Raw genomic sequence first — 265842 nt, 5'->3', positions numbered from 1 at the left:
CTGCCCGCACCTGCCCACACCTGGCACATCTACATTCCGCTTTAGGCCAACTATTTATGCTTTCCGCCTTTTTCATTTTGCATCAGTTTTCGTCACAGTCTCAGGCTTTGCGCCTCGCCAGGCATTTACAAATCTTTTGGGGTCAGCGCACAGCAAACATGGCTGACATTGCCATAAAGTCGGACACACACCTGCATACTACCTATCTGAATCTAAATACGTATATATATATGTACATACATATATACATTTTACATATGTATGTAACTATTTTGGCGTCTTGACAATGCACGTCACATATGTATTTATGCTGACCTTCGTTTAATGCTCATTTGAAAAAGTTTGGCAACATCAGCTTGTTTCTAATTTGTCTCATATACCCTGTAGCCTATGCAAAATTGGGCATTGCAGACTATTGCTAATATGCATAAAAAAAATTGAAAATATGTATAATAATAATAAAAATAGCTCCATACTCGTAGCAAATATATAATTTTCGTAAAAATATTTTCAATTGAAATTTATGTTAAAACTTTATTTCATTCATCCAAAAGAATTCAAAAATTTTTAGCAATCCTGAACTTCTCCACAAGCAATTGTTTCATGGGTTTACTAGTCATTTCCCCAAAATATATATAAATGAAACATAAACATTTAATATTTGTTTAGCAAAACGAACACATTTCCATAAAGAACCTAATAATATAACCAAAATTTTAATTATCTTCAAGAGTTTGGCACAATTTTGATCTATTTGCACAGCTTGATGAATGTCCATTAAAAGCTGATGAAAGCTCTACATTTTCCAATTTAGTTGTTGTTGTTTTTTTTTTTTTTAATAATTAAAATTGTTTATTAGTGGAGGAAAAACAACTCAGAAAGTATATTTGTATTTATTTTGCGCCATTTAGTCAATAAATTTTTAATTTGATTGCATAAATAAACAAAAGAAAACAAGAGTGGGGCATGGCCGACTGCTAAATACTCCTTTAATCTAAAAATGGAAATGTATAAAATTTAATTAAAAATTCATATTTTAATGCATATTGCCCTAGATCTATATAGATATAATTTAATATATTCAGTTGTATTCGAAGAGCAGGTTAACAGGAGATCGAAAATGAAACTTGGACGTCGCTAAACTATATATAAACTAAAATTTAAATTTTCCAAAGATCAGTTTTAATTTCTTTTTTATTGGGCGTTTATTAAATTTCCTAATTTTCAAGTTTCTAAACATTGCACAAAAGCAATATACTCCTCTTTTACACCACACAATGTATACAGTAAATATTCGAAATTCGTATAAAAATATATATGTGCATATATTGAAATAAATTGGGGGAACGGCTTACCTTGCTTTTTCACTGGCATTTTGTAGCTGTTGTTGTTGTATTTGTGGTTGCTTTAGTTTTGTTTATGTATTCGAAAGTCGTTAAACTCTATATATATACATATGTACATACAGACATATACATATATACATATATATATATATATATATGTATATATGTATATGGATATATATATATGTATGTATGTATGTATATATAATTATATATATATCACTTTACTTTAATAGACTGTGCTGTAATATTTGAGTTACAAATATATTATTCATTTTGTATATATTTATATAGATTTTTTAGAAGCATGTATATTGTCTATACTTTAGTTTATTGTATTATTTGAATGTCCCGTTATATTTGCATTGATTTTGGTTAAGTTAAAAACTATGTATATACGTTCACTAAATTAATTATTTATTTATTTTATTTTTTTTCTTTATATATATATATATATATATATATAAATATATATATTATTCTGACTTTGGCATTTACTTTTATAATTTCAATTTCAATTTCGGATTTTAACGTCACAAAACTTTGAATTTTTTTTCACTGCGATTGACGTATGTTCACTTGCATGTGTGTGTGTTTGTGTGCACGTGTGTGTGTAATTTCAGGGCACGCATGTGCACATAGGAAATGAAATTGATTTCAATTCATATTTAAACTTTCATGCAAATGGCAATCGGCAATAAGACTGAAAAAATAAGCAAAACACAATTATTGAAATTTCAATTTCGATTAAAATTATTAAAATTGAAATTTTAATTTAAATATATATATAGTTCGGCAGATACACGTATATACGCTGAATTGCATTTGCACCGAATTTCGTGAGACTAAAACAAAATAAAAATAAATGAAAAATAAATTTGAATGTTGAAATTTTTGTCGCCCCAAAATTGTTTTGTCGCGAGTGTTGCGGCTATTGTCTGATTCCTAGTATTTGCCGTCTGCTTTGACGTCTATATGCACACACACACACACACACACACATACTCATATGAGTGCGGTTCTTATTGTGCTATTTCAGCAAATTCTCTTTTTGTTTGGGTATTTGTTGTGCGCAAATGTATATGTACATATATATACATACAATGTGGATCAGTCAGATATTAAAGAATATTTCCTATTTTTGAATTGTTAACGAAACGAGGGAATAACTGATTGGCTCAACGCGTGCCGTCCCTGACCATTGCAGCAATACTACGCTAATCATGCTCGAAATCCGTTAAGCGTCGCACCCGCGCCCGCTCTCAGCATAACAACTGTCTCTTGAGTGAGTGAGCGAGCAGCTAAACGAGCGTGCGAGCGAGCCTGTCGTGAGTAGTGTTGCCAGCGTTCACTCGAGACTCGAAAAGGAACAGAAAACGAAGAAAAAAACAAAAACAACAAAAATGTAGACCATTAAAATGCAATTCCACTGTTTTCGTGGAAAATTGGAGACCCAATTTATGTCTTTGTACATTGCGCAAAATACTTTCAATTCATTTACTTTACTTTGTTTTTTTTTTGTTTACTTTTTAAATTGCCGCTGATCACGTCACTAATAAGCGAAACAATAAACAATTATGGCAACACTGTTCGCATCTGAAGTGCTCAAGCGATGGCTGCCACTCGCTCGTTTCACTCGTTCTCTTTCTTTCTCTGCTCTGCTGCGCTCTTCTCTTTAATATGCCTGCATTAGATCGTGTTTAACTGTTAATTTGTTGCCAACTGATGTGAACATATATATAAACATATGTACATAATTATTGTATGTTTAGTTTCCTTTAATGAGCAATTCGTTATGATAACATTTAGTATGTATGTTAATTATTAAATGTTATTCCCAGCACATACATACTATCGTTAGCTAATTAGATTCAATTTTATATCGATTGAATTCAGTCAACAGGCAAGAAAATAATGAGAACAAAATTCTCACAGTCTTTTGTTTTAAGTAATGTGCATATTACTTAAAACAATGGAAGCAGGCAAGCGCAGAAAAAGCGAAAGCAAAGCGTAAAGGCAAAATACTGATGAGCGAAAGAGCGCAAATGCGGGCTTAAATACATACATATGTATGTACATACATATAAATATACGAATATATGTATTATGTATGTATATGTACGTACGTATGTATGTACGTACATATATATGGGCATTTCTTTGTATGTATGTGAGTGTATGGTATGTGCGTGTGGTTAAAGTGGCAACGCCGGCAAGTTCAATCACCTCGAGCTGGCTGGAATGGCATTACAAACCGATTACTGTCGTCTTATCCTGTCGTTTGGCTCAAATGACGATTGATTGCCAACGTGCTTTTAATAATTTATGTTCCGTTGCGCGTAATGCAGCAATGTAGGCACATAATGCTTGCCTTTCTTTCATTGTGGCAATTACTCTAATTATACGTGGCGTATGATTAATATGCGGCAATGGAATGCTTTTAATAAGCATACATATTTATAGGTATTCGTTCAAGCCAAATCGCACAACTCAAGTGGTTCAGTCATGTCAAATATAGCCTGGTGTAATTATCGCAACTGATGTGCGTACAAAAAATTTACATACGCAAGCACACATCCACGCGCACACACACAAACACACACACGCATGTATGTATGTAGGTTACACACGTGCGGTCGCTAGCTCACTCGCTCACTCGCTTGCACAGTAGCTCGCCAAGGAGAGCTCATTAAAGTATGCTATAAAAAAGTAGCTCAGTAAGTATTTATATGATAGTATGTACGTCTGCATGTGTGTATGTATGTACACATTCGATTTCCATTTCGATTATTTAAAAATTGCGTACGGACACCGATAAATTTATGAGATGACCTTGAGGCACGTTCGTTTGAATTTTGATTTACAGTTAGCTGACAGCCATATTCTATATTGAATGTGAACTATGTATTTTTATACATTTTTTGTATATATGCATGAACATACATATATGAAAAATAAAACTAAAGCTAAAACTAAAACTCTGGCGCGCACAGCAAAACCAATTGCAATTATACATGAAAGCAAGATTTATTTATTTGAATTTATGTACGATAGTATTTTTAGACAAACCGTACATGCAGACAGACAGATAGAGCTGTATGTGAATATATGTGTATATATTTATGTTTAGGCAGCATTACGGCAAAATATTTGAACAGACAAACATATTTACATGTTTTCGTCTCAGTTTTATTATTCAACAAATTTGTGCCAGCAACATTTTTTGCCGAATTTGCCGCCAACTATATATGTTTGTGTGTAGCTGTATATACATACATATGCACATGTGCTTGTGTCATTAATGTTTATATTATGCTTTCATGCACTGATGGCATTTAAATATTTAATTTTTCTTCAGCAACCAAATTGTTATTAAATATTATTATTGGTTATGGAAAAAGAATCTCTTTTGTATTTTAATTCGTTATATGTATATTTAATTAAGATGTGTATGTACGTACGTACATACATAACGATCCTTGTGTGTCAGATATTATGCTTGATAATTTTTATAGCATACTTTGATGTTACTTATACATAACTAGCTTTTACTCTGTGTGTGTGTGTATACATACATATATGTAATCAATGCTCGCTTATACACATATCTAACAACTTTTTTTCACTCGATTTTCGCCTATGCACATATCTAAGAACTTTTTTCACTCACGAACAAAATGTTGGGACAAAAAGTAAGTTTTCGACGTTTTCGCGCACCGTTATGAGCTCACTGATGCTCTGGCAGCTGATGCTGCGGCTGTCACGCTACACTCGCACACACACATACGTACGGGCATACATGTGAGGGCAAATATGTATGTATGCAGATGTGTGTCTAATTGTATGTACATCTATCTGTATTGCATACTGTGTATTTGATTATTTGCTTGCTGCCGCTGCTGCTGCTGGGGCACTCATCACTATTCATTTTTAAACAACATCCCTTGTACAATTTGTATATCCTTATACATAAATACACATGTATTAAAAAATAGATGAAAAAAAATTTAAAACACGCACATTGAACAAATGTACAATTGTACATACATATATATGTACATATGTATGCCCGTACATACATACATATATACACACTATTTTCCATATTCAGTTGTCACTGCAAATTGCAGTTGAGTATTTTTTATCAAAATAATATTGTCACAATCAGTAGGTAAAAAAAATATAAAAAAAATAGATAAATAACTATTCACAATCTGTATTACATACACGTTCACACATCAAAAGGACATTTGTTTGGCACAGGGCTCGAGCATTTTATGATAAATATAAATATATTACTGTTTGCGTTCAGCATTAAGCACGTTGAATATATTACGATTTTCTGCTCTCTTATAAGCTCGCTAGTTACTTGGGCTGCTGACTCTGGCTGTGGCTGTGGCTGCTTGTGTTTGCCTGCCTCTGTCTTTCTGCTTGTCTCGCATATTTAACGCATGCGCGCTAAATACATACATACATATGTATGTGCAGTGCAGAGAACACGGCAATTGCAATAAACACACATACATGGATAGATATGTACATGGGGCTATTTGTATGAAGATACAAATTGATAGAAAAGAAATGTATTGCATACATATATATGCGTATAAGTGCATGTGTATGCTTGTGTGTAAATATGTATTATTATGCAGTCCTTGGATACAAGCCCTTCGATAACATGCCGGGTCCGTTTAACAGCAACCAAATACGCGATATCGATGATCTATACGATAATCGATATATTTTATAAATATTAAATAATATAATTCTTCATATACATTAATACAATTGTCAATATATATTAAACAGAGGCACAAGTTTATTCCACAAATATCAATCAAAGGAGTCTTAGAATATCAATGAATTTTGTAAATAAATAAATAGCTTTAAGAATTGCTCTCTATCGATGTATCGCCGATACTTATATACAATATCAGCTGTTGCATGTATTTTGAATAAACGTGACCACGAGCAATCTGGTTGTTTGCATTATAAGAAACATTTGTTGATATGGCGAGAAAACGCAAAATACCTGTACGCAAGCATCATGGAGTGCGAGATCCGCTGAAGCAGATCGAAGAAAGAGAGAAAAAGTATGTACTTAACGCTCGTTTATTTACTTTATAGCAAATCTTCTCTATCATCTAGGCTGGCCAGCGTGACAAACAATCCGCCGACACAAAACGACGAACAGCGGACGTCGCATAATTTCACGCAATTCAAACGTATTGTCGAGGCTGCCAAGGCGGGTAAAAAGCTGAAGATCGGTAATATCGGCAAGGAAGATAAACCCAAGGAAACAAAAACAAAAAAGACGCCAAATAGTACGGCAGGCGGCCAAAAGGCAAGCAAAATCAAACAGTTCGACAATGAAACGGATGAGGAATATCTGCGGCGAGTCAATCGCATAACCAATGCATCCGTGAGAGAAGCACAGTACGAGGCGAAATATGGTGTCAATGTTATACGCAATCCGAAAACGGGCGAAATAACGCTACAGAAGCGACCCAAGAATGAGATTGACGAGCTGCTCAAGCAGAAACAAAAGGAACGGCACAATCTGAAAAATGGACGCAGAAAAACCAATGCAGTGGTCAAGAATGGCATGGATGCTAAGACGCGCAAAGAGCTGATAAAAAGAGCCTTCAAGGAAGCCGATCAAGAGGCGAAGAAGGAGGTGGGCTATATATACAATATATATAAATTTAATGATCAGCTGCAGTGCTATTTTCATGACCGCAGCTGTATATGTAGATAATCTATGTGCTTCAATTGTTGACTTTCTTTTCATTCATTTACAGCCTGCTCCTCTTTCGGAATACAAGCGGGATGTAATTAAATTTGGTGAAATCGTGCATGCGCCGCCTGCGCTGAAGACTCTGCCGCGTAAGGCAAACAAAGATGAGACTGTGCCCAGGCCGGGACGCAAAGCAAATCTGTTGCTCAGGTCGCTGATTGCTGATGGCGCAACGGCGACCACACAGAGCTCTCCGCCCAGTAAAAAGAAAGTTCCAGCGCAGAGTGCGCCCACAAAGCTACAAATGAAGGGCAAACGCAAAGATCTGCCCGCTGCAACACGCAACATGCTCGAGGGGGAACGCAACAAAATGGTCGATCTCTATCGCCAACTGAAAAAGAAACAGATTGAGGCTCAGCACGGATCATAGGATAATAATAGTCATTAAGCAGTAACTAACTAACATTGTCATAATGTTTATTATTTTTTTTTTTACTTAGCAAACACTAAACTTTTCAACAAAGAAAAAATAAATAAAATTGTACATTTTTTATATGTACATAGTTAATTCTTCTGCTTGTCTTGTCTTGTTTGCTTCTTTTTTGGTTTTCTTAGTGTTTTAGAATTTGGAAGTTTTGTCGCTAGCAATACGAACGGTGAACTACAGAATAAAAATTTTGCACCGCATTGTCCAGAGAGAATCGCACATCAAACTTCTTACAAGGTAATTTTCAAAATTATTTAGTTGGTAACGAGTGTGTATGTGTGTGTGTGTGTGTGTGTGTGTGTAAAGCACAAAAACAAATTGTTTGCAATTCCAGCTCAGGTTGGGCTCACAAAAGTGTATGCTGATGCGGCTTCTGTTGTTGTTGTTGTGGTTTTTGCTGTTGGCTGTTGGCTGCAACATGAAATGTACTCTACAACGGTACTGTGACTAGTCAGTCAGTCGCCTACATGCCGCCTGAGCTCTGCTTCTGCAGCATCTGTGCGAAGCGCTGTGTTATCAGCAACGATGTGTCGATGAATCGGTCGACGCAATTGCTGAGACACGTCTCTGTGGCATGGTCCAGTTTGGTGCTCGGCTTACCAATGCATTTCTCCCAGCAGATCTCATTGAACTCATGTATCTAAGTTCATAATTAGATATGTATTATCATTTCAAGACATGTACTTATGTGTAATCAATTCAGTTACCTGTGCATTGACCTGTGCCTTCTGCTTCTCAATCATAAGAAACTCCTGCAGCTCTTTATCATTGCCGGTTAGATTCTCGAAGTCGGACATAGCTGATATATATGGTTAAAGCTTTTTGTCAAGTTTTCAGTGAATATATATTTACACAAAAAATTAAACTATTTCTCCTCTCGCCCGATACTTGAAATTTTTAGATTTGAGGTTATATAAAGAATTGACAGACCTGCCAGTGCTGCCAGACGCTTGACAATAAATACCGAGAGTGTTGTAAAATCACGCAACACAGTCTGCAACAAGTTATCGATACCTGCTTCAAAGAAAATAACTAGACAAAAACAATCAATGCTAATAGTGCATATTATTTTTTTTTTCCATCAGCTATATTTACATTTTTTGCGCAACGTAGATAGTTAAATATTAGAAAAAAGTGATAGTTAGTGCGTGAAAATTTGAGCAAATAAACGGCATATTAATGAAGCACCGACGCAAACACCAACTGAGCCAAAAATAGGCAAAAAAAAAGAAAAAAGAGAAAAAGAAGAAATAAGAGAAATATATTTGATTGAATTTGTTTTTGTTTTGTTTTGGTTTTGGTGGCTGTGAATGTGACTGTGGCTTTGGCTGTGTCCGTGGCACCCGTACAAAGCCCCAATATAATCGACCATATTCGTAGCCAAGCGGTGATTGTAGCTAGCGTCTGTGAGTTGCAGGCGTTGGCGGGTGGGAGGTGGTCGAAGAGTTTTCCATTGTTGTTGTTATTGGTGCAACAATGGACGACAGCAGTAGCGGACGCACCTCGCTAGCGGACAGTGCCAGCCTGGCAACTGCGTCCCTGCAGAGTGGCAGCTCAAGCCAAAACATCGAGAACGATGGCCTCATCCACGTCTACAACTATCGCAAGGGCAGCTACGAGAAATTCTCACCGACGCTCCACTGCGAGGAAATATGCACCACAATGTGCCGCCACATGGACATACTGCCCACGGCAGTGCTGCTGTTCGGCATCCGTGAGCACAGCAACAACAATAACAACGATCCAACGCCCGCCGACAAAGTGAAGCACAAGTGGCAGCTGCCGGGCGAGCTGCTCAACTGCAATGTGCGCTACTGTTTCCGTATGCGTTTCCGTGTCCCGGAACTGGACCGACAACTGCCGGTCATTGATGTGCACTGCCATAAGTATCTGTACCATCAGATGCGCTACGATATGCTGCACGAGGAGATCAACGAGATCCGCTATCCGGAGCACAAGGACAAGGTGATGGGCCTGGCCGTCATGGACATGTTGATCGATAAGGAGGAGCAGCAGCTAATCGCCCAGGATGTGGAGAAGGCATACAAAAGCTATTTGCCGCGCAGCCTGTGGCGTGCGCATCGCATCTTTGTGCGCTCCAAAATACGCAGCACGTTTCGTCGGCTGAGCAGCGATCCGCCGAATGTGGACAGCCTCAAGTGGCATTATGTCCATCAAATTTGCCATCTGGCGCCCACCTATCTGACCGAACAGTTTAAGGCGACGGTCGAGTATTTTCCCAACGAATCGACAACGGAGCCGCCGACGCACGACAACGGCAGCTCAACGCACACATCGACGACAACGCTAATGACCGGCTCCAATTCGACGCTCTCGGCCACAATTAGCGGAGCCGGGCCGGGGGCCAATCAGCGCAGCAACGACAGCGGCAGCGATACGCACACCTTGCGCGGCCGCCATCATCTGTTTCAGCCGGGCCGCCACAGGTCATCCCATCAGCAGCTGCCCAACTCGATACCCGTCTATGTGAGGCTCTGGCATCATGACTCGCCGGAGCCGGGCCTCAAGGTGGCGCGCGTCACATCCGAGGCCACGCTGAAGGTTTGTAATCGTAGGCCATTGGCTATGCACAATAATCGTTCAACATTTGGACATTTCCATGGAATTTCAAGCGACGCTGTCATCATCTACAAAAGTCATGCGAAAGTTATGTTTAATCAAAGCAATTAAATTTTGAATAATTTAATCAGAGAATCACTGCAATCGGCCGTCTATAACCAAACAATACTCTCTCTTTATTTTAGTCCAAACAGAGGCTGCAAACTGTTGATTCTTTCTGTATCGAGAGGAGGCTCCACTCGCTTCCAGCTGATGCATATAGATATAGATCTGACTTCAATATATACATATATAAACTCATATACTCCATTCATAAGAAGAGCTTTGTTTACATATCAGCTTAAACAGATTTATATATAAATTATTGTATATATATGTACATTTTTTATTATATAATGTATATTAATGTATTAATGTATATATATATTAATATCTTTAGATCAATTGGAGCTGCGCTTCTACAAGCACTCGAAAGCAATTTCAATTTATCTGACATTGGAATGACTTTTTTATAGCATTTCTGCCTCCAGAAAACTCACTTACATATTTATATATGTAATATATTTTATATGCATATATTTCTATATTTATTAAATATTAAAAAAAAAAAAAAGTTTTAGCATTTGATTTCTTCTTCAAAATCAAATCAATATCCTCTACTAGACTATCCATATTATATAGACCTATAAATCTATCTATATTCTATAGTCTGCCTCAACCGTTTGCCATTGAAATCTTTGGAAATGTTCAAATAATGTAATACAAATATCATCAGCATTATTATCTATATTTATCTCTCAGCAATCTCTTTATCCAAATTATCCTTTACACTCGTACACATTCAGTTTATGGCATTCGTTTTGCTTTAACCTCAGCCCATATTATGTTCACCCCCTCTTCAAATGTCTCCCTCTCTAAACTAATTGCAGTGGAGTCTCGTTGCCGTTGTCGAGGACATTTTCTCGCTGTACAAGGAAAGCGAACAGCTGGTGCGCTTGGAAATCGTTGGCTTTCCCAAGGGATATCACATGCGGTTCGAGGCGGAGCATGAAATGAAGTCGTTCATATCATATTTGGGCATTTACATAAGGTAACTAGACAGAGCTTTAGCAATTTCAAAAAAAAAAAAAAAAAAACAACATATAACTAACACTAATATTATTTCAGATTAACTGTCAAATGGATGCAGGACTTGTGTCCATCGTATAAGACACCCTCGCTCGAGGAACTGGATCGCTTGTATTGCCATGGACCCATTGGCGGCGGCTACTCGTTTATGAAACTGCACGAGAACGGCGACAAGTGCGGCAGTTATATAGTGCGGCAGTGCGATCGCGAATATAACACATATTATATTGATATCAATACGAGAATGTAAGCCGCACACACATCCACATATTGATATGTGTATAGCCTGAACCAGCAGGTTTAAATGGTTTTGTTGAAATGCAAAATGAAAATGTAACAGGCAGAAGAAGGCGTGGTAGAGGCTATAAAGTATATGTAGTCCATCCGTTTGACTGTCATTATCTATAAATACGTCGATCTCAGGATCTATAAGAACTGGAGACTTGAAATTTATTTTATAGCAAACTTTATAGCAAGTGTAGATCTAGTTGTTTACATTAACCGATCACTCCCGATCCGAATCTAATGCTATCGATTAAAATACCCATAAGTAATTCAGTTATATCTCGCACATCATTGAGGCTAGAGGCTAAAAATTTTGTATTTAGTTTTATGTTTACTTGATACAATATTGACTTTAGTTCTTTTTGGGGTAACCAGCTTCAAGTTTTACTAATTTACTAAACTCAGGGTATCTTCTAGTCGGACATACCCCATATCGTACTCTTACTGGTCTTAGACTAAATGACATTTACACACATTTTGCAGCGTGGCGAAAAACAGCGATCACGAACGCTGCCAAACGGAAACGTTCAAGATAATACGCAAGGACAAGCAATGGAAGCTGGCCTACAAGAGCAACGAGCACTACTTCGATCAGCTATCAGAGCTGGCGCAATGCATACACACCGATAGTCCGGATCGCATACGGATACCGGCATCGAAATATGATAAGCCGCCGTTGTTGCTGCTCTGCTTGCCAAAAAATTTGAAAACCAAAAAGACTGAAGCGGAATTGAGTGAAGCGGAATTACAACGACGTAATCCGCAGATCTTCAATCCGAAAACTGACCTACAATGGTACAGAGGTAAGATGAAGACATTGATCTATGATTTCTTGTTTGCTTATTTCATTCAACCTGCGCATCTTCCTGCCATAGACTCGATTAATCACAGCGACGATGACAAGATGTTCACAATGCGCGGCGACTGGATACAGCAGGGCTCGTTCAAGGATGTGCCCGTCACCATGAAGATGTTAAAGTACGATGCGAACTTTGTGGAGTTCATGCAGCTGGCGCAAACCTGGAGCCTAATCCAGTCGCCCCAATTCATCAAACTGTACGGCCTAACGCTGTCGGTGCCATATACCATGGTCATGGAGTACTCGAAATACGGACCGCTGAATAAGTTTCTGCAAATGAATCCGAACATTAGCATGTACTGTCTGCTGGATGTGATGCACGGTCTGGTGCGCGGCATGCACTATCTGGAGGACAATAAGATCATACACAGCTACATACGCTGCGCCAACTTGTATGTTACCAAATACAGCTCCGAGAAGTATGTACTCGATGCCAAAATCAGCGATCCAGGCTATCCACGTCCATACAAGCAATCCGAGTGAGCAGCCAGTAAACCCATTCGAATAGACACAGCAGAGACTTATTTGAATATTTTTACATCCGTTCTATTGTAGCTCACCTTGGATACCGATCAAGTACTACAACAACTTGGAGGCCGCCAAGCAGGATTTGAGCACACAGCTGTGGGCATTTGCGACCACCATCTATGAGATATTCTCGCGTGGCCAGCTGGCGCTGGAGCAGCTGAAGCAGCGTGATCTCATACGCCATCGATCCATTGATGGTGGCATATTGGCGCCACTGGATCCTCGTCTCTGTCCCCCCGAAATGTACAGCACCATCATGGATGGCTGGAGCGACGATCCGGACAAACGATTCAGCCATCACGACATCTTCACTCGATTGAATACGGTCAAAAATCGTTTGCAACGCAACTACGATGTGCCTGACACAGAAATGGAGTCGTGTAAGTGGAGATTACTAAGCGTTACGATGTGTGTCTATGATAGGGCTAAAGTCGCCAGAGGGTAAAGAGTAAAAGGCTGTATTATATATGCGTAAAGGTCCGTAGTTCTAAGCATGTGTGGATAGATTACGCTACTGTTTTAGAAAGGGATATAGATGAGGTGCCAAAGGACGTATCATAGAAACAGAGCTGAAAGATGAATGAATAAATAGGCCGAGTACAATAATATATGTACTGAATGTATGTATGTAGGATAGTTAAGAAAGTGAAAGAGTATATATATAAACCTTATATCATATCATATCAGACTGATAGATAGTCAAGGCTAATGTTTTATAAAGTGGATGTAGAAGGTGCTGAGGTGCATTAGGACATAAAGATGGAGTTGGGTGACTATGGAGAGCATTACATTAGGGATATTTAAGAAACTCAAGGAGATAATTTAAATAATTAGGATCACATATCATAATGAACATAATACAATACATAAGCTCTCGCAATATTCAATATTATATATATTTACTGTATATACATCTACACCAAGTCCTCAAGACAAGGACAGGACAACTCATGCTTATTTATGCTAGCACCTGAGCGCAGACTTGCAATCCAACTCTAAGTTAGAGCATTTTTTCTGAATCATTTACTCAATCTTTATTTCCATTTAGTCGACTACTCGGATGGCTATGGCTATGGCATGGCCAATGGCCGCCTCCATTCGGTCGACACGGACAGCCTGACGCTGTGCAACGGAGCCGTTGGCCTGAGCAGTGAATTCTTTGCCAATTCGCACGATCTGCCGCTGGTCATACAACTGTACGACTGCAAGGTCATCTATCGCGAGAAGCATAAAATTGGCCAGGGCCACTACGGCACCGTTTACCGGGGCGAGCTCGAATATCACGACAAGGATCGACCCAAGGAGCAGGTGGCCATCAAGAAGCTCAAAACTGTGCAGGTGACCAATGATTTTCTGCGCGAAATCGACATCATGCGCAAGCTCGATCATCCCAATGTGGTCAAGTTTAAATATTGGGCCGAAAAGTCACTGAGCATCATCATGGAGTACTTTGAGTTTGGCTCATTCATTGTCTATTTGAGCTCACGCAAGCCCAGCCTCACCAATGCCCGCCTCCTAACCTTCGCCCTGGACATAGCCCACGTGAGTACAAATTTGTTGTATGCATATGGAATCAATTGAATCAATATTTATGGCTTGCAGGGCATGAACTATTTATCGGGCAAGGGTCTGATACATCGCGACCTGGCAGCACGCAACATTCTAGTCGATCGTTCATGTGTGAAAATCTCCGATTTTGGCCTGGCGCAGTTCGCCAATGCCGATGGCTACTACTACGGCATCAGTCAGCGGGATATACCAATTAAATGGTGAGTGGCAAACATATTAATTTCAATTCAATTTCATTGAACTTCATTCCGCTCCACTCCACTTGCAGGTACTCGCCGGAAGCTATCGAAACCTGCAAATTTTCATCGTATTCCGATGTGTGGAGCTATGGCGTGACGCTGTTCGAAATGTTCTCACGCGGCGAAATACCAAATCTGGTGCCGGGACAAGATTTGACGCAAGAAGAGTTCCTAAATCGACTGCGGGCGGGCGAACGGTAAGTCGCTTCAATTTACGCAAACTCTGATTCTAACTCGATTGGATCTTTGCAGGCTACCTAAGCCGGAGCTATGCTCGGATTTCGTCTACAATGAGCTGATGCGTCCTTGTTGGCATGAGACGCCCAAATCGCGTCCATCATTTCAGCAAATTATACAAATCATAACACGCGAAACTGGTGATAATATTGCTGCCGCAGCGGGCAATCAGCAACAACAGCAACAGCAGCAACAACAGCAACAACAGCAACAACAGCAGCTGCAGCAGCAACAAAAACACCAACATCAGCAGCAACAACAACAGCAACAATTCAACAGAAGTATAACGTTAGAGAACGAATGACATGAATCATTGGCAGAAACGGGCGAGCAGATAACATAATGAGCGCATGCTTCATGTGTATAAGATAGTGCGCCCCAATCTGATATTGGAAGAGGGCGTGTTCGATATGACAGCAGCATTGAAATTGCATTGTTAATGTTTTCTTTTTATCATTTTAAGTTGTTATTTTTTATCTTAACTACTTAAACACAAACACACATACACAAGCAACTACACACACACACACTCACACATAGACGTTTCTAAAACGTCGGACGCACGTGCTTTACGGCAACAAAGTTTCATTTGAACTTAAGCTATATTAATATACATCATCATCATTATATATATATAAAGTTATTTATATATATATATATACATATATAAATTACTCTACTTTAGCATCATCAACTCACATACATCGCCTGATGTCTTTTTTATTTCACACATTTTACCTTCTAATCGGACTCTCATTTTAGTTTGTTATAACATTTAGACAACATTTGTTACATTTTGCTTAGCTTGATATATACATATATATAAAGAAAATATATAATTAAAAATGTACAAAAGTGGCGTGCACGCTGTATTTGTCCACTTATATATGTTTAAATCTAATCAAGCCAATATATAAAAACGTATTTTATGTAACATTTACTCAACAAATATCTGTGCACATATAGTTAATGTATATGTTATGTATATTATGTATAAAAAATAAACAATAAAAATGATTGACAACGCGAGTCAAGCATACTTTATATATATACATATATATATGCCATTTGAAACCAATAAAAATGAATTGATGAAGTAAATTAAAATGAAACGTTTTATTTTGAGAGTGAGAGAGAGAGAGAGCGAGAGACAAGTTATGGTTCTCATAGACGAGTGAATGCAGCAATTTGAAAGGGAAACATTATTGAAGAGAAAGCGAGATAGCTATATTACATATGCCCTCATATAAATAGAATATGTATTTAGATGTAAGTTTAACAGCCAGGGATATTATCAATATCGAGTAATAGATAATTATTATTATCTAGACATGTGAAGCTTTTAAAGCTCATCAACATTTATGATAATCACAAAGAGAGGCAACAAATATGAAATAAGTTTTTAGCTTTAGTTGGATTTAATATATACAAAGTTATATATATGATTTATCTAGAAAAAAAACTAAAACACTTCTCAAATGAAACAAAAAATCATTAACATTTATTCAATTTAATTATGCCTAGTTCTAGTTCTTAGTCAAAATTAAATACATTTATAGCAATAATAAAATGTTAGCCACGACTTCATCTCCTATAGTCACAGAAAAATGAAAGAAAGCGAGATAGATATACATCATATTGGAAAGAATGAAACATGAATATTTCATGACAGAAAATTAGTCAAATATGTATATATAAATGTTTTTAGACAAATATAGTTTATTGTAGTTAAGTATAGCTTATAAGTAAATCGTATTGCATTATTGACTGAATTGACAAAAGTCTACAACGTTGGCATTATATTCTATCTTATAATAATATTCCGATATTCTATGAAGTTTATCAATTGAAAATACAGTTCAATAACCGGAAGTATTATAGTACTTAATCTATATGCTAGATAAAATAGCATGATTTTAACTCCTACATGAAATTGAATTTTCATTTTGTTGGCTCTATATACATATACAGTAGAACACGGCGATAAGACTCAGCTTATAGCAACCGAGCAGTTATTGCGACGATTCTTTGAAAATTCTGGTCCCTGACGGACTTCCGTGTATGACGGTCCCTTGAGCGTCGTTAGTAGCGGATTCCATTGTATTTACATATCTGACTATTCTTTTATCGTCTAACTATCAGCGTTATTGTATGCTAGGAGCCCTCAGTCTTCTTCTTCTTAAGCGTCTCCATAACGCCGGCAAAGTTGGCCGTCTTCTTTTTGGCGGACTTCGGCGTCGAGGTCTGGCTGCGTACACGCATTTGAGTGGGGGCAACATCATCGCTGAAATCAAAATCGTTTGCCTTCTGTGGTCTGCAATTGATAGTAAATAAATAATTAGAAATCGAATCTATCTCTCTCTCTCTCTCCCTCTCTTTCTCTCTCACAGTGTTGACTTACTCTTGTTCCACAGTTTCGGCCGCGGCTTCCAATTCCTTACTGTTGCTCCCGGCATTGGCATCCGGCGAAGGCGGGCGACGTCCAGGGAATTGCCATTGTAGCTCTGGTATATTGCCCGCTTCGAGCATTAGGTAATAGTTCTCCAATTCTTCAGCATTTGCTGATGTTTTATCAACCGCGGCCGAGTTTTCCACTTCTGCAGCCATATTTTGTTTGGACTAAATTTACATTAACTCGATAATTAACTATCGATATCGATTGCCGTGCAAACACAGTGTTGGAAGGTTGCCAATTTGGCGCTTAATTTGAATTGCAATGGATATTATTGTGTTTATCCAATATTTTGTTACAAGAATTGATCAAATTGAATGGAAATCTAAAATGCCATCTGATTAATAGCCAGCCATGCTGTAAACAAATCTTATTTAGCAGACATATAATACATTTAGTCCATACAATGATTGACTACCTCAATATAATTTCCTGAATTTCTCCAAATTTATTTTGCTGTTAATAAACTACTTTAATAAAAATATCTTTGATATTCCCTCAGCGCATGCAAATATAAACATCAAGATTATTTGTTATATTTTTTTATTTTTTTGTTTGTTTTTTTTTTTTTGCTTTTTGATTACTAAATTCTTAGAACTTTATTCAAAATTATCATCTCATTCTTATACTCATTTAACTGGCTTACATTCATCCAACATGCGATGTTCTCTCTCATTTTGCCTGCGGGCCGCGTGAGCAGCCACAGCAAACGCAATTCGAACTAATTTCTAGTTGACACTGTATCCATTGTATCATCCAGCTGCATCTCATATTCATCATCTCCTTCTCCATTTGCATCCTTCTTCTCCATCATCATTATCAGCATGACTTATAAATATACATATTATATTGTTTGTTTGTTGTATACTCGTATATGTATAAAAAGAATAATTATATTAATTAATTAATTAATAATAAACACACAATTTCATTGCAAAAAATTTCTACAATACGTAATTAAATACGGATACGTCCTGATCGTTGGTATTGCCGCCGCCACCACCACCGCCTCCTCCGCCACCACGATTCGATGAGCCCGACGATTTGTTGGAGCCATGGGCAGCGATGGTCAGCTGATTGGTCTGATGTATGACAGAGGTGATGTCGCTTTGCGATGCAGATATATCCTTGCTGGTGAGCACATCGGAGCTGCTCGAACCGGACGAGATGTGACGCTCGGCGATGCCGTACTGTATCGGCTGATAGCCGTGACTTGGATTGTACGTGGCCGAGTATGGCATATAGATCGGCGGATTTGGCAACGGCCCAATGTCGCTGGTGATGCTCTCCGTGTCGGCATGGCTCAGCGCATGCGCCAGCGGATGCATCTGGGCACGCATATTTGGATTGCGCTCCTCATTCACCACATAATAGCACTGCTCGGAGAAGGTCAGCTTATTGACCGTGTGCTTAATGTAATTGTTGCGCAGCATGGCGGACACAATGCGGCGCGCCTCCCGCCGATCCTGCACATCCTCAACGTTCTCCAGCACCCAATTGACCGCATCGGCGCCAATGAACGCATTTGGTATGGTGATCTTTAGCCACATGCGATCGCGTATCTCCAGTCCGCTATCCGGCTTCGTCATGGCCTTGACAATCTCCTCGAGATTATTCTGATCGAGCCGCTCTTTGATCGGCTCCGGTATATCCGCCATAATACTGTCATGCGAGGTTAGCGCCTGTGTGTGCGCCACCCAGGCGCCCGGATCGATGGGCCGGACCGGCTCCGTTCGTGGTATGGTAAAGTAACCCTTTGGATTTGGATCCCAGCATTTGGCCACCACCAGCTTGATGGGTCCCGGCTTCTGGACCACTTCGCGCAACACACGCACCGCCTCATCATTGGTCATATTCTCAAAGTTCACATCGTTCACTTGCAGGATCATGTCACCAGGCTCAATCCGGCCGTCCAGGGCTACGGCGCCGCCCTTCATGATGCTGCCCACATAGATGCCGCCGTCGCCGCCGCGATTCGATTGTCCCACAATGGATATGCCCAAAAAGTTGACCGCCTCCATATTAATCGAAACGGTGATGATGTTCAGCGACATGGTAGAGTCCGTGATGGAGCTGTACGACGAAGTTCGGGACATGCTGGGCGCCCGCTTTTTGCGACGTTGCGGCTTCTTGCGCACCTGCAGCCGTTGCACGCTGCTATAGTCAGTCATATCGCGATCCAATGTCAGCTCCGACTCGGTGCCAAAGAGACTGGTGGAGTCCAGATCGCTCGATAGCACCGAGGCCGATTGATATGTGAGTGGCGGCGGCTGCAGCATTTGCAATGGTCCGAGCTTATGTTGTTGTTGTTGCTGCTGCTGTTGCTGCTGTAGCTGTTGCTGCTGTTGGTGTTGCTGCTGTTGTTGCTGCTGCTGCTGTTGCTGGTGTTGTTGCTGCTGCTGCTGCTGGAGCGCCAAGTGATTACGCACACGCATCTCGCATTCGCTGGGCGGCAGCTCAGAACAATTGTCCGACTGATTGGTGCCATCGGCCGAGACCAGCCAGGAGACGACGCGTCCGTTGAAGCAAGGCAGTATTGTGGCATCGTCCGCAATTTCCTCTTTGACCACACCGAAATCAGCGTCCATTGACTTGAAGAAATATTTGTAATTGTTGTTCTGTTTGTTGAGCACCATTTTGAAGTCTTTGAGCGTGACCTGAGCAGATGGTATCGGGATTTTGACCAGATACGGTGTGCTCTCATCGTCAATGTGATAAATGACTTTTGTCTCTTGGCTATTTGGTCTCTCTGTATCCATTGTGGCTGAATTTCAATTCGATTCAACCAATTATATTACTATATATTTTTGTATATATTTATTTAATATATATGATCTACACTCTTTTTCGCTGCACACACTCGCCAAATTTTCGTGTAGTTTTCCCTTTTTTTTGTTCTTTCTTTCTTTCTACTTTTTTTTACTTTTTACATGTATGTACTCCTCTCGCTTATGCTTTTTGGGTTGGGTTGTCAATGGAGCCGCAGCAGCTCTCCGCCTCCTTCATTTGTAGTTTTTTTTTTTTGGCGTTCCACTGCGTTTTTGCGGCTCAACAATGCTTGGCGTGCATTTGCGAGCGTTTTTTTCACGCGTTCGCACACTTTGCAATATTGTGTACAATTGTTTTTTTCGTGGGCGTTTAAATTTATAATTTTTGGGGAGACAAAATATATATATATAGGTAAATAATTGACAGCGCTAGACTGATATCGATACACGTATCGAACCAGGGATGCTGCCACGCTTACCCAAAAACACAAAAGATATATCGCAACTGGGCGATAGCTATCGATGAGCGTTTGTTTAGAAAAATGGTTATTGAGAACAGAAAAATAATAATATGAAATGTTTCTTTTTTTTAAAGCTATAATCAAAGAAGTAATAAATACGTTGTACCTATGTTATTATTTTTTTTTAGCTAAAAGTTATTTCTTCTTTAAATACTCACAACTTATCGATTTTTGTTTGTATTTATAAGTTGTAGAAACAAGTGTATGCCCATTACGTGTTTGCTGCACAACTATTTTTAGCCACTAGCTATGCAGCTATGTATTCGCCTTTTAGTACAATGATTTATATAAAGATCCAATGAAGTCCCGATTAAATTTTAAATGAGTAGAAGTGTGTACACACTGGCCAGAATTGTTCCATTATCATTTCAGATTAAATTAAATTAATATTTTTATTTATGTTGATTTTCCCCCCTATTTAATAGAATAAAAAGTCATTCATAGTATTGGATATTTGATATTATGTTTAATCAGCAAATGGTCACAAAAAAAGAATAATTTAAAAGGAAAAAATTTAAAGTAATTTGAACGAAAGTAATTAAAATATGTTCTTTTTTGTTATTTTCTTTTCACATAATAAAATCAAATCATTTTATTGATTACGCCCTTCATTGCTTTACATAGAAATAAAAAATTAAATATTTTATTGATTACACATTCTCATCGCTTTACATAGAATTAAAATTATTATTATTTTATCGTTATCATTATCATTATTATTAATATTATATTACACCGGCCATTTGGGTGTACAATGGTTATTTTGTTTTATTACATCGAATATTAATCAACTAAACATGTATTTTTTCATTTGCAAATTAAAAAGTGATATTTATCATTTCAAAACGTAATCCTACGACTATATATATGTATATATATGTATGTTTTTTTTTTTTAAGTTATGTTAAAATTATACATTTCACACTGAAAGTCATTCGTCCATTCAGAGTTTTGAAACAGTTTATATAGATACCTCCATATAGATTTCCAGGATTTTCTATCGGTAATTGGATTTAGTGAAGTTTACCTTTAAATCCGTTTTCTTTTTCTTTCTTTTTTTTTTATTACATTTATGTAGATATAACGAACAGCTAAAGTAACTATTACGCTAAAGTAACTATTACAACTAATTTAAATCGAATAAAAAAAAATAGATTATAGATAATCCAAAAAAAATAGAATATATGTACATATATATGTATATATATATATATGTGTGTGTGGGTGTTTAATTTTATGTGTGTGTGTGTGTGTGTATGTATGCATATATTTCCATTCGCACACATACATACTGGAGTATGTATTTAGAATCCTCCTCAGTGATCTCGCATCCCTACATACCCAGGCCAACTCATTACTTGGAGGTGACCATCTCGACAAGATCGCTGGACAGAGCCAGCGTGTCAACAACATCGATCAGTATCTCTACATCCTTGAAGGTGCTGACCACCTCGGGTGCACCCAACAGATTCACATGCTTGCCGTCGATGTTGGCATAGAAGCATTTGTTCTTGAATATGATGGCACGATCGAAGGGTACACGGCACTTGCTCCGGTCGAGCACGGAGCGACGGAAGAGCACGCACGACGGCTGATATTTGTGGCGCTCCTCTTCGGGTATATTGTAGCTCTTCAGATCTCCCTTGAATACGGTCATTGTCTGGCGCTGCAGCGCTGGCGACAGCTTGTAGAGGGTCACCTTGCTTGTCCATCTGCTGGACGGGACCTTGATGCTTGTCGCCATATTGGCCAGCTTGACCAGCGCCATTTCGAGGCAGGTGCGTTGCTGGCGTGTCTTATTCGACGGCTCTTTGGGCGTACTGATCACATGCCAGGTCTCATAGCAGGTTATCTTCTTGACTATTCTGCCATCCTCCTCACAATATGTGGTTGTCTCCGGCGGAAAGTATTTGGGCTGTTTGGCCTCCGGTTCCGGTTCGGCTGCCATCACCGCTGTATCCTCATCTGTTGCATGTTCCTTATAGCGACGCACCGCAGTCGTCGACGTCGACGGACTGGCCGGCTTCTTGAACACATCATCATCGCTGCCCTCGCCCAGCAGCTTGGTCAGCTTGCGATCCTGCTGCTGATGATGTTGCTGCTGCTGTTGTTGTTGTTGATGTTGCTGTCTTTGATTGTTGCTGGCATTGGACGACGCTGTCGCCGAGAGCACTTGTCGTCGATTGGGCATCCATTTTGTGGTATTCGTCTGTACACGGCGCATGAGGCGTGCCTGATTTGAAGCTGCTGCTGCTGCAGGTGGTGATATGGTGATGTCGTCGTCAGCCAGATCGTTGACCATATCCTCATCCTCGGTGTTGTCACCATCAGTCATCGGACACAACTCCTTGCCCATGCTCATCAGTGGCTTCATCATCGGCTGCGTCTTCTTGCCCATTTCGGCATTGAGGATGCGCGGACGCGGCTTCGCCTGACCCACAGAGACGACCAGCGACGTCTGTTTATTATGATTAACCGTCAATGGATGCTTGGCCGTCGCTCCAGTTCCCGTTGCTGTTCCCACACCACTTGTTGTCTTTAGACGCTTATTTGCCGCATTGACGCCTGGCGTGCCGCCGCTATTCCGGCTGCTGCTCATCGCTGTTATGGGGGAGGAAGTGGATTGATTTGTGCGCGCATTGTTGTTGCTCCTCGCGCCAGAGAGCAATTTCTTGTTGCCGCCACCATTGGAAGAGGAGCGTGTAATGAGCACATCGTCCTGGTTAATAATGTCATCAATGTTGACGATGGTGAATGTGGGCACATCGTCTGCTTCTGTCGCTTTCATGGCTGAAACCGCAGCATTCGCAGCTGCTGCTGCAGACGCCTTCTGTACTTTGAGCACATTGCTCGAGCCGGACGGACGACTCACTGTGCCTGTGCGCACCACCTGAGTGGAACCAGTATTGCGCACACCGCCACCTGTGGGCGTGGCCACTTTGTAAGTGGACATCGGTCGTGCCTTGGCGTTGGTCGATTGCAGCATGCGCAAGCCACCGCTGGCATTGCTGGCGCCGCCGCTGCTGCTGCTGTTGTTGTTGTTTCCACTGCTGCTGCTCACAACTACCTTCGATTTGGACAGTGTGAGACCCGACGTCTTGGACGCAGATGTACTGCCATTGATAACGGGCCAGTCGCTGTTCATGCGCTTGCGTGCTATGGGCCCATCATTGTGATCTTCGAGCTTTCGCTTGTTGCCCACCGTCGGTGAAGCCATCACCTTGACGTGGGAGCGCGCCAGATTGGGCGCCATGGTGCGTCGCAGCTGCTGCAAGTGTGTGGCTCCGCCACGTCCCGCCTGGGACTGCAGACTGTTGTTGCTCGCGGCTGTCGCGGCGCTGGCCGATTTCGGTGGACGTCCACGTCCACGTTTCGGCGGCACCTTCTCTCGTCGCAGCTGCTGCTGAAAGTCGCGTTCACTGATGTCATCGTCATCGTCCGATTTGTGCAGCTGCGGATTAAATGCCGCGTCTGTCAGTTCGTCGTCGTTGTCCTCCTCGATCAAATCGCGCAGATCTTCGTCCTCATCGTCATCGTCGTCGGTAAACAGATGCTTGACCGAACGCTTGCCGGTATTCTCACTGGCCAGTGCGGACACATACTTTGGCGTCACCATATCATCGCTGGCATATTTCGGATTCGGTTTGATCGAGCGACGCGAACGACTTGCCGCAATAGTTGGCGGCGGCGTTGCCACCGCCGTGGAGGCCAGCTTTGACTGCTTGTACATTTTCGCTTTCGGCTCGCTAACGATCTCCTCGGTCTGTGGCTGGGACTGGATCTGGGTCTGGGTTAACGTGTCACGCCGCTTCCTCAGCGGAGTGCACGGCCGGGCCACGGGTAATATTAGCGCTGTGTTGCGCCGCTTGGTCACTGGTGTTGCCACTGATTTGATTTGCTGTTTTGCCGTCTTAGCTGCGGCCCGCGGTACTGTAGATGGTTCGTCGGCTTTTGTGTTACGCGTGCGTGGAGTACTCACAATTGATTTGAGTTTGATTGGAGACAGCTCAATGTTTGTAACGGTCGTCGCTCGTTTGGAAGTGCGCGTCGCTCGCGTTGTCTCTACCACTAGCTGATCCAGGTCTTTTTCCTTAAGAGTTCGTCTTGTCGAGGTACGCAATGCTTTCGTCTGTTTACCGGATGTGGTCGATGATGAGTTGTTGATTATATCGGTGGCTTCGGATTCCTTTAGATTTTTTACGTATACTATACACGATCGAGTCTTTCCTATCTCAGCTTCCGTCTTTTTTCCAGCTCGCATTTTTCATAAGTCACTAAAATGAATTAAAAATCGTATAAACTATTTGTAATCGCAAATATGCTAGGAATTATATTAATATAAATAAAACATAATAAAAACAAAACAAAACTTGAAATGCAGTGTAATGGCAACACGGCCAGAGCTCTAATTAGAGATGGGCGTCTCGTTGATTCGTGAATGGCATTTGAAATATGTTAACCGTACAAAAATATACGAATATAAATAATAAAACTTAATAGTACATATATATTGTATAAATATAAATATTTATATAAATATATATATATTTATGATGAATTTAAGAACTCTTGAATGCATTAAAATGGCCTTCAAATCTTACAATCATATTAATATCATTAATATGTTTTATCTGTTCGTGCTTATTTCGTGTTCAAATAGCTCATCTCGTCCTCCTCCCTATTCTGATTGTGCGACAACTCTGGCGCCCATTTTTGTCATTTTTGGTGCTCTATTAGGAACTACGTTGATTTTTGCGCGCCAGTTGTATGTACATACACTCACATATATCTAATATTAATATATATTTACATACACACACACATAATGCATGTACATTCTCTCTTGTCGCATTTCAATAAAAAAAATTTTTTTTATAGAGCTGCTGTATTTTGAAAATCGTCTCGCACTTACATTAAATGGTTTTACATTTTTCGGTTTTCCTTTTCCTAAGCGATTTCTGTGAATTCTGTTTCGCACACTTTCACTGCACTGCGTTTTCGATTGTGCTCGACAAGACGTCCCTGTTGTGAATTATAACAGCAAATTGGCAACGCTATACATATTTATTTGTAGCTAAATGATTGTATTTGTGTTGTCTTTGTCAGTAATATTATTCGCTGAAATTTCCGTAACGTCACTGTTTTTGTTTTGCAAAGATCTTTTTGGTTGATTTCGCTCGCTTTGCTTTTGCTCTGGAGCTCATAAATTTGTGCGGCGCTGCCAGGCCAGCAATGTTTTTCTACCCAACTGTACCACACATACACGCACAAACAGAGCTGCTACCCCGTGGCTTGCGCCGTGCAACAAATTGTATAGTTTTGTTTTTATAATTGTTTTTGGTTGGGGTTTGATACACTGGGAATTAACACAAATTAAATTAAAAAATTTATTTTATTTAGTTCTGTTTTTTATATTAACAAATTGGATGCTAAACTGTAATAATATCACTTCCCGCGCTCAATATTTTCGATGTCGATTACCCAGAACACCACAGCACTGCCACTCGCCATGAAATTATAAAGAGTAATAGAAGTGGAAGAGGAGAGAGAGAGCGAGTGCAAAATAAAATAAGCAAAGCGGACTGCCAACTGATGCCAAAATGTGTTGGGCTGCCAACCTTGTGTAACAGGTGGGCATGCCCAATTCATGTATATACATACGTGACTACATTTTGATGTTTTTGTACATATCTACGCATGCATATATTGTATATATACATACATATATGAATATGTGTATAAAAATATATTTATATACGTGAACCCGTATGTGTCTTGTTTTGCTCTATTTTTGAGGATATATTTCCGTATCATCGTTTATCATATATGTATTTTAATTATTAACATTTCTTTGTACGACTCTTTGCTCATTAATTACAATATTTTAGTTTTTATTCAATGCAGATGGCTGGGGGCAACGGTATTTGGCCATTTCGACCTCAGCTTCCGCATAACTGAACCGATTGAAACAGAAATATTCGGGAACTTTGTAGTCGCCAGTTGGAGATGCTCCAGGACCAACTGGTGTCGATGTCGGCCTCACACAGGCGCTGCTTAGTCCAGTTACGTTCTTTACGGGTGGTGCTGCTGGTCCAGGTGTGGCGGCGACTCGGCTCCCGCTGCTTGGTGCGGGTCTTGAGGCACCTGTGCCCTTAGCAGCTTGGCTGTAGCCGCGTCGTAGCAGCTGGTTGAAAGCGGCTCGTGGGGCTGCGTTCATTTTTATGGCAAATTGAACACAAACGTAAACGTCCAACAGAATTCACGTAATCGCACAACTGACAAATATCAAGTGCAAAAAAAAAAAAACAACAAAAATCAGATGATTTACAGAAGATTGGCAGCTCCAAGTTTGTGGCGTTGCCATTTAGCTCTAAACATCAACTATCATTTAGCCATTCATTAATACAGACGCACACAGGAATATATGTATATGTATTAATATGTGTATTAGTTTGTTTACAACATTCAAAAATGTTCCCCATTTGAATTGAAAAATCACTAACATAGTTTTAAGTCTTTTAATTTCGTTTCTTAAACTTCGGTTCTGCTTTGCCATAATGCTGGCTTATATTAGCAACAGGCGCTCGCCGCTTTTCCTTCGTTTTCTTGTTGCACTTGACGCTCGCTGCGCCAGTCTGATTTTTGCCCAATTGATGGAATTTCTTGCGCTCCTCTCGGATTTCCTGTAGACGTTTGCGTTCCGCCTTCAGTTCCTTGTAGTTTTTGTATGCCTTTTTTGGTGGCTTGGCGCCAAGTTTGACCAGCTGAAATATTTCCATTTTTCGTTTGTTCTTGATCGTCCGTTGATTGGATATGGCAAAGTTGAGCACCTCTTGGCGTGCTTTCTTAATGTCGAATTCATTATCCTCTTCCTTTGGCCTCTTTACATTTGTTGTTTTGCCTGTGCTACTATCTGTTGATAATTTCTCTGGTTTGTTTGTTGTTATTGTCGCTTGTGGTTCCTGGAATACCAAAGCCTTAAATTCAGCTTCATCCGCTGATTTCTTCAATGCAAGCGCGGCGCGGGTCAGCACAGGCTTAAAATCCGTACTGACATTCATGTCGGTTAACTGTTAATTATGCACAATTTTAGCAAAAATAACTAGCACTGAATATTTAAGCGTATATACATACAAACGCACACATGTGCTAAGCAGTGACAAAAATGTACTAATTATAGACAAAGTCTGCGTAAATAGTTTAACGAGTTGGCAGCATTACAACTGCGCGCACGTTTTTATTATTATCCTCTCTCTGCATGTTTTGTTTTTTAAACATTAACTAATGGTAAAGTGTGCAGTATGAAACAAAATAGCTTAGACAATAAATCAGGCAATAAACAGGCTGCAGAGCTGGCCGCAAAGCGTGCCAATGTGCCAGCCGCTTTACAGCAAAAAGCCAACGATTTCTTGAATTCCAGTCCTGTGAACACAAAAGCTCTAAAGCAAATGGTTAATCTCTTGGTAAGTAAATTACTGTTGATTAAATGCAAAAATAAAATAATATGCAATGTCACAATTTTACAGGAAAATCCCGACAGCAATGCCGTCGGCATCATGTACGTGCTTGAGGTGATCTTCAGAAATCTACTCAAGCGCAAACTCATTTCGACTGCCGAGAATAAAAAGTGTAAGGGTAATGCTCAAGCCAAGCCACAGGAACCCAACGCAACATGTCAAATACAATATAATAAAGCTTGGTCCGTATTGCTGGCCAACTTGGGAAATACCTCTAAAGAGGAAGCTGGCGGTGCACTTAAGGTGTGCATGCAGCTGATAGCAGCCGAGGCCAAGCACAGCAGCTCTAATGCCTGGCCCGTTACACGGCTGCGCAGCATCCTCGAGGCGCTGATCAATGCAGAGGCAACGCCAACCGCAGCTCTGGCAGAGTTCGCCAAATTTACTCGTTGCTTGGACGTCCTGCAGTTCACATATCAACTGTTGCCTGGTCTGGCACCAAAAAGTTTTGTCGATACACCAAACTTAGCGTTTAACTATTTGGCCATCATCAATGTGCTGGACTTGGGCAAGACTGTGCTAAACGACAAACAATTCCATATTGGACCAGAGTCCACCTTTGACTATGAGCGAACGCGTCAGCTCTTAAATAAGGTTTGGAGTGGCGTCATTGCATCATGCAATGGCGTGGACGAGAAGGTGCATCGCCAGGTTCTTGTGGTGCTCTTGGAACGTATACTACCACACCTGAAGGATCCCATATTGTTAACAGACTTTCTAATGGATTCACTGCATCAGTTTGGTAGGGTGATGAGAGATTGCTTAACTTACATCAAAATTCAATTGAAAGTTTCATCTTTGCAGATGGACCCATCGCCCTGTTGGCTCTGCAGGGCATCTTCACGTTGATGCAAAAGCAAAATATCACATACCCAGATGTCTATCAGAAGCTCTATAATATGTTCTATCCACGCATGTTCTACAATAAGTACAAGGCGCGCTTGTTTTATTTGGCCGATATATTTCTGACCTCAACGCATTTGCCAGAAAATTTGGTAGCCGCTTTCGCCAAGCGTCTGGCTAGACTCGCCCTCAAGAGTCCAACCGAGGATGCCATCATAATGATACGTTTCATATGCAATCTACTGCTGCGGCACACAGGACTGCAGCGTCTCATTTGTGCAACGGGTGCGGCAAGCGGTAAGCCAAGTGCCTCATGTATTAAATTGAAAGATATTCTGATATATCTGTGTATATTGTAATTGCAGGCGCTGAAATTGTGGATCCCTATGATGAAACAGAGCTAGATCCGGTCAAAGCTGGCGCCCTCCAAAGCTCGCTCTGGGAGCTGGTGCTGCTGCAGAAGCACGCGGTACCCGAGGTAGCCAATGCCGCTAAGTTTATCAACAAAAGTTTGCCCATGGTCGAATTTGATCTATCGTCGCTGCTGGAAATAAAGGAATGCAATGTTAGTATCGATTTTCATACTTAAGATTAAGATATATAGAGATTATAGATATAATGTTGAATTCTCTCTTTTTAGATTTTCGATGATGAGGTGAAAAAGGAAGTAAAACAGTTTACGATGGCCTATGAGCGACCAACAAACTTTGCGCTGCCTCAATATGATATAGTTACCAAATACTGGGATATATTATAAAATAAAATATATATACAAATGTGTGTATATCTGTTTATAATGCTAATACTAAGATTTGAAATTCTTTACCTAAATTTAAAGCAGAATATTAAGCCAAATTGTATTGTTGGCTCAGCTCCGCTTGGAACCAGTTGGCGGGGTAAATGTATTGTTGCTGCTGCCATGCCCTCTGCCTCTGCCGCTGCCTCTGGCGCTGCCACTGCTGGTGTGGCATCATCGCACTTACGTGCACTTTGGTTCTTTTAATTGGAACTACAACTGGCGATGTCGCCCTGTCTCCGCCTCCTCTGCCTAGCTCTAAGGCTGATACCGCGCGTTGCTGCCGTAACTGTGCGCAAATGCGGCACGGACGTATGAGGGCGAAATACACGCATTCGGCTATCGACAGAAAACTGAAGCCCAGAAACAGGCCCATTAAACCGCCAACGTTGGCTGAAAATTTCGAAAGAAAAAAAAAAAAAAACAACAAAAAAACGCACACACACACAGAGGAAATCTCAATTGTGGTTTAAGTTTTTTCTCCCTTGCAATCTGTTCGGAATACCCTTGCTTTTATATATCCCTGCTATGGGGTACTTTGAAATTTGGCTGACCATCTGGAATATTGAATTCCTTAGAAATCATGTTTATACTTAACTTTCGGAGAGACATCGGCTCTGCTATATCTATATATGTACATACATATATTCCATACATCCCAAATCGATATACTCTATACCCTATATCGGGATGTTTCGCAATATTGGAGATCTTGAATATCTATAATATATGTGTTCTATCTATCCTATATCAGTCTTGAAGATCTTGCGTACAGAATCTTTTATATATAAAAACTATAATCCCAAGTCAATTAGTAAGGATTTCTCTGTTTAATATTAATCAGCTACCAAGGATATTTCATTGTCTTGAGGACCTTGTATATCGGATCTCTTTCATAAATATATATTCTATATGGTTCAAACCAATGAGCATTTATATATATATACTGTATATACTATATGCCTTATCTCATTTAGCAAGGGTATTTCAGAGTCGGTCAGCCGAAACTAGCAAAACTTTCTTTGGTTGCCTTGACGCACACAAAAAATCGGATATGCCGATGAACTCGGTCTGCTTGTTGGCACGGAACGTGTGATCCTTGTAGTACAGATTGACAACGGCTATGTTCCGCTCCACATAGGCCTGGCTGAGGTTGCGCATGTGGGCGTTGGCGTGCCGGAAGTCGTTGTAGGAGATCTTGGTGGCATAGGTGATCGCCTGGTAGGTGAGATCGAAGCAGCTGGGCAGACAGTTGTCCAGGCAGGACTCGACGACATGCCCAATCGTATGCAGCCGTACGCTCTCCACGCACTGCGCTTCGCGGATGCTGCAGACGGTGTCGTTGCCATTGATGCGCGGCATGTAGAAGACGACGCAGCCGCAGCGCTGCAGCAGCAGCCGCGACATGCACTCCATTTCGCAGTTGCGCTGCGTGTAGTGCGCGAAGTAGCTGAGATTGCCCTCGTTCTGGAACAGGCAGTGCCTGTACTTGCGATGCACATGCCTCAGGCTCAGTTCCGTCATCATTTTCGACGGCTCGATGCGCAGCTTTGTCTCCAGCCCGGGCGAGAGCAGCACGCCCGTCTCACGTACATTCGGCGACTCGTTGGGACTGTGCAGCGCGATCTTGAAGCCAATGCTGTTGCTGGACGAACAGTAATACGCATCTGCCTCCACGTTCAGCATCAGCGACATGCCCAGCGACTCGCCCGTGCCCAGCGAGGAGCGCGGATAATAGTCGCTCCCCAGATTGCGACTGTAGCCGAGCTCCGCATGCCAGTCGACTGCCCGATAGCGCTTCGATTCATTCCAATTGCGGAGCGTCAACGGCACACTGCAAGAAAATTGCTAATTGAGTGTCTCTTTTACTCACACTTTTAGAAGAAACTCAGAGAGCAACAGTTCTTTGACGAGCTCGTTCGCGATCGACTAGAAACCGCTTATTAATCTAGTTGTTCTCTAACCGTTTGGTGAGAAATTTCGTCGTATGTGCATGTATGCGTACGTGAATTGAGTGTGTGCATGTGTATGTGTACTGAATTCTTGCTTTACTGCGCCTCATTGTGTGAGCGTCAATCGGCTCTCTCTCCCTAAACGATGTGCGTTAGAAGAGCGCAACACGACAAGTTCAAAGCGCTCAACAGAACCGAGCGTGAGAGCGAGACAGTATGATTTTTTTTTTTCAGTTGATGTCGCGAATAGAGAGTAAGGAATCAAACTAGCAACTATTATTTGCAAGCTCTGCTGAGAATTCAACTCGTTACTTAGAAAGCACTCCAAATTAAGCTTTAAACTGCTCATACATTTGTATGTATACATGTATGTATGTACATGCATATGTATACCAAATAGCTTTTGGGCCGATTGTTCTTTTGAAGGATCTATGAATCTATGGCTTACACTTTTGGGGAAAAACATCCATATAATGAATACATCAGTCGTAGCTATTAAGAGCAATAATAATATGCATAATGGAATATACATACATACATAAAAAATATTTATACATTTTGCAGGGTATCTGCTAGCAGCATTTGAAGTCTTATTACTGCACTTACTTGTGCTTGTACATGAAGCGTGGATGGAGCATATTGATGACACAGCAGAGGCCCTCGTCGGTGATGATTGGCTGGAACATGCGTTCGCACTGATAGTCGACGGCGCCGAAGCGACAGCCGATGACCATGTCGCCGCATGGCTGTGAGATCTGGCGAAAGAGAGAGAGAGAGAGAGCTCAACTGGGATTGATGCTGGGCAAGGTACTCACATTGCTGATCAGCTGCTCCCAGTTGTTGTTGCCGCGACTGAGCTGCGTGCGCGGCTTGCGATGGCAGAGGACTTGGAGCATGGCGAATTGCGATGAGTCGTTGGGCAGCCGGGCGGCTTGGGAGGCCAGCGCCTGGTTCAGATTGCATATGGTGAGCGCCGGGAAGGGCTCCTTGGTGATGTACGTCGGCTCCGGATTGATGCCCACTATCACGGGCGTCGTGTTCCACTTGACGAAGGCGTCTTGCATTAGGAAACCAGCACAGCCAAGCACCGCCAGCAGAGCGAGCCCAAAGAAGAATCTGCATTTATCTTTGCTTTGCTTATGTACCTTAATTTTCCTTTTTTTTTTTTTCTTTTCGGCTTTGACGCCCTCACCTGTCCGCGGCGTGCAGCCTGCGGCTGTTGATGTACTTGAGGCCGTGTATGCTCGTGTTGCGACAAAATTCGTCCGTGTTTAACGCCAGTATGCTGCGCCAGCCCACAGCCGATGCGGGCTCATCCACAGCTGTCCGACCCCTTGTGTGCCAATGCAGCTGTCCAGCTGTTCGTTCCGTTTCAGCACCACGGCGCCTCCTCCAGTTGGCCAACACCTGGCGTAACAGCCGCATGCCGAGTTCCTTTGCAAATGGTCGCCAATTGCGAAGCTCCTGCGGCTTCTACTCCTCGCACGTACTATATTTTCCTTAACCTAAAGCCATTGTAAGTGGTTTGGCAAAAGGGGTAGTCTGTTTGCTTGAAAGAGTATGTAACGGTATTCTGCTTAAGCCATATCGATCAGTGTGAAATCCTAGAGAGGTTGAGCCTAGAGCATGTAGAAGTTACAGATGTTGATGATTTCTAAAATATGAACACGGACCTATGTTTATCGATTTTTGAGCGATTTCTATCGATTTGTTGCGATTTTTGATTTGGATTGTTTTTTTGACTATATCTTTCTTTTCATGCGCGAAATCGATAAGCATCTATCGATAATCGATTGAAACATATTTTAGATGGAAACAATTTTTTATATTTTTTGACTGAATAACGGCTTAACGACTAACTGCTTGAAGTTACTGCTGATTGTAGGGTATCTGTTAGTCTTAATTAACTATTATAACATATGTAATATTATAATATATGCTTCATATGTAGGTATCCATATATTATAGGGTATCTTCATTTCATTTTCGATTATAGGGTATCCGTTAATCGGACACGGTTGGCCATTGCAATCTGACTGTTTTTCTGTCTATGTTTATCCCCTTTTACACCTGACTGATTTGCATATTTGTTGTGTTGATAATGTAAACTGCACAATTAATATTTTATAATTCAATTCAATTAAATGAAGATTAAAAAAAAAACGATTTTACATATATTTTAAATTCAGTAAGTATTTTATAAAATACAACTGTAAAGTAAATAAATAATCTGAAGTTTAATTCATTATAGTTTTATGAAAATTATAGTTATTTCTCTACATTTCTAAAAAGATCGTTAGTCTAGGCTTGATTGATTGTCTTCTCTCCTAGAATGTCTCCGGCACCTTTCGGTATTGTTAACTCACACATATGTATATATAGAGAAAATCTAACATTTGAACTAATGAAAATCGCATAGAAAGGTGGGACAGCACTTGGAATTGAATTTGATTGTGAAGTGTTCAACGAGTTTCCAGCTCAAGATATGCATGCTGCTCTCTTTTAATCGTTTTTCGTGTGGATATTTTGGACTAGCCGTAATTAAGATGTGCGTTGCTCATTAGAGCGCAACATGCGCTCGGGCTGCTCAGGCGGAGCAGAAAAGGCAGCGGCAGCGGCAGCAGGAGCAGGAGCAGTATCTCCTCGGACTCAAGTTCATTGCAACCGACAAAGCCGAATTGAGTTTCGAACTAACACACGCATACACACACATACCTGTCCACTGAGTGTGTGTGTGGGTGAGAGAGGGAGAGAGGTGACTATGGATTGGTTGGAAAACCGCACTTGAACGAAAATCAAATTAAAAGCTTCAATGCCCCAGACGACAGACGACGGACGACGACGGGTCGAGTTGGAGCACCACGGGCAGGTCAGCTGAGGCACAGAGACATGGTTTCTGTTGCCACATGTCACCTGCAACTATATACATATATATGTATACTACACACACATATATTTATATTGCATATATGTATGTGTGTCGGTGTCCGTGCAACTCACGCACTTTGTATGACTTCATTGAAACGAGTTCATAAAACACTTAAACCCAACCGAACCTGAGCTCCAACTGTTCCCACTGTTCCCATGACGCTGTCAACGCTGCTCGCTGCCAGCTTGTTAGCAGCAGTTAGCAGTTTGGCTGCAACAGTCCCGTTGGGTGGGCGGAACGGGTGGTGTTCAGTCCCGGAGGTTGTGCCCGCAACCGCACCTGGAAATTTCCGCATTCATCTAGCCCAGCTCGCAGCTCGGTCACAGTGCTCCACGCCGGACGTATCACCATCAATGGCCATCGAAAAGTTTGCGTCTTTGGCTTTCTGACCAGATATCTGTACATATACATATGCATATACCTACATACGTGTATGTGTACGTATGTAAAATGAATGATTTTTACTCTGGCTTTTTTTTTCGTTTGGTCGCATCGAGTGCTCACAGCATTTACCAATTGACCTAATCTAAGTGAAGACGCCATTAGAAACCGTTTTGCCTGGATGCAAGCAAGGATGTCATTTAAAGCGCTCGCACATACATACATACATACAAGCGTATGTACGAGGTCGGCTTGAAAAGTATTGCACATTTTGTAGATGATCATTTCATAGTGTACTTAGTATACCCTGAATCTATTGAAAATGGGAAAAATTTTAATTAATAGTAGTAGCTCCAATTACGTGTTAGATGATACTCGAAGTTTTTTATTTTTTATTATTCAATTTTTATTGTCTTCTTCTTCTTGAGCTCCTCCTTTAATGACGTCTTCAGCTCTTCGAATGTACAAATTCTGACTATAAATATAAAGCTAAAAAAAATATTTTGCAATATGAAACTGAAAACTGAAAATTTGCATTCCTTTTCGAACATACCTTGCAAATGCGTGCATACCTCAATACATTTCTACATATGTATATATATACATACATACATACATACATACATACATACATACATACATACATACATACATACATACATACATACATATGTACATGCTACATGCAAAAACTCAATGAATCTGCTTCTGACTTAATGCCGTATAGGCAGTTCATTTATAGATCTACTAATTGCTAAAAATTTCATATCGTCTTGTGGGCCTTTCTAGTTACTCCTTATTGGCTATTGATGCATAAAATTGAACTTGAAATTATATAGCAGGTTATCAAGTTACGCAATATATAAAATAGACATACATACATATACAAATGTGCATATGTATGTACATGTCGTTTCCACAAAATAATAAAACATAATACTTATATACATACATATGTACATGTACATACATATGTATTTTGAGCTTAATGGCAGAGTTCGTTTCCCAATTCTTTCTTGCCTGCAGCTCTTGCAGCTGTATTAGTGTGAGGCTGAGAGCTTCTATAGCATTGTTGTAAAAACGTTATCCATGTGAGTTTGCGTCTTAGCTTTTCGCAGCTCGTTTCTGCACTGCATACGCCAAATTCGCAATGAGAGAGAAAGAGAGAGAGAGAGCGGGACAAAGATAGCTTTAGCTGGATATATGTAGCTGTTAAGTGAGAGCGAGATGGCTATTGAAGCTATACTCACATGCTCGCTCTAATTGTCAGTAGACGAACAGAAGCGACTAGAAATTGACGTACAGCGAGAGCACAGTTACAAAGCATAAAATTAAAATGGTAGGTGGCCTAATTGACTCAAATTTAGTACAAACATGCATACATATATTAATTATATGCATATACTTTTATTCATAGCCTAATATACTCCTGTTTAAATATGCTGAATAGGTTTAGGGTAAGGAAAAGGAAAAAAACGCCAATTGAGAAAAAAATCATAACTTACCAGTCACATGCACACACACATACACTTAGCTACATACATACATACCAATGCATGCACACATGCATATGAACATACTTTTGCACAACCCACACACACACACACACACACACAGTTGCAGTGGCACCGGCTGTTTGTATGTATAAAAAATCTGAAAATGATAGAAAAATGATTAATTGCAGTTGGCAGTAGTTCAGCAGTCAGTAGCGTTGCTGCTACTGCCTCGGCTGCCGCTGCTGCAGTAAACCTCAGCGAGCGCTGTGCTAGAGAGGAGGCCACACAATGCCAGCATGTGTATGTGTGTGTGTGTGTGTGTGTGTATTGGCATTCATGGCTCTTACGTGCGTGTGTGTGTGTGTGTGAAGTATATATTTTTTGCAGCAGCCTTTTTCGTAGCACAACAGCAGCTGACTGCAGCGATATTAATGATAGATATGCGTTCGCTTCAATGCGTCACACAGACCCCACCCACCTGCCACCTCAGCGCCCCCATCCAAGTCGCTGCCTTCACCCCTTCAGCCCGCTTGTCTAGCGAATTATACGATAATATTTATGTATGCTTGGCCCCAAAAAATAGTAGCTACCGGGAGTGTGGCCCATTGCCTAGATGGATCGGCGTTGAAATAAGCGGTGCGATAGCTTTAAATAATTGTTTAACGATTTAACGACTTCTGAACTGACTAAAAAAAAAAAAAAAAAAAATAGCTGCATTTGATGCGAAAGCAAATATTGTGATTCATTTATCGATTGACTTGCGCTCAAGTTAATTGTGAACTGGGCTGCACATTTCTAATACTAACTACAAACAATTTGCAGGATTTACGATATGCGATTTATCTTCATATTATATACTAGAGAAAATTGGTTTTGATTGAAGTGAAATTTGAATTTTGAAGTCTCTGTCCGCTCTCTCTTTCCATATACCATAAAGTATTTGTATAACCGCACTTCTGATGGGCATAGGGAGCAAATCTAGATAACGATACCTAGGAATAGGTGGCTTTCACGCACGAAAACAAGCAAAGCGGACATGCACAAAACCAATAGATGCTTTTTACTATAAGTATTATGCTATAAGTATTATTTTCAGCTCAGAGATCTTCCAAAAAATACAGTTTTCTAAGCTTATTTTATATGAATCCCAGTCTAAACAGAGAAGTATACGGTGTCAATATAACTCGGGTTGATGACATGTATTTGCTAGGTGTGAGGCATGGACTTACATCTACAACGCCATAAATGTGTGTATGTATGTGTGTATGTAAATATACATACATATGCATATGCTCTTGATGAACAACAAAAGCCTTTTTCTACTAATTTTCATTTATTCATTTCGTTAGTTGCAGCATTCATTTCGACAGCCATTCACACACAAAACACACACACACACACACACATACAGAGAGTATATGTGTCTATGTCTGTCTATGGTCTATGCTCAAGTCGCCTTTTATCAGCGCTGCAGCAGAGAGTCGTAGCGAGGGCAGCTCTGGTACTGCCTCTGCCTCTGCCTCAGCCTCAGCCTCCTCACACTTGGCCGGTTGTCGGCTGTGGCTCTGCTGACGGAATGGCTCTGCTGGAATGGCAGTTACGCCACTGACAAAATGTTACTGCAAATATGCCAAAAAAGGTCATACGACTATCAAAAATGAAACAAAAACCAAAACTGACAGCTAACCGTGCCGTGCCGCCCACACTCAACGCTCCAACTCCCTCTCCCCCTCCCTCTCTCACTCCCTCTCCTTCGCTTTGCATTTTGTTTTGGCTGTAAAGCCACGACGAGTCGAGTTCCCATGGGTTTTTGTCAGCTCGGATAAACGGAATTGGGATTTGGGAGCGGGTGGGTGGGTGGTCGGGCGGTATAGGGCGGTCCTGGGCAGCAGTTGTGCTCTTGATGAAAGGGTTTACAACTATTTTCAAACTATGTATTTAGCGCGCATTATGTGACCTCCTCTAAACCACTCTCACACCTCTATCGCTCTGGCCCTCTCTCTCGCTCCTTGGCTCCAGTTTTCTCTAGCTCTATACACTGCAAGCAGAGAGTGAGTCGCTTGAAGAGTTCATTTAAATTATTATTTAAATGTATTTGAAAAAAAAAAAACAACAACTCATAAATTATTGTTAATTATTTGTAGCTTGACTTAAACTAAGTTGCCTTATTAGTTGACTGTTTTTAATCATTATCAAAGCTCTCTTGTTTTCTTGCAGTGCAGCTTTTAGTTGGCCTTCGTCATATGCTATTCATACGATGTCTGTTTCCATGATGACGATATGTTTGTTTGCCCCACTGCGACAGGGCACAGTGGACTGTCTATAGAATATTAAATTAATTCTTAAAATTAACTTATTTATATTTTTTATTTTTTATTATAGATTTCTCAAGAGCTTATTCTTGGCTCAATCTGTACATTCATATGCCGGACTTACTGGGCGACCTAAGAATATTATATATGTAGTTAAACTAATGTATCAATTCAAGTATTCGAGGAATAAGTTTAAATAATGCGATTAAAACTTTAAGTTGCGGTTTATTAATACATACTGTTTCTCTTTTTCTAGAATAAATTATATAAATATATTCAACTGATGAAAATGGCATAATGATTGAGGATCAGAAAGAGCAATCGACTATAGATTGGTTCAGCTGTTCATCTCTCTTTGGAAACCATCTTAGTTCACTCCAAGTTGTCTGAGAGATCGCTTGAACTATATATGTAACTTGAAAAATTGAAGTTTATGGCATCGGCCTATCATATATATAAAGTACGTAATTCTTATTGAGCTGAAGAACTAACTCCAGCTCGACTGAATCATTTGTTCTTCGGTGCATCACTTAGTTCGATCCTTAATCCTGTCTGTAATATATTCCCTTTAGTTACAATTGTTTGCTGACCACTGTGCCACTTGCTGGTCGGCTGGCTTTCGAGGGACTTGCTTGACCCGTGGACCAGCTACATTCGACCATCCAGCCATCCAGCCATCCATCCATCCAACCATTCGACCGACCATCCGCCGCCCACTCTCGCTCGTTCGCTCAATTTTGGCTGCTTATGGCCACTTGTAACATATTTTTTGGGCAGCGGATTAGTTGCACGCCATGTTGCCACTTGAAGTGTTTATGTGTCACATACACACACACACAGGCACACTCCCACACACACACACACACACACACGCTTATACACAAACACTAGCATAAGTATATCATGCGACACTTAATAAAAACAATGTGCTCAACATGCCGCCTTAAATGGAAATCCATTTTCACTGTTTGTTTTTGTTCGCTCTTCATAGCAATGCGTGCATGTGTATGTGTGTATGTGTGTGTGTGTTTGCAGAGTTATTTAAATGTCTGCGCTTTGCTGCCACTCGCTTGGCACCAAAAATGTATAATTAATTGTTTTAAAGCATTCTCCTCTCTGGGTCTTCCAAATCCGTCATCTAGTTTTTGGCCTTGGGTCAGGATTGGAAGGAGTTAGGGTTGGAGCTGTTAGCACATACATCTAATTTTGTGGTTCTTCTCTGTATATGTGTGTATATACATATGTATGTACGGTAAAAGTATCTTTGTGCCATTTGCTACTTAAGCAAGCTGATGATTATTATAACTAGTCATCGTCACACGCGCTGCTGCTGCTTAATCGTTTTAGCAATTAGTTTACACTAAAGAGCTCTGAAGGCGGTGACTTAGTTTAAAAAAAAATTAATAAGTAAACAAATAAAGAGTAAATTAAATAAAAACAAATAAAAACCTTTTTATTATTTTTATTGTATATACTCATTTATATATTTTATTTTAATTAATAAATTTAAAAAAAAAAAAAAAAATAGGCGATCATTTTACCGGTGGAATTTTTCCATCCGGCGTGTTCCCACAGCAGTTTTCATTTCGTCACTTTTTCAGCGGTGACGGCGCCAAATCAGAGACTTGAGGGTGGTGTTATTTCTCAATTTTATTTTCACAATTCCTTAACTCCTTTTACACATTTTTTGACACAAATTTACGTTTCTTTTGTTGGTGTAATGTATGTATGTAAGGGTGTGTGTTTTTTGTGTGTGTAAATTGCATTTCTTTCACAGGTTATTGCCCATATATGTGTTTATGTGTTGTTGTTTTGCTTGTGTGTGTGCGCTAATTTTAACTTTCCTTGATGGGGGATATATAACTACTTATAAGTTCTCAACATGTTTTTTATGCTGAGTGTGTGTGGTACATATATATTTTGTATATATATACTAGAAGATAACTTTGAACTTAACTCTAAACACATTTTATGCTTAATTTGTAAATGGTGTATATGTATTATATACAATTTCGTACATATTCTTGAGGGGGACGAATATTGACGAATTATGAGGGGGGAAGTATAGAGTGTAGTTTGTAACTAGACTTGAAATTTGAATATTGGCATTTCTCAGTTGACGAGTGTGAAGTTCACAATCAGTCGGGGAGATGTGATCAACCCTTTGCTGCTGTGGGGCACTCGACCGCCCGGCTGCCTGAACGTCGGAAGTTATACTTATACAAACACTAGGCCGAATAATGAGTTGGGAATTATAAATATTTCGTGTAAACAGGCCTGTACTGACTGCTTGCTTCAATTACCTATGTATGTGTTGTAGACAGTGCTGCCAATTCTGGCATTTTTCTCCCGTCGGATCCAGCTTTTCAAAAGTTGGAAAGCAGGGCAAAATGACAAATTTGACCTATTGTGAATTAAAAAAAGGTTTACTTTTTTAAATTACTTAATAGCCCAACTGATATTATATAAGTAACGTAAAAGCGAGTAAAATTCATCAAATACGTATGTAGTACTATATATCAAATAAAAAAAAATTAAGTAGATAATAATAAATAATAAATAATAAATAATAAAATAAACAAATTAATAATATATGCTCACTTCGCTATTCAGCTTTTTTGGCAATTTTTTTTTTATAGCTAGATCTAGCTTTGCATGCTGCAAAAAAGCAACACTGTCTGTGGTGTATGAGGCAAGCAGAACCAGTTATTTTTTTGCTCACTGAGAGCGCAATTGGCAGGCGCTCTCTTTCTCTCTCTCACACACATACGCACGCCATATATAAATTGAAAATGATCAAGTGCAGCAGCACTCATTGAGCTGAGCGAAGATGAATTGTGTACATACATATGTATATTCATATGTATCTATGTATATAAAGAAATAAAGAATTTATATATGTATTTATATATAATCAATTTAATGTATTTATCCATATTATTATTATTATTATATATCCATATAACTATTTTTAAATACTCTCTGCATTTTCTCATAAATTATAATATTATTTCGATTTATCAAGCTTTAGTAACCCATTTCAGAGCTTTTAAATGAAAAGAAAAAAATCATGTGCGGCACAAGTTGCTGCAAAACACCTTTGTGCAAACAAAGGTATAAAGGTACATAGGCGCACATGCTCTACCTATGGGTAGTATAGCTTTCCTACATAATATATTCTCTAGCTACAGGGTGAAGTAAAAGTAATCAGCCAATGTTTTTTAATTGTAATTTGTTTGTTTTTTCTTCTTTTTTCTGTGTGCAAATCTTTTGTTCTGCTTGTGAAATTTGTTTACTTTAGAAATTATTCGAACAAATCGAGAAAATTTAATTTAAATTTAATTGTGTATCCAATTTTAATTAATAATAGCAATAATTGATAATAATAAAAATTAAGTTTTTTCAAATTAATGTAATAATTGCACAAATAAACCTATATACTCTATTCATTTAGTGAGCATAAAAACTAGTTTATTTTTAATTATTTAATTTAATTTATTATTTTTTATAAATCTTTCTGCTAAGCGCTATTTAGTCAAGAGTATTTGCTATGCGGCATGCGCAGACCTTCAGCTATTATATAAATAAACATATAGACATATGTAACTGTATGTTGGATATGCTCAGGCAAATACTTGGCCAACTAGAATTGCTGCTGCTTTGGGCCATGAGCATTTGTTGGCCCACAAGCAAAGGATATAAAGTGCTTTGGCAATTGTTTTGTGAGGTTTTGCTTTGTGTTGCTTTCAATTGTCGTTCATAAGATAAGTTGTATGGAAGATGCATACAGAAAGATGTATATATACATACATATATAGAGTGATATATATGTATATGTATGTATATATATTTGTCTAAATACGTATGTAAGGCAAATATTTGCACAGTGTAATTTAGTTGTTGTACAAAATGTAACTAAGAGCACACACACACACACACACACATTCGCACAGTGTAAGAGAGAATTTACTCAAGACTTTTAACAGCTTCCCAGTTTCAGTTTCAGTTTCAGATTCAGTTGCTGGCATGCCTAAGCCTAAGTAAATCTTAGAAAATGGGGCGCTACGAGCTATTCAACAACAATAATAAAGGCTACAAAAGTGGGTAGAGTATATATATATATATATATATATATATATATATATATATATATATATATACATATATATGCATAGGCAACAGAGAAGTTTACGTGCTAGTTGGCGCATTTCTATTTAGTTAAAGGCAACACAAAGCACTTTGCTTGCTTATCATACAACTCAGTTATCCTATCCTTAGACCCATGCCCATGTCTTGGCTGTGTGCGCACGGAGTGTTGGACCGTTGCAGCTACTTTGCTATTATTATGGCTATAAACTATTATTCTGCCAACTAGCTGCCTGCTGTTGATATTTTTCTAAATTTAATTGCATTTCAGCTAGCCGAGCTGAGTGACAGTCTGTCGGTTGAGCTGTGGCCTGGTCTCTGTTGCTGTTGCTGTTGCTGTTGCTTCTGCTTGCTTCCTCCTGCTGCTGCTGCTGCTGCTGCTCCTCCTCCTACTGCTGCTTCTGCTGCTGTTCGTAGAGCAGCCTGCTTCCAGCTTTTTGGCCAATCTGTAGCAGGCAGCTAGCACAACGAGGACAACTCAATTTGATGGCAAATCACATCATATGCTTTCCAAACACGTCCTTCACAACGCAAAAATTTAAGTCACGAAAACAATTTTGTGAATTGTTGGCGGCCAGTCCTCATTGCTTTGACTCCTTCTATCCCAAAACTCAACTCCGAATGTTTCCTTGCGCCATCCTTACGCCACGGCCTATACTGACTCTCGTTCTGTCCCTCTCGCTCTCTCTGTGTATCTGTCCTTTTGGTCGTCGGAAATGCCTTGAGTGGATTACAGCGCTTTATTGCTACAGCTTCAACTGCCCCTCCTACTGCTTTTTTCGTTGCTGCTTCCGCTCCTGCTCTATTCAATCACCTCGTTATCTGTCGCGTCGCTTCAATAAATAATGCCAAATTCGTAGCTTCGTTTATTTTCTGGACAAATTCAAAAACAATCGTATCTTCAAATTTGCATTTGCGACCAGCACGTCTATTAGGACTCTTTAATTAGATTTATTTTATTAGAAAGATACAGGATACAAGATACAAGATACAAGATACAAGATACAAGATACAAGATACAAGATACAAGATACAAGATACAAGATACAAGATACAAGATACAAGATACAAGATACAAGATACAAGATACAAGATACAAGATACAAGATACAAGATACAAGATACAAGATACAAGATACAAGATACAAGATACAAGATACAAGATACAAGATACAAGATACAAGATACAAGATACAAGATACAAGATACAAGATACAAGATACAAGATACAAGATACAAGATACAAGATGTTGGCATTTTTTCAGACGAGTGCGAAGTTCACAATCAGTCGGGGAGATGTGATCAACCCTTTGCTGCTGTGGGGCACTCGACCGCCCGGCTGCCTGAACGTCGGAAGTTATACTAATGATGTCAATTCTTTTTGAAAAAAAGGCAAACATATTCGCAAAATATGGAAAAAAGGTGATATTAAAAAATTGGACAGAAAACAGAGCAAACAATTTTTTTTTTTAATTTGCAATTTATGCAACATTTTCAGACTCTGCAGTACGCCTAAATCACCGACACAATTCAATTTTTTCTTAACCGAATAGCGGTAAACAATTTAGTATATTTAATGCTAAAATTATGTTAAACTGTTCTGCAATGTTAATCAGTAAAATTTTATTGCATCCACAAATGATCAACTGGAAAAAACCAACGAACTGGGAAAATATGAATACGATTCGCAATAAAAAAAGAACAGATTTCCGGATAGAGGATTTTGATATTTTTCCCTTAAAAATATGACAGATCTGTCCGGAAAAAGGACAAATTGGCATCACTGACTTATACGAACACTAAGCCGAATAAATGAGTTGGGAATTATAAATATTTCGTGCATACAGGCCTGTACACACTGCTTGCTTCAATTACCTATGTATGTGTTGTAGACAGTGCTGCCAATTCTGACATCTTTCTCCAGTCGGATCCAGCTTTTCAAAAGTTGGAAAGCAGGGTAAAATGTGAATGGCCTATTGTGAATTAAAAAAAGGTTTATTTCTTTATTTTCAATTTTTCAATTTCAATTTATTTCACTCTTTGTTATATGATATTAAATAAGAAACATACAAGCGAATAAAATTCATCAAATAAAGTAATATATGATAAAAAAAAAAAATAAATAAATAGATAATAATAAATAATAAATAATAAAATAAACAAATAAACAAATAAATAATATATGCTCACCAAGATATCGATATTATATATAAGATATGTATAAGACTGCCAGAGGTACTTCGCCAAGTTTAATGGCAAATTGACCTATTTCTGATTCTGGCATTATTTATGGCCTGCCATAAATTGTATTGAGCGCATAGTCTGCCATAATATTGAGCACCTTTCCCACTTGGGAGTGTGCTATATCATTTTTTTGTCTCATTATAATACTTGAGTAGATAATTAATTACAGTTAGCAGGAGCTACTGCTGCTACTGCTGCTGCTGCTGCTGCTGCTACTGCTGATGCCACACCTACTACAATTAATTTAGCATCCGTGAGTGCAGTCTCCAGAAGACAGCTGCCAAAAGGGGCGTTGCGTCGCCCAGGACCCATTGCTAGAGGAGGGCAGAGGGGAAGAAGTGAAGCTGCTGTCCTTGTGGCTGGCAATTGAATCGCCGTTGGCCGCATCGGTCGCTTAGCAGAAGGGTTATCATTACTTCCACATAATTTAATTTCGGCAGGCAACGACCATTTGCATTTCAATACCAATAGAAGAACTGCCTCTCTCTCTCTCTTTTTCTCTCTCTGTGTATGTGTGTGTGTGCCACAGGCACTTGCTACGTCCGCCGTTTCTGTTCGTTCCACATTTTTCTTACCATTTTTCAAAGTTTTGCCGGCTGCTCATTGCACAAACTGAATTGAATCACCACATTACGTTGCTACGCTGGATACCCTTTTGTTATACCGCTTCCCCATCCGCTACCCACACCGCACAACCGCATTTTAATACCCGCCCATAGAGCGAACAAGTCTATATTGGCTTTTAGGCAATGTTTTGTTACTTCATTCAGATGTTTTATATGAAGTTAAAGACTCTTGGGTGGCTTAGGCTACATATATGAGAAAGCCTTAGGATTGTATGAATAGTCCCCCTAAAAAACTATATAAAGAGCTCTCATAAGAATTATATTTTAGTTTGTATAACCTACAGTTCCGTCAACTCCTTTAAAGGTGATCCTTAAAGGATCAGCAGCGAAATTCAACTCAAAATTTTGTTGACTTCTACTCTTACAAGTTTTTAAAACTGAAGTTTCTTATATACATATTCAGAAAGCCCCTTAAGAAGACATGGTCAGGTCACCTTCCTAGCTCTTCAATGTTCCGGGATTGTCGCGTTCCAGCAGAAGTACTGATAAATAAACTACATCTGTCTATCTCTCTCTAGGACAGATGTCCATAGGCCATAGTCCATTTATCTGTCTTTCCTTCTGAATGTCTATTACATCGATATCTATAATATATAATTTAACAAATATATTTTTATAAACTAAACGAAATATTAGGACCCTATCTAGTCAATTATTTTCAATGTGTATTCCATTAAGCTATATACTTTTAAAATCGTCTTGTCATATGATCAACAACATCTATTCTCAACTGTGTACATGCAAATTTTGCATTAGTAACTTCGACTAACATACGTCTTCAGCTTTTAGCCTGCCTTGAGCGAGTGTCGTGCCGTTGGTTATGCCCGACTGCAATATACTCGTACTTCGTTTGGTTTTTTTTTATTTTTTATTATCGTTTGGCTTTTTTTCTACATTTCGTGGGCTTTTCGTTTTAAATTTGGCGGCCCAGTTGCTGAGAGATGCTGCTGCCAGATTTTCCATCATCATTCATAACAAAAGCAGTTGGCAGTTGCAGCAGACTCGACTGCCTGCTGTACCCCAATCCTTTGGCCAGGCAATGAACTAGTCCCACATTTCTTTCTCTCTATCTCTCTCTCTCTCTCTCTCTCTCTCTCTGTGTGTGTGTGCTTGTGAGTTTTTTTTTGCGACATTTCCGTTTGCATTTGGCAAGCGAAAACCGTCAGGCAACCCATTGGACAATCAAGCTACGACGTGGACAAGCAACGAGTGCCTTCTAGGTTCTATGTTGTTATTGTTGTTGCTGTTGTTGTTATCAACACAAAAGGCTTGGTCCAACATTGTTTGGTGTTGATAGCTGCTCATGAATAACAAATGCACACGGCAGGTGGGTCGATCTATCTTCCAGCTTCCTCTCTCTCTCTCTCTCTCTCTTCATGCTCTCTCTCTCTCTCTCTCTCTGTTTGTTTGCATATTGTGAAGTGACAGTTGGGATGGTGGCACTTGAACGACTATAGCATAGGTTGTTTATAAATTTTCTATTGATTTGCGGGCAACCGAGTTACAAATGGATCTGTCAACGATGTCATTCAACCAATTGGCCGTTTCTGAACAATTTCACTAGCCCAAAAAGTGCTAACCAATTAAATCATTTTTATAGCCAAATGCTGTACAAATTTAGCTCTAGTTTCATTCTCTCTCACTCTTTCTCTCGCTCTCTGTCTTCTTCACTCATTCAATACAGTCGTATTGTGGCTTTGATTGATTCGTAGTTTGAGTCAACGATAGGTCGCAATAATCAAAAGCCAAACGTCAATTTCAGTTAACTGTTCGCATTCCGACCGCAACGATGAAGCATAAGAGATAAGAGCAGCACAAGACTTGTACTAAACACAGAGAGAGAGAGAGAGAGAGAGAGAGAGAGGGGGAGCTAGAGTCAGGCAATGCGAGCTCACTGTCAATTGAAATGTCAAAAGCATTTCACGTTTGTCAGCTGCCTTCCATATACAATGCCCACTTGATATCTTCATATATCTATCTATCCATCTATCTATCTATCTATCCATCAACAATTTGCCCTCAATTTCTGTTTTTATTTTTTTGCAACATTTAAAGTTGTTTTATGTGTGCTTACTCGAAATTGACTAGGGAAATGACTGAAAAAAAAAAAAATATATATATATAAAAAATATTTAAGAAAAACATTTTTGAAAAGAATAATAATTAAACTTATAAAAAGATAACAAAAAACACCAAGTACATGCATTAATAAAAACCTCAAATTTTTTGCATAGCAAGCTTATAAACGTGTCTCTATCTGGGCTTAAGTATAATAAACACTCTATAGAAAAAAGGCATTCAGCTTGACATCAATATCACAGTCATCAGTCCTCTTCCTCAGTCTCATCACCTTCCTCCACTCATATTGCCCAGCCCCCAGTGCCGGCCCATTTGTAATACCCGACGAGCCGTTGCCATGACAATAAATGAAAAATTTTGAGCCCGTTCGATGTAATAACTGGCGCGATGCTCTGTTTGTCATATTTCATGGCCCTGATTATAAGTCCAGCATGCGGCGCAATAAGCCAAACGTTCGGTGTAGATAAATAGCTCATTGGGGGGACTGACTAGCTATGGGGCTGCTCTGTGAGTGCTGGGAGTGGCTGGGGAGGAGTGCCGTGGGCGTCGTGGACACTTCAAATTCGTATCTCTGCAGCCGCTGCACATTTGTTGCAATTGTATTGCAAATGCTAAGCCCCCCAAAGGGTGCTCACTGCAAGCTCTCTGTGTATGTATGAGTGTGAGTGTGCGTGTGTGTATGACTGTGTGTGCATGGAAATAGTTCGACCACATCGAAGCCTTTTATATTCTTAAAATTTCATAGTGTACATAGTATATTAAAATAAATATATTTTTCAATGTAAATCGAAAATAAATTTCCAGTGGTGAAAAATAAATAAAAATATATTTCCTAATGTCAATCACAAATAAATTGTCAATGGTTCGGCTTGGGGTTTGAACCGAGGACCAAGTGTTTGATATTAAGAAATCCAGATTTCTGTTTTTTTTTTTTTTCTATCAGAGTTAAATAAAAGCAGTTTGTCGATGTTGTTCGGCTTGGGGTTTGAACCAAGGGTTAAGTGTCTCATATTAAGAAATCCAGATTTTAGTTCCATCAGAGTTAAATAAAAAGCAAATTGTCAATGGTTCGGTTTGGGGTTTGAACCGAGAACCAAGTGTTTGATATTAAGAAACCCAGATTTTAATTTTTTCCATCAGAATTAAACAAAAAGCAAATTGTCAATGGTTCGGCTTGGGGTTCGAACCGAGGACCAAGTGTTTTATATTAAGAAATCCAGATTTCTGTTTTTTTTTTTTTTTTTATCAGAGTTAAATAAAAGCAGTTTGTCGATGTTGTTCGGCTTGGGGTTTGAACCAAGGGTTAAGTGTCTCATATTAAGAAATCCAGATTTTAGTTCCATCAGAGTTAAATAAAAAGCAAATTGTCAATGGTTCGGTTTGGGGTTTGAACCGAGAACCAAGTGTTTGATATTAAGAAACCCAGATTTTAATTTTTTCCATCAGAATTAAACAAAAAGCAAATTGTCAATGGTTCGGCTTGGGGTTCGAACCGAGGACCAAGTGTTTTATATTAAGAAATCCAGATTTCTGTTTTTTTTTTCTATCAGAGTTAAATAAAAGCAGTTTGTCGATGTTGTTCGACTTGGGGTTTGAACCAAGGGTTAAGTGTTTCATATTAAGAAATCCAGATTTTAGTTTTTTCCATCAGAATTAAATAAAAAACACATTTTCAATGGTTCGGCTTGGAGTTTGAACCGAGAACCAAGTGTTTGATATTAAGAAACCCAGATTTTAATTTTTTCCATCAGAATTAAACAAAAAGCAAATTGTTAGTGGTTCGGCTTGGGGTTCGAACCGAGGACCAAGTGTTTTATATTAAGAAACCCAGATTTTAATTTTTTCTATCAGAATTAACAAACAAATTCGTTCTATTTGCATGTCACCAATTAAGTGACAACTCGCAACGCCATTTTTGGGAAGAGTATTCAACAGAAAATTACGAAAGAAAAAATAAAAAAACCTAATAAAAAATTCGACAAATCGTCTGAATTGGAATATGAAAAATGTGCGCTCAGCGTTTTGTTGCAATTGTCAAGTGCGCTAATAAATTTCATTTCAATTTCGACCAGTTGGGTGGTACAGTGAAGCCTCACTGCACGCATACCTGCTTAACTTTAAAATTTACCAAAAGAATTTTGACTAAGCAATCAAAGTTGCGATATGAAAGCTTCAATAGATGTAATAACCATATTTATATAGACATTTGTATTGTGTATTTACTGTACGCTATGTACCGCTCGACTAAGCATATTAATCACAGCGGTAAATCGTGCTTCAATTATACGAAATTAATTAGTTTTTAACAACAGAAGTAAAAAAAGGAATAATAATAAAATATGGATAACAAGAGATTCGGAGCAACAAAAATAAGTTAACTATCAATGGACGCAGCTGTTTATAGCATAATACGTATTACCCCCACCCTCACCGATTTAGTGGGTGATTCATGCATTATGTATATATGTATATGTTATCTAATTATTGCGTAATTTATGTTTTATAAATAAATGGGATTTAGTTGGAAGTGATAAGAATTAAGTTTCTTTGCGCTTCAGCCTCTATATGCGAATAGAATATGCATTTAGCCGTCATTAATAGCTAAGAGCTTTCACGCATTTTGTTTTTTATGTGTGTATGTGTGCATGTGTGTGCATACGCATAGGGCAACTACACTGCAGTGTTGCCAGCATAGCCCATTTCTGGCTAGATCTAGCCTATTTGAAAGTGCTGAGAGTTCGAAGGCTGCCAAATTTTTAAATGATTTCTTTAAATTTCTCTAATTTGAATATTTTTTTTTTAAATACCACTTTGACGCAATTTTAATCTTAAACTAAAAATGAATTTTTTATCAAAAAAAAAAAAAAAAAAAAAAAAAAAAAAAAAAAACAAAAGCAATATATATAATTAAATTTGAGTTAAGCAATCTTATTAAATTTAGCTCTGCAAATACCAGACTCAATGCTTTTGCTTTAGATGCCAACTAATAAGTTGAAATTAAATGGCTGAATGAAATGTGTTTGGTCAATTAAAGATTTGTAAGTTAATTAACTCTATGTTCGTGGCAGTCAATTAATTTACAATTAAGTTCAATTAAATGTGCTTCCATGATAACAAAAGTTACAATTTAAAGTTTGCAAAACAGGAATTTGAAATGTAAGCATCGTGCTTATTATTTACATGTACTACCTCAGTAATTGACTGCCTCTGGAAGTCCACGAGTATGTGTGTGTGTGTGTGTGTGTGTGTGTTGTCTTATATAAAGTTTCGAATTCAATACACTTGCTAAAGGCTCTGAAAGCAGATAGCTAAACGTTCGGTCAAGTCTGGACTGCGGCAGAAACTTTTCAGAAATTCGAATCATGTAACAAAATACACGATGGCCAAATTCAAAAGTCCACACATACACATACGTGTGTGTGTAACTGCCAGCAAAGAGGCAAATATGAGAGAGAGAGAGAGAGAGAGAGTGTGTGTGTGGGGATGCAACATGTGTTTATAATTATGTTTTCAGTGTGGATTCACATTTTTGGACAGCCTGCTGCTGAACGTGCAGCATGTCCACATGTGTGTGTGTGTGTGTGCGTGTGTGTGTGTGTGTGTGTGTGTGTGCGTGCGCATGCCAAATGAATGCCACAAAGCAGCTGCAATGGTTTCAAGTTGCAATTGTCAGCGCTTAATTTGAGGTCAGCTGCAGCTGTCCGAAAAAGGACAGCTGCACACACACACACACAGGCAGTCCTAACAAAATTACAGTCACACACACACACACACAGATAGAGAAGTGAGAAAAACGAAGCCACGTTGATTTCTTGGAGTTTTCAGCAAACAGAGACAACAATTTACACGCTTTGCCATACGCAAAATGCTTGTCACTTGCAGCGGAATTTCAACAAAAGATTCGCCCTTCCCCCACGCCCTGCCCGCGGCCACACCACACCACCTTGCACCCCACCCCACCACCGGCCAGCTGAGCCTCATGCCTTGTGGCTGCCTATTCAGCGTTTTATGCCAACTGTCGGCGTTTCCTTTTGTCTTTTGTATGCGCGCAGTGACCTGCAAAAATGGCAGACGCTGTTATTTTGACTCTTGGCCTGGCCAACTGATTGTCCGTCCAGCGGGCCCACGACGGATGCAGCGGCACCTGGTCCGCCTTCCACCCGACCCCACGTCTATTGTTTGGCCCCAGCTGAGCGGAGCGGTCAGTGCATGTTGCATATAATTTCATTCATCACAAATTTTCACATACATAGATATAGGGGTGTTTTTTTTGTGAAAAGTTATAGACTGACAGACACTCTGTAAGTGCAGATAGATAGAGAAAAAGAGAAAGAGAAAGTAGAGATGATCATGAAACCTAAAATGCAAACGAAGAAAAAGAGAGAGAAAGAGATATATGGTTGAGAGAGGGAACATAAAGTGAGTGAGTGAGAAGGAATGAAGGAAGAGAAAGGAACAAGCTCTCAATAATGAGATATGAGCGGCAGAGAGAGGGGGAGAACGAAGAGTGGAGAGAGAAGAAATAGAGATGAAAAATGGAAGCTGCAATAGGAAATGATTCAATAGGCGCAGTGAGAGCTGGCAAACCCAAGTAAGAGGCAGAAAGAGAGAGGGTGAGCGAGAGAGTGAACGATCAATTGTGCAAGAGAGGAAATCACAAGATAGAAGAACAGAGATAACTGAGAGAGAGAGAGAGAGAGAGAGAGAGAGAGAGAGAGAGAGAGAGAGAGAGAGAGAGAGAGAGAGAGAAGACAATTTTAGTTTGAATATAATGCCTTCTGCATAAATATCAGGTCTTTGCTTAAATATACAGTCGAGTCTCGATAATTCGTACCCCGCTAGATCGAAAATCACGATAAATCGAAAACAATCGATACTCTTCAATTTCGTTCTCCATAATTTGAATTTTTGTGCAAATCGAAAAAACGAACCGATCCCCTTGCTATTTTGATTCATCAGGACTCTACTGTATAATTATTGTATATTAATATTTATCATTCATATCATTTATTAATAATTTTATGAAAATCGCATAAGCAAGAGCTTTACCAATAATAAAAATCAACCATAAGCCGTAAGTAAATTCTCCACAAGCAAATATATATACCCGCCTGACACATTTTTAATGGGCATGGACTATAAAAACCAAAAAAAGGTAGAAAAACACAAAGGAAAGCTAGCTAAAAAATGCAAAAAAAAATCAGCTCAAATCTAATCGGCAGAAGTCGTTCTTCTTCTTCTCCTGCTGCTGCTGTGACTGCTCCTGTTCCTGCTCCTGTTCCTGCTCCTGCTCCTGCTCCTTCTGTTGCTGCTCCTCCTGCCGTTGCCGTTGCTGCTTGTCGCTGTTCCCATTTACGTTTTTGCATTTCTTTCAGCATTTCTGTCGCGTTTGCCATTTAATGCGACTGCAGTCGGTGTTGCCTGCTCGTGCTCTCTACTGGTGTCGCTTCTTCCTCGCCGTCTCCTTCTTCTTCTGCGGCTTCTTCTTCTTTATCATCTCCTTTTGGCCATTTTATTTCACTTTTTCGTTTGCCAGCGCCACTTGGCCATTTTCATTTTGGGGCCACTGCCTGTGTCTGCGCTGCCGACAAGCAAATATTGTCTTTTCTCAGTCGCATTTTTCAACTGACATCAGCACCCAGCTCTAGCTGCAGCGCCCACCCCCACCCCACCCCAACACCAACTGCAACCCCAAGTCCATGTTCCACCCAAACCTGCAATTTGAGAGCTCCCCTCCCCCGGTTACTGGCATGGGGCGAAAAGTATTTTTGTCACGAATTCAATGAATGATTTTTAAGCAGGTCTTTATTACTTTTGCCCCTTTGTGCAGCCCGTTAGCAGGCCTTTGCCACAAAAAATCTACAGAAGCATTAATATACAAACACGTACATATATATGTATGTGTGTGTGTATGTTTATATATTCATATATAGTCGTAAAATACGGAGCTCTATCTCTCCCGATTGCCGTAAGTGTTAGACGCTAATTTATTTATTTGTTGCGCCAAGTTGTAGCCCCTTCTCATATAGCAGGCGCACACTGTACTCATGTGAGTGCACCACGAAATATTCTTCATTTGGTACAAGAAAATGCACTTTGCTAATGAATTAAATGGCTTTTCAATGCGCCAACACTGCGTACACTTGAAGAAATTACAATGTCTTGTAGTTGCACTCACTAGTATGAGTATGAGTTTGCGTATAGTATAAGTCTGAGTATAGGTATAAGTATAAATATGATTATAAGCATAAGTATAAGTATAAGTGTGAGTATTAGTATGAGTATTAGTATGATTATAAATGTATTTGAGTGGGATAAGTCTTATGAAAACGCCTCTCTATACGATTTTGATGAATAGAATATCTAATGGTATGAATCATATAATAATAAAATATAATAATCATATATAATTAATAATCCATATATTGTTATATATTATGCTGTATGTATAATAAATGCATGGGGTGATGGGGGGTTGTTTCATATTGAATTGTCGACGATATGTAGATTTCACAAATAAATTAATGCATTGATGGAATCTCATTTTATGTCTCTTCTATGAGACTTGTTTAAGGAATCGATGAAATACAATTAACCAAAAGAAACAAATAAGCTCTACAAAAAACAGTTCATTTGCCGATTCATAGCCCCCCTTGCTACTCCACTGTATAGCCGTTATATTACCAACACGATTTCTCGCTCTCTCTCTCTCTCTCTCTATCTCTCTGTCTCTCTGTCTCACTCTCTCTCTCTCTCCCTCTCTTTGTCTATATTGTCTCATATCAATTTCTAACTACCTTTTTCATTGCCTCTCCCACCAGTTATTTTTGCTTACACAATCGATCTTGCCCTATCTTGGTCTTCCCCTCACTCTCTCTCTCTTCATCTATCTATCTCTCTCACTTGTGTTTCCCAAGTTTCAGTCATACATATAAGCATGATTGTTAGTATTATTATTCTTACATTAAATTTATATATATTAGTATTGTACTGGTATTAGAGTCCCTCGATTCTCTCTGTGTAGAGAAGTCTCTTGTAGCTGTTGTAGTTTTTTGCCACTATTTTTCGGTTGGCTGTGAGATGGCCGAGCTGCTTTGTTAGCAATTTAATTGTTGTTGTTGTTGTGTTGCTTAATTTTGTTGTTTGTTTGCTTGAAACGATTATGAATTTAGGGGACACATTTGGTTAGTTTGTGCACATGAGCGCGTGGGTAATTCCACAAGATACAGTTATACATATATATATACATATGTATGTATGTATGTACTATCTGTACTTGTGCCCTTTGCAAAGTTGAATTCCGTCATTGTTTCGATGCCCTGTAATTATTGAGAGCACATGGGGTCTACCGATTGCGACATGCTATGACGCAGAGAGCCTGAGTGGATGAGGATATAGGATAGGTCGTTGTCTAGCAGCTCTCGCTTGCGCAGGCAAAGTTCTTTTTTCCGTGAGGCCAGACGGAGAGTGGCTCGGAGACAAAGAGAATTGTCTGTGGATGCATTGCAACTAAATGCGGTGAAAATACGAGTACATTGAAGTTTCTGTCCCGAGCCCGTCAATAAATCATTGAGCAGACAACGGAGCCCGTTGTTAAAAGCACTCTCCGGTATCTCTATCTGCGTGTGTGTGTGTGTGTGTGTATGCACGGATGAATGTACATATACATACATATACATATATACATATATGTATGTATGTATAGACAGGGCATATCAATACTTCGTATAGACGGATTGTATTTTCAATATTTGCGCAGCGTAGATCATGGCAACGTGGCAGCGCCTCCGCCATGGTGCGGCGCATGGACTTTTCATGCAACGGCGTACGGAGAGTTTTTGAAGAGTACGCAGTGGCTTTTGTTGGTTTTGTATTGCAATGATTTAGCAGTTTTTCGTCTGTGTTTACGCTGTGGATGAACCAGAATATCGCAATGGCGATGGAGATGGCGATGGCGACGCTTCCTCGACGGGGCTGCTGAATAAGAAATCAGCAAATTGTTGTGTTTTAATCGAGCAGCGGCTGCCAGTCAGACACAATAACAAAAAAGCAAACCGAGCCCCAGACCCCAGCCCCAGCCCCATAGCCGGCATAGTTGGCAATCCCAATCACAAAGCCGCTGCGTTTCGCAATTGTCTGCAATAAGCCGCAGTCGCTGTCGCTGTCGCTGACGCTGTCGTTGTCGGCGCTGCTGGCGTCGCTGTCGGCGCGACCGCATTGAACAGTTCGCATCAATATGAAGCGTCAGCCAGCTAACAGCTACTTGTGTAAATAACTGTCAGCCAATTGTTGTTTAATCGCCGGCTTAGTCATGTTGCGCTGCACTTTTGAGGTTAAGTGCTGAGCGGCTGCTGGGCTGAAGTGGCTGAAGAGCGAGAGTGAGAGAGAGAGAGAGAAAGAGGGATCTGCTGCTTGACTTTAAGCTGATGTCTTCACTTTTTTAAATATTGTTTTTTTTTTTCTTTGTTAGCGGCTGTCTGTCTAGCTAATTAGTTGCACATTTTACATTAATTAATTTTTATAGCATACTTTTTTGGGCAAAACTTTTGTCATAAGAAAGCAACGCCCGCATTTTGTGCCGCGGCCAAAAACTGCGGTAGCTGCCATTAGCTGCATGTGCCACAGCACCACACCAGCACTACTCCAGCACCAACACCACACTAACACTACCAACAGCGAGGCTCAATTTCATTTGCTGCACTTCTAAATCACAAGCGAAAGACGAAAGAGGCATGAAGGATGAGCGAAAAAGAAATCTGTAGTTGGTAATGGCCGACTAGGAGATGCCCTAAGTCCTGATCTGTGATTTTAAATATATTTACATATGTGTATGCATAGCTTGTAACAAACAAAACTATTTAAATTGTATATTCTTATTGCTTGTTAAAAAAAAAAAAAACAAATAAAAATATTATCTTAGTATCGGTTGACATCATAGTTGCAAATAACAGTTGAACAAAACAAATTATACTTGCTCGCTCTCGATCTTTCTCTGAGCAAGCCACTTCGGTTCTTTCGTTTTTGTTTTCTATTGAGCGCATTAACGAACATCGGTTAGAGAGAGAGAGACAGAGCCGATTGGCGTTCGCACAATGAGAGTAAGTGAGCGCAAATAGCTGCTAACTCAAAAAGTTTACGCAAACTGTTATACATATGTAGGCACACACTCAATTCGTGTAAGCTTTTGATGTGTTTAGCGAACACGTCACACGCTTACGTACCAACACATACACAAATAACTTTTTCGCTCAACCAAATGGTTGGAGAACATGCAGAGCGAAACAATACAACAAAACGCTTGCAGCCGATCGGAAACGAGCTCGTGAACGAACCGATGCAGTAAGTGTGAATGCAAACAGAAAGAGAGAGAGAGAGGGAGAGCAAGACTTTCACTCAATCGTACAAAACACTCATGTCGATCCGTATATATTTGCAGACGTCGAGCAACGGTCAATAGTTACACCCGGTCCTAGCAAGAATATTGTACTTCGACTCATCTGAGACGATGTATGTATGTGTGTATGTATGTATGCATGCAAAATACGTACAGAGCATATACTCTATTTTGCTACTTTCAAAGGATTCAGGGTATAAAAAAGCCAAATTGTTATGCACATTCGGTTGCAATTATAATATCCTTGTTATATAGTATTTTTTGGTTTGATCTGACCATTTAATATCATTATCAAATATTTACCAAATAAATTAAATAAAATAAATACATACACATAAATAAATTTTATAAAATGCTAAGTAAGCCTTAAATATCTTTTGAAATGACAAAGAGTGTTGTTATTATTATATTTTTTTTTTGTCCATGGCCATGGCCCAGGCTCTAGAAAATTTGTGTAGTAATTTAAAAGAAATTCCAAGTCGTGCGGCGCTCTTTGATGCTGATGCTGCCGCTGCTAATGCTGACTAATTGGATTTGCTAGCGAACTAATAAAAATGTTGCTAAAGTATTTCGTTTTAACTGCAAATTAGGCAGCTATAATTATTTTTGCTGCCCCAAAACAACAACGGCAACAACAAAAGCAGCAAACTCTAAAGAATCATAAAAATCAACACAACATTCTGTAAAGCGAGCTCTTAGGCCATTGAAAGACAATGGCAACAGCAGCAGCAGCAGCAGCCCATCTAATGAACAGCCCGAAACGGGATGAACCTGAACCGTGTCTATGCGTGCGTGTGCGTGTGCGTGTGTGTGTGGGTGTGGGTGTGTAATTGCATTTGTTGTTGAGGCAGTGCGACCACGCCCACCATGGCCGGCCAACGCACAGCTGTTGACGGCTTTTGGCCAACATTTTGTCCACTGGCCGTTGGCACGTCCCATCGACATATATCGATAAAAGAATTAGCTAAATCGTGACTGCCACTTAGAGCATGTCGCTCCCATTAATTATGCCCGATGACAGGCCTAAGGGCAACATCAATACACACATCCACACACACACACACACACACACACACACTCAGATACACACACTCACACTTGCTCACGAATTGACCATTATATATCTGGGCTATATAGATGTTGTTGTTGTTAATTTTATTAGCTGCCTGTGCTTTCGATTAGGCGGCGATCTCAGTTAATTAAAATCGACTTTTTGCCATTAATGCACCCAAATCAAATTAGCAGCTACTGGAAAAGTTTTTAGCGCGTGCTACCAGTTGCCACAGCAGCGGTTTTTTCTCGCTCTCTTTCTCTTGGCCGGGAAACTGAAAAAAAAAAGAAAAGCGAGGGCAGCGAAAAGTTGAAGACATAATATTGTCTTATAGATTAAAGCAATTTGAAGATCTAAAATGAAACCAACTTGAGAAAGCATAAATGATAATATATATACATATATGTATATCATTAATATGCATTTTAGAGAATGGGATAAGCCCATAAGAAATTTTACTCTTTCAAGACCTGAACTATCCTTTTTAATTTGCTGAACAGTTATAATAATTAGAATAAAATCCGCAAAAATGTTGTAGAGACCTTTCAAGGACATTTAACAACAATTAAAATATATTTTTATAATCATATACTGATTAGTCCTACATCATTTAATGGTGATTCCATAGAATTAAATGGATTATAAAATGTCAAATTTTCAAGTTTAGTGCTTGCGTACAAGGTCTATTTGAGTTGCTGAGATTCGCATAGTAAGGCATATGCACACATATATATATATATTTTCTGCCTTCCTCTCATTTTAATCCTCATTCCCTTTTTTCTCACTCTCCCACTATCTCTTCCATTCACGTGGTATTTCTCTCTATCCTTCTGCCTTTATATCTCATTTGCTGTGAATATCTCTACTTCCCTCCCTCTCATTTTTTTCTCTCTCTCTCTGTCTCTCCCTCTCTCTTTCTCTGTATCTAGCGCTCTATCTCATTTTCTTCCCCCTCTCTGTCTCTTTCGCTCCTCGCTCTTATTTTTGTTTTCTCTGTCGCACTATCTTGATCTCTCTCACTCTCTATCACTTCCACGATAGCTTCTTCATTTTGTCTTTCTCTTTTCTTCCCTTTTACTTTTTCTCTATCTATCTCATCTTCTATCTTCTTCCCTTCTCTTGTTCTCTGTCTCTGTCCCTTTCTTCTTTTCTCTCTCACTCGCGTTTTCGGTCTTTTTCACTCTATCACTCTTAATGCTACTTTTATCCTTCTCTCTCTCCATCTGTCTCAGAAGTTTCTTATTCTATTTCTATCACGATTTCCTTGTCTCCCTTTCAGTTGCTCTCGCTCTCTCTTTCTCTCTCTGTCTTCCTATCTCTTTGAGCTTTGTCCTATAAAACTATCAACTTTTCATAGATAACACTCTCTTCCTTCCCATATTACTTAATATATACATCGAAATGACACTTGATATGCAGTTAATATTTTCAGTTCTATATTAAAATATAAATGCAAAATTAGCCAACTAACTGTAGATGCTGCTCGGCTTGCTTTCACTTTCTCATGCCATTCAATATCTCAGCTCTATGAGTTCTACAGAAAAATCTTCAAGTAATAACACTTTTGTGGGAAACTTCAAAATTTCATTTGCGCGCTTTTTCTTTTCTTTGCTTGCCCGCAGATATAAGGCAAGTAACTGTGTATATGAATGTGCACATGTATGTGTATATGTATATGTGTGTATTTGTCTGGATGGGGCCTGGTGGGCCGCAGTTTATCATGTCCGCCAGGAATAATTCAACTTTGCTTATTTCACACTTCAATTTCGTAGGTAAACAAACTTTTCAATGCGGTCGCAAAATGCTGTCGGAAACGGAAGCGGAGGAGAAGAGTTTTTCGTTTCAAAGACGGTGAATTGAGAAAGGCAAAAAAAAAAAAAAAAAAAAAAAAAAAAAAAAAAAAAAAAAACAGAAAAAAAGCAAAGCCGAAACCAAAGCCAACGCCAAAGCCAATGCAGATGCCTGGGCGGGCGAGTTAAATCAACAAAGTTATGGGGCCGGCGGCGTCAAAGGGCCGCAGGGGGAGCGGGTGGGGAGATGGGGGAGGGAGCACTGGCACTGGCCAAGCCACCCGGGAGGCCACCTTTGGCAGTCAAGTGAAAGCAAACAAATAAAAATGATGAGCGGCAATATTTGTGATGCCAACAATAACAGCAACAACAACAACAACAACTGCGGCTTAAAGCGAGAGCAACAACAACAATGGCAACAACTCGCAAGCAGTCCTTGGGGGCATATTTTCGTTCTCGTGTTGTTGTTGTTGTTGTTGTTGCTGGCCATAGCTGAACTGTTTTGCTTGGACTGCCTTTTTGTTATTGTAAAAAGTTTTACTTTTTCTCTTCTTTTTTTTTCACTTGTGATTGTTGTTGTTGTTGCCTTTGCTGCTGTTGCTGCTGTGGCAAATTAAGGCGCAAATTGTGGCCAAGTTGTGAAAATTTTTTGGGCAGGCAAGTAGCCACCAGGGTAATTCGAGTCACTCAGCAGCCACGCCCCCTCCCCTCACCACCAGTGCTGCCGCCCATCGAAGTCCAAGGCACATAAGTGAGGTCCTCACAAGTGTCCTTGAGGAGGCTCATAAATATTATTATCATCACTGAGTGCCTGCTTAGCACGGTGAGTCTGTGTGCCTCGGTGTGTGCGTGTGTGCGTGTATGTGTGTGTGTGTGGGTGCTGTGTTGTACGTGCCTACTTACAGTTAGTTTGGGCAGTTAAACGCTTCGAGTTCCTTATAAATGGAGATTAACCTATAAGAATTTGTTTCGAGTTGAGCGCATGCATTATAAGTTTAGTTATTTGGAAAAACCCCTAAAAAACTGAATTTTGGAAAAATAAAAGTAGAATTAGGTATTTAAGAAATAATATTTTGAAAATTAAAAAAAAAAATTTTTTTACGAAACCTAATTATTATTATTTTTTTTAAATTATAGTTCTGCATATAAATATATTAAAAAATAAAATAAATAAAAAATAATGTAAAAATATAATATAATACAAAATTTGTATTTACAAAATAAATAGAAATCAAAATTAGGTGTATATATTTTTTTTTGTAAATTATTGAATGATTATTTCTAAGAAAATTACAGTTCTTGTATTTAAATGAATGAAAATGCATATTTTTATTTAGTATATTTAAAGAAAATTATATTAAATAAAAAAAATAAAACGAATTAAAATTTCATTAAAAGAGAAAAAAATGTCCTAATTATTTTTACTATTCATATAAATGCAATTCTAACAAAATTTAATAAAGTTAATAAAAATAAGTAATATCGCTGCTGTCGGATATTACCGGCTGCAGCATACTCATTCACGGTCCAATTGCTGCCAGATCTATTTTCCGCTTTGCCACGCCCCATACATATTGTAAGTTGTACAAATCTATAGAGAATCAAAATAAAAAAAAAACTAAGGGAAATTGCACAAACCCAATACACCCATTTCACTTTCGTAAATGAGTATGCAAATAGATTAAATGACGTTAGACTCCTTAATTTTTGGCTAAATGCATAATCTTTATTGCTATATAAATATGTTAATAAATATGGCAAAATGTTGTCCAATTGCAGGTAACCCAAAGAGATAAAGGTAAGGCGTAAGGTGCCCAGAATGTAGTATGTTTAACTCCTTCAACTCAACTCAACCCGCAGCAGGACTAAATGTACGACATGCGAATGAGAATGTCTGAGTAGGTAACACAGATTTCAGGATTCAGTTTTAGTGTGGTGGATGCGGAGGGAGGGGGAGGGGGGAGGGCGGTGGTGCTGAGAACTCCTAGCTGGGGGCGGTGTAGGAGTCGGCGAATGTATTCAGGTTCAAGTTAGGCGCCTCATAAAGTTGACTACAATAAAACACACACTCACACGCACACACACATACTTATTAGCACTTTTTATAGGTACAGGCAGTCTGATTTGTAATTCTCAAGGCTCTAAAGTTGTTGAGTCCCGAATGCTGTAGACCAAACAAGCAGCTGGCCTCATAAAAAAGCACAGCGCCATGCTGAATTTTTAGAGTTGTGCATAAAAAAAGAGAACAAGAAGAAGCTGATAGAAAGAAAGTAAAGAAATGCGATGCATGGAAGCAGGAGAAAGGCAATTGTCCTCGACGTCGCCGTCGTCGTCGTCTCGTGAGACAGTTGAATAGTTGGCACAAAGAGCGAGGCGAACTTTTGGCCAAAGCAGCTCGTAAAAATGCCCAAGTGAATAATAATAATCAGCACCTTCCTTCACACTCTCCGCTGCCTCTACAGTCGCTAACACATGTGGCACACACACACATACATTCATGTGCTGGTGTTGCCAAGTCCGGCTGCTTTCAAAGTATGTAACACAAAAACTAAACGAAACTTTTATTGTCTGTGAGCGGGCGAAATTCCTTAGCAACTAGGAAATAATTAAGCGTAATTGAGTTAAGTTATTTCCCGCTGCAGTTGCTCAAGTGTGCTGAGACCGCGTCGACTACTCCACATCCACGCTGCTCACTTTAAGTGATTTGTTTAAGCGAGCTCCCATTATGACAACTACTTCGTTCATAAATCGATGTGTCAAGAGCACCGAAACTTTGCGCAAAGGAGAGCTGCCAGAAGAACTTGCACAGAAGTTGGAGAGCTCTATGCAAGATCTATTTATTCGATATTGTTCAAGTCAATCTGAGAGTTCAAGAATTCCTGGAAAAAAATTTGAGAATGAGTATTAGTTTGAATAATCGAAATAGGCCTTAAACAGAGTGTGCCTAAAATAATGTTGCCTTAAAATAAAGACATTTGTATAGGGATATAAATATGTTACATCAGAAATATTATATCATTACAGAGTATCATATAATTGAAATAGAATAGACGTATAATAGAAGTATAATTGAAATATAATAATATAATAATTGAAGTATAATACATATAAGTATAATAGAGTATTGCTCTAGTAAATCGACACTTGAAGAGAGTGAGACAAACATAGCTTTTGCAGTATGTGATCCCGGATGTTGCTGAGAGAGAATGAGACGGCATGCAGGCTTCTGTCAAAACTCGGCAGGTTGTGAGCTAAAATAAAAGAAGCTACTGAGAATTGCGAGTCCCTTAAGAAAGTAAAGCAAGTGAGATGTAGAAGTATAGAAACTGGGAATTCTTAATATATGACGTTTACTTAATATTATTAAATATCATTTGATTTTATTGTATTGCTTGCTTTAAAAATTAATTTTTATTATTATTATTATTATAATTTAAAAAAAAATATATATATGTATATATTTTTAGTACTTCTAATTAAAACAGCGCTACCTCTTAAATGCATTTGAATGTTAACTTACAGACTTGAAAATGTTATTCGACATAATTAATTAATTTTTTTATATAAACATAATTTATTTGGCCTTTCATAATTTAAAGCAAAAATGTTAAATGAAAACTTACAGACTTTAAACTCTTCTTATTAACAGATAAATTTTGTTATTTAATTAATGTATTTCATTCAAATCGGATTTGTATTTAAAGAGATATAAAATTTTATACTAGGCTATATATAATATACAATATAAATAGTCTATAGACTTGCTCAAGCCCTCCTCTGGTTCTTTCGTGCACTGGAACTAGTTCATTATATTCAGCTTACGACAGAGCACATACATGTAAGCCATCTTTCAATCCGGCTTAGGCCAAGCTTAGCTCGAATTGGGCTCGTTGCAGTCCCTTTAGCTGCACACGATTTGCATTTAATTTGGCGAGAGGCTTAACTTCTTATTTGATGAGAGCCATTTTGTTGGGACATCGATCACATGCTTGAGAAATGTAGCAAGTGCTAAAGTCTGCGAAATTTGTGCCTCGCAGACAATGGGAATGGCGCACTTATTAAAATCTATTGTTTCGGCCCGTTTCCTGGCCCACTTCTCATAAGTTGCTTTCGGCTGCAGCTGCCAAATTGTACTTTCTTTCACTGGCAACAATAACGTGCAGCGCTGAGGCGGCGCTGAGACGTTGCTGAGGCGGCGGTGGCAGCGGAAACGGAAGCGGCCACAAAGGCGGCAACAGAAAACTTCATTACACTTCTGTCTATCTTTCTCCCACTCTCCCTCTCGCTCTCTCCCTATCTGTATCTGTGTGTGTGTGTGTGTGTGTCGATTCAGTTCACGTCTGTCGTTTGTTGTCCGCTTTATGGAGCGGACTGTAACCAAGCATGGCGCTTAACTCAAATTGAAAGCGCAGCGGCTGCCGGCTGCCGGCTGGCGTTCAATGCAATCCTTGGAACCGTCTTCGTCCTTACCCTTATCGAGCGTTGCGTTTGTGCAATTTATTGTTTTTTATGCGTTTGTCGTGCACTTTTTAGTTGGCATTGGCATTATTAGATTGCAAAGTTTTTGCTCGTGCTGATTGGCATAAGCTTCTCATGCTAGCAGCACGAGTGCTACGAGTGCCCCACACACCACACCCCACACCCCACCCCCCCAAAACATAAACCTCTTACCATGGAGTCACAGGCAGAGAGCCACAGGCCCAGCCATGGACAAGGACGTGAATGAAGCAAAGTATTGCCGGCTGCCAAAGCCCTCAGACCAAACCAATCATTTCTGGCACTTTAACGGCCCTCGTTGCGACAACCAATTAAAGAAATTAGCCTTCGATGCGTCACAAATGCCCCGCTCCCCCCCTCATTGTCCTTTCCCAGCCGGAAAGCGGACGCTTATGGGGGTTGGGGTTGAGTCATTCAATTAGAGTTGGGGCAACGAGGCGACAAGTTCGTCTGCCGCCTGTGTCCACGTGCTGTTTGTCAAATACATCAACGCTTGTCGGTTGCCTGCTTCACTGCCGTCACATTGACAAGTTGGCTTTAACAGTGCAACTGGGCAGGCAACGACATACCCCCTAATCAGCCTACTGCCGCCCACCGCCCCACTCGACCCTCTGGCCATGCCCCTGCACACATTGCAAGCAGACGGTCGGTGTTCGACTGACGACTGTCGATTGTCGACTTCCTGCCAGTAGGTGCCCCGCAGACAACTAACTAACAAGCTAACGCCTGAGTACAATGGGCCAAAACTGCTTTTCGTGTGGCATCAGGAATGGAAGCTATAATGGATGTGAGTGAGGTATACATATATATTATCTAATCAGAGCTAATAATTTATAAATCTATACACATCCTTCATATGTATATGCAAAATTTTGACTGGTTCGATTCTTTATGGAATGATAAAATATTGTAGATAGACAAAAATTCTGATACAACTTGTGTAAGACTTTAAAATTGAATAAACACAAGCCTTATACACAATCTCAATTCCAGGTAGGTCTGTCATATATGTACATATATGTAAAATATGTAAGAATGTGTAATCGAGCGCTACCGACTGCCTTATACTCATTCATAATCTAAACACAGTTCAGATTTGGTAAACGTCTTATGGTTGCACTATACCATTTTATAGGTCTAGATATGATTCATTGAAGGATATACTTGCCACACCCCCAAGAAGCAATTTCTCTGTTGAAATATTGGTATGTTCGTATTATGACTTTGAACTGGCTCATTTAAAACCTCTGCTCTCTTTTGTAACGTAAATCATAATCTAGCTGAAAAAAAGCGATAAGAGATTATTTCTGAGGTCTGAAGTTCCCTGAAAAGATATACTTTAAGGCATTTTTTTAAATTTAATGAAATTAGTTCTGAGACGATATCATATTGTTAATATAGCAGTAGGAGATATGCATTTGATCAAGTTTTCCCTTTACGTTAAGTTTAATTGTTATTTTTTTTTGTATTATATTATATTTGTTGTACCCAGAACGTATTATAATTTTTTTTTTAAAGATTTTTATTGGTTTACTTATGTTTACGTTCTGCTCTATTGCATATAAATAACAAGAAATAAAAAATAAAAAAACAAGCATTATGCATATATGTATTATCAAAATCTTTATTTTCCCCAAGGTATATCACATAATTAAATAAATAACAAAATGGCTCTCTTGGTTTGTATATACATATGTATTGTCATTGCAAAATCAACTATAATATTTTATAAAATTGAATATCTAATTTGACCCACTGTGCTCGCTAAGCTTTCTGTTCAACTCATCTAACTGTCCAACCGCTTGGTCGCCCATGCTTTTGTGCCTCTACCTCTCTCACACTCATTGTGCCTTTCTCTCTAACACTCACTCCCGCTCTTGCTCCCGCTCTCACTCGCTCTCTCTCCCTCTCTCTCTCTCTTTGACTTGTTCGTCCATTCGCCTGTCAATTCACTCAATGACTATACAAAGCTATGCGCGTCCTCCATGCTAACATGCATGTGTATATGTGTGAGTGCTGGTGTCTATGTGTATGTGTGTGTGTGTGTGGCAGAAAATCTCTTTTAATTGCCAATCGTGTGGAAAAATGAATTTTCCATCGAATTAGTATTCTGTGGCTGAAATTCATTCATGGAGCACTCATTAGGAAATCCTCTGCTGCTGCGCTACACTTTGCCTAGCTCTGCTTCATGGTCTTCTTCTTGTTGTTGTATTTGTGTGTGTGTATGTCAGTTTTTTTTTTTTTTTTTTTTTTTTTGGTAGTGCCCGCCCACGCAACACTCGTCGAGTCGCCCTTTCTGCTCTTCTGTTATGAGTTGAGTCAACATATTTTGCAACACTTACAGGCTGCTTATGTGCCGTTGCCCACACGCCCACACGCCCACACGCCCACACGCCCATTCAGCGTGTGGCAGTACTCAAAATCAAAATCAAGGAAGTGACTATAATTTTGGTGTAGCATGTTGTCGGTACGTGTTTCAATATGTCAGCATCCGGTGATGAGTTTGTACGTACACTGGGTTTGCCTCTGCCCCACCTATGGAGTCAGCTACCCACAGACCCGCCCAGCGACACCATTTAGGCAGCAGCAGCAGCGGCAGCAGCCCCCACCAGTCACACACGTGCACACACACACACACACACACACACTGACAGTGTCTGTATGTGCTTGTGTGTGGTGATTTTTGTTGAGCACTCTTCACTTATTTTATTGATGTTGTAAATTTCTGGTAATTGAGCTTAATTTTTATACAGTTGCTCCTGCTGCTACTCGTGCTGCTTCTGTTTCTGCTCATGTGCCACGCCCACTGTTTCACGCTTTTGTTTTATGTTGATTGGTTGACCATCCTTTGAGACAGGCTGCGCTGCGCTCTAATCCAATGTGATGTAATGCTCCCTGAATAGACATCGAAATGTTCGCGCCAGCATTGAGCAACGGCACTTTGCATTATCTAACACATTCTTGAATGTATATATGTGTACATGTATGTATGTATATTTATGTTAGGGTTGCTCATGATTAGACTAAGCTTACTGAAATTTAACTCCTGAAGAGCTCAAGGTGTCTTTTTATTCTTTCTGAAAAGAGCTGAGTGTGACTCACTGTACTCGAGTTAAATATTGGAGAACTATGGGACTTTAAAATTGGGAATTTTAAAGTGTGAATGAAATAAGAAAAGATTTGAGATATATAGAAAAGAAAAACTTCTTCATAATTTACTATTTAATATTTATACTATATTTACTTCAAATATTTATTTATTTATATTTATATTTAATTTTTATACTACATTCACTTTAAATATTTAAAAAATATTTGTACCATGTGTGTATTGAAACACTACTTGTTGATATCAAAAGACTATATAAACCAAAATAAATATAAGATAGTAATTAGATAAATTTATCTTAGCAGGCTATCATATATAGTCTCTACATATATGATATCACATAAGAACTAATGATATGTGAGTAGAGCATATTCAAGTCCCAGTTAATTATTGTACTATCATGGTATATGTATACATATGTTGCTCTGGATGTAGCACTAGATTGGCGTGCTTGAATCATCATAGTGTGGCAATATAAAATATAAAAGTAAATATATACATTTTATAATATAATATAAATATAATATAAAATAATACAATATAATATAATATAATATAATATAATATAATATAAATTTTAAAATTAAATAATGACAACTTTTTATCAACATTTATATTTAAACTATTATGTTTCTTTTTTTTTTTATTTATTTACTATAGCTTTTTGTTTTATACTAAAAAAAAAAATAAGAGAAAAATGTTTGGCTTATATATACACAAATTTTTTTTTTATTTTGTAAGTTTTGTTCTTTACCAATAAAAAAATATATATTCCAATTGGTTTATTAATTTATTTAAAACAAAATCATGTCAAGCTTCGGTTTGCAGCTTTAGCCGGAAATTCTTTGCCTAAAATTTCTGTTCTTTGTGATATAGTTTTTACATAAATCGATTCTTAATAATAAATAATTCTTAATTAATAATAATTCTAAACAATAATTAAAATAAAAAAAATAATTAAAATAAATAAATAATGAATAGTAAATAAATAAATACATTTTAGCATATATTATCTGTCCGACAATTACAGAAAATTCTTTGCTCTGATAATTGCAGTAAAAAAAATGATATGTCCCCAAAATTTAATAAACATATGCATATTGCACTGAGGTCTATGATATCGGCTTTCTTGATTGCTTAGTAAAGTATATTGAAACATGCTTATGGATTATACAATGAAAAAGAATTCAGATTAGTAGAAGAGATTTTCTGCTTCAGATATAAATAAATAATCCAAGTAAAATCTAGTTTCCTATAGAGGTATATATGTACATACATATGTTATATTTGAGTTTTCTTCAATGCAATCTCAAATTGAACATATATTGCATCACCCTAATGCCGTAGAGTCAAGTGGCTGGCTACTCAAGGCAATCGAAATGCGTTTCTGCTGATTGGCTCAAGTTTTTGGTCGATCGCACTGACCAGTGGCTAATGCCCCATCGTGTGTCCTGCAGCCCGTTGTCCGTTTGCTATGTTGCAGTAATTACCAAATTGCCATTTCGCAATTGAAATTAAATACTTGGCCCAGTTGAGCAGTTACCAGTTACCAGTTAACAGTCAGCTGTCCGCTGTCCGTTGTCCGCTGTCCGTTGTCCGTTATCCTCAGTCCGCTGTCCGGAGTCAGGAGCTGGCATGCAAGGCAATTTCAATTAGGAACTTTCACAGTTGGAGATATGAAATTAAAATTATTTGCAAACAGCTGTGCTCTCTCCCTCTCTCTCCCCCTCTACGCACACACATACATTTTTATAGAAGTTCAACTGCATATATACATACATATATATAGGGAAATATATATTTATATTATACATATTAAATGTGACGATGCTGGCCACACAATGGGTCCCTGGGACGAGCTTTGCCATTGTCATTGAAAATGACAACAAGCCAAATAGAAATTGAGATAAATAGCAGCCAAGCTGGTGGGTGTTTGAGGGCAATGCTTGACTAGCAGATACCCTGGCATTTCTGAAAAGCTTTGAGTTGAATTCATTTGGGCCGGGTTTCTTCTTAATAATGAACAAGCTCTCCAATTGATTATTATAGTGATAAAGTTTGATTAATGTTCAACTGGTAAATACTCAGTGTTTAGGAAGTGTAAGCCAGTTGGTTGAGTAGAGAGTAACTAATTGGCTAGCAGATATTCTAGCTTATGTATGCTGGGTCTCAGTTGAGTTAGCTCTCTCTGTCTATCTCCTCTTGCTCTCTCCCTCTTGTCCTATTTGTTTGTCTCTCCAACTCTCGTTTTGCCCCTCTATTCTTTTCTTCACTTTTTTTGCCTGTAACTCTATCTCTTTGTTTATCTCTTTGTCCGTCTCTCTCTCTCTATCGCTCTTTTTTCTCCTCTTTTATATCGCTCTCTGCTCCTGTCTGTCTCTCTGTCTCCGTTCCTCTCACTATCTATTTTCATATCTATTTGATTTTTTTTGTCTGTTTCTCTCTATCTCCCTCTGTCCTTCACTAGCTCTGTCTCGCACTGTCTATTTCTCACTGTCTTGGTCTCTCTGTCTGTCTGTGCCTTCCTCTTTCTCTTCTACCTCATTCTACCTCACTCTCATTCTCTTTTTTCCTCGCTCTCTCCCTACTCTTTCTTTCTCCCTGTCTTTCCTCTTATCTGTCTCTCTGTCCCTGTCTGTCCCTGTCTGTCTCTCTCTCTCTCTCTCTCTCTCTCTCTCACACTCTCATTCTTTCTCTCTCTCTCCCTCATTCTCTCTCTCCCTTTCTCTTTCTCTCTCTCTCTCTTTCTCTTGCTCTCACTGTTGTCAGACTATTAGCGAAATAGATCATGATCTCTTAAAGCGATTCAAGTAGGCACTGCCAGACTAGCAGATACTCTGCTCCTTTCCATGCATTCACATCAAACCAACCTATATTTGGTATCAGCTTTTGTCTCATATGTCCAGCTAATGATCATCAGCTAGACAGGATATCCAAGTTTCAGCTACCTGACTTTCCTCGCTTGACTTAGTTACAGCAAAGCGTCGCATAGAGCCTCTCTCATTGTAAAAACCTTTTGTGAATGAACTAAATAAAAAAAAAAAAAAAAAAAAGTTGCCAACAGGAAATTATGCAAAAAGAAAAAGAGAAAAGGCAACTGAAGAGTATTTTGCCAAATGACAAATGCAAATAGAAAAAGAAAGAAATTTGAAATAGAAAATTATAAAAAATAGATAACAACAATAACAGCAACAACAACAGCAACAACAACAACGAATGAAAGGGCATAAAAAAATAGAAATGAATTGTGCAACTTTTGGACGCTCTCGTCCGCAACTTTGGCAATTCCATTTCCACAATCATGCGTTGAACTCTGAACTTTTGCATGTGTACACATGTGTGTATGAGTGTCTGCATGTGTGTGTGTGTGTGTGTGTGTAAGCATTTTTGGAAAACAGCTTTTGCCAAAAAATATGCCAACACACACAAATGCTGTGAAAAGTTTTCCTTAGCTCTTCATCGTCCTCATTGGTCATCGCTTTCGGTTGCCGGTTGTCGGTCACAGTTGTGTCGGTCACCATTCGAACAGTGTCCTGCCGCCCTTCGTCCCTGCCTCCCTGCATCCAGTTGCGACCGCACGGCGTTGGCATTTGGCGTTTAGTTGCGGCTATTGAATGTGCAAAAATTATTGTAAACTTTTCAGACAGACATCACACATCAATGGTCCAGTTGAGTATGAAAGCCAAGTGTGGAAGGGGAAGGGGCCGGGAGTGGGGAAGTGGGGAAGTGGAGTGGCAGCGACACAAGTTCAGGGGCAGAGGCCACAAGCAGCTGCGTTGGGGGCCGGCCTGTCAGCCAGTGGCGTGGAAATCAATTAAAAATGCTTGTTGGCCAACTTTGTTTTATGAGGTTTTGTATATTTAATGGCCGAAGAGACAGAGCTGCCAACGGAATGGGTTCGAGAGAGAGAGAGAGAGGGAGAAAGGAGAAGAGAGGTAGGAAGAGGCGATTACTTTCACTTGGCAAGCAATGTGTGCTGCAGCAATTTTACTTTGCTCAGGGATAGAGAGTGAAAGAGAGAGAGAGAGACAGAGAGAGAGGGAGAGAGAGAGTGGGTGTGTGAGCAAGCGAAAGATAATTTATGCATTTATTTTGGTCTTATTATATTTCATATTTAGTTACAGATTTTCTATTTGGATATGGTTTAATAGTTTTAAGTGCTTCGACATATTGTAAATTTGAATTCAGGGTATATCAGTTTGTTGCAAGCGTAGAAGCCGGTAGAAGCCAGTAGAAGCCGGTTATAACGACTCAAGGGACTGTCGCTATAAACGTATAAGTTTGCTTAAATAAGTTTTTCTGGGGATCAAAATTTTCGTCGCAATAACCGTACAGACGTTATAAGAGGAGTCGGTATAAATCTAATAAAAATCTACAGTATGTACATATATATATATATATATATATATATATATATATATATATATGTTTGATATATAGTGACCTAACCATGTCTGTCTGTCCGTCTGCTCACCTCTCTTTCTTTTATATTATAAGCATTAGAGACTTGCACTACAGCCTGCATAACGGTGTTATCTACATCCTAGAACAAAGGCTTTAACATTTCTCCTGACATCAATTGCCTATTTTAATATCAACTTTGACAGGTAACTGTTAGAAAGCTTCATTGGCATTCGAATTTTACTGAGTTACTAGCTAAGCTAAATCCCCTATTTTTTATCATTTCACTGCTCTTTGCTTGAGTTTCAATTAATTTTTATTGGTTTGCCTTAGTTCAGCTCAGTTGCTGGAGCTGTGTCGGCCAGATGCTCGTTGAGTTGCCAAAAACAATCCGTAAATGCGAGCATAAATTTGTTTTCCTTTTTCGTTATTCTTTTTTTTTACTTTTTTGTTTATTGTTGTCAAAGTTGGATTTTTGCAATTTGTTCCAACTTTACTTTTGACCCTTTTTCGTTTCGATTTCTTTTGTTGTGGCTGATTGGTTTTTGGGGCCTGCAGCCTAAGAGAATGCAACGATTTCTGTTTTTCTTAATACTAGCTTTAAAAAGTTATATATTTGAATGTTTGAATGACAAGATTAAAGCTTTTTCTCTAAGTTTTAATGCTCATCCAATGGACAGTGAAGAGCGTGTTGTCATGAGATAAAAGATTGCGGTATTAAAATTTGGAATATACAGAGATCAATGCTGCACTCATCCGAAGAGAGACGTTTTATATTAAAAATTCCTATTTAATAAGAAAACTTTTTTTTCCAAGTATTTCATCTATATTTTTTCTCTAAGTATTTCCTACACGTATTTCCTGTAAATATTTCTTCTGTCTTCGATCTCATTTTTTCTCTAAGTATCACCTTTAAGTGTTTTTTCTATGTATTATTTTTCCAAGTATTTCATCTAAGTATTTCCTCCAAGTATTTCTTTTAAGTATTCCCTATAAGTATTGTTTTTTAGTATTTCCTTTAAGTATTTCTTCTGTCTTTACTTTAAGTCTTTGCTCAAAGTATTTCTTCCAAGTATTTCCTCCAAGTATTTTCACTGTCTTTAATGCTGAACGATCATTAGTATTTACACACACTTAATATCATTTTACTTTACTGCACAGCACGATTGACCCCCACCTGGCCCGGGTGACTGAAGAAATGCTGAAACTGCTGGCCTTTATATAGGACTATTTTCACTCAAGCACTAAGTCGTGCTCAAATGTTGAGCCCGATGCCCGGTAGAGGTCGTTGCAGACAGATTGTGAGATTCAGATTGAGACTGAGACAGAGAGAGAGAGAAAGAGAGAGAGAGAGAGAACGAACGAGAGAAAGAGAGAGAAAGAGAGAAAGAGAGAGAGAGTCACAGAAAGAGAGAGAGAGAGAGAAAGAGATAGAAAGGGAGAGAGTCACAGAAGGAGAGAGAGAAAGATAGAGAAAGAGAAATAGAGAGAGAAAGAGAGAGAGAGACAGAAAGAGAGAGAGAGAGAGATAGAGAAAGAGAGAGAGAGATAGAGAAAGAGAGAGAGAGAGAGAGAGGCAGCCAAACGTAGTTATTAAATTGCAGCTTTCCTCTTTCTGGGATCGACTTTGGCAACTGGTGTTAGCTCGCATTGATCTTTAATCTTTCGTTCTTCTCGTTGGACTAGATGAGCACTATCATTCGTGATCCTTCTATCGATAGCTCCGACTTTTGCATTCCACAACATTTCTTCTCCCTCTTGTCAATTAATACAATATATTGTGCATGTTGGCATGATATTTTAGCTAAAGGATTCCCGCTAACACAAATTTTTGATGCTCCATTAACCACCATTGTGCCAGGCTTTAAAATATCTACATATCTACATATACATATTTGGCTGTTGGTGGCTGCGCTGACTTCTGGCTCACAATGCCCTCATCAGCTAACACAGTGGCAACAACTGTGGCGGCATCTCGCATAGAAATTAAAAGTGAAGCACGGCCGAGTCAACACTTAACTCCGGCATTTACAACGTCATCCACATCCGCATTCACATTCGCATTCGCAGTCGGAGTTGGAGTCGGAGTCGGAGTTGCCGCCGCACTTCACTTGAAAGGGATTTTTTCGCTGCCCTTTTTTTTTTGGTGTTGTGGCTGCTACTTGATGCACGCAGCACAAAAAAGAGAGAAGAAGAAGAAGTCGGAGAGGAAGCGGAGTGTATGTGTGTGTGTGTGTCCAAAATCCACTTTGACTTTGCGCTTAAACTTGCCCTTTGCTTTGTTTCTTGGCCATAAAGCATGCTTTAAGGCGCTTTGGCGCCGTTGCATAAGCAACAAGCTCAACGAGTGAAAGAGAGTGGGAGAGTGAGTGAGTGAGTGAGAGAAGCAGAAAGTGTTTAACAATGTTGCACTAATTGCGCCAGAGGAAGCGACTATGCGTCGCCACTCGGCGCAACTCCTTTCACTTCCATTTCGCTTCACGCAACGCCCCTGCCACGCCCCTTACACCCCTCTAGTATCGCATTGAATTAAGCTAAATTATTTCTCCTTTTTTTTTTTTTTTTTTTGCCTGTTTTTCTGTTGCGCTATTTGGCGGACTGCCTGGCACCAACTGCATCTGTCGGCCGCCTGTTGCCTCGCTGTGCCTCGTCCTGGCTCGTCCTGTTTTGTCCTTTAGTCTGTTAGTTTGTAATGCGCGCGTCATAAAACCATTTCAAGTTCTTTGGCATTTTTGCGACAGCCGGCCAAAAACATTTATTTAATTGCAGCATTGTTCTTGCCCCGATACTCGGAAGAAGAAGAGTTGAAGGGTCGAAACGGGGAGGGGTGAGGGTGACTAAGGCATGAGATTGGGGGGTTTCTTTGATATAGCCAAATGTGCAAATTGTCAGCTCTGGCTTTGTTTACATCTAACCCAATTTGTTAAAAAGCAACCGTTATTGTGCATTGCAAACACGTTCGCAGACATAAATATGTTCGATGCATATACTTAAGTATTATTTATAACGCTTGTAGAGCCAGAGAGAGGGGGGGGGAGAGAGAGAGAGAGATGGTGGGAGAGATGGCGGTAGAGAGGGTGCAAGTAAAGCTGGCATACATAGGATGTGCTATATATGTATTTATGATACATACATTTTTTGTTTCTTTTTATTTTAATATGCCTATGGATATTTATCTAATATTTATGTTAGCAAATTCTTGGCACTTCTGAAGTAATATTCATAATATTTAATATTCAAAAATTTATATTTGATTTAAATAATTCATATAAAAATAGCATGATTTATTTATTTTGCCTTTAAAAATGCCCTAATTAAAACAAAAACGAAAATGAATTTAAAAAAAAAATTTTTTTTTTTAAAGTAAAATTAAATTTAAAAAAAATAAGTAAGTTTCTTAAAGAAATGTTAAGCTGCATAAAAATATTATTAAATTATAAATTACTTCATATGTGTATATAGAAAGACAAATTTTATGTTTTTATTCAAATATTTTATTTCCTTAAATATTTTTAATTTATAAAATTTTAAATAATTAATATATATGGTCTTATTATTTTTTTATCAAAAATATTAAAATAATTATTACTTTTTTCATTTATTTTATTTTAACTCCATTGTGTTTTTAGTTAAATAAATATTTAAAATTATACGTTTAGAAATTCTAAATAAATCTAATCAATTCTATTGTTTTTACATGCCCCAACAAATTAAATATATTGGTATCATACATATTAAAATATTCATATTTTAGCTTGGTGCGAACATCTGGCAAATGTCGTGGGATATATTTTAAAAACTCTTTGTTTTGCTGTGAGTGTAAATTCAACAAAAATATATTTATTCTAGCCTAAATAGAAATATTTATATGTGTGTATGTGAGTATATGCTTATCTATGTATGTATATTGAGCATTCTATGAGCGTGTCCGTTTATTCCATGTCTGTCCCGACTTCATTTACTCAAACGAGAACGTCGGGACTGTCGTCCTGTCAAATTGGCTGCCCAATAACAATAAAAAGGGAAAATATAAACTCGCCTCGTCGTCGTCGTCGTCGTCGTCGTCGTCATCATAGCGCGCGCCTCTGTTTGTCCCAGTGCTAGGACCCTTGCCCCCTGGTCGTGCCCCACTTTGCTTGAGCTCCGCATTTTATTGCTGTTAATAGAAAATGCTATGCACGGCTTTGGCTCCCTGCTCCATGCCCCACATGACCCACGCCCCATGCCACATGCCACTGCCAGTGCTCTGACGCCCATTCCTCTTTTGCTTTCGTCACTGCGGTTTTAATATGACAATGGTCGCTATGAAGATGTACAACAATAGCAACAACAACAATAACAACAACAACAGCAAACAACAAACAACAATCGACAACAAACAACAACAACAACAAACATGAAGAACCGGCAAACGGACACCATTAGCTCGTCAGGCGCGTCGGTTTAAATGAGTACGTGCCGTGGCCCATCCTCTCATCCTCCCATTCTCCCATTCCCCTCATCCCCCCAATCGCCCGCTCTTCCCATTCCCTTCTGCTCTTCTTGCCATCCATTTGGTGCCCATTCGTGGTCATCCCCCAGGCATGGCAGCTGCCGATCCGGTCGCCGTTTCCCTTAGCGCTAATAAAATGCGTTAAGAAAAATAGTTGTAAAACGTTTGATGCATACTAAAATCTGTTGCAATTGATTTGGAGCCCATCCAGTTCAGTGTTTGCGTTTTCAATGCGTTTCGCAGCTCATTACACGCTGTGGCCCCGCCCCTCATACCCATTGCCGTACCCATCCCATTCGTATCTTCGCCGTTTGCTCCACTGCCCGACAAAATGGACTTGTTAACTTGTAAGTCTGATAATCCGTAATAAAACAAAAATAATATAAGAACGTCAAAAAATTCGCCAGCTGATAGCTGACGAACTTGAAATACTCTAACTGAATAATACCTTAAATTATAAATTAATATAAGAGCATGTTTTGCATATTTTTAGTACTATTAACTAGGGAATTTTAGTATATTAAACAATCATTTTCATAAAGTTTGTTATAATTAACTTAGTTATTAATCTTAAAAAAAAAAAAAAAAAAAACAAGAAATATGGGTCCGTCGATCATGGGCAGCTTTGTAGGGCTGTCAGATGGGTCCGACGGCCCTGTATTAGAAGTTAACTAGACTTTAACTTTTTACCTATGAATATTTGTTAGTCCTATTAAATGTAAACCGAATATTTGTAAAAAAAATTCAAAAAATTTTATTGATTAAAATCATTTGTGTGCTAAAAATATTTTTTCTTTTATATTTAATATAAAAATACTTTTGTTATTAAATTTAATAAATATATATATATATGTATATTGTTTATTATTATACATATAATTATGTCTCATTTTACTCACAGCTCATAACTCTAAAGATCATCTTATGGTCTTACTCTTTAAACCTTAATGACCTTTAAAGGTTTGCTTATCTATACCTCTCCACTACATAAATCCATTCTATGAATCAAGATGATCTTTAAAGATTTTCAAGCTCATATTTCTTAAGTCACCCCAATTACTGCCTTACTATACGATTCTCATAACTGAAAGTAAGTCTCAACGACTTTCAGATTCAAAGTTCTCAGTTTTCCTTCTATCTTATTCTGTTTAGCTGTCTCTGTCAAATTTTTGTGTAGGTAAATAATATTCAGATTTAATTTCAGAGATTCTAGTGGTTTTTTTTTTCGAGAAACTAACCTTGAAAGAATTGTGAATGCATATTCACAAAGGAAGTGAAGAAGATATAGAGCTGATTAGTTATTGTCTTCGAGTATACTATATACTGGTAAGGTTTTATAATGACATACATATATAGGTTTTTTTCAGGACTTCTTTTAAATACATTAATAAATGCCTGAGCCTGCTTCGATTTGTTCTACCTCCAAAGTTCGACTCAATATTCAAAAATGAAAATGACTGAAGGACAGCAGCAACTAAATTTGTTAGCCTTTCTGCTAAAGTCTCAAAGTCAGTCACACAATACCCACCTCTCTCTCTCCCTCTCTCTCTCTCTCTTACTCTCTCACTTTCTCCCACCCACACACCTTGGGCAACTGTGGACAGCTCTCGAGTCGAGCTTGTTTATCTTTTACGACTTGCCTAAATCTCCATCCTTAAGTTTGACCAACCGCCCAGCGTCGGTCGCACAATTAAAATAATGGTCCCGCGGGCGCCCGTTGGCCAACAAGCGTATCGCATTCGGGCGCTGGCAAAGGCAGACCCGTTAAGCGTGCTGCCAAGCAAAAGTTGTTGGCCACAATTTTAATTTTAATTTTAATTGCAATGCACGCGCTTCGCAGTTTATGTAAAGTTGTTTTGGCCGTAATTAATAGAGTGTCATATTTATGAGGCAGCCGGGCTTAGGGCGTCTCACATGTGATTGCGCTGTGTCACAAGTGTTCCAGGCCGGCACTTCTGGCCCCACCTGCTCCTGCTGCTACCTTTGCCTGCCCAATAATTGGCTGCTGAGCATTAGAGAAAAGTAAATTATTGATAGCTTATAGCGAGCGAGCGAGCGAGAGAGAGAGAAAGAGAGAGATAGAGAGAGACCTGAGGCTGATGCCAAGAAAAACGTAAATTCATTTTTAAATATGACAAAACAACGTAGCAATGAGGCGTGGCAGCAGTGCGGGCGAGGCAGGGCGGGGCGGTGCGGCCCCTCGGTAATGTTAAACGGGCAAAAGGACAAGCTGTCGTTCGGGCTCGGGACTCTCGGCTCTGGGCTCTGGGCTCTGGGTTGGCGTCAGTCATTTATGACGAAGCAATGTGCTTGTAATAGTACTCGTACTAATGAGCCACACACACACACACACGCACACACAGACAGACGCGCAGTCAAGGAGTGCAAAAAGTAGAGCACAAGCACAGACTTCACTCACAAGGCCATACTTTGCGCACTGTGGCACAAAAACGTTATTAAAGCGATCAAATTATACAAGTTATTTGATGATATGTCTATTGGTTTCAGCTACTGTTACTCGATATTGAATATAAACAAACAATAACTGTTATACTCAGGAAAAGCCTGAAATAGAGCGCAGCCAACTTAACTAGCCTGCTTTAGATATGTTTGCAGATGAATATCGAAATGTTAAATGTTAATATTTACGACATAACATTTAATTATTTATCGATTATGCACTCTTATTTAGAATAATTCCTATATATATTTTTAAAGAGTAAGTTTGAATTGGAAACTGATTATTTGGAGTTGAGTGAGTGCGCTCGTTTAAGACTCGGACGCAGAACATTCCAGCGAGAGCAAACCGAATGGAATGAGTGAGACTACGAGTGCAGGAGAGGTTGCATTTCGAATGCAGTCGAGTTAGCGGTTAATGTTCTCTACTGAGCAAGGGGAGCCCCACTTATTACAATTCACTTCGGCTTTTTGGCTTCCGCTTTGTTTTCGCCCATTTCTTAGTATTTCGATGACTTTCGGCTTTACCAAATATTTCATTCCATATTATGTTTTATTTTTAACTCATTTTCGTTACAATTCGAGCTCAGTCAATTTGACATCGGCTGTGAGTGAAACCATGCAGATTTCTAGTATATATACATATACAGTCGAGTCTTGTTAATTCGTACCCCTCTAAATCGAAAATCGCAATCAATCGAAAAAAAATTCGATCCAATTGAAAGAAATTCCCAATTCTCAATGATTCTCGATAATTTGAATTGCTGTGAAAATCGAAAAAACTCTGATCCCCTTGCCATTTCGGGACTCTACTGAATATATTTTTGACCAGTCGCTGTAGCTATGTGGCCCATGGTCGTTGGGTTGCTTACTTTATTGGGTTGCATGGGCGAATGGTGGAATGGTAGTAGCTTTTGCGTATGAACATTCGAGCACATTCGTTTCAAATTATTTGCGCATTCGAGCAGCTGTAAACGATTACGTACACAAGCACACACACACACACGCATAGGGAGGGGACTGTGCGCTTCGGGACGATACAAATACTTATCAGTCCTTATGCGTGTGTGTGTGTGCGCGCGGGTTGTTGCCAAAATGTTGCCAATTGCCTGGACCCCGTTTGTGTTGCACATGTCCAAAGTCTGCGCCCTGCCTGCCACATTATTGAGCCGTCTATGCAACACATTGCCCCACACTTTGGGCAGCCGGTGGCCCCAGCTTGGCATTTTCCCTCTCTCCTCCCCTACATATATATTTTTTTTTTGGCTGTTTGGTGCTTAAGTTCGACAACTCAATAAAATGTGCTTTATGGCAAAAAAAAAAAAAAAAAAATGAGAGAATCGAGTGAAAAAAAATGAAAACAAAAACAGAAGAAAAGCAAAAGGCAGACACGGGCACAACCCATTCCAGGGGCTAAAAGTAAATGTTTGTTGATACTCCGAAAGGTCCTTTCGCTGGCTTCCTGCGCGCACAGCAGCTGGTTCCACGGTTTCCGCCCCGGCGTGGTCTGGCCTCGCTTTGGCACTGCTTTGCCACCGGGTCTGGTTATGTTTTCCTTACCACTTGCTCCAAAGAACTCGACTCCCTAGCAATTGATTTGCCATAATTTAAGTTTCTCTTTTTTTGTTTTTGTGTATGTGTGTGTGTGTGTGTGTGTGTGTTTTTTTTTTTTTTTTTTTGCCCAAATGCCGCACGTTCTGGTGAGCCGATGCCAAGGCTATGGCGACGCTTTGTTTCTACTTACTTATAAATGAGAAAATCGTTTTATGATAACGGCTACAACAGGAGTAGAACGAGCCACCAGGCACGAGGCTGGGCCCACGGGGCATCTGGTTTCCGTATATTTCAAATTCTATTTTCAATATTAAAGTGTTTCTATGACTTGGTTAAATATTTTTGATTTGTGTTCCATTTTTGATTGAATTTTGTATTATATTAAATTAAAAATAATTAAATATGTATGGAAAATTTAATATTTATTATTATATAAACGGGGTTGACCAAGTAAAATATACTAGCTTTCTATATGCTTGCTTAATGTTGGTTAAAATATTTATGAATAATTATACAATTAAATCGTAAATAATTATATGCAAAATATTTTGATTTTTATTATTATTATTTTAATTGTTATTAGGATAATATAAGTAATATAAAATTTTATTAAAATAAATTAACTTCTTAAAAATAGTAAAAATATAGTAAATGTTATCAATATAGTATAATAAATATAAATATAATTCATTTAAATTATAATAATAAACACAGTAAATATTTTTAATATAATATAAAAAACATAAATATAATATATATAAATTTTAATTATAATATTACATATAGAAAATATGCTAAATGTTATTAATATAATATAAATAATATAAATATAAATAATTTATATTATAATATTAAATATACATAGTATATAATTAATGAATTCCTCTTATTATTATTATTTTTTTGCAAATATCGTCTCCTGAGCTATAACTACGCAGCCTCTCGATTGCTGTCTCTAATTTTTGTGCTCATTCGATTTTTTTTTTTTTTTTTTTGTATATTTATTTTAAGCGCTGAATCTGTACAATGCAAGTTTAGTACCTTAACAACACAATTAGATATTTATATAGAACCTAACCTTCTGATGTATTCAGGAGGACTTACAAATATATATTTACATTCATTCGATATCTCTGGCTTCAACATAACAAACGCTTCATATTTCAATTGAACAGAAATTGCTGCCTACTTTCAGGCGCAGACAAAAAAGTTTTCTCTTGTTCCCCTTTTCTTCCTTTTAATTTTAATTTGTATTTTTTAGTAACACGTTTAGTGGCAGCATAATCTAGCTCTACATATTATATATATACATATATACATATTATACATATATTAATAACAAAAATCTAAGATGATTTATACTTAGATTTCATATATATTAATATTGCTATTCTTACATTTACTGCATTTTTTTTTTGTATATTTAGGTATTGGATAATTCTTTTTTGGGGAGATCTGAAGGGTTGCACTTTTTGAGGCGTCTTTTTCTCGGCTTGGCAGTTCGCAAACTTGTATGGTTGCCAAGCCGTTTAGAGTACCTTGCAGCATATTATTGTAGGACATCTCATCTCATTTAAATTTCAAACGTCAAACGTCAAAGCCCCATACGAGTTTTCATTCAGCTCGCATTTGGTTGAAGTAAATCGTTCGATTAGTTTGCTTTAAAATTGCTAAAAAAAAAGAAGAAATTTTCGATTTTAATTCCGTTGCATATTTAAGCTGCTCGCGGTTTCACACACACACACACACACACACACACATAGTTTTGTAGTTCTTTTCGATTTGAGTTTGTTAAATCGCGCTGACACAGCACAGCTGTCAAGCTGTGCAAACTATGCAAATCTGTTGTGGCAAACCGGCAACTGAATAAAGCTTCTCGAGCATCCCAGCTATCCCGGGCATGGTAAGCGGCTGAAGTAGTGGAGCCGCGCGTAATTAAGGATTCGTGAATACTTTTGGTGTGATAAGCGCTCGAACAGTGCTTCGGACACGTCTGTGTGAGTATGACTAGAGCAGAGTCTGTGGACCCAATGTGTGTGAGTGTGACTGTATGTGTGTGTGTGTGACGCACAAAGGTGCGAAAGAAAACTTTCAACTTTTGCTACTTTCGCTTTGCGATAAGAAAACTTGCAACGCGTTGTTGAACTTGCACTTAGACGTCACGTTTGCGTTCACCTTCGCCAAATACAACGTATATATATATATATATATATATATGTATGTGTGGCTGTTGCTGTGGCTCGAGCTCGCCTTGGACGTCGCGACGCATCACTTAAAGTCAACGGCTGCGACGTTGTTGGCAATTAATCAAAAGGTGCGTGATTATCGCACGCTGGCCGACAAGGATAACACCACGAGTGTGTGTGTGTGTGTGTGTGAATGTGTTTGTATTTATGTATTTGTGTAACTGTGCGTGCGTTGCGATGCTCAAGTGCAAAGAAAGCAAATATTAAAACATATTTTAATCTAGCAAATGCAATGACATCTCTCTCGCTCACACACACACACACACACACACAGTCAGTTTTTCTATGTGTGCTGCTGGTAAATAATAAATTTATCATTTGTCAGCAGTTAAATGCTTTGGCGTAACGTGCACAGAGCAGAGCATACGGAGGACCCGAGCGACGAATTAATAATTCATTGCGTATACGACGCGTTTGCCCACTAGACACAGCAAACTGTCATACGAATATGACACAAGCGTACACACACGCACACACACGCACACACACGCGCACACACGCACACACACACATGTACACACACATATAGAGAGTCGCAATAAATCGTCAAGTTTATGTTTGAAGTGTTTATTGAATCCATGATATTCGACGCACAGCCGCCTGCACGTTCCTGTGCGTCCTTTTGGCCATCGAGCAGTCATTTTGTCATTTGTGCAAATATTTGGCCAACGTTCGTTGTTGTTGTCCAGATGGATTGGACCGGACTTTCGAAGCGCCTCCTCGCCCCCTCACCCCCTCACTAGCGACACTGCTGTTTGCTTTTTATAGGCCTGTTAGCCACTGGCTGACATAAATGTCTTGCCGCCTCGTGTTATTTTTTGTAAATCCTTTCAACGTGTCGTCGAAATGTCGGAAATGTTAAAATATTTGCACAGCCTGCCGGCAAACGGTTATGGCCATTGCCATTGCCATTGCCATTGCCCAGCAGCCAAACGGAAGCCGCTTGCCGCTTGCCACTTGCCACTTGCCACCTGCCACCCACACACACACACAGACACACACACGCATGGGGATTTGTTTGGTATTGGGGCGTGCGTGCGTGCGTGGCGGCCCAAACGTAGCGCATTCTCAGCTACAGTGATATGTCTTGCACAAATATTGATATAAGTACTTCATACAGCTATAACATATAGGACAGACAGACAGACAGACAGACAGACGGAGTGATAGACGGACAGACGGACGGATGCTGCTTAAGTGTCACGGTTATTGTTTGCCCAAGCAAGTGATTGCTGTTTTATACCTTTACCTATCTCATATTCTCTCTCTCTCTCTCTCTTGCTGTCTCTATATCTATCTCTCTCTCTCTCTCCTTATATTACATTCATGGCAGCAACAGTTAACAAATGAATTGGTCGAGTATTCTATTTGTATATGTGCAAGACTTGCTGAAACTGAAGCATACGAATTTCTATCTATCTATAAATATTCTGTATATGAGAGGAGAGCTGTTAGAAGGGGAATGTATTAGTATTAGTGCTGGAGTGCCACTGCCAGAGCTAGAATTTGTCATATCATAATCGATATATGCTTAACATGAAATCCTTTATTACCTTCTGCCTTAAATGTTAAATTTTCGCTCAGTGCAGCCGCGTGGACTCTATAAATCGGCAGCTGGTTGTAGTTGCAGCTAGGCGCTTTCGCTTTCGGCTGAGCACAAATCGTGTTGTATATACATATAGTATAGATATATTTGTATGTATGTATGTATGTGTGTGTGTTAACTAACCGCAGAAAAAAAAAAACAGAAGCCAGGGCTTAGCTCTCGAATTGGACAGCATCTTTGCGCTGAGCCTCGCGTGCAGTCCATTAAATGAAACTTAGTTCATATTGTTAGGCTCGTTGGCGCGTGTCCTGCATGTCCTTCGCACAGGAGCCACTGTGCAGCGAGCAGCGAGCGCAGTTCTCTGTGTTTGCGTAGTAAATTAAATGATTTTTCGCGCCAGCTACGGCCACACCAGGCCACACACAGCAGGGCCTAGCCGAGCCGAGGAGCCGAGGGGCCGAGGAGCCGAGCAGGAGACTTGGCCCGAGCCGCGCAGCAGACCAGACCACGCCATGCGGTGCGTCCACAACATTTTTATGTGTTTGTTTGCGGCAACAGGAGCCCGGCGGCTGTGGATGATGCTGTCTGTGTGGCTGTCCCGGCTGTCCGGCGGGCCGGCTGCCTTTTTGGCAATGTTTTAACGTTAATTCATGGTCGTATTTTTATGTTGCACTCGTTGCGCGACGCCGGGCGATGCCACGTCGCCTTTATTGGCCCAGCGGCAGTGCTAAAGTGTTTACTAAATAAGCAGATTTCTCTTGTCTCTGCAGCAGGTCGTGGCGCGTGGCATGCGGCATGCGGCATGCGGCATGTGGCGTGTCGCGGATCGCAGGTCGCGCTAATGGAATGGCTTTCGCATGGCTTACCTGCGAGGCCCCCATCGGCCGGTTGACTTATTTAATTAAATCAACGCTGCGGCCGGCTTTAAAGCGCCCTCTAAGGCCCTAAGCTGCGGCTAAGTAGCCAAAAGGACATTGGCATCATGATGGCCCCCATTGTTGTTTAGTCTAACGACAGCCGCAAAGCCAAGCTGAACAAAGGCAATGGCTAAGCCAAGCCGTGACAGAAATAAGGCCAAAGACTGCTCATAAAACTTGCAAATTGCGGCCGCACATTGATGAAATGTAAAAACCCTCAAAAAAAAAAAAAAAAAAAAAAAAAAAAAATGAGCAGGAGAAGAAACATAAGACGGGAAAAAGTGGGAAACTGCTAGTGGGACACAGTTGCGGACACATGTTTCGCGTATCGCAGCTCTCATAAAAATGTGCAACTTGCAACAGTTGCTGCCATCCAAATGCGAATGAGCGACAACAGCGAACAAGTGACATGAAAAACTTCAGCCGAACGACGCAACGTGGCAGCCAAAAACGTTGCAACAACGTTGCAGCCAACTGTGAATGGGGCGCGTGACACGGCATTGGTAATGCAAATATATATATATATATATATATATATATATATATATATATATATAATCAATTTCATAAGGACATTATTTGAGCAACAGTTGGTTAACAATTTTTAATTTTTGTTTAATTTGTTTGAATATTTATTAATTTTTTAAGCGTTAATTTGACTTTGTACTTCAGTTGTTTTTTTTTTTTTTAGCTTCACTTTCAACCTGAATATTTATTAATGAGAGAGAATGTTTTATGTTAACTATTTTATTTTTCTTTGTCTGATAAAACTTGGCTTTAGTTTTAATTTTTAAAATTTTTTAATGACAGAATTTGACTGTTACTTATTTTTTTTTTGTCAGTAGAATTTGACCTGACTTTCAACCTAAGATTTTTTTTTTACCAACTTTTCATATTTCACATACTAACTTAATATACGAATATAAGTCTTTAAAATATTATATAATTTTAATTTTGTTTTTTTTTTTTTTTTAATGTACATAAGCTACACAAATATTGTGAATTTTCTTTCACTTAACATTTTTACATTCAAAATAATTTATATATATATAAATATAAATTTCTTTACACAGAGAATTCTTAACTTTACATCAATAAAAAGATTAAAATTAAGAAATTAAAATTATAAAATATTTAGAAATTATTCGCAGATTGACAAAATAATAGGCAAATTAATTTTTTAAATTTAAAAAAAAGGATATAATAATGAATATAAGTTACATAAAAAAAAAAACAATTCAAATTGAAGTTTAGAAATTTTCACACAAACATACATACATGTATTTATACATTCACAAATTATATTATTAATGTGAAAATAGCATACATACATACTATGCACACACACACACACTCACACATACACCACGGGCTTACACACACTACGAACACGCTGCCATCGTCAGCCTTTGGTTCTCGTTCGCCTCACAATGGGCAGCCGCTGAATGGCTGGGCGTGGCAATAACTTAACGATGCGCAGCTAGAAGAGGTGCAAGTGCGAAACAGGTGGGCACCGCCGAGAGCTGTTGGCCGGGTGGCGGCTGCAGAGGGTGGCTAAAATAAATCTTGCACAATAAGTTTTGGCGATGGCGTCAAAACGCTCAAAGCGACCAAGCAACAACAACGACGTCGGGCAGCAGCAGCAGAAGAAGAAGAAGATGAAAAAGCATAGCATAGCATCGCATGGAACAAGAGCAACGCAAATGACACGAGCTCAGGGAGCGAGCGGCAGAGCGGCAGAGCGCGCCGACAGGCGGCTGCCTGGCAAAAATAGCCTTATCAGTTCCTGTTTCCTGTCGAAAGTTTTCATATTTTTGCGCGTGGCTGCAGCAGCGACAGAGCCAGCAGCAGCAGCAGCAGCAGCAGCAACAACAATGGCAAAAGTAAACAGCGCGCTGAGGGCGAAAGCAACACACGGAAAGTGTTGCCACATTTTTTCATTTTTTTCTTCTTCTTCTTTTTTTTTTTTTTTTTTGCAACATTTGATTTTGCAAGGTTCACTCGCACCCGCTCCCCATGCCCGCCGTCGTGTCCCGCCTTGTTGGGCAACTGTGGAGCATAACAGCAACCACAATAAAAAGCAGGAAATATTTAAACATTTTTCTTTTAGTTTTGCATGAAACGGCTGCGACGTCGACTGCGCCGCAACCATTTTCACACTTATTGTCAGATTTTGCTTTGTGTTTTGCCTTCGCCGTCGCCGTCGCCGTCGACGTCGCCGTCGTTTCACTGTGAAATGACGCACAGCCGAGATAACACGTCGCACTGGCAAAAGCTGCAACAATTTTTATGTTGCAGCTGTAAATGTGGTCGACACCAGACACCCACTGTCAACCGGCCCAGAGCCCAACGACCCACCAACCCACCGACCCACCGACCCACCGACCCACCCCCAATGGCCTGCCCCCTCCAGCTGGTGCCACAAGTCTTTGCCACCAGCCGTGGCGCATATGTTGCTCATATGCCTGCCAAACGCTCAATTTGTTTTCCCTTTTGTGTGTCTCTTTGTGTGTATGTGTGTGTGTGTGTGTGTGTGTGTGTTTCTGTTTGTGTATTAATGGCACTCTTAAATTTACAGGATATACGCATAATTTTGCAAACGGACAATACGCCTGCCTGTCACGCCCACTTGACTCACGCCTGAGCTCGCCTTTACCACCTTGACAAAATTTTCCTTCGATACATTGAGAAAGCTGTAAGCCGCAACTGAATACGAAGTATGACTGTTAGTCGATGCCGTAGTCGGAGTCCGTTTTGGATTCGGAGTGGCAGTCCGGTTTGGATTCGGAGTCAGAGTTGGAGTCGGAGTCCGAATGTGCGTCGCAATTTGGGTCGAAATATGAGTCGGAGTCGGAGTCCCAGTCGGAGCCTGAGTCCCAATCGGAGTCTGAGTCGTAGTCGGAGTCGGAGTCGGAGACTTAGTCGAAGTCGGGGAGTTAGTCGGAGTCGAAGTACGAGTCGATGCCGTACATTTAGACGAAGTCTGAATCGTTTTACCCGAAGTCGGAGTGTGAGTCGAAGCCTGAGTCGGGATCGGAGTTGGACTCGGAGTCGGAGTCTGAGTAGAAGTCTCAGTCCAAGTCGGAGTCCAAGCCGGAGTCCAAGTCGGAGTCCAAGTCGGAGTCCAAGTCGGAGGTCAAGCCGGAGTTCAAGCCAGAGTTCAAGTCGAAGTCCAAGTCGGAGGCGGAATGTGAGTCGACGTCGAAGTCGAACTCGGTGGCGCAATTTGCGTCTGAGCCGAGTTCGGAAGCGGAAATTCAGCCGAGCTCTTAGTCGGATTCGAAGCCCGAGTCCGAGTCATACTCTGGGTCGGAATCGAGGCTTTCTATCGATAATAATTGACAGTTTCAAGCAAACCTTTTATGCTGTGAAAGCAAAATATTTTTGATCAACTTATTTTGTTTATTTCAAACTGTGAAATGTTTTGATAAAATATTTTTAAAATAAACACGTTGTCACATGACATTTGTATGTCAAATACAGCAGAAGCCTAGAAAACATGTTAATCACAGCTTTGCCATGGGTGCAGGGTGTTCTCACTGAAGCTTACGTAATTGCATCCATGTGGACCATGTAGTCTAACGGATAGGGCGTCGGACTTCGGATCCGGAGGTTGCGGGTTCGAGTCCCGTCGTGGTCACTAAGGTGTAAAGAGCCTTTCTTTTTTAGTATATCTGAATCACATTCATTTGTGAAAGAGGAAGAAAACTCAGCGCGTTTTCTTTGCCGAGGCGTAGATGGAGAAAGCAAGAGAGGAGGCAGAGAGGGTGGGAAACTGACTTGAAAATTGATATGTAATGCGCCTTATATTTACATACTTATGTATAATTTATATATTATTATTATAATGATATATATTTACAGATTTTTAGACGCCCATTAGGGGTGTGACAAATGGGTAAGTGCAATAGATTTTGTAAAGATTCGAAATTTGATATATAAACCATCAAATATACATTTTTAGTATTTTTGTGAATTTCCATTGTGAATAGCTTTGGTGCTGCTAATATCTTAACTTTGCCTTTCAGATGGAATGGAATATCCTTCTTACAATATTTTTCTAGTGACAATCTAGTTGAGTATCGATGGCACTAAAGTAACATATCGATAGATTTATAGCTTAGGATCGATAATTAACTCTGTATTACATCAGTAACTATGGTTAGTGATTGCATATAGATCATGCATATAAGCACCTTTAAGCCTTTCCACCCAACAAGAAAGAATATTGCTAATATTATTTGCCAAATAATAAAATTTGACAAAAGTTTTTATTGAATTTGCTACAGTATTTGATTTGCTCACTAAATTAAATTTGGGTTTGTTTATTCAGGCTAGAGGTAAAATATTTGTTTAGATTTTTGAAAAGGTGTCCATATCTACTATGTCAGCAGGCACATACTAAGCTTCACTCTTTTTATACCCTGAGCCCAATCAGGAAATTAGGGTATAATGGGTTTCTTGAAGTTTATGTAACAGGCAGGCAGGGGGCGTAACAGAGCCCAAAATGTACGTATACAGTGTGTGTCACTGAAAATTGTACAGCTAAATTTCGTTGTTATTTGATTTTAATATGAAGTAAACATTTTAATGTTAACCATGTTCATTTTTAAATATTTTTCTAAATTTGTTAACAATTTTTATTATCCATAAAATGCTTATTCCATAGATGATGATTTTTCACGTCTCCTCCCTGATTTCCTGAAGTAACATTTTATATATTTATTATTTATTTACTTAATATTTTTATATGCATACATATGTGTATAAATACATATATTTTTTATTTTCATAAGCAAATGTCAGTGTTGGTAAAGGTGTTGCACTTCGAAGAGTACGTAGATTCTGATTCGGATCCAGGAACTGCTTTGCTTTAGAATTTTTTTTTTTTTACGTTTTCTTTTCGTTCTTATTTTTTTTACTTACTTTCCATTCAAATTAAATTATAGCTAATTTTGCATAAATTAAAATAAGCTGAGTTATTTAAAAACTCATCTCAAACGCAGTGCAGAGGATCTGCTAGCCGACTAGAACTTTTGTACTTGATCGCAATGATTGTTTTGATTTCTGACAAAGTCTTCATATCTATGCCAGCTAGTGGAGGAGACACTAAACTTCCATCTTTTTCCCTCTCTCTCTCTCCTATATTTTTTTTTGCATATGTTTTACAAGTTGTTTTGTTTTGGTCTGTGGCACGTAGAGTCTGAAAGTAATTGTGGCAATATGTACTGCCAGTTATTGATATATATATATATATATAACATATATAAATATATATGTATATGTGTTTGTATGGAGCTGCCTATGTGAGCCTTTTGACAATAAGTTTCAGTTTCTAGCATGTGTATGTGTGTGTGTGTGTGTGTGTGTGTGAGTATCTGCTGTGTGGGAGTAATACGAGTAACACTTATCAAAAGTTTGTTGCTAACACATGCAAATTGAAATGTGTGACTACACCCACACACACACACACACACACGCGCACTCACACAGTTACAGCTGCTGGCGGCACATTGTTGCCAGCAGTTTGGCACACGTACAGAGTACATGAGTCTGGCGCACACGTGCACGTAAACATAGGGCACAAAACGTACCCCCACTCACCTGGCAGGAGTAGCAGGAGCAGCAGGAGCAGCAGCTGCAGTTGCTGCCACTGCGGCTGTGTAGCCTGTGTGTGCCTGCTCCACTCATGTACATGTGTGGGTGGTCCGTGTCTGCGTTCGTCTTCGAGTGCCTGGCCTCTAACTTCCGCCTGTTTTAACACCTAACAACCAAGAAACCAACAACTTGCGCTGCCGCTGCCGCTGCTGCTGCTGCTGCTGCTGCTGCCGCTGCTGCTGCTGCTGCATACTTATTATAGCTGCAGCATGTGTCTCTTTGTTGTTGGCTGGCAACACTTTTCCAAAATCCAAAATTCACCCACAAGCTTCTAGTGCGTGTGCTTGTGTGTGTGCGTGTGTGTGTGAACGTGTGCGGATTTCAACATGAGTTTTAGAAACAAAAGTTTTTGATTTCTTTGTTCAGCTCGCTGTTGTTTTTGTTGCTTTCTTTTTAATGTTTTTTTTTTTTTTTTTTTTTTGGTTTCTTTTGTCACAGCAACTTTTTATTGGAGCAGCATATGCGATGCTTTGCAGCTGCAGCGCCCACACACCGCCACGCCCCCAGCCACCCCCAGCCGCCCCCAGCGGCTCTGTCGCCTCCATTTGTACCTTTTGTAGTTGGCATAATTGCAGCTTTTGGAGCTGTCAAACTTTTGCATACGCACTTTGATTTCTTTAGATAGAAACAACAACAACAACAACAACGGCCAAAAACTTGTGTTGCTAACAACAAACAAAGCGGCAAAGGCAAGCAAAGGGAGGGAGGGAGAGAGAGAGGGTGGCAGAGAGGGAGAAAGAGAGAGAGAAAAAAAAACACATTTTAATTGCATATCTGCGGCGCTGCTGGCAGAGGCTGAGCTGACAGCCTCACAAAACTTGCTCCATTTCTAATTGAGTTACATTTATTGCCGAAAGCTGGCCACGCCCACGCGCTAGATGCGCCCTAAGTATATTCGTAATTTAATATGAGTGACATTCGCTGTTCGCTGACAAGTTTAATACCTCAGCTCACCCCACCTCAGAGTCAGTCCGCTGCTCCGCCCCTCCCTCTGTTTTCCACCCCCTCGTCCCTCTCACGTCACGACTATCGTCTATTGGATAATTAAGCCACTTGGCGACAGGTTTGACAGCCTTACTTTGAATTGTCAGCTCCATTGGTTGAGATGCAGACGTTGATGCTGCCGTTGCTCCTGCTACTGTTACTGCTGCTCCTGCTGCTGCTCCTGCTGCTGCTCTTGCTGCTGCTCATGCTGCTGCTCCTGCTGCTCCTCCTCCTGAAGCTTCTCCTCCTGCTGCGGTATTTGTGGCTCACGTTGCGGCACTGTGCGCTCAATTTCATTTTGGACGACAACTTGAGATTGTCGATTGGGCCGTGGACATGTTTTTGGCTCTTGGCTGCTGGCCTTGTCCCTGGCGGCGACTCGCGCCTGACAGCGCCTGACCAAAAGTTGAAGTTCAATTAAATTTCAGTTTTGCAGCTTTTGTTATTTTTGTCATTTGCAGTTTGATCGGTTCCTGTTTGCGGCCATTATCTATGGGGACATTGAGAAATTGAAAATTATGATGCTGATTCTGATGCTCACGCCGCTGTGGCTGCTTCCCTCTCGCTCTGGCTGACGCTCTCCCCGTCCCAGTCGCGCACTGTGGATTGTTTCTGCAGCGCTGATTGCAAAATGCAATTCGCATTAAAAACTTTCAGTTGGCCAAGTTGTGGGCAAAAAGTTTTTGGCATTGGGTTGCATGATTGACGCGTTCGCCTGGCCTGGACAATTGCAGTTGCAGCTGCAGCTTAATCTATGGGACCTGCCACATTTGGCAAAGGGCAACAGAGAAAGAGGCAGCGACAGAGAAAGAGACAGAGACAGAGAGAGTTGTGGCACAAAAAGGACTTGCTGCATCTGGTTACATCAGGCATTCACTTGCGGCAGTTAATCAAACAGTAAACGGCAGGCTTTCATCTACCTTTTTGGGCTGATGATGATTAGGCCTTTGCCTGATGCCTGATGGCTGCTGCCAGCCTGAGTTGCATGATAACCGACAAGCAAGCAGGGAGAGAAAAAAAAAAAAAGGAAGCAAATGAAAAGTCGAAGCAAATGCCGAAGCGCTTGGCTTGTGTTGGTGGCACACCTAAGGCAGCCGGCCGTGTCTGAGTCAGGCGCCCAACCGCGTTGCCGCTTGCCGCTTGCCGCAAACCCAAGCCACCAAATGCCACCACAGCTTGTAGCAATTGTCGTACCATTTGTCAGAAGCACGCGTCGACACTCCTCCCTCGCGGCACGCTGCGCATGTGCCGAGGGCCGCAGTGGTCCGACGCCTCGCCGCTGCCATCACCAAGCAATGGAGTCCACCACGTGCTGGCCGTGTGGACGGCGAGTGGCACATGGTGGATGCCATTCGTTTCGAAAATCCACTTCGACAATTGGCAACGACGTTTCGCAGCTCGTCCGTTCGGCAACCAGGCTCGGCCGTCGCCAGCAGCCAGCATCCAACGGCCGTGCAAACGACAGCCACAGCCGACGCATGGCCAACCACCCGAGCGGCAGTTCGGCTCGCCGCTCGGGATGCTGTACGGCCGCCAGCGATGCTGCTGCGCTTTCAGTCGATCGACAACGTTCCCAACAGCCAGTTGGCTTCACGCAGCACAACAGACACCGGCACACACACTCACACACACACACACAGTGCTAAACAATTCATTTAAAGATACGCGTGTGTCTCCGGGTTCCAATTATCACCAATAATACAGTAATGCGTGCCCGTGTGTGCTAACTACCTATATATATACTATATATGTATATATCTTCTTTTTTTTTTATTGTACTCAACTGCATTTTGTGCTAGTGTGGAAATAATGTTCATGTGCAACGCTTGAATTGCCCAAATGTCTGGCCAGAGCCAGAGTCAGAGCTCAGAGCAGATATTGTCGAAACTCTCAAGGAATTGCAATCCGTTAATCAGCACAGCTTAAGAGCCAACCATCTATATCAATCGAGGGTAAATGCGCATCATCTCAAAGCTGCAGCTGTATCGCTTCTATCTCGTGCTCATCGATCGCAATGACAAAATGCTGATCGCTGTTCTGTTGATAGTCGCGCTCGTCGAAGGTAAAAAATCAATTCATTTCAATAAATTTAGTCTACTTTAATCTATATCTTGATTATTTATTTATTTTTACTTTTTTGAGATTGTGGCATTATTTTTTTTTTTGGTTATCACTGATTAAATAATAAATATGTTGATGTGAATTTATATAGAAATATAGAGTCCAATCAGTTGAACTTATCGGGGTTTCATTGAATATAATATTCTCTAAGACTAATAAGTAAACTTTACTTTCATTTCTTAGTTTTTTTTTGAGCATTAAAACGAAAGATTACAGTTATATATAAAATATGTGTTTCATAAATAAAATAAATATTTATATTTGTATTAAATATGTTGCTACGTTCTTGTGGGTGGAGATATATTCCCATCAATTTTCAAGATATACATTTTAAAATATATGTCAAAAAATACTTATCTTTTAAAAAATGAAGAATATATTGATATATAAAAAATGTAATAAAGTTTTTTTTTTTTTTTTTTTTTTTTTTGTAACTCTATATTCTTATGGGAACAATATAGTTTTACAGTTTAAAAAAAAGTATGATAGTAATGAAAGGATTTATTCCAAACGTTTGTCTTTATTTTTGAATATGACTATAAAAATATACAAAATATAATAAGAAATATAAGTTTGTTAAAGTTAAACTTGAATTTCTAAACTTACGATTTACTTAAACTTTATTCATTGATTAAAAGTTTATATTTTTATAAGAAAAAGGCAGTGCGAAAACACAAGTTTTTATATCAGCAATGAAATCAAAGATAATTTTGAGAAATTTTGCATTAAATATAATCAACATAAATTAGTGGCTTTGGGAGAAACTGAAATAAATAATTATAGCTAAATATAAAACAATATAAAATACAATGCAAAAGAATTTGAAAGGGACTAAAGCTATAAGAAGAATATAAAGTAAAATTTTAAAAATAAAAATATATAAGTATTGTATATTGATCATAATTAAAAAAAATATATTTTACTTAAATTTTGTTTTCCAAAATTTATTAAAAATTTAAAATAATCAAAAATATTATGAAGAGAGAATAATATTATGTTAAAAGGAAAATGCTTTGGCTTTAGGCCTTTCCTCTATTTGGCGCTTCTTTACTCTTCGATAATGGTCAAAAAATGATTATCAATATAGTAAATGTAAATTAATTATGCATCTGGGTCTTAAATAAAGCAATTACTTTTGATGATTACTTTCAGATTTTGATAGTTTTTGAGGCAGCAAAAAGTTGAGGAGTAACCAAAAAATTTGTATTAAAAATTTGTGATAAAGAAAGTATTGAAAATGCTTTTAACTATTCACTTTTCATTTTAATAGGTAAACAATAATAAAGACCAAATAGTGATGCAAAAATTTAATTCATTCTACAAAATAGTATATCCAAAAGATTTTGTTAGCTTTACTTTAGTGTGGCTTAAGTTAGTTATGATTTCAAATCTTTGCAGCTCATATATATACACATACATATATATATATATATATATGCATATATGCTGTGCATCAAGTGCATTACTCTAATAAACCAAATTGTAATATAAAATCAATAATTATATGCAAAATGCGCTATCATTGTTCTGTCCGATGGCCACTGTTGGCGGGATTGCGATTGCCATTGGCACTTAGCAGTGTAAATAGCACATAAATAAACAAATAAATTAACAAACAAATAAATAAATAACAAACAAATAATAAAAACGAAGTGAATGGCAAAAACAGAAATCGACAGCCAAAGACAACGAGAATTTTTTTTTTTTTTATTATTATTATTAAAAACAGCCTCCAAAGTCCGTCCGATCGTCCGTCAGTCTGGCGGTGACACCAAACCAAAGCAACCCTCATTGCCAACATCTGTACAGACCGATTTACCTTTTGATTTAATTGCACAAAAATTACCTCCATTTTTTTTCTTCTTTTTTTTTTTTTTTTTTTTTTTTTTTATCCGCGTTTTATCGATGCCTGCGGCTGTGTGCAAAAGTAATTATTACAAATGAAGTTCACCAATTGATTTTATATCACTACCGAACACTTACCATGCGAGATTGTTAAAGCACAGATATGCATATATAGCTATGCATATAAAGCTATATATACATATATATACTTATAAATATGTTTATATTCAAGACTCTTTAACATAAAGCTGCGCTAATGGGCCTATACATGGAGGTAAACACTGTCCTTGACGGGGTTACATACGGTTTCATATGTTAAATATTTGTTTCAATTCAACAAAAACTAATATACTTTCCAGTCAATATGTGAACGAGTATAGGCATTGTTTGTTAATGGATGACTCGAGCACAACAAAGAATGCCCTTTTTTAATTTTAAACTCTGTTATTGCTTGTGCTATTTAGATCAAAACTAAAGAAAATTCAGTCAGAAGAGAAAAATAAATAAATTGATATAAATACATAACAAAACAAATAATAAGTAAAACGAAATATTTGAAAAAGAAAATGAAATGCCAAAGGTCTCATAAATTTATGATTAAAATTTTGCCATTTCTTCGATTTATAAAATTTACACTCTCTTGAAGCTACTAATTAATGTTTTCACTCTCAAAAAAAAAAAAAAAAAAAAAAAACGAAATAAATAAAAAAAAAATGAAAATTAATAAATAAAAAAAAAAAAATTAAAATAAATAAATAAAAAAAATAAATAAATAAAAATAATTAACTAATCAATAAAATAACTCCATATCGTTTCTAGTCTCAGTTTGCAGAAATAGACGGCTTAAGCTTTTGCAATGCGTTGTCAAAATACTTTTGTGCACCACTGTTTATATATGCTCACAACTCAAATTTGGCGGCTTGATTTATATTTGATGGCAAATTTAATTTAAAAATACAAATATTATATACTAGTACAGTATTTCTCAGTTATATTTGATTTTCTTCCATAATAAATTGAATTGGTATACAAGAAATAGAAAAAAAAATCGAAACCTTCTTTTGATTCAAATTAAATTCAAAGAAATTACAAAATATTAAAATATAAATTCCAAAATATTTTAAATATTTAAACAAGTTTAATTCAAATATGAGCAAGGTTTCCTATAGGGTTTGCCTGTCCGTCTCTCCCAAAAGATATAGAATTGCCAAATGGGTATGTCGAATATGCACAACCCTACATATATGTATATTTTTTCAAACATTAATTTCATAATTCAATAATTCAAACTCTTGAAAAAAAAAAAATAAATAAAATGTATATATATATATATTGCACCAGCAAGCAAATCTTCTGTTTTAAAGCGAGTATTAACAATATTGAAGCAAGCAATTTTTTCAAAAATCAATTTTATCTTAATAAACTGCAATTAAATGCTGTGCATTGTAATCGGCCCTTAAATCATGTTCAATTAACTGCTCTTTTAGATAAAAAAAATAATAATACAAATTAAATCAGGGGAAAAAAAAAAAAAACAAAAAAATGAGAAGAAAAACAGAAACAGAAAGCAGGAAAGTAAATGTATGTGAATAATTGGCAGATGAATAAACGGCATAATGAGCAATGGGGCAGTGCATAATTATTATATAGATATACATACATATATATCTGTATGTTTATATATATAAATATATGTGTGTATTTGTGAAGCATGAACATAAAATTGAAAAGTGCGCTTAAATCTCGGTAAACAATAATTCCCCAGTGATAATGATGCAATGCGAATGCGTTTGCGAATATATTAAGCGAGGCATCCAGGCAGCTAGCCATCCAGGCAGCCACCATGGTTCATGCCACATGCCACAGCGCCGGTTGCCAGTTGCCAGTTGCCAGTTGCCCGTTGTCCGTTGCCCGTTGTAATGGCCACTGATAATGATAAGCATAAAAGTGAAAATAATTTTCAATTACAGCAACATTAATAACCGATAATAATCCTAAACAAATATTGCATGAGGTGCACAGAGGAGAGAGGGAGTGGGATAGAGAGAAAGAGAGAGAGAGAGAGAGAGAGACAGTGTGTGAGTGTGCATATCAATGAAATGCAAATTAATTGCCCAGCATGTGGCTGCAATTGAAAACGTGAACTGAGCAGCCATAAATGATAAGCTACTTGCCCCACGTGCCCCGCACGCGCATGGCAGCCAGAGATCGGACGCACTTTAAACAAATACGCAATGTGCATTAATAAACTGTAAGCTAAACCGCAATATATTGCACAGGGACGGGCAGCCGGACAGACGGACAGTCGGACGAACGGACTGGCAGAGCTTTTGGCACTTTGTTAATTCTATGCACTCCGGCCGGATTGTCCCTCGGGTATCTTAATTGATACGACTCCATGGCCAGTTCAGGTCAGGTCGTGTGGCTGTGGCGGTTCTTTAGCTTTTAGAGTATGTGACCGCAGTCAGCCGCAAGCGGACACCCACGCGCCACTGAACCACCGCGGCGCGCCGCCTCTCACGCCCCTCACTCTGCCCTCACTTGCCTCACGAGCTGTTTCATCGAGTTGGCTTGCGCTTACCGCCACTTATGCAGCACATTGCTGCACAGACATATATGTATATAAATACATACATATATATATATATATATATATATATATATATATATATATATATATATATATATATATTGTAATATGTATTAAAGGCTTAGCTTAAAAAATAAAATAAAAGGTCGTGCAAGTTTTGTCACTAAGTACTTTACAACCAACACCAATGCACACACACACACAGACACACACACGCACGCTCACTGCATGTTGCACATAAAAAATGAGGGGGAAAAAAAAGAAAATGAAACCTTAAAGTTTCGCTTTTAGCATGCGCGCAGCTTCCATTTAGTTTAAATGCGTGCTTTACTTTGGCTGTATTAAATTAAAAAAAAAATATATTTATATATAAAGTGTTGAAACTGAAAAGTTTTAAATACCTAAAATGCTTTTTCTTCGGCTATTTATATAGTAAATCAAGCTGCTTGTCTTCAACAAAATTGACAACTAAATGATTAAAAAGAGCTGATCTCTCACAGCTCCCATTCTGCATTCAGTTTGGATTTCTAGAATTGGTTTGAGTATAGTTCGATATCATCGAATTTAATTACATGTGATCAGGCACTGAGAACCAAATTAATAACAGCATAATTAACTAGTCTTAAACATACTCTCACTCAGCTATTCAGTTCATATTCAGTTGGCATTCAAAACTGTGCAGTATTCAATATTTCTGTAAGCTCGGCGAGAATCAACGTGCTTCGGTTGAGAGCTGTGTATGAAATAAGCTCTTAAAAGTGAAGCTGGATATTACATTTAATCGACATGGCAATTGGTTAAGAGCTTACGTCGTTCACTCAGAGAGATGGACGAACGGGTGGAAAGGCGGATGAACGGACGGATGGACGGATAGAAAGAAGGATGGATGGATGGATGGACGGACCGATGGACGAACGGACGGATGGATCAACTGACGTATGTAAGAACTGACAGAAGGATGAATGGACAGACAAACGGACGGACCGACGGACGGATGAAAGGATGGACAAAAACAAGGCCGCACGGACGGACATAGAGACGAATGGACGGATTAATGCACGTACGCTCGGAAGACGAAACGAATGGACGGACGCATGAACGAACGGATGGGCAAGAAACGGAAATATAGATTGAAGGACGGAAACAAAGATAGAGGAGTGAAATAAAGATAGAGGAGTGAAAACTAGATGAACTCTACCAAATTCATTTACCTATATCTGATCAAATTTGGCTCATTTGGGTTACTCCACGCATTTCCCTAAGCTGCAAAGATTGATAATGAAATCAGCGTATAAAATCAGCATAGGGACATTCATCTAGTGTTATAATAATTTATGAATGCGCCTTATAGTCGATTAATTCTAAGACAATTATCCAAGAAATCGCGTAGTTGATTTATGCAGAATCCGGGTAAACATTTATCACATTCAACCGAAAGTACAGAAACAATATTAAAATCGAAATCGAAATAGATTCGATTGAAAACAATTTCTATAATTAAATATTGGGCATTGAATGTGTTTATGCAAGGTGAATTCCGAGATGTCATGCTGATTCAAAACGAATCCCCGATTGTGGATGGGCCCATAGAGAGCACTAATCCACCCACTGTCGGAAGGGGGAGGTGGGGTGGGGCGGCATATGAAAACTTTGGCAATTAAAAGCAACTCGTCGCTCATTTGCAACGCTTGGCCACTAAGAAAGGGCTGCGAACCCATTTCAAAGTGTGAAACAAAAATCAAGACACAATTAATTGCAAGACGTTTGTTAAGACTAAAAAAAAAAAAAAAAAAACAAAAAAAAAAAAAAAATCAAATTGAATTTTTCTCAAAAATTTGTTGTTTTTCCTCAGCTTCTACTGTTTTTTTTTTGTCTTGTTGCAAATTGAATTGCGAGTGCTACAAGTTGTAGACGACGATTTGTAAAAAATGCAAATGTGCGCCCAAAGTCGTGCGGCTGGCTGGCCGTTTGGCCATTAGGCGCAGTTGCCACCAACCGCGACCACCACTTCCCTCTACTTGCCTCCAACTGCCGCCAGTTGCTGCCACTTGCTGCAGCCATCATTTGTTATTTGCTGTTTGGTGGTAGCTCGCTAGTTCAACGGCCAAGCAAAACTGGCAACAGAGACTAACTTGGCCATTTGATTTTATGCACACACACACACACACACACGCCCAGACAAGTCTCTTCATGGCTTATGTAATGCTTGACATACCCTCTTTCAAATAGATAGGGTATCTTCAATTTTAGTCTGATTTGATTAGCCAAATATCGCTTCAGCTAAATATCGCTTTAATATCAGTATATGTATTTCCTCTTCATACCTAAAGATATAAGAGCCATTTGCTAGAAAGTTTTCTAGCAAATTTTGTAGGAAATTTTCTGGGACATTTTCTAGGCAATTTGCTAGGAAATTTTCTAGGACATTTTCTAGGACATTTTCTAGGAAATTTTCGAGGGAGTTTCTAGGAAATGTTTGAAAGAATTTGTTAAAAGATTTTCTAGGTAATTTTCTACGAAATTTTCGAGGAAACCTTTTGGGAAATTTTCGAAGACATATTCTAGGAAATTTCTAGGACATTCTCTAGGAAATTTTATAAGGAATTTTCTATGTTTTTGTTTTTTGAGAATTTCCATAAAATTTCCAGGATATTTTCTAGACAGTTTTCTAGGGAATTTTCTGTCGAGTTTTCTAGGAAATTTTTAAGGGACTTTTCAAGGGAATTTTGTAAGGAATTTTCTCGAAAACTTTCTAGTTAGAGCTCCATTTCGTTGCAGCATGTTATGAACTTTAGTAAAGTTATAAAAATTATGATTTAAAGTTAACTTATACATATTTTTTGTACTTAGAGCTCCTCTATAAACATATATATATATATTTATAATATGACTTATCTACTAAATATATACAAATACATATATTTTTCAATTATTTATTTATTTTTTTAAATTAATATTACAATTTTAATTATTATTTAAAAAAAAATAATATTACAATTTATTTATTTTTATGTATACTCTGCTTTATAAAGTCTAAGTGACTCCATAAAAATAATTCTATGAAAAAGACTAAGTTTATCAAAGGAAATTCTTTAAAGCTTTTCAGCCTTCGCATCGATAACTATCGATTTGTGAGTCTGCCATTCAGGTAATTAATCGAGCCACTTCAACACTTATTATAGCCCGACTACTTCGGAGCTATCCACAGGGTATATCTAGAGAGTATGGCTGGAGTTTTCCTCCGACAGCCGGAGCCACTTCCACTTGCCTCGTCAGGCTGTGTTTATTCAAGTTTTGTCTTTGGGCTGGCGGTGCTTTTGGGGCGTCCAATTCGGAGCTGGCTGCTCAAAAATTTGCCATTATCACCTATCATTGGCGCTTGGCGCAGGGATTTGTGTGTGCGCGCCATAAAAAAAAGGTGCCATGCAGATTGGCATCTTTGTAGCTGGCTGTTTGCTTGGTTTGGTCTGGGCGCACCTTGAAACGGGGGCTGGGCCATATATTTTGTTGGCCCATATATACACACGCGCAGGCCAAGACACTTTATTAACACACACGCACACACACTCGCACACACACATTGACAAATACAAGCTTAACTTTTGCCAATGTCCTTAACCATAAATTTGCTTTGGTAAATCCTCATTGTCGTTGTGTGATTTAAACTTTTGGAGCAGCATTGGCAGGCCATCCGGCCGCCATTGAAAGCCCAGGCACAGTGACAGTTGGGTGGGGGGAAGGATGAGGGGAGGCGGAGGGGCTTCCAAATGGATCCACGACAGCCGAAGAGCGGCTAAGAAAATTGAAATGAAGCTGCCTGCAGATGCCAGTGGCCATAGTCCCAGCGGAGACGCCAAATTTATGATAACGTGCGAAAATGTGAAAAACATCGACGGTGCGGGCAACTGCAGAGCGGGAATGTGCAGAGGGGGGCGGGGGCCGGGGGGCGTGCTGCAGGACAGTGCGAGGTTTGCTTTATGGACTACTGACCGACGGGCATGGGTTAATTGACTTTGGCTGCACACGCGACTTGGCGCTGCTTCAATTCTTGTGACCGGAAAATGCAAAGTGCTACGGAGTCAGGCCAGCTGGGAGCTAAGCGCTGGATTGTTGGGGTGGGTTGGGATGGGGTGTGCTCGATCTATGGAGCATTGCGACAGCTAAACAGGGGCTCAACCTCGGGGGCGACAAGTTCATTGAAATTGGCACAATGCTGAAGGCTCCACCTACTCGCTTTGGCATCCAGTTCAACAGATTGACAAACAAGCCGCAGCCAGCCAGGCAGGAACTACATCTGAGTGCAGCTTGTTTGGCTGCTGCTGTGTGCGTGTGTGTGTGTGTGTGTATGCTAGTGTATGTGTTAGTGTGTGTCTTTGGCGTTACGTCTGCAAGTCGCTTCGTCCGGCTCTATCTCTGACTTTGCGTGTGCTGCTGCAATTTGCAGCAAGGATTTGTTGTTGCCTCAACTTTTAGCTGTTGTTGATTTTGATACGAGATCTCAGTGGAGAGCTCCGGCTCTCTTACAATGTTAATGAAAAACATAGTCAGGCAGTCAGTCAGTTAGTCAGTTAGTCGGTCAGTCTGTCTGTCCGTCCGTCCGTCTGTCTGTCTGTCTGTCTGTCCGTCTGTCTTGGTTGCTCGCTTCAACAATTGCAGCAACAAAATCCATGCAAATAAATCCAACAGCTGCAACCACAGACGCCCAGCAGCAGCAGTTTACCAACACTGGCTTGTTATGTGCGTTTGCCGCTGTTTGACTAAATGTTAAATAAATACATATCTACAAATATGTATATAAGCGTGTATATATATATATATATATATTTTACAAATTAAGTGATGTCTGGTCAGCCACTGCCTTTTACAAATTGGCCTTGGGCTAGCTCCGATTTGGCCAAGTTACTTCAACAATTATGTTCACTCACATTAAACTCTACAACACTGAAATCAATTTCACAGTAAATAAGAAATGAAATAAATGAGATAATGTTAACAATAAGTTTATATTCGAGTTTTCTTGCAGTGAATTAGTTGCTGCGGGTGTTTCATGAGTCTAGATTATTGCTCGAAGAGCTGAAAGACTTGTTTTCAACACTGGTTAGCAGTGTTAAAATACGATAGTTTTTAAAAAAGCCTGAAAAGCTTGGTGTTCCTTTTTTTCAACACTATATTTATTTTCAGTGTTGCGATGCTGTTCACGAGTCTGGGTTACTTGTTTTGCAATACTGCTAAAAAGTGCTGTCAACTCTATTGAAATTTGACTTGGTTTGGAAGACATAGCTTGTAGGCCTGAATATTTCAATGTACTACATTTGTTTCAACACTAAATTTGCTGCCAGTGTTGTGTCATGTATCTGATTGACATGTTCGCTCATTTAAATTCCGCTAATTATCACATAGATGATAATATTTTATATTCATTTTGTCTTAGCCATCTAATTGGTGTTGAAGCAAACACAAACAGGTGTTAAAAGTATTAACTCAGCGCCACTTGAGGCTGATTGGCAAATGAGATTTTGGCCTTGCTCTGGTTGTCATTCATAAATCAAATATGCAAAATTATTAGATAAGGCTTTAATGAGTGCAAGGCTTAAATGCATATGATAGTCATTTATGTTATGCATGTTGTCTGGGACGAGAATAAAAGTTTGAGAGTGGCCTGAGCACAGATCCGTCCCGTGTCAAAGGACAGCTCACAAATGATATCCATTTGCAGTAATATGCCATAGAAATCTGGCAAAAAGTATGAAATAAATCATGCCTTTGGCCAATTGCGTCAATTCAGCACATTTTAGCCCCACAACTGCTGCGGGGAGTGGGTGCAATACAAACGGCGGCCTCTCTCTCCCTCCCTTTCCATCTCCCTCTCTCACAGTTGCTGTGACGCACTTGCCGCTGCTGCCAGCGGCACTGTCTATAAATATTTAAATTTCAAGTTTGGCAAAAGTTTTTTGCATGCATTACCAGGCCAAAGATGTGGGGGCTGGAACGGTGAGGGGCGGTGGGGTGTGGCGTGGCTGTTTGCCCGGCACTTTGTTGCGGCAACGGCTGTGCGCTAGTCGCTCGTCCTGCACGACTGTCTGGCAGCCACCCCTCAGCTCCCCACCCAACCGCCTCTGTAAACCTTTTTTTTCCCGCCCGACTGTAAAAGTTTTCTTTTTTCATTTTTTCATTTTTTTCATTTTTTTTTTTTTGCAAACTTGCAAGTGAAATGTTTGATTTTCAATGATTCAATAAATTATTTATATATTTGCGTATGTCGCACGCCCCCTACGCCCCCGCAGTTAACCCTGCCGGAGTCGCGATTCGCGCTGATCTTCAATTAGCCACGCGCTGCATTAAAGAGTCTCAGGTTCAGGGACTCGCAACGCCATTGCCACTTGGCTGGCTGCGTTGGCCTTGTTGGTCGTGTTGGCCGTGTTGGGTTGTGGCTGCTGCAACTGCTTCGTGCAACTTGGCAAGCGGCGCGTCGGGCACATTTAAAAGCGATAAATCACGGAGTTTTTGGCAGCCGTTGCACGGCGCTGCCAGCGAGCGATATCATTAACTCGCACAACTAACCGCTGCCACAGACCGCAGACGCATTCTAATCTCATCTCTTATTGGTGCCGAGAGTCTCCATCTCACTCACACTCACTCACTCTCTCTCTCTCTCTCTCTCTCTCTCTTTCTCTGTAACAGCGATTGGCGCCTTTCAACCGGAGTTTGTGGAAAGCATTTCAAATGTTTCGGTTGCTGTGGGTCGCGACGCAACCTTCACCTGTCACGTGCGCCACTTGGGCGGCTATCGGGTAAGTACAACACACACACACACACACACACACACACACTCCCTAATTAATGATAGCACACCAACAACAACACCACAATGCCACCTGAAATCTCAGGCATAACAATAATCAACCGCAATCGCACACGTATTCGCAGTCCATAGTACGATTTGGTAAATGTTATTTCTGCGGTTCTCTCACCTTCCACAGGTGGGCTGGCTGAAGGCCGATACAAAAGCCATTCAGGCCATACACGAGAACGTCATTACGCACAATCCGCGCGTCACGGTCAGCCATTTGGACCAAAACACCTGGAATCTGCACATTAAATCCGTCTCCGAGGATGATCGAGGCGGCTACATGTGTCAACTAAATACGGATCCAATGAAGAGTCAAGTAAGTCAAATGATCCATAATTATAGCTAAGTAGAGCATATATGATATGATATACTGAGTGGGGCAAAAGGCGCTTAAGCAGCCTAAAGTGTTTAGAGCGTGCTTAACGAAGGCTGCTTTAACTAGAGCTGGAAGATCACTCGATGGTTAGTCAGTCATGCTTGCGATAGATTAATGGATCTTATGCGATATATCGTTTAATTTTTGAAAATAAAATCATTTAGGCTTCCGTATTTTAGTTGATTTACTTAGTTTCTTCAGTATTATTTTCAGAAATTAGATTTATTATTTTTGTTTCCTCATCAATTAAATATAAAAGAAGATAAGAAAAAAGTCGCCCTTATTCCATAAACAGTAGCTGATCGATTAATGGAAATTATCGATAGTAGAAACCATCGACAGGACAAGCCATCGAATGGAGCCACTATCGATGCTTTTCCACCCCTAGCTTGATCAGTGTAGCTATTTCTCTCTCTCTCTCTCTCTCTCTCTCCCTCTTCCTCTCTCTCTTTCCCTCTTCCTCTCTCTCTCTCTCTTCCTCTCTCTCTCTCTCTCTCTCTTTCTCTCTCTTCTGTCTATCTCTCTCCCTCTCTGCAGACTCCAGTTTCAGTTGACAAATAATTTGTAGAATTTCACTTGCAGTGGACCAAATTAAAGTTGCACTCAGGACATGCCCTTGGGGCATGTCGCCAGCTTTAATATAGCTATCGCATGTGCTCACATATGCATACATACAAGCATATATACACACATACCTACATACATTTATGTAAATATGTCTGCAATAAAGGAATATCATCAATAGTATTTGAGCTGTTCTTAGCATAAGTAGCTGAACAAAGGTTACAGCCAATGAATAATGCTACGGCCAAGAAGACAATGAAAATGTTTCTAAATATTTTCCATGCATGCTGCTGCTGCTGTTGAAAGCAATTTTCCAAAGTGTCCAGGAAAATTTCATGCAGCATTCGTTGGACGGGGGAGGAGTAGGGAGAGACAAACGTAAAACAGAATGCAGCGCACTCACTGCTCCCCCTCTCTCTGTCTCACTCTCTCTCTCTCTCACCCTTCGGCCGCTTATGAGCTCTTTCCCTTTGCTTGAAACGTCGAGCAAGTGAAAGAAAGCGCAGCAAATCGAAAGCGAAAACTATGGCAAACAAGGCGAAAGACACTCACACTCACACATACACAAGTATGCTCATGCTTGTGTGTGAGTGTGCTAGTGTTGGTGTGGACGCACGTACACTCATGTGTCCAGCCAAGTGAAGTTTATGGCGCCAATAAAATGTATTTCATGCTTCCTTAATTTTTATTTTTACTTTAACGCTTCTCGCAAGGACAACAGCAGCAGCAGCAGCAGCAGCAGCAGAGCCAGGACATTGTGGGGCCAGCGCATGGGGGGGCTGTAGGGCAGGGCTGTACTTACTGCAACAGGGAGCTGCACACGCAACCGTAGCCCAATTGTCTTATGCTATATTTTCGTTTCGTTTCGTTTCGTTTCTCCTTCGCTTCGCTTTGCTTTGTTTTCTATTGCCATTGCGTTAAGAGTCCTTGCCTCCTGTCACAGTCCTAAACTATTTAGCGTCATTTCATTTGCTACGTTATGTATGTCTATGTGTGTGTGTGTGTGCTCCGATCTCAGGGCCCCCATTCGGCACATAAAAACATTTGCTGCTTTATGACCGCCTGCATAATCAGCAAATTTTCGCTGAGTGTATAGTAAATTTAGCCAAAGAGCAAGCCTTATGCCTCCTGCCACAAGCCTGCCACCATTTGCTGCTGATTGTTTTATTGTTGCTGTTGCTATTATTATTTTACTTATTTTTACATCGTGTCATTTTTCATATTCATGAATTTTTGGTTTTCCGAAATGTTCCATGTTTTGGATATGCAATTGCTGTTCAATTAGAGGCAATGTTATAACTGTTCTGTTCGCTTGTTTATTTCTAGATTGGTTTCCTGGACGTTGTCATACCGCCGGACTTCATCAGCGAGGACACGTCATCGGATGTAATTGTGCCCGAAGGCAGCTCCGTGCGCTTAACATGTCGGTGAGTGTAAATAAAAGTGGAAATTATACAGTTGACTATTGTCAAAAGGCCATCAGACAGGCTGCTAAATAATTGAGCTTTGGTTAAATTTAACTGCTGGTTAAAAGCTCAATCTCAATTTCATTTGCTTAAGTTAGTTCAAACTGAAACGTATGGCTTAAGAGGCGAAGATATGAATACAAATTGCAAATATTCCGCTTAGTAATTGACAACCAGTTAAATTTAACTTGAAGCTTGAGTTGGTGCTAGCATGTCTGTAAAGACTGGAATATACACATATTAGCATATACCATATATAGCACTAATGCTGAAAGAAATTATTCAAGTAACCTTCAAATGAAGAGATAATGCTGCTTGACAACAGGTTAAACTTGACTTAAGGTTAAAGCTTGCTTAAAATGAAGTCGGCTCAAGTCAGTCTTTCCGAAAATAAAATATACTAAATTATGCATTAGCTTGCCAAGCACTGCTAATTGTATTTGACAAGCGGTTAAATTTAACTGAAGCTCTAGCTCAGGCACAGCTTAAGACATATCTTAGAGATATTTCAGTTAAAAATATTAGCATATACCAAGTTATAAATAGGCTTGACAAGCAGTTCAAAAATGCCAACAGTATTTGGCAACAGGTTAAGTTTGACACGAAATTCAACTAGATCCTTTCTGAATTGAAATGATACATTAATCTATTATAAATGTATGTATGTGTGTATGTATGTATATCAAAAATGTACTGCTCATTAATTGACTGCAAGTTAATTTTAACAGGTAGTTGAGGCAGGTGAGGGCAGCACATGAGCATTTATCTTGCCATTTGCAAGCACTAGCACATTACACACATATCCAAATATAATATATGTATATTTGATATATAATAAGTCTCAGGACATATGTAGATTAATTTGTGCGTGTGTGTGTGGCTAATAGCGCACAGTCCTTTTGGCTGGTTTCGGTTGTTAGCCAAGCAAAAGCCAAGCCCAGCCAAATGGCCATCAGTGCCAAATACGCCGCCCGCATTGTCATCGTCATTGTCATCATCACCATCATCACCATCATCATCATCATCATTTAATAATGTCAGCAAATTAAGCGACACTTCATTTCTCTTGATTTGGGTCGGCGCTCAGCATATGCCCTGGACTTTGGAACGGGAGTATATTAGCTCGACATGCACGAACATGTGACCAAATAAACAAATATGTATAAGTATATATAGTAATATATTTATATATATTTTAGTTATTTATTTCTTTTAGCCTAACTTAGAAAAAAATAGTCCAACTGATTTGTAAGTCTGCTGTCTCCATTCACCTGCCATTTACAGGGTATCTGCCATGTTGAGCTCACCGCTGGCTTATCGGTTCGCTTGGCTCATGTTAGTTTCAGCGGTTTTTCCTTTTAGCCAACTGCGACAACGACTCGACTCGACTCGACTCGATGCGACGCGACGCATTTGGTCGCCGTTGATTTATGAACTTGACCACGGCCACGAAGTAATTTTAACGATTTAACCGCAGGATGATAGAACCAGAGCGATAAACGTACTCCTCTATTAATGTATCTGTGTGCGTGTGCGTGTGAGTGTGTGTGTGTGCGTCTGTCTGGCTGACTGGCTGACTGGCTGTGTATGTGGAAAGCTATTAGAGACATCGTCTGTAATTTTTTTCATTTTAATACCACTTAGGGCAAGACCCATAAAATGAATTTAACTTTAAGCAGGCGACAAAAGAAAAACAACAACAGCTTAAATGCCTGCCGGCTGAAAAAAAAAGTGGCCCAGATGTGCAGATTGTTAAAGCTATTATATATACATATATACATATATACGGATGCGACACTTATATATTTATATATGAAATTAAAACAGTTTTCCAAGTAATTTCCTTGGAAAGATAAAAGTCGAAGCTTAAAACACACTCAAGTCTTTCAGCTATATGCACATATAGATAAATATGTAGATATGTATATGTCTATATAGTACAGATACATATGTATAGATATATAGTTAGTTGGCCAAGTGAAAGTTAAAGAGAGTTCTGGCTCTTATAATGATATCATCTAGTGAAGACTGGGAAGGTCTTAGTGAAAATAATAAATCATATTGGACTTGACTTCAATGTATTGGGGATAGTCTTAGGTATAGTAAACGTATGTACTATATGTATTTTCTTATATACATATATATGAAACAGTTAGCAATTTAAATGATATACAGCTGTGAAAAATAAAATAGCGCCACTTGCGAATGTAAAGTTTAAGAAGTTTCCTTCGATATATTCTTTATAAAAGCAGAAAGCAATAAATTATTGCAACAAAAATATTTAATTTATTTTGTATATATTTCAAAAAAATTCTTTAAAAAGTCGAAAAAATGCAAGGTTTTCTATTTTATTTTTCACAGCTGTATGTATGAATCTAATAGACTTTCAGTTTTATGATTGATATGATCTACTTAAATAAAAATAGTAAAAAAAAAAAAAAAAAAAAAAAATAGTTGAACTCAAACTTGATTTCAATTTTATATGTATATATGCATATATAAATTATATATTGATAAACATTTGAGATATGAATCAATAAATAATAAATAATAAATAGTTGTCTTTATATTCGTAAATTTGAGCTTAATTTAATAGCACTTAAAATGGTTTTAATATGACTTAATATGACAATAGCAACAAAGTGTGAAGGCAATAACCGTTAAAGCTATTATGACAATCAGAGAAATACCTCCATATATACATATACATATACATGTATATATACTGTATTTCGAGATGATGACGTCGACAATGATCACCTACATGTGTATTTAGAGCGTCTGTCTTAGCCTATTGTTATGTAGGTATGTTGTTTTCATGAATAAACATATTACAAGTAACATCACACACACACACGCAGACACACATATATGTATATACATATGCAGCACAAACAATCAGCTTGGCAGGCGTTCAGTCTTAGCCAAGTTAGCTGCTAAGGAACTGCTGCGGCTGCTGCTGACTGGTAGCCAGGCGGTCTCCATTGTGTTTGCTTTGGTCTTGCACTCGGGACAAACTCTCAAATGTCTTAGCCTGTCTGTTAGCCTCTACCCCACACCCTATCTCTCTCTCTCTCTCTCTCTCTCTCTGTCTCTGTGTGCGTAAGACTTTCTTTTGCTTAGCTATTTTGCATCTGTTTGCGGCACCATAAAAATTTACCACACCCGTGTCTGCTGTCTGCTGCGCTGTTAAACTGAGGCTGCCTCAATGCATGCACGTGGTGGAGGGCTTCCACCCACAACTTGTCTTTGCCTGCTCCAGCTCCAGCTCCAGCTCCTCCTTTGGCACCATTCACAATCTCAGCCACAGACGGCGACTGCTGGCCAAAAGCGTTGCGTTGCGTTGCACTGCGATGCCTTGTCTGCATTACAAGAAGTTTGCGCTCTGGGCCAACACACAATGGCCAGTGCTGCATATTAAATTGAATAGACTAAATTCCATTGCCTACTTTTCAGGGCAGCCGACTTAAAGTGCGTGCTGTTGCCACATTTATTCTAGCACTTGCGTCGAAACAGTTACAAGTGTTTTCTTTATAGGAAAATTAGTATACGATATTCAACAATTTCAACTATTAAAAATAAAATATTAAATTTTCATATCAATGCCACATAGCTCTGCATATGTATGTAGTTCTGCTGAGGCCTAGGCAATATTTACTGTTGAGATGCATCACTTGCAAGGCTTCAATTTCATTTATTTTTAGCTATGTAAATAATTGAAATCCGCATTGGTTAGCCAAATGCATTTGTTAAGGCAGCAAGTATGTCTTCTTCTTAAAGACACTTTTGAAGCTAGTCAAGTGGGAGCTACTCTTTGGGGTTATTGCCTTAGGGCATGCCGAGATTTCATGTTTGCTATTTTCGATATTAATTAGTTTAGCTGTTGTTGAGCTGTTAGTACAGGACAGTTAGATGCAGAAGCTAAGAGACCGGCTTATATTCCAATTTGAAAAGTATTGGTAATGCTGATTATGGATCGGTATTTAATCAGAGTCAAAATTCCTTTCATTTTGTATAATAATTACATACACAAATACATATATACATAAATGTATACATATATACATACATACATGCATACATACATGCATACATACATACATGCATACATACATACATACATACATACATACATACATACATACAAACATACATACATACACACATACATATATACATACATACATACATACCTATGCATTGTACTAGACCAATAAGAGTTGAGATGGAACAGCACTCTGGTTAAGTATCGATATTTAGCCATATCGATGTCGATAGTTGGCGCTTGTGCGATGATCGTGAATAGCTTAAACAGAAGAGAAAGAGCGGGAGCGCTATATTAAGCAGAAAGCGAAGAGCTTGAGAGGCATTTGCTGCGAATAAAACAAATAACAGTAAATAACGAAATAATGCAATATGCACATCAGTATATAAATATTCATCACGAGAGTCGAAGCTACACGACTTGCATCTCAGCTAGCTTCATTTCAAATAAACTGTGCGCCACTGTATGCTCAAATATACATACATACATGCATATGTATGTACATGTCTATTAACTATTGCCAATCATGTTTATTTCATGTCTTTTGAATATCTTTGCTGCAGTGCACGCGGCTATCCGGAGCCCATTGTGAACTGGCGCCGCGAGGATGGCGGCGAAATTGTGCTCAAGGACAATGCCGGCACCAAGACCTTGGGTACGTAAATGTTGTAATTGAGTTATTCGAAGAGGTCGTCATATACATATACATTTAATGTATACTTCATATACATATGTATACATATCTATCATACATTAACTTATCCATCTATTCCCGTTGACAGTGTCCTCGTTCCGCGGCGAGGTGCTGAAGCTGACGAAGATCTCACGCAACGAAATGGGCTCCTATCTGTGCATCGCCTCCAATGGAGTGCCCCCATCGGTTTCCAAGCGCATCTCGCTTAGCATACACTGTAAGTAAATCAAATCCGCAATCCACTTGCTGCTGCTGTCGGCTGCCATGCGGGCGGCGGGTGGCATTAATTAGAGAGCGTTGTGGTTGGTCAACTTTCTGTATTCTCTTTTCTATTTTCTATTTTTTTTTTTGCATGTTCCTTTACACACTTACTAACACACACACACACACATCATTAGTCAGCTGTCGCCACAGCTCAGTCTGGCTTCGTCCGGGTCTCATCCTTTGAGCTGAACTCTCAGTTTTTGGCGCTAGCCATCGTCGTGGTGTTTATCTAGTTTAGTGTACTGACACCACCCCGCCACCGCACCGCAGTGCGCCCCCAGCTGTAGCCACAGTTATCAACTACACACACACACATACAGCGCCCTCAGCTACGCTGCGGAAAAAAAGGGCAAACTCAAAGCTGAAAATTGTAAGCAATAAGCGAGAGAGAAAAGAGCGAGAGAGGGAGAGCGAGAGAGAGGGACAGCGACTGCCTTTTGGGGGTACAGCTTGTGGCACGGTGCGGCGCTAACTCGATTGTCGTTGTTGTAATCCGTTTAAACCCAGTCACTGATACCGGGCATTACCTGATGCCTTGTGCATTGTGTTGCTGCTCCTGCTGCTGCTCCTGCTGCTGCTCCTGCTGCTGCTCCTGCTGCTCCTGCTGCTGCTGTTGGGGCCACAGTTTTTTGTCAACCTGTCTGCAGCACGTGCGGCATGCTGTCCTAGTTGATGACGACGACGACGACGAGGACGACGATGGTTTGCAGCAGCAACTGCTTGCCTCTCCTTTGCCTTGTCGTCCTGTCGTCCTGTCGCCCAGCCGCTCCATGTGGCAGGTTCACTCAATCATCACGACATCAGCAGCAGCTCCACTGCGCTTGTTTGCTAACAGCGTTCGCTTGGCAACGTGCGCCGAGCAATTCCTGGCCATGTCCTTGCTGCCTGTTTGTTTTGGCTTGTCCCTTTGTCCCGCCAAGCGAAAGAGAGCCGACGAGAAAGAGATAGAGCGAGACTACACTTGTCAGCCATATAGAAGTATGTAGCTCGCTGGCTGCCATTGCGTTTTAGGTGGCAAAATCACGCTTTTTAACATTTTGACATTTTGTTAATGTGGCCTTCAAGTGCCTCTGGCTAGCAGCAGCAGGAGTCGGAACAGCAGCAGGAGTCGGGGCAGCAGCAGGGTCGGGGCAGCAGCAGGTGTCGGGGCAGCTGCGTGAGAGTCCTTCTTAGGCACAGCAGCTAGCCTTAAAGGCAGCTGCAGCTGCTATCAGCGTGTAGCCAGTGCGCCATTGGCATGCAGCGACACCTTCTCAAAGTTCTTGATCAACTTGGGCCGTACTCGGCTCAAAAACTCTCGCTCAAGTCTCTCCAGTTCGTCAGCTCTGAGTGCGTGTGTGTGTGTGTGTGTGTGTGAGTGCATTTCCTGTTGCTATTTTTGCAGGAACTTACTCACAATTTGTTTGGCAAATGTTGCCTCTGTCTGTCCAACTCTTTCTCTGCCCCTCTCCCTCTCTATCTCTCTCCCTCCCCCCGTCGGAATAAGTGAAAACAAAGTTTTCCCTCATCTGCATGGGCTTTTTTCCTTGGCATCTTCAGCAAACTGCGCGCACTGCAGCCGCCTGATAAAGCTCGATTCGGCACTAGCTGCCTGCCACAGCATGTGGCACAAGTCCCAAGTACTGACAGCAGCAACATCGACACCGACACCAACACCCAAACCAACAACGACAACGACAACGACAACGACGGCCGCATATCCCTTTGCGTGTTTCCGCGCCATTTGCTGAAGTTTCCTGCCTTGTTAGGCACCTTCCTGCACGACTAATTAGGGACTTGGCAATGCGCCGCTGCCATTCGCAGGAAGAGAGCAGCAGGACGCGCAGCAAACAATTTGGCCACAATTAGCAGACAGCTTCCATGTGTCACACAACTCTCGCAGAGACCAGAACCCGCCACTCACATCTATTTACCATGCATACTCATATGAATTATAATAATATTACGATCTGCATTTCTAATACATTTCATTGATATGCATTCTATATGCTAAATTATTTGATTCACTGATCAGAGTTCCATATTGAATATATAGGTAATATTAAATTAAATTTCTTTAGCTAAACTCGACTAAATTTTAGATCATTTGAATGTTGGAGTTTCAAAAGCGGGAATATTCATCTCCTTATGCTCGTTCTCCCTGGAGTCGCGGACATCGGAGAACTAATATTTCTTTTCTTGAATATTGCTGAAGAAACTTTCTTCGCACTATATTATAAATATATATAACCTTATACCATAGTAAATGCTTAAGGGAGTCCGTACTTATGCTGCACTGATCGTTTTTCACTGTGTTCAAATAAGTGTCTTTTATTGGCGAAGGCCTCAGTAGACAGCTTCTCAATTATATATCAGCTCCAATTTCAAAATTGATAAAGTCTCTTTCACTCACACTCTGAGAAAAGACTCGGCGAGCAATCAACTTCGTCGGTTCTTCAACGAGCTCGTTCCGGATTGAGAGCACAAGTGATATACGACTATATTATACATATATAATCCCCTTAATTTCTGCTCATAGACAGGACAGCATGATGTAGAGAAGGAAGAGTGTGCCAACGCGCTTTTCTATAGACATAATTCACTCGAATGCAAATGCCGCTCCCATTGATCTTATTCTTAGCTCACTCAAATGCCTTAACAGCCATGTTAACTATGTCTGTGAATTAACAGCTACTGTCATGTTATTTGACTGTCATATTGTGATGAGCATTTATAAATGATAAGCTGGTCATTTGAAGTTGGAGTTCTAAGAGAGAAGATATCGTTCTCCATGTGCTCGCTCTTCCTGTATTTGTTTACTGCAACAGCTACAATATTAGTCACAAGCCGAAGGCCTCAGTTGACACTGTTTAATTATTAAGTTAGTCCTTTCCATTGAAAATGTTTTTTTATTTTATTTATTTATTTTTTGTTTTGTTTTTTTATTAATTTTAATCTCTAATAAATAAAGAAAATAAAGAAAAGCTTTGGCAAATTGAAACTCACGATGATTGGGCATTGACATATTGATCCAATTTTGTTATTAAATAAAGTTAATAATTTAGTTAAACACACTGGAAATAAATTTGGATCATTTTATATACAAATATAAAAAATACTTAAAATTTGAATGCAAATGTTTATTATTTATTCGTTTTCAAAGTGGCTGCTGTATGAAGACTTTATTGATACACTGTATATATGTATTAAATTGTGTTTTTTATATCACTCAATTTTTTTTAAATCACTAAATATATCCGGTTATATATCGTTATACCCGAAAGATGCTTTAACCATATAAGTTTATTTATATAACTTTGTCTAAGGAACAGACATTTCGTCGCACTCAACTTACGGACGTTATAAGCGGAATCCTCATAATCATATTTGACTGTATTTTTAATACTTCTCATCTCAATAGACTTTGCAACTAAATGTTGTAGCATATTTCTAACGCTCTGTCTAATAACAACTTAGTTGCCTAAAAATTATAAAAATATACCAGATTAATATTTCGGTTGAAGCAGCTTCAGCAGGAGCATCAAAACTTTCCCAAATTCATAAAAATGCTTCGTCTTTAGCTTTAAATTTGCAATGGGGCAAAACTTTGTTGAATCAAACAAGTTTTGAGGCTCAAAAACGGGTTCAGGTTGAATTTATTTGTTTATTCTCTTGAAAAAATATTGGCCGAATATTTTGAATAGAAAATTCTGATATATATGTACATATATATATACAGGCTTATATTGATATACATACATATACAACTATTTATTTGATATCCAAGTTTGTTTTAAAGATTATTTAAAGTTTTCATTGTTTAGACAATTTTGCTATATCATTCATTTATATATGTATATACATATATATATATATATTTGCACCTGCATATTTTGCACTTTCAACAAGATTTTGTTTTTGATTTGTTGCTATTATTTTTATTTTGTGTGTGCGTGTGTGTGTGTGTGTTTTTTTTTAAATCGAAGGCAAATAATTGTTGCAAATCGCTGAAAATCACGTACGGCTAAAGAGTGCGCAGCAGATATTTGCCGGGCGAGTGGATAGATGAAGCGCACGGGCAGCGGCATAAATTCGCAATCGCTGCATGCGTAAAGCTAGACAGGGACAGCAGTAGCAGGAGTAGAAGGAGTAGCAGGAGTAGCAGGAGCAGCAGCCGTGGGTGGATTGGACAATCATTGTTGCATGCCCCAAAACGCTCTGGTCTCCATTTGCGCTGCCAATGAGCTGAAAAATACACGTCAATGGCTTTTGTGCTCGACTCTGTTACCTTTAACTCAAAGTTTCGCACAATGGCCCCAAAATGTGATGAGGTGCACAGCTGTGTGTGTGTGTGTGCTGTAATTGTAGCTACAGCTGCTGTTGCTGCTGCTGCTGCTGCTGCGACGTCATTAGTGCATATTTGTGGCTTTGTTTGCCGCAACTGAGCCAGCAGCAGGCAGCTGAGGCTTAGGCACCGAGTGGTGCCGAGGGCGGCCGAGGGGAGCTGAGCGCCAAGGATTGTGGATAGTGAATTGAGGATTGAGCTGGGACAGCTGCAGGCGCATGCACATGCTCGGAATAATCATGGCCAAATTGTAAATCGCAAGCGAAAGTGTTTGCCTCTGCCTCCCACGCCTGCGCCTCTACCCCCATGCAATCTGCCAAAGTTGCACTACGTGTATCTATGTATGCGTGTGCATGTGTGTGTGTGTGTGTGTGTGTGTGTTGACTGTGTGTATGCAGATTGAAAATAGACGCAGTCAACCAGCACTCATGCACTGGTCAAGCTGGACATGCGGCAGAGGCTCGTTGACTGCCTCCGAGTGCCACTGACAGGGAGGAGAATTTTTGTACTTGAGCGAAACTGGGCGGGGCACAGTCTCTGCCGGCAGTCATCAGACGCCACTGCAACGTGCGTGACTTAAATGTCAATTTTGTGTCTGTGTATGCGCGTGTGTGTCTGTGTGTGTGCCACACCAGGTTGCATGCAACATGGGGCAGCAGCAGCTTTAAAGCGTCTGCAAAGCTCACATAAGCTCATTAATTTACTTCGGGCCAAGGCAATGCAGGCCACATGAGATCTAACATTTATTGCTATTAATCGTTTATGATATAATGTTGTATTAAAGCATAGTTTCAGTTAGTATGTAACACACACACACACGCACACGCACACTTGTAGTGTGGCTACAGTGTGTGAGCAAATAGACAGTTGATAGATAAGACATATGCACTCGAGCACGGAAATCAATTAAAATCTCTTGGACTTACAAAACTGTCCTAAGCTGTACACACACACACACACACACACACACACACACACCCACACACACATAGAGAGAGACCCATAGACATGCACAGGTCATTGTTGCAAGCTGCTGTTGCACTGCAATCGACTATCAATGCACATGACTATAGAAATGTTACCTCACACACACACACACACATACACATTTGGCTCTCTGCATGTGTGTGTGGGTGTGTGAGTATACAATATCTGTTAGCTGGTTGTGGGGTTTGCCACGTTGCAAGCAACGGCCTGTGGCGGCTTTGGCAGTTTTACAAAACCACCAATTTTGGTTATAGCTCGGTGAGAGCGTCTGCTAGACACAGTCAGTCTCTTCCTCTCTCCCTCTCTCTTTCTGTGAGTGTGTGTGAGGGAGCTACTACTCCATCTGTGGCCCACTAAGTGACAATAAACACGCACACGAATTGCAAAAGAGTTGCCATTTTACTCCGCAAAGGGGAGACGTGCACAGCATCTGCATTGCATTTTGATGACCGCACCGAGTTAGCCCACATCCAATTGGCTTTCTATTCCACCACCCTCCCCTCACACACACACACACACACACACACACATTCACACCCATTTGTGGATGTGTGCGTAATTCATTATGCAACGACTATTATTTAAAGTCGAGCGTCCATTGTTGTCGTTTCTTATCAGTGCATGGAACACGTTAAGAACGTGGCAAATGTGAGTGGCGAGTCGAGTTCTTTTATGGCATCTCGATAGGTAAAACGTGGCGAGTAACCAACTCGTTAGCTTAGTGAGCGAGAATTAAGAGTAATTATTCGGGAATTGGAGTAACGAGAGGTCGAGGGAGTCTTTTTAGTCTGTAGGGTGAGGCCATTTGACTAACGAGTAAATAAAAAGCAACGAGAAGAGCGACACGCAATGCTATCAAGACCGAGTAATGAGCAGGGCGAATTATAAGCAGTTATCACAGAGGTAGAGTGGTGTAGAAGAAGTCTGTAAAGTCTCGCTTTAGCCAACGAGTTAACAAGCAGCGGCGAGTATATTGTGACAGAAGTAACGAGTAACAAACTCGTTAGTTGACAGCGCGTTTTACTTAGCTGTTTAGGAGTTAGGCTAAAGCAACGTAAAGCAAGTCTGTTTATATAGTCGATAACGTGTAGACATGTAAAGCAGCGAGTATAATCTGTCATCAATAGCGAATAACTGAGCAAGTTATTTGGGAACGTCGAAGAGAACGACTCGAAAGGAGTAGGTTGTCTAAGTAGTCTATATACAGTAAAAGTAATCTACAATATGCTGTCAATTGACTAGCGAGTAAACGAAAAGTAGCGAGTATATAGATACTTTGTAATAAATAAGCGAATAAAGAGTTCATTAGGTAATAGAACGGAGATAAATACAGTAGAATCCGGTTATAACGACTCCGCTTATAGCGTCTGTAGGGTTATAGCGACGAAAATTCTGGTCCCCAGACAAACTTTTATGAATAAACTTATATACTTAAAGCGTCTTTTGGGTATACCGACGGTGCCTTGAGCATCGTTATAACCGAATTCTACTCTATATATAAAGTTAGTCAAGTTTAAGCGAAAAGTAACGAGTGTAATATGCCATTAAAAGCGCGTATATATGATAATTCACGTAAGTTTCAATTGGCTTGATATTATACTAGATTTATTTAATATGTATGTAACAGGATACATAACGAGTTGTCTATCAAGTAAGCTCAGTGTATCTACTCGTCAGGTAGCACGAAGCAGCGAGTAACTCCACTCGCTATACAGTAAATAGCAAATTCATGCAGCAAATTACACGACGAGTAAGCGAGAGGCGAAGAGTAGAGTAAAACAAATAGCGATTACACTTACAATTTAGACAACTAACGAGTAAACTTGCTTTAAGAAGCTTGCCTATAAAATTCTAAGGAATTATAGTCCTTCTTACCATAGTAGTGTATATCAAAGTAATCTATATATCAATGCTTAAGCTATATCTAAACATATTATATTACTCTAGAAACGCTCGTTCAAACTCAATATGAATAGATTACAATAGATAATACAGAGTGATTCAATGGAAATCTTTATTCTATAGCCAGTTACATAATGCTCCTTTATGTGGCTGCACGCGTCTATAGATGGGTAACATATGAGGTGCATGAGATGGTCTGTGTATGTGTGTGTGAGTGTGTGTGCGTGTGAGACACGAAGACAGGGAAATGGATGCGTTTAAAAAATGGTTTTATAATGTGCAGCTATAACAAACGAGTACATAACGACTTTATGCCTGCCTCTCTCACTCACCTACTCTCTCTCTCTCTCACTCTCTCTCTCTCTCTCTTTTCTGGCTTTACCTATTGCAGTTCATCCAGTCATACAAGTGCCGAATCAATTAGTCGGAGCACCGCTTGGCACTGATGTTCAAATCGAGTGTCACGTTGAGGCCTCGCCCAAATCAATTAACTACTGGATTAAGGATACCGGTGAGTATATATGTAGATATAGACATGTGTGCGTGTGTGTGTGTGTGTGTATAGTCACTACCTCTCTCTCAGTCTCCCTCTCTCTCTCCCCCACCCGCTTCATGTGCTGCCGTTGGGCACTTTTTGGTCAACTTTTACATTTTATAGACATTCGGCGGCATATGCACACATCCTTTTATACTATGCCCCTGTGTGTGTATGTGTGTGCGTGTGTGTGCTTTTGCTTGTGTGCATTGTCATTAGTTGACTGTCAGATCGTCACGTCCAGTGAGCCCAGTTGAACTTTAAGCCATAAACTAATCAAGCCAAAAAATCAAATTTAAAATCACTTACTCGAAGGCGCAACTCACTCAACGTAATTAGAGTTGGGCGTTATCTTGACATGCTGCAGCAGCAGGAGCAGGAGCAGTAGCAGCAGCAGCAGCAGGAGCAGCCACAACAGCTTGCTATAATGACTTCTAAGGCCAGACCGCAGCATCTATTGAACTTCAAGTCGAACTTTACACATTTCAAGAGCGAGCAGAGTATTAAGCAGTCCATAGGACTCCAGTGCAGCTTGCATATAATATATACTTATATGTATGTATGTGTTCGTATAATATACTAACTCTTATCATAGCTACAATTCTCGTCTATATTTTAGTTTTAGCCTGGCCTGTGCGCTGTGCGCTGTCAAATCAAAGCCTGACTGATTTAACAATCACATTAGGCACAGGATATGTATGTTTGTGTGTGTGTGCTTGTTTGCTGTGTATTTGCAACTACTACAAGTGGCTTTCACAGTTGTTTTCTCAATCATTAAGCATCAAATGTAATGCAAGCACATAAATAGCGACAGCCGCCATCAATGCTAAGGCAACATCGTATATCCGCTCTACTCACACACACACACACACACACACACACATGCACATACACCTAGTCATATGTGATGATGCTGATGCGTGTGTGGTTTCTCATTGTAGTCAATGATGCGTCTATCTAACTGCGTGTGTGTGTGTGTGTGTGTGTGTGTGTGTGTGTGTGTGTGTCTTGGTGTTAATGCTGCGGTCGTCTTGGCCCAACGTCAGCGTATGCCAGAGGCTTATCGTCCGCATTATGCACATTGGCAACACGCCCGGCTCCTGCTGCCTGCTGGAGAGGCATAAATCATATGCGATCCATTGATTTTTGTTAGGATGGGCTTTAATATCAGCAATGAATTCATTTATAATTGACTCTGGCATCCAGTGAAGCGTCGCACAACTGCATTCGCGACCGCAGACTCAACAAATTTACCTTTTCATTTGGAATACATATGCGTACATCCACATATACACATATTCACACATATTCATCTGTGTGAATATTTTATAAATGCACCTAAATTAACAACAATTTCAGGCCATTGCAATATCGATTTTCGTGTAATTAATTCAATTTAATTACAGTTCCTTTGCGGCGTCCCTTTTGTGCTCAGCATCAAATGCCAGTGTTAAGAAATTGTTGCTTGCCTCTGTTCGAGCCATGAGAATTGCCAAGAAGGGCGGTGGTTACAGTGGTAGGAGTTGAGGTTGAGCAAATCGCGAGAGAAGGGGATTGGAATGAAAGAAGGGGAAGAACATATGTTGATTGAGAAGGGCAAATGAAAGGAATCATATTAATTATAATAAGTTGAAAGAGCCTAGACTGCGAGAGAGGATAGAGAAGGACAGTGAGAGAGTGAGTGAGAAAACGAGAGGAGGAGGGAAAAAACACAAACGGGTCAGAAGGAAGCAAAGAGAAGAAGAGAGAGAGGGAGAGAAATAGGAAATACGGCAATCAGAGTGAGAGAGAGCGAAAGGGAAACCAGTAAAAGGACAGGATAAAGATAAAGGAAACTGGAGTGCGAAACTGAGAGAGAGAGTGAGATAAGGAAGCTAGGAGGGAGGGAGATAGGAGAAATAGAATGGGAAAGTTGGACAAAGAATGATAGAGAGAGGAGGAGAGAAATCAAGGGCACAGGTCAGAGGAAGAAAGATCGCAAAGCCAAGGGAATCAGAGAAAGATAGGGAAAATTACATTCAAAGTGGGAGAAGCCAGTAAAGAAAGAGCAGGATATAAATAAAGGGATCTAGAGAGCGAATTAGAAAGGCAGGAAAATGGCAGAGAGAGAGAGAGAGAGGGAGAGGAACTAAGGGAGTGAGAGGAACTAAGGGAAGAGTACTCCCTCTCTCCCCCTCTTCATCTGAAAGATATCTCACAAAACAATCAAATCCATTTATACCTACATAGATGCCCCCACTTAATTGTCCTCTTCTCGCTTTATGCGCATTGTCGGAACCAACTTTTATGGGGCTTTTGAGTGTGCGAGCTCAGAGTTGATAACTTTTTATAATGCCTTTGTTAATCAACAGGTGAAATGATTGTCTCGTCGGCCAAATACCATGTGCAGGAGCATTCGCAGTCGATGTACGAAACGAAAATGTCAATGATTGTGCGAAAATTTCAGAAGGACGATGTCGGCTCGTACCGCTGCATTGCGAAAAACTCACTGGGCGAAGTTGACAGCAGCATCCGGCTATACGGTAAGTGGGCCACCCACATGGTGGAGTGTGGGTGTGTGGTGGGGGTCATATTTTATGGATAATAAACGCGACAAACACTCACACACATACGAGCGGGGGTGTGTGGGTTGGGCTAAGAGGGGGTGTAGCTAAAGGTATTTGCACCTTTGTTTCAATTACTACTCATAGTAGAGTTACCGTTGCTATAGCCGTTACTGTTACCGTTACCGTTACATTTCCGCCTTCTCGCCCACGACAGAAATCCCGGGACCGAATCGTAAAAATCCTTCAAATAGCAAAGGAAACGGAGGCGCTGGCAGCGCTGCCGGCAACGCCGGCGACACGGATGCCAATGACATTTTAAAACTGAAACAACAAGTCAAAGTCACCTACCAGCCGGAGGACGACGAGCTCTACGGCTCGGCCGAGGATTTCGAGGATGGCGAATTCGCCGGGTCGCCGCCGTTATCGCCGCACCATTACTACACCAGCGGCAATAAGCCACCGACACATAAGCCCGGCGGCAGCGGTGGCGGCCATCAGCACCAGCATCAGCACCACCATCACCCACAGCAGACAGCGACGGGCGGTGGTGGTGGTAGTGGTGGTGGTGCTGGTGGCGGTGGCGCCAGCTCCATTGAGCTGGCATTCGGCAGTGGCCAACTGAACGGCGCTGGCAACACACGTAAGCCGACCTATTACGGTGGCAGCGGTGTCGCTGGGGGCGTTGGCGGCGCCACGGGCAACACGGAAGTGCGCGGCCCCATGGACAACAACGAGCGCAGCACCGCTGGCGCACCACATCGCGCCTTCAGCCCAACCAGCCATCGGCTCCACTCGCCATATCGTCAATGGCTGTGGCTGTTCCACTGTCGACAGCCGCTCTTAATGGGCTTGTCCGGCTTAGTTGCGGCGCTCAGACTGTTATAATACATGGTGGCAGCAGTGCACTAGAGGAAGACACAAACACACACGCACATAGAGACAAACACACACACACACACACACTACCACACACTCAGACAGAGTAGGTTTTTTTTTGAGGGAATTAAACATACAAAGCATTAAACTACGTTTCTTGTATAAGAACAAGATGCTTGCTTAGAGTAAGTGCATATCCACACACATACACACACACACAGCAACACACAGATGTATATGTATATGTTGATGGGCCTTTTTCAGTTAGCATCGCTACGGCCCAAGGACACTAGCTGATTATGGCAGCCCAATCAAAGATTCAATAATTATAATCAAAACTCTACTAAAAGGGCATCAAGTGTTGCACAATGCAAAAAGCTTTAAGTCAACACTAAAAGTTTTTCTATTATTTAATCGACTTTTCCACATTCTTAAAGCGCTTTAACATATAATTGTTTGTACAATTTTTTACTATTACCCATTTTTAATAAAATGAATATGTATTTTAAAATAAAAGTTTTTTTATATCTTATTTGAATTTGTTGTTTTATATATATACATAATAACTTATATATAGTTGTTTAACTTAAATTTTTATTTTTTTTTATTTTTTCTTTTTTTTCCTTTTGAAGTGAAATAATATTTATAAATAATTTCAATAATTACTAACCTTAACTTATACGTAATTTATTAAGTTTTGAAACTTTTTTTTTTGTTAATTTAAATGTTATTTTAAATTTATTAATAATAAAAAAGATGTGTGTAAAATATATATTTTTTCTAAATGTATATTTTTATTCTTATTTAATTTTATATATTAATATTTGTTATTATCTATATAGTCAATTATCAATTATTTAACCTTTTTTTTTTTTGTAAATTTATACAAATTATTTTTGACACTTACTTTTTATTCAATTTTTAATTGGCAATTAATTGATAAAAATATTTTGAAAATTCTGATTTCATTTTGTGGTTGAACTTAATTATAAAATGTTTTTTTTTTTTTTTTTTTTTTTTTAACATTATTTTTTATCTTCTTCTTTGTTAATTGAGTCAAATTCTCGCTATTTTACAACACTGAAGTCTCTTTTATATTTAGCATTCGATTTGACCTTCGGCATAAATGCGATTTTCAGCTGGTGTCCTTGGGACTATCTACGTTGATCTCACAGAGCAGCGCTAAGGTAGGCCATTTGTAATTTACATAAACAAAAATATAGTTTACAATTGAATTGGTTAAAACTAACATAAAAAAAATGTCTGTTACACTTTGCAACATTACAAATTAATTTATATATACATAAAATAAAAAACAGAAAAAAATGTTTATAACGACATATAAACTCAATAAAGTGCGCTATCTGTATACTTGCATATATATATATAAATAAATAAATATATATATATATTATAATAATATTATAATCTAAGGGTAAGTGATTCGCAAAAGAATTATATTTAAACCTAATATAAATATATTCATGTTTTGTGTGAACGGTAAAAGGCCTCATATATAAAACTAACGGCAGTTAAATAGTTACAAACTGTACTCAAGGTCTTGTTAATATTAGTTTAGAGTGTTTATAATGTATAATCATTTAAGTCTTAAGATACCAAGAGCGACTAAGCTGAAATAAATAGACAATTGCATTGAAAATCGAAAGATATGGAAAGTTTAAGGAAATTTATATATGATTTTGTTTAACGTTATAGTACTTATATGTGGGGATATATCTGCAGATCATACAAAGTGTTACTGAAGAGAAAAAATTTATAGATTTCCATATAATTTTCTCGATTCGCAGCTCTGATTTATGTGGCCTGACCTTTTCCTTTGCTTCGAATTCGAGATAAACTCAAGTCATTAAAAAATCCATTAAGTTTAACCTTTTTCACTGCATTCGAAAAAAAAAAGGAATCAAAAAGAGGCACAAAGTTAATTTCCTACTTCGATTTATATTTAAGCTCAAGGACATACATAGTTGACGAAAAAAATGAAAAAAACACCAACAAAAAATGTCAATTAATACAAAAATGTCAAACTTTTGATTTGTTTCGTTTTTTTCGCTTTCATTTCTCTTCCTCTTTGATTGACATCGCATCAAGAACTTAAAGGTTAATGATGAATGTTCTTAATCTTTGTCTCTCTGTTTCATATACAAATTCCCAAACGAATTCTATGTGGATGCGGATATTGGGGCGTTGGGGCTGGGCTTCGGGTAGTCGAGCATAATTTATGCAAATTAAATGTCATATTTCTGCAGCGCAGATACACGCCCACACACACACACACACTCGCATACACTTAGTGGAGTACAGTTTTACTGCAGTCCATCCTGCTCACACTTATGCGAGCGCTAAGCTGTTACGCACCCGTTTCGAATCTGCCGGCTGCAGCTCATTTTTCAGCGAAGCGGACAGCCCAAGCAACTAGTGCGTATGTGTGTGTGTGTGGGAAAGAAAAAGTACAAGAAGAAGCAGAATCTTTCATTATGCCTGTAAGCATTGCAGCAGACGTCGAGCACAAGAGCAAGAGCAACAAAAACAAGAACAAGAATAAGCAGAAGCACAAGCACAAGCACAAGCCAAACGCACGCTTGAACAACTTGAGCCATTTACTATTCGCCCGTTTGGCCCGTTTCGCTCAGCAGCTCACTCGCACGCCCACTGCGCTTACCCGCTTACCCGCTTGCTGCGCCGCTGCGCCGCTGCTGGCGCTGCTTTTGCATATGCAAAAGGTTAAAAACTTTACCAAAATGCAGTTGTTAGCGAACTGCCGGCTCTGTCTGGGGCAACATCTTTTTGGCAGTTTTTGTTGCGGCTACAACTTGCAGCATGATAAAGCCAAAGGCAGCATAAGCATTGGCGACTGCTGCTTGCTTTCATTGAGCTGTCAGTCCGTTAGTTTTGTGTGCGTGCTGGTATGAGTGCAAGCGCGTGTGCCTGTGTTTGTGTGTGTGGTGACTAAATTTGGTTTGATGAATTGCTTGCCTGCCAAGTAAACGAGATACACACACTCGCACGCACGCCCAAGCACACACAAACACACACATGCAGACACTTTTTAATGAAATAAAAACTTTTTGGCAAAGTGAATTTTACTGTTTCGTCGAGAAGACGCTCGATGACAACACACAACTTGCAACTAACCCAAGCCCCGCTCCTTGTGCCACAGCTGTGTGTGTTATGTCAGTAAGCAACAACAACAGGAGGCACTCATCTACTCACACACACTCGCACACTCAATGGTGTGTGAGCGAGCGTGTGTTCGTGTGCTCATATACAAAACCGCCGAAAGCTGCCGCTGATGATGATAATAAGACGCTGACAACCGCAGCAACAACAGCAAAACATGCGACAATTTTGTGGAATCTGTTGCAGGCTCGATGGGCGAGAGCAGGAGAGGGGCGCATTGAGTACATGGTCAGGGTGGGGCGTACTACATTGACACAAGTGTTTCAAATTACAAGCCGCCGAGGCAATAGCAATGCGTCGTCCATCAACAACTACTACATAGAACGTGCGACAACTGCCACGCCTGCCCCAAGTATGCAACACTTTTTGTTGTGGCTGCTGCTGCTGCTGCTGCTGCTGTTTGTTGTCTGTCTGTTGTCTTGCTGTCTGCTGCCACTTTGCTGCTTGTAAAACGCGCGCGTCTTTTGTTATCTTTCTTCTGTGTGTTCGAGCACAAATGTATGCCACACATGTGCGTGTGTGCGTGCGTGTGTGTGTGTGTGTTTTGCACTTGTACTTGTACTTGATGATTGTGCCTAGGCTGTTGCTTAAGTTGTTCCGGTTTGTAATGAAGTTTGCATGTGCTGAGCACAGGCTGTCATGTGCTCCCTCTCTTCCCTCTCTCAATCACTCACCACTCTCTATGCTCTCTTTCTGTGTTTGTGTGTGTGTGTGCGTGTGTGTGTTGTAAGAAAAGGCCGCTTAATTGCTCTATTTGGTACTTTTAAATTGTATTTTAATTTCAAATTTCCCCCGCCAGAGGGCGAGCCGCTTTGTCTTCAATATTCTGTTTTTTTTTTTTTGTTGGTACTTTATACATTTGTATGTATGTATATCTATATATGTTTTCTTTTCTGTATTCTTTTTTTTTTTTTTTTTTTTTTTTTTGTTAAATTACTGCGGTTTATTGTTTTATGCGCTCACAAACTTGTATCTATTTAAATTTTGTGTATGGTAACATGTTTATTTTATAACCTTAAGGCAACAGCAACAGCAGCAGCAGCGCAGCAGCCGAGTGAATGACAGCCGCATAGGCCATGGGAGAGGCGGTTGGGGGCGCGGCTGGGGTACTTTGTGTTGGCAACAAGCGGCAAGCTTCATGTTTGGCGGAAGTTTAATTGAATGCGTCGCTTGCTGATACACAGCTACGAGTTGTGTTTAAGTTGTGTGGGAGGGAGAGAGAGAGAGAGTGAGAGAGCTTGCGTGTGAGTGTGTTGTGGCTGTGTTTGTCCGCTTGTTATGTGAAGCCAGTTAGCCGCATAACATTTGCCGCACAGTTCGCTAAAAAACAAATGGCAATCAAGTGAAATTGTAAGAGAGAGAGAGAGAGAGAGAGAGAGAGAGAGGGAGTCTAAAAGAAAGAGTATGTGTGTTAGAGAGAGACATGCAAAATTTCATGCAAAATTTCACTCAAGTTTTTTGATTTAATAATAAAAAATATCCACACACGCAAACGCACATACACACACATTCCCACACACACACACACACACTAAAGCACTCGCACTTAAAAGTTTTGTGCCACTTGCAGCTGTAATCTTAACGTCAGCCTCTGTTGCTGCTGTAACAGGATGGAATATAAAAATTAAATAAAGACATATGAGATTACAAAATGCTCAAACAAAGCCGAAAACTGAAATTCAATTATGGCCGCCTTCTGGTTGCAAGCAGCATAGGCTTGTGGCAAGTTCTTCTTCTTCTTCTTCTTGCTGTTTGTTGTTGTTGTTGCTGCTGTTGATGTTGCTGTTGTTGCACCTGTATGAAGAGCCAGGCAGACACATTTAATTGCGTATTGACACTTGACACATAAGGCAGACATAAAACGACAGGAATATTGTATGTGCAACGTGCCACATGCCACCAATGCCGGACAGTCGGCTGCTGCCTCAATGCCTCAATTGATTTTAATTGAATTTTAATTTCATTTGTATTCGAATTTAGATGAAATATTTTGCATTTTCTCGCTCTGATTGAATTGAAAAGCGTCCACATATATTTCTTTGCCATTTGCCACTTGCCACACACACACACACGCACACGCACAGCTAAAATCATATACATATACATATATTTATTTAGTTCTTTACATCTTAGTGAATTTTAATTAAGAACTTCATTGTTTTGGGGGCTGCAACAATAAACACTCGACAAACATGAAAACAGGCCAAAAATCAAGACATGCAATATACTAAATACACACACACACATACACACATATATACATATATATATATATATATTGATTCAATGTTGAAATTTGTATAAAACTTAATTTATAACTTACAAATTTAACGAAATATTTAACAAGGTTGTTCAAATGTTAAACGGTTTGCGCGCTAAATCGTTCAAATGCTTCACATTTTTTTTTTTTTTTTTTTTTTTTTTGGTTTAGTCATAGTTGAAAGTAAATATATATATCTCTGTACGCATAACTATATACATGCCCATAATTATAGTACCTAACTATAACTGTGTATGACTTTAAGGAGTTACTAAACAATAATATTATGTGCCATTATTAGCAGACAAAAAAAAAAAAAAAAAAAAAAAAAAAAAAACACAAAAAATACTAAAGAAAATGAATTTCATATTCGGCTAGCCGAATAGCAAATACACTTGCATAAGACTAATTTAAATATGTTTGAGCAGCTTTAAAAAAATTATTAAAAATGAAATAAATTAATAATAATAAATAAAAAATTTAAGTAATAATAGCATAAAAAATAAAATCAAAATAATATATAAAAATATGTGCAGAGCGACAGATATATGTATAATACTCTAATTTCACTTATTTTTATTTTGTTTTTATATTTTTTCATATATTTGAGCTAAAATTAAAATTTCACTGTACATTGTACAAATACAAAACAAACAAAAAATTAAATAAAACAGCTAATTTGATTGACTCATTTGACTATGAATTCGACTGTAAATTATGGCACCTAACCTAACCTAAAATTCATTCTATATCGATTTCAAATTCTTTGAGAGCCAAACACATTAATTTGTCGCCTACTGTATGTACTAATAAATTTTATTTAAATGTAATTTTAAAAGTTAAATTGAAATATATAATACCTTATTTATTAATAAAAATCTCAAAAACTACTAAAGAAGTAAATAGAAAATTATAAATTTATCAATTTATTTTATATTAGATTATAAATATTGAACATTTTTTGTTGCGCAAATGTGAAATAAAATTATGTAAAATATAAAATATTTTGTTAAAATTGTAAAATGATTTTGAATTGTTACTATCGAAGCAAGCGTATTGGCCCTCATTCGCATACTAATATAATCGAGCAAGAAAAGTATACACATATACACATGTATATATGTATTGTGAAGCTCAAAATAAATAACTGTTATATGCATATATATATCTATATATAGTGCTATAATATGAAATCCAAGTGCTGCAAGTACTATAAAACGAGAAAGACGCAAAGAAAAGCTTGAGGCTCAACGGGATTTCAGGTGCCACTGTTGGGCCAATGGGGGCGGGAGGCGGTGGGGCGTGGTTTCTGATCGATCAGCTTAATCAAAATTTAATTTGTATATAAATATAGGCAATCAGCTTAAGCGTTCAACACAAAAAAAAAAAAAAAAAAAAAAAAGAAAAGAAAATAATAATGGAAGACAAAGCAAAACAATAAATAAGCAAATGCAATAATATGAATGTACATACACTTTCGTGCACGTTTGTATGTATGTATATATGTATGTAAGTGTGTGTATGTTTAACAGACATTTACATATACATATGTAGGTATGTGAACGACTTTAGTTAAATTTTAATTCAATTATTTACTCAACTCTGTCCTCTTCGCTCGAATTGAATTATCGATATCACTATAGTTAATTATCGATAACATTCTCCTGCACTCCGCATCCTCTCCCCTCCCACTACACATATACATATGTATATATTTACATTTGCATTCTATTTACTTATCGATAAGTATTTAAAGAAGTTCGTAATTATATATATATACAGAGGTGGTCAAAAGTAATTACACACCGAGCTTTTTTCTGCATGCTCAGCTTTAAAAGCTTGTTGTTGTTGTTGTTGTTCGCTGTTTTTGAAAAAAAGCTTTTGTGTCATAAAGCTTATTCTGTGTAGAAGCGATCGGCAAAAAGAAATTGCTAAAATAACGGTACAGGTTCGTAGATATAGCAAAAAGAACAGTTACCTAGAGGTTGTCAAAAGTATTTACACACATTTTTTTGCGTCATAAGTATTTACACAAAATTTAAACATTTTTTAATGGCATTAATTAATGTTATTTATTTTTAATTTTTGTTGAACATAATAAAGGGTTTATTTATTTAATTTAGTATTTTGTCATTCCCCCTTTTTCGTCAATTACAGCCTGAAGCCTGGCTGGAATTGATGTTACCAATGATCGGGCGAAGTCAACTGTGAGCTCCGACCATATTCCGGTAACTTCCTGAATGGTATCATCCCGTTTCCGGTCCTTTTTGAATAGCCGTTTGGATTTTATTAAAGCCCAAACATTTTCAATAATGTTAAGGTCCGGACTTTGCGCAGGCCAGGGCAGGATTGCTTGATCTAAGTCCGCCAAAAACTTGGTGGGTATTGAGCCTTTGTGGCATGGAGCATTGTCTTGCTGCAATACCCATTCGATTGTTGGAAATAGTTTGTTCGCCGAAGTAAAAGCATTGTCATTTAATATGTGCAAATATCGTGATTGGGTCAGAGTGCCCTCTATTGGCACAAAATCTCCAAAACCATAGTACGACATGCAACCCCAAAACATTACTGTGCCACCTCCAAACCTGCTAAGAGGCTGCACTGCAGTTTTTTTTATTTTGTCGACTTAAATGCATAAAAGTCTTTCGAAATGAGCCTTGAAACTGAAATGCAACCTCATCTGTCCACAAAATGTTGTACCAAAACTCCAAAGGCTTTTCAATGTACTCTAAAGCAAAAGCAAGACGTTTTGCTTTGTTTGCTTCCGAGATATCAATGATTTTTCGGACGACATAGGTGTTTATGTCAACATCCTTTAACCTTCTACGAATAGTAGCATCACTGACATGTTTACCAATTATCTGTTGTGATGCTGCAGACACTTTAACTGGGCTTATCTCGGGGTTTTCTACGAATGTGCTGACAAGTCTTCTGCATTCCCTGGTGTTCAATGCTGGCTTTCGCCCACTTCGGTGTAAATTATTCAAATTTCCAAGTGTATCCCTTTTGTTAACCAAGTTATACACCGTTTTTCTAGATATTTTGAATATCTTTACCAACTCCGATGCCCCAACACCACTCTTAAACTTGGTTACGATCTCGGATCTTGTTTCGACTGATAGTTCCTTTGTTTTTACCATTTTACAGCACATCTACAATTTCAACTACAAATTGAATTCCGATCTTAGTCAAAGACCGCACATGATCAACGCAAATCAAAGACTAAAGGCAAATTTACATTGTGTAAATACTTATGACGCAAAAAAAATGTGTGTAAATACTTTTGACAACCTCTAGGTAACTGTTCTTTTTGCTATATCTACGAACCTGTACCGTTATTTTAGCAATTTCTTTTTGCCGATCGCTTCTACACAGAATAAGCTTTATGACACAAAAGCTTTTTTTCAAAAACAGCGAACAACAACAACAAGCTTTTAAAGCTGAGCATGCAGAAAAAAGCTCGGTGTGTAATTACTTTTGACCACCTCTGTATATATATACATACATACATATATACATACATACATATATATTGTTACATACATGCAAAATACATATATGTTACATATACATAAATACGATTATAATTAATTACCGTTAGCGTAAATCGAAAATAACTGTATTAAATCAAATATAAAACTTAAATACATATTTATATATATATATATACATAATTACATAGTTATATACGACAGACATATATAAATATATATATATATAAATAATACTACCACAAGAAAACGAATATGACATTAAAACAAAACCCATATAAAACTCCACAAATAAAGGACAAATATATTTATTACAATATCCTTGTTTGATTTTCTTCTTCACACTGTGAACAGAGTAAATTGGCTTCGTTTGCTATTTTTTTGATGACAGGTGACTGAAAATTTGTAATGAACTAGAATATAGACAGTAAACTAGATCTTGTTCAGATTGAAATGAATATAAAATGAGATTTTAGCGTTGAGTTGTCTTTAATTTATATGTATAAAAAAGATATTCTAAATTGTTAATAGAAAATAAAAATAATAATTTATCGACAGATTCAATAAGTATATGTTATTTGAAGTATAATTATCCCTTATTTAAATTTATAATCGAAAAGGAATTTATATTCATTTCTGATTTGCATTTCATTCTTATTTCTGATTGATTCTGATTCTACAGATGATTTATATTCTAAGACTGAAACTAAGAAGTTATTCAGGCAAGTAAAGTTTATTATCAAAGCCGTTTCCACTGTTACAGTATATACTGGCTATAAATAAATAGATGAACTTTTTCATATTGAGCATGAATTAAATGTAATTCGAGTTCAGACCTTACATTTTTTTAAATATATATATATATATTTTTTTTTTTATTAATAAATATAAGAAAGTCAAACTATAAATTTAGTAAACGCTGAAAACTAACTTTAAGTATTTTTATTTATTTATTATTATAATTTTATTTTTTGGTTTGCGGTGGCTGCTTGGTTGGAAGGGTCTGACTGGTGGTCGTGGTCGTGGCTGTAGCTGTAGCTGTGGCTGTGGCTAGAATGCAAAGACAAGAGCTGTTGGTCCGTTAGTCTAAGCAGCTGCGCAAATTTAACTCTCAAACACAACAGGATGTCCGCTGCTGAGCAAGGCGGAAGCTGTTCTGAAAATAACACAGCAAATAACTTCTGCAACCGCATTTGGCCTCTGTCTCCCTATCTCTGTCATCCTCTCTATATCTTCCTCTCTCTGTCTTGCACACACACACACACACACACACAGAGTGCAGCAGCTACAAGCTCAGTCATTCACACATAGAGAGAGAGAGAGAGAGAGAGAGAGAGAGAGAGAGAGAGAGAGAGAGAGAGAGAGACAGAGACAGAGACAGCGACAATCACTATCCCTGTAATGAGATCAAGCTTATGCTTAACCTAAAGCTAACCCAAAGCTAATCTAAGGCTAACCCAACGCTAACCTAAAGCCTACCTAAAGCAGCAAGCTCTAAAATAACTGCTATAGATCGGCTTTAGTTAAGCTAACTAGAAACTATCTGAGCATATCAGCATCTACTTTACAGCTATAACTATTGAATACAGAAAACATCATTTCTGTTTAATATATTGTTTTTTTTTTTATTATAAAGAATATACAAAATAAAAAATAAAAAATAATTTAATATTAAATTTATCGATAGCCCTATTTCTGAACGATCTGTTTTTAAACTCAAAATAGGCCACAGCTTCGATGATTACTTCGCTCGGCTTCTAAATGAAAAGTGTCTACAATATATATATATATATATATATATATATATATATATATATATATATATATATATATATATATTGAATATATATATATATATAGATATAGATATATGTACAAAATGTACAAAAGCTTTTTAAATTTCTACAATTTTTTATGAATAACATTTTTTAATTTTTTTGAAGAGCTTGTTCAATATTTTTCAAAGTTTGTTCAACACATAGGCATTGCTCCAGAGAAGTTCAAGATAATTAAAAAACAAAAAATGACCTAGGGGATTCGCACAAGTAGACTTTTGAAGCAATGACGATAATAACACATTTATTCACAATTTATAAAGATGTATTCAAAATATTAAAAACCCTTTTCGAAATTCGTAAAAATGTATTCCAATAAATTTTAATATTTTCGTTATAACTCATTTTTATAAAATTTTATAATTTTAAAAATTAATGAAAATTAAGAAGAAAATAAATATATTAATATATATAAAAATTTGTAAAAAATGCCTAAACTATAATTCTTGAACAGGCGTTAGTAATTAATAACGCCTGCTAAAGAATTATAATTAATGATGTATACAAATTTATAAATATTTTTATGAATATTTATGTAGATTTAAAAAATAAATTAAACATTTTTTTTTTTGTATATATCTATATTTTAAATTTAGCTGCCCTACAAATGAAAATTGCACTCTGTTTAATAATATGCTAAAAATTTTGCATTGGACCAATTTTAATTTTCAAATAAATTAAAAGATTTTCCTTTTTGACAACTTTATTTTTAAGTAGGGCTACATTCTTTATAATTTAAAAAACTGCTGCTAAGATGAACAAATATTTATAATTTAACTCGACTCGAATTTGGCAGCCTTAAAGCTAGCCTCAACACGTTGCGCGACGAAGAGCTGAAAGCTGTGCACATTTCATAATAGCATTTGAAATATGTCTTACGGTGCGAGTCTGTGTGTGTGTCTGTGTCTGTGTGTGTGTGTGTGTGTGTGTGTGTGTGTCAGTGTCTGTCTCTATGTGAGAGCAGCGTTTACTTTCACTTTCAATCAGCGCCCAGGCAGCAGCCGCCTGACCCTTGGCAGCCGTTACCGTTACCGTTAACGTTACCGTTAGCCGTGCAATGGTCCATGGCCAACAGCATCTGCCAATACAAAATTATGCGGCACGAGCCTCAGCAGCCGCCCCCAGCCCCCCCAGCACCCGCAAGGCATTTTAGCCCCGCTCTGCGAAGGGTTGAATCGCCCTTCGCCCTTCGCCTTGCGCCCCCCTAAAATTGACTTTTAATGAAAACAATTGAAAATTCTCAGGCAGTCGAGTTGGCTGACTAGCTGTGTGGCTGTGTGGCTGGCCTGCTAGCCAAGTTAGCTGGAAAAGGCAACGACTGCTGCTCAACTGCTCAATGCTGGGCTGCGGTTATTAATTTCAATTAAAGCATTTAACCGGCAAGCCCCAACAGCCGGCAATATCCTTTTTATTTGGGGCTTCTGTTTACACAACCGCCAAGCAAGCGGCGCATAATTTTCAAACAACAACTCGACGACTCGCTGCTCCTGCTCCAGCTCCTGCCACTGCCACTACTCCTGCTCCAGCTCCTGCCACTGCCACAAATTAAGGCGTGAAATATTCGCGCCAAAAGTTTCGTCTGCACTTAAAGACTTCCTTTCGGCATAGGCAAATGTAGGTGAGAAATTTGATGCTGCGCCCAAGGTGATCTAATCAAAGTGAGCTTTGATTAGCTGGAAACTTGCCCACTGAGCAGATTCAATTAATTAAAACAGTCTGCATCCTGACTAGCATTAAAAGAAAGCATAAAGAAAGAGCTGAAGCTGAGAAAGACACGCAAAATAATTATGCGCCTTAGCCTGATTATAACCTAATTGCCAAAGTCTAAAATCTGCCAAGCAACAACAACAAGAGCCACAATGACTGCAGCAGCTCCCTCACTCTCCCACTCTCTCTCTCTCTCTCTCTCTCTCTCTCTCTCTCTCTCTCTCTCTCTCGCTCTGTCTCAGTTTTAAAGTGAATGCATTTAAAGTGCTCCAAACTGCCAAGCTATTTACTTAAGTGCCACAGAGCAGAGGCCATTGGGTTCATGGGGTTAGGGTTCAGGGGCTAGCCGGACAGCCGGACAGCCGGACAGCCGGACAGCCGGACAGCACGGCGGAGGCAAGTGAGCGTGCAACGCAAGGCTCGACTGCATTGCCGGGGTTACTTATGGCGAGATATTTATGCGACTCGACCCGGTTGCTGGCAACTTTATCGGCCAGCCGTTAACTTCATCAGCTTGTATTTCAATTTCATTGTCGTTCGCTTCTTATTTGCCATACCCTCTAAACTCAATTTCTGCCTTGGGGTATATGCATGAGCTCGGCCAGCGGCTAGAAGTTTTGGCAAGAAAGGAAAGCTTCGTTTTTAATTAGAAATTATAATATATTCATGCATATAGGTAGTCTAATCGAAAACAGAATAAAGTAAGTGAACTGATAATATTATTAGTTTAATTAATTTATTTTTTAATATTATTTTCAGGTCTTTCTTTATACGATATCTCTTTCGATTCTGTCTATGCTTCTATCTATGTCTCTTTACCTGTCCCATTGTCTCTTTTCTTCTCTCTCTCTCTCTCTCTCTTTCTTTCTTTCTCTCTTACTCTCTCCTTCTTTGTCTGCCTACTTCTCTCCCTGTGTCTACTTCTCCCTTTTACTCTATGTTTTCTTTCTTCTTTCCATCTCTCGCACTTTCTTTCCCCTTCTCTCTCTTTCTCCCTTTCTCTCACTCTTTCTATCTGTCTGTGTCTGTCTAGTTATCGCTCTGTTTTTATCTCCCAGTCTCTGTTTCTGCATTTCATTCTCTTTTATCTTTCTTCTTTTTTCTTTCTTCTTTTTTCTTTCTCTTTTCACCCTCTCTCTTTCGCTCTCTTTCTCGATTCTATCTCTCTATCTCGGTGTCCCTCTCGATCTATCGATAAATCTATCTAGCAATACATCTCCCTCACTCTCTCTCCAGTCACTCTCTCAGTCTCGCTTCTATCTATTTATCTCCCTCTCCCTCCCTCTCTCTCTCATAGAAAATGAGCAACAGCTTGATTTAAGAAAATACAAAAATATCAATGAAAACTAAACATTTAAGTATATACAAGTACTTAAGGCTATATAGCATGCTATAGTTGCTCAGTCGTTTTTCCGAATATCACAAATTCACACTTAGACACAGATTGAAAATATATAAATATATATTTATATGCATAAATATAAATATATTTGTGAAATTTATTGGCTGGCCAAGCGGTTGCTTGGCATTTGTTAAAGCGCCGACAATCCCAGCTGGTAACTCTGGGCAACCAACGACAATAGCAACAACAACAACAACAGCAGCAATAATAACAAACAATAACAAAATTAACTGCTCGGCCCGGCACAAATTATAATCAAAATTCAAAGAGCTTGCAGCACATTCTCGCTGGATAAGGGCAAATCTCTGGGAACTCTACAAAATGGTAAGCTAAAAGCAGAGCAAAGATCTCTTTGGCGTATAATAAACGATGTTGAGCAACTGGAATACAGTAGGAGCAGCAACAGAGGGGAGCAGGAGCAGCAGCAGGAGTAGCAGCTGTAGCAGTACTTACTGCAGCATCTTTAAACATTGTCCTGTTGTCCGTTGTTTGATGCAGCGCTGATAGCAGCCCTTTGGCCCCGCCTTATAGGCGGGGCAGGAGGCAGGAGAGACTGCAGCCTCAGCCTCAGCCTCAGGCTCAGGCATTGGCACATTCAATTTTTCATGCCAAGCCAGGCTGTTGTGCTGCAACAACATGCTGCACACACACATACATATACACACAACTATATATATATATATATATGTGTGTGTATATATAGTAAATATATGCTTATGTCTCAGTTGCAGCGCCTCCTGCCTACTGCTGTTAAATGGCAAAAGAATTGTGCAGCATGCAACAAACCCGCGTCGCTGCTGTTGTCCATTTTCGACAATTTGTATATTCAAGCACACACTCCACTGCATATATACATACATATATATATATATATGTATATATATAAATATATATATACAGATATATACATTCATGTATATGTATACTATTATTATTTATGAAAATTTTACGCCTTTTGCCAACGCCAACAACAACAACAGCAACAGCAACAACGTGGAGCGAGGCGACGCGACTGGCGGCTGGGCCGGGCGCGGCTTCGAAAATTTTTGAATAATTTGCAGTCATAAAATATGCAATAAGCCAACAGCTGTTGTGAAATTGTTTTGAAAGCCGCGCCATCACATTATTTAAAACGGCGACGTTGCCACCGCCTCAGACTCGTGCCACCTCTGCACGTCCAATGCTGTTGCTCCTGCTCCTGCTCCTGCTCCTGGTACTCCTGCGCTGCTGTCCTGTCCCGTGGCTGCCTGCCGCCTTTTTCGAGGATGCATTGCGCATAGCAGAAGAAGAAGCTGATGAAAAAAAAAAAAAAAAACAGCTCGTTACCCCATCGCAGCAGCCAGCTAAGGAAATCGAATTACACATTAAGCAGAGCTTTATTTATACATTCAACCCATATACATGTGTATATTCAACACTCGATTCATTCATTCCCATTCAAAATCCTTTTAAATTACTTTGACTAACTGCCGCCTTCACATGTCCCCAAAAACTGCACTTGCATTGACCCGATTCACGCACTTGAACCTTGACTTGGATTTATTTGCATTTGATATTTTCATTTCATTTCACATCGGGTATGTTTTTAGTTTTGAAATCGAATTTCTGCATTGCCCAGAATTAACATACTTTTCCACTTTCCATTCACAGCCACCAAAGAGTAAGAAAGGCAAAAAGGGCAAGAAGTTGCCAGGTGAGTTGATAACTATATCGATCCTAAGTGTTAACTGAGCTGATCCTTGTCGATCTTCAAAGATACTGTCTATATAATACATATACCATATATACTATACCCTTATATATACACCATATATAGGTATACATAATATTCGATTCGAGCAAGCATTAACATTCAATTCAATATAGAGCTGAAATTTTAGGTGCTTCAAGCAACTTTACTCGGAGAGGGAACCAAAGTTAACATAGTTGATAAGGCATTTGAGTGAGATCAATGAGATCATAGGGAGCGGAATTTGCATTTGACTGAATTATAACTATAGAATAGCGGGCATGCTAGCACACTCTCCATACTTCACTCTCCACATAATGTTCTTATATCTATGATCACAAATTAGCAGAATATTATCACTTGGAAAGTGAAATTAGTGGCAGCCGGTCGTGCTTAGGTCTTCAGTCATTTCTTCTTCGAGTCATTTCTTCAGTCATTTCTTATTTCCAGATAGGGTTTAGGATGCAATTGTGGATCAGGAAAATATTATGTTTTTGTGTATTAGATGTACTCAAATGTAATCAAAAGCACTGAGAAGAAATGAACGACACTGGAGATGAGGCAGAGATTCCGGAGATAGAGAGTAGAGATCCAAAGAGACAATATTATTGTATTAACTGAGATTTATGCATTAATATAATTAATTTTTGACTTCTCTGCCAAACAGAGTTGTTTGATATGAAGGCAAGCTCGACTAAATTCCAGTGTCTATCAAGTTTGTTGCCCGGTACTATTAACTTAAGTGGGACTTTGTTAAGGTTTGCTTATCAGCTGAATATTTATGAATTGATATATTGCTATATTGATGTATTGATATTGATATATTGTTACATTGATATATTCATATATTGATATACTGATATACTGATATACTGATATACTGATATACTGATATACTGATGTACTGATGTACTGATGTACTGATGTACTGATGTACTGATGTACTGATGTACTGATGTACTGATGTACTGATATACTGATGTACTGATATATTGACATATTGATGTATTGATATTGGTATATTGTTACATTGATATATTCATATATTGATATACTGATATACTGATATACTGATATACTGATATACTGATATACTGATATACTGATGTACTGATGTACTGATGTACTGATGTACTGATGTACTGATGTACTGATATACTGATATACTGATGTACTGATGTACTGATGTACTGATGTACTGATGTACTGATGTACTGATGTACTGATATACTGATATATTGACATATTGATGTATTGATATTGGTATATTGTTATATTCATATATTCGTATATTGATATACTGATATACGGATATATTGTTATATTGATATATTGATGTATTGATATATTGATATATTGATATATTGACGTATTGATATTGATATATTGTTATATTGATTTATTCATATATTGATATACTGATAACAGACATACTGATATGTTACATATATCAAGAATTGAAGAATTTCGTTAGCCATAGATCTGATCCTTAAAGCCAAAGTAGATCCAGTCCGATAGTTGTTTTTACTCTGGATGCAGAAAAAAATTGTTAAATGCTCGCAGTGCAATTGCCCTCGCAGATGGCATAAAGATAGTTAAGTACCAAAGTCGGAGCGGCGTAAGTAATTAATGTGACTGGTAAAGTTGGGCTCGGCCAGCGAGCCAGTGGGTCGGTGGGTTGTTGGGTCGGTGGGTCGGTGGTTCGATGGGCTGCTGGTTTGGTGGGTCTCTGTCAGTTGGGCGGCACAACAATTTGTCAAATAATGATAATCTGAGGCTTGGTCAGCAGGAAAACAGAGTGTGACAAGTGGCGTCCATGTTGGCCACATGCTCAATACAATTTAATTGTGCAAGCGCAACCCAAACGCAATGCCACATGCTCCACTGCAGCAGCCCAGACTCCACACACACACACACACACACACACACACACAAGCACACAAGAGAGTGAGTGAGAGAGAGAGGGAGAGGGAGGGTGAAGTGAGCGGAAAAAAGACGCACTTAATTTCCACGAGTGAGCAAAGCAACGGCCTCTAACGCACATAATTGTTTCTATGGAGGCTGCTGTTGGTCCTTCCTGGACCTGGCAGAGGACATGCGCCAGGCAGCTGGAGGCAAGGCTCGGCACCAGCCGGTGAACGATGCCAATTACACAAACCAATTACAGCAGCAGCTCTGCACATGCGGGCATGAGGCGCAATCCTAAAACACACACACACACACACACACACACACACGCAGAGATAGCACACACACACGCACATTAATGGGCTGCATTCTTATTAAATTTGCTCATAATAGTCGTTGGCTAGTTTAAAGCTCTCGTTTGCCTCTTTGCAGTGCTCATCGATGGCGTGGACACGTCCGCCATGACGCGCGATCAGCTGGAGGCGTTCTCGCTGCGCCTCAAGGCCGAGATGGATCGGGAGCGGGAGGAGCGCAACTACTTCCAGTTGGAGCGCGACAAGATACGCACCTTCTGGGAGATCACGCGCCAGCAGCTGGGTAAGCAGCACTCGAGAGCTGAGTCGATATCACTGTCCCTATAATCTCTTTGATCTGCTTGCGCAGAGGAGGCCAAGTTCGAGCTGCAGCAGAAGGACAAGGAGATCGAGGCCACGCAGGATCTGGCGGACATCGATACCAAGCACATCATGCAGCAGATGAAGCATCTGCAGTTCGAGAACCACAGCAAGCTGGGCGAGGTGCGCGCCGAGGCGATGACCCAGCTGAAGGTGGCCCAGGAGCACCATCTGCTCCAGGAGCTGGAGCTGCAGACGGACAAGCGCCAGCTGCGCCGCATTGTGCGCGAACGCATCGAGATGAGCGACATGCAGCATCGCCAGCTGGAGGCGCACTACAACCAGCAGCTGCTGTGAGTACCCAATGCTCCAATTCGACGATTCGATGATCCAAATTCAAAATTCCAAAATTCCAAAATTCTAAAATTCCCATCCAAATCCAGAGAGCAGCGTCTGCAGTTTGAGAGCGAGCGCAAGGACAACGATCGCCTGCATGACGAGAAGATGAGGGAGCAGCGCAACAAGCTCGAGCTGTTCTTCAACGCGCAGATGTTCGAGGTGGAGGAGCGCAAGAATCAGCAGATCAAGGACCTGCAGGACCATCACGATCTGGCATTCAACGACATGAAGAACTATTATAACGACATCACACTGAACAACCTGGCGCTCATTGGCAGCATGAAGGAGCAAATCGAGCAGCTGCGCCGCCAGGCCGATCGCAGCGATCGCATCGCCGCCGAGGCAACCACTGAGAGTCGCCGGCTCAAGGAGCCGCTGGAGCACGCCAAGACCCATCTGAAGGAGCTGCAGCGCAAGCTGGAGTTCTATGAGCGCGACAAGCTGCAGCTGGCCCGCCTCAAGAAGAGCAACACCATACTGGAGAAGAAGGTGAAGAGTCTGATGTGGGAGTCGGAGACGCTGCTGCTGCGCAACGATGCTCTGGTCAGCGAGCGGGCCAATCTGAAGGCGCGCTTCAACGAGGTCATCGTCGAGCTACAACAGAAGACGGGCCTGAAGAACGTGCTGCTCGAGCGCAAGATTGCGGCTCTGCTGCGCGAGGACGAGAAACGCAGCATCATCATGCGCAGGACGATTGCCGCGTGTGCCCCCGACTTCCCCGGTAAGCTGGAGGCCGTGGAGAAGACCGTCAGCGATGTGGTCGACACCAAGAACCAGACCATCATCGATCTGCGTTACGAGCTGTCCAAGGCCTGGAAGGCCCACGACGATCTGCTGGAGACATACGAGTGCAAGCTCAAGCAATATGGCATCCCGACCGACGAGCTGGGCTTCGAGCCAATACGCGAGCGGGCCAACAAGCAGCTCTACATCTGCGGGCCCGCCGGCATTGTCACCGAGAACAAGTAAATGCCGCGACACGCCCACCTGCCCACACAGCCACACGCAACTGAAAGTTGCCAGAAAAAAAAAAAAATATGGAGAATTGAGATTGAGTTCAATTTTGTTTATTCAACTTTATGTCGTGTACAAGTATATATATATGTACGTATATATACATATATATTTACATATATATAGAGATGTTTATATATATATATATAGATGTATATGTATACATATTTATATATATATAGATATCTGTCTGGGCAGATATGCTAGTATATAAAAGAAAACGTATAAAAAACGAGAGTAGAAATTATATAGATAAATTCAAAAGAAAGGAATACATCGAAATATATAATACTAAGGCGTCGTCATATTGCCGTCAAGTTCTTCTAGATAGATACATATGCATATGTAGTTAGATAGATAGATAGATACATTTTGAATGAATCGTCATTAAGCCTATTGTATTTTAGTATTTAAATTAGTGAGTATATAGTATCGTATCGTATCGGATATTGCTTCAATCAATAAATTGGCGTTAACTATGTATATATATATACATATCTGCATACGTATATACATACATACATATATATGTACTTAACTGTATTTAGTGCTAACTAAAACATTATAACATTAGACATTTTACGTATGCTAAGTACTCGGTTAACAGAATAAAATGACAAAGTGGCAAATACATGTAAAATACATTCATTAGGGCCTAAACTTAGGATAGATACAGATAAGGTGCAATTTGTTTATATATTTCGTTTCGTTCGTTTCGCTTTTGCTTTTGTTTTTTGTTTTTTGGATTCATTTGCTGAAAGTTTACAAAATTTTCCTATATGTTTTGGTTTCTCTTGTCGTTCATTTTCGTTTTGTTTTTGTTATGTCTATATTTTAAATATATATTTTTTTTTTTTTTTGAATTGGGTTTACGGTTTTGCTTATTTTTCAAATAGATATCACATAAAGTTTTGCTTCTTGTTGCTAATGCGGATTTATAGGTTTGTCTGTAGGTTTCAAAACATTTCGTTTTTTGTTTTTGTTTTAGATCATTCAGCTGATCTTTAGCTTCCTTTTGATACTGTTTTGTTTGAGTTGGCGTAGTTCTTAACAAATCAAATCATATGGTTTATGACTTCAACTATAGATATATACAATACGGAATACAACATTACATTAGTTATTTAATACTACTTGAATACATATTATATATGTGTATGTGTGTGTATTTCGTGTTTGTTTGTTTGTGTTTGTCTGTGCTGTGTCTGTGTCTGTGTTTGTTTAACTGTTTCTTGCTGTAGTATCGTGCCAGTGAGTGAGTTTGTCTTTGTTTTAGTATTCAAATTTCATTTGTTGCTTTTGAATTCTGAGTCTAGGTACGCTTTTATTTATTTTTTTGGTAACACTCTGGTTTAAGTTTTGTTTCACTTATTTATCTTGCTTTTTGTTTTTGTGTTTGTTCTTGTCATTACGAAATGATTTGCATTCCAGTCCACAAGGAATTAACTTATATTTAATTGAATCTATATTAGTTTAAGTTTCTCTTGAGTTTCATCTAATTTGTTTGTCTTTCGTTTTTGTTTTAAATAAAAATTTCAAAGCGATCACAACGGTTTACTTCACAGATGCGTGTGGACACATGTCAAAGGTGTCCATAGAAATACATATTTCTTATTTTCTTTTAAAGTTTCAATAATTTTCTCTTCTTTTCTTTATAAATCCTTTTTCTATTGCTATTTGTTTCTCTTATTCCTGTTTTTTTTTTTTTTTTTTTTTTTTTTTAATACTTTTTGCTAAGCTTCCAAATTGTATTTGTTTGATTGGCTTTTTGTTCAGTATTTTTGTATACAAATTTAAATGTATTCAATAAAAATTACTCGAATCTCTTGTGTCTTTGCTGTAATTATTGTTCAGTTATGTTTAGGCTTTATGTGTGTGTGTGTGATTCTATATATATATATGTCTGTACGTGTGCGTGTGTGTGACTGTGTGTGTATGGCACATTAGGAGTTCTTAGCTGTATAAATTTGTGTCTAAGCCTTCGATTCCTCATATTTGTTGTTAGTTCATATTCGATTTTGCTTTTTAGTTACATAAAATTTCACAGTATTTTGGGCAGTTGCTTTTTTGTTGTTCTTTAAATATGTTCAAAACAAGATCAATTTATAACAATATTTCATATTGCATTTGCTGCTTAGCTTGTTCGTGGGCTTTTAACTTATTTGTTAGTTTGGACTATTTTTTTCATTTAGTTATGTTTTGTTTGAAAATTTTATCTAAATGCTTTCTTTTGCTTTTCGGTTTCGTTTTTGCTTTTTTCCATTTTGTTTTTTTAATATTGTTTCAGTACTTTTACGAAGAAATTCCTTGTATTTAATATGTATGTTTAGTTAAAATTAAAGATTGACTAACATTTTGTTTGTAAGGCAATTTGTTTGTGTTTTTTTTTTTTTTTCTCTCGCTTTGCTCAGATTCACTTGAATTGTGTTTTTAATCCAAATTAAATTTAGATTTAGATTCAGTTCATTCGTTTTCGAAATTAAATTATCAATTAAATTCTTTAACTACGCCTAATTACCAATTTAATGCAAGTATGTATAACTATGTGGTACAAGTCGTTCCAAAAATTAGCGTTGTATAGAGTGAAAGTATATATGTATACTCTTAATATACTCATAAGTGTATATATGTGTATGTGTTTGTGTGTGTGTGTGTGTGTGTGTGTGTGTGTGTGTGTATGTGCCTGTTTATGTGTGTCTGCTGTGTGTGTAGCTTAAGAGCTATTTAAGGTATGCATGTAAATATTTTATATAATTAATAAGCATCAGAGATGTACGTGAAAAACTCGCACATGAAACAATGGATGCTATGTCTAGTCATATCTTGCTAGATTTACGTGTCATGTGTGAATGTGTGCGATGTGCACTGGTGTGTTAGAGAGATGCAAATTGAAAGAGATGGAAGTATAGAGAGCACTAGATAGCTTGCTGTCACTTCTACGGTGAACTTATTTCCAGTGACAAGCATCAGCTGATGCAGCCTGTGCGTTTGCTACCATAGGGATTTCAATTAAATAGCTGATTATGATTCTTTGGTTACCGGATGCCATCCACTGCATTGGGTAGCACAGAAGTTGTATTAGTTCTTATAGCCTAGAAGAATTTACCGTGAGCAAAGGCATTGATCAAACGTGGCGTCTGCTCTGAAATGCTGCACAACTCCAATATGTTCTCGTTACGCTCACTCGAATAGCCCATGGATCCATGCTGTTGCCGCAGACTCAATATGATGAATCTGTAAATGGGAGGAGATTTAATAGTGGTGGAATAGGGGGAATCGAGCTGAGGGCAAAGCAATTTACTTGGCATCTTTATTTCGCTTTTCACGATACTCGTCCAGCCGCTTGCAAAGTTGTTCGGACTTATTCCTTTGATTTCCACGCGTTCCACAAGGCACCAGCACCAGGAAAACATCATACGTCTGTTCAGTATCCTGCAGCGCATCGTCGATTACGTCTATCAGAGTCTGTTTGATTTTCACCACCTTCTGGCTCTCGCAAGTGGCCTTGGCTTCATCAACCGACATGGCTGGCGTCCATGGCAGCGCTTTCAGCTTTCCAGTCTTGTCATACCAAATACGCACGGTTACTTTAGGGTCGCATTTGAAGTAACCAAAGGCTATAGCGAGTACGGCATCGATATACTTGATCGAGCGAAAGCGTCCAAGGAGATATTCTAGGGGAGCGAATCAAATATTAGCCAACAAAATCATATGATTTCGTTTCATTCAAACGTTTACGCACTGCGCAAGTAAACCATCTCCAGATTGATTGTTATATGAAGTCGTAAGCCCAAAGGTTTGTTGAAGCCGAACGACTGTTTGTACAGCTTCTGTATAATGCTGGACGGCCTTGGTGAAACAACTCCTTTCGTAATCTACGGCCACAATTTTGGATTTAATTGAGTTCAGATTTGCATACATCATAAACACTCACCACTTTTTTGCGGCTGAATCCGCGTGCCTCCTGCAACAGCAGGCGTAGTGGCTCGACATTGGCTGCACGCAGCTCTGAGGGATCGAAGAAACGCTGAGTGAAGCACGTCTGGGCGTGGCGATTCGACCTATTGAGCTTGAGGAATGTTGGCCAACTCTGCAGCATCTGGTCGTAGGTCATTTTGGCCATGAGTAGATTAACAACTTTCTGATCAGACACAAGGCGACGCGGCAAGTGCTCGTAGCTAAGCGACATTTTCTCGATAAGGGGCAGGGCAGCCTCTGCGTTTGGGGTTAGGCGCAGATTGGCAATGCCTTGAATCGTCTCCTTGCATTGTGCTAGAGGCTCCAGATAGTCGGGCCAGTTAATCAGGTCCTTACTGGGCGCAGACACCACACGCAACGCGGCCATCTTATCCGCATCGAATTTGGCGCTCATGTAGTGGCATCGCTGTAGGAGTTCGCGATGCTGGGCCGAGTTGCAATCGCCCAGCGACCACATATGTAGCAGCTTGTCCAGTGCCTGATGCTGATACCACTCCAGCACAGCTTTACGCACGGTGCGACTAAAGGGCGTTTTCCGGTCCAACAGCTTTTGCACTTGCTTCACGAACTTCACAAATAAGAACAACTCCTGGGAAGTGCGCACAAGCGCAGCGAAATATCCGCGCACCAGTGTGCGATGCTTTTCATCCGGGCACGTAGAAAGGTAAACGGCCAAGACGAGTATCGCCTCATCGTGTCGGGGCAAGTACTGATCATTGGATGCATCGAGAACGTCTCTCAGGCACTCGATCAGCTCATTTTCATTCACTTTGCCGCACAGCTCACGCAGTGCCTCAAAATGGGCTTCCACAGTCAAGTCAAAAGTTGTCGGTGCATAAACTGGCTGCTTGATTCTGCCCAGGTAGCAAAAACGGCGCAGTTTATCAATGGCCGAAGGAGCAACTGTTTGTCGTAGGAAAAAATAATATGTATGTACATATATATAAATAAAGCAAACAAACGAAAACACACTTTAATATATATGTATGTGTGCATGTGCACACATAGATATATACAGAAGAGTTTGAGTACGTACTGTGCAACATTGTGCCCTCTTCTGCCGACTCCAACTCCCGACTGACATTCGAATTCACATCAGTTTGTTGACTCGATGCAACTTCTGCTGTCAACAATAATCGTTTCTGCATACTGCCAGGGCCAAAGCCACAGCCCTGGTTTATGTTGGTGGCTAAAATTGTTGTTGAATTGTTGAGGAAGGCGTTGCAAATGATGTGATATTGTTGTCTCAACACCCCTCAATTAAAATTCATGAACACGCAAACTTTGCATTTCGAAGTATTTACATTTAACAAATTTAAATATTCATATTTTTCACGACTTGAGCGAAGTGCAAGTTATCGATGGCACTATCACTATCGTAATGTTTTCGTTAGCACGATTCTCATTACAGGTGCGCAGTAAATGTTTGCCGCCATATTCAAATCAGAAAACCATTCACACAGCTGATTTTTGTTATTATCAGGTGCTATCGATATGTTTGTTGTGCGATTACTGAGTTCGTAGCAAATTAAATGAGACATGAAATAAACAACTTATGCTATTAATAGTCATTTATTATTAATGTCATATATAAAGTAAAAATAAGTATTTCTATTTTTTGTACAATGCGTACCTCATATATATATGTAATATGCTAATATCACCTTAATAAGATAGTACGACGGTGAAGAACCATTGAATATGGAATAGTTATTATACGAAAAAAAAAGTACAGAGTATTTATTTCTTGCAGTTATTGCAAATATTCCAACTGCTCATTCGCCGAAATTATAAGAATTGTTTAATGAATTGTTTTCATCGATAGTAAAATGTATTTTCAACGATAGATAATATCGATATTAGTGCAGCACTAATTCAGTGTTTTGCCGGCGCGCATGTTCTCTAGTTTTACAACGTTTTGTTTTCGTTAAGCAATTCTGTGTTTCCAGCGCCTTGGCCATTGCCATGTTGCGTACACACCTCTTCCAAAATGTGCGCCTGCGGTTTCAATTACGACGCGTTGCAGTTGGAGCTGCCATTGCGCCGTCAACGGCACGTGGATGTCTGCATTATGCAATGCCAATGATCAGCAGGACAACAATGCCGGCACTGCTGCCACTTGCAAATAGCTATACGACGGCAGCAACCACACCAGTTGCACGACCCGCATCCTCGAACAAGAAGCGTGTAGCGAAGGCCAATGACCGCGGGAACATCATCGCCAGCCTCGATGATCTGTGGACGCAGCTTGAGCAACATTATCAGCAGCACAATGTGCTCCGCCAAGAGCACTGCGAACGACTGCTGGCACTGCTGGAGGGCCCACCCATGCCAGTGCAAAACACACTAACTGCCGAACAGCTGCACTTTCTGTTGGGCGCCTGTGTGCCGGAGCTGTTGCCAGTGCTGAGCAGCCGAGAGCGTGGGGATCTGTTTCGGCGCCTGTGGGCGCAGCTGTTGAAAGTGGAACAACCGTCCATGGCGCACTATCACACCCAGCTGCAGATGCTGCACGAGAACCAGCTGCCGTTGGCCGATCATCGTGCTCTACTGGCCGAGATTGCCGCCTACAATGGCGCCGCGGATGCAAGCCTCTACAGCGCCCTGCTGGATGTGGCCGGCGCCAGCGGGAACTTGCGACAGGCTACCGAGCTGCTGAGTGACATGCGTGAGCGCAACTTTCCCCTCTCTAAGCGTAACTTTCACGCCCTCCTCATGGGCCATGCGCGCAGCGGAGATCTACCAGGCGTCGAGACGGTCCTCAGCAGCATGCGCGCGGCGGGCATAACGCCCAGTGCCAGCACCCAGGCCCTGTGCTTCGTCGCCTACGTGGAGAACGACGAGCTGCCCAGGGCGCGCGACCTGCTCCGGCAGCACGCGGGCGGCTTCAATGCGCCGCAGCTTATGCAAATGCTGCGCGCTGTGTTGGCCGAGCAGCAGGTGGATGTGCAGCTAATGCAGCAGCTGGTGGCACAGCTGCCCGCCGATTATGTGAACGACATCGACGTGCCGCCGGCCATCAACAGTCTCTGCATCCAGATGCTGTACAGAGATCAGGCGGCGCTGATGATCCAACTGGTGGGGATGCTGCCGGCACCCAAGTTTAACGAGAAGCAAAACATCGATGGATATGCAGCGTACCTGCTTCAGGAGCTCTTCCGCGCCCACACACCCCTCGAGCAGATGCTGCAGTTTGCCCTCCAGCTGCGCCAGCGCGGCCAGAATCCGCGCGCCTTGGAGGTGCTCACTGAGTTGGCGCTGCGTCGTCAACCTTCGATTGCCCTGAGCTGCCTAGAAGCACTGAATGCCGCGGGTGAGCCACTGCGTCCGCACTACTTCTGGCCCCTGCTGCTGCAGCAACACAAGCGCGAGGGCGAGAGCGGCGTGCTCCGGGTGCTGGGCGATATGCAGCGCCTGGGCGTGGAGTGCGACGAGCCGACGCTGCGACAATATGTCCTAGCCAATCTCAACCAGACGCTGCAGCAGCCGGTGCAGGCGCTGCAGCAGCTAGACGCTGTGGGCGTGCGCCCCTCCCAGGCGTTGGTGCACGTGCTCAGCCAACTGCTGCAGCATCTGGAGCTACAGCCAGCGCTCGATCTGCTGCAACGCTACCCGACACGCCTCCAGCTGACGACGCTGCTTCAGCCGTTGGCTACGCTGGCTGTACACATGCGTGCGACCAAGCGCTTCGAGGCCTTCGCCCAGCTGATCCAGACATTGCAGCAGCGATCGCTGCAGCGCCAGGATGACTTCGTTGGTGCACTGCTGCTGCAGATGTGCGGGCCACAGACGCGCCTACGCCAGGAGCCGGCATCGCTGTTGCGCTTCCTGCACGAGATGCAGCGCCTGCAGCTGCACATTTCCCCGGCGGCTGCCGAGTCGCTGTTGAGCCTGGGCAGCAACAGCGATGTGGACACACGCCAGTCGCTGGCCAAGACGCTGCAGAAGATGCGCAACGCGGAGCTGAAGCTACCAGCGGATACCGTCTTGGCCGTTGGCGGCTTCATCAAGCATCCGCGCGACATGTCGCGAGAAGAGCTCGAGTGCCATCTCATCGAACTGGAGGCCAAGCAGCTGAATACGCGCGGCGTGCTGCGGCGCCTGCTGCAGCTGAGCGTGCGCGACGGCCACTTGGAGCGGGCGCTCGAACTGCAGGCCAAGTGCGATGCCCTACGGGTGCAGACCAGCGCTGGGATGCTGGCCGCCATCTTTGATCTGCACATCAAGCTGAAGAACCTGCCACGTGCTCAGCAGAGCCTGCAGCGCCTACAGACCACATATCCAGGTGAATCTTGACTAGATATCCGCTCTTATTGTCAAATATCAATTATGTATATGTATATATATTTGTAGGTTTCCTTCTGGATGAGCATAAGCTGATTGATTACGCCGCTCTGCTCGTGGAGAAGGGTCAGCTGGAAGAGGCCAAGGAGCTGCTGCAGCAGCGCGCCGCCCAGCACAAGGTCAACGGCGGCGACTATGTCATCAAGAATGTCTGGCAGCTGCTCACGAATGTTGCCAAAATGGCTGCAAAGGACTCTGCATCCGGGTCCGCATCCACGAGCCCCACACTGGAGATGTTCAACTTTCTGCGCAAGCTGGGCTACTGCCAGACGCACAATGCTCTGCTGGGTCCTGTGCTGCGGGAGTGGCTCTATCGCGGTGATATGGATGGCGCCGTGGCAGAGTTTCAGCGCCTGGCCACGCGGCACAACCACACGCCGCTTCAGTTCGAGCTGCTGTCGCTGCTGGTGAAACTCAGCAACGGCGACGAGACGGAGCTGGCACGTTTTCCGGGCATGACCAAGGAGTCAGCACAGCAGCATCTGGTCACGGTCACGTCGACGGTCAGCCGAGTGCACGGCGCAGCCAATATGAACAGCGCCCTGCTGCTGGCTCTGGCCGAGTCGGGCACTGAGACGCAGCTGCGTCGGCTTGTCATCAATCCAGAGTTTCGGCTCAATCACGACCTGCTGCTGAAGAACTGCGAGCACCTGGGCCAAGAGGGCGCCGTGCGCACTCTCCTGCGTCTGGCTCGTGGTGTCCGAGGCCTGCAACGCACCATTGACGAGCAGCGCATCTACGACATGCTGCTCTCCCAGTTCACGAAGACCAATAACTACGAGGGCGCCCTCGATCTCTACGAGCGCCTGGAGGCCGACGACGAGCTGAAGGTCTCACAGGAGTTCATTCGTAATCTGGTCAAGCTGCTGCAGCTGAATAATATAGAGATTCCCAGCAGCATTGCTATGCGTGCTCAGATTAGATAGGATCACATTTTTATATAGATACGCCTACAATCTTAATGCTGTTATTGTTAATATATTTTTTTCTAATAGCATAAGTAAATTTATATTTTAAATATTAACAAAATCTATGCGTGTGATATGTGTGTGCATATTCAAATAATTGAACTGCGCGGGCACGAATATTGTTAATCGTCAATCGATATTGGAATCTATCATCACGCAAATGCTGGATAAGTACCGTTTTTTGCTTTATAGAATATGAATGTGTGTGTGTTTCCAGACTAAAGCACATCATCTATGTATGTTCACTCGATCAAGTCAATTTGATATGTCTTACTTTGTATCAAACAATGACAACCATTCGGAGTTTAAGTGGATTCAACAAACGCCTGGAGGCTGCAGAGCATAAGCTAATTGTTCTGGAGTTTTATGCTACCTGGTCCGCCCCATGCAAAGACATCGATGAGGCGGTTAAAGCACTCGCCCGCCAAAATGTTGACAAGGCGGAAGTCATACAAATAAATGTTGACAAATTTGAGGACTTGGTGGACACATACAGGGTGCGTAGCAAGCCAACCTTTGTGTTCATCAAGAACAAGCGGAATATATACCGCGTCAACGGCGCCGACGAGGAGAAACTGAAGCACACGTTATTCGAGCTCTGCAAGTGAATGGGACACCTTACGACGCTGGCGTCGGCCCATCGTTTTATTATATGTATGTCTACGTATTTATGTATGTATGTTAATTGTAACTGTATAACATTTAAGCACAAACCTGATATAGTTTTAATGCAGACAATAGTAACTTTAAAAAGTTGTGACTCGACTAAATATTAATAAACAAATGATATAATATACATTATATATTTTCATTATTTATTGTATTTATGTATATGCACATATGTATATGTATATATGCTCTTAAGAGTTTTTTAGTTTGGTTTATAATATAACATACGTGCTCTATTCAACTCAGAAAAAAGCTTAAGTTTTTACTTGGGTTGTTGAAAGTCTAATAAATGCGAGCGAAACATATTTTTTAACTCTAAATTAAATGTTCGCGGCAGCTCTGCGGCGATATTATCGAAAGAGCAGCAGAGGTTTTATTATCGATTTGTCTATCGTTCACTAGTGCAGCACTAATTCAGTGCTTAACCGGCGCGCATATTCTATCGCAATATGATTTGTTGTTTTCATTGAACCATTGTGTAGCGAACATTTCTTTTCTACAATGTGCGCCCGTTATATTCATTGCAATGGGCTACAGTTAGAGCTGTCGTTCCAAGCGACCGTGATCTGCGTCATAAAATGGAAACCATTAGAGGAGCGATGATGATCTGTGAAGGCAATTGGAGCAGCACTTGCCCAATAGAGCGCCTCAGCAGATCCACGAAATGCTGCCGTCACATCACTTTAGAGCGCCTGGCTAAGCTAATGGAGCTGAATAATATAACCATATTTGAATTTCTCTGCTAACAACTGTTTCCATATAAATTATAGCTACCAACTGTCCCATGATGTGCAGTGATGTCTATGATGTTCCAACTTTCATTAATCGGTTCACATGCTGCCTAAAGCAGCTCCAGCTATGCAGCTAAACGTTTGACTCGTTTCGCCTGCTGCTAGAAGAAGGCCACCACCAATAAGCCTATGCTGAGCGAAGGCTTCAATTTAACCCGGTGCTAGTCTAACTAGCTAACTGGAGTACATGTATGCAGTGCCTACAAAGCCTGTCGCTTACTACAGTTACTTCTAGCTAAAACAAATGTACGTTCATATTTTTCGTATTCTCAGTGGGCTGCGCTGCTAGTTTCTGTTAGCATATAAGTAATCATCGACCAGGCCTTGTATCCATTTGATATCTCAGTTCGTATGTCACAACACACAGCAATTTCAAATACGTAGATGTATACGTACGTACACACACTATTTATACCAAACGTGCTAATTTAGAAACCATTTAGGGAAGCACATTGTAGAGATTAACTTTCAGTGGAATTGGATATCCGCTGAGTCATCGTACAAATACCAACATTATGGACTGTCAGGACAAAGGCCCTGCAGAGGAGCCTCCCACAGCTGGGGAGAAGACCACAGGCATTAACACATCTATGCCGACTGAATCGGCATCGATCGATGAACTCTTTGAATTCATACGCGAAGCCCCCATTGGGGACAGACATGAGCCAACAGCCAGTGTAAGTGAGCAAACCATAACTATGTGCGAAAGCGAGGAGCCGACGGCAAGCTCCTCTCTCACCCATCCCTCGGTCGATGCCCCAAGCAACGAAATCAACAACAGCTTGGTGGCCGTGGTCCAACGCAGCGAATTCGCTAAGCTCTTGATGCGCCTAGGCGAAGAGGGCGACGGCGACGCAAATCAGATAGTAATAGAGCTCCTCAACTCTAAAAAGCAAGCAGAGAAGGCTACATCGGTTATCGAGCGCGTATCCGAGAACCTCATGCTCGTGCTACGCACCCAGACCCTTGCTGAAGCAGGCATCATAACAGGCAACGAGCGCTATCGTTCCTTCAAGTCGGTTCTGCAGAATTACGCAAAGCTCTACGCGGCTAAGCGATTTATCGAGAAACTCCCCATGCTGGGACTCTCGCAACATTCGACCCAGGGCCACGATCAGGACCAGAACGAGAACGAAAAGACTCTGGCTCGCATGGTGGCCGACGAGGTACTGCAGATTCCCGAACTACTGCGCCAGCTCTGGGCCTCCCTGGAGAAAATGGAGTTCTTCAACGAGGACACTGCTTACAAAGTTTACTTGGAAGCGCGCCGCCATCCGCAGGCAAAAATTCTCCGTGAACTGATGTTAACTCGCATCTCGCGTGTCTACCTTTGCATTGTCAGCTCTGCATCCTTTCTCGATTTTAGCGAGCACGAGCTAATCCACGTGCTCAACAACTGCTACCTCAGTGTCAACTCCGAGATAGAGGTAAGAGTAATGCATATTTGCTCTTGGTTTATGCTTTATTCATTCTCTCTGATCGCACTCAGATATTCCTCTCGGTCATACTCTGGTTGGAGCACAACTGGTATGAGCGTAAGAACTGCGCTGAGCGGGTCTTGAGTGGGGTTCGATTCGGCCTGATGCCCACCTGGTACCTCTATACTCTGGACAGAACCAACCGCTGCAATCACTTCGCCAAGGTCATCTATAGCCAGGGAGTCCAAGCCCTTTTGGAGAAGGGTCTCGAGTATGTGGATCTTTACCCAAGACTTGTCATGCCTATTAAATCGAATCTTTCTTTTACAGGGAAGCCTTGGCTATGCGTTATAAAAAGGCGCGTGCTCCCAACTCCAGCAACATGGAGATTCCATTGCCACGTGACTGGGTTGCTGACCCGGAGTGTCGCCATCATCACAAGTGTCATTGCGAGCGATTTGTGTATCCAACATATGATGTATTTAAGGACTACCTAGCCAGGATCATACGATCTGCACCAAACTACTGGCGCACGCTTCGGCCTGCCCAGGAGGTCTATCGGAAGGTACTCAAGTGCTGCGCACCCCCCTACCAGACACAGCGACGATCCTAACCAAATCGTTGACATCAGTTGTCTTATTTCTCTACACCGAACAAAATAGCTCCCAAATTTATTGTTTTACCTATTCTGGCGTGCTTAACTGCAAATCATTTTAAAGTGTTTAATAAATGTTGGATTAAGTTGGGAATCGTAGCAGCTCAACTGCAAAAGTTGATAGGACCGCAAATACACACCATGAATGTTGCAATAAAATTTAAGTGAAATCAGCTGTTGACAGCTGTCGTTTGTATTGAGTTCATAAATCGAATGCGTTGTTATTACTAGTTCTCCTTTTCCCAAACAGCCAATTTACCAATAATGGAATATGCATATGCCTACCTCTGCCTCTTCTCTCAAGTTTGTATAGTTGGAGCTATGCATTTTATATATCCTTTCCCATTTAGCTTCCATTTCTTAAAGCTGAGACGTAAGTATTGAATTGGAATTTTGAAACATTTATTAAACACTCTAAAATGATTTGCGCTTAAACATGCCAGGACAGATAAAACAATAAATTTTGGACCGATTACAATTAGCGTAGGGAGATGAGACAATTAATCTCAACGGTGTGGTTAAATTCGTTGATGGGTCTGGCAGGGGGGTGCACAACATTTGAGTACCATCCGGTAAACCTCCTGGGCTGGACGAAGAGTGCGCCAGTAATTCGGAGCACATCTTATGATTCTAGCCAGGTAGTCCTTGAACACGTCATATGTCGGGTAAACAAATCGCTCGCAATGGCACTTGTGATGATGGCGACACTCCGGGTCAGCAACCCAGTCACGTGGCAATGGAATCTCCATGTTGCTGGAGTTGCGAGCTCGCGCCTTTTTATAACGCAAAGCCAAGGCTTCCCTGTAAAGGAAAGATTCGATTTAATAGGCATGACAAGTCTTGGGTAAAGATCCACATACTCGAGACCCTTCTCCAAAAGGGCTTGGACTCCCTGGCTATAGATGACCTTGGCGAAGTGATTGCAGCGGTTGGTTCTGTCCAGAGTATAGAGGTACCAGGTGGGCATCAGGCCGAATCGAACCCCACTCAAGACCCGCTCAGCGCAGTTCTTACGCTCATACCAGTTGTGCTCCAACCAGAGTATGACCGAGAGGAATATCTGAGTGCGATCAGAGAGAATGAATAAAGCATAAACCAAGAGCAAATATGCATTACTCTTACCTCTATCTCGGAGTTGACACTGAGGTAGCAGTTGTTGAGCACGTGGATTAGCTCGTGCTCGCTAAAATCGAGAAAGGATGCAGAGCTGACAATGCAAAGGTAGACACGCGAGATGCGAGTTAACATCAGTTCACGGAGAATTTTTGCCTGCGGATGGCGGCGCGCTTCCAAGTAAACTTTGTAAGCAGTGTCCTCGTTGAAGAACTCCATTTTCTCCAGGGAGGCCCAGAGCTGGCGCAGTAGTTCGGGAATCTGCAGTACCTCGTCGGCCACCATGCGAGCCAGAGTCTTTTCGTTCTCGTTCTGGTCCTGATCGTGGCCCTGGGTCGAATGTTGCGAGAGTCCCAGCATGGGGAGTTTCTCGATAAATCGCTTAGCCGCGTAGAGCTTTGCGTAATTCTGCAGAACCGACTTGAAGGAACGATAGCGCTCGTTGCCTGTTATGATGCCTGCTTCAGCCAGGGTCTGGGTGCGTAGCACGAGCATGAGGTTTTCGGATACGCGCTCGATAACCGATGTGGCTTGCTTCTTTGAGTTAAGGAGCTCTATTACAATCTGGTTTGCATCGCCGTCGCCCTCTTCGCCTAGGCGCATCAAGAGCTTAGCGAATTCGCTTCGTTGGACCACGGCCACCAAGCTGTTGTTGATTTCGTTGCTTGGGGCATCGACCGAGGGATGGGTGGAAGAGGAGCTCGCTGTCGGCTCCTCGCTTTCGCACATAGTTATGGTTAGTTCACTGGCACTGGATGACGGTTCGTTTCTGTCCCCTATGGGAGCTTCGCGTATGAATTCAAATAGTTCCTCGTCACTGCTGAGTTCATCGATCGATGGCGTTGCCGTTGGCATTGGTGAATTAATTAGGGTTTTTTCGTCGTCAGTTGTGGGGACCTTAGCAGGGACTTTGCCCTGACATTCCATTTTGTTGTGGTTTTAAATGCTGGCTCGAAATATGTCCAGTCTAGATCGCGATGGCGATCAACAATCTTGGACAAGTGTGAAAGGTGTATAAATGGGTTCTACTTACTTATTCGTTTGTACATGAATAGTTTTGATAATAGCTTAAACTAACATTTGTGTACAGCCGTTCTCATGGGCTACTGGGATATTACATGACTTTATTTATTATTTCAGATCAAACGTACTGAGATGGATAATACACAGGCAACTATGTTTTCATTCCCTATCCGCCGGGCGAGTCGCTGTTCAGGCTGCTTTCGCTCATGTGAAACTGGATCAGGATAATGAGATACGTAGTTGTGGCCCCGACAATCTGAAACGGATACCATGAGTAGCTGGACATCAGCTGCAGCCACGCCCACTCACCGTGTAGAGCAACGTGCAGTTGACATCGAAGAAGCCCGCAGCACTGAAGTGTAGGCGCTGGTGCAACAGCTGCAGGGAGAACTGAGTGATCTGTGAAGCAGACCTAGCTAAAGGACAGACTGAAAGGAGCTTGAAACCGAATCACTCACTAGAGCATTGTGTGCATCGTTTTGAAGATCCGCGCGAATGTGGTGCAGACTCAGGGCCAAGCGCGTTGTCTGCAAGGAGAGAGGGGCACGTGAAGCACTTTCTCTTGGGCCCGTTCATCTACTCACAAAATAGGAAACTCGTTCGCATAGCAGTGCCAGGATGAGAACGTTGCTCAAGTGCGGTGCGGTCCAGAGGGCGCTGCCCACGATCTGCATGAAGTCGTAGGGCGAGGCGGCGAACTGGCGAAAGTTCAGGAATATCCAATAGCAGTTCGAGGTGATGGACAGAAAGTCGTTGCCCAAGTTGACCAGCATGGACAGGCCGTAGCAGCGATTCAGCAGAGCAACCAACATCCACAGGCTCTGGTATAGTTTTCGGGCGGCCAGCAGACGCTGCATGCAAGCCGCCGCCTGCGTCTCCATGTCCAGCTTCTCGTTGATGGTGTTACAGATATATGGCTTCTCCGGCAACGCCTCGTGCAGCTGCAGTGAGTCGAGCATGCTCAGCAGCAGCTCCAGGCGCTGCTGCACAATCAGGATGACCGTGTAGATCTGAAAGTAGCGCAGGCCACAGACCAGCAGCGGCAGCAAGTAGCTCAGCCAATAGACCATGAACTTGATGTCCAGCGACATTATTTTGGTGAACAATATGAAGCCCTGGCTAACCACATAGCCGGACAGCATATAGAGCGCCCGGCGGCCCATCTGGCGGCGCAGTTGGCCATTGTTCACGTCCAGCTGCAGCAAATTGATAAAATCCAGATCGATCTGGCGCAGCTGCGCGACAAATTGACTCTGCGCTTGCCACTGCCAGAGCTCCTCCAGCAGGGCCGTAGCATGCGCCACCCGGATGCCAACCAGCTGTATCGAGTCCACCGTATGGCCAATATGCGTGGTCTCCGAGCCCACGCCATTGGCCTCGACATTGCGACTGGCATCGAGCAACCCGTACAGCAAGTACCCAACGGACAGGAGCAGCACAACGCAGCCGTAGAGCAGCAGCCAGCGTGAACGTTTCTGCTGCCCTGTGGCACTATCCCGGCGCCAATAGCACAGGCAGCACAATTGGCTAGCTCGTTGCAGAGACGCCAGTGCATCGTCAGTGTCCATGGCGAACTATTGACTCGCTATGGGTCGAGTGGGGCTCACATATATGTATATATATACGAGAGATAAGGAATGCGTTTATCTAATCACAACTAATTGCAATTTGATGCTTATTAACTCTTTATTTTTTTTTTACAGCCAAAGGCGAAATCTGCACAGCACTCTCCACTATGCTGGCCGAGAGACTAGTTCCATTGCCATCCTGCAGCCTGACTCTCTGCGTAGACTAAGGCCCACTTGAGCACTGCCCGAGTGACCAGCAGGCCGGCAGGTGGGCTAGCTGTCCGCGCCCTCATCAATCATTATCAATATAAATTAACGCATTTCAATGTCAACTGGCTAAAATGCCAACCGACCCCACTACATATGTATATCCCATTTGGCAGATAAAAAGGTGAGCCACATGCGTCCTGCTGACGTTCAGGGTTGATTAAATATTTATGCCGTACGAAGAAGTAGGGACGTCCGTCTGTGGCTAGGTGCATAGGTACTTTTACCGAAGGAAAAGGGGGCGCTATAAGGTTTGGGCTTATGCTTAAAGAGCATATATTATACATATACATATGTATGTGCATGTAGACATTAGAGAGGCTCTGTCCTTGAACTCGATTACAACTTAGAAACCGATAAGGTAGACTTTAGGATTTGCATTTATGTTTAAGAAACATAATATAAAATATATAAAAGAAGTACTTAGATATACTTACATAATAAATAGATATTTAATAAATAAATACATTGTTTTTGATTCGGCTTTTATTTTGCTCTCTCAGCTCAGGTCATTTGAGATCTATCCCTAAACTCTAAAATTTTTCTCTTAAATCTATCCATTTTTACAAAGAAAAATAACGATTTTGAAGGCCTTATGTTTAGTAATTATAATATATTACTTATTACTATAAATACAGAAATTATACTTGATTGGGCTTACACATCGAGCTCTGTCATCAGCTGAAGTTAGGATCCATTCATCATGTCGATCGTCCTTACTGATTTTGTTGAGCCAAGCCAGATCAAGTTATAATCAGGATATAACTACAATCTCACATGGGTATAAATATACATACAAATATATAAATGTATTGAATGCGAGTATATCACTCATATTTATAGCTCTCAGTGTTCCCTATCAGCCCAACTGAAGTTTGAAATAAAACACATTGAAGTTTCACATAAATACCTTTATTATAATTTTTAGATTTGTTTTTCTTTGGAAATAGTTCTTGAGATAAGCTTGATTTGACTTTTTCATAAAATGTAATACATATATGCATTTAATTATTTATTTATTTATTTTTTTTCTTGTGGTTTTCTTTTTGGAATTTCTTTGTAATTTTCGATTTCAATTACGGCTGTTCTTTAGTGTGGGTGTTCACTGTGTGTGTTTGTGTGTGTGTTTTTTTTAAACATTTTCTTTGTGCTTGCTTTCACTGCGCTATCTCTCTTCCATTCTACATTTAAGAACCGTCTTCCTCTTTTTTGTGCACGCACTTCATGTGATCTGATCCGATGCCTTATTTACCTGTCTATGTGTATGTGTGTGTGTGTGTGTGTATATATAATTTCTATATCGAATAGAACCCACTGTAGCGATATATAGAATAATTTACTTTGCGTTTTTCTTTGATTTTTTTTTTTTTTTTTATCGGATTTTCGATTTTTCATATATAGTATATATGTATATATATATCTTTTTTTTCAACAATTTTCTGCATGTTTTTTTTTCTAATGATTATATAGTTGTCAAATATAATAGATACACACACACATATGCATATATGTGTATGTATGTACGCATGTAAATTGAAGTATATTTGATTTAAATAGAAGCTGCTAATAGGTTAAAGCAAATTCATATAGCAAATTTAACAAACAAATTCGTCATTATCTTTCTTTGTTTATGGGGTATACACTCATAATCTTGTATATATGTATATATAAAGTTAATACGTTAATACGCTTTGTTCTTTGGATAAGGCAATGAATACATAATAGATATATACTGAGCTGATTTCACAGCTGACAAATAAACAAAATTAACAACAAACATTTAAAAAACATTTGCAATATAATTCAACACAGATCAATTTAACTTTTGTTTTTGAGTTGGTTGGGAAACTGTTTCAGAGCTTTCCCTCATCCTTCCTCAACTCAACTTGTGTGAGGGTTTCAGAAAATTATTTACTTTGAGCTTATAAGCAAACATCCATACATTCAAGTATATAGTGTATATAGGTTGTTTATGCATTTTTCAAATATATATATATATTTATTTATATATATATATTGTGTGTGTGTATATGTAGTATATGTCTATAAGTTTTCATTATGCTTTTATTTAGTTTTAGCGCAAAAATTTTTTTTTTTTAAATTAATACGAAAATTTTTGCTTCAGACATAGAGTAATTTAAGAGCCTTTTGGGGCTATACACTTATTTGTCTGTACTCGTATCTTCGCACATGAAAACCAAACATGAAATAATATCAGAGATCCATAAACACACCGGATCTACCGACTTATGTTTTGGGTACTCGGTGTCGGATTTGGTTCTCTTTTCAGAAAATCAATTGTTAATATTTAAAGTGTTATTAAATTTCCTTAATAATATAATTTATATTAAAAAAAATTGATTAGTTCTTCAATCGAATAGTATAGGCTTTTTTTCTTTTTTTTTTTTTTTTAACTTAAATGTCTTTTTTTATTTTGTATTATAATTTGTAATTGATTATAAAATAAGTTTTTATGGTGCTTGTACCATTGACTTTGTTTATAACTTTTCAATGCCTCTTCAATTATATGTCATATATTCATTTTATTTTAAAAAATTTTGTTTATGATTTGTAAATCCCTGTCTAAAGCTGTTTGCTAGTAGTCATACAATAATTTCCTTTTATTTATTTCGCTTTAATTATTTTTTATCACTTTATATCATATACATACATACATAAATATGTTGACTATTTTTATGTCGCAAAAAAAATTTAATTAGGCACAAAAAAAAAAAAAAAAATTTTTCAAAAATTAATTTAAACAAAAAAAAAAAAATTAAAGAAACTATCACATGCGCGTTTTCGGATGTTCTGAAAATTATTATTTACTAATTGCTTAAGTGGTTTTTATATATGTAAGTGTATTTTAGATTACAATATGTTTTTTTTTTTTGTTAATTTTAAATTTGTTTTATTTTTCATTTTTGCTTCTTCTTGTTGCTTATCAAAGTTTTGTAGACTGGACGGTAGCCAGTTGTTTGTCGACTGTTGCGCCTGGTTGTTGTTGTTCTTTTTGTTGTTGTATATAAAAAGCAATTACGTCGTTTAATTTACGCTTGCGTTCTTTAAAAATCGGCTTTATATATGTATGTATATCTTAAAAAGTCTGTATGTCAAATATCAATTTGTAATGCAATCAAAAATGTTTTTCTTTTTTTTTTCAATTTTTTATCTTCATTCTTTTGGACTATTTATATTTGACTATAAATTTCTTGCAGTGGCCTCAAACATTTGCATTGAATTTCATTTGAATATTGCGTGTGCCTTGTTCGTTTTTCTTTTTTATTTGTTGCTATTAATGTGTGTTTATATTTTAAAGGGTTTTTGTTTAGGGTTTTAAATGTTCTTTTGTTTGTATTTTTTTTTGTTTTTTTTTTTTTTTGTTTTTGTTTTTTATATTTTTTGAAATTTGTTATTCTATGACTATGAAAAAGTAAAAAAAATATAGAAAAATAACCTTCATTCATTTTGCGTTCTTCATTTAGTTTTGTTTCACAATATCTGGTTAAATGTCACCCTACCCCCAAATCCCATGCTTATCAGACCCAATCAGACCCTCCCTCGTAAACCTTACATAGTAATATATATCAGCAATAACATCATCGCATCATCATCATCATCAACCTTATCACCAACAACAGCAATCAGCATTTGTCAATCTCGCCACACACATTGACATCAGAATACAGCCTATATATATATATATATATATATATATATATATCGAACCCATATGACTTCCAATTTGTACCACAGACACAGACCCGGATCTAGCCCAACAATGCGACGCTTCCACCTCAATCAATATTTCTGCCAGACTTTTGGTATAATTATATCCTGTTCTATGTAAGTGTACGTATATCAATTTGCGTGTTTTGTGATCTATAGTTTGGATTATATATGAATATGTATATGTATATCTCATTTTCGCCCATTTGTAGTTTGTATTTTCATTAGGTAAGTCTTTCTGTTGCCTGCCTGCCAGAACAAAACATCAACTCAAAATGTAGAAATAGAAATATTCTAATCAAATAATATAATCAATTGTCAAGTTTAGTTGACATTTCGAGTATTCCATTTATATAAATATTTATATATATGTTATATGATATATCATATTTTAAGACCTTTGTATTGTTCATCTGTTTGTTCATTTCGGGGAGGCACATTTATTTAAGGTTTCGTATTATTCATTATGCTTGGTTCGATTATAGTTTTACTTTATTTTTTATATATATTTTGTATACGTTTCTTCTTCTTTGTATTCATATTCGTATTAAATTCATTTCATTTAGTTAATTAGAACCTTTTTATTAATGCTTTAACATTTTGCTGTGCATTATTTCATATTATTTCGTGAAAAAAAAAAAAAAAACATTTGCATGGTACATTCTGTGTTATGCGTGTGTGTGTGTGTTTATGTGTGTGTGTGTGTTGTCTTTAGAGCTATATAAATACTAGTAGTAGTAGAATATGATTTCGCTTTCGCCTTCTTGCGGCACATACACATATACGTATATATATATATGTTTTCATGCATATATATTTTTATTTAAAATTCAAATATATGAGATTTCTCAATAGTTTTTTTTTTTCTTCTTTCATAAAAGTTTTACTAATACAAGAAACATGAATAATATTTGTAATATACTTAGCATTTTGTAACCTTTTTTTTTTTTTTTTTAATGTTTTTTTTTTTTTTTTTTTTAATATAATTATTTTTGGTTTTTGTATATTTTTGCTAAGCGGTTTTGAAAACATTTTTGATCTTTGGATTACTATGCAAGGTAGCTTGACGTTTAATGAAAGCAACAAATACAATAAACACTCTATATATCGGTATAGGATTTTACGATATTCATCTTTATAATTTGTTTCTGGCACGTAGCGCCTGTTTTTTTTTTCTTTTCATTTTTTTGTATATATAATTTAATTTTTTTTTTTTGTGGTTTGCATTTATTTTGGTAATTAATTTGTTTGAAAATTAATATTTATTAATTACCTCCTTTTGTTGCACTTGGAAAACGAAAGCAACAAAAAGCGCGAATAGACGGCATTGGCTAAACAAAATGGCGTCATCCAAGTGACCCGTTACTCCGCCATATTCAGCTTTTGTTCGATCATAGGTTCCAAAGTAGTTGTTCCTCTTTGGCGCACGGCATTTTGTATATTGCATTTTGTTGTTGTTGTTGTTGTTGTTGTTGTCAAGCTTATGTTTCTTTGTTGTCATGTTCGTTGTTATTGATTTGATTTTTCTTTTAGTCGTCATCGTTAAGCTCAAGAATTGGAAATCGTCATTTTGATGTGTGTTGTGTGCGTGTGTGTGTTTTTTTTTATTTTTTTATTTATTTGTTTTTGCTGTTGTTAGCCCCAACCAGGTTTACGAGAGAGAGAGAGAGAGAGAGTGAGACAGAGAGAGAGAGAGAGAGAGAGAGAGGGGCCGCACTCAAATCTCTGTCTATGTGTGGAAGTGATTTGAAAAGTTTGTGTTTTTCCTATTTAACTCTTTTAGTCGTCATCGTCAAATGCAATAAACAAGCCCGTGGCCTAGAACTCTAAGCGATATGCGGAGCACGAGGTCTCATGATCCTGCAAGTTAATTGTGCAGCGCGAAGCGGATGGCGACAGATCGATGCGGTGCTTGGCAAGCAGCTCCTCATTCTCGGCCACCCAGTAGCCCAGCACGTCAGTGTCATACGTCGGTATAATGGTAACTTCTGCAAAGATTGATCATTGTTAATGGGGTGTTTCGTTGCTGACTCTCTGACGGTACTTACCTAGCTCTTTGTCTTCCCAGGTTTGCTTGGCCTCCAGCAGGGCATCGTAGACCTGACGGCTAGGCTCAGTGCCGGAGAAGACATAGTAGCGAGCACGGACGCGCTTAAAGAAGTCCACGTGCGCATAGTAGGAGTTGCCGTTATGCGGCACATAGGTAAGATCCACATACACTGGTGCGGGCTTCTTAGCCTTGTTGGGTGACTCGCTACGCTTGCGCAGGTTCTTCTCATTGTTCAGTCGCGTCTTGGTTGCGACCAAGCGACGCTCTTTCTTGGGCGTGGTGCGAATATCGGCGCCTTCGACCGGCAATGGTGCCGGTGATGGAAGGCCGAGTGGTTTGCCCCATTCCTCAAGTCGATCCTTTGGCAGAGTGCCGGTAGTGCTGCTTGTGCTAGCTGTTGTTGTTGCTGTTGTTGTTGCTGCAGTTGTTGCTGCAGCTGTTGCAGTTATTGCTGCAGTTGTTGCTGATGTTGCTGCAGTTGTTGCTGCAGCTGTTGCTGTTGACGGTGTGGCAGTGCCAGTGGTGGTTGCAGTGCTTGCTGCTTGCTGGCTTCCACCAGCTGGACTTAGGGTGCCAAAACTAGCCAAGAGATTGTCGCCGCTGCGTACCTTGTGGACATCACTGAGGGGGAAACGTTGTCGCTCGGCAGTGCTGCTGACAATTTGCTCGACCTCCTCGGCCTTGGAAGGCGAGTAGGAATACTTGGCGGTCACGGAAGACATCACCTCGGCGCCGCGCGCCTGCACATGCTCCTCGAGTGCCTTCTGGAAGTCCTTGTCGGCCTCATCCAGGAATTTATGTCCGGCCCAGGTTTGGCTGGTGCTCTCCACACTCTCCGACGATTGACTGGCTGGCGGTGAGTCTGTGTAGGTCATCAGCACGGCACCCCGTATCGGTATGGGCTCTGTGCTGGGCTTGCCATCAAAACTATCGGGAAGTGCGCCATAGAATGAGGTTGCCATGGGATCAGCAGTGCGGGGCGGCAGAATGGCGCGCGCAGTGGAATGCTCTTCGCTGCCGTATTGAGGCGGTATATCATCCTGACTGTCCTCGCCATCCAGATCCGAGCGCTTGCTCACCCCAGAGCTGGAGCGCTGCAGATCATAGCTGGTGCTGCGTGGTGTGCCTGGCAAGTCATCATCGCTCATAGCGCCGGCCAGACGCTCATCATCACTGCCGGGTGTGCTGGAGCGATAAGTGCCACGCAGCACAGCCACCTCCTTGGGTAGCATTTGATCGCGCTCACGCTCGCTCTTCTCGCTCTCGCTGGTGGTGCGCGTTGTGGTTACCACGACCTTCTCGCTATCTGGCTCAGAGCTATCGGTTGTAGTAACTGTCTTTTGCTCGGTCACAATCTCCTTGCCATCCGCGGAGACGACCTTGGTGACTGTGGTTATGGTAGTCGTGATAATCTTTTCGGTGCTGCCACTCAGCGCTGTGGTGCTCTCAATGCCACGCAGCTCGTGCAGTTCGGGCAGCAGCTCGCTGGAGTCGACTCCAATCTCGGCTAAATCGGGCTCCTCCACTGCACCTAAGGACCTAAGCTCGTCTTTGCTGACACGCGGGAACGGAGATGTTGGTTTGGGTGATGACTCTGGCGTCTCGGTGTGTGATTCACGCCCTAGCGGTGTTGGTATGGATTGACTTTCAGATGTTAAAGCACCAGGACTAGACTTACCACTAATATCTTTGGGCGACAATGGGCCCGATGTTGATGCGACGCTGGCAGCGCTAGACTCACTCTTGGCACAGCCTGAGCTGCTGGCCGCGGTGCTTGTGGTGCTCATTGGCTTTACACTGGGACTGACCGGTGCCGTTGGCGGCGTCTTGCGATCTGTGCCGTCCACTGCTTTCTCAGCCTGTGTTTGTGTGTGTAATAGTGTTATAGACTCTACTTTGGTTTTCGAGTCGGTTGATTTAGTTGTGGTAGTGGTGCTGCTGCTGCTCTGTTCAGAGGATTGCAGCAATGTGGTTGTGTCTGTGGAGGAAGTGGTTTTTGTCTCCTTGGATGCCTCATGTTCGTCCTCTTCTTTAGTCTCCTCTTCTTTGATCGCTCCAATCGTGTCAAGCTCCTCGGAGGGCTTATAGATGCTGGTCATCATGATGGTGGCAATGGACTTGGAGCGACTTTCCTTTAGACCGGCATGTCTGTCATCGTCGCTATCCTCCTCAACATCGCTGTGGGTTTGTCGACCCTCGCTTGTCTGGCTAAGCATCGACTCACGCCGCGACTCATCTGTGCCGACAAACAACGGCTTCTGGGAGGTAATTTCACTGGAGATCATCTTTAGACAGTCATCAGCGGTTTTGGTTGCCTCAGCGCTGAAGGTTTCCTTGGCAGAAACTATTTTCTCCGTTGCCAAAAATTCAGCTACCGTTTCCTTGAGACTGTCCTTTACTGATTCCTGAACAGTTGTACTTGTGATTTCCTTACTTGAGATTTGACTACTTGGCTTCTGGCTGCTCGTAGTTTGAATCTCGCTGACTATGGACTCGGATGAGCACTCTTCGGACTGAATGAGTAGCTCCTCCAACTGGGATGTTGTCGTTTTTTCCGTTATCTTTGTAACATGTTCAGTATCTTCCTTAACACTAGAGGTAACCAATTTGGTGATTTCCTTGTCGGTCAGCAGACTGGACAATGAGTCGCGCCGTGAACTGTCCTCAGCCTTCATGCTGCTACATACAGATTCGCTGATAGATTCTTCTTTTAAGTGAGATTGACTTATAACAGTCTTTGATGTACTTGTTGATTCGCTTGATTTTTCCTCCTTTTTGGTTTCGAGTGTCGATATCAGTACTGAATCGCGTTGGGACTCTGAAGTCTGCTCATCCTTGGCACTGATATGACTGGCACTTGATGCTGGCCGCGAAGATTCAGGCTCCTTCTCTTTCGATTCCGGGTGGGGGCTTTTCTTTGTCTCTGATGACTGTTCGCTGACGTGGCTGGCTGCGGATCCTGGCCGCGTTGCATCTTTGCTTGCTGTAACCGATCCATCTCCTTTCACGCCGTCAGCAACAGACATTTCTGACTCACGTCTGGAATGCGACTCTACACTGACAGTTTCCTTCTCACTTACGTGGCTTACAATTGACTCGGGTCTGGAAATATCCTTAGATAGTGGTGGCGATTTTTCATGCTTCTGATCGAGTTCCTCTTTCAAACTAGCCACTGATTCGGGTCGTGATGCTTCTCTTGACAGAATTGTCGATTCTTCCAACTTTTCTTCTTTTTGGCTTGTTATGGACTCCGTTCGGGATGTTAAAGACTCGATTGCTCCCAGCTGGCTTGTTACGGACTCCGGCCTGGAAATATCCTTGGCTAATTCAATATCAGCCATTTTGGCAGCTCCTTCTCGGAGCTGAGCTTTTTCGGACTGCTCAATTTTGTCCTTCTCTTCAATTGAAATTGGCCCAGACTTTTGATCTGGTGATGACTTTTCAGACTCAATATCTACCTTCATCATTTTGATATCCAATATCTTTTCATCCAACGATAGGTCCCTTGTTGCACTTAATTTTCTCGAAAGAGCCTCTGGTGTGATTGTTTTTAAATCATCTGTGGGCTCAGTTTCAGGTTCAGAAGTGGTTTTTAGTTTTTCTTCCAATTGCTTCTCATTGAATCCTGGTATAATGTCAGTAATATCTTTGTCGGACTTCAATACCTTGGCTACATCGGCGACTATCTTGGCAACTTCTTCTTCGCGTGGCGAGAGGGGACGCATTGGTTGCTCTGGTATAATGGCTCCCTTTTCGGTTGGTGGCGAGAATCTGTGCTCCTCATCCTCTTCCTTGATATCGTGCAAAATACTCTCGTCGCGTTCGCATATGGTTACTGTGAATTCGGGTGAGTCAACTGTGGTAATATGCGTTTCTCGAAGCTCTGAAAATCCACTCAAGTCTAAGTTACCCTTGGTAGTAGAATTTTCTGTCACTTGTTCTTCGGCTTTAGTTTCTGTTTTGGATCCCTCCAGTGACTCTGCTACTAGCTCCTTACCGCTTTCTAGTTTCTGGCTCACTACATCAATTACAGTCTCTGCCTTTTTACTCAGCGTATCAGTTAGCGATTCTAGAGTACCTTTGCTCGAGTTGATTGCATCAGATTCAGGTTGGCTTATTTGTTCAATGATATGTTCTTCAAAAGTAGTAAACGATTCTAAAATATTATCTGCCACATCGACTGGGCTGGACGCCGTTAGTATCGCTCCCACAGTGGCGTCTTCGGCAGGCTTTTCTATTTCCATCGCCCCCGATGTGGTGTGGGAAAACTCGCCTTCAGCAATATCTACTGGGCTGGACACTGTTGGATAGTTTGCATTCATTTCAGTAGATGTCAATATTAATGAAAAAGGTTCTTTTGATGCTTCATCTATTGGTGACGATACTGTTTCCGCGACTGAAGTTGGACGGGAAGATTCCTTTGATTTCACACTTTCAGCCACTGATGCTGGACGCGATGGTTCCTTTGAGGTAAGCAGTAGAGACTTATCATCAACTTTTGTGCTCTCTGCAATAGATCCACTTCGGGAAGAAGTAGCAGACTTTTTGTCTTTGTCATTTTCTGGTTTTTTGACAGTCGAATCAGTAATATCGTCTGCCTTTGGACTTTCAGCTAAAGATTCGTGTACAGATTCAGGTCGTGATACTTCCTTGGAGTTTAATACTGACTTGCTGGGAGATTCATCATCAAGCGGCTTAGCTGTTGAAACTGAGAAGTCACCCTCAGCAACATCAATAGGACTTGAGAGGGTTGGAAAGTCGCTCTTTGATTCCATAGCTAGGACGAACGTCTCTTTTTTTATACCATCCGATGGTATAAAATCTTTTGCTTCATCAATTGGTGAAGATGCAGTGTCACCAATCGAGACAGGAATTGACGTCTTTTGATCTTCTGACTCTGCCGACTTTGGTGCCAGGGAAGTTGCCACTGCGAAGTCACCCTCAGCAACATCAATAGGGCTCGAAAGTGTTGGATAGTCACCCTTCGAGTCTAAATTTAAGACTAAGGTATCTTTATTTACATTATCCGCGAGTACGAAGTCCTTAGCTTCATCTATAGGTGAAGAAGCAGTCTCGACAACTGAGTCCTGAGCAGAGAATTCCTTAGATAAACTTATTTCATGCTGTACACTTTCGGGACGTGAAATTACTTTGGGCTCTTCATGATCAACACTATCTACTACCGAGCCCGGACGTGTGGGTTCCTTGGATACGGGAAGCGACTTGTCATCTTTCGTACTTTCTATTTTGGTACTTTCTGCAACAGATTCACGCCGCGAAGGCTCTGCGGATGTGTCGTCTTTTAGCACCTCAGGTTGTTCCTGTTCACCCTTTACACTTTCGTCTACGGATCCCGGTCGTGATGTCTCCTTTGAAACAGGAAGAGACTTGTCATCTTTCGAGCTGTCAGGTTTAATACAATCTGCAACGGATTCTCTCCTGAAGGGCTCTCCAGACTTTTCATCCTTAACACTTTCTGGCTTATCGTGCTCGTCTTTCACACTTTCAACAGCAGAGCCTGGTCGTGATGCTTCTTTGGAGACGGGAAGAGACTTGTCATCTTTCAAGCTGTCGGGTTTAATACTTTCCGCAACGGACTCTCTTCTGGAGGGCTCTCCAGACTTTTCGTCTTTAACACTTTCTGGCTTATCGTGCACGTCTTTCACACTTTCAACAGCAGAGCCAGGGCGGGAAGGTTCTTTGGAGACGGGCAGAGACTTTTCATCTTTCAAGTTGTCGGGTTTAGCACTTTCCGCAACGGATTCTCGTCTTGAAGGTTCTCCGGACTTTTCGTCCTTAACACTTTCTGGTTTCTCATGCTCGTCTTTCACACTTTCAACAGCAGAGGCTGGGCGGGAAGGTTCTTTGGAGACGGGCAGCGATTTGTCGTCCTTCACACTCTCGGCCTTAGTACTTTCAGCAACGGACTCTCTTCTCGAAGGCTCTCCGGAATTTTCGCCCTTAACGCTTTCTAGTTTCTCGTGCTCGTCTTTCACACTTTCAACAGCAGAGCCAGGGCGGGAAGGTTCTTTGGAGACGGGCAGAGACTTTTCATCTTTCAAGCTGTCGGGCTTAGCACTTTCCGCACCGGATTCTCGTCTCGAAGGTTCTCCAGATTTATCATCGTTAACAATTTCAGGCTTCTCATGCTCTTCTTTCACACTTTCAACAGCAGAGCCTGGACGAGAAGGTTCTTTGGAGACAGGCAGTGATTTGTCGTCCTTCAAACTCTCGGCCTTAGTACTCTCAGCAACGGACTCTCTTCTTGAAGGCTCTCCAGACTTTTCATCCTTAACACTTTCTGGCTTCTCGTGCTCGTCTTTCACACTTTCAACAGCAGAGCCTGGTCGTGATGCTTCTTTGGAGACGGGAAGAGACTTGTCATCTTTCAAGCTGTCGGGTTTCATGCTTTCCGCAACGGATTCTCTCCTGGAGGGCTGTGCAGACTTTTCGTCCTTAACACTTTCTGGCTTCTGGTGCTCGTCTTTCACACTTTCAACAGCAGAGCCAGGGCGGGAAGGTTCTTTGGAAACGGGCAAGGACTTCTCATCTTTTGAGCTGTCGGGTTTAACACTTTCCACAACGGACTCTCTCCTGGAGGGCTCTCCAGACTTTTCGTCCTTAACACTTTCTGGCTTCTCATGCTCGTCTTTCACACTTTCAACAGCAGAGCCAGGGCGGGAAGGTTCTTTGGAGACAGGGATAGACTTTTCATCTCTAAAACTGTCGGGTTTAATACTTTCCGCAACGGATTCTCTTCTGGAAGGTTTTTCAGACTTATCACCTTCAACACTTTCTTGCTTCTCATGCTCATCTTTCACACTTTCTACCACAGAGCCCGGCCTTGATGGTTCCTTGGAGACTGGTAGCGACTTTTCATCTTTCGAGCTGTCGGGCTTAATACTTTCCGCAACGGATTCTCTCCTGGAGGGCTCTCCAGACTTTTCGTCCTTAACACTTTCTGGCGTTTCGTGCTCGTCTTTCACACTTTCAACAGCAGAGCCAGGGCGGGAAGGTTCTTTGGAGATGGGCAGAGACTTTTCATCTTTCGAGCTGTCGGGTTTAACACTTTCCGCAACGGACTCTCTCCTAGAGGGCTCTCCAGACTTTTCGCCCTTAACACTTTCTGGCTTCTCGTGCTCGTCTTTCACACTCTCAACAGCAGAGCCAGGGCGGGAAGGTTCTTTGGAGACGGGCAAGGACTTCTCATCTTTCGAGCTGTCGGGTTTAACACTTTCCGCAACGGACTCTCTCCTGGAGGGCTCTCCAGACTTTTCGCCCTTAACACTTTCTGGTTTCTCATGCTCGTCTTTCACACTCTCAACAGCAGAGCCAGGGCGGGAAGGTTCTTTGGAGACGGGTAGAGACTTTTCATCTTTTAAGCTGCCGGGTTTAACACTTTCCGCAACGGACTCTCTTCTGGAGGGCTCTCCAGACTTTTCATCCTTAACACTTTCTGGCTTCTCGTGCTCGTCTTTCACACTCTCAACAGCAGAGCCAGGGCGGGAAGGTTCTTTGGAGACGGGCAAGCTGTCGGGCTTAATACTATCAACAACGGATTCTCTCCTGGAAGGCTCTCCAGACTTTTCATCCTTCACGCTTTCTGGTTTCTCATGCTCGTCTTTTACACTTTCAACAGCAGAGTCAGGGCGGGAAGGTTCTTTAGAGACAGGCAGCGATTTGTCATCTTTCAAACTCTCGGGTTTTACACTTTCTGCCGCAGATTCTCTCCTGGAAGGCTCTCCAGACTTCTCGTCCCTAACGCTTTCTGGTTTCTCATGCTCATCTTTCACACTTTCAACAGCAGAGGCTGGGCGGGAAGGTTCTTTGGAGACAGGCAGTGATTTGTCGTCCTTCAAACTCTCGGGCTTAACACTTTCCGCAACGGATTCTCGTCTCGAAGGCTCTCCAGATTTATCATCGTTAACAATTTCAGGCTTCTCATGCTCTTCTTTCACACTTTCAACAGCAGAGCCTGGACGAGAAGGTTCTTTGGAGACAGGCAGTGATTTGTCGTCCTTCAAACTCTCGGCCTTAGTACTCTCAGCAACGGACTCTCTTCTTGAAGGCTCTCCAGACTTTTCATCCTTAACGCTTTCTGGTTTCTCATGCTCGTCTTTCACACTTTCAACAGCAGAGGCTGGTCGGGAAGGTTCCTTGGAGACGGAAAGCGATTTGTCGTCCTTCACACTCTCGGCCTTAGTACTCTCAGCAACGGACTCTCTTCTCGAAGGCTCTCCAGACTTTTCATCCTTAACGCTTTCTGGTTTCTCATGCTCATCTTTCACACTTTCAGCGACAGACTCAGGTCTTGATGGCTCTTTGGAGGCAGGAAGTGACTTGTCATCTTTCAAGCTGTAGGGTTTAATACTCTCCGCAACGGATTCTCTCCTGGAAGGCTCTCCAGACTTATCATCCTTAACGCTTTCTGGTTTGTCGTGCTCATCTTTCACACTTTCAGCGACAGACTCAGGTCTTGATGGCTCTTTGGAGGCCGGAAGGGACTTGTCATCTTTCAAGCTGTCGGGTTTAGTACTCTCCGCAACGGATTCTCTCCTGGAAGGTTCTTCAGACTTATCGCCTTTAACACTTTCTGGCTTCTCGTGCTCGTCTGTCACACTTTCAACAGCAGAGCCAGGGCGGGAAGGATCTTTGGAGACGGGTAGAGACTTTTCATCTTTCAAGCTGTCGGGTTTAACACTTTCCGCAACGGACTCTCTCCTGGAGGGCTTTCCTGACTTTTCGTCCCTAACGCTTTCTGGTTGCTCGTGCTCGTCTTTCGCACTTTCAACAGCAGAGGCTGGTCGGGAATGTTCTTTGGAGACGGGCAGCGATTTGTCGTCCTTCACACTCTCGGCCTTAGTACTCTCAGCAACGGACTCTCTTCTCGAAGGCTCTCCAGACTTTTCATCCTTAACGCTTTCTGGTTTCTCATGCTCATCTTTCACACTTTCAGCGACAGACTCAGGTCTTGATGGCTCTTTGGAGGCAGGAAGTGACTTGTCATCTTTGAGGCTATCGGGTTTAGTACTCTCCACAACGGATTCGCTCCTGGAGGGCTCTGCAGACTTCTCGTCCTTAACACTTTCTGGTTTCTCATGCTCATCTTTCACACTTTCTACCACAGAGCCCGGCCGTGATGGTTCCTTGGAGACTGACAGAGACTTGTCATCTTTCAAGCTGTCGGGCTTAATACTTTCTGCAACGGATTCTCTCCTGGAAGGCTCTCCAGACTTTTCATCCCTAATACTTTCTGGCTTCTCATGCTCGTCTTTCACACTTTCAGCAACAGAACTTGGGCGGGAAGGCTCTTTAGAGACTGACAGAGATTTGCCATCTTTCAAGCTTTCGGGCTTAATACTTTCCGCAACGGATTCTCTCCTGGAAGGCTCTCCAGACTTCTCGTCCTTAACGCTTTCTGGTTTCTCATGCTCATCTTTCACACTTTCAGCGACAGACTCAGGTCTTGATGGCTCTTTGGAGGCAGGAAGTGACTTGTCATCTTTGAGGCTATCGGGTTTAGTACTCCCCGCAACGGATTCTCTCCTGGAAGGCTCTCCAGACTTCTCGTCCTTAACGCTTTCTGGTTTCTCATGCTCATCTTTCACACTTTCAGCGACAGACTCAGGTCTTGATGGCTCTTTGGAGGCAGGAAGTGACTTGTCATCTTTGAGGCTATCGGGTTTAGTACTCTCCGCAACGGATTCTCTCCTGGAAGGCTCTCCAGACTTCTCGTCTTTAACAATTTTTGGCTTCTCATTCTCGTCTTTAACACTTTCTACCACAGAGCCTGGGCGTGATGGTTCCTTGGAGACTGGCAGAGACTTGTCATCTTTCAAGCTGTCGGGCTTAATACTTTCTGCAACGGATTCTCTCCTGGAAGGCTCTCCAGACTTTTCATCCCTAGCACTTTCTGGCTTCTCATGCTCGTCTTTCACACTTTCAGCAACAGAACTTGGGCGGGAAGGCTCTTTGGAGACTGGCAGAGATTTACCATCTTTCAAGCTTTCGGGCTTAATACTTTCCGCAACGGATTCTCTCCTGGAAGGCTCTCCAGACTTCTCGTCCTTAACGCTTTCTGGTTTCTCATGCTCATATTTCACACTTTCAGCGACTGACTCAGGTCTTGATGGCTCTTTAGAGGCAGGAAGTGACTTGTCATCTTTGAGGCTATCGGGTTTAGTACTCTCCGCAACGGATTCTCTCCTGGAAGGCTCTCCAGACTTTTCATCCTTAACGCTTTCTGGTTTCTCATGCTCATCTTTCACACTTTCAGCGACAGACTCAGGTCTTGATGGCTCTTTGGAGGCAGGAAGTGACTTGCCATCTTTGAGGCTATCGGGTTTAGTACTCTCCACAACGGATTCTCTCCTGGAAGGCTCTCCAGACTTCTCGTCCTTAACAATTTCTGGCTTCTCATGCTCGTCTTTAACACTTTCTACCACAGAGCCCGGGCGTGATGGTTCCTTGGAGACTGACAGAGACTCGTCATCTTTCAAGCTGTCGAGCTTAATACTTTCCGCAACGGGTTCTCTCTTGGAAGGCTCTCCAGACTTTTCATCCCTAGCACTTTCTGGCTTCATATGCTCGTCTTTCACACTTTCAGCAACAGAACTTGAGCGGGAAGGCTCTTTGGAGATGGGCAGCGATTTGTCGTCCTTCAAAATCTCTGCCTTAGTAGTCTCTGCAACGGATTCTCGTCTCGAAGGCTCTTCGGACTTTTCATCCTTAACACTTTCTGGTTTCTCATGATCGTCTTTTACGCTTTCGGCGACAGACTCAGGTCTTGATGGCTCTTTGGAGGCAGGATGGGACTTTTCATCTTTGAGGCCATCGGGTTTAGTACTCTCCGCAACGGATTCTCTCCTGGAAGGCTCTCCAGACCTCTCGTCTTTAACACTTTCTGGTTTCTCATGCTCGTCTTTCACACTCTCAACAGCAGAGGCTGGGCGGGAAGGTTCTTTGGAGACAGGCAGCGATTTGTTGTCCTTCAAACTCTCGGGCTTAGTACTTTCCGCAACGGATTCTCTCCTGGAAGGCTCTCCAGACTTTTCATCCTTAACGCTTTCTTGTTTCTCGTGCTCGTCTTTCACACTTTCAGCGACAGACTCAGGTCTTGATGGCTCTTTGGAGGCAGGAAGTGACTTGTCATCTTTGAGGCTATCGGGTTTAGTACTCTCTGCAACGGATTCTCGTCTTGAAGGCTCTCCAGATTTATCGTCCCTAACACTTTCTGGCTTCTCGTGCTCGTCTTTCACACTTTCGGTGACAGAGTGAGGTCTTGATGGCTCTTTGGAGGCAGGAACGGATTTGTCGTCCTTCAAACTCTCGGGCTTAGTGCTCTCCGCAACGGATTCTCTCCTGGAAGGCTCTCCAGACTTATCATCCTTAACGCTTTCTGGTTTGTCGTGCTCATCTTTCACACTTTCAGCGACAGACTCAGGTCTTGATGGCTCTTTGGAGGCAGGAAGTGACTTGTCATCTTTGAGGCTATCGGGTTTAGTACTCTCCGCAACGGATTCCCTCCTGGAGGGCTCTGCAGACTTCTCGTTCTTAACACTTTCTGCCTTCTCATCTTTTACACTTTCGGATACAGAGCCTGGTCGTGATGCTTCTTTAGAAAGAGGTGAAGACTTTTCATCTTTTAAGCCTTCAGGTTTTGAGCTCTCCGCAACTGATTCCCGTCTCGAAGGCTCTGCAGACTGCTCATCCTTAGGACTATCGGGTTTTTCGTGATCATCTTTTGCATTTTCTGCCACGGAATGTGGTCGTGATGGCTCCAGAGAGACAGGTTGGCTTTCTGGCTTAATACTCTCTGCAATGGATTCTCGCTCAGATGGTTTGGTTGCCTTTTCGTCGACGCTTTCAAGTTTCACATGTTCACCTTTCACACTGTCGGCTACTGATTCAGGTCTTGATGCTTCCGTAGAGGCTGGTAAAGACTTGTCGCCTTTAAAGTTTTCTGGCTTCGTACCTTCTTGAATGGATTCGCGACGGGACTGCTCTGTTGAAATTACTTCATCTTTTGAGATCTCTAGTTTCTCTAAGTCTTTTAGAGGAGAAATCTCTTCATCTTGTAAATTCTTTTGCTGGCTTAGTTCTATTGCTGCCTTAGCTTGTTTGATAGTTGGTGATACTCTAGTTGTTTCTTTCTTTTGGTCACCTGTGCTATCATGGACTTCCTTCTTTGTTATTTCCACGTCATGGAGTTCCTTCTTCGATATTTTCACTTCAACCTCAATGGCTTCTTCAATTGTTGCAGGGCTTTCTAGAGATACTGTGTCTTCACGATCCTTTACTTTTGTCGGTACAGCTGTAGGTTGGATAGGATGTGCTGGCAATTCATCTTCGGAAGTTATATCGCTAGTTTCTTTTTCATCTGGTGTACTGGCCAGCTTCTTGTCGATTCTTTCGCCTGGTTGCTCCTGGGCTATCACCACTTTATCCTTGTCAGGAATTGTTTCACTAATATCGGTTTTTTGAATTATGGGGACCGCAATTTTTCCGTCTAATTCTATCTTAGTAGTGTCCTCTGTCTTCGCAATAATCTCGGGCTCAGGAATATGTTCGGCTGCCTCTTCCACATCAATATCTTTGACAACTTTTTCATCTTCGGTTTCTTTTTCTTCTTTGGCTGTTTCTTCTTTATGCGAAATACTCTTGGATCCTGCTTCATGTGTGTCTTTTTCATATAGGCCAAGATCAGCTTCCTCATGTACGGGCAAGTCTGCCACCTCATCAGGTGTTTTTATAACATCTCGCATTAGATTCTGCTGTGCCTCAAATGTCATTTTCTTGGGTAAGACTCTCTCTGCAGAATCCATACCAGCGGCAAGCGGCTCAGTACCAACCACTATTTTAGTTTCGGTTGGCGTGATAATGGAGGCCGCTGTCGTTGCTGCGACAGGCACTGCAACGGTAGCCACAACAATCGATTCGATTTCCTTGGTTTCTTCTTTGACATATTTCTCCTCAATGACCAAGTCTTCCTTAATCTTGTCCAATGGAATGCGTTCATCTTCTGGTAGGGTAGGAGCTGTGGTAGCTCCGGATTCGATTGTAGCTGAGAATTTTTCCTCTGGAAGACTTTCTTGCAAGTTAATGGGCGGCAGCTCAGGAGCTTCAATCAGCTCGTCCTTAGTATCAGAAGTTTTCTTGGCGCTACTGAGCTTATCATCAGGAGTAGGGGAAGAGAATTCTTCTTCAGCATGCTTGCCCTGGGGCAGTTCTTCAGTGCGAGACTTGACAATGTCCTTGGCAGTGGATAAGATCTCTTGAACCTCAGCCTTGATTTCCGTTTTCTCAGGGCTGTGTAACTGTTCATGCGGCTCATGCCTGGCTGCTTCACTACTCTCCAGACGAGCCTTACGCTCCTCGGCTTCAGCCTTTGCGATGGCGGCTTCGATTTCCTCCTCTGCACTTTTCTTGCGCTTCTTTTCTGACTCCTGCGAGTCACGCTGATGCTTTTGAATTTCTTCCTCCTTAGTCATGCTGCTCTCCTGCTCTTGCTCAATAATTGAGTCCTCTGTATACTGTTCTACCTCTTCCTTTTCAATAATTAAATATTCCTCCTCTTCCTCGGCCTCCGTTGTGCTGTCCTGCTTCGCCATCTCACGCAGCTCCGCTTTGATCAAGTGTTGCCGTTTCATCTCGTCGCGACTGAAAACTGCCTCAATTTCTCGCACAACTTCCTGTTCCTCTTTGAGGTCATCCAATTCCCGTTGCTTTTCAGCATCTAGCTCTTGTGAGGCACTTAGATCTAACATCTTTTTGGCTGCTGTCGCCTCATCTGCGGACGGTGTGGACACCAAGCTGGAGTCTGTGGTACCACCCTTATCCAGTCGTGATTTCTTCAAATCAGGTTTTGGCTTAGCTGACTTAATGGGACTGCCAGGGGCCGGAGCTCGCTTGGAAGGAGAGACCCCTCGTGGCCTTCGGGAGATGGGCTTGCGCTGCGCTGCTTGCATCGTTGATTGCTGCGTTGTCTTCGTCTCCGTCACTGACCTTTTCTCCATGGTGCCAACAGTGCGACGTGTGCTGGCTGTGCTCTGCCGAGCCGCGGTCGCCTGTTGCTTGGACTCAAGCACCTTGCGGTTGTTGGCCTCCTTGGCGCTCTTGGCAGGTGTGCTGCTGGGACTCGACTTGGTGGTGCGTGTCATTACCTTAGGCTTGACATCCCGCGTAGCTGGTGCTCGGCTTACAGCTGGCGTGGCCGTAGGCGAGCTCTTTTTGTCCTCACGCTTCACCAGCTTGCGGTCCATAGATTTTGGCGGCTTGCTGTCAATTCTAGAGCGTACAACTGGCTTGACTTCCGCTCGAGGCTTGTCCGGCTTGCCCTTGGCGGCCTTTGCTGTCTTGCTGCTAGCTTCTGTGGCGGTTGCATCGACTGCGTCCTTGACAGGCGCAGCTGCCGGCTGTGGCTTGACAATCAACACTTCCACCTTTTTCTCCTCATCAGTGTCCTTGTTGTCCTCGTGCTCAGCTGGCTCCGTGGAGGGAACGGAAGGCTCTGGCGCGCCCTCGTCACCGGTGTCGATAGCGAGCTCCGGTTCAGGCTCAGCGTCTGGCTCATCCGTGTCTATGGAGTCCGCCTTAGCACTCAAAAGCGGCGTGGGTCGTTCCACTTGATCGCCAGGTGTTTCCAAAGCAGTTGCAGCTGCAGCGGTTGCTGCGGCAGCTGCTGCTGCTGCCGCTGCTGCTGCTTCCTTAGCTTCCTTTGCCTTGTTGTCCTGCTGCACAGCCACGGCTGCTATGGCAGTTGGACCAAATTTACTGGGCTTGTAGCTAGCGCTGGGTGGCGTGCCTTCAATGGCTGATTTTAGTGTCTTTCTGGTACTTGTCACTGTTTGTATAGCTGGAGCTATTGACTTGGCTGTGCAAGTGGAGTGCTTCATGAACTCGAGATGCTTGAGCTTCTCCAGACCCTCCTGGATCTTAAAGTCGGGTGTGCTGCCCGGGAAGAGGATACGCGTAATGGTATCATCCGGGTTAGCCGGTTGCCAGACAAGCAGCGCGCAAATGGATACCAAATTCTGCAGGGGGAAGTTAAACTCCTTGGTGTCGCGCGCGGTGAAGAGGCGCTGATCCCCGGAATTCCATTTTTGTAGAAACTCTTTGACCTCTTTGGAGTCCCGTGAGGGACTTATCACATACATATCCAGGGTGCCGTGACCAACCTTGTGGTAGAGATTTATAGGCTCTTGATTGCGATAGCAGCACTGCGGCTTGAGGTCAAGCGACTTGAGATCGTTAACCAAGGCGTGACCGCGCTCAAAGAGATCGATCAGCAGTGGATTACGGTCCTTGTCGCCATCAGGACTGGGCAGTCCACCCTTCCGATCGGGAACATTGCCAAAGAAATGCCCAATCTGTGGATAGACATGAGAGTCCCGCTTGCGTGACACCACAGCCCCAAGTCCCTGCACATTGCTGTTGTTCAGGCGCGTCATCAGCACCGCATCCAGCCGGTCCAAATGCCGTGCAAAGTCCCAGAAGCAGGCCTTTCGATTGAAGCCGCCATCAACTGCAAAATCACAGAAATTACTCAGGAATCTTTTCTTTTCATCTCCCATAACTCATTATTTACCTAGCATATTAAAGCCGTTGATGCCAAAGAGAGCGGCATCGCCCTGGCCCCCGGGAAACACATAGAGCGTTGGGTGTGTGAAGCGTATATTGCCCACCACATCCGACGTCTCCAGCAGCTCACGCAGTGACGTTGGCACCACCATTGGCGCTAGATAATCTATAAAAAATGAAAGGTCAGTGCGCTCCATTCGAATATGAAGTTTACTTGGCGTTAAGTGGTACCTATAAAGCCATTGATGGACTCGCTACTGGTGTCCAGGACATCCACCGGATTGATGCGTATTTTACACTGTCGCGAAAATACCTTATCCGGCAATGTGTGCCATAGACCAGCGTCAGCACAGTGTATATTCATCGTTATGGTGTCCGCATAGGCACGTATCACCCTTTGTACGTCGTGCTCTTGAAATGCCTCCGCAAAGTCAGCCACCGAGAAGGTGCCATCCTGAAAAGCAGAAGGTAAAATCACATTAGCATTGGCATCTTAGTCTTCCCGGGCGGGTGCTGGCTAACCTGTAGGATCCAAGAACCGTTGCCGCTAAAGGTGTAGCCAGCGTGTATAATATGCCGATGCCTCGTAAAACTACTGAGTAGATTACGCATGCATTGTATAAGCGTATTGTATTGCGGATGTATGAGCACCTCCGTCACTAGGTTCTCGCTGGCATATTGTATGAGTCGCTCACCTGCAAGATAAGGGATAAGCAGATAGAGGATTTCAGAAAGTGAGTACAGCAATTAGGGTACTCTGGCTGTTCAAATAAACCATTTAAAATGCTACGAAATCTCGTTGGAGCCTGCTTTGAATCTGACCTAAGTACAGTACGCAAATCTTTTAAATGGTCATCTGCTTGAAATTCACTTGAAGTAAAAGGGAAAGCCCTAACAGTCATTAATATTTTGTTATATATGTGCAAACGGAATACTCTTGTGGGGCCCAGTGTGTGCGGGGCAAGGCGGCAATACATTCAAGTGGCTCGTTTGGTCTTTAGAGCTTCCAGCCGCTCGCTCCCGCCCGCTCCTGCCTGTTTCACGTTCTCTACGACTGCCTACCACGCAGAAATTTTATTATTTGCGGTAAGCCTGACTCAGCTAACTGAACGACTGGTCGGTCGGTCGGGTGGTGGGGTGCTGAGGTTGTTCGGTAGTGTCGGTAGTGTCGGTAGTGTAGGACGGCCTGGTGTCTCTAGTTGAACTACTATTCAACGTTAACCCACCGAGCGCACTAATGAATAGCTAAAACGTCGAGTGGCAAGCGCACAAGAGGCTTGGATTACCAAACGCTTGAGTCCCGGCCAGAGAATCCAAGCATTAGGCACGCACACCAAATCAAGTGGCTTTAAATTGTCTGACAGTGGGGCGGCAGGCGGCAGGCGGCAGGCGGCTGGTGGCTTCCGAGCTAAGTTGGCTTTATTGTCAAGCATTTTATTCGCATCTGTCCCTTGCGCTGCTGCTGCACGGCGATTGCAGTCGACTGAAAAATCATTTCATAAATCTTTAATTTTTATGGTTTAATTAAGATTTTCAGTCCGCCCCAGGGCTGGCTGTCCAGCTGCCCGGCTGACCAATTGTACAGCGCGTGCCACAAGCATGAAAGATGCGACCTTGCTGACGACCTTGCCATGTCATTTGCTGTCGACCACCATCAGCATCATCATCGGATGGGTGGGCATGGCCGCTGCTTGCTCCCAGCACTAAATGCTTTTACAGCATTGCCCTATGTAAATAATTTACGCATTTTCTGCACTAAATAGTCGTTGACAAAGCCAAAAAAAAAAGAAAAAAAGAAAGAATAAAAATAATGAAGAAGAGGAAAGAAATGAGCGCACATGACATGTCACTACCTATACAAACAGGCACACACGCATGTTTTCAATGTCGTCCATATCCATGTCCATGTGTGTGTGTGTGTATGTGTGCGTGCGTGGGCACATTACGTATACGGCACGTCGACCCAACGGTCAAATGTGCCCACGTACGCGTAAAAAAAAGCGGCGAGCCATCGAGCCTGAAGTGTGCCCAAGCGTGCACCTACGTATGGCTTCACTTGCTACAAGCTTGTCGCCTTTCACCTCTCTCTCTCTCTCTCTCTCTCTTTCGGACTATCCGGCTCTCTGGCGGTCCGAGTGCCACGCGGGTTTCGTAGCCCTTATGCTCTTTATAAATGATAATCTTTACAGCGACTTGCGTGCAACATTTATTTATCAGCTCGACGCACAGAGGCCCCATGCACACACACACACACACACACACAAGAAAGCACTTTGTTGTGCGTGTGTGTATTTGTAAAGCTCAGTGACATACATGCCCGCATATTTAGGCCTGGGCGGCGCTTAAACACATGCGGCACCCGTGCGTATACGCAATTTGTGAATTAAGGTTTGCAACTTGCGCGTATTTTCTTACGGCCGCAACAGGCCTCAGCACGGCGCGTGACAATTTGCGTTTCATAAATAAAATGCGGTTAGAGCATTTGCATCTCATTAACGACATGACGGCAGCCCCAAAGTGTCATTCGGCATAAATCAAATCGAATGACGGCGCCACGCTGTCGACCAATTGATGCTCCTATCCAAGCCTATGCTGGCACGCGCTTTGAATGAAAGTGCTACAGACTGAAGTGAGGCCCATAAAGAATTCTCTTAATCATATGGCAGCATAGAAAGGTGATTTGCCAACGCATGGCGAATCTCTTTATTAATTGTGAAAATAAACTCAAGTCTCTACTAAACCAGAGCTAGGTGAAGAGCTAGACGTGACGTCGTCTGTATAAATTATCTCAGAAGCTTTAACTTTGCCAACCACGCCCTCAATCTCTTTCTTTCCCTAAGCTTATGCATCCCATGTTATTTTTATATCTCTAAAAAATATGCAGCTCTACTAAGTAAGCTTGACATTTTTGAAAGCTTTAAAAATTATACTACTGAAAGAGACACTTCTATGAAAAAAAATCATTATTATAATTATTACTATTTATTTATTTTTTATTTTTATTTATTTTTTTTTATTTTAATTTTTTTTAATGTTTTTCTTTTTTTTTTTTTTTTTTTTTTTTTTTTAAATAAAAAAATTAATCAGTTTTGACTAGAAAAAATTTTAGATCTGTACATTTTCATTTTATATGATTTTATAAATGTTTTCAAGAGCACACGGAATTGATTTGGAAACTAAAACTATTTTTTTTTTATAAGAAAGAAAGAAAGATTTCTTTAATATTTATTATCCTCATTAGAATCAAGCATACGCCTCGGTAAACTTTAATGTAATTGCTCCAGATCTGGCGAACTAATTGTTCAAGTTTAATTGGGATTTCCGCAGTCAAACATTTCATTAAGTTGTGGCCCGGAATGCGGATAACACAATTTATTCGCTTGTTGCCTGACAAGTTGGCGGCGATGTAACGGCGTCCCGAGCCGAGTTGGTAAATATAATAAAAAGGCAATTGGAAATTGCGCACTTGTGCCGGCGCTGCCTTGAAACTATTTACCATTTCGTATGTCCAACTACAAATGGCACTTAAGGGAACTTGATTCTTCTCCAAGCCAAAAGACCACAAAGAGTGCTCCGCCTACCCTCTACCCTCAACCCGCCACTGTCTACTGTCTGCTGTCTGCGCTGCACAGATGCGAACCAATAGGCTGAGTGGCGTTTGGCGAGTGGCAGATCAGGGACCCAATCGCAGCTCAAAGTTTGCAAAGCCACATACAATGCGAAAGTTGCATCCAACTTGGTGGCAAACAACGCCCACAATTTGGACCCCCGACCCCGCCCTCACCAATATAATGCCAAATGGCGACATGAATGTGGTAAAAAAAATGAAGGGAACCGAGTGAAAAGCTCGACAATGGGACAGACGCGGAGCTCGGGCTGTGTTTGATGTCAAGTGCAGTTTTTCGCATTGCGAGGACCATTGAAAAGTTTTTCGCGCTGGCCGCACCTAACCAAAATGGCGAACGACCGCATATTAACCGTTAATAACTGTACTTTAATGCCTACGCTCGGAATGCTGCCAAGTTTGTGAAACAAAATAAATTTGCATAACAACAGGCGGAAACTTTTTGTGTTTTATGATTTCTCTCCACGCCTTTCACGCCCTTGCCTCTCTCCTCGCTCCCTCAGTACTTTTAGCCTCTCTCTAATGTCGCTCTCTCCCTCTCTCAATCCCTCTTTCTCTCTACATTCCTTTTGTTTTTTATTTCGTTTCATTTTTATGCCGGACTGCAAAGTAATTACAGTTGGCGCCGGTCACCAGCCGGCACTGAAGTCCTCTTTGGCCCCGCCCCCTCAACACGTCGCCGGGGCGCACGTGTAAAAACAAAGTTTTCCCCAATTGCAATTTTCAGCTCTAGCCAGTACTAGCCAAGGCTTAAAGCATTTTCCTCAACACCTGCACAAGTTGAGGTGAGAAGAAGTCATTTGAATAGCTATCCGGCTCTATTCTCTGCCGTGAATTCATCGTAGCTACTTGGCAAAATGAAGAGAAACGAGCTAAATGATTTCGTTGGAAATCGGTAAATGCCTCAGACACTCAGTGACATTTGTAAATTGATTTCTTTTCTCGGAATTAACTTTTATATTCCTTAATTTTCTTTTTTTTATGTAATTGATAAGTGGTATCTTGACAACACGCCTGGTATAATCAGTAAATTTTGTACATATATTTAAAACTCACTGAGCCGGAGCAGTTAACGAATTTACCTGCCTGGCTGCACAATTATACAGCCGGAGCGCTCGACAAATGGGCCCATACAAATGGCCATTTATGCTTCGGGACAGGCAAAAGCGCGTTGATTTATGGAGTTGAAATGCGCTTAACGCATACAAAAACCCTGGCTGAAAAGGTATTTTAATTAGTTAGTCCAGCTGCATTAAATTTGAATGCGACACATGGCACGTGCATCATTAATCAAAAGTGACCCGACGGCATCGTACATCAGGCTTTGGTTACAACAACAACAGCAGCAACAAGACAATCTAGATGCTGTCATCTCCAGGCTGCTGTTCGACAAACCCAATAACATGCTGTAAGCGTCAAAGTCTTGGCAACTGGCCCAGTTGTCCGTCCACCCAGTCAGGCACATACATACATACATGTATATACACACATCTATGCATGTCTCTCTGTCCAGGTCTGTCCATAATTAAAATTAAACCAGCTGCCCACAGAATGTCCCATGTCAGCTATTCTCAGCTGGAGGCGTCATTGAGAGGCGTCGCCTGATCTGGATTGACGCCTGTCGATGCGTGTCACTCAAGCTCGTTTCTCGGCGAACTGCCGTTATTCACACCTTTTAGCTGCTGCTCTCTATTACATTTACATTTTCTGCTCATTATTATTACCGTTAATTTTAGTCATAGTTCATGTTATTATTGAATTCCTCGAAACTATCTATTGAAATTTCAGTTCGAGCCTGAATAAATACCAATGCGAAATTCTTGTTGAAAATATTTCTAGCTATCGATAATGATGAAATGCCAGACATCAGCAACCTTTAATAAGCTCAGCTCTGTCTGTCTGCCTCTCGCTCGCTCTTCCTCTCTCTCTTTCACCATCTCTCTGCTTGGTATTTGCTGCATATTGAATGGAATTGAAATTGAATTTCTGCAACTATTTTGATTTGGCTTCAGTTGATTACGTGCAACACTTGCCTCGGTTATTGTTTGTGGCGCGTTCGACAGTGTGTGGCATAAGAGCATTTTATAGTCTTAATTTCATGCCGCAACACTTGCATTCCCATTCGCAGTCACATTCGCTTATCTCTGCTGTCAGCCACACACACACATACACACATACATACATGTACATGTCTCTGTCTATGGCAAGCATCTCGCTTCGCTGCCGGCTCAGTTGGAGCGTGTTGTTCCTCTTGGAGTGTGCGCGCGTATTCATATGCAAAGTGTAACTGTCTTTATCTAATGTGTGCGTGTGTGTGTGTGTGTGTACGTGGCTGACTGTCCGGTATTCAGTTATTTGCCTAACTTTTGCCTGCTGGGGCTTAGGCGCGACCATCTTATTGTATTTCTTTCTCTCTTTTCTCGTGCCATCCTGTTCGTTGGCTCTGCTTGAATTATGCATGAGCAGCACAGTCGTTGTCAATATGGCCTTGTCCGCCATACGACTACATAAATGTGTGTGTGTATGTGTGTGGGTACGTCTGTATGTTTGCCAGGCTCTATCAATCAATTTTGCATACGCTTTATCTCAAGAATTCGTATGGCTTTAAAGGCCATGTGCATGTTAATGCTGCCCGCTTACGGGAGCTTAGCACAAGCGGCGTGTGCTAAGCGCACAATAAAACCCAAGTTGGCAAATCAGAATATGACGAGTAGCGAGTAATAACAGTTGCTGATACTACTTAACAAGGAGCGGGGCTAGGGGAGGGAGTACGGCGGAAGGGAGTCGATTGTGAAATATAGTTGTTGAAGTTGTTGAAGAGTGGGGCTCATTTATGTGTCTTTCAATACTTGAGTGGAATGCAACGAACAGCGAAAGAATGGAAATATGATGCAACTAAGTTTCTATTAGAGACCAAAGGTGCAAGAGCAGAGAGCAAGGAACAGAGAGTACAAAGCGAAGGTATGGAAATGCATTCATAGTAAATTAGAGATTTGAGCCGAGTGCACAGATTAGCGTGTAGGAATATACTCCAAATATAGATGTCGAAAATTATACCTTTTTATACCCGGAACCCATTGAAAATGAAGGTTATAACGTATAATATATAATAATCCTTTCTTTCTCTCTAGCTCTTATATCTTCTGAGATCCTTTTGCTCATACGGACGGACGGACGGAGGGACAGACGGACAGGACTATATCGACTCAGCTCGTCGTCCTGATCAAGAATATATATACTTTATGGGGTCTGCGATGATTCCTTCTGCCTGTTACTTACTTTTCACAAAACCATTATACTCTGATTTCTCATTTTCAATTGGGTTTAGGGTATAAAACCTAACCGATCGCGAACGAGCTTGTTGAAGAGCCGATGCAATCGGTAGATCTCAGAGTCTATTCTCAGAGTGGAAATAAATACTTGCAGGCTATCGAGTATACAGAGAGAAGATAGTAGATTGAAGATATGAAACACTGAGAACGGAGGGTATAGTGTATGGAATAGAAGATATGGAACACTGAGAAGGGAAGGTGTAGATTATGGAATAGTAAGAAGAAGAAGTAGAGCATGGAATAGAAGGGACTATAGATTAGAAAGTATAAAATATGGAATACTGAGAAGGGACTGCTGAGAAGGGACTATATACATTTCTAACTTTTTGAATTTGGCATATTCAGCCTTGCAGTTTTTGTTATGTGTTAAGAACAAACTAATAAACAAAAAAAAAAAAAATATCTTGATTTGCTTGTATGGTTTAATTTTTATGCGTGATGAAAGTCAAAATTGTGAAACATTCACTCATTTTTGCTCGGTACTGTAGAATGGAATAGTGAGAAGAAACAATAGAATAGAGAGAAGAATGGGCTGTAGAGCGCATATAGTATGCAATGCTGGCAAGGAACTATAGAGTAGAGAGAGTAGTGATGAGTATGTAAGAAGGCCATTGACATAAGTTTTTTTAGAATTCAAGTCTCGATTTTTTTCCTGTGCGCTGTCTACTGCTGATACGCACTCAAAGCAAAGCAAATCCATCAAAAATAGAGAACAGAGAATAGAGAACGCAGACAAGTAGAAAGTAAAAGGAGCAGAGAGTATGGAGTAAAGGGTGAAAAATCGAGTCTTGATTTGCTTGATTTTTCGATTAGCATGTAACGTGAATGGGCGACCAGAGGTAAAGGTAGAAACTCAATTATGAATGAAGTCATTACATCGATTGCCACGTTCGATTCGATTTGCGTTGTCAACAACGCTGACACACTTTGTGAGCAGTTGAGTCGGTGGAAAATAGCGTCAGCTCTAATTGAACTGGGTAAATAAGTTGTCTGGCTAACAAAGCTAAACGAACTTTAAGTGACTAACAACTTAGTATTATTAATGCCGCGATTAATCAAATAGATAAACGAATGGAGCACAGCTGGCCAAGGGATGGGGATGGGAATGTGTCAGTGTGGGGCAACTAATGAGTAGCTCGCTGTAGAGCAGCGTTTTTTATGACCCAGCTCAAGTGGAATCACAGCGCACTGTGGGGGATGCTCGGAGTGGCTCAGGGCATCCCAGTTGGTGGCAAAGTTTGTGCAGCGAACTTTGTCCAAGTCCCGCAAGGAAACTTAAGCAAACTGCATCAAATTCAATTTTTAAGCATAACTTTGACGTTGATAATGAAGGACGACGCCGTTGAAGAGTATAAGCCATAAAATATATATCTCTATACGTATATTATGCGCTTGTTAACAAATGTTTGTAATTGCTCAAAAAGTTGCCCCAGCAGCGTGGGAGCAGAGTGAAGGCAGAGTGAAAGCTCTCAGCTTGACAGGACCCTATGCAGAACATGAAAGACAAGCAGAGGCTCCGGCTTTCGCTTGTTAGCCAGGCAGCCAGGCAGCTAGGCAGCTGGGCAGCTGGGCAGCTGGGCAGCCGTTGACAGTTGTTGTTGGGCCAACAAAGTGGCGTTAGGTAAACGATATCTGTCGACTGCATAGTGGACGGCGGTGGCATACCAGAGGCGGCATCCCGAATGAAGGACAACGCTTTGTCAGCGAAGGTGACGACTTTTATCGACTTGCCAACGGCCGGCCGCTTCCTAACCTTTGTCAAATTAGAGCGCCCCGTGAAGTCTATGCAAGGCACACAAAGCCCCAGAAAAACCAGCGAACAGCATCAACGGCATCAAGCATCGGGGCGTGTGCATCTCTGCATCTCTGCATCTCGCCAACTTGGACAACTTACAGCAATATTTTAGATATTCAAAACTTTAGTATTTTCAACTGCAATTGCAAGTGAGGCGTCCTTCGGCGTGTCCCATTCTTATGCCGCTTGGCTGGCATCATTATTGAGAGCAGGCACTTGAGCATTTTGTTTGAGTAGTTTCTTGCGGGCTGTGTAAACAAAAATGCGAATGCGGAATTCACTTTGCCAAGTGCTCGGCCTGGACAATGGCAGAAAGGCATTGAGCGCAGGTGCTGTTCTTGCACTTACCGGCACCAGCAGCAGCAGCCGCACCAGCAGCAGCAGCAGGAGGCAACGGCAACGCCCAAGGACAGACGCTGTGCACATCACATTGACATCCGAGTGCTCCAAAGTATGCTACATATATTTATATACAGTCGAGCTGCTGCACTGGTCGAAGTTTGCCAGCGAGCAGCCATGAAATAAATGGAAAACAATCTGTAATAAATTACACAACATAAGCAGTCACATCTTGAATAAAGTATTGCGCTTTAATAAACATCAGTTGTTCCAGTTATAATTGAAGCTGAGCCTCCAGTTGAGCCTAACTCAGCTCAAGCAGCTTATACCCATAGTCGACTCTTGTTATCATGAGATGGATCTCCGTCAACTTGACTTTTCTGCGTTGCCTCTGCCAAAGATTTGCAGTGTAAGTTTGCTCTCGTAATTGGGCTTTGTTATCGAGTCGAGTGCGAGTTCGAGCTCGAGCTCGAATGTGAATGGCATGCGCCTGTAACGTGTGCAGGGAGCGCAGCTTAGGCTCTAAACTGTTTGATATTGCGACTGTCAAGTATAATTCTGATAAGCTCATGGAGCAGGCAGCTTCTAATTTGCGTGTAGCTGCAATAGTCAGACAAAAGTCATATTTGGCCAACGGCGGGCGGGGCACGGCAACAGGCAAACAAACGAATAAGCAGAAAGAAAAACAAACAATAATAAACAAGTAAGAAAGCTCTAGTCGAGTCTACTCGACTACGAGATCCCCTGAACCCTTGGAGCTATTTCAATAATTTTTCGCGTCTTTCAGCTTACACAAGAAACACGCACACACACACACACACACACGCACGCACGCACACAGGCATACATACACACACATACATACACACACACATACATACACACACACACATACACACACACATACACATACAAGCAACCACGCATAAACACGCATGGGCGGCAGTGAGCGGCTACTATGAGAACTTAATTGCTTAATAACTTTTTTGTGGACGTACGATCTTCATGAAACTTTCAGATTATGATTATGACATGGATATGCATGTAATTGCCAAAGCACAAGTCTCTAGTATTTGAAATACGCTTTTTACAAAAGTGAGGGTGAGGGGGTGAATTTAAGGGTGGGGGTAAATTTTAACAAAAACCGAAATTGCATAAATTGCATATAGGCATACATTAAAAATTTGGAGACTCTAGCAATAAAGGTGTAGAAGATATAATTTTATAACTGGTTTTCGATAAGGTTTTTTATCGATAAAAAAAGATCGGGATGAGTTATCGATTTTTAATGATAAACTTGTTAATCATGATTCGCTAATTAATGTCGCGAGATCAACTCCTTTCTCCTTACCTGAGGATATATATCATCCCACTTTAGAGGTTTTATTAACTATCGACAATCCTCCCTCTAATACTCCAATGCCTTCTAAACTTAGTCGCTGTTATCGTAAATGCAATTTCGTTTTGCTTAACGAACTAATTAATTCAACAGACTGGTCTATTTTATATGAGTCGGTTGATATTAATTTAGCATCATCGTTTTTTTATTCTACCTTAAACTCTATTCTGGATGTTTGTGTCCCTCTCCGCCGTATTTCGCCAGTTTCAAATAAGCCACCTTGGTTCACCAAAACTCTTTCGAACTTGAGAAACATTAAAACTAAATGTTTTAAAAATTACAAAAAGTCTGGTTCAAGTATTGACTGGTCCAAATATTCCATTGCCAAGTCAAACTTCAATCTTTTAAATTCTAGCTGTTATGAGAATTATCTTACACGTTGCAAACGTCAGTTTACTCGTGATCCCAAACAATTTTTCTCATTTGTAAACTCGAAGCGTAAATCCTCTGGTTTGCCGTCCTCATTTGTCCTTGGAGGTGAAAAAACATGCAATGATCAGGATTCCTCTGATCTATTTGCTGATTTTTTTCAATCCACTTATTCTTCTGCTGATCTCTACAGCAACTCATATCCTTATTCTCTTCCTGAATATGGATCTATAAATACTCCCAAAGTTACTGCATCCTCTCTGGCTGCAGCCATTAAGACATTGAAATCATCTTTCTCTCCTGGTGCTGATAATATTCCTAGTTGTGTGATTAAAGAGTGCAGTGTTTCTCTTCAGTCACAATTACTAAAATTGTTTAACTTGTCCTTGGATACTTCTGTGTTCCCTTCAATTTGGAAAGAATCTTTCATCATTCCCTTATATAAAAAAGGTGGAAGATCTGATATTTCCAATTATAGAGGCATCGCGAAATTATCTGCTATTCCGAAGTTATTTGAGAAAATCATAACATCGGCCTTGCAGCATTTTTGCAAATCGATTATTCAACCATCTCAACATGGTTTTGTTCAAAATCGATCTACGTCCTCTAATTTACTTGAGTTCACGTCGCTTGTTAATGACAGCTTTTCCAAAAAAATGCAAACCGATGTTATTTATACGGACTTCAGTAAAGCATTTGACTCAGTACATCATTACATACTAATTCTTAAGCTTGAACGCTTAGGATTTTCACCCAGTCTTGTCTCTTGGATTTCATCCTATTTAACGGGTAGAACCCAAAGAGTCTTGCTGAGAACAGCTATGTCTAAACTTATCTTTGTTTCGTCTGGTGTACCTCAGGGTAGCCATTTGGGCCCATTGCTCTTTTCCCTTTTTATAAATGACCTTCCTAGTTGTATCTCGTATTCCACTATATTTATGTATGCTGATGATGTAAAACTTTGCCTTCCATACTCCAGGGCAAATGGACATCTTCACCTTCAAGATGACCTAAATGCATTTCAACTTTGGTGTGTGGCAAACCAGCTTGACCTAAATTGCTCAAAGTGTATGACAATGACCTTCAGTCGTACCGTTCCTCTAATTGTTGATTATAAAATTAGCAATAATTCCTTACGACGCATCTTTACAGTCAAAGATCTTGGTGTATTCTTTGACTGTAAACTTAACTTTAATCTTCATATTTCTACCATAATTAATGAAGCCAAAAGTGCGCTTGGCTTTATTAAACGTTGGTCTAAGGAATTTAAAGATCCTTTTATTACCAAGCGCTTATTTACTTCGCTTGTGCGTCCTATCCTAGTGTATTGTTCTGTCGTATGGTCTCCGCAACATAAACTGTATCAGGATCGTATCGAATCGGTCCAAAAACAGTTTCTTCTCTTTGCCTTAAGAGACCTTAGATGGGACAGTAATTTACGATTACCGTCTTATCATAGTAGGCTCCAGCTAATTGATCTTCCATCGCTAACCAATCGCAGAACAATTTTAGGAATTGTTTTTCTGCATAAATTGATTAGTGGTGATATTGATTCGTCCTCTTTGTTGGGTCGTCTAAATTTTTTGGTTCCGTCCCGAGCAACTAGACACTATCGTCCGCTTCATTTACCTGTGTGCACTAGGGATTATTCTTTGCACAGTGCGTTTCATGTTCTTTGTGTTAATTTTAATAAATATTATCACGTTTTTTCCTTAGAGCTCTCTCCTCCTAAAATAAAAAGTGTACTATCAGCTTATCTTAGGGAAATCACTCACAATGCCCAGGCATAAGCATTGGCATACGCTTTTGCTGCTAATGTTGTGTTAGTGATTTCTCAATTCTATTCTTATACTCTATTTTTGGCTCTTCCATTACTCTTTTCTTTTTATTATTTCTTATTCTTTTTATTAACTTTTTCTTGCAACTTCTCTTATTACCGGCCTTTTTTTTTCTTTTTCTATACTTTACCTCTTCTTATTTTATTCTTTTTTTCTTTTTTATTATTGTTTTTTTTAACTCCTTTTATTTATTTATTTATTTTATTTTATTTTTTTATTATTATTATTATTTTTTTATTTTTTATTATTATTTTAAGAATTATTTTAAGTATGCTAAATATTGTTTAATAACCTACATTTTAATATTTTATTTTTTTAAGTTTTCTTACTAACACTTTCTTTTCATAGCTTCAATAGTATCACTGACCATATTTGGCTGTGAGACGTGGGCATAGCCGGCCGGACTGGCAAATAAAATACCCCCATCGGGTTGGTGTTACTATTGAAATTATATCGTGTACTTTGTATAGGCTTTTTTAAATTAAAATTGACTCTCATTTTTGTCAATAGCTTTAAGAAAATAAATAAATAAATAAATATGCGCGCTGTAATTACGAACATTTTAAAAAAAATTTGAAGTCTCTAGCTCTTATATCTTCTGAAATCGACGCGTTCATACATACGGACAGACGGACAGACGGACGGACGGACAGACGGACAGACAGACGGACAGGGCCAAATCAACTCAGCTCGTCGCCCTGATCAAGAATATATATACTTTGTGGGGTCTGCCACGCCTCCTTCTGCCTGTTACATACATTTCAACAAAACCATTATACCCTGATTTCCCATTGAAAATGGGTTCAGGGTATAAACAGAGCGAGAGTGAGAGAGGAGTTGGGTGGGGAGGACAAGGGGGGATGGCTGGGTGGCTGTGCAGCCGATGCAGTGCAGCCACTTGAATGCATTTCAACAACGTTGTTCCCGGCTAATCCGCAAAGACAACCAAATCCGAGAGGCCCGCACAATATCCCGACACTTGGCTGGCTTTGTTGCATTGTTGTTGTTGTTACTGTTGTTGTTGCTGTTGTTGTTACTGTTTTTGTTGTTTGCGTTGTAAATGAAAATGAAAATGAAAATGCGCCACTCCGATTCGGATTCGGATTTAATATTACACAAAAGCCATACAGGGAACAAAGCGCATTTGAGAATCGCCGAGCACCGAGCACCGAGCGCCAAGCGCCGAGCGCCGAGCTCTGAGTGCTAAGAGCGTTGGGCTTTTTGATGAATGCCAATTGTGAAAAGCTGTTGAAAGACAATCGCCATAATTGGTTAGAATGATTTTGTAGTTTGTTGGCTTGTAGTTTTGTAGTTTTGTAGTTTTTCAGCAGCTATTTGAATGATTGCAAAGTCAGCGCTCGAAATTCGAAAAGTAATTTACATTCCCCCGCGAGCTCTGCGCCCTCCGAGGGACACGACGAGCGGGCAAATTGAAAGCCAAATGTCAAAGGAAAAGGACAAGTGCCAGTCGAACTTTGTCCCCATCAGGGCTAATTAACAAATGAATTCCACTTATTGCCATTATGAGTTGCCCATTCAGCTCACTTTTTAATGAGCTGCCAGTGCGACAGCTTTCAATTGGATTGAAGTTCGATTTCAATTTTTTCGCTGGCCCAATTAGCTGAGAGCTGAGAGCTGAAAGCTGAGAACTGAGAACTGAGCGCTGAGAGCTGCGTTGGCTGCTCCATTCACTTCGTATATCCAACTTACCGTGACGCGCCTCCTCGCCCTCGGGTGCATGCTGTGTGATTGTATTGAGCTCCTCCTCCAGGTCGACATGACAATCGGATACGTCCCAGGACAGGAAACCTGCATATGACAAAAGAAATGGAAAAGAAATCAGGTGATAAGTCGCGTACCAAAGCATCACAAAAGGCATAGAAATGAGGCGAATTCAATTCAATTGAATTGAATCCATTTATGTTAAGCTACGTGTGATGGCAATATTGCCATTAAGCTAAGAGATGTATTAAAAGCAGTTAGTCTTTAAATATATATATGGTTTATTTTTTAGCTCAGTTTCTTAAGCTTTTATGGCTTTAGATTTGTAATAAATACAATTGGTAAAAGATATCTTTAATAGCTTAATTTATCATAAGTCTGCAGGCTGCTAAGCCAAGATTCAAGCTTTATCCCATCAAATTATTATTCACTCGATGCACTGCGAATGGAGAATCAAACTTTGGTTTTTTGTTAAATGTAAAAATGAATGCGTGGTCTATCCCTTAAAGTATATGCATATATTCTTGATTCCTTAGAGTATATACATACATATATTCTTGATCAGGATGACGAACTGAGTCGATTAAGCAATGCCCTGTCTGCTCGTCCATCTATCTGTTCGTTCATCGGTCTGACCGTCCCTCCGTAACTTTATCGGTACGTCCATCCCTCCGTTCATATGTCTTTCTACTTGTCTGCGTGAATGCAGCAATCCCTAGGCTAATAAAAATATGTACCTCCGCAATTCGAGCTAATCATTATTTTTCGATAAAAATCGATAATTTTACTAAATAATTATAATCTGGCTTTCAAGATATGATTAAGACAGTCTAAGCGAGAGCATGATTTGTTCCTATAGTAAAGCCCAGATTCTGTGTGAAAAAAAGAATTTCTTTGCAGAGTCTTGGATATCTCATAGTCGAGCAGTTACCGTTCTTTCTTCTTTGATTGCGATTTTCTCGTAATGTCCTCAGCTAATTATTACCTGGCACAATTCGAGTTTGACTAGCTCAGAGTTTATAGCCCTATTTCAGCTATTGGCCTGGAAATAAATAGCTCTGAGCTCATTAGACATAAACAGGGCACATTTCATTGGCTTATCTCAGTCCGTACGCTGCCTGAATATCAATGCTAATTGCTGGACATCTTCTTCCTCTTCTTCATTCTTAATGAGAGCTAATAATGCTGGGCATGTCGTATCGTATTCGGCAATTACGTATTACTTGTCTAAAGTGCATCCGCACTAAATGTTGACCAGCTGCCATAACGATGCTTGGCTCATTTATCAAAATATATGCATACATACGTTTAATATATATTTGTGTGTGTGCGTGTAGTTGATAAATTTTTCATTAATTTTATAATTACAGAATGTGCCATGAGACGTTGTTATTCAGTAACTTTTTGTTTTTGCCATTTTGATAAATGGCCAACATGAGACAACAAAAACGCAGAAGTTGCGACTCTTCCTTCGCGTTACGTATACGTCATATGGCACACATCACACATACACACACGCACACAGAGTCAGCAGTGTCTTTGTTTTTGCGTTTTGTGCTTCCCCTCTCTTTGATATTTAGTTGGCCCGCATAGAATTGCTTTATATATATATATATCTATATATAGCCGAGCTATGTATGTGCCAGTGCCAATGCCAGTTGGCCTCTTTGGGTATTATGTCATTTAGTAAACAAATTAAGTCAGCCTTCACTCACTGGGTGTGTGTATGCGTATATGTGTGTGTGTGTGTGTGTGTGTGTGTGTACATTGTACTTCAGTGTAAGTATTTGCAAATACACATACCAAAATAGTTGGCTCTTCAACCAGAAACAAAAAATGAAAAGTGCATCATTAGCATTTCCTTTTCGGTGTACCACAAACTATTTGCCTGGCATTTTTGCTTGTTTTTTTTTTTTTTTTTTTTTTTTTTGCAAATGGCTAACAGCAAAATGAAATGAATTTCAAATAACTAGTAAATGTTTGCCTGCACTTGGATGTAGCTGCAGTTGTAGCCTGAAGCTGCTTTAAGAGCTCTGCACTCCACTCTAATTGCTAAATGTTCGCCTTTTCTTCTTCATGCCTTCGTTTCATTCTCTCCTGTGTGCTTGTTCGCTTCGGAACCTATTCAAAGTGAGAGAGCAAGAGCGAGCGCTAGAGTCTGCGGAGTCCCATTTTGTAGCTTGGGGACGGCCAGGCAGCTGGAATTTAATGAGCGGCAGACACGAGTTCTTTTCGTGCACACTGCAATGAATAACTTATTATAATGATGCCTTAATGAGCGCTTAACTTTCATTTTTGATGCCGGCTGGCCCGCAGACGTTAATGTGCATAAAGCCGACGCAAATGAAGCTGTCAACTCGAGTCAAGTGTCGGCCGGCCAGGACCACAGCAATCGACTGAGTCAGAGGCCACAAAACTGATATTCTGTCAAGTCGATCTACGAAAGTCCATGTTAAAGCTGCTGTTCAATTTGACACTGACTGCTAGGAAATACATATGTGTATGTGTCACTGATTCTATTTAGCAGAAAGTGTCTCTTCCTGTCCCTAACATTTAATCTCTATCTCGCTCACTATCTATCTCTCTATTTATTTCTCTATCCATCTCTCTCTATCTTCCTCTATGGTCAAGTTTTTATCTAGGCTTTAAGTCTCTCACTCTGTTCCTCATTCCTTATCTTTCTCTCTCTATACAATTGCCAACTATAAATAATAATTTTTGTTTTCTCACTACTACAAATCGTCTCATTTATCATGCCAACTCACAAGCAATGCAAAACTCAATGTTAAAGCTGCTGTTAAACTTATGACAGCTGCTTTCAATTTGCCGCTGACTGCCAGAAATTATACTCCAGTTTGACATGTTTGCATTCACTATATACTAAAATGCCATAAATTGCTACTATCTTTAACTGTCCTCCCTCTCTCTCTCTCTTTCTTTGTCTCCTCTCTCTATCATCTCTCAATTCGAAAGTCTATGTTAAAGCTGCTGTTCAATTTGATACTGATTGCTTCTGTTTGACTGATTCCTTCTAATTAGTATTAAACAACGAGGTGCTAAATGGTAACAAATTGTCAACAATTTCTCTTCTCTCTCTCTCTCTCCCTCTCTCTCTCTCTCTCTCTCTCATTCTCTTCCTTTATCCAATTGTTAACTAAAACCAAATTGTTTTCCAAGCGTTTCCAATCATCGCATTCGATTTGCCATGTCCTTTTGGCTGCTCTAAGCCCCATTTGTCTGCTGCCATGGTGGCATAGCTAGTAGCCAGCTACTGCTGCTGCTGCTGCTGCTGCTTCTTCTTTCTCTTAGCTGCACACTGTTGAGCAATTTGCACAAATGGCTGGCAGCAGCAACAAAAGGCAATGGCACAAAACGAACAAATTCAAAGCGAAGAAGAGCAAAAAAATAATGAAATGCGCAAAAAACAACAACAAGTTGAGCATGCGGCATAAAAATGTAAAATCTTAACACTTTTTACACACACACGCACACACACACATTCACAAACACATACACACACATGAGTCGGATCAGTATATTGTGCGGGCAAACAAAAAAAGCTGCACAACAATAGGGATAAAGACGGAAGGGTCGTGGGAAAGGCAGCGCCCAAAGCGCCTACAGCGATTGCACAAAAATAATGAGGAAACGCGCAGGATGTACACACACACACACACACACACACACGCATGTTTATATATATATATATATATATATATATATATATATATAGCTGTGTTGGACGCTCTCTTGAGCAATCATCGGGCGAATGAAGCCACTCAGACGCTGGGAACAGCGCACAGAAACGTACCTCGCCGTCTGGAGCTGAGTCTGAGGCTAGGTGGCGCCACTGTGCCGTGCTTTGTGTGTATGGGTGTCTGTGTGTGTGAGTGTGTGATTGTTCGCACACTCATTTAGTATTTATGCGTTGATATCTGCGAGTGAGTCTTCAATTTTTCATGTGCACGCCCCTGTATGTGCGTGTGTGTGTGTGTGTGTGTGTGTGTGTGTATATGTGTGTGTGAAGCTGGCACTCATTTATTTATATAATTTCTTGCTCAGCTTCGCTTCAATGTCAAGTGTTTAATTTGCAACCTTTGCATTTCGTGTGCGCGCCTTTGTTTTATTACTGAATTACGCAACGAGCTCAGTGAAATGAACAATCAAATACTCCAGCCAGGCTAATATTGTTAATTATAATTAAGATCTAGTCATTCTCTAGGGGCTCGATGTCTGCGTGCCGTCCTCACGGTCCTCAAGGTGAAACAGCTGTAGATATTTGTGTAATAGAGATTTATGATGATGCCAGATGGTAGACAAGTACCAGAGTCGGCCGTATTCATTTGAGCCTGAGCTGTGGCTTCTGCACTTGGTTTGGCAATATTAATGAGTGCCAGAGCTCGGCTAGATGGGCAATTCAATTCAGCTATAATCAATTTGAGGTTGGCTTGGCCAACACTCATAATAGATGGGCTCAGCTGCCAAACCGAAATAGGTATATTAGGTTTACATGTATATATATATGTATATGTATAAATTATTATATACAAATTACTATAAATAAGGCATCTTCATGCACGTCTGAATATTCAGCTTTCCGTTATCCTTTGCCCATAAATCAGGCCTGTGCCAATTAATTACATTTCTTATCACCAATTATGAATCGCTATTTTCGCTCAAGTTGTTTTGCCACTCCCCACTCCCCACTCTCTCTCTCTCTCTCTCTCTCTCTCTCTCTATGTGTCTCTCTTTCTCTATCGCACCCATTGTGTCCTTGGTCCTTTGATTTTAATTGCCTCGGCTGCCCAACAACAACAGCAACAACAACAACAATAACAACTCAGCCGCACCCCAATCGCCCCAGTCACCCGGTCTGTTGGGCAATCAGCTCTCGTCGTCTATCCGTCGTCCGCTTATCGTCATCGCTGCTTGCTTATCAGCTGTGTCCAATCAGGCACCGTATTGTTTTCCATACTCATTTTCATTTTCGTTTTCATTTTCCTGCACGTTTTCTCACTCTTTAAATTTGCGCCTTCGCTTTTATCTCGACTTTTAGCTGAGCCACTGAAATGTTTACGACCAGCAGCGAGTTATTCAGAAACTTGCAATGACTGCACAAATCAGTGCCCACAATGGAATCGCACACACACAAACACACAAACACACACACACATACACACGTTCTGCTTTCTTCTTTTTTGCTGGCTGCTTTGGCTTGTCAGCTGTTTTATCTGTCAGAACTGTCCAAAACTTGTGCACAGCATCCACTGGGACCCACGTGCAAAATATTCAGCTTTAATAAACTCTTTCAAATATTTATGGAAATTTACTTCATTTTTTTTCTCTTTGTTTGGTTCCCAACACCCATTCGAAATGTGGGCGTGACAGACCACATAACTTATACATATGTATTCTGGATTAAGGCGAAGAGTCGATCTAAAACTTTGTTCTTCAGTCGGTTCTTCGTGAACTAACTCATTGATCTCAGTACCTATTGGAACTAGAGACTTGAAATATATTTTCAAATAATCCATAACTTTTTCCGTTACATTTATGTAGCTAGAGTTTTCAAATTATTTAGTATTTATATTTAGGAATGACATATCTATTTTTATACCCTCATTTATATTCAATATTATCAAGCTTTAGTTTTAAATTGTAGGCATTTTATATATTTATTTTGAGATTTATTTTTAATTTTATATATTTTTATATTTTTTTATTTTTATTATATTTGAAAATTTTACAAAATTCTTGACATTGAAGATCAATTGAATATATTAAAAGGGCTTGCAATTACCGGGTATTTGCTAGCCAAATACTCCCAACTGGAGCATAATTGCATGTATTGTTCAAGTTACTATATAAATAAATTGGTATACATGGAATATATTTATAGTTGTTATGAACAATATCTGGAGGACTGTCTGCCTGAAGACTGCCTCATCTTTTCATTTACTGATCAGAGCTTGCCTCATAGGGCAGTCCTTATACACAATAGAAACGTCCCTTCATTAGTCACCCCCAGTTCTTCTTCTTTATCTTAAATATCCCTATATGCTTTTTGCTTTCGATCTATGGCATTATTTTGGGCATTTAGCTCTCAGCGCTGTGTCTTACAGATGCTCGACGCGAAAAGTGTAAAGCAAATTTGCAATGCACATAAAATGCAATTAGGGCTGGGCTGAGTGTTTAATTTTCTTTTAATGTATTTATTTATGCATTGCAAAGCATTTGGCCCTTTGGCGGCTGTAGAGGCTTGAGATATCCTCGCCATGGGGCATGGCGGATGGAGGATGGAGAATGCGATACGATACGATGCGCTGCGATGCGCTGCGATGCGCGCCACATTCATTTGGCTATGCAAACTTGTTCAACGCGCACAACTTGAAGAGCAGCCAACAAACGACAAGTGGCTTTTTAGCTACATCAAAATCAACACGCCGAATGCTCGCATCTGGCATCTGACTGCCAGCCGGGCACGCCCCCTATTCGCGAATGGGGCGGCTGTGGGGGATTGTGGGGGACTGTGAGTGGCTTTTAGCGCGAGTGCACAAAATTATGCAACTATTTGTGCAAACAAGTAGCACAGCCTCTGCACCGCGCCCCGGCCCCGCCCCTACGAGCGACAACGACAACGACAACGACAAACAACGCGAGCGACAGCGATGACAGCAACTCAATCATCAGTGCTGCCTGCGGGCTGATAGGGAGGCGTGGCAATCTGATATCATCCGTCGTTGCGAACGACGAACGGATGTCAGCTGCACGCAGCACACTGCCTGCAGGCTTATGCCACGGCAGGTGGCATGCCCCCATAGCTGCGCTGCACTGCCTCCAATTAACAGTAAACGGGCCCAGATTAGGAACAATTGTCAATCAGAGTTAGGCCTAAGACATAAATAGCTATGGAAAGTCTTAGCAGTGGCCTATTGAGTGAGATTCGAAAGGAACTTTGTTATTGATCTTCCAATGATATTTCTTATGGGCAGCCGCGTAATAGGCAGCGGTAGATGCGGACCAGGGGATACAGGATCAGCTCAGTTCAGTCAATATAACCCTTCTTTACTTTCAATTGTTTCCTAGCGTTAGAAGCAGAGGTGGGTGTGCCGAAGAGCATACAGTATTTAAATTTTTGGGCAGGATCAATAGTCAACTCATCAAAACTTTCCGTCGTCTCGTTCATCGTTCCTCAGCCATGTTCGTCGGGCACGTGCGGTAGTCTGATTTGCCGTCAGTCCGTACGTCCGTCAGTCCTTACGTCCGTACTTCTTTGCGTTCGTCCAAACGTCCACCCGTTCGTCTGTGTATTCGTCCAATTGTGCGGCCGTACATCCTACCGTCACTTTATACGTCCGCCTTAACTTCCGTTGGTCCATTTGTTCATCCGTGTATTCGCCAGCCCGTCCGTCCGCTTCTCCGTCAGTTCGCACATCCGTTCTTCCTGCCCTTGGTCCCTTCGCTCATAGAGCCGTTCGTTCGTCTGCGTATTCGTCAGCTCGTCAGATCATCTTTGCGTTCATCAGCCCATCAACCTGTCCTGCCCTTCGTCAGCTCGTCCGTTCATTACTCCGTCAGTTCGTACGTCCGTACTTCCTTTCGTTTGTCTCTTCGTTCGTTCCGTTTGTCCGTTCGTTCGTCTGTGTGTTCGTCAGTTCGTCAGACTGTCCTTCCATCTGTCAGCTCATTCGTCCGCTGTTTCGTTCATCCGTCGTTCGTTTACCCATCCGTCCGTATGAACGGAGATGCAGAGATCCAGTTTGTGTCTAAGAATAATCAATGGAGATGAGATAAAATATTCGGGTACATCACGCCCATTCCTGGAGCCCGATTTTTTAAAGTGCTATGCATAGAGCAAGCAATTTGTGATCAACTTTTTTTCATGCCCAGCTGAACATATTCCGAGCATCCTCCCCACCTACTTCCAATGCCAGCTAACTATTTCTAAAGGGCAGCTCTAAGAAACGGGCAAACAATGGATATGAAAAATGCATTTCCAAAATGCTCAAGGATTTTAGCAAAGCCAACGGGCCTTAGGCTGCAGATTAACTTATCGAATAGAATCAACAACGCTGGCCGAACTCAGCTGGGCAAATGCACTTGACTCCCTAGGCCTTGGCTCTGGCCAAAATCTATTTTCGTTTCTCAGTTTCTTTATTATTCGCAAATTGCGTCAGCCGCTTGGGTCATGCGTCATGCTCTCATTTGCTTTCATTGTTGACTCATTTCGATATTTTAATGTCTGTCGGCGTGGCGTTGCTTTGCGTTGTCCTTTTTGGCCCACATGACGTATGCGCAATCTTATGAAGTGTACCAGCAACCCAATTGCTAATCAATGTTAATGGCTTTGTTCAAATTGGGCCAAAACCAAAAGTTGTAAAATCCACAACAGACACCAAGAAAATGAAGCGAATGGATACTGAGAGGAGGCGAGCGCAAACATTTCCAGCGAATTTGGCGTAAAACTTTTCCACTGCACGCTGTAATATGAGATATGAAAAACAAATGCTAAATGCGCAAATTTATTAGGATTATACAGAGCGTCTGTCCTCTGCCCTCCCGAAAATGAAAAACGACAGACAGACGAGATATATATAAGATAAATATGTATATACATATGATATGTATGTTCTCTGTATAATAGAGAGAGAAATTTGCACATTTGGCTGCGACGTTGGCCAGACAGCTGTGCAGGCGGTGCTTGGACATACATATAAGGCATACAAGGTGGGAGTGCCCTAATTGGAACTGGCTGATATCCTGTAGATATCTTACACACAAGCAGAAGTATCCATGCTGCTGCTTACTCTTGAGTGGAGATAGCCGCATCAACTCTACCTGACAGCTTGCTGCTCGACCTCTGCCCGCTGCCCTCTGACCTCTGCCTCTACCAGTTATATTAAACCCTTTTCACATACTTGCCATGGACATAAAAATATGCAGAGGCTGGCTGGTAGTGAAGGGCTGTGCGGTCCAGATAAATAAACAGACACACCCACACACACACCCACACACACACACGACACACCCAATCAAGCAGGCAGGCAGGCAACGGGCACGGTCCGGTAGAGGCAACAGCTTCGAGGCAGCGCATTCGCATCACTTATGCCAGTTTATTGATTTGCGCAAAATGCGAGCAAAATACTCGCACATTCGAAATAAAATACTTACATTTATGAGCCCGCATAAATTGTGCATAAATGTTTGCCTTGCCAAATATATATTTTGTGCACATTACGCATACGCCATGTACGTCCTGTAAAGATGACTATCAGGCATATAAATTACAGTGCCAGCCAAAACTATTACTCGAAGTGCTGATACTCTTCAAGAATATATGAATACAGTATGGATAGAGAGAGAGAGAGAGAGCGAGAGAGAGATAGTATAGTCTGTGCTGCATGCAGTCCATGATATATGTAAGATTTCCTATGGGAAACTTTTTGCATTGCATTTTGGCTCTCATCAGACAATCTATGTACTATGTCTCGAGCCATCGGCTCTGCCTCCTAAATATGTAAGCATTTACAGTTCGTTGCGCCCGAATAAAACTGTATTTTCTCTCTGTTTCAATGGCGTTCGACTCGCGCCCTAAAATATTGTCCATTCAACTGCATAGTTATAGGTCTAAAATATTTTGTCATCGAAATGTTTATGCCTTGCCGCACACTAGCGTGGCTTTCCACTTGCCGCTTTCCACTTCGAATCCAATTGGAAACCAAATACTGCATTCGTTGCATTTTGCACTTGGCCCCAGGGTCGCATCGCCGTTGAGCTGAGCGGGTGGGGGCAGGCGGTAGCCGGAGGGCGCATTGTTGGACTACTCGTGCTCACATTTGGTTTCGGGGCACATTGTGGTTCAGTGCTCGCAGTTCGCAATTCGATTGCAGCGGAGCACATAAATCACAACACTTTACTGAACAAACGGACGGAGCTTGAGCTGGCCGCGCTGCAGGATCTGGCGGACGGTTGACGGAAAAGCCTGGCCAAATATGGAAGATGTGCGCCGGATCCAGCGCCCCTCAGGCAGGCACATAATCTCATTTTCATTTCGCTCTCCGTCTGTTTTTTTTCCCCTTGTTTTGTCACGTGTTGCCAGCAGAAGGCCTGCCTAGTACTTTCGGCTGGCCGTACTCCCCACCATATACTATTTCCGCACTGTGGACACATTGTTTATATTCGTTCGATTTTGCTGCCAACGAAACGGCAAAGGCGAGCAAAAAACATTTTTCAGACATTTCTGACACAGACTTTGCGCCTGACAACTGACTGAACGAGTGCAGGAGGGAGTGTATGTGTGTGTGTGCGATTGTGTGTGTGTGTGTGTACGACTCATCAAATAAAGCAAAGCCCTGCCACTGCAGTGAGCTGCACTGCCACAAAAAAAAAAAAAAAAGAAGGAGTCTAAAAATAAATTTGCACTGCGCGCAAAAGTAACTTTCGGTTGCAGCTGGAGAGGCAGCGGCAGGAGGGGGCCAGGAGGCAGTCCAAACTAACTGCACCTGCAGCGCACAGCGACACTGCGCTGGCAGTTTCTTATGAATTTCAGCCACACACAGACACACACACACACACGTCTGCAGCAATACATGTATGTGCAAATCACAATATAAATATGATATATATATGGTATATATGCTATAGGAAAACTTCAAGTTTGTCTCGTGACATGAAAACGCAATTGTGTGCTGCGCCTAGTGCTTTACTTCGGTTGCCACATATATCTTTGTGTGTGTGTGTGTCAGTCCACAGGCAGTTAAATTGCTGCCAAAGTCGTTCACTGACAAAGCTGGACGAATGCAAAACTAATTATATACACACACACATGCATGCATACATACATATGCATATATACATACATTCGGTATGTAGGACAAAGTAGTTCATGAAATGCCTGGCTTTGCATGTCGCCCTGTAGATACATTGAATAATAGATGCATGCGACGGCAGCTGGCCAGAAGAGCTCGCAAATCCTGCACTTTATAAACAAATAATTTTAATTAAATGAACAAATTAGAGTGCGCTGCTTGTGGAAGAGTGCGATCCCACAATACTCTTTAATTTAATTAACTTATGCATATTTGCATTTCTATATTGTTCGAGCATGAATAAGTCGAGAAATTTCTGCAGCATAAAGTCAAGAATTGCTTGAGATGCCATCGATTCGTCACTCGGCTAAATGTTTAAGCAAGATCAAGCAACTTCCCATCAATTTCAACATGCCAAGGGAATGAGTATGAGAAAAATGACAAAAACACTTTTGTTGTATACTCCAAGTCGTGGGAGATTGTGGCAGTAGAGAGGAGATATATTTGGATATATAGGAATACTTATGGATAAAGGAATATTTATTAAGGTAATTTTCCTACTAGATGAAAAACTCTTCAGATTGACAGTGCAGTATAGAAGGATGTAGCTTGCTCAATAGAGCTGGGCATATATCGATATAGATTGCTCAATCGATTCATCCATCTGATTCTCTGTACTCGCTGTACCTCATATTGTACATTAGAGATCAGCAGAGATCGCTGTGGCTCACTCATGCGAGTATCACTCTAGCTCATTTAATCAATATAATATAATATATATAATATATCATATATAATATTATCATATATGAAAAACTTTAATTATCGAGAACGAACTTTTTTCAATAGGATGATAGCATTTTTTCGACTTATCGCGATTTGCCGTTTAGCGTAGTGCAAATTATCGAAACTCGACTGTATTATATTGTATATAATCAATATTATTCACTTATTCATACAATATATCATTTAAATTCGATTAGTTTCTAGAATGACTAAAGTGTTTCTCGCCTTTGTTGACATACACATGTTCTGTACGTATTTGCACTTATTTAAAGTGGAACCTGTTTTTCATTTTATCGAATCATCAAAGTTTCATTCAACACAACATTTTCAGCGCATTAATTTCCTATATGAGCCAGTCAGACTCATCTAAATGCCATCTGCTCATTACGGAGTAAATAGTATGCAAACATTTATTGAGTGTTGCATTTGGCCACTATTTCAGTTCAGCTTAAACATGTGGGTCAATGGCTAAAACCTGTATGCGAGCTAGAAATTGCTTTTTGAATGTTGTCAATTTTATTCATATACAAAATGGACGAAATGTTTGCATTTAATGTGCGCATCAATTGTAGGCAAATACAAATGACACACGCACAGACACAGCGTGTGTTTGTGTGTGTGTGTAAATAAATATTTGTATACACATTTATACACTTATGGCTCCCAGTGTGCTCGCTGCCCTGGTCTCTTTGCTTTAGTCCTCGACGGACATGCATAAAACTTAATTTAATTCTCCAGTTTTTGTGCCCCCGACTGTTCTGCTGCGTTGAATTGCTACCTGCTAATTAGCACAGGACACGCCCAAAACACAAACATACAAACAGACATACACACACATACACACACGCGTATACACGCTCAGGTTGTTTAAAATGAGACATTGTGAATTTCGCATAGGTGCAATTTCCATGACAATTTTCGCACATCAACTCGGCATGTTGTTGGTCTCCTGTTGATATTTAATTGTTTTGTAGCTAATTGACGAATGACACTCAAACACACACACATACACACACACGCACACAACACACCTGAGCAAACACAAATGTAATTTAGTCTGCAATTTACAGTTCCTCGTACGTTTACTTCTATTGAAATAGGTTTAAGTTAACAGCTCACTTTGAGTCACAATTTTTAGGTATTCTGGGAAGTTCTGCAGAAATTATATATGAAAATTTTTTTCTATATATACATTTGTTCTTTTATTTTTTTTTTAGGTTTATATTAGCAAGCACATATGTACTTCTCTCTCCTTCCATCAAGCGTATTTTGATCAAATTTTCATAGAAAAGTCGAATGAAAATATCAAATTTGTATAGAGCTGCCTGAAGAGCAGCAATAGCTGAGCCTGATAACATAGATTAGTAGGATTTAAGATATTAGTATCAGAGACCTCAAGATGGACACAGTGGAGGACCAGATCTCCTTCCATTCGAGCCGCTACAACGACCGCCTAAAGGTCCATGTCAACCGGCTCGCAAAAAACCTGCCGAATTCTAGGCCTATTAGTAGGTTAAGAAGACGTCAGTTCAAAAATCTCCTCCTAATATATGTTTAAGTCTTGTACATAAGCTAAACATGTGATTTGTAACATGTCTCAAGGAGGATAATAGATCAAAAAGATGATCTGGTGCTTCCTAATAAATAAAAACAAAAAACAAAAAATAAAACAAAATCAGACTTTTACTCAGAGAAACTGAATACGATTTTTAAAACAGAACTAATGCGGCATTCACGTTCACGTTCTCCTGATTTAAGCACTCCCTACTGGAAATCTCTGGACTCTACTACTCTGCACTATGACACTCTCAGCTCTGCTACTCTCCACACTCTTGACTCTTTTACTCTCTACTATAATTCTATGATACTCTCAACCTTAATACTACATTATGATACTCTCGCTTCAGTTACTTTACCACTACTATGATGCCCTTGACTCCGCGACTCTTAGCTATGATCGTTTCCTGCTACTCTCCCCTACGATACTGTCCATTCAACTACTTTCCCCTATGATACTCTCGATTCAACTACTTTACCACAACTATGATATTTTATACTCTACTATGTTCAGCTATGATAGTCTCCTGCTACTCTCCATTATGATCCATACGATTCAACTAATCTGCTACTTAAATGATACTTTCGATTCAATAACTCTCCACTATGATATTCTCGGTACGATTCAACAGCTGTACTACTCCTGCTTCCTCTACTCTCAGCTGGTATACTTTCCTGTTGCTCTCAGATATGATACTCTCGATTCCACGACTCTCCCCAGTTATACCATCTACTCTACTCTTCTCGACACTACTACTATTATTCGCAATAGAACTCTCAACTCTACAAGACTCTCTTTCAAGTCCAATTAAAAACATTTTAAATGACTTGGTTTTATACCAAGATATCATCTATCGCAAGAGATTTGCCACAGGACAACCATAAGTGAGAGTGAGAAAGGGAAGGCATGGGTATATCTGGGTCGCAGTTGCTTAGTAAGTTTTGGTAAGGTAAAAGTTTTTCTTTACTAAATTTCATCAAATTTTAATTTAGATCTAAGAAAAGTTGTTTCCTTTGTCAAACTTTACATATTTAAAACGTTAAAATGTATTTAAGAAGATGAACTAAGATTGATTATGAATCATTAAAACTGAGCTCAGAGCTTTTTAGTCGGAATCTAATAAGAAGCAAGGCTGCAAGAATTTTTAATTGTGATCTGATGAGATGTAAAACTACTGATGGGCAACTATTCTTTGCAAGTCAGCAATACTCCCACTTAAATATTCTATATATAGAAAAACTGATCCTAAAATACGCTCTTCTTCATTTAATATAAACTTTGCTGCAAACTTTTAATTATTTTACTTTAATTTAATTAATGTCTTATAATAACTATATTTGTTCCCAGTTCCTTAAAACCCATTTGAATGCAGCAAACATATTTAGAGATTGGCCCCACCCATTAATATGACAATGTGAAAGTAGGCGAATCTATCGCTATGTGATATTTTACAAGCTTTAACTCGCTAGAGTCTCAGCTGACTGTTAACAGTAAATACTCCAGCTGAAGCTTGAAGAGCGCTCAGTGGATCTGTGTGGTGTGGTAATCTAATCGACGAACTGAATCAGAAACCATTGCCTTGGCCGCCATGGCGACCTTTGTCGGCGGACACACAACAAAGCGAATATCCGGTTGCCAGTTGAGCTGCAGAGCCATTTGATCCTCAGTTGATTTCTCGAGAGATAGCGTCCATTACCTGCAGTCAAAGTGTCTGAGTGTGTGTGTGTGTGGGTGTGTGTGTGTGAGTGCAGCTCATGTGCCAGCATTATATGTATTTCAATTTCATGCCTGACTAGCCTATGGCAGGCAGCAACGGTAAACGGCTGCTAAATGTCAAGGGTTCACGGCTGGGGAGGCCACAATACAAAATGCCTTAAGCAGCTGGGTTAGCTAAATGTATTCTATTCTGCTTATCTATTACACACACACACAGAACGAGAGAGAGAGAGAGAGAGAAAGGCAGATAGAGACAACACATACTAATGCTTTGAATGGGGCGTTGAGGCGTCGCCGATGGCAATAAAAAGCAGTTACAGTTTGCTCGGTCGCCTTTTCTGTGCTCAATTCAGGTTGCTATGAAATAAATTTGTATTGAATGACTGCCAACTGATTGCCACACGCACACACACACACACACAGAGAGTCATATATACACATTCAGGTGCTGGCCCAGCAAATACAGCTCGCTTGCGATTAAGCCAAAGAGTCATCCAACACTTGGGCCACAGCTTAGCAGCAGGAAGGCGAGCAGGCAGGCGCCTCAAATGCAATTTGTCAACGATTTTTGCAATTTTCATTCTGGGCGACAAAATTCAATCTACCCACATGCTCACACCCACACACATACGCAGAGCAGAGAACTGTGTGAATTGTGCCCTGCATTTCATCATTCATTGGCTGACAGGAAATTGCAAAATTTCTCGCACTCACGACGAAGCGACGCCTCGCTGGTTCTAATTTCAATTTGCGGCACTTTGCCCAGCTTATACGACAACCAAAAGCAGGTAAGTGTACACACACACACACACGAACACACACAGCCACACACACATACACTTTTTAATTAATATATAAACGTTTTATAATAGGCAATTTGACACTTTTTGGGCAGGCCCCATTAATGCAGCTCGTGTGCAAGATTTAATCAAAGCGAGCGCCATTTACAAACACTTTTGCGGTCGTCTCGTTTCGGCCATAAACAGGTGAATACATACAAACGTTTTCATTGACTGATTGAATCGGCAATGTGTAGCATAAAAGCAGTTGAAGCAGTTGGCAAGTGTTTTTTATATTACGTTTATTGAAATGAATAATCGAAAAGGCTTTCACGAGCCATTTATTGAAGGAGCTTACATTGGAAGTGAAAGTAAATGAAATTACAGTAATGCTCATAGTGGTGACAATTGTGTTGGGACTAATTGTAATATTAGGTAAGTTAACAATAATAATAATAATCATCAAGATATCAATCAGAAAAGTAAGTATAAAAAATATATATACATATATAAAAGTATAATATAAGTATTATAAAAAGATAACAATAATAAAGCATTATAAAAAATGAAGAGCATAAAAAATATATATTTAAAAAAAAAAAAAAAAATTAAAAAAAAATAAAATAAGTAAAAAATATTACTAATTTTTAAATGATAAATATAACAATAATAATGCTAATAGGAAAATAAAATATTTATTTATTTAAAAATAATTCTAAGAAAATGAATGGAAAATAATGATATACAAGTAAAAACAAGTAAGAACGTTGCAGTCGGGCGTTACCGACTGCGGAATACTCATTCACATCCCATCAACAATTTAGTAGTTAAGTTTCGCTCTAATACTGTAGAATATACAGGCTTTTCCGATTTGCCACGCCCCTACTGGGCGTAAATACCTCATTTTTGGTCAGTTTCTAGAACGAGATAACAGTACCCTAACTGCAAAGTTTGAATGCTTACTCTTAAGAAATGTGAAAATTACAGGGTATTTTTCGATATGCCACGCCCCTAAAGAGGCGTAAAAATTATTTTTTGGGGAATCGATAGAGGAGGCTACCAGTAACTCAACTATTCAAATTTAAGGCTTCTAGCTATTATACTTTAGGAGATATACATTTTTGCGGTTTGCCACGCCCCCTGTGGGCGGACATATATCCGACAAAGCTTTTTGGTCTTGGGTGATCAGCCCGAGTATATATACAAAATTTGAGATCTCTGGCATCAATAGTGTCCAAAAAATAGCAGAATTTGAAAAATCACTATATCTTCAGGTCCGATTTGGCACGCCCCTAATGGGTGTAGACTTATAATTTTATTTTTAGACTTTATAGAATCATAACATTAGCTGACATGCAAAATTTTAGCATTCTAGGTTTACAACTTTAGGAGATACAGTTTTATCCGATTTGCCACGCCCCCAATGGGCGGAGATATATCCGCCATAGCTTGTGATCTTGGGTTGTCGACGCGGACCTACATACCAAATTTCAGCTTTCTAGCTCTTTAACTAACATGATTTCTGGTATATCGGAAAATGCATTTTCCGATTTGCCACGCCCCTAGTAGGCGGATCGGAAAAATTTTAACACTTTATAAATCGGAGATATACACGAGTATGTGCTCCAAATTTCAAGTCTCTAGCTTCAATAGCGCCGAAATAGATTGCGTTCATACGGACAGACGGACAGACGGACGGACGGACAGACGGACAGACGGACAGACGGACGGACAGCAAGACGGACATTGCACAAAACCAATATACTGATTCACTTTCGTGAATGAGTATAATTATAATCTTAATTGAAACAAATAATAAAGAAAATATTAGTAATAATCATAAAATATACGGAAAAACTTCCCAAACTGGAAGCGATTAACGTTAAAAACTTACTAATACTTTGTAGCTTTTCGAATAAAAAGGAAATTTCCATAGGCCTTCAAGCCCAATGCAATAATCGATAGCCTAGCATAACAAGAAAGCCAATCATTTACCACAAATAAATTTATCCAATCACCACGATGAATAAATATAAATAACTTAACTATATAAATATTAGTTTTACTTAATTTTCCTTAGCAGATGTTAAGTAACTTGCCTTCCTGTCTTAATTATTACTAATCAACAATGAAATAATGAACATGTTTATCTAGCTGTAGCTCAAATAGCTCTAGACTCTATTATTGGCAAAGCTCGCTGTTCGACTAATGATTTAACGTATTCATGCTATAGCCGGTTGAGAATGACAAGCTTAAAGCTCTTCCTGAGTTATACAAGAACTGCACACCAAATTTATAAAATATTTAAAATCCGTTGCATATATTTTTACATAAAACTGAAATGAAACAGTCAAGTTTTTCCTTTGATAATCATTTTCATTTATCTAAACAGATGTTTTTTTGTAAATCAAAAGCTCATGTTTTTTTTTAATATCTATGACTATTTAATATTTATATATATTATATTTTAAGCCGAATATGCGCTCAATTATGCATGTTGAAAACTCTGAAAGCAAAATCAACGTCTAGTTCCACTGGCCTCGTATCTATAGACGATATCTATAGACCTCAGAGACATTATAAACAAGCAGCGTGATTGCATAACTCTGTACTTATGGCTCGTTTTTGTTGTAATTTGAGCAGATTTTGTTTGGTAGCTGGCTGGCTGTCTGTCTGGCTGTCTGTCTGGCTTTCTGTCTTTCTGTCTTTCGTTTTCATGGCTATGGTCAGCAGCGAGCTCAGTACATTGATTGCTGGCAGCTCGTGGGCGCCGGTGCCGCTGTTTGGCCATGTGTCGCATTTTGGCAGTGGCCCAAAAATAGAAGCCAGATACATAAAAGCCAGCAAATGGAAATCACTTGCTGATTATGCCAGCGGCTTTTAATTTTGCAAATGCGCCTCGCAACGAACAGAGGCAGCGAATCAAGGCGGCCATCCGTTGGCTCTCTAATCAAATCAAATGCTTCCAGCAGCTGCTGCTGCTCCTGCCTCCCGCCTCCTGGGTGTTGCACAGGCGGCAGGTGCCATAAAGCTGCACATAAAATTACGCAAAAATGTGTAATAAAAACATTGCAATTCGTGCCGCGCCACCAAATGTGGCAAAATGTATAGCACGAAGAACACATATTATGCAAAAGCATATTTATGGCCATTGAAGGATATTCAAATTGATTTGCTGCCTACGTGGCCAGTTTCCTGCCAGTCACCTGCCACCCACCTTAACCAACAGTTGACAGTTGGTTACTCGCTCTCGCTCTCTCTCTCTCTCTCTCTCTTAGTCTCTCTCTTTTGTTTTTATATTTCTATATATATTTTTTTTGCTGTGTAGCTTTGACAGGCGAGTGACAGGCGACAAACCGACGGTAAAAGTGACAGCCACTGAAATTTATGAATGCTGCGTCAGCTGCCAATTAATTATGTGCAGCAACAAAATTGTTAATAGAAGACAAAACAGCAACAACAACAACAACAACAATAACAGTAGCTGCAAGCAGATTGATAAGGAAACAAAGAAAACGAATGGGAAATGCCAATCGAGTGAGCTTTGTTGACTCAAATAATCGAAGTGTGACATGAATTATTGGTCCGACGAGCAGCTGTGCTACAGCTACAGCTCCTCCTCTTCCAGCTGGCAAATAAATACAGGAGAGCTAGTAAAGGAGGAGGAAGTAAAAAAAAAAAAGCTAAAATGTTCAGTTCGAGCACCGCACGATTGCATAATGTTCGTTCGCTGTCTAATTAAATAAATTAAAAATCAATATTTAGCGAATTGAAGAACAGCAATGGATGGGCGATATTTTATATTTCAATTTCTATAGTAAAATATCTATATATAACATATTATATTAATAAATTTATATATCATCTGTAAGAAAATATCTTTCTGAGAATTTAAGGATTTTCACTCGAGTTAGCTAAATTTACATTTAAAGTTTGGTTTATTCATCTGTTTGAATTATGTTTTTAAGACTCTACATTTAAATAGCATAGATTCAACACTTCATAAAAAATATAATAAAATACAAATTATACGAAAAATTCTTCATATAGATAAATCGTTGGAGAAGCTCAAATTGAACTCTGCAGAAACTTAACTGGTTAAGCTTTGAAAGAAATAGCTTTCCCGACTTGATACGCTCCCAAGAGCAATATATCATCATATCCATATACATATGTCATTTATATATTTTAGACACATTATTAAAATAATTCAGCTGTAATTTTTGAGTTTAGATATAGTATTACTCTATGAGCCACGCCCCATATTGGCAAACTCTTCAAGTAGAATTCTCTAACGAATATAGCTCCAAATTGCAAGCCTCCAGTTTCAACAGCGAAAAGAGAAATCTATAGTACAACAGATAGTTCCAAAAATTAATATACTCCTCTCTTATACCTCATCAAATTTTTATTATTATTTCTCCTCTCTCAAGTTTACCCCAAGTTATCTTTACTTGATTTCCATATTTGAAACTTCAGCCGAATTTCATAGCACGGCGCTCATAAGAGAGCATGTGTGAACAAAACTTGGCACACATACCGAATACTGGGGTGAGTGGGGGTGCTGTGCGTTCGTCGAGGCGTTCAAATTGGGTTGGCACTGATTGCAAATTGTTGAAAATTAATTTCCAATTGATTTTGTTATTTTTTGTTTTCGTTTCATGTCAGCTCAAAGTCGGAAAGCCGCAGCTGACTAATTTTTATAGAAATTTGGAGCGAGAGAGCGCCTGAGCGTATGCAATGGATTTTGACAAGCACAGGGACAAATGGACTGAGACATTGTTTCAATGAATATACCAAATTAATTTTGAAAGCCAGAAAACTTTTGTTTTTTGTATATGCTATAAGACTAAGAAGAAAGGTTCCAAGAACTGAGAAATACCTAGATATATCTGGGTACATCCAGGCATTTACGTATATTCATCCCAATACTTCAGACCTCATCAGTTTCAAGAGCTCTTAGAAATCAAACAATTAAAGGAAATACAGACAGAGAGCGAGAGTGAGAGAGAGAGAGAGAGAGAGAGAGTGAGGAGGAGAGTTCTTCACGGTTCTTATGCAAATAGCCGACGGAACAACGGCAAACCAAATGAGAATCAATCAAAAAGTCAAACAAAAGTCGACTGCGATTTGCTGCTGTGGCAAATTCATTTCGAGGAAATTTGTCAGCTTAAGGAGCTGCAAGTTTGGCACTTCCGCTCGACCGACTTACGGCCAAACACACAAAAGAAAAAGTACAAAATTAAAAATGCAAAGAAAAAGTCCAAATTTGCATATTCAAGTGGGGCACGGGGCACAAGGCGCAACATGAGGCGTGGCATTGTATTTGCTGCCAGGCAAACGAACTCTGAGATTAGCTATTAATTTTCATTAGGGCTCAACAAACTAATACATATATATATATATATATATATATATATATAAATATATACACTTCATATAAGAAATGCTGTAACAGCAAAAAGTGGCTTAGCCGAATTGAATGCGGGCTCATAAAAAAAAAGGTTTTAGCTTGCAGAAAAAAATAGCTCGATTATTTTTCTTAATGTTAATCAAAAAAGAGACTTAGATGCATGTATATATGTATGTCTGTTTGTATGTCTGCCTCTGGCTTAAGTGTTGGCCTGGGCTATAACTAGAGCTTGAGCTGGGGTCCGTGTGGCACGTGTGGCAATAGCATTAGTCGGAAGCGTATCTCACTTGAAGGGCCACCGGATGAGCATTATTTTCATTCGAAAGTTCTGCTGAGCACGTGGGCGTGGCTGACAGCCGCAACTTGTATCGTTTTACACGTAGTATTTGCACACAAAATGGCTGCCAAGCGTGCTATAAGCCAGCTCTACCTCTACCACGCTCCCATTCGCTGTCTCTCAATCCCATATCTCCATGTCCGTTTAAATATGTAAACGCGATAAACTTCATGAGTACGAGCCAAGAATTTCTTATAGATTCGAATTGGGCTTTAACTATTTTTATGGCTTTTCAAAACTTGAGCTGAAAGAGTTTTCATAAAATTGCCAAAGTGCTAAGCAGACTATTCAGCTCTTATAGCCATCATTCTCTCTCCCTTCCTCTCTCTCTCTCTCTCTCTCTCTCTCTCTCTCTCTCTGTCTCGCAGGTGTTTGCCATAAAATGCTCATTCGAAATGGACTTACAAAGTAGAAATAGTTGCGCGAATAAAAATCAATCAATTATTGCATGAACAAGTCGTGTCAGCTTGTGCCAATGCTTATTGGAATTTTAGTGCCGTTTTAGTCTTATTGGAATCATGTTTAGTGTCTGTTTTCCCTCGTGTTAGTTAAATGGCATGAGATAACTGGAGGATAACATACAAGTAAGTGTAAGTGCAGCACTATCCCAATTAGATTTGACTAGCGATGGAAAACTTTATTAAAACTCCAATAAGATTAGACACCAAAAGTTATTGCAACTGTCATTTTTTTGTGCCTGCTCCAGTTGATCTAAAGCCACTTCCAGATGGATTTGCTACATAGTTTTTTGGATTTCGTTAAGTCGTGCATAGCTCGTGTTTTTCTCATGCTGAGCTCGTGTCAACTCACACCAATTCTTCTTATTGGAATTTTCAGATGTTGAGAAAGTCGTGTTCATCTCGTGCTTAGCTCGTGTCAGCCAGGCTCTATTCGTATCGAAAGTTGCTTGCTGTTTTTCGTTAGTTCGTGCTCAGCTCGTGCTTGATTCGTGCTAGTCTCGTGTTTAGCTTGTTTGCTCGTGTTGGCCTTGGGCTCAGCTCATGTCATTTCTTTTTAGAATTGCTTCTGCGCCTTCTGTTCTTAGGCAAGTCTAATTTTGGTCCAGTTAAACTCAATTTAAGCTTGAGTTTTGCTCGTGTCACGTTTCATTGGACCGTTCAGTCTCTTTTTTAGTCGCATTTAGTTCGTGCTTAGCTCCTATTAATCTCGTGCTTAGCTCGTTTGCAGCTTGTGCTTTGCTCGCATTGAGTTTGTCTTAGCTCTTGTCGCTTTTCACTGGAACTCCAGCTACCTCCTGCTCAAAGCTTGACAGACCATATCACATCGTGTCGGATTTATAAGGTAGTTTTCTGATTTTTATTAGCTTGTGTTTAGCAGCTGCCTGGCTTATATCAGCTCAAGTCACTTCTCATTGAAACTGTAAAAAAGTATTCTGTCTTTAGTTAAGTCGTGCTTAGCTAGTTTTAGTTCATACTTAATTGGTGTATCATGTCGTATTGAAATCTTGTTACCTCGTGAGAGATAGAGTTCCCTCTAGCTTATATATCGTATTCATTGCATGATTGCATGATTGATTCCATGCTCTTGCCCTTATAGTAAAAAAATGGCATGTAGCTAAAATTCCTATGGTTAGTTAATTCGTGTCCCTTGTATCTGCTCAATTCTGTATGATTTCATGCCAAAGGTACGTTTGGGCTTATGTCGAGCTCACACGTTCAACAAATTAGAAAGTTCTATTTATAGTAAATATATATTGCTCCTTTTGGAATGTTCCTGGCTTGAAGTGAACAGAGTCATGCTCAGTCGTCCGGCGTTCGTGCTGACTGATTCTAAGCCCATTTAAGTCGGGCTGTCACACAAAAGGCGCACAAATTTAATTTAGTTATTTTTGGGAAATTTTCGTGCGTGCTCGCTCCAACTACAACTCTCCAGGCAATTTGCTCTCAAGTTAAAGTTGCTTGATTCGCATTCGCTGAGCATATGTCTTGGATTGGTTTGATTTGTTGACTTTCGCTTACAAGTGGCCGCAGATTGCGCCGGACTCTGGCTGGCTGCGTAAAGCTCGGCGGTTACATATCAATTTGCGGCCGAGTTGGACCAACTTTTGTGCTGGCAATTAGAGGGGCCATCAACAAGAAGTTAGCAACTAATTAATGAAACCCCACGCACACACACACACACACACACACACCCATACACACCCATGGACCAAATGTGAAGGACAATGCCCTAAGGTGTTTCCGTGTTTCAAGTTTGAACAAAAGTTGGGCCAAGCAGCTGCCAGGTACGCCAAGCCCTTGGCTCGAAAGACGTTAACAGGCTGCAGGCCAAGCCAGGCCCAGAAACGTGCTACCAATTTGAATTATAATCGCATCATGCATTTGCATTCCGCAGCTGATGCCAATCAAATGAAATGCCGCTCGCTCTCCCCTCCCCCTGCCCCTTGTTCCCCATCGCCTGTCCCCATCGTCAGCATAATTTAAGTAATTGCAAATTAAACTGCTGACTTAATGGCGGCCAAAACGCAAAGTTGTAGCCAAAGCTCGCAGCTGCAAACGAATGAAAACTAATTAAAGTGCTTTCAAACGAGGGCGTGGGAGCAGGAGAGAGAGAGAGAGGGAGCTTGAGAGGGGCAGAAAGGGTGCGAGAGAGGGAGAGTCGTTTGGAGTTGGGCTGACTTTTGCATGTAACATGAGACGCGGCCATAGCAAAACTGACCAAACGACAGCGTCATACGATCTGCGTGTGTGTGTGTGTGTGTGTAGGCATGGGCGTGGCACACACTTGATATGTCCAAGGTGCGTATATTTGTGTATATTTATAGCCAAGCTGGCCTCAAAATGCACTTCAAAGCAATTAATTTGCAATAAAAGCACTTTCAGTGCGCCCACCATATGCGTGTAGGTGTGTGTGTGTGCTGATTGATGACGCCACCCACACACACACGCCTTTGCCATAACTGACACATTGCTCATACGCCCTGAGGCACAGCTCGCAACTCTGTCAAGATGAAGAGCAGCTTCAGCTCAGATGAAGTTAGTTAATTAGTTATTTAATAATTATTATATAAATATAGATTCGACTTCATTAGAAGTGCATGTTCAAGACATTTAACATTATATATTTCTGATACATTTGATATTTTTAGCTTTCTTTAATATGAAATATAAATAGTGATAGAATAGAAATATTGGACTATAAACAATGTGAAAATATTACGTATCCGCCCGTTTTCCATGAATGAATGGTTTGATTATTCCTAGTGTGATATCTTTCAATTTTCACTATACTTACTATTTTATAAATTTATGTTTATTTATAAACTTTTTAATTCATGCTTTGAGCACTTATTATTATAATTATAATTATTTTTTCATTTTTCAATCCAAAAAAGTAAATTTTTTGCTTTGGGTATATTAGACTAGTAGAGAAAATAAATTAAAAAAAAAAAAAAATCAAATATATAATGCTCATACAAAATTTCAAATCTCCAGCTCTACATTAAGAATTTATGCCTGGGTAGTCATAGGACACTTCCATAGTCTATACAATGTAGTAAATTAATTTGAGCCACGAGTCTAGTTATGTAATTCCAACTTGAACTCAACTCAATACAAATTATGAATAGAATTTATTATGTATTTGCAAATTAAATAGCTCTCAGCTGCCCACAGCTAACCGCTGTCAATCAAACTGAACTGCATCTGATATCTGTATATATATTTGTATATATATAATATACATATAATATAATATATGTATGTGAAAATGTGTGGTGTTTATTTAAAATCTTTTTAGCTAGTTTTGGGTTTTGGGAGCTGTTCACTTGTCCGAGCCTGTCAAAGCTGCAATTATCCTGGCTGTCATTGGCTCAAGGGTCGAGTGCCGCTGCAAGTGTCCAAAAGCCGTACTCGATTAGCCATGTTGAACTATTTGGCTTTTATACTCAGTCTATATCTACTTCTACATTCTGCTCTTTGCCTCTTCTCTTCTCTCCTCTCTCTCTCCCTGTCTTTTTTTTTTAGTTTGCTGTGCATTGTTGAGCGAGTTGTTTGCACTGGCTCTAAGCAAACAGTCGAGTTGCCGCTGCTGCAGCTGGCTTTCGGTTGTGGTTTACTTTAAAGCCCAGTTGTCCAGCTCCAGCTCCGGCTCCGGCTCCGGCTCGAGGTCCAGTCACGTAGCCGACCCGTTCACAAAGCCAGCGACAGCAATGGTTGCTTCAAGTGTGTTTATGTGTGTGTGTGCGGGTGTGTGTGTGTCATCAAGTGCAGCCAGCTGTCATATCTTATACACATTGTCACGCAATTGATGGGCCACAAAGCAACACCCAACACCCAATGGCAGAGTTGCCGATGCTAAAAATAGCCGTAACATTGAAGCGAGCCACGCACTTTGTGCTCTCTCTTTCTATCTACCTCTATCTCTATCTATCTTCTGCCTCTCCCTCTCTCTCCCTCTCTCTCTCTCTCTGTGTGTGTCTATGGCACTTTTGTCGCATCGATTTTCGCCTTAACACATTTTCGTAATACTTAAACAGGGCGTCACACCCCATAGACCCCATTGCATCCATTGTAGACCCCCGTAGCACCATAGCCGAGCCACTCACAGCCCCAACGCTGAACAGTTGACATTATAATAATGTTATGTGACTCTGACATATCCGTGCCAAAGTATCCCTCGTCTCGTCTCGCACTCTTTCCGCACCGTTTCTGTCATTTCGATTCCCTTTTCTAATTTGATTCCATTCGCTGACCTTGAACGCTGCTCTTTATATTGATTTCTTTTTTAAGTTAATTAAAAAGCGCAGGTTGCGAGCTGAAGCTCAGCCATTAAACCAAATGAGCCAAGCAAAATGCCACCACCTGTGCCACGCCCTCACCCTCTCATCCTCTTATCCTATGTAATGCGACGCCTTAAATTGGGCTTATGGAAAACAAGAAAACGGTAAAATAAAAAAATAAAAAAACAAATGCAAAAAAATAAAAAACTGGGGACGCTGCAATTGAGCAGCAGTAATTGTCATAATTAAGTGCACCCGCCGAGTGGTGGTGCGCTTGGTGGTGCGCTCGGTGGTTGCCTCTCAAGTGGTTGTCTCTCATAAATGTCAGCGATACGGCAGACCACAGACCCGTAGACCCACAGACCTGCAGACCCGCAGACCCCCAGCCACATCCGGCAAATAGGTGCAAAGCAGAGCTGCACAGCAAAAGCTCTGTGAAACATAATACCTGCATGACACTTGCTTTCTCTGGCTCTACAACCGGGTATATTGAATTGAACACTCATGAATACAGCAAACGTAATAATGGCCTAAAGCTAATACTCAATTGAGTAGGCTTGTTATACTTCATGTATAACTGACCTAAGATCTAAATTTTGCTTAATATCTTATCTTATTTTACCCAAAAACAGAACAGATAATTAGATAAAAATTTAATGAGCTTTCAGTAGCTGCAATTGCATCAAAGCCTGCCATGATCTTCCATTGGAATTTGGAGAATCATAATGAATAGACAAAAAAAAAAATAATAATGAAAAAAAAAAAAACTAATTAAAATTTAAAAATATATAAATAAAAGAAAAATTAAATAAAATAGAATAAAATAAGAATATAAAATTAGATAAAATAAAAATATAGTAAAAAATAAAAAAAATAAAAATAAAAAAAAAATAAACTAAAAGACAAAAAAAAAAATAATAATAATAAAGTCAAAATAAAATAAAATCAAAAAGTCAATTGGACATAAAATCATTATCTTAATAATTTTATTGAATTGAGCTCAGACAATGTAGGCTATTCTTGTCTATATCTTCACATGCTTTCAATGCCACATTTATATATTCTAATTGAGTCATAGAATTAGAGGCAGGCACCCTCAAAAGTTACTCAACAGAGTCTTGACTCAGGAACTATCAAATATTCTCTTCAACTTTAGCTATGAGATTTGCACTCTTAAGATCTCTGTCTTTCTCTGAGACAGAGACTCAAAAAATCGGTTAAATTTATTTCTGTTTAATGGGTCAAATTAAATTTTTAGTTTAATTTATTTCTGTTTAATGAGTCAAATTAATTAAATATTTAATTAATTAATTGTCCAAAAGCTGCCCTGCTTACTGTAAATATCTAATCACATATAGAAGAAAACTAATAATATGAAATATACTTATTTCAATACTTTCATTCAAGTTAGAGAGGTATTTGGATAAAAACCTATATCTGCATAGGTATGTTATAATTATTTCAGTCTAACAATCAACCTAATCCAATTATCGGCTTTAACTTTTGTTCATTCTTTTCATCTGATTAAGCAAATCCTGAGCCCAGCCAAACCGCAGCACGCACCGAAAAAGCATTATTTTTCTGCAAAATACATAACCTAAATGGCTTGGGCCCAACGTTCGCATTTATTTGTTCTGTATATGTATCTTTATACGTATACATATATGCACATATCCAACCCACCGTTGATTCTTGGTGGCGGCGCTCTTTAGGCCCGTTTTTTCCCATTAGCCTTTTTCCCCATTACATTTGCATTTCTGTTTGCTCAACCTGTGCCCCACGCAACGCTGTTCGACCGTGTCACAAAATCAATTAAAAAACTGCCTCCACGCGCAGTGGCACTACCCCCACGCCCACCCTGCACAGCCCCGCCCACTCCCATCTCTTGTCGCTATTTGCACTGGACAAACATTACAAAATTTTTGTTCACCTCTTTTCGAAAACTAACACACAAAACAAAAATGGACAAAACGGTGTCCCGAGATGTGTCCAGTGAGCCACCCAACCCCACCCAGCTAACCCAGCAGCTAAACCACCGCCACCCACTTAGAGTAGCCAACGACTAATTTCTCGTTGTCGACGTTCAACTTTCGTAATTTCCGGCGCTTTTTGGGCGCATCAGACGGCGTCGCTTGTTGAGCAATTATGCCACTTGCCACAGTAGCTGCCTGTGGCTCAGCCAGTGCCACGGTGCCACGGTGCCACGCCCAAACAAGTCACCCAACCAGCCCAACCGCCCAGACCCAGCTGCCGCACACAGCCAATGTCAATGTCTGCGCTCATCTGTTGGGCTTTGGGCTTTGTCACAGTCTCTGGTTGTCTGCATAAATCAAATATTTGCTAATAACCCGACAAGCACACATACACACACACACACATATAGGCACACACGCACACACACATAGTCATTTCCGGCTGCATTTGTTGATCTTTGCACTTTTCTTGTTGTGATTGCAATGTTGATTGCATTACATGAAAATAATTAATACAAAAGCATTTGCAGCTCTTCTCACTCTCTCTCTCTCTCTCACACACACACACACACACTCTGTGTGCTTTTGCTCATTTCCCTTTTATATTTCTTGTAATTTTTAATTAAATTGCAACGATTGCTGCTGCATACTCCGAGGCGCAATTCACTTAAATCGAATTACCAGCGACATTTAAATTGAGTTCTGCGGCGCGACACGAGGCGGCCAGCCACGCCCACTTGCCAGCTTGCTTATCTGCCAATTGTGCTGCGAGACAATGCGATTAACTTGCGCCCAGCAGCGCAGAAATTCCCATTCACAGCTCGTATAACACTCCAACCACATGCTAGTCACGCCCCCCCTCCCCTGACATGGGCGTGATAGGTCATTGTCGTAGTATTTAATATGAGCATCAATTTTAGTGTTTCGCTGTGAACTAATCACGTGTTAATTTTCATTTTAATACAATTGCATCAGCTAATTGATATGATTAGAGATTAGAGAGCAATGCACTGCAGAGAGTTCACGGATAAATCCATTACATTTACATATAGATAATCATATTTTATTATTAAAATAAATAGCCCAAATTTGAGTTAGTTAAACTCCTCTAATTCAAGCTCTTGAACTGATGCAACAGCTAATTCTATTTAGTGACTCAAACTTCAAACAATTTGCCAAGAGCTGTAGAGGGCAGAAGAGGAAGAAGTAGATGAAGACGAGGTGGAAATGGAAGAAATAGCAGCTTATTTTATAGTCTCCTTTGTAACTGAACGCGAAGCATCTCAGAAACAGAAGCTGGCAATTAAAATCTTTTTGATGATTCTATTTTAAGCTTTTCAGCTTAATTTTCGATTTGAGAAACAAAATACACTTTGTATAAAATTTTGTATATAGCTATACAGAATTATAATTTATATTAGAGATATATTTATTTTTTGCATGAGGAAAATGCCTTCAATGGGTATATTTTATTAAGAGGCACCCAATTAGAGATCCAGTTATTCTATGCTACGTGTCCAATTTGAAGCTCGTTTATTCGATTCTTTGAACCCAATTGAATTTGAATTTGATAATAAACACTTATTTTCTTGGATAGCTTTCAAGCTGTGTCAAGGTAGCGTATTCTAGTACGGCACTTCCCAACTAGAAGAGATTTGTTTTAAGCTGCTGTTTCCAACAATTTTGGCACCTTTGACATGAGCTGACTTCAGGTATTACTTCAAACAAAGTGACAATAGATAAAGCTAATATTTGAATTAAATTTAAAATATTTAAAAATAATAGTTTTATATATTTTAAAATTATTCAAACTTAATTTATGATTTAAATAATTTTTAAATATATTTCAAAATATTATAAAAACAAGCACGAAAGGTTTAGTCGAAACTGCTTCCATTTCAATAATTCTTTGCTTATCAATAACAAAAAAGCGGGATTAGTTATCGAATTTTGGAAACCAGCTCGATCTGCGCGTGGAATGTATTGACTTACCAAACAAAAATTCATATCTCTAGCTGTCATATCTACTGGGATCGCTCAATACGGACAGACAGACGGATTGGGCTAAATAGACTCAGGTCGTCGGATCAATAATATCTATAATAATATATATATACTTTATGGGATCTACCACACCTCCTTCTGCTTAATATATACATTTAATAATATTAACCAAACCAATATACCACGATTTCACATTTTCAATGAGTTCAGGGTATTAAAACTAAAGTTACTTTATCAGTTATTCTAGCTGCATTTGGAGAGTCAAGTGCAATTTAAATTGTCTATTTTTGTGACTCAGCCTCTGCTTACTAAAATTCTATATACTATAATATAACATTAAATCTTATAAATAGCAAAACATATCTAATATTTAATAGAGATCTCAGCAACAACAAAAAGCAAATTATCTGAACTTAGAATTCACTCGGGCGGTTCTGTAGAGTGCGAAGTGTATTAAAAAAATGTTTTTAATATTTTCTTGTACCGCATTTGAGTGGCAATCAGTGGCACGCCCCACCAGCGCCCCGCCACGCCCACTTTGCATCGACAGCACTCAAGATAATTATGTGCAAGGCGGAAAACTGTGTCAGTCGTCGACGGCAAGTGAAAATGAGCAAGAAAACGGCTGGCTTAGAATCAGCGGTAAATGAAAAATGAATAATAAATAAAACTAAGTAAGAATGAGAAAAAAAAGCAGCAAGAAGAAAGAGAAGGCGCAAAGTAAAAACTAAAGCTAAGCCACGGCCTGCCCATTGACTATGAAAACTGATCAGTGGCTTCTCCAGCCGAGCAGTCGTCGCTGCGGCATGGGGCATGGGGCATGTAGCATGGAGCAGGGGAGCAGGGGAGCGGGTGCAGGGGCTGGGGCAGACACAGTGGGCAGCTAATTAGACGGCGTGTCGGCAGCCAGCAAAGTGTGAAAATGGGCAACTCACAGTGGGTGGAGTGGCCGGCATTGGATTCGAATTGGATTGCAATTGGTATTTGAACATGGATTGGATTGAATTGGATTGGATTGAATTGGCTTGGATTGGAATGGAATGGACTGGCACGCGACGCCATTTGCTCAGCCGTAACGCCAGCCACTCGACTGGCTGACTCATTTGCATATGCAAACTTTCTATGCGAGCAATGCGAATAATTTATGCTGATGAGCTCGACGTGGAGCAGTATCATCAGCATCAAGTCGATGGCTTCGATGTAGTTTCGAATGGGGTGTTGGCACTTACCCTTGAGCAAATGCTGCAAGATGTTGTCCTTGTGCTCCTCGGAGTGCGGCTCGCCCATCACAATCAGCAAATAGCAGCCGGTTAGCGGGCTGGGCGGCCCAACGATGCCGCCGGCCAGACTCGAGGCGCCACCGCCATCCGAGCAGGCGGTGTCCAACGGCGGACGACCGCCAATTTCCGACGGCGGCAATGAGCTGGCGCCCGCATCAGTGGCCGCATCGTCGACTGCCTCGCCAGCAGCAGCGCTGGGACCAGCTGCTGCTCCGCCATCCGCATCCCCGTCCACATGGCTGGGCGTTGGCAGCTTGACCGTCGACACCTGGGCCTGGCCGGGCTCCTGGGGCGGATCGTTGCCTCCAGTGCCGTTGCCATTCCCATGGCCATTGCCATTGCCATTCCCATTGCCGTTGCCATTGCCGTTGCCATTGCCGTTGCCGTTGCCGCTGCCCTGGCCAGTCCCGTTGGCTTGGGCTGGGTCTTCCGGAGCGGTTGCTGCCATTGCGGCGGCTGCTGCGTTAGTTGTTGTTGTTGTAGTATTAGTTGTAGTTGTTGTTGCTGTCGCTTTTGGCCGATCTCCCATCACAGTTGTTGCTGTTGCTCTCACAGACTCACGGGCACACAAAAAAAATTCCTAGACGTACACTTGAAAAAAAAATCGTATCGCTTAGCGCTTGCCGAGTTTTTAAAACTCTGCCGTACTTGTTGTCTCTCACTCTCTCTCTCTCTCTCTCTCTCTCCCCCTCTCTTTCTGTCGCTCTCTTTCTTTCTGTAACACACACACACACTCACACTCAGAATACGTGCGTGTTTTTAACTGTCTCTGTCTCTCTCTGTCTTGCGCGGCGTTACGGGCACGTCAAATTTCTTGGAAATTTTGCTGTCCGGTAAAACGGCCGATGCTCAGTCTTGACTGCTTTGCCAAATGGGCGGGCGGCTAACGAGGGCGTGGCAGCGTTTGCTGCTTCACTTCACACGCTGCTTGTTGGTTGTTGTTTTGTTTGTTGTTGTACTTTTTGTTTGCTGGCCGTGACTTGGGCGCTTTTTTTAATGAGTTCTTCACTTGATTTTGGTTTTGTTATTATTTATTTATATTTTTTTCTCTCTCTTGTCTCTGCAAATTTTTGCTTAATTGGAATTTAGTTTGTGTGGGTGTGTAATTTTTTTTTTTTTAATATTTGAAATTAAATATTTGTATTTTACGTTATTTAGTTTAGTTTTTTCTTTTTTATTTATTGTGCACACGTTGAAGCTGTGTTTAATTTTTTTTTTTCTTTAAATTAAATTACGTAGATTTCGTTTTTATTTTGACTTTTTGGGAATTTTCGTAAATTATTTTTTTTTTTTAGTTTGGAGTAAATTTGCGGCAATTGGCGTGTTGATTTTTTATTTTTGGTTTTTTTTTTTTTTATCTTCAATTAAATATAATTTTTTCTTTTTTTACTGTAGATTTGGACTAGCTTTTACTTGTAGCAATGCTCTTTTAGTATTTTTTTAATAATTAATTTAATAATTGTTCATTTGTGTTTTTCTTTTTATGTGTTTATGTAAGTGTGTGTGTGTGTGTATGTGAATGTTTTTAACATGCAAATTTTCGTTTTTTGTTTTTATTTTTTCTTCTTGTATTTATTTTTGCTTGAGTTGCGTCTAGATATTCGTATATATACTTTTTTTTTACTTTTTGAATGTCTTTCTTTTGTTTGTTTTTCTCTTTGGTAATCTTTTTTTTTCTTAATTTAGCTTTCTTCGTTTGCTGTTGAATATATATTTTTCAATCTGCAAGAAGTATGAAAAATTGAAAGTTACTTAAAATATGAACAAACAGAAATATTTGTAATTTATATATTAATATTAAAACAAAAATTAAGAATAGATTATCAATAACTTTTATATACTTATATAAATTAATATAATTATATTGAAATATAAAAAAAAATATATATATATATTTTATACATAAAATTTATATATAGATATAAAGTTTCATACTTTACATTTTTTTTAAATAAATTTAGCTTAAAAATAAAATACAAATAAATGAAAGGAACTTTTAGAGCAATTCCTATAACATTTTCTTGGGGAATTTTTTATATAATATTTAATGTTTAATGTATATAATATATCATAAATCACACAAATTCTCGAAATTCATAAATCAAATATACAAATGATAATAGGACGACATTGAAAACCCAACACGATCGAAAAAAAAGAAGTTCTTTGCTGAATACTGAACTAGCTTGAATGTCTAAGCAAATCTATTCCTTCTAGTTGAATTTGCAGCTCGTTACTTCGTCTTCTCTCTGAGAGCAGAAGTAAAGCACGAACGATTGCCGCTGATTTCGCTTTCGAAGTGATAATATTCCGCTAATTTGCGAGATAGAATGTAGTGCATTATGTGGAGAGTGGAGGTTGGAGATTGGAGAGTGAAGAGTGCTCTAACATGCGAGCTCGTCCACATTCATAATGCACTCAAATAGAAATGCGTCTCCTGCTTTAACACTTGCTGCATAGAAAGTTCTATTCGAAATAGTGCACAAAAACAGAAGTATGTACATTCTAAATTCTTCCTCTTTTTTTAATAGTTACAGCTGGTTTATAACTTGGCCATTCTGCTGTCATTCTCAAATATGACTTTCATTTAATTGCAATCAACTCGAGTGGCTAAGCAGCACAACATTTTTGTAGCTCTTCAACGTGCTTGCATTGTTGTTGTTGTTGTTGTTGTTGTTGGCTTTGTCAGCACTCGCCAACAGCCGTTGCACTTATGACAGCCCAGAGAGCTGGACATGCATATACATCCATGCATATATATATACATATGTATATATGTATATATATATGTATATTGCTGGGCCGATCTGTGGCCCAGACATCGGCTAACCAGGCAAGGAGCTATAAAAAGCCATAGACAGGCTCCGCATATAAATGCATTGAACTTTGGCCGTGTTGTTGCACATATGCAACACCAACAACAACATCAACAACACACACGCTCGCACATACCCCCAAAAAGATGTCGTCATCGTGCCATGGTAACGACAACAACGACAACAACAACAACAACAACAGCAGCAACGACAACGACGTCATCAGGCGCTGGCGTTGCCTGACTGAATGTGAAAACTATAAAAAGCAGCGACAGCAACAACAACAACAGCAACAGTCATAATAAAAAGAGAAGACAGCAACAAAACAACAAGAGCAGCAACAACAACAACAACAACTAGCTGAACAACTCCTTTTGTTGGAATCCTGCTGCTGTTGTTGTTGCTGTTGCTGCTGTTGTTGTTGCTGTTGTTGTTGCCTCCTTGCGACTTGGACTTGGTCGCGTGCCTGGTCTACGTGCCCAATGCGCCTTCTCCCCTGCCACAGGCGTTGCGCTCCGCTGACGCTGCCTTTCAATTTGTTGCTGTTGCTGTTGTTGTTTCTGTTGCTGCTGCTGGTGTTGCTGGTGTTGCTAGTGTCTCCATTGGCATTGCTTCGTGCCGTGTTGGTGGCGGCGTCGACCGATGATTCACCCAGCCAGTCGCCGGCAAATGCAGCCACATTTATTGTATCTCCCCACATACAGCTCCACACACACACACACACATTCACACACACACACATTCACACACACACACACACACACATACTCATACACATTCACACTTATGAGGTATATGCCCAAGTTGTCAGTTGTGAGTGCTGGGAAAACGCATTGCCATATTTTGTATTTTACATTTAGCATTTCACATTTCCCATTTCGCATAGGGCTATAGCTCTTTGAGGGGTCTTGCTCTTGGTCTTGGCCACGCCTTGAATTTGATTAATGAGTTTTTGCTATTTTTGGTCACATTTCAGCGGCATCTGCCACCAAAATCTGCAGTTGCTAAAGTCAAGTGCAGCCGTGCTCGCACTAAGGAAGCATTTTCCGCTTTCCATGGAAAATTTCTATCAATTTTTGTTCTCTCGTTTTCTAATCAAGATTCTACATTAAATGATATTGCCTTACATGAGAGCACTTTGAAGATATCTAAATATATTTACTTTGATTTAAATGAATTTATTATTCTTTTAGCTTAAATTAAGCAGTTTTATTTTGTATTATATTATCTTTGAACTCTAAGGAAATTTGAATAGCTTGCAGCTCTGGCTTGTAGTGAAACAAAACATCTAACGCCATGAATGGACGCTCTTTGCCGTGCTAATTTCAACTTTTCTCTAACAAAAACGAAAAGTGTCCCAAAGTGCGAATCTCCAACAAGTTTTAGTTTGCAACTTTTTTTTTTTATTTTTAGTTTGCCAGCTTTGGAATTCTTTTGGGTCTTTTTACAATTTTACCTTTAATCTGAGTAACTTTGTTGCTTTTAGAAGAGGAAGGAAAAGGTGAAGGAAGTGAAGAATGTAAGTAAGTTTCTCTTTCTCTCACTCACTCTCTGAGCTTTAAACTTGAGCTTGTACTGATAAAATGTTGTACTAGATTTAATTAACAATTACTAGAAAATTTGATTGTGCTTAAAAGATCTTTAGGCTAATGCTGTTATACAGTAAAGCCTGACTATGGCAGACACTCAGTAGAGCAAAACGCATTGATCATTGATTATCTACTTTCAATTTATATTTCTCCTTCTTCTTCTTTTTCGTATATCCTAATATTGAGATATAAGTTTGCGTTAAGGAATAAAAATTCAACAAATAATTATTTTTTTTTAATTATACTTTTCAATCATTTCTGCTTAGTTTTTGATTTGGTCAATGATTCATTTTTTATGTAGCTATCTAGCTTGAGTTGATCCTCAAAATAAATTTAAATATTACATAATATATGATACTATATAATATTTCAGCTGGTAGCCCCTAAGTTCCACAGCATAAAGCTAAGTCTGGCTAACTGTCTGCACTCATATTGAATCCATTTAAAAAAATTTTTTCAAGCAAACTTGATCAATTTTAGTAATTTAGCTCAAAACTTGACTTGATCGCACAGAGAGTTTCAGATATGATGCGGTACAGATATTTGTCAGTTTCACAGCTTAAAGCCAAGCTTGAGCTCGATATTTCGCTCTCATATTAAATCAATTTTCATATATGTATATTTTCGGCTTTCAATCGAGTCACGCAATGCTGCAGCTCAGTTTTCAATCAAGAATTGATTGGCTCGATGATTAGCCAAATAAGTGCAACAATCACAAGAGAACAGCAAAAAAAAAAAAAAATAAAGAAAAAGAAATACACAAAAAAAAAAAAACAGTTTAGTCACTTGCAACGTTCAAGAACTTTCATGCAACTGGGGCACTGAAAAGAAGTTGCAACCGAAGCCGCTATAAAACGGAACTGCACTGAGCTACACAACTGCAAAGGAAGTTGTAGAATCAATAGGTCACACACACACACACATACACAGCCATACACACTCTCTCACGCACACACACACACACACACACTGAGAAAGCAGCCAGCACGTGTTGTAGTTGCTAGCCACAGAGAACTGTGGCAATTTGTTATATGATATCACCGCAAGGAAGCCACAAGAAAACCTCCAACCAGGCCGCAACTGCGAAGTTGCACCAAAAGCAACTTGAGGCACGCACACACACACACACACTTACACACTTACTCACACATGCATACACTAAACAAAAATTTGTCACTTTAATTTCAGTAATCAATTGCAGGTCGAAAAAAAATTCTTAAAAAAATATTGAAGTTTTTTGTTAAACTTCTGCGAATTCGAACTGAAATTACTTTGTAGCTGCTATTGCTGCTGCTGCTGCTGCGGCTGCTGCTGTTGCTGCTGCTGGTTGCTATTGCTGTTATTGCGACTTCTTCTTTAGCTGCTGCTACAATTTGTGTACGTTTGTATACTTCTTTTCTTTTTTTCTTTTTTTTTTGTTTCGTTTGCTGCAAACGTTTTGAAAGCTCGACGACGACTGATTCTTTGGCCGGAACAACTCGCACAACGAAGCGGCGTCGGCGTTTGGGCAGCGAAACAAGCGGTGACTGCGACTGCGGCTGCGGCTGCGGCTGCGACGCGAAGCAGCGGCGTCTGCTCGTCGCCGATTTTGGGGCTGCACGGCAACTTCAGCGTTTGTTGTTGTTGTTGCTGTTGCTGTGACTGTGGCTTATTTGCCGTTATTGGAACTATTCCAGCCTGCGTCTGCGTGCGGCGCTGCCAAAGCTTTTATAACTGTTGTTTGTCGCTGTTGCTGCCGTTGCTGCTGCTGCCACTGCCGCTGTCGTTGTTGCTGTTGCTGTTGTTGTTGCTGTTGTTGTTGTCAGCTCAGCTGGGCCGAGGAGGGCTCGTCCTCGTCCTTGCGATTCGTGCTGCCGGCTAAACGAGCCTCACTCGTCGCTTCCAATTCGTTTCGATTCGTATCTGGCTCGTTTCCCAGTCGTTTCCCAGTCGTTTCATTTCGTTCTGTTTCGTTTGCTCTCGTCTCGTTACTGGCGCCATGGCCCGCCCGCCCAACCGTTCCGCGCCGGCTAACATTTTGCCAGTCATTCTCGTCGGCGCCGCCGTCGTCGATTTTGTCGATATGCCGCCTTGGCATTTTGGAGTTGGCGCATTAAGTACTCGACTCCTCGCTGAATAGAGTAGGCAAGATTCCCCCTACAGACCAACTGCCTCCACCCTGCTCTCTGCTCTCGCTTCCCTTCTCGCACTTTAACCCATGCAAATAGCGTATACGAGCAACTCTATTGCCTACTTTAAATCTAGTTAAAGTTTTGGAGTTTTCTTCCATCAGACTCAACATGATGCGATTTAGCAAATAAAACAAAAATTTTAGTTAAAATAAAAAATTTTTGAATTGAGAATTTTTTTTTGACTACCAATCAAGATATTATAGTAAGATTCAATGATGGATACTATAGTAAAATCTATGAAAAAAGTCGACGTATTAAATCTTTAGCTTTTACAGCATTTGTGATCATTGAGCTTAAATAGACGATAGGGAGAGGTATGGGAATATCATATATCGTATATCGTATGTCACATAGTGTATCTCGTATATTCTACATTGTATATCGTATCTCGTATAGTCTCTTTATCGTATATCGTGTACCGTATATTGTATATCGTATATATCGTAAGTCGTACGATATGTATGCTGATTTTATGTGCTTTGGTCTTCAAACCCAAACAGTTAAAACTAGCTTAAGATAGACTGTTGGACCATTAGACCATAAAAAGCTCATCAAAATATATTACTGATTAATAACACAGACATTTTGTTATCTTATCGACGGCTAATAATCAATTAAAACAATATTTATTTGTATATTTGTATATATCTATATATATTTTCTATATTCATATAAAAATTCTCCATGTCAACACAATATTTTTTTTTTTTTATTTGAAACTTAAAAAAAAATCACAAAATATTTTTAAAAAGCGCCAAGCACACATATTTTTATTACTCTAATATACATATATATAAATTATGCATATATCTATGCTATTATAAAGATTGTATATAATTAACATATATTATTCTATTTAGAGATTCACGCAGTTTATATATGTATGTATATATTTACGTGCTTTGTTTTAGAAGTGCGACGGACTATGAATTGTTACTCATATAATGCACAAGACACTCGGATAACAACTGAGACGCTGACCACGAATTGCCGGACAGTACGGCGGATATACATAGCAGCAGCAGCAGTCGACGACGATATCTCGTTAACGACGCCGCGTCCTCGTGTCAGAGCCAAAAACAAAAACAAAAAAACAAGAAAAACAAAAACAAAAACAAAAAAAATATACGTGGAAGAAAAATGCCGCTAAACGCCGACCGACTGGAAGTCGATGTGCATGATATTCGATTGGGCAACGCTAATGAAATTACGCAACTTCCAGTCGCAGCAAATGCCAAAGTTGAATGGCAGTCCAGGCACTGGGCTAGACCAAGGATCAGTCTACATTATAGAGTAGCAAACTATCCAAATAGAACTAATGATTAATTTCAATGACTAAACTCAAATCAAGTCGATACGACGCAGCATTAAAACTGTGACTGTGAAAATGACTGGAAGGCGAGCCATCTGATTCAGCAGCACACACACACACACACCCATACATACCAATACAGCTGCAAACAGCTGCCAGCAAAGTAAATATTGATTTTACCGTTGCTTTGGCGCTTGCCGGCTGTTCTTACTCAGCAGGCGACGCGCTCTCTTCGCACACAAACAGCTGGGCCGCGCTCTCTGCTCTCTGCTGTAGGCTCTGACTCGGTCTAGCTGTGTGTGCGTGTGCATGTGTGTGTTCCTCGCTCAGCTGTGCGCCCAATCAACCGTTGAGTTTTGAATTGAACGTGTCCAACAGCTTGCCGCTGTCAAGAGCGATTTGTCTTGGAATGCAAATAGCAAATAGCAAATATGCAAAATGCATCATAAATATCAATCTCTCTCTGTCTGTCTCTGTCTCTCTCTTCCCACAGTTCAACTAACTTTCTATTTGACAGACTTCAATATTGATCTATGATCTGTGAAATCTATTTATTCTATTTATAATAATCAATCAATATTTTGAAGAATTTATAGAAAAACAAAAAAAAATGAAACGATACAGCTTAACAACAAAAATAAAATAATAAATATTTTTATTTAAAATTTTATTAAAATTTTAATTTATATTAACTTTGTATATTTATAAATATTAAATTTATTACTCGTTTTTTACTAACCTTTGAAATGTGATTTTTTTTAATCAAAAAAAATTTTTTTATATTATATAATTATTTATTTAACTTCACTTTGCACTATGGATGGAGCAACTTTAATTTATTTGTTCAGTTCAGCATTTATAATGATTAATTTTAATAATAATTAATTTGCATACTAATTTAAATTTGTAATATATTTATTTGTTTATTGTTAAAGCTTCTCTCAAAATTATTTTGGCGTGTACACTTTTTTTTTTTTTTTTTTTTGCTTTTAAGCCTAGCACAAAATGGACTTATATATTTTTCTTTAATTCGACAAACTTAATAGGCGTATTTTTTACTTTTTACTTTTTGTTTTTAGCTGTAAATTTATTTTTTTTATTGTTATTTTATTTTTTCTTTATTTATTTATTTTTTTTTTTTTAATATATTGCGTAAGCGAATGCAGTTTAGCAAAAAGCGCTGATATAAATTAATTGTAGTATTTAAATGGGATATAGTTTGGCCAGTTTTTTTTTTTTTTTAATTTAATGCAAGTTGCTTAAATTTGAAAAACAGTTATATGAATAATTGGGGCTATGATTTATCGATATTTGTTAGTAACTTTTAATCAGAATTCAATTTTGTTTTGCGATTTTCTGTGGACTTTTAGGCGCGGATCAATTGAGTTAACTAATCGTTGCTCTCAGCGTAATTATTTCTGTTGCTACTGTTGTTGTGGTTGTTGTTCTTGTTGTTGTTGTTGTTGTTGCTGTTGTTCCAGTTGCTGTTGTTAAACTTCTAGTTCCATTTGAGCTAAGCCGAAATAAACTTTAGACGGATATTGATTTTTTTATACTAATTTTTTGTTATTGCTGTTGGTGTTGTTGTTGCTGTTGTAGTTGTAGTTGTTGTTATTATTATTTTACTTGCTGCTGCTGCTGCTGCGTCGTCTGGAGCAGATTGGGATAGATTGGCTTGGCTTTTGGATTGCTTGGCTGCCCCCTAGGCAGCTGCTGGGTCTGGGGCTAATTGATTGATTGCCACAAGTTTGTGGGGCGAGCACGCGGAGCACTTGGCAAATGTTTTAAACAATTGAACATTTAAACTTTTTGGCAGTTGCACAAATTTCTTACTCTCGACTCTGACAAACTGACTGGCTGACTGACTGACAGACGAACTGGCTGGCTGACTAGCTGGCTGGCTGGCTAACTGTCTCTGCTTTGCTCTGCTCGCTGCTCGCTGCTCGGCCGCACGACTGCAATGTCGCTTACATTTCCAATTCGCGGCAGTTGTTGCTGCTGCTTTTGCCTTTTGCCTTTTGTGGCACATTGGAAGCAACATGCGATGTTTTCTAGGTGGCCAAAAACATGTGACAAACCTTTAGCCGCTTCCAGTGGCGCAGGCGCCCCAATCGAGTGCCAGCAGCGGCAACAACAACAACAGCTGCTCGTAGCGACTGCAGAGCTCTGCCGGAGCGACGAGCAGGCGACGACGAACAGCTGTTCCTCAGCCACGGCCCACGATAAACAACCTCATTATCACGTACCACACACACGCACACACACACACGAACACAGAAGCCACACAATGATTACGATAATAATCACGTTGAGCCACGACAGTTGCCGGCTGTGGCAGACCGAGCGTCGAAAACAAGTTGCACAGACAGAGAGAGAGGGAAAGTTGGAGAGAAAGAGAGAGAGCGAGAGAGAGAAAGAGAGAGAGGAGTAGAGTGAGAGTGAGAGAGGGGGAATCAAGAAGACGTAGAGGTAGGAAAACAGGCAAAAAAGGAGAGAAATAAGGAAATGGAGAAAATTGGAAAGAAATAGACTATGGAAGAGAAGGAGAGAGAGAGAGATAGTGAAAGAATGAGAGAGACAGAGAATAACAGAGAATAGCTGACACAAACAAAGAGAGAGACAGAGATCTCTCTCTCTCTGCAACAGACAAGGAGAAGCGGACAGAGAATGACAGAAAAAACTGATAATAATATAGAAAGAGAGAGAGAGAGAGACAGAGAGAAATAGAAAGAGAGAAAGTGATGGCTAAGAGGAGCGATAAAAGAAGGTAGAAAGAGGGAGAAAAAAAGGAGGAGACTTAGGATTAAGGGAAGAATTGAGCAGAAGACAAATAAGACGGAAAGGGATTAAAAGAAAGCGGTAAAGATAGACAATAAAAGAGGAATAGAAGACACATGGAAAGGAAAAGAAAAATAGCACATTGAGAGAAGATGAAAAAAAATTGCAAAAAAAAAAAAAGAGATTGAAGATGAAGAGAGAAAGAGAGATCAATATATTAAAAAGTCAAAGATGTAAGAATATATACATCAAGGAATACAAATTTGAATAATAAGTCAACCTGCTTGATCTATAATTCTCATTGCTAAAATACTAAGCTATAGACATACATATATTCTATAAGTATAAACTGTAAATAATATTAAAGACCTTCTATTCAATTGATTTTCTGTATTTATTGTCTGACTGCACAGCAACTCAAATCAACTTTCTGTAATGGAAAATAAACTGTTTAACCAAGGGAGACCTGACGGAACTGTCATGATGTGAGCCGGTGCACAAATGTGGAACCACGCCCCTACTAATCCAATCAATGCTACTATAATTTGACTTTTAACATTTATTGGATGCCCGTCATGCATAGTTACATAGTTACGCTCATTGATATTGTTTCTGTCATTGCTGTTGCTGTCTCTTTCCCTTTTCTCTCTTTCTTTCAGCTCAGTTGCTGTTCTTGACACTCCCCTCTTTAGGTTGGGAGTCAATAGCTTTACTGAAGGGCAGTCAGAAAAAAAAATTCTTACAAATGCAGCAACGGCACGCAGAACTAAAACAGCTACACAGCTGCATATATCTGTCTCGCTCTCGTACATGGAGCCAAAAACACAGTTGAATTTCATTTAATTATGACTTAACACGAAACGGCGTTGCATACTTAGCGGCGCCGGCTATGCAAGCCAAGAAAATGCCGTTAGCCCGGCTTTTCACTTAGTTGCTTCCTGCTCTCTCCCAGTCGCCCCTTCTCTCTATCTCACTCCCTCTCTCTTCCCCTGTGGGCTGCCTAATTTCAAAAGTTTGTGACACGAACAACGAACAACATGCCAAATATTGAAATGTAATAAATACAAAAGCGACCCCAAAAAACACACAAATAAAACGGCACTCGGACTGGTGCAACAGCAACAACAGCAGCAACAGCAACAACAACAACAAAAGCAACAGCAGTCCTCAGTCGCGATGTCGCACCATAGCTAAGCTATCCATAACATACATATATTCACTTTACTTAAACAAACAAATAGTACGCCTGTTTGTTTTTTGTTTTTTTTTTTTTTTATAGGTTTTTTAAATATAAATTTTAGAAAAATGGTTTTAATTTAATAAATTAATTTTAAATTTATTTTTTTCTTCATATTTTTATTAAAATATTTAACCTTAAGTAATTTAAACAAATTTGTAATAATATATTTCTTTCACAAATTTGATCTATATATTCAACTAAAAAAAAAAAAAAAAAAAAAATTAAAAAAGGTTTATTTATTGTATTTCATTTAATATTTATTTACCTTAAAATAAGGAAATACATAAAAAAATATATATATATAAAAAAAAAACAGAAAGGCTTACGCTCCGTTCATCTCAATCAAAATGTAAATATATTCTGTTGTCTATCCTGAAGGTCCAGGACCAGGAAACGCTGTTAGAGGCCTTCGCTCGGTACTTTCTAGTACTTCTCGAGCTATTTCATTTTAGTGGGCATGGTCAATATATAGGCTTATTTATATTTCTATATATCGGATCTTTTTATATCGTCGTGGAATGAACGAATTAAATTTTTGGGTCTTTATGTGTATCAAAATTGTTACCGAGGAGCACCTGTTGTTGGTTTTATCAGCTATTGCGAATATAATTAAAGCCAAATTGTAATATATTTATCTCTCAAATATTTGCGAGTAATTTGTAATTTATATTTAAATAATTAAATTAAATAAATTTTTTATATATTGTATATATATAAAGCATAGTTAAACATATATACATACATACACACATATATAGTTTTTTTTATCTGTTTTTCTTGTTCTTAGCTCTAGAAATCTACTGTCTACAATCAAACAAAGAAACTGTTAACAGCCCTTAAACACCATTTAGTGACTTGTTGTTTGTCTTAAGCCCAACTTTCAGCAATATTCAATACCCAGCTAACTATCCATTAGAGCCATAAAGTATATAGCTATAGATATCGCATATAGCATGTAGAGTTATAGCTTCGGCATACTTCGGTTAGTTAATGGATCTTAAGTACTTGCCCCCTAAACGGAGGCAAGCTCTGCTTGGCTGCCATCTCTAGCGACTGCATCGCGTGCGCAATACACTTACGGTTCAACCCTTACTCGCCGTGAACCCGACAGCCGACACCCAACACCTGAACCCGACCCCGATGCGGGCCCCGGCCCGGCCACCCCGCATCGGCTGGTTGGGGGAGTGGGAAACAAGTTGGCTGTCGCCAGGCCTGAAAGTAGCCGGTAACTTGCATTTTATTGTGGCCATAAAAATTGTAGAAAAGAGCCAACTAAAATGCTATGGAAAATTTATTAACGACGCCAGCCAAAAAGGAAGACAGCTGCCCCGCAAGACACCAAAAGGCCTCTGCGTCTGTCTGTGTGCGTGTGTATGTGTGTGTGTGCCTTGACTTGTTATATTGATTTTTGTAGGCTGTGTGTGTGTGTGTGTGTATTTTACCTGCGTTGCCCTTTTCTTATTTCCTTTTTTCTTGCATAATTACGTTCATTATAATTATATTAAATCTGTGAACATTTTTCTCTCTTTACCTACCTCGCCCTCCCTCTCTCTCTTTCTCTCTCTCGCTCGCTCTACCTCTGTCGCATTTTAATTATAACATCGTGCATCTTTTAACCCTAGCCGCGTCTTCACTATAGGCGCTGGCGCCACCTGGCGGCGTCGGTGGACAGCAAAACTAATTACGCGACATTAATTAAAAAGTCAGCCAAATGCTAATGATCCACAAAAGAAATGTGCAAAGCAGGCGAAACGAAAGAAAAGCGAGAACAAATGAGAGAATTGCAAGAGAATTCGATACATTTTGTTGCCTACATTTCTGTTTTTTTGTGGTTTGCGTGTGTGTGTGTGTGTGTGTGTAAGTGTGTGTGTCCTTGTTTCGTAAGTCTAATAAATTTCAAACGCTCTGTTCGAAAATGTCAGGACCTTAAACAAGCCAAAAGCTTCTGCAGTCATTTGCGGCAATTTCGAATCATTTTCGTAACGATTTTTATACCCTATAGAAGTGCACAAAATGGCATAGACGAGCTAGTTGCAAATGTGTGTTCAGGAATCAATTTCAAAAGAAAAAGAGAGAGAGTGAGAGAGATAAAGAGAGTGAGAGAGAGAGGTAGGCAGACATATGGGGAGAGAAATTGGTAGATAGAGGAGAGGAGAGAACGTGCAGAGAGGCGAGATAGACAGAGTGAGAGAAATGAGATATTAAGATAAGAGAAGATTGAACGACAAGAGAGAAGTGAGCGAAAAGATAGAAGAAAGAGAGAGAGAGAAAGTTCAAAGGCAAAAGCTGAAATTTCAAGTGTATGATACCTTAATACAGATATTGATATATCACGCCCCTTACCAACGAGAAGGTTACCAACGAAAATACATTTACATACATGTCGAAAAACCCAATAGACTCGTTTCGTTTCATAACTGAGTATACAAATAATAGCTCTCCCTGGCTCACTTTATCAAATTTAGTCTAGCTTCAGTGTTGACTGATTTTATAGGGTATTTCCCTCATTGTTCTCTGCAGATTATAAAATTTGTACTTGTTTTTCTACTATGTAATCATGATACACTCGTTCAGCTGCAAAGAGGGTATATTCATATAGTAGAAAAAGTCGCTAGGCTCAAATTACTCAATATTATTTATACATATATTTCACATAAATGAACGAAGTATCTCTCAGTGAGATCCGACTACAAGTTATGAAGTATTCACTAAAATCTTTAGCTCTTTCGCCTCTGGATTCAGCTGAAAGCTCACAATTTGCCCGAACAGAGTATTGTGCAGTCGTGCAGTGTCGCGTAGATAAAGTTTTTATAGTTTCTGCTTTTTGTTGTTGTTGTTGTTGTTGTTATTTTTGGTGTCTTGCAACGCCATCGGCCGGAAACGGAAGTTGCAAGTGGCATGCGTCGCTGCTGTCTGACCGCTGATGGTTGCTGTTGCTGCCACCTTTATCTACCTATATTATGGGTATTGTTGTTGTTGTTCTTGTTGCTGTTGCTGTTGCTGTTGCTGTTGCAGCTATTCTTGTACGATGGGAAATGGCAGACCGTGTTAAGTGCAAACTACTTGCGGTTGCGTCCTCATTTGGCACATTAATTATAAACTTGATATTTGATAAGTCGCTCGCCAAGCTTGTCAGGCGACAGCAACAGAGCAACAGCAACAAGGGAATTGGTTCCCGCGGGACTGGCAAAAGTTTTGCCAACAAATATTGCGCATACGCAGCGTGGCCTTCAAACTAGAACTGAAATCGCGGATAAGCCACATTTGCACTCGCTTCTAATTCTGAAGTGTGCCAAAAATTGACAAATGTGTGTGCGTTCGTACTTGTCTGTGTGTATGTCTGCGTGTGTGTGTGTGTGTGTGTATTTTAGCTGTTCGCTAACTGCGCCTTAGCCATTTTGTCTAGCTTTTTACTGGCGCCGTTTAGATTTACACATCAAATAGCAATATATATTTATATGTGTGTGTATGTCTGTGTGGGTTTACAAGTGTGTGTCCCCATTGTGACGTCATATATGTATGTGTATATACCAAATGTAGACAATACAAAAGGTCACTAAAACGCGCTGCTACACGCATTTCTTACTTCGATGAATTTTGGATTTATTTTAACAAGAACGTATTGTATAATTATATGGATTTATATACATACATATATATTCGAAATATCTAATCTAAAATATTTATGAATTTATATGCATGTGGTTATATATACATTATGAATACAAAAACTAATAATAAATCTTTTCAGCTTTTATAACCACTTCAATAGCCAATACACTTCAATTATAATACCAATCAGCTGCGCTCCACCCACTGCATAGGGTATATTGATTTTGTTTAAGTACATGTAAGAGAGGACTGTGTGCAGCAGGGTCAATGCTATAAAGAACACACACACACACACATATATATATATATATATATATATATATATGTGTGGAATCAAGCACAGCACACGAAACAATCAAACACAGAGTCTCAAGAGAAATACTTTTATTTTGCTCCTATTACACTCCTGAGGGAACCTTGCAAGTTTTTATGTTTTATTATATATGCAAAAATGTAACAATTAAATAAGAATTTTAAATTAGTTTAGCATGGATCTCACTCATTTATTGAAAAGCAAAGAAATCTATGCTAGATTTCTCTTGTAGTTAAGCCATCTCAGTCTATGTCTGTCCCTTTATCTCTCTATTTGACTGTCCATCTATCTATTTATTCAGCTGTCAACATGCTTTGAATCTTCCATCTTGCATTTCAGAGTCAATTTCACGTGTTCAATCTGAAGTTTTTTTAATTATCTGCAAATACAATTTTCAATATTCCACCTTCGAATTTCACTGTTCTATCTTTACATATCCATCTTCGATCTCAACCTCTAAATCTTACATTTTCTAAGTTTAATCATTACATTTCAATCATTTATATTGAATGTTCCATCTTTCAATATTGCTGTAGTCTTTAGTCTTTCGCGAGTCCTTCCATTTCTGTCTCTTTGAACACCGACTGAAATCGCTGATAAACTTTACTTCTATTATGCATATCTCATTCATCTTCAAGGCAGGCATCACTCGAGCGTGACTTAAATAAATTCGGATGCTTTCAAATATTGACTACTCACAGCCGTTCAAAAAAAAAAAAAAAAAAAAAAATGTTACCGATAAAAATTTGTGCTTTATCACATGAACACGCTTCGTGTGCTAAAAATTGCAATAAAATCGCTCAAAGGACCAAACATTTATTGAATCTAGCGAAATTACCTCTAATGCATAGGAAGCAGACGTGGAAGAAGAAGCGCATGATTATGCTTATGTGTGTGTAAGTATGTTTATATGTACACCTGCTCTGCACCAGCGCCAGGGTAACATCTAACCGAGCATTCTCTACTGGCCGTCTGCTTTCCGCTTTCCGCTTTTGCCTTTCGTTTCTTGTTTTATGAAATTCGATGATGAAATTGAAAAATGTATTTTAAGCCGTAAATCGAGCCACAAGTTGAGCGGCTGGGCGTGGCTTGATAAACATTTGCTAGTCAATTTTTCGAAAGGGACGCTACACCGCCCCAGCCACCCCCTCTCCAGCCCACACTCGACCACACATATATAAACGGCATAAATTTTGTGTTCTTTTCATGCTATTTTCATCTATTGTGTTTTGATTTTGTTTTCTTTCTCTTTCTGTTTTTTCTTTTTTTTTTGCCTTCTTGTTGCTTTTATTATTATTAATATTTCATTTCCCCTTTGTGTGCGTTTGTGTGTGTGTGTGTGTGTGAGTGAGGTCTGCGTCTGCCAGAATTGCGTTTTATTTTTGTATATGGCGATGGATGCCGATGTGGAGTGGTGCGCGGCGGACCGGAGCGGGGCGGGTGGGAGCGGAGCGGAGCGAATGGCGTCGTTCGCTTTAACATTGCATACTTTTGGGCATTTTATTATATTAAGCCATAAATTTCAAGGTCAGACATCACATGCCAGCTGCCAGTTGCCAGTTGCCAGTTGCCGGTTCTCCGTTGTTGTCCATTCTCCTGTTCGAGTTGTTGTTGTTGCTGCTAAGTATTGTGGTTTTTGTGGCAGCACGCAAAGGCAAAAAGGACACATCTTCCTCTCGCTCCCCCTCTCGCTCTCTCTCACTCTCTCTCTCTCTCTTGGGGCAGCCTTTTGAGATTCCCGCTTGTCACGACTGTAATGCCAACTACTTAATTGCCTTGTTAAATGTCATTTGCCTGACCGCAGATGTGACCCAACTTGGCGTCCTTAACCATTCAGTGAGCTGCTGCGACAACAGCTCTATAATTGCATGTTTGCGACTAGATTTTTCCAAGTTGTTCCCAGCATAACAAACATCATAGAAAATCATGAAAATGCAATCTCAACAGCTTATGTAAATCTGTAATTTAATGTGTACATTGCAAAGAATTTCCATTTTCATTATAAATATTTGAAGAGGCTAATCGATTAGGCTGGCTCAACTGCTTCAGCATACGCTCAAGCAGCCTGACGCACTTCAATTCAGTTTTACATTTCCCAAAAGAGAAATATTTGTGTGTATTTAAATGCAGCTAAGCGAAGTTGTTAAAGGATTTCAAATACAATTGATTAGCTGGATACTGGGATGAATTCTAACTAGCTGTGTCAAAGTATCTGCCTCCCTCTCTCTCTCCCTCTCTCTCTCTCTCTCTCTCTCTCTCTCTCTCTCTCTCTCTCTCTCTCTCTCTCTCTCTCTCTCTCTCTCTCTCTCTGTATCATTATAAAGCTGGCACAGTTAGAGTACTACTAATTTTTCATATAACTTTATGTTAATAATACTTTTCGTTATTAGAATCATCTAGATATGAAAATATTGAATACGATTTTCCATTTAATTATTAAACTTCTTATTTCTGCTTAAAATGTGTAAAACTTGATTTTTAATTAATGTTAATTATTCTGCCTGCTCAAATTGTGTACAAATATATATATTTTTTGTTTTTTAATAATTATTATTATAAATTTGAGCAGACTTATGAAGTTTTATAATTAAACGGCAAATTCTATTAAAAACTAATAATAATAATAATAATTATTATTATTATAAATAAAGCATTCGAGGTAAATATATATATTTTTTTTTTATATATATCCCTTATAATATTTGTAATACTTTAATTATTTTAGTAAATTAAAAGAAAACTAGCTTAAATAATAATAATAATAATAATAATAATAATAATAATAATAATAATAATAATAATAATAATAATAATAATAATAATAATAATAATAATAATAATAATAATAATAATAATAATAATAAATAAAGCATTCGTGCTAAATATACTTATCTATGTATGCCTCTCATAGTATTTGTAATATTTTAATTATGTTAGTACATAATAAAAATGAACTAACCAACTTCGTGTGCTATATATAATCGCATGTAATCAGATAATATTTTTTTGTGACTTCTTTCGCTATTCCTCATGTCACTTTGTCAATTAAAAGTGTAAAATTGTTTTATGAAAGCACTTATTATATATAAATAAGAAACCATATTAAAAAGCTAATGTGTTTTGGCTTTAAAATAGAATATGGCCCCGCCTTTAAGGTCTTGCTTTAATTAAGTTTTATATCAGCTGCACGTCAGCTGGTATTAAGGCCAAAAGTTAAGGTGAGACAAGGTGCTGTTCCGGCTGCCCTGGCAGTGGCGCCACCTGCTGGGCGTTGCTTGCGTTTTATTTGAATTGCTCTATATATATATATATATATATTAGTATGTCTGTATGTATGTGTATATTTGTATGTATGAGCGTCTGGGGCTCTGCCTAAAAGCAGAGCTCATTTTGTGTGGCAAGTTTGCCGTAAATCGATGCGGCAGCCAGCCTAAGCAGCCATAAAGTAAGAGCCAACAAAAGGGCCAGCTTAAGCCGTGCCGCATGCCCCATAGCAGCGCAGTAGTGGAGTCGTGGCAAGTTAGTCCTTTTTTCGGGTTTCCTTTGCTTTTCTTTTTTTTTTATTATCGTTTGCTGTTGTTGTTGTTGTTGGTGCTCGCTGTGCTTCAAGTGTCAGTGTGGATTGTGTGCGCCGTTGACACGTGGCAACTTAAATTGAAATGCCGCCGGCATTACTGTACATATCTATTAGGCCTGTATCTCTCCATCTCTCTCTCTCTCTCTCTTTCTCTTTCTACCCTCCAGGCAGCACTTAACACACAGCCCTGTGAAATGTCACCTGCTGATATCAAATGTACAACTGCAGTAGTCCCATGTACAACTTTCCTGCCGCATGCATTTCCCTGACTGGCGTCGACAACAGATGCCCATAAATTTATCGAAATGTTGATTACACCTGAACGTAATCGAGCTGAGCTTGAGATTTGGCAAGCCGGCGGTGGTGCTGCTGCCATTTGGCTTGCATAATATCTGGATTTGTGGACCGCACACACACGCACTCACTCACACACACACACACACAGACACATATCGTCTGTCTGTTTATTGATTTGCATTGCTTTCCTTTTCATATGCCATACACTGTCATTCATATGCAAATGCCAAATTGGGAAGCGGGTGAAGGCGTGGAGGCGTGGGCGATCTCATAAAATGGCAAGCATATTGCCGAATAACCAGGCCCAGAGCCAAGAACCAATAAGTTCCAAAGACGCAGTGCCGCAGATATTGAGGGCCCACATCGAGGGACGCTGCCAAAAGACAGTTAGACAGTTAGTCAGCTAGCCAGTTTGTCAATGCATCATGCCAGCCAGCCAGCCAACTAGCCAGTTGGCCAATTAGACAGCACCCAAAGGGCTGACAATGCCAAAACGAGGACGCACATTCAAGCCAGGCCAAAACGATTTATGTTATGCGACACACACGCACACACCTACACACGCGCGAACACGCACACACACGCAAACACTTTACTTACACTCAGTCATATTTTCAGCCATATCATAAATAACTTTTAAATAAATAGTTATAAGCCGTGCAGCAAATTTTATTCAAATGCACTCAATAAACAAGAGCTCTAGCATTATCTTCTATTCATATTTATAAGCAGCTTACTTAGCTTAAATGGGACAGCAAAATATTAGGGCAACTGTTCAGCTTAAAGCTTATAAAAAGTAGCAAAAAATTATATTGGAAAGTCCGATTTTTGTTTGAAACAATTTTATTTATGACAAAAGTATAGATAGTTTAAAGTGCGAAAACAAGGTAATAAAATTTTAAAAACATTTCTTCTAATAATCAATTAAATATAAAAAAAAAAATATATAAAAATACATCTGAGAAAAGAAAATCATTATTTGATGTGAAGTTTTTTTATAATAATAGCTTTTTGTAACAACTTTAAATAAAATACCATTATTTTCGTTTTAAAAATAACATTTTTACATTTCTTTATTTTATTCATATAAAACAATTATAACAAACATATATATATTTAACACACATAAACATATGTATATGTATGTGTGTATTATATGTATTGCTGTCTCCGATTTACTACTTCTCTTCAATTCGATCGTGATTGGCTCTGTATTGTATTGTAGTTGTATTGGTGAGAAACTGAGAGCTTCTATTGAGCCACTGTACAAATATTATCCGAGTGAGTTTGCGTTGTAGTTGTACTCTACTCACTTCTGACTTGTGGCCACTACTGCTCATTCCAAAAGAAACAGAGAGCGAGACAAAGATAGCTGCAGCAGAAAGTAGTGCGAGCTGAAAGTAATGATGCTGCCAAGTGAGAGCGAGATGACTACACAGGCTCATTAAAATTTCGATGGACGAATAGAACGCGATTAGAAAGTGATCAAATTGAATTAACTGCCGCATACACATATACATACATATGTGTGCATGCATGCACTTACATATATGCACTCATATATGCATATATAGAAGGCGATTGAATTGATGGAAAAACTCAATTTAGAGCGTGCTAAAAGGTTAGTAAAGCGTTCATACAAAATAGAGAAAATATAAAGAGAATGAAATATGATATTTACACACCTAGACACATATGTAAGTATATACGCAGTCACTCCAATAAGAAGCTTAAGTCTGCAAAGCTTGCTTAAGGCACCTCATATCCATATACAATTATTTATATTGCTTAATACAAAATTCTGTAAATTAGATATGCATTCAATTGGACATGCTTTATCACTTGCTTTAATGTGTTTTCCAGGTATATCATCTAACCCCACTATTTGCATCCCCAGCGGGGATTACGCTCTGCATAGGCAACAGTTGCAGCCGCAACCGCAGCGAATGCAAATGGCTGAAAAGGTCAGCTGCCAAATGGCAACTGGATCTGCGCTGTTGCCGCAAGATTGATGCGGAATACGAACAACATGCAGATTGTCCGATTGGTCAATTGATTGATTGATCCATCGATCATTTAATTAGAGTGCAGGCCAAAGCTCAGTAATTCAATGCCAATTGACAATGCAGCAAATGCCCGTACAGACATTTGACCGCTTAAGCAATGCAGACGCCACAAGGCTGTTATCCTTGCCGGATTCCCATTAAATTAGATACCAAACCGACAGCCTTTTGAGCCAGCGCCAATTGACAATGACAACACAGCTAGACAAGTAGTCAACATGCAGCCATGTTAGTTACATGTAATGATGTAACTATGTAGCTCTCCATGTGTCTATGTGTGCGTGTATATATTTATATGTACATATGTATGTGTGTATGTGCCTTTATAAACTGTCTGAGCAATGGGAGTTTGGACTGTTTGCTGGGCTCAGTGTAAATAACTAAGAAATTAAAGTCTACAAATCCATTCCCACAATTCAGTTCTTATTCGAAACTTTATTTGAAATTAGAAATTACAGTCGTATAATTGCCAAAGGTTCAGGAACCAAAACTGATGATATTTCTCTAGCAAAAACTTAAAACAAAAGAAGCGTATGAATCATTTCCTTGGAATAAATATTTCAAATATTTAAAAGTTACCTCAATGAACTAGTTCATTTTTGATGCATGAAAATATATAAAAAATTACTTTAATGAACTAACTCATTTTGTAATTCAATGGAATAGTTCAAATGAGAAATCTATAAGTATTTGTGTTTACAATTTAATATTCGATATAATGAAAATACTTTAAAATTTACTAGTATGTACTCAAAGAAATAAGTGAGCCTGATTAACGAACTAGTTCATTTTACAAATTTATAATTTAATGACAATTTATATATTATAATAACATGGATATTATGAAAATATTCAAATATATATAAGTGAACCAGTTCGCCGAACTAGTTCATTTTGGAAGTTCATAAGCACACCCGCAAACAAATACTCAAGTGAATTGGCCTAACAAGTTAGTTCATTTGAAAATGCAATAAAAAACATTTGAGCAAGTAAATAAAACTGGACTAGCGTAATGAGCTAGTTCTGTATTCCGGAAAAATTAAGAGTTAATGCATTTGCCGTATGCACGTAAAGACGTTTAAATTTTTTTATGGCCAACTTTCTAAGAATCAAGCCCATAAAACGCAGCTAATTTTCAACTTGGCAAAAGGATGCACACGCGACTGAACGAGATGGCAAGAAAGCGAATTAGAGATAGACAGAGAGGGGAGATGGGTAGAGAGAGAGAGAGAGAGCAATTGCAATTGCAATTGTCTGGCAAGTTTTGTGCCAGGCCAGCTGGAACTGGGTCTGCAGCTCAGGGAAAGATGCGGCGGAGCAGGAATTGAGCTGCTGCCAAGAAGGCCTAAAAGGCAAAACAAGATGGGCTGTAGTAGCAGTAGTAGTAGTAGTAGAAAAAGAGAGATAGAGTGAGAGTGTAAGGGAGAGGGCCAGTCGACTATGGGGTGGCCGAGGAGGGGTCACATCGTGGCGTCGCAAATGTGTGGCATACGCATAGGCGCCGCAACGCAAGTTCTGCAATTGTTCGAGAGAAAAGTTCGTGAGCTATTTATCATGGCGCCCCGCTCTAGTTATGGCAGTTATTGTGCTAGCAACCTTATATCATAATGCAACTACAACTTTACACACACACACACACATACACACAGAGTCAACTTTTGGTAATGAGCAGCAGTTTTGCAACCCTTTTGTCAACTCTGAACTGAGTTTTATTTGCATTTGTTTTCATTGCTTTTCTTCTATTTTATGTATATACTTGTATGTACATATATATTTATTAAAGCATCACACACACACACACACACACACACACACCGCTGGGCAGCTGTTAGTTAGAGTGCGAGTGTACGAGTGTGTGTGTGTGTGTGTGTGTGTGAAGGGCGCATGCATGGCAGGAGAGCACGCTTAACGGCTTGTTGGCCACTTTACGCCGTTGTACTCACGATGCAAGAGGCAGACGGCATCAAACATGCAGCAAAAACAACTTAAATACATGTAAAGCCATCTCAGTGTGTGTGTGTGTGTGTGTGTTTGCACTTGAAAAACATATTAAAAAATGAGAAATAAAAATAAAACGACACGCGCCAGCGAAAAATCAAAGCACATTATTGCAAGGTAAAAAAAATATATACCTCTTTTCACAGCTTTCATTTTTTTCCTCCCATTTTTTTATAATATATATACATATATATATTTTAAATGCCATGCAAGGCGGGCCATTAAAAATATATATGTATGTATAGAGTTTATACAAATATATAAATATGTGATTGCAGCAACTGCCCAAGTGCACTACAAAACTATAAAGCCCAACAACAACAACTACAACTACAACAACGCATAGTGCGGAAAATCGTTGCAGCATTTCAGGCACCTCGGGCGTATGAGCAATATTTAGTTACCTCCTGACCAATGCAATGCAATTAAAATGCAGCAGGTAAAAAGCACGTGTGTGTGTGTGTGTGTGTGTGAGCTTACAATTAGAATAGTACACGCTGGCATATCTAAATTACATTTTCATTTTCAAGTGAAAATATTTGTCGTAATCAATCAATCAATTAACGCAATTAGTCAATCTACAGCAAATTTCAATTAACTCCACAATGTATGAGATAAAAAGTTTAAATCAATGGGAAATCGAATTTTGAAAATATGAGATGAATGCAGAGCATTTGCTCAACAATTTATTGCTGTGAACTGATGCAGAGAATTTGATAATTAAATTGAAAATGCAATCAGAAAGTGGAATTTAAAAATAGATTTTTGCTTACAGTCTTATTTACAAACAAAAATGTCTATTTATCTAGTAAACTAAACAATATATCCATATAAATCTTCATTTCTTTCTATGTATCTATATATGTATATCTATATATCTGTCCACTCATCTATATATGCGTTTTGTTAGCTTTCCAACTATCATATATGCATCCTTACAAATTTATCTTATTAATATATATTTATAGTTGTGAAGATAACTGTTCTGTATCTATTCATTAATACTCTATCAATCTGTTTACCATTCATCTATTCATTTAACTATCTGCCTATCAATCGATCAATCAATCAAAAATAAAAAACCTTTTCGATTTGCGATTTCACTTTTTCATAATACTAATGAATATGCATCAGTCTATCTATGACCATTCCTGTTGCACGCTAATCAATCGGCACTCGTTTTGTTTCACTTAGTCTCAATCAAAACGCGTATACGTTAACATCAATCGATGACAGCAGCTACAGTCACATGCATCACTTGTCAATCAAGCATTTCGACAGCCAAGCAGCACATTGCGTAAGATTGCAGACAAAAAAGAGAACAACAAAACTAGTGGGCGAGGGGGTGGCGGTTGGGGCCTGGCTGCGGGTGCTGCTCATCCAAATCAGCTTCAAGTTTGCCGCAGACAACTGCCACCATAGACCATACATTCCCACCACCTCTCCGCCCTCTTCCATTGTGCATAGTTCATAGTTTAATACCACCACACACACCCTTCTGCCACCCCCTCCCCCCTGTCTCCACAATCCTTCATTCATGTGCATCCTTTCTCAATTACAGGTCTTCGTTTATCGTGCAGCAGCTGTCCTGGCTTGCTGTTTTCCTGATCTCGAAGCGTATGGCATCAGCCAATGTCGTCATCGCCAGCGTTAGCCACCGTCTGCCCCACAGCTGTTGTTTTTCTTTTTTCTTTTGGTGGGCCCGAAGCTCCAGCCATATGTTTTGTTATTGCTTTATGGCGCAAAAGCACTTCCCGCACATCCAGCGCGTGGAAGCGCTTGGCACGTGTCCAACGAGTCAGCTAAAGCTTCTGGAAGCCGACTGCGAATGTTGCAGCAAAAAGCTCCTTGTTGGCTGCAGGGCCTAGCCCGAGCAGCAAGCCAACGCCATTAAGGGTGGCGGGTCTCCACAAAACCTACATACACACACACACACACCCAAAAAAGAAGCCATAGCCAGGTCGTAAAAACAAAATGCCGGCTTTGCATGTATTGAGAGCAGGCGACAAGCAAGCGAGAGCGAGAGAAGTTCCACAGAGATAGAGAGAGTGAGGGAGGGGGGAGAGAGGGGACGGAGAAAGGCAGCGTGCGAGTGAGCTTAATGTGTTGTCAGTGAACGCCCAAGTAAAACTTTGACTTAACTTTGCTCCCCACAAACTGCTTTTGGCTGCTCTTTGTTCGCTCTTCAATAACAACAGCAACAACAACAACAACAACAAGGCATGCAACAATGTTACATTATGTCATAGCTGACATTTTATACAATTTTGATTGCTGCTGGAGTGTCTGCAGCAGAGAGTGCTTTTCGCCTAGCATTTAATGCCGTTAAGTTATCACATCAAATATGATGAATACATTTTGTCTGATGCTTGTTGATGATCTGTCAAACAGCAGCAGCAGCAGCAGCAGCGGCAGCAACAGTAACCCCCCAGCTTAATCGAAACCTTGACACTGACATGTCTAGCGCTTAAGCTGTTTACCCAACAACAACAACAAAAAACAATTGAAAAGCCCTGTCAACGTAGCCGATAACAGCACATTATGTGGTTATTAGTCAAGCCAAGTCAAGTTCAATTTCCATGAATAAATATTGTTGTTCATCATTAGGAATGACTAATGAATAAACTTGTTAAGCCATTCAGCCAGTCATCAGCTCCATTTGTGGATCAGCTAATCCATTACCCAGTTTACTCAAGCACTTTTTGTGACTGTCTCTCAGACTTTTTAGGCCCTCAACTCATTGCAAAACCGGAATGGGAAATGGGTTTTGTGAGCATGCTTGTGGTAAGCAGATGTAGGCATTTCAGACCCTGTATTGTAGATATTATTCGTGATCGGAATGACGAGCTTAATTTCGATCTAGCCATGTCCGTCCGTCTGCCCGTTCTCCTATCGCCTATCTATCCGCCCATTAGACTGTTCGTACGTCAGTCCATCCGTCAATACTGTCATCTATCCGTCCATCTGTCCTTCCGTCCATCCGCCAGTACACTCTTTCGTCTGTCTGTCCGTCCGTCCGTCTATTCATCTATCGGTCAATCTGTCCTTCCGTCCGTCCGTCAGTTCACTCTTTCGTCTGCCTGTCCGTTCTACTATCTATCCGACCAACTGTCCTTCCTCTGTCCGTCAGTCCACTCCTTCGTCTGTCTGTCCGTCCAACTACTCATCTATCCGTCCATCTGTCCTTTCGTCCGTCCGTTAGTCCACTCCTTCGTAAATCTGTCCGTCCAACTACTCCATCCATCTGTCCTTCCGTTCGTTTGTCAGTCCGTCCGTTCTTCAGCTTGTCCATGTGAACGTCAAATAACTCAACTGTTTTCCCAATTCTCAACAAAGACAAAAATTGTCTTCATTTCTAAAACATAGCTCGGATTCTACAAAAGATGTATGCATACCTCGCACAACGTAGAAAATTTGTCCGTAAGGCGTTATATCCATACAATGCAGCTGTGATATCTCAGCAACACAAGAACAATACTATATATAGCACTCCAAACCTCTTGCTATAAAAGTCTTATCCATACTTCTTAGTTTAAGTACGATAATGTCTAACAAACCAAACCTCTTGCTATAAAGGAGTACTTATCCAGTTTAACTGAGCTTAAATACACACATACAAATGTCATTCTTAAGCTCTAAAATATGGATTAAGAAAGTCCATGAAGTTATTCGAGAATTAAAGTACCGTAGAGTTAAATACGCGCAGTAAGCAGAGCTTGTGTATGTGTGTGTGCATGTTTTATTCTTTATACATATGCGTACGTGTAAAAGCGCCCTATTGGAATGACAGCTCCTTTCCGAGTTCAGGGTATCCTCTAGTCAAACAACCCCCCCTTCCTCCGTCAAGCGCACTTTAACTTTGATTTCCAGCGTAATGAGCATAGTAAATAATTAAAGCTGATAAACTGTTCGCTGCTGGCTGACGACTTTGAGGGCACCCGGCACCCCGCTGTCCGGAGCACTTGGCATTCAAGTTGTGCAGCAGCCGGCAACCTGTCCGGCCGCACAGCCCGCAGCGTTTTGCCATTCGGCAACCATTTTTAGTGGCCCCAAACAGTTGAGGGACTTTTTTAAATTTTTTTCCTTTCATTTAAGTCTTTTTGCCCAACTCTGTGTGGTGATCGCATGAGGCGCGAAGCAGTCGACAAAATCCGCTTAAATGCCACTTCCGCTTGTCGAATGGCAGCTGGCGCAGCAAGCGAAGAGTGTTGCCTACTTCTGTGCACTTTGGCTGGCCATTCAACAGCTATGCCAAAGGCCAGCAATGAGGTGGAGGAGGGGAGAGCGAGAAAGAGAGAGAGAGGGAGAGGGAGACCTGAGCTGAGCCCCTGGCTATAAAGAACACTTCGCATTGACAGACCGTCGCAGAGCTTAATATGCACACAAGCATACACAGACTCACGCACACACACTCATACATACATACATAAGTTTATATGCATAAGATTTCGTACTTGAAAGACGCTTAAACTTATGACAGACATCTCTTTTGTTCGGCCAGCTAAACGCTGCCCCCCGGGCGTTCAGCCGCAATGCAGTTGCCATATTTTCATAGCTGACCGCTGTAACTGTAAACGAAAAACGACAACTACAAAAAAATGTGGACATTTTACAACACTAGTGACCGGATTTCAATTGGCCTGCCACGGCACGGCCAGCCTTAGTGGGTGGGCGCATTGAAGCTTTAATATCAACACTTGACACGCCGAGTGTCCTTGTTGTCCTTATTGTGCCATGTCGTTGAAGTTGCCTTTTTCTCTCCTCTCTTCTTCAATTTTTTTTTTTTTTTTTTTTTGTTAATTGCGCTGTTTCACACACACACACACACATACATTCGACACTTTATGGCTGCACGTCTTTTGGGCAATGTCAACGGCCACACCTGCCCAGTTATGCAAATGCCAAAGGACTTTCGAGTGTCACCTGTCTTGTATCAAGACAATTGTCGCTGACACTCGCATACGTTTGCTATACCAAAACTTAAAATAGCTCCAACTAAGTTGTGTGAATCAAGCAGCTATGCACCTATATAAGGTGCGGTGGTTCGATGGTGCTATAAAGTGAAAACTTGTGAATCGAAGGAAAGTTAGATAAATGTATTAAGCTGTCAAGCTTTCAATCAGTCTTACTTTTGTTTAGGACATATAGCTCCTAGAGAAGCAAACATATCCTAAGAAGTATAGAGATTCGAGCTTTTATACAATTAATTGGATATGCAGTTAGGCACCCCCATTTTTACCATCTCAGTAGAGATGGCCATGCGTCCGATTGCTACAATGAGTAATGGTAAATCTTATAGTTCAGTAAGTGAAATGTTTTTGTTTTTTTTTAAACCCTGAACCCATTTTCTATTGGAAATCAAGGGTATAGGGTGCTATAGGGGGGATATAGAAGATATAAAAGCTAGAGACTTCAAATTTTTTTTTTAAATGTCCGTATTTACAGCGCGGATTTCGAGTTTATCACTAAACATCGATAACTCGTCCCGATCTTTTTTTATCGGTCAAAAACCTTTTCGAAAATCAGTTATAAAATTATGTCTGCCACATCTTTAGAGCTACAGTCTCCAAATTTTGAATGTATATTGCTATGCAATTTCGGTTTTTGTTGAAATCTACCCTCCACCCCCATATCCATCCCCTCACCATCACCTTTGTAAAAGGCGTATTTCAAATACTAGAGACTTGACTAAAATAGCTTTTGCTCGAAGGGTTCAGGGGATATCGTAGTCGAGTAGTCTCGATTAGAGCTTTCTTACTTGTTTTTTTACAGATTTACTAAAGGTAAAGCTAATAAATAAATCAGCCGTCTGACTGGACAATCTGGTCGGAATTAATGATATTCCTTTAATCGTGTTAAATTGTATAATAAGTTAAGTAAAATAGGGAAAAAAAAATCTTCCTAAAGTTCATGTTATATTTTTAGTAAATAAATTTTATTTTTTGTAACATTAAATATATATATAATAAAATTATCAATTTGTTAGCTAAATCACCCACACCTAAAAGATAAATGAATTCAAATATACTGCCATAGATAATAATCATAAAAAATAATGTTAATAATCTGAACTTATCCCTAATGTTATTCATATGGAGCCTATGCAGTTCTATTGGAACTATCATTATTACGCTACAAGATAATTATGAAATACCAACATCAAAACCTTTCTTATGTGAGAACTCGCATAGCTAAGCTGGCTGAGATCAGAGAGTTTAAGTAATTAAAAGATAGAGATAATGACTCATATTAAATGTTTTATTTCTTATTTATCGTCAGGCGCCTCTCAAATAATATGAGGTGCCAAAATTTGTTTAGCTTCTTAAACACTTGATTAGAAGACATGGCAAAAAGATGAATTGAATGTAGGCGTGTTAAAAAAATTTAAAAACAATAATGCAAATTTGAATATTTATTAACTACGTTTTCATGTTTACTAATCTTAATTTACCCAACCTGATTAGTAGCCTCACTATATTCATAGTGCTCTAGAAGATCAAGTTAAATGCCTCGACGATTATTATGGTATTATATTGTGGTATACTATAATAATTGTACATCAAGCTGATACGATTTACTTCTTAAATCTTACTATCCAGTGTATTGTATTGTATAAGGTAATATGCTTTAAACTTGCATAGAGCTGGCATTTATTTTTACATGTGCATGTCTATAATATATACTGTATATATACCACATATACTAATATTATTATTCCAAGAATTTATGCAAAAGAGATACAAAGAAATAAATACATTTAGAAAAAAAAATAAAACTTTGACATATGCTTGTGTTTAGAAAGCTTGCTCAACTTGAATAAAAAAAAATAAAAAATAAAAAACAAATTCAAAAACCTACAGGAATGTGACAGATTGCGTACAGGGAGAACGTGCGTGGGCAACGTCTGTGATCGATATACCCTCGCAGCGAATTCCCATCACACTCGCTGGTGATTCCCCCCTGACTGGATGCTAATTTGCGGCTTTTGCTTATTCAAGCGCGTAACATTCGCTTTCAAGTTTCGCGCGCTGTGCGCAATGAAACTGTTTTATGTGTAGTTTTCACTTTGTAAAGTTTTTTTTTTTTTATATTTTGTGTTTTATCAGCGCCGTTTGTCGGTTATGCTCCTATTCTTCCCTATTGGTTGTTGTTGTTCTTATAGCAACAACAATAATAACAACAACAGCAACCGGCGAAACAAAAGCTAAAGCACACATTCTGCATAAAAATAAAACAAATAATAATAACAACAGCAACAACAGTGAAAGCAACAAGAACAAACCAGAATTCTCCCATTGGCCGCAAGTGCAAGTGCAAGCGGCTATCAAGCACCTGTGTGTGTGTATGTGCTTGTATTGGTTCTCAGTCTGCTTAGCAGCTTGGTCGCTTTGTGTCCCATTATGTTCGCCTGGCAAAATTGGAGCATTTATTGTACCAACAAAAAAAACGCATAATATGAGAAACGAACTGACAGCAATCGGGCCACAGCTGCAATGTTGTTCTTTTTTATTTTCCTTGCTCTTACTGCCGTTAAATACACACAACAATAAGAGATAAATACGTACATACGTGTGAGCGTGCGGAGTCGACTTGTGGCTGACCTGTAAATTATTTGTAATACAGATTTATGCATGATTTATGTATAATCTCTATGCAATCAACAATTACCTTGTATTCCATAATTTAGTTTAACTTGAAGCATACTCGTTCAACTATTTTTCGCCTGCTTTACTCAAAGTTCTTCAAAGTCTATTTTTAGTCACGCTCAGCATACCCTCTGCGTATGCAGTGCAGCGCAACGAGAGCAGCACACAAGCAGTCGTCAAGCGCCTGTTTAGCATATACACACACGCGGAAAGCTTTAAGCTTAGCCAGTTCAGCAACCAATGCGCTGACACAATATCTTAACCGCAGCCGTCACTATAGCCGTCCCCCTCTAACGCTCTTCGCTTGCTGTGCATGATTGCAATCGGGCATATTGTAAATTGTGATAGCTTGTTATGCATATAAAAGAAACAGCAACAAAAACCCAGAAATAAAAAAGAAAAGAAAATCAAAAAGCGTTTCATGAGCAAACACTATTTAGGTCGACGCTGCGCTGCCGCTTGCTGAACGCCTGCTAACACATCTAGGGCAAGTTCCTAGAATGTTCATTCCAATAAGCCCACCATGGCCATTGCAACATCGCGAAAATGTTAAAATTGCTGGCAGGCGAAATTCGTAGAATTCACCCGAACTCAATAGGCGCCCAGCGTCGCATGGAGCACTACTGCGAACGCCGATGTACCTGACGGGTTGGAAGAGGGTGGGCCCCTCAACATGTTTGTGGCGTAGTCAAAATCGCGTCATGCGCGTCGCTATTTCAGCAGGCGGCCAGATACCAACCAGCAGACGCCAGCCACCGCACAAACATCGCCTCACTGCCGCCGCCGCTGCTACTGCGGCTGCCGCAATACTGCTGCTGACTGTCAGCGCGAAGCCATCCCATTGCCGGGCACGGGCCAGGATGCCCAATCACATATGGCCGCGCAACGCAACGGACTCCACATACGGCCAATGCCGATGCGTTTACCAATAGCGGGCTCCACCAGCTCCACACACATTGCGCTCGCTTTTAACACTTTCGTTTTCTTGTTCCAACCAAACGCTGGCCGCTAAATAGGCGCCCAGCGTCCAACAGCAGCGCGTTGCCAAGCAACAGTGCGCAACAGCGAGACAGCTCTACACATTTCACGTGCAGACAGAGATAGCGAAAGAGAGAGCGCCACACAGCTGAGTCAAGTCAGTCAGCGTCAGCAGAGAGAGGCCAGTTGTCTCGCTCGCTGTGCTATATCGCGCCTTGTCTGACGCGCGCTCTCATATGTTAGCTAACATCGTTTGTGTATCGCTTTTAGTTTGCATAGCTTGTATGCGTACATACATACATATATTATGCATATACATATATTCATGCATGCGTATATTCGCTCACGCTCATGTAATTATCATGCGATGGCAATGTCCTTGTATAAAAAACAGTTTCTGTGCACAGGCGCACAGTGTGAGACGACAGCAGCAGCCCCAACAGAAGCAGAGCTGAAAACGATATTTTCTTGCTGTTGTTTTTCTTACACGAATGCCGCTCGCTGCGCTGCCAACGCTGACTGAGTCACGTTCTCGCTCGCTCGCTCGCTTTCTCTCTCGCTCATGCTCACTTCTGCGTTTGTAAGCGTTTAGCTTTATTTTTATTTTAGCTGCAAAACCGCTGACTGTGCTCACTCACTCAGTCAGCATGCAGCAGAGTCATGTCTGTGTGTGTGTGTGTGTGTGGGTATATTTATGTATATGTGTATATGTCTGCTTGTGGCTTTGTTTCTTGCTGGGGGAGTTTGGTAAAAGTTTGTGCACTTCAGCGGCTTGCTGAACGCCTGTTCGAAAATCGACTCACTGAAGGCCCCTGAAATCGTACAGCATACGCGATGTGTGGCATCCGGTCGCCCGAACGACTTCGTTGCCCAGCCGGTCTGCATTAGCCGGGCACCATCATCATTAACGTGACTCGACTTGAGTTGAACTTGAACGTTGTTAGCCCCGTCGAGTGGCTTGAAATGCATATGTATGTATGTATGCATGTAGGTTGTGCCATGCCTACTCAGTTTTGGCTTTTAATTACTCTTACTAGCAGCGCAGATAGAGCAACCCCCGCCGTACCCTCCCCGCCCCATTCACTAGTTGGCCCGCAGGCTTTCGCCGGGGCAAGCCAATTAGTGAAAAATATTGGCCACCCTGTTCATTAGCTGCACACATTTCGACCTACGCTTTTTGCAGCGCATCTTCTTCTAACCTATTACGCCGGCATCTTCTTAATTAAAAAGCTGACAATGTTTGCCCCCAGACGCGGTGGCGCATTTTTAATTGCTTAATTGGAATTGCGTAGACGAGCGACGATGGGCTCGGCGCGTCCGTTGGCTCTGTACGGCACGGCACGGCTCGGCCGAGCCCGGCCCGGTTCGGCAAGTGCATGTATCCTTGGGCGCCCAGCCATTGGTGGGCGCATGGTCCAGGCGACGCCCTCAACAGTTGCTCGCATGCTGTCCCGCTCGCACAGCCAATTAGGCGACCCGCCTCTCAATTCAGCAACACGGCCCAACGCTCGCAAGCTGCTATCAGCCGGCATCCCGGGGCTGGTGTCAAGGTCATCCGCGGAGCAGACACCACGCCTAGATACGCCTCAAACTCAGCGCGCACAGCAGGCGCCCAGCAAACAGCAGACAGCAGTTACCCAGCATCAGGATTATACTTTGTGTGTGTGTGTGTGTGTGTGTGTGAGCATATTCCGGATATTAAGCGATGCTGAGCTGGAAGCTGTGAGCACGTTGCCGTGCCCGTGTCCTTGGCTCGCAATTCAACGCAAGTTTACGGTAGCTTAAAAGCACAACCACCACAAGGAAGAGACGAGCTAGCAAAAGCTTTTCAAATTGCTGAGAGAGCAGCAAATACTTCAGAATTCTAGAATGCTGAATGTATGAATATGTGAATGTATATATGTACATATATGAATGAATACGTTAGTGTATGAATACACATGTAGATGAATGAATGAATGAATCCAGGCATGAATGTATGAAGACAAGATTGAGTAATAAATACATGAATATGAATAAATGTGTGAGCGTTTGAATGTATGAATATTTAAATATATGAATGAATGTATGAATATGTATGAATGCAGATGAATCGGAGAATGTGTTAATGAATATACGCCTGAATTGATGAGTGTATTTATGATGAATTTATAAGTGTATGTTAGGTGGAATTGATAAGTTTGGAAATATGAATGAATGAATGGAAAAATGTATGAATGTGTATGTATGAATCAAGTGATGACACAGATGAATTGCCGAAAAATATTATTCCACCTCTGAAAAGGTAGTGCTACCACCTGATGAGCTTTTGATGCCGAAGTTGATGAAAAAATTGCTACTGCAACTGAATGCATTCGCTGTGGCTGTTCAGCTAGTATATGAATATGGGAAGAGAGCTTTGAATAAAGCACACTGAGCTTGATGACATGAAAAACGAGCAACTGAGTGTATTGATGAATAAATGTGAGCAAAGAAAATCTCAGTTCAGCAAGAGACCTGCAACCCATATAAAGAGCTAATGCTGAGATTGAGTAGGAAATCATCACTTGATGAAGACGACTGCCTAACGACTGTCTAAGGGGGCAGTTCAGCATGGACTCTGCACATCGACATCAACAAGTGGAACAGCTGAAGCAAGAGCTGAACAAAAGTCAAGGCATAAACCGAAGTAGATAGTCAGAGTTGCAGTAAAATATTAATTTATAGCGCAGATATGAACCAAGTGTTATGCTAAGATCCAAATGGGTTGTAGGAATTGTCATACAGCAGACCATGATCCAGTAGAACTCCGAGTAGACTGAGCAAGACTTGAGGTTAAATATTATAGTATCGTAATAATAATAGACGGTATAAGGTAAAAAGTACAGGCATATAATAATATGTATATATATATTTTAGTATACTCTTGTAAAAACAGACAATAATAATGATAAAACAAATTTTTTTTTAACTGCTCCTTTTTTTATTCATTTTAATATATTGACATACATTTGAGAGTTCATTGACCTCGAATCTCTAAAAAATATGATATATGAAATAAAATATATATTTTTTTTTAAGTTTAACCCACAGCCAAATCGTCTTAAATCCATCCGTAGTTTGTAGGAAAACCTCTTTGTCTCAGCTGACTTTTTTAAATATGGTATTTAAAAAGCTAGTAATCCATATTTCATTCATATTCATATTCACATTCCCAACACAATTTTATATTTTGTTATCAATAACATTTTCTGTATTAAGCATATACATTCTTGATTAACCATAAACGTATATCTTATCAATATTTTTTCATTATACGAATAAGATTGTATATATATATATACATATATGAAGTCTCAACTATTCCTTGATCCAAAGATATCAGCTTGACGATGTGACCCTCCACACGTTTCTGTCTGCTTGTAAAATATTGGTAAAAACTTTTGGCTAGAATAAAATTGCAATAAAAGAAATCATATTTGTTTCTTGCCATAACTTTTATTTACCGCATCCATAAAATGCATAAAATGTTGATGTCAGTGTGAAGAGTATGAATGATAAATGTTTCTTGTTTCTCTCCTCGATCCTCGTTGACTCGTCCCCTTGTAGGCAGACTCGAACTTGGCATGTAGTTTTTGTATATCATGTATATTTATATGTATATAATATTTCAAATATTTTTTGGTTAATATATATACCTTTGTGTTGCTCATATATATATAATATGTATATGTATATATAAATTTAGTTAACATTAATTTTTATTTAATTTTTTTTTTATTTATTTATTCATTTTTTTTTCTATTTTTGTTGTTGTATAATTCAAGTCCTACGCTGCGCCATAGAAAATTCCAAATCGCATGAGGAAATTTCTAAATCGAATCAGTCAAAGTTTAAGTTTAAAAACAATTTAATATATTCAAAAATCTTTCTATGGCACAACGCGTAAATATTACAATAGCTTTAATACTTCAGACAAATACTCGAGCGTCTTCGTTTATCATTATAAATTTTTTATTTATTTTTAATATAATATATATTTGTTTTTTTTTTTTTTTTTCTGTGTAAAAGTTCAGTTGCCAAGTGAAAATTAGTTGTTTTTTTTTTTTTTTTTTTTTTTTTTTAATTGAAGTAGAGAGAATTAAGGCGTGGTTAGGATAATGAAATCTGGGATCAATGGCAACCGTTTGAATTTCGTTTGTTAAGTCTTTGGCACATTTCACTCGTTGCTAGCAAAATTCGTTCGAATTAAAAACCAAAACCAATAAGAGTTTAATTTTAAGAAACTGATATGTACTTCATGATTGATCAGATGTTAAAGTAGTTATAGCAATTCAGCAGTCGGTTGGAAGAGGGGGGAAGAGCTTGAGAGTTTTGTGGGCAGCCAAGCAAAGCGGAAAACAAAATGCAAACTGTATTCAAACTATATATGTCGATTTCTATATATGTATATATATATATATATGTATGTATGCACATATGCACATATATGCATAATATGTACACACATGCACATATATGCATAATATGTATATATACACATATATATAAACGAATTTGTGTTTTGTTCTATATTCAACTGTGGCAAATGCAACAACGCACAAAAAACTGTTAAGCCATATATATATATAATATAAGTATATACATACAAACATATGTATATACACACATATATATATATACTACATATAATTGGTACTTAGTCGTCTCTTCTTCTACATTTTTTAATTTATAACAAACATTGCTAGTAAATTTTTTTCTTTTTTTTTTTTTTTTTTATCGAATTTTGTTGTGGTTAAAATTTGGGGCTAAAATTGCATTTGATTTGTTTTGTTTGGTTTCCAAAATTTGTTGTTAATAATTTGTTTGTTGTTTTGTCGCTAATCATAATTATAATTAATTTGTTAACAAACAATCAGCTACAATTCAACACTGGCTAATTACATATGTTTAATTATAGTTTGATTCACTAATTAATCAATTATTTGTAAGTTGTGTGTGTGTGTGTGTGTGTTTTGTTGGTTTGTTTGTTTTCAAATATTTTACTTTTTAATTATACTTTTGAATATAAGGCCGCTTGGGCAACTGCTATATAAAAGGCTCAATTTGCTAAAAAACATGAGTTGGCTAACGGGTTAGAGCGTGTTACAGCTACATTGTCTGTGAGACACGAGAGTGAAAGAGATAGCAAGAGATAGAGAGCATAGATTAGAGCTCAAATATTTATTGCTAAATAGAATTTTCAGCTATTGGAATGATTTTCTATATATATATATATATTTTTTTTTTTTTTTAACTGGAATATTAAAGCTGCGGCTAAGATTTGCAACAAATACATATGTATATATTTATATTTATAAATATATATTGTATTAGTTATAGTTAGTGTTAGTTCTGTTGTTAACACAACTCTGATTTTTTTTCTTTTTTTTTTTTGTCGTCTAATTTGTTAGGTTTTGAAATATTTGTGGGATTTGAACTGTTTTAAAAACTCTTCTACAAAGTACTTGATATTCTCTTGTATATATGTATATGCATTCTAATTGGTTTCTAAATTGGTTAAATTCATTCAAAACTCACTCCACTGGCCTCAAAAACTTGCGCATACATTTTGTTCTTTGGAACATTGCATATGTATAGGGTATGTATATGTATGTCTAAATGGTTAGTTTACTATATAATGTATAATGTAAAATGTATATACATAATATATATGCATATATAATATTTTAGAAGTATGTGTGTGTATATGTGTGTATGCGGTTCGGCTTCGAAAGGAATCCGTTTCCCGTTATGCCTGCTAATCAAGCCT

General features: G+C 40.1%; 18 protein-coding genes, 3 long non-coding RNA genes and 1 other non-coding gene across 27 annotated transcripts; 10 read left to right on the top strand and 12 right to left on the bottom strand.

Moving 5' to 3' along the window:
• The first annotated feature begins 6260 nt into the window (after positions 1 to 6260).
• Positions 6261 to 7876, top strand: LOC6584408. Its single transcript, XM_002010027.4, has 3 exons — positions 6261 to 6439; positions 6495 to 7023; positions 7148 to 7876. Exons 1-3 carry the CDS (start codon positions 6357 to 6359, stop codon positions 7511 to 7513), a joined length of 978 nt encoding a protein of 325 aa, XP_002010063.1. The 5' UTR covers positions 6261 to 6356; the 3' UTR covers positions 7514 to 7876.
• LOC6584407 (mitochondrial import inner membrane translocase subunit Tim8) lies at positions 7536 to 8515 on the bottom strand. Of its 2 annotated transcripts, XM_015161521.3 has the most exons (3): positions 8423 to 8515; positions 8278 to 8369; positions 7536 to 8210 (listed from the first exon to the last, which is right to left on the bottom strand). In XM_015161521.3, exons 2-3 carry the CDS (start codon positions 8365 to 8367, stop codon positions 8034 to 8036), a joined length of 267 nt encoding a protein of 88 aa, XP_015017007.1. In that variant the 5' UTR covers positions 8368 to 8369; positions 8423 to 8515; the 3' UTR covers positions 7536 to 8033. The 2 variants fall into 2 exon arrangements, with proteins under 2 accessions (XP_015017007.1, XP_002010062.1); XM_002010026.4 differs by having other exon boundaries at positions 8278 to 8508.
• Positions 8516 to 8607: 92 nt separating this feature from the next.
• Positions 8608 to 16024, top strand: LOC6584406 (tyrosine-protein kinase hopscotch). Its single transcript, XM_002010025.4, has 10 exons — positions 8608 to 10132; positions 11080 to 11240; positions 11318 to 11524; positions 12047 to 12366; positions 12439 to 12901; positions 12978 to 13330; positions 13999 to 14492; positions 14553 to 14719; positions 14788 to 14955; positions 15011 to 16024. Exons 1-10 carry the CDS (start codon positions 9047 to 9049, stop codon positions 15297 to 15299), a joined length of 3708 nt encoding a protein of 1235 aa, XP_002010061.1. The 5' UTR covers positions 8608 to 9046; the 3' UTR covers positions 15300 to 16024.
• Positions 16025 to 16694: 670 nt separating this feature from the next.
• On the bottom strand, positions 16695 to 17631 carry LOC6584405. The gene is made up of 2 exons (XM_002010024.4): positions 17397 to 17631; positions 16695 to 17309 (listed from the first exon to the last, which is right to left on the bottom strand). Exons 1-2 carry the CDS (start codon positions 17600 to 17602, stop codon positions 17150 to 17152), a joined length of 366 nt encoding a protein of 121 aa, XP_002010060.1. The 5' UTR covers positions 17603 to 17631; the 3' UTR covers positions 16695 to 17149.
• A 433-nt stretch (positions 17632 to 18064) lies between these two features.
• LOC6584404 (segment polarity protein dishevelled) lies at positions 18065 to 20671 on the bottom strand. The gene has a single exon (XM_002010023.4). The coding sequence runs from the start codon at positions 20204 to 20206 to the stop codon at positions 18392 to 18394; it is 1815 nt and encodes a 604-aa protein (XP_002010059.2). The 5' UTR covers positions 20207 to 20671; the 3' UTR covers positions 18065 to 18391.
• A 680-nt stretch (positions 20672 to 21351) lies between these two features.
• Positions 21352 to 26260, bottom strand: LOC6584403. Its single transcript, XM_002010022.4, has 2 exons — positions 25649 to 26260; positions 21352 to 25010 (listed from the first exon to the last, which is right to left on the bottom strand). The coding sequence occupies exon 2, from the start codon at positions 24995 to 24997 to the stop codon at positions 22091 to 22093; it is 2907 nt and encodes a 968-aa protein (XP_002010058.1). The 5' UTR covers positions 24998 to 25010; positions 25649 to 26260; the 3' UTR covers positions 21352 to 22090.
• A 249-nt stretch (positions 26261 to 26509) lies between these two features.
• On the bottom strand, positions 26510 to 27047 carry LOC6584402. The gene has a single exon (XM_002010021.4). It carries the CDS (start codon positions 26951 to 26953, stop codon positions 26621 to 26623), a length of 333 nt encoding a protein of 110 aa, XP_002010057.1. The 5' UTR covers positions 26954 to 27047; the 3' UTR covers positions 26510 to 26620.
• Positions 27048 to 27240: 193 nt separating this feature from the next.
• LOC6584401 (uncharacterized protein C1orf131) lies at positions 27241 to 27898 on the bottom strand. The gene has a single exon (XM_044011706.1). The coding sequence runs from the start codon at positions 27795 to 27797 to the stop codon at positions 27255 to 27257; it is 543 nt and encodes a 180-aa protein (XP_043867641.1). The 5' UTR covers positions 27798 to 27898; the 3' UTR covers positions 27241 to 27254.
• Positions 27899 to 27935: 37 nt separating this feature from the next.
• Positions 27936 to 29876, top strand: LOC6584400 (nucleolar complex protein 4 homolog B). The gene is made up of 5 exons (XM_002010019.4): positions 27936 to 28199; positions 28263 to 28995; positions 29058 to 29393; positions 29462 to 29661; positions 29737 to 29876. Exons 1-5 carry the CDS (start codon positions 28038 to 28040, stop codon positions 29851 to 29853), a joined length of 1548 nt encoding a protein of 515 aa, XP_002010055.1. The 5' UTR covers positions 27936 to 28037; the 3' UTR covers positions 29854 to 29876.
• Positions 29433 to 32911, bottom strand: LOC6584399 (pickpocket protein 28). Its single transcript, XM_002010018.4, has 5 exons — positions 32660 to 32911; positions 32451 to 32599; positions 30933 to 31726; positions 29923 to 30285; positions 29433 to 29640 (listed from the first exon to the last, which is right to left on the bottom strand). The coding sequence occupies exons 1-4, from the start codon at positions 32906 to 32908 to the stop codon at positions 29942 to 29944; spliced, it is 1536 nt and encodes a 511-aa protein (XP_002010054.4). The 5' UTR covers positions 32909 to 32911; the 3' UTR covers positions 29433 to 29640; positions 29923 to 29941.
• A 3517-nt stretch (positions 32912 to 36428) lies between these two features.
• Positions 36429 to 39916, top strand: LOC116804521. Of its 2 annotated transcripts, none has more exons than XR_006357688.1 (3): positions 36429 to 36493; positions 38868 to 39422; positions 39535 to 39916. It is a non-coding gene; the product is annotated as an uncharacterized LOC116804521 (long non-coding RNA). The 2 variants fall into 2 exon arrangements; XR_004364508.2 differs by having other exon boundaries at positions 36434 to 36493; positions 38873 to 39422.
• Positions 39917 to 82369: 42453 nt separating this feature from the next.
• On the top strand, positions 82370 to 88994 carry LOC122757893. The gene is made up of 2 exons (XR_006358077.1): positions 82370 to 82799; positions 88090 to 88994. It is a non-coding gene; the product is annotated as an uncharacterized LOC122757893 (long non-coding RNA).
• Positions 88995 to 89078: 84 nt separating this feature from the next.
• Positions 89079 to 89151, top strand: Trnar-ucg. Its single transcript has one exon. It is a non-coding gene; the product is annotated as a tRNA-Arg (tRNA).
• A 4563-nt stretch (positions 89152 to 93714) lies between these two features.
• LOC6584394 (lachesin) lies at positions 93715 to 124670 on the top strand. Its single transcript, XM_044011430.1, has 9 exons — positions 93715 to 94215; positions 105391 to 105500; positions 105690 to 105875; positions 107826 to 107926; positions 112574 to 112665; positions 112793 to 112921; positions 120573 to 120692; positions 123068 to 123238; positions 123477 to 124670. The coding sequence occupies exons 1-9, from the start codon at positions 94110 to 94112 to the stop codon at positions 124145 to 124147; spliced, it is 1686 nt and encodes a 561-aa protein (XP_043867365.1). The 5' UTR covers positions 93715 to 94109; the 3' UTR covers positions 124148 to 124670.
• Positions 124671 to 138027: 13357 nt separating this feature from the next.
• On the top strand, positions 138028 to 153017 carry LOC6584393 (leucine-rich PPR motif-containing protein, mitochondrial). Its single transcript, XM_044008590.1, has 8 exons — positions 138028 to 138355; positions 139691 to 139724; positions 142101 to 142265; positions 142332 to 142635; positions 142726 to 143646; positions 147088 to 147301; positions 149537 to 151958; positions 152027 to 153017. Exons 1-8 carry the CDS (start codon positions 138353 to 138355, stop codon positions 152941 to 152943), a joined length of 4980 nt encoding a protein of 1659 aa, XP_043864525.1. The 5' UTR covers positions 138028 to 138352; the 3' UTR covers positions 152944 to 153017.
• Positions 143921 to 149034, bottom strand: LOC6584392. 2 transcript variants are annotated; one of them, XM_002010012.4, is made up of 6 exons: positions 148710 to 149034; positions 147630 to 148576; positions 147438 to 147570; positions 146997 to 147369; positions 146802 to 146929; positions 143921 to 144776 (listed from the first exon to the last, which is right to left on the bottom strand). In XM_002010012.4, exons 1-6 carry the CDS (start codon positions 148819 to 148821, stop codon positions 144751 to 144753), a joined length of 1719 nt encoding a protein of 572 aa, XP_002010048.2. In that variant the 5' UTR covers positions 148822 to 149034; the 3' UTR covers positions 143921 to 144750. The 2 variants fall into 2 exon arrangements, with proteins under 2 accessions (XP_002010048.2, XP_032587942.1); XM_032732051.2 differs by having other exon boundaries at positions 143921 to 146929; positions 148710 to 149031.
• A 52-nt stretch (positions 153018 to 153069) lies between the features above and the next one.
• LOC6584390 (thioredoxin-1) lies at positions 153070 to 153781 on the top strand. The gene has a single exon (XM_002010010.4). The coding sequence runs from the start codon at positions 153273 to 153275 to the stop codon at positions 153591 to 153593; it is 321 nt and encodes a 106-aa protein (XP_002010046.1). The 5' UTR covers positions 153070 to 153272; the 3' UTR covers positions 153594 to 153781.
• Positions 153782 to 154071: 290 nt separating this feature from the next.
• On the top strand, positions 154072 to 156727 carry LOC6584389. 2 transcript variants are annotated; one of them, XM_044011424.1, is made up of 4 exons: positions 154072 to 154837; positions 154889 to 155872; positions 155935 to 156134; positions 156194 to 156727. In XM_044011424.1, the coding sequence occupies exons 2-4, from the start codon at positions 154961 to 154963 to the stop codon at positions 156474 to 156476; spliced, it is 1395 nt and encodes a 464-aa protein (XP_043867359.1). In that variant the 5' UTR covers positions 154072 to 154837; positions 154889 to 154960; the 3' UTR covers positions 156477 to 156727. The 2 variants fall into 2 exon arrangements, with proteins under 2 accessions (XP_043867359.1, XP_002010045.1); XM_002010009.4 differs by having other exon boundaries at positions 154072 to 155872.
• Positions 156728 to 156898: 171 nt separating this feature from the next.
• LOC6584388 lies at positions 156899 to 158746 on the bottom strand. Its single transcript, XM_044011423.1, has 4 exons — positions 158665 to 158746; positions 157641 to 158598; positions 157379 to 157578; positions 156899 to 157319 (listed from the first exon to the last, which is right to left on the bottom strand). Exons 2-4 carry the CDS (start codon positions 158556 to 158558, stop codon positions 157037 to 157039), a joined length of 1401 nt encoding a protein of 466 aa, XP_043867358.1. The 5' UTR covers positions 158559 to 158598; positions 158665 to 158746; the 3' UTR covers positions 156899 to 157036.
• On the bottom strand, positions 158631 to 160222 carry LOC6584387 (putative gustatory receptor 2a). The gene is made up of 4 exons (XM_002010007.4): positions 159239 to 160222; positions 159113 to 159181; positions 158964 to 159053; positions 158631 to 158910 (listed from the first exon to the last, which is right to left on the bottom strand). Exons 1-4 carry the CDS (start codon positions 160220 to 160222, stop codon positions 158821 to 158823), a joined length of 1233 nt encoding a protein of 410 aa, XP_002010043.3. The 3' UTR covers positions 158631 to 158820.
• A 5200-nt stretch (positions 160223 to 165422) lies between these two features.
• LOC6584385 (microtubule-associated protein futsch) lies at positions 165423 to 228188 on the bottom strand. Of its 2 annotated transcripts, XM_044011422.1 has the most exons (8): positions 227611 to 228188; positions 196255 to 196353; positions 182370 to 182542; positions 182079 to 182301; positions 181855 to 182013; positions 167947 to 181791; positions 166267 to 167889; positions 165423 to 166206 (listed from the first exon to the last, which is right to left on the bottom strand). In XM_044011422.1, the coding sequence occupies exons 1-8, from the start codon at positions 228107 to 228109 to the stop codon at positions 166037 to 166039; spliced, it is 16791 nt and encodes a 5596-aa protein (XP_043867357.1). In that variant the 5' UTR covers positions 228110 to 228188; the 3' UTR covers positions 165423 to 166036. The 2 variants fall into 2 exon arrangements, with proteins under 2 accessions (XP_043867357.1, XP_043867356.1); XM_044011421.1 differs by having other exon boundaries at positions 166267 to 181791.
• Positions 228189 to 229352: 1164 nt separating this feature from the next.
• Positions 229353 to 236160, bottom strand: LOC122757858. Its single transcript, XR_006358019.1, has 2 exons — positions 235135 to 236160; positions 229353 to 229383 (listed from the first exon to the last, which is right to left on the bottom strand). It is a non-coding gene; the product is annotated as an uncharacterized LOC122757858 (long non-coding RNA).
• Between the last annotated feature and the right edge of the window lie 29682 nt (positions 236161 to 265842).

The sequence above is a fragment of the Drosophila mojavensis genome, unplaced genomic scaffold (assembly GCF_018153725.1).
Source record: "Drosophila mojavensis isolate 15081-1352.22 unplaced genomic scaffold, ASM1815372v1 contig_136, whole genome shotgun sequence".
NCBI classification, from domain to species: Eukaryota; Metazoa; Arthropoda; class Insecta; order Diptera; family Drosophilidae; genus Drosophila; species Drosophila mojavensis.
The sequence above is the reverse complement of the archived record's forward strand: the minus strand, read 5'-3'. Positions and strand labels throughout refer to the sequence as shown.

Bases quoted from the DNA above. Each gene is read 5' to 3' on its own strand.
- LOC6584408 (XM_002010027.4), top strand. From the start codon at position 6,357: ATGGCGAGAAAACGCAAAATACCTGTACGCAAGCATCATGGAGTGCGA. The intron at 6,440-6,494 runs GTATGTACTTAA...TCTATCATCTAG, and splicing joins ATCGAAGAAAGAGAGAAAAA to GCTGGCCAGCGTGACAAACA. The intron at 7,024-7,147 runs GTGGGCTATATA...ATTCATTTACAG, and splicing joins ATCAAGAGGCGAAGAAGGAG to CCTGCTCCTCTTTCGGAATA.
- LOC6584407 (XM_015161521.3), bottom strand. From the start codon at position 8,367: ATGTCCGACTTCGAGAATCTAACCGGCAATGATAAAGAGCTGCAGGAG. The intron at 8,211-8,277 runs GTAACTGAATTG...TTATGAACTTAG, and splicing joins AGGCACAGGTCAATGCACAG to ATACATGAGTTCAATGAGAT.
- LOC6584406 (XM_002010025.4), top strand. From the start codon at position 9,047: ATGGACGACAGCAGTAGCGGACGCACCTCGCTAGCGGACAGTGCCAGC. The intron at 12,902-12,977 runs GTGAGCAGCCAG...GTTCTATTGTAG, and splicing joins CGTCCATACAAGCAATCCGA to CTCACCTTGGATACCGATCA. The intron at 14,720-14,787 runs GTGAGTGGCAAA...CTCCACTTGCAG, and splicing joins CGGGATATACCAATTAAATG to GTACTCGCCGGAAGCTATCG.
- LOC6584405 (XM_002010024.4), bottom strand. From the start codon at position 17,602: ATGGCTGCAGAAGTGGAAAACTCGGCCGCGGTTGATAAAACATCAGCA. The intron at 17,310-17,396 runs GTAAGTCAACAC...TATCAATTGCAG, and splicing joins GCCGAAACTGTGGAACAAGA to ACCACAGAAGGCAAACGATT.
- LOC6584404 (XM_002010023.4), bottom strand. From the start codon at position 20,206: ATGGATACAGAGAGACCAAATAGCCAAGAGACAAAAGTCATTTATCAC.
- LOC6584403 (XM_002010022.4), bottom strand. From the start codon at position 24,997: ATGCGAGCTGGAAAAAAGACGGAAGCTGAGATAGGAAAGACTCGATCG.
- LOC6584402 (XM_002010021.4), bottom strand. From the start codon at position 26,953: ATGAACGCAGCCCCACGAGCCGCTTTCAACCAGCTGCTACGACGCGGC.
- LOC6584401 (XM_044011706.1), bottom strand. From the start codon at position 27,797: ATGAATGTCAGTACGGATTTTAAGCCTGTGCTGACCCGCGCCGCGCTT.
- LOC6584400 (XM_002010019.4), top strand. From the start codon at position 28,038: ATGAAACAAAATAGCTTAGACAATAAATCAGGCAATAAACAGGCTGCA. The intron at 28,200-28,262 runs GTAAGTAAATTA...ACAATTTTACAG, and splicing joins AGCAAATGGTTAATCTCTTG to GAAAATCCCGACAGCAATGC. The intron at 29,394-29,461 runs GTAAGCCAAGTG...TTGTAATTGCAG, and splicing joins TGCAACGGGTGCGGCAAGCG to GCGCTGAAATTGTGGATCCC.
- LOC6584399 (XM_002010018.4), bottom strand. From the start codon at position 32,908: ATGCAAGACGCCTTCGTCAAGTGGAACACGACGCCCGTGATAGTGGGC. The intron at 31,727-32,450 runs GTAAGTGCAGTA...ATTTTCTTGCAG, and splicing joins CGCTTCATGTACAAGCACAA to TGTGCCGTTGACGCTCCGCA. The intron at 30,286-30,932 runs GTGCGTCAAGGC...CGAAATTTTCAG, and splicing joins CGGCATATCCGATTTTTTGT to CCAACGTTGGCGGTTTAATG.
- LOC6584394 (XM_044011430.1), top strand. From the start codon at position 94,110: ATGCGCATCATCTCAAAGCTGCAGCTGTATCGCTTCTATCTCGTGCTC. The intron at 94,216-105,390 runs GTAAAAAATCAA...TCTCTGTAACAG, and splicing joins GATAGTCGCGCTCGTCGAAG to CGATTGGCGCCTTTCAACCG. The intron at 123,239-123,476 runs GTAAGTGGGCCA...CGCCCACGACAG, and splicing joins CAGCAGCATCCGGCTATACG to AAATCCCGGGACCGAATCGT.
- LOC6584393 (XM_044008590.1), top strand. The intron at 142,266-142,331 runs GTAAGCAGCACT...CTGCTTGCGCAG, and splicing joins GATCACGCGCCAGCAGCTGG to AGGAGGCCAAGTTCGAGCTG. The intron at 151,959-152,026 runs GTGAATCTTGAC...ATATATTTGTAG, and splicing joins CCTACAGACCACATATCCAG to GTTTCCTTCTGGATGAGCAT.
- LOC6584392 (XM_002010012.4), bottom strand. From the start codon at position 148,821: ATGCAGAAACGATTATTGTTGACAGCAGAAGTTGCATCGAGTCAACAA. The intron at 147,571-147,629 runs GTGAGTGTTTAT...TTGTGGCCGTAG, and splicing joins GATTCAGCCGCAAAAAAGTG to ATTACGAAAGGAGTTGTTTC. The intron at 144,777-146,801 runs GTAAATTCTTCT...ATATATCTATAG, and splicing joins GATCAATGCCTTTGCTCACG to TTGAAGTCATAAACCATATG.
- LOC6584390 (XM_002010010.4), top strand. From the start codon at position 153,273: ATGACAACCATTCGGAGTTTAAGTGGATTCAACAAACGCCTGGAGGCT.
- LOC6584389 (XM_044011424.1), top strand. From the start codon at position 154,961: ATGGACTGTCAGGACAAAGGCCCTGCAGAGGAGCCTCCCACAGCTGGG. The intron at 155,873-155,934 runs GTAAGAGTAATG...GATCGCACTCAG, and splicing joins GTGTCAACTCCGAGATAGAG to ATATTCCTCTCGGTCATACT. The intron at 156,135-156,193 runs GTATGTGGATCT...TTTCTTTTACAG, and splicing joins CTTTTGGAGAAGGGTCTCGA to GGAAGCCTTGGCTATGCGTT.
- LOC6584388 (XM_044011423.1), bottom strand. From the start codon at position 158,558: ATGGAATGTCAGGGCAAAGTCCCTGCTAAGGTCCCCACAACTGACGAC. The intron at 157,579-157,640 runs GTAAGAGTAATG...GATCGCACTCAG, and splicing joins GTGTCAACTCCGAGATAGAG to ATATTCCTCTCGGTCATACT. The intron at 157,320-157,378 runs GTATGTGGATCT...TTTCCTTTACAG, and splicing joins CTTTTGGAGAAGGGTCTCGA to GGAAGCCTTGGCTTTGCGTT.
- LOC6584387 (XM_002010007.4), bottom strand. From the start codon at position 160,222: ATGGACACTGACGATGCACTGGCGTCTCTGCAACGAGCTAGCCAATTG. The intron at 159,182-159,238 runs GTGAGTAGATGA...CTCTCCTTGCAG, and splicing joins GCGAACGAGTTTCCTATTTT to ACAACGCGCTTGGCCCTGAG. The intron at 158,911-158,963 runs GTGAGTGGGCGT...TATCCGTTTCAG, and splicing joins ACTGCACGTTGCTCTACACG to ATTGTCGGGGCCACAACTAC.
- LOC6584385 (XM_044011421.1), bottom strand. From the start codon at position 228,109: ATGGCAGCAACCGCTCCGGAAGACCCAGCCCAAGCCAACGGGACTGGC. The intron at 182,302-182,369 runs GTTAGCCAGCAC...TCTGCTTTTCAG, and splicing joins ACGGTTCTTGGATCCTACAG to GATGGCACCTTCTCGGTGGC. The intron at 181,792-181,854 runs GTAAATAATGAG...GTGATTTTGCAG, and splicing joins CAACGGCTTTAATATGCTAG to TTGATGGCGGCTTCAATCGA.